The 241,779-nt window shown below is 32.3% G+C and overlaps 2 protein-coding genes and 1 long non-coding RNA gene across 7 annotated transcripts in view; 2 read left to right on the top strand and 1 right to left on the bottom strand.

Annotated features, from left to right (window-relative positions):
• Positions 1-27,457: 27,457 nt before the first annotated feature.
• Positions 27,458-199,569, top strand: LOC143048350 (uncharacterized). 4 transcript variants are annotated; one of them, XR_012969798.1, is made up of 23 exons: positions 54,305-54,323; positions 61,087-61,325; positions 70,977-71,181; positions 79,587-79,715; positions 83,132-83,272; positions 84,990-85,510; positions 87,383-87,545; positions 100,515-101,236; positions 134,385-134,496; positions 140,081-140,305; positions 141,713-142,402; positions 144,892-146,820; positions 148,154-148,276; positions 156,499-156,756; positions 160,241-160,600; positions 170,800-170,969; positions 188,112-188,169; positions 191,308-191,421; positions 192,169-192,339; positions 194,543-194,605; positions 194,985-195,182; positions 197,103-199,260; positions 199,296-199,569. XR_012969798.1 is itself a non-coding variant. In XM_076221994.1 (22 exons), the coding sequence occupies exons 3-21, from the start codon at positions 71,088-71,090 to the stop codon at positions 195,179-195,181; spliced, it is 6,240 nt and encodes a 2,079-aa protein (XP_076078109.1). In that variant the 5' UTR covers positions 27,458-27,474; positions 61,087-61,325; positions 70,977-71,087; the 3' UTR covers position 195,182; positions 197,103-199,569. The 4 variants fall into 4 exon arrangements, 1 of the variants encoding a protein (XP_076078109.1); XM_076221994.1 differs by lacking the exon at positions 54,305-54,323 and adding an exon at positions 27,458-27,474 and having other exon boundaries at positions 197,103-199,569; XR_012969799.1 differs by lacking the exons at positions 54,305-54,323; positions 61,087-61,325; positions 70,977-71,181; ... (3 more) ...; positions 87,383-87,545; positions 100,515-101,236 and adding an exon at positions 127,350-127,407.
• On the bottom strand, positions 105,352-156,669 carry LOC143048351 (uncharacterized). The gene is made up of 3 exons (XR_012969801.1): positions 156,538-156,669; positions 147,388-147,483; positions 105,352-105,517 (listed from the first exon to the last, which is right to left on the bottom strand). It is a non-coding gene; the product is annotated as an uncharacterized LOC143048351 (long non-coding RNA).
• A 34,875-nt stretch (positions 199,570-234,444) lies between the features above and the next one.
• Positions 234,445-241,779, top strand: part of LOC143048348 (baculoviral IAP repeat-containing protein 7-like) — an 11,381-nt gene continuing 4,046 nt past the window's right edge. Inside the window, exons 1-5 of one of the 2 annotated variants that reach the window (XM_076221992.1) lie at positions 234,445-234,557; positions 237,188-239,161; positions 240,028-240,219; positions 240,847-240,981; positions 241,760-241,779. The exon at positions 241,760-241,779 is cut by the window's right edge and continues 160 nt beyond it. In XM_076221992.1, the coding sequence (XP_076078107.1) occupies positions 237,985-239,161; positions 240,028-240,219; positions 240,847-240,981; positions 241,760-241,779 (1,524 nt within the window). In that variant the 5' untranslated portion in view covers positions 234,445-234,557; positions 237,188-237,984. Of the gene's footprint in view, positions 234,678-237,187; positions 239,162-240,027; positions 240,220-240,846; positions 240,982-241,759 lie in introns of both variants that reach the window. The other variant, XM_076221993.1, reaches the window with a different exon arrangement.

Below are 241,779 nucleotides of genomic sequence, written 5' to 3'. Positions count from 1 at the left end.
AAATTTTTCTGTTTTGCTCTACGACTTCTTACTTTCTGCAATCATGTCGGCAGATGAATATATCATTCCATGTACATTTTGAACGATCATCTTTAACGTTTAAATCAACTTTTTCTGTTCTTTGTAAATTGTTGACCTTACATATTCAGCTTTGAGCGTTCCTGAAGAAGGTAGATCCAGAAAAGCGCTTCGGTCGTTACTTTTAACGTTTTATTTTCATTTTTTATCGATTGCATGACGATCATGTATATTGCCTTGTTCTACATGTTCTAACTATTGGTACGGCAGGAATACTAGATTCATGGTGTCGCAATGAACGTTGTGCTAGTCTGGAATGTGGGAGGTTTTTGATATCTTTTTTATGCTGAAATTAAGAGTAAGATCAAGTATAAGAAGCTTGGAACCAGGAAACTGTTATAAGGTATCTACATAAACTCATCATAGATAGATACCAGGTATAAATTTTGTATTTGCACCAGACACGCGTTTCGTCTACAAAAGACTTATAAGCGAAGCTCGAATCAAATTAAGTTAAAAAGGCCAATAATATCCCTTTTCCTTTTATTTGCTATTTTAAAACAGTTGTTGATTTAGGGCCCCTAATGGAGCTACGTATATGATAAACGCACATACTTTTTACAAGCATCAGTCCAAAAGTTTTCCAAGGGAGCAACCATTTAACTTCAAAAGTGGGGATATGTTTTTTTGTCGAAGTGAAACAAAAGCGCAAACAATTTTATTATGTTTTTCATCGATATTAATCAAATTATTTGGTTTTGAAACTGAACATTATAAGGTATGGGGAAAATCTGGATTCAGAATATTTATGTTGTCCTCTGCTTGCACAGAATATTTATTTCATCAAATTGGGGATCAGAATATTTTTATGTATCATTATTGAATCCCCTCTTGGAACGGTATCCCATTGAAAAAAGTGTCACCTTAATGACAATATTTATAGGTATCGGATTCCCAAAAAGATTACCATTCATCGCTAAAATAAACTTTTGAAAACAATTTTCAATTTTCAAAATGCCAACACCTACAAATGGATAGATGGGCGCTTAATGTACAGCGGCAACTATTACATAAATATGATGGCTGAAAATAATGTTCATGGTATAAGTTTATATGATATAAATGTGTTCAGCTTTTACTAAACCAGAGCGATAATTTGGATGCTAATTAACGTTTACTTTATTTGGCCTTTTTATACGACGGCAAAAATTTTAATTTTTTGGTCGTATATTGCTATCACGTTGGCGTCGTCGTCGTCGTCGTCGTCTTCGTCGTCGTCGTCGTTCGAATACTTTTAGTTTTCGCACTCTAACTTTAGTAAAAGTGAATAGAAATCAATAAAATTTTAACACAAGGTTTATGACCACAAAAGGAAGGTTGGGATTGATTTTGGGATATTTGGTCCTAACATTTTAGGAATTAGGGGCCAAAAAGGGCCCAAATAAGCATTTTCTTGGTTTTCGCACTATAACTTTAGTTTAAGTGAATAGAAATCTATGAAATTTGGACACAAGGTTTATGACCACAAAAGGACGGTTGGGATTGATTTTGGGAGTTTTGGTTCCAACAGTTTAGGAATTAAGGGCCAAATAAGGGCCCAAATAAGCATTATTCTTGGTTTTCGCACAATAACTTTAGTATAAGTAAATAGAAATCTATGAAATTTAAACACAAGGTTTATGACCATAAAAGGAAGGTTGGGTTTGATTTTGGGAGTTTTGGTCCCAACCGTTTAGGAATAAGGGGCCCAAAGGGTCCAAAATTGAACTTTGTGTGATTTCATCAAAAATTGAATAATTGGGGTTCTTTGATATGCCGAATCTAACTATGTATGTAGATTCTTAATTTTTGGTCCCGTTTTCAAATTGGTCTACATTAAGGTCCAAAGGGTCCAAAATTAAACTTAGTTTGATTTTAACAAAAAGTGAATCCTTGGGGTTCTTTAATATGCTGAATTTAAAAATGTACTTAAATTTTTAATTATTGGCCTAGTTTTCAAGTTGGTCCAAATGGGGGTCCAAAATTAAACTTTGTTTGATTTCATCAAAAATTGAATAAATGGGTTCTTTGATATGTCAAATCTAACTGTGTATGTAGATTCTTAATTTTTGGTCCAGTTTTCAAATTGGTCTACATTAAGGTCCAAAGGGTCCAAAATTAAACTAAGTTTGATTTTAACAAAAATTAAATTCTTGGGCTTATTTGATATGCTTTATCTAAACATGTACTTAGATTTTTGATTATGGGCCCAGTTTTCAAGTTGGTCCAAATCAGGATTTCATATCAAGTATTGTGCAATAGCAAGAAATTTTCAATTGCACAGTATTGCACAATAGCAAATAATATCTAATTGCACAATATTGTGCAATAGCAATTAATTTTCAATTGGAGTTATCTTTCTTTGTATAGAATAGTAGTTGATAATATATGTTGGAAATTTGCCAGACATGACTATGATGTCATTTTCTATTTTTATTTGCCAATAACTTTATGTAAATAACTTCATTGGAAATTTGCCAATATAAAATGTTGCTGATGAAGCTTTTTTTCCTTATCTTATCTAAAATGTTTTTAGATAATGTATGTTGGACATTTGCCAGACATGACTATGATGTCATTTTCTATTTTTATTTGCCAATAACTTTATGTAAATAACTTCATTGGAAATTTGCCAATATAAAATGTTGCTGATGAAGTTTTTTTTATTGTTTTATACAATAAACAATGTATATTCACTTTTACTACCAACCAATCTTTACCATTCAGTGATAACAAGCACCTTTATTTCACATTTTGATATTTTATGATGTATTTAAAAGAATAGTTATTGTTGCAAACTCCATTAGAAATTTGAATTGATATCAGTTTTGGAAAAAGGGAAACGGGGATGTGAAAAAAAAAATGGGGGGGGGGGGTTAAATTTTTCTCATTTCAGATTTCATAAATAAAAAGAAAATTTCTTCAAACATTTTTTTGAGAGGATTAATATTCAACAGCATAGTGAATTGCTCAAAGGCAAAACAAAATTTTTAAGTTCATTAGACCACATTCATTCTGTGTCAGAAACCTATGCTGTGTCAACTATTTAATTTTAGATTTAAATAAGTTTGAAAAAGAAATCTTTAATTGATTTGTAAAATCTTGACATTTGTTTTGTGTAAAAAAAAAAACCATGTAATGTCAAAAATTTGATCACAATCCAAATTCAGAGCTGTATCACGCTTGAATGTTTTGTCCATACTTGCCCCAACTGTTCAGGGTTCGACCTCTGCGGTCGTATAAAGCTGCGCCCTGCGGAGCACCTGGTTTAATTTTATTTGACTTTATTGGCAGGGGAGGGATTGTTTTTTTCATAGTTTAATTGAGGTCTGGAACTGGCATATATCGGTAACTGCTAGCCAGTTTATATATAGTAGTCCTTTGTTAATTTCTTTATCATTGTCATATTGATTAGTTTCTTTTGTTTCCTATTTTGACATAGGACTTGGATTTCTTTTTAAGTGCTTTTTACTGTGCCTATTGCTGTACATGTGTTTGTTTATTCTTCATTAGCTAGAGGTAAAAGGGGGGGGGGGGTGATCTCACAAAACATATTTAACCCCGCCGCATTTGTGCGTTTGTCCCAATTCAGGAGACTCTGGCCTTTTTAGTCTTGTATGATGTCATTTTATTTCATTGTTATATTTCGGAGTTAAGTATGACATCTATTATCACTGAACCATCACTGAACCAGTACACTTTTTTGTCTAGAGGCCAGCTGAAGCACGCCTAGCACAACGTTCATTGCGACACCATAAATTAAGTATCCCCTCCATATCATTACTTGGTACTGAAATCAATCATAAAAGGCAACATATAATCGTCATGCAATCGACAAAAAGAAAACAAAACGTTTAAAGTTGCATGCGACCGAAGCGCTTTTTCTAGATCTACCTTGACCTACTGCGAGTTTGTTAGTTGTCACTGTTACGTCTTAATGTTGGGCATTGGAGAAACCAAATAGCTCTGAATTATTTACCTCAAACGATAACCGTATATTAGAGATTTAAATCAACAGTCTTATTTGGTGCTGGTTTAAATAGGTTTAAATATATTTTCTTAAAAGATGCACAACCTTAAAATTTCAGTATACTGTTATCCCGTTTGATGTCTGATATGTATTATAAAAAAAATGACTTCTTATTTTAATTAATTTTTTTTGTAATTAGAAAATGATTTGATATATTTTGTGCTATTTATTCCTAACTAAGAATGATTATAATCAGAGCCGTGTTTACAAGTACCCCTCTTTTCGACCCTTTTCTATTTTTGATATCTCCATCAAAAATTTAAAAAATCAAGCTTTCAAAAAGTGAAATAATCAAAATTGCACGCTAGGTTTATTATTTTAAAACTCTGATCAAAATTCCAAAAATCTAAAATTTCAAAACTTTTTAAAACTTTGAATTGACAGTGTTACACGGACCTGTACCAAGCTTTAAAACTGAAAAGTAGCGTATCATGTTTACGAATAGTCTTATTGTAATCACTATAATTGAACCCAATAGCATCCTTACAGGCACATAAATAATACTACATAAAGGAATTTTTAAAAAACATGTTAAAATAATCTTGTGGCATGTTAATAGATATATAAGAAAATGTGGTATGAGTGCCAAAAGGACAATTCTCCACTAAAGTCAGAATTTGCAAAAGAAGACCAGTAGAGGTCAAAGTACGTACTTCAACAGAAAGCCCTAGCTCACGTCTAACAGCAAGCTATAATGGGCACAAATGACTAGTATAATCTATGTTCATTTCATTGTTCATACATGCCATAATTTGACGTTACCTTGTCTGTTGACTGTCATTTATTTGTTAATGTGTATACGTAAAGTTGAGGGACAAAAGCTAAGTCCATTCATCAGTTAACTACGGGAAGATCAAAATATTTTAAATTCTCCTGTTTAAAGGACTTTGTTTTATTACTTCAGTCTGATTAAAACCTTAAAAATCACGTGTTACTCCTATTATTGACTATGCAACTGGGATATGGTAGTAAAAGAATTTCAAAACAGTAACTGCTTCCCACTTCCAGAGCACCAGAGATCACCCCATGTTTTGGCTTGGTTCGTGTTGATCAGTCTTTATTTTTCTATGTTGCGTTTTTTGTGGCATTTTTGTGAGTTGGATTTTTCTTCTTTTGTTTTAGTTCCCATAAAAATACACTCAATGTAATGAAACTATATGAACACATTTGAATATACAGATTTGAGCAGTGTATTATCTATTGAATCGTATATGCAACAGTTACACTTTTTGCCAAGAAATCAAAACATGAGGTATTTTTCAATCGTCAAAATAACTGGAGTGACCAATGTTTTTTATGTAATGTGAATGATAACTTAATTGTAAACCCAGCATCATTTCAATGCGATGTCTTTAAGAAATGTTAGGTTGATGTACGAAAAGATTACTTTTCGGCGATTGTCAGGCTGTGTACATTGTAAGAGTTAAATCAGGTCAGAAGAAAACACATTGCTAGGAAAAAAATCTACGGTTAAAGATTCTACAATCAGATGTCAGTAAGTTATAGCCACATATAACTTTGCCTTGGTATTTATGCATGGGTCCGTCGTCGGAGTGGAGATCACTTAATACTGATGGGGAATCATCATTAATTTTGATTGTGTTTATTGACTATGACTGCAAGCCAGACCTTCCTCTCAGTTGACATTATTTGGGATCCCCTGGGTACATTAAGGCAGATCTCAATCGACTGACCATCACAATCATTGAACACAGGATGGTCTATGGAGGAAAGATTCACTCGGGAAATATTTTGGTTAAGAAAAATAAACACTTAAGAAACAAATGAGATCAATTAAGGAAGTTCGCTTGTCATGTTTTGAAATTGTTGTCAGATTTTAGGAATCCTCTGGTTTTATCCATTTGGATGCCTTAAAAAAATGCCTATTTATAAATCATTTACATGTATGATTATAAGCCATCTATAAAAGTCTTTATAAAATTTTAATTATTTTTTAATAGTTTTTGACAACTTAAACTTGTCAATGATAAAGCTATGAAAAGTCAAGAGAAAACATTGTCCCGCCAAAATTTCAATGGCTTATATCTCGTAAACAAGCAAATTGACCTATATATTTCTTTTGCTCTTTTAACGTTGTGCACGATGTTCCTACAACACGACGTTACACTAAAAATGCGGCGTCAAAGAGGGTTTTTGACTTTGATTAATTTTTGCAAGTTTTATTCGATTTTTTTATATGTTGTTGGTTGATTCTGGTTCTGTTCTTTTTGTGATATCATTTTATCATAAATTACTTCAAGTTGTGGAAATCGATTTAATAATGTTTACCTTTTAAGTTATTTCACCTAAAAATGCAGTGCTTACTGTCGCAAGTAATGTAGGAAGGAAAAATTGGACGGAAGTACATGTATACGGTTTCCATAAATAATGTGCAAAACTTTTATCATAGGATGTTTAACTTTCATGGTGCATATAATCTGTTATTGTAAAATTTCTATATTTTAATTCAACCCCAATACAAATATATCTGACACTCTGCAAGTAAATCGAAACATTTTTAACCTTGATTAATTTGAATAGAATTGTATTTTTCTTGGCACATAATTTGTCGAAATACACCCCTTCAATTTCTTGAATCTTGGCTTGAGAATTATTTTCCAAGTCTTCTAAAGTTGCTTGCTTAAATTGTTTAACTTCTGATATACATTTTAAAATAAAGTAATCTACTCTTGAATTGTCCGTAAAAACGGCTAATATAATCCCGGGTTTTATTAATTCAATGAAACGGTTCAATTACCTCAATTTCATGCACAAGTTAATATTGACGAAAAGTTCCGGCTTCGCTAGTACATGTAGTACAGGAATAACTTTCAGTTATAACATGAATAGCAGGACAAATTGCAAGGTAAAACATTCCGTGGACTTGTATTAAGTCTTTTAATATTATGATTGGTGAATGCACCTTACTGAAGAGACTACTTTAAAAGATCTATTTCGAAGTCCCTCCGCAACATAAATTAAAATTCGCATTTTACATTTAGAGGATTGTCTTGGTGTTTCCAATTTGTCTTTGCAAAAGTTGAACGAAGTTCATGTAATGCGATTTAATTTCCCTTTTCACGATTCTTTTAAATAAATCGATAAAAGCTATAAACGATCAATAAAAATTGCAAAATTTAACCTGTGTCGAATCTATGTCCCGGTCGGAGTCTATACATGTAGCAACATGCACTATTCTTTTTTTTCGGCAGCCATCAACATCTTTTTCCAAATTTCACCAAACGATTTGTTTTAATTATCATGAACATTTAATTGAAACTTTAGGACATGTAACGTCGAAAATTAGGGTTTTTTCGGATTTTTCGACGTTTGGACAAAATGGCTACCGTTTTGTAATGTGTTGAAAAAAATATTCCTTAAAGACCCAAATATGTAGTTAATAAGAAAAGAATTTTGGCATTTTGTACTCTTCGTGTATCTAACTTTTGTTTTGATCAATTATAAATAACTTATTGAAATATCAGTTAAAAAATACGCGTTAACTGCTTTGAAAAATGAAATATCAACTTGGACAAAATGGCTACCGCTTGAAAAACGACTGTGTAGAGAAGATTTTATAAAATCTGCAATATTTGAACTCACGAACAATGAGGTAAATATTTGTACTTTTGGTAGATGTTGTTATTGTCTTACTCTTTTTATTCGTTTTCCGCTATATCTACTTATAAAATTCACTTTCAGTCGTTAAGTTACCGAAAAACGTCGTTGGACATTTTTCTTATTCAAGCTTAATATGCGGCCACCGAGTCACATGAAATTTGGCAAAATAACGACTTTCACGCCACAAAGAACCGACACATACCGTTGTTCCTGCCAAGTTTCCGAAAGATCACAGAATAAGAAATATGATCACTATACATAAGAGTCAAAACAGTTTTTCATAAATGTAACGTTGGACATCCGTTTTTTTTCACATAGCTTTGTTATTTTAATCCTCAAATATACTAGATATTACTTAGTATATGATCAAGAGCTATACAAACATAATTAAAAACATATATTGAATTTGTTTTATAGTGGTTCGTGTTTGCTAACATTTTTATTTTGTTTTGCGGAGGAAATTTCGAAGATTGTGTTACAAATCCTAGGGGTTGTAGGAACAGCGTGCGTAACGTTTTTTGGTTCTTTTAGTAATCCCTTATCAATATATACTAGTGTTATGAAAAGTTAATTATTTTGAAACTGAGAAGCGAACTCCCTTAAAAGGTGAAGTTCTATTTCCCATAATACTTTTCATTTGGGTATATTCTCTTCAACTTCGTACTTTATTTGGCCTTTTTAACTTTTTTGGATTCGTGCGTCACTGATGAGTCTTTTGTAGACGAAACGCGCGTCTGGCGTATATACTAAATTTAGTCCTGGTATCTATGATGAGTATATTTACATATTACTACACAATCTCTGTTGCTATCTCCTTCCCTTTGTCAACTCTAAAAATTCTTGAATTAAACCAGTTTGAATCGCAGGATTGTATTCATTCACCTAACCTTAAATATTTGTTTAATCATTATCAAACTGCTATCTATTTGGAATGTTTAAATACGCAGCCAAATTCTGTTGTAATTCATTTACCTTTGTCAAATTTTAAATTTTAAACCAGAATATATTCCCATGCAGTCTATGTTTTTTTTTTTTTATATCTCAATGTAGTTGTAGGGGAACTACCGGTTCTGGGCCATTTTTTCTAATGCTAACCCTATGGGGAAAAGGTAGCCTCCTGAGAGGTAGCCTCCCGATGTGAGACTAATATCTATGACGTCAATTTTAGGTATTATGACATTAATTGATTTAATGAATTAATGTCTTTGAAGATAATGTCATTATAAAGTGTTAATAATTAGGTCTTTCCACCTTTTCGTGGAAAGACCTTTTGTTTTTCTTCTGATTATTGTTTTTTATAATACAATTGCTATTACGTTGATCACATTTCAACCTCATTTCAACGTTTATTCAACGTTGAGTGCCTGCTGGGTGTATTCTGAGTATGTATCATCGATCACATTAACATTAAGTAATTATATTATAAATTCAAGATAAAATACTTTAAAACATTTCATCCCATAAATATTAAGATATATAATACTAATTAGTGCCAATAATATAACGATTTAATGATTTCAAAAGACCGACGCGATTTTTTTCAATATGGCGGATTTATTGACCCTTATCAGCATGTTAAAGGTCATTACGTACAATAATGGACAAGTTTAAACACGCTTTTAATATTGATTTAACAATCACAGCTTAATCGTATAGGTGAATAAATATTATGTTATACCAGAGATATATTCTGTTAATACACACTTAGATGGGGGTTTTCTGTATATCTATTAATAGACTGGGAATTTTCATCGAATTTAAAGAAAAAAAATGTATTTTTACCTATCTATAGTAAAAACAAAACGTATTAGTAACACTTTATAATGACCTTTTCTTCAAAGAAATTAATTCATTTAATCAATTAATGTCATAATACCTAAAATTGACGTCATAGATATTAGCCTCACATCGGGAGGCTACCTCTCAGGAGGCTGCCTTTTCCCCATAGGGTTAACATTAGAAAAAATGGCCCAGAACCGGTAGTCCCCCTACTACTCAATGTCGTCACCTTCGAAATTTTAGAAATGTTCCAGATAATATCGCACATTATTTATTTTTTATAAGAAATATATATATGCAGTCCCCGTTGAAAATATATAACCTACACTTTTTTTTAATTTAAGAACTATACAATTAAGCATTTTTGTGTTAACTTTTAATTGTATAATTTCAAGATTGTTATGATTAAAGCAGAATGGATTGATGATTCATTCTAATATGATGACTGTCTTATACATCGTCAATCCGTATAATCATAGTATAAGTACTTTTAGCGCAAGCGCATACAGTCACACAACTGGTTGTTTCGCGCTACGCCCAACTTGTTTATACTTCAAGGTATTGTAACGTGCAGAGAGTCTTACACGCCAGAAAGTACTTTATGTACCCGTCGATCCGTACCAGGATAACGTCCCAGGAATCCCTTGATTTTTGGTGTATCGTTGGCTAAACCTTACAAATGGTAACATGTATCCTTAACTTAACTTAAATTTAGATATAAAAGCTTATAACAACAGATTACTTCCGGTAAGTATACTGAATGGATCCCTTAACCTAACAATGGAGTACAGCACTGTGGACGCTTTTTAGGAACTAATTTATATTTAACCCCATATACAACTATTCCAGTCATAATTACGTTCGATAACTCTGCATGTGACTGGTATAGTTGGGATTATATGTAAAATGTACACGTTACCCGTGTGATGATTTAGAAAAATTAAAACTATAGATATTTCATCTTTGTAATTATCCATTCAATCTTTTCGTTTGTTAATATAAAATATTATCATAAAATGATTTCATTAAGAATCGTACAAAACTAATCTACACTGGTCTTGTTAAAACTTGCATCGTACTTAGGCCACGATGCCATGATTGTTTTCTTTGATCACGTTGATGACTTTAATAATTAATATCTCCATAATCCTATGTTTTTGGGTATTTTAAGGGTTACAATAACGTGTCATATTTGATTGCAATATAAACACCGCAATCCTATTGAATTATTTGCATGCACAAAATTAGTGTCGAACATCGTCTACGCTTGAAAAGTATCTGGTCGCTATTTCTTATTTTACTTCGAAATTTTATCAAAACAAACAGCATGTATCCACTTTGACAAAGAGAATAATGTTTGGTTTTATGCTGCTTTAAGGTAAGACAAAAACACATGCATCCAACATTTTTTCGATTGTCATTGTATAAATCTTTTTAAAACAAAAATGCTTCCCAAGACGGCCCAAGTTGTCAATGTAAACTGCATGGTTGATTAAATGCGATAGACTGTTTCTAATAAATATACCAAAGAAAATGGGGAAAAAAGGCGCACTTCAATAAATATTTCAAATATTACTTTTTGATTAACAACTAAATGGATACATGTCGGGTCCTTGTTTCCTTCCAACAGCGGTCGCCATTTTGAAAACATTGCTCAGAATGCCAAAATGTTAACCTTTTAATCAGATTTTGAAACAAAAAGTTTGATACCTAAACTGATATGGTTTTCGATTTCATTTAAATGAATATGTTAACGATGTGTTTAGGGGTTTGAATGATATTAGTAACAATTAAAGTTGGGAACATTGATTACTTAAGAACGTCCCTTAGAAATTTTATCGAGTTTTAATGAAGAAATCAACGGAGGCTGTGTGGTTATGTCACCTCATTTTTCAAACTTATTCTGAAGCCCGGATTCATGTATCTGAACTGAAAATTAAAACATTTTTTTTGGTAAAAATCAAAATACTGTAAAACGCGGTAACGGGAGGAAAATACACGATGTAACAAAAACGTTTTGACCGTTTAATATATGTTCCCCGTTTATTTTCATTGATAATCAATCGGCCATTAGTGATTTAAAACTGAAGTGTAAAAGTCACGTGATGACCGATATAGTTTAACAAGATACATGACTGTTCACCTATTTGCCTCACAGTACTTATAAAGTTCTTTGATTCAAAGGTAATCTATGACAAAAGTGCGTCCCGCACCGGTGTCAACGTGATGATTGTAACTGCAATTACGATCATCCCAATATGGCGGAAACAAATTTAGGGAAATTTTAGAAGGCCGATTTCTCTACTTTGACAGCTTATTTTCAGATTTGTTTTATATCAAGAAAATTCTTAATAAGCATTGCCATTGAATGTGTTTTTCCTAAATGATAGAAAAACAACCAGAAGAACGAAAATCGAGATTAAAAAAAACCACGATGATGATCGTAACTTCGTCTATGGATGATCGTAACTTGCTTTTATATAAAGATGATCGTAACTCAAATTTTACAATGTGTTTTTTCCTTAAATGGTCCCGGTCCTTGTTCAGGGCCAAGGTGTAACTAGTCCAAAAGGGACAGTATTACGTTGTCACCTTTATTATAAGCCTCAGGTCTGGATGGAATACCTAATGAGATGCTAAAGGCAGGAAGTTTAGTTCTAAATCCTTTAATTCAGAAACTGTTTAATCATGTTTTTTCATCAGGTATTTATCCAATGCAGTGGTCATCAGCCTATTTATCTATTGTTTTTAAGTCTGGTGATCCAAGAAAAACAGATAATTATCGTGGCATTGCCATTAACTCATGTGTTGGTAAAATTGTTTAACTCTGTTTTGAATAACAGACTAGATAAATTTTAGGTAAAAGAATCAGTGATTAATCCATGTCAAATTGGATTTTCAAAAAAAATGTAGACCATCTGATCATGTTTTTGTTTTAAAAACCATTATCGGTAAATATATAAGTAAAAAGGGGGGCAAACTATTTGCCTGTTTTGTAGATTTTAAACAGGCTTTTGATAAAGTGATCCATGAGGGTATCATATATAAGCTTTTAACAAACAATATTACTGGAAAGTTTTATTCTATCATTAAATATATGTATAATAAAAGTGACCTCTGCATTAAAATTGATAATAAAATGACTCCATGTTTTAAATCATTTATAGAGGTTAGACAAGGTGATATTTTAAGCCCAAATATGTTTAAAATATTTATCAATGATCTACCTGACAAGTTTTTATCTTGTCCTGATCCAGTAAATATTAATAACCGTAGAGTAGACTGTCTTATGTATGCTGATGATGTAGTAATTTTTTCAGAAACACAGGAAGGCTTGCAAAAGAGATTTAATATGTTACATGAATATTGTTTAGAATGGTGTTTTGATGTAAATTTAAAAAAGACAAAAAGTATAATTTTTAACAAGCCAGGAACATTTTTAAAATGCTGTTTACATTTTGGAGGTAAAGAGATTGAAAGTGCAAAATTATATAGATATCTTGGAAACACATTTACATCTAGTGGTATATTTAAGCAGTGTAAAGATGAATTATGCAACAAATCTTTAAAAGCTTGTTTTAAGCTACAGAGATGCTTGTCATCATCTAACCCTAGTATTGCCACATTTTTTATATCTTTATGATCATATAATTAAACCCATACTATTATACGGCAGTGAAATATGGGGAATGTTTAGAACGGATTCAGCTCCTTGTAAAAAAGATAATGATTATATATTAGAAAAAGTCTTTGGTCAGGATTCTTCTGAAAAAGCTCATACCAAATTTATGAACTATATTTTTGGTGTAAACAGAAAGTCAAGTAATATAGCTGTAATGTCAGAGCTTGGAAGATTTCCTATGTATTTTACTATAATTTTATCAATGTTAAAATATTGTCATAGACTGGAACATTTGAAAGAAGGATTATTATTTGATGCATTTATATGTTGTAAACAGTTACATAGCTCTAATGTAAATACATGGTATTCTAGTATAGATTATATTCAGAGAGAGATTGAATTACCAAATTTTGACCAAAAATTGGTTCTTTATGTCAGTATGTTAAAAATAAACTATGTAAAAGTTATTTCAAATTTTGGAATAAACTGAAGGATCAAACAATTAACTCCGAAAAAGGGAAGCTTGGTACTTATTTTTCTATAAAAAAATGTTTTAAAAAAGAAAAATATTTAGAATTGCAGGACTTCAAAAAAAGACAGTCAATTTGTAAATTAAGAATAAGTGCTCACTCTTTAAAAATTGAGACAGACAGATATTCAAAAAAGCATATAGAAAGATCTGAGCATCTTTGTTCTAATTGCTCACTTGGTAAAGTTGAAGATGAGCTTCATTTTTTATTAGAATGCCCTCTTTATGATATTCAAAGGGACGATTGTTTTCAAGACATTTCTAACAATTGTTATAAGTTTATAAATTTAAATAAATCTTCTAAATTTTTATGGCTCTTGACCCAAGAAAATGTTACTCTTATGGAAAAACTGGGCTGTTATATTTGTGACTGTTTTGAATTAAGGAGATCAGGTATGAATACTGACACTAAGTCAAGTAAATAATTTGAGAATAAATACATATACATGTATAATGTAATTTTATTATTCTTTTATTCACAATATATATGTGGTTTTTAGCTTGATTCTGACCAATGCTTATATACCAAATGTATATGTATATGCCTCTATTATTGTTGTTGTTACCAATTATGTAAATCAATTGTATCTGATTTTATGCCCTTTATGGGCCCTGTAATTTGGGAAATAAAAATATTCTATTCTATTCTATTCTATTCTATTCTTTACCACAGGACAATATGTCACCACCTTATTCAGATAGTACAATTGGCTCTCGCTTATAAAAAACTTAATCAAAGGTCCTTGGTAAGCTACAGTACTTCTTATTCAGAAATAGTTATTGTTACTTTCTCATGTGTCTTGACTTCACTAGTTCTGACGATGGAACTGTTTAACGCTGTGAGAAACTCTACTTAATATATACTATAATAATCTAAATGCATATAATCTCTTAACAGAAATAATAATCCGAATTACTGTTATGTTTTAATATAACGCCTATACACTACAAAAGTCTAAAAGTCTGAAAAGACCAGTTTTTGTCTTAATTTGCATGAATTTTTACTCGACATTCTCCAAAAGTATGACTTGTGTCTTAATTTCTTAACAGTTCTGAGCTCTACAAATCATGACCAATATACATGATATAACTGTTTCTTTGTTTCTCTTTATATGATATACTGTTGTTTCAAGTTACACTTCTTACATCAAAAATAAAAGTTGGGCATGTAAAATAATTGAAAATTTACAAATGCAAATATGGCTATGAAATCTAAAGTATGAAATAATTTAAATGTGGGTTTTAAACAATTACAAATTTCGATTTCTAAATCTTATAAATTAAATGATTAAAACCAATCATACTGTAGACGTATTTCATTAAACATTCATAATACTCAATGTTTATTAATATGGTAAATAATTATTGTACCAAAATGTGGTTTATATAAATAGCAAATCATGATGATATACAAATCATTCATTTAATAAAAGAACAATTTGTGTAATGTTACCTGTTGGAATACACATGGACAGGATGTTCCCTATAAAATTAAGGTATTCCATACCCCAGAGTACACGCAACTGTCAAATAGAAATTACTAATTTACATGTAATCAGCCATACAACTTATTAGTTGACCGACCATGCCAGTACAATTTGAAAATTTTGTTGATAGATGAAAATGAAAATCATCATTTTGATGATGAAAAATTGAATTAAAATGAATTTTCTCCATGAAAATTATGAAGATAATTATTTTAGCATAAAAACAAATTGAAAAATTTCCAAAGATTAAAAATAAATTATTATCTACTCCAGAATAATAAGTCTGTTCACATTTCAGGCGAAATTTATACTGTTGAGATAGTGTCAAGACATATTTAAGACTGTCAAGAATGTGTCGAGACATATTCAGACATTATTTAGAATGTCAAGAATATGTCAAGTCATATTCAGACATTATTAAGAATGTCAAGAATATGTCAAGACATATCGAGACAAATTTAAGACAGTCAAGAATTGGTCGAGACATAATCCAGACTCTTATCATATTATACAGGAAGTGTCGAGAAATTTTAAGACAATGTTCATACTGTCAAGACACTTGTCAAGAAAAATCAAGAACCTTATTATTAAAAAAAAAGATAGAGCTTCTTAACATTAACAGGGTAACTGAATCACTTTCGTCAAATTACTCACGCCTCAAATGATTGCGCCCCGCATTACCAATACCCGGGCTTATTCATCGACCTCTGGCTTTTTTTTTCAGACCCGAACTGTATCACCTATATTTTCTACAGTTACTACTTATTATGTTCTCAAAATGCAAAGTACTCTCCAAAGGTAACAGCAAAAATCAACTCGAAGAAAATACATCTGTTATAGGCTCAGATTTCAATCAGCTCCTTCCAATACTACTACATTTTGTACCATTGGGTAATGGATTTCTAACCAAAATCCTTAACTTAATACCATACCCATACTATATAAAATTTAAATACCGAAGGCCTATATCACTTTGGCCTTATACATAATTAAACAAAGATATTAACAAACAAACAAATACTATATGCTGTAGCAACATAACAGAAATTCAGGAACGAACCATTTGGATCGCAAATGAGGTGTAAAAGGAAAAATTTAAACTGTCACTGGAAACTTAATTTTCCGAAATAATCCTTGTTGCAAAATTGAGCTCATTCAGCGTCCCCTAGGAGCCTTCTCTTAACGACCGTAAAAGGGATCTTAAACTCAGGACGTGACATTTTTTGTTCACGGGGCATCATAATTAATGTCCCCATTCCGAACGGATGGTCATAACACAATAATAATAAGGGGTATTTTTTTACCATATTTAGATTTACAATTATAAAACAGATATTTAAAAAAGATATTTACACTCTCTATATTTGACTCAAAACTAAACAATTTAACGTTCGTAGTGTTTGATCCACGGAAGAGATTTTCTAAATCCTTGGCCTATCATTATCTACAACCTCATGTTTCTGTAGATCCAAAAATGGCGGAGAGTCAATGATAACTGTTCCTTCCTAAATTTTTGATTCTATTTCGCCTGTTTTTTCAGGCCTCTTTTCGTCAACATGGTTTTCTTAGTATTTGTTTGGGACAGTGGTACATCCTATATACATGTATGACTTGACCAACTCCCTTACGCCCACAATTGACGGTGTATGTGACACTTGAGTTTATCTCAAGAACCTTAGATTGACCACGCCACTGATTTTTGAAACCCGGGGTTCTAAGGGGGAAAGATACACAAACCATATGCATGTTGACAGGTTGAGATTGAGCCCAACTCACATTTTTGTTATGTTTTTACTTTGGCCTTAACATTTGACCACAAACATGTCTCTGAACAATCTGATGTTCCTCTTCCATGTGTTCTTGTAATTCCCATGCCCACTGATTCTGAGGAATTCATTTTGGCTTTACTTTTGATGGCAACTTATACATAAAGTCTAGGAGTGTAGACACTTTCTTTCCCAACATTAATCTATTTAGAATACAACCAGTGGTCTCATATTTAGAGGACCTATATATAAGCCATCATGACATAAGGTAGTAATATGTCCCAATTGGAGTGATATTCATTTAGATACCCCATAAGTATAATAGCGTGAGTTTTGTTGAATCGTTCAACAACCCGTCAGATTTCGGGTGATAATGATTCGTCCTGGTCTTTTCTATTCCATGCAACATGCTCATTTTATAAAAACAAGTGGCTCTCGAATTGACTACCCTAATCGGAATGGATAATAGTATTCCCAACCTAGAAATAATATCAGTCATAAGATGTTTGCAACTGTAGTTGCCTCCATGTTGGGCTTGTGATTACTTTCTGTCCACTTTGTATTATAGTCACCTATAACTGATATATATTTATTGCCTTTGTCACTTTCTGGGAGTGTCCCAAGGATGTCCATAGTTATTCTCTGCTTGGGATAACCTGACTCTGTTACTTGCATTAGGGCCTTTCAGGAATGGGTTACTTTCACTTTTAACAAATTTAACAACCAGTAGTAACACCTCTAATACTTGGCCAATAAATATTTCCTTTAATTTTGGCCTAAGTTTTCTTAATGCCCAAATTGAGCAGCTATTATCGTGAGCAAACTCAAGAAATTTACGTCTTTCCTTCATTGGTATGACAACTTGTTTCTATTTGTTAAACCGGTCTTCCCTAAACAATAAACCATGTTGCACCTACACAATATTCCACCGGGACTAAAGGGACTTAACAACATAACTGCTGTTTGCTGTTTCGTGAGTATGAGGGCCTTGAGCTAGTAGTCAACCAGTCTATGACAGTTTGCAAGTCCTTGTCAGTTTCTTCATCATCCTTGCCTCCCAGAAATTTTACCATCTCGGTTGAGCCAACTGCTTCCCAGTTCACGACAAAGCCACAATGCTTACAAGAGACACGACTCAAAGGATCGGCATTGCGATGTTGGGGACCTGGTCTATGCTTTATAACCATATCGTATGGACGTATAACGTCCAGCCAACGGTCTAGTTGACCCTCTTGGTTTTTGCAGCGATTGTAATGAACTATGATCTGTCCTAATAAAAACTGCTTACCTTACAAGAAATGCCGAAAGGTTTAACGAAATGGACCACGGCCAGCAGTTCTTAACACAATAAGGGCGCTCTGTTTTTAAAAAGATATGACTCCCATATGCAATGCCATGTTCCTCAACATCGATAACCTGTGATAAAACACCACATATCGCTCTGTTATTTGCATCCGTATCAAGAATAAATGTTTTGGGGAAGTCAGGGTTACTGTGGACTGGGGCACTGATTAATTTGCCTTTCAGCTTTTCAAAAGCCTCATGACTATCATTTGTCCATAAAAAAATCGCGATCCTTTTCATTCATTTGATGTAGGCTCTTAGCCGTATCTGAAAAATTATTATAAACCGGCGATAATAGCCACACAAAATCAAGAAGAATCGGAGCTCTGTCACGTTCTGGGGACTGGCAATTATTTTATGCACTTAATTTTATCGAGGTCGGTTGCAACGCCCGATTCTGAAACTAAATGTCCAATAAAGGTAACCTTCTTAGCAATCAAATGGCAATTTTTAGGTTTGAGTTTAAGCCCTGCGCCTTGTAACTTCACAAAGACCTTGAGTAAACTATGTACATGTATCATTTCATTAAAAAGCTTAGCCATAACTACTATATCATCTTGATATATAAGACAAATTTCCCATTGAAACCCTACCAAAACATTCTCCATTAACCGCTCAAAGGTGGAAGGGGCGTTTGTCAGACCAAATGGCGTACAGTGAAACTGATAGAGGCCCATCCGTGTGATAAATGATCTGATCTCTCTACTTCTACCTGTCAATATCCAGAACGTATATCCTAAGTAGAAAACCATTTGTGTCCTGACAGCTGTTCCAGCGAATCATCAATTCGTGGCAAACGATACACATACCCAGAGGACCATGGTTCTTCCGAAGGCTCAATAATTTTTCTTTCCAACATATCGTTAATATGTTGATCTCCTTCCCCTTAAACCTATTGGCCTAGCAGCACTTGTGTCAATCCTGTGCTTCACAATATTTGCTGTCCAAGATCTGAATCCCAAGTTGCAAAAAAGGTGCTAAAATTCCAATAAGAACTCCGTGACCTTGTCCTTTCGCTTATGCGCAAGACTCTAACTACACATATCTAATAACTTTTCCAATTCATTACTAAGAGTACAATCCTTATCATTGTCTTCCTTACTAACAACTTCAGCTGAGATTTCCGACCACAGTACCGGTATTTAGTACTTGGACACTGTCACTTATATTCAACAACCTAACAGGAACTGTCTTATCAGAAGTTACAACATACTTCACTACAAGAGCATTTCCTCGATCAAGAAATTCTTCACTTGGTTCATTTATACCAGTAACCTTAACAACTGAATCATAGCTCAGTACTTCGCCCGGGATTACTACCTCTAACCTTGAGGCTATGCTAATTTTATCTTTGACTGCCGACCGATAAACACCTAGTTTTCCCTGTAGTAACAAAGGTATTTGTTGATTATCCCTTTCCATCACTCTTTTGCCTAAAACAACTTTAAAACCGTTTGTTTGCAGAAAATCTAGTCCAAGAATTCCTTCCACTTACAAACCTGCTATAACACCTTCAATGACCGTGTAAAAACTTCCCAACTTAACGGAAAGCAGTGTCTTAATTACTAATGATTTTAAAAGACTCTTCATTTGCTACTGTAACTTAAGGTGAGTGATCTGTCGTACACTTGGCCTATTAAGGTACTTAACTTTCTGAATAACAGTATCCGACACTAAACAAACTGTATCTCCCGTATCAACAAGAAACTTGCTAGGAATTACGTTTATCAATAACTCTACATATAGCCCTGCTTTATTGTTCAATGTATTTGAACCAAGTTACAAAGATTTACGTTTCCATTTACCACTACGGTTGTTCATACGCCTAACCGAAGAATCTGGTGATCATTGGTCGTTCTGCATCCTCTTTCATGGAGCATTACAATTGCTAGCAGCCATGTGGCCCGGTTTACCACAATTAAATTCACAACTCATAAATGGGCTTTCCCTACAACCAAATTGCTTTTCCGCCTTGTAAAACGTTTCTAACTCTACAGCTAAACAAATAGCGGAATTAAGGTAAGGGGGCCGTGATTATTTGATTTTTTACACGTATTTCTGTATTAATCAATGCATCTCAGAAATGTCCTTTAGCCGATGATTCCCTAACTTCTCCTGGAGCAGTTTTCACCACCAGGTGACGTACTGTTTGTCCTAACTCTGGAAGCGAACCTGAAGCCTTCTGTATCCTATCTTTCAATTGTAACTGGTCAAAAAGAATTTTCATGTCATCTGATAAATCCCCAGGATCGTCTTGAGCTTGGCTCCTAAGGAAAGCCGCTAAGTATAACCCTTTATCTAGATTATCCCAACCGTTAATAGAGGAACATGCCTGAAAAGGTGACTGGAAGTCATTCCAAACACATGACCCGTAATACATTGCAACCTTAATACGGTATCTCTCCACTTCCTAGGTCTTGTTCCTAGTGCCTTTCCCGTCGACTTTCTATCAGACAAGTGGACGGGTGTTTCCTTATAACAAGTTGAATATCATGAGATATCAACTGATGTGAGGCTCCTTCATCTTAGAAGACCTTTGGACTTGCGCTAATACCTATATAATGTTGACCAACTGGGGTACTATGAATCGGGGTTGTTTTGTCAACAGACATTAAGTCATTATACTGTGTATTAATAATCCCTGAGTCACTTGCAAACCTAGGAATTGGTGTATAATGTGAATGACAACTCCTTGACAAGGTGTCCTTGTGATCTTTCTCAAACCTAGAAAATTTGGCAGACACACTTGCGGCTTTATCTATATTCATAAAGAAAACTGATGTATGAATTTATACTGACTGATATCTAAATAACATATTATACAGTGAACAAATCCCACCGTTGCCACCAAATTCTGTAACGTGGAGAGAAGGAAAAAAGGGGGGGGGGTCCTACACGCCAGATGATACTTTATGTACCCGTGGATCCGTACCAGGGTAACTTCCCTGGACTTGTTGTGTATCGTTTGGTAACCCTTGCAAATGATAACGTGTATCCTGTAATTAACTTAAATTTAGATATAAAAGCTTTACGAGAATAACAGATTACTTCCAGTAAGTAAACTAAAAGGAACCCATATCCTAACAATGTAGTACAACCCAAGGGACGCTTCATTGGAACTGTGACTTAACCTTACTTCAAAATTAGATATATGACCGTTCACCTATTTGCCTTACAGTACTTAAGTGCTTTGATTCAAAGGTAATATAAGAAAATATGGTTTCCAGTGCGCCCCTGGTCCATGTTCAGGGCCAAGGTGTCACTGGGCAAAAGGTACAGTATTACGTTGTCACCTATATTATATACCACAGGACAATATGTCACCAACCCATATTTTGACTATTTTATTTATTGTGTCTGTTTATTTAACGCATCAATGTAAATATATCGGAAATTGATGAGACTGTCATTAAAGTGAGAGGGTTAGCGCTATAGAACCAGGTTTAATCCACCATTTTCTACATTTGAAAATGCCTGTACCAAGTCAGGAATATGACAGTTCTTGTCCATTCGTTTTTGATGCGTTTTGTTATTTGATTTTGCCATGTGATTATGGACTTTCCGAATTGATTTTCCTCTAAGTTCAGTATTTTTGTGATTTTACTTTTTATTCAGATAGTACAATTGGCCCTCGATTATATAAGCTTAACTAAAGGTCCTTGTAAGCTACTTCTTATTCAAAAATAGTTCTAGTTACTTTTTCGTGTTTTTTTAATCTACGTGCTCTGACGATCGAATTGATTAACGACGATCACGATGGAAGTTTTTAACGAAACAGCCCTTGCATAATAAAATTCAGGATGTCTTAAGAATTGAAAGTTAACATGACTTTTCCCCTACAAAACTTTATATTGACGAACATGAAACTATTATCCTAATTATTCAAACATCTAATAACTTATTATTTTATAATTTCAAAAGAAATTCAAAAGATATTATTTGAGAAAATATGCAAAACAAATCATTCCCGACTATAATTTAAGTGGAAAATTAAATGATCAGGGAAGTATATTTTTTTAACTTTGGGCTTATAGTACAATAGACTAGACACTTACATGAACAATAATGTCAAAGAAAACTAAAAAGAAAAATATATTGCATAATTTTGTGTTAAAACATTAGCCTTTTGTACTATATGACCAATGCATGATAATCATTATATATTACACTGCATCAGATTGTATCCAGTATCATTTAATCATTCAGTAATCAGTGGTGGGGGCATTGACATAAATTCACGTCGATATGTCACCGTACGCGGTCTGTAAAACGGAGCAAAACTCATACCGCATAGTAATCTATCAAAGGCCCTGATCAGACAAATGAAACACAATTTCAACAATAAAACCAGCGGCCTGATATATGTACAAAACAATACTCAAAATTAAATATGATATACAGAAACTAATGACAACAAAAAATAACTGCATAGTAGTTGGTATCGAATCTAATCTTCCAGCCTGGAATTGGCTACCAAAAACCCTTAAAGCAGAATCAACTTGTCAGAAAACCCACTATAACATTGACGACATTTTTTACGACAATAGACATGTTCTACTAGTGGATGAACAAACAAGACACCCAAACGCGCTAGAAGAAGCTTACATGCTTCGTTAACACAGTACACACCAAAATGCTACGTGGATTTTCAGTCTTTAGATAAATCGGCACGATGCCCGTACCTGGGGAAAAACCCGCCCGGAGAATCCTTTTATACAGAGAGGCAATCTGTGAAGTGGAAATGATTAAAACGAATAATAAGAGAAGAGATTTAGCTACAAACGGAAGTTCAGCAGAGAAACTCTGGTTATTGTTTCAAACACAGCCTAATCAGTTTGTTACTGATCATATCTCTCACCTATTTCTAATTCACTTATATTAACAAAACCTAACCCAAAAACTTCACAAACTGTTGACAACTACATCCTAAACTTTTATTATCATAAACAACCACAGTGTCACCAAGTGGTGATAACAACTTTCATGTCTCAAACTCTCTGTATAACTTTGATAAATACATAAAGAAAAGGCGAAAGGTATCAAAGGCACAGCAAACTCATAGATCGAAAATAAACTGATAACGCAATGGCTAAAACTGAAAAAGTCAAATAATAGTACACATGACACAACATAGCAAACTAAAGACTAACAACACGAACCCCACCAAAAACCAGGGGTGATCTCAGGTGATCCGAAAGGGTAAGTAGATTCTGCTCCTCATGTGGCACCGGTCGTGTTGCTCGTGTTATTACAAACCCGGTAAATAGTCTAACTTGTTAGGTCACATTCATGAAAAGGGAAGGAGATTTTAGTTACGACGTTAGGAACATATCTGATATCATTTGTGAAACGGTTATTCCATAACGTCAACCAACTCGTGATGGAGTCCGTACAATTAACGAAGAGATGATTTAAAACTCTTGCTTTAATAACTTCCTTGTGAGCAGCCACCCTCTATCAAGGAAATCATGATAAGAAACACAAGCACGGGAATATCGTATAATTTGGGGGATATATACTCCACATGCAGGCGCTGCTGGAATGTTGCTTCTTCGAAATGGAAAGTTCACAATTGGGAAGCTGAAACCATCTCTTTTGTCGTAAAGTTTTGTGTTCAACCAACCCGTCATTGTCAACTTCTAGATGTTTGTCAAGATATGAGGCAAGTTAACCCAACAGAAGGATCGACTCAGTTGGCTCACACCAAATGAACTTGAGATGATACGCCGCCTTGCCGGATTATACGAAAGACAGAAAAGTCAGCAGATCCTCAGATTATATCAAATATTGACGTAATGTACAGGTCAATACCCTTCTGCTGCAGAACTAACCATTACCATAAATAGAGTGCTGGAACTACTAAATAAAATTTAATCCAAAAAAGAATCAGGACAAGACAATCTAAAACCAAGAATACTAAAAGAATTTAACTAGAGGCTCTAAAGAGCCTGTGTCGCTCACCTTGGTATTTGTGAATATTAAACAAAGGAAGCAGATGGATTCATGACAAAATTGTGTTTTGGTGATGGTGATGTGTTTGTACATCTTACTTTACTGAACATTCTTGCTGCTTACAATTATCTCTATCTATAATGATCTTGGCAAAGTAGTTTCAGTGGAAAATGTTAGTAAAAATTTACAAATTTTATGAAAATTGTTAAAAATTGACTATAAAGGACAATAACTCCTTAGGCGGTCAATTGACCATTTTGGTCATGTTTACTTATTTTTAGGTCTTACTTTGCTGTACATTATTGCTGTTTACAGTTTATCTCTATCTATAATAATATTCAAGATAATAACAAAAAACGGCAAAATTTCCTTAAAATTACCAATTTAGGGGCAGCAACCCAACAACCGGTTGTCGGGTCAATCTGAAAATTTCTGGGCAGATAGATCTTGACATGATAAACAATTTAACTCAGTCAGATTTGCTCTAAATGCTTTGATTTTTGAGTTATAAGCCAAAAACTGCATTTTACCCCTATGTTCTATATTTAGCCGTGGCGGCCATCTTGGTTGGATGGCCGGGTCACCGGACACATTTTTTGAACTACATACCCCAAATATAATTGTGGCCAAGTTTGGATTAATTTAGCCCAGTAGTTTCAGAGGAGAAGATTTTTGTAAAAGATTACTAAGATTTACGGAAAAGGGTTAAAAATTGACTATAAAAGGCAATAACTCCTTAAGGGGTCAACTGACCATTTCGGTCATGTTGACTTATTTGTAGATCTTACTTTGCTGAACATTATTGCTGTTTACAATTTATCTCTATCTATAATAATATTCAAGATAATAACCAAAAACAGCAAAATTTCCATAAAAATTACCAATTCAGGGGCAGCAACCCAACAACGGGTTGTCCGATTCATCTGAAAATTTCAGGGCAGATAGATCTTAACCTGATAAACAATTTTACCCCGTCAGATTTGCTCTAAATGCTTTGGTTTTTGAGTTATAAGCCAAAAAACTGCATTTTACCCCTATGTTCTATTTTTAGCCATGGCGGCCATCTTGGTTGGTTGCCCGGGTCACGGAACACATTTTTTAAATTAGATACCCCAATAATGATTGTGACCAAGTTTGATTAAATTTGGCCCAGTAGTTTTAGAGTAGAAGATTTTTGTAAAAGTTAACGACGACGGACGCAGGACGACGCCGGACGCAGGACGACGACGGACGACGGACGCCGGACGCAAAGTGATTGGAAAAGCTCACTTGGACCTTCGGGCCAGGTGAGCTAAAAAGGAGATGGCCCAAATTCTAATCATCATCTTAAAACTGGGGAAGTACCATATGGCTGCATGAACGGCAACGTAAGCCAACGTAAGCCCAGTTTTCAAGAATGGAAAGCGACACAATGTGGAGAATTATCGACCAATATCTCTGACATGTATCTGCTACACTCATGGAACCCATTATAACAAGCTTTATTATGAAACATGCTTATCTCCACAACATTTTATATCCGTTACAACAAGGCTTTCGAAGCAAAAGATCATGCTAAGCTTGGTTGATTGAACTTGTGGATGATATCAACAAGAGCACCAACCCAGGAAAGCAAACAGATGTAATCATTATGCATTTTTCGAAAACTTTTGATTAAGTAAGTCATATACATAAACTCATGTATACACTGCCTGCAACACTATGGTATCTAAAGCTCCGGTCACAGCAAATCGTGCGATATTTTGTCGTGGAAGATCTATAAAATAGTTGTTGTGGCACTGTCGTGCAAAATGTCAAAAATAATATTTCGAGTGGTCACATCAGCTACGACATGTCCAAGATGGTTCCACGATGGGTACACGACAGAAAAAAAGAAGTGTTATTGTACTGTCGTGATTGTGTCGCAAGTCGGTCGTTTAACAGTAGTACGACAATTGTGAGTTGTTTTGGGGCTATTTTTCGTGTTTTCATGTCATGGGATGCGAGTGTTACTATCGTATCACTGTCGCACAACAATCGTGGGTCACTAGCGCGTTTGGCTCCGAACTGCTACTAATAGTATATAAAGAAGGCCCGATTTATTGCGCGCCATTTGCCATTTGCTTTCAATATTTTTAGGTGTCATTAAGTTCCGTCCAAGTAAACGACGTTTTTCGTATTCCGTGCCCATTATCCTGGTCAAAGTCAGCCGCGTGGAGGCCGGGGTAGCGATCATGCATTAGGTAATGCAACACTATGCATCCACATGTAACATTTTGTGCACGTCTTGGTAATTATTAAATGGTGGTGAGTAAATAACGCCAACGGAGCCAGGATTCCAAATGCGCTTTCCACGACTCGGAGGGATCTTGAGGTTCTGTAGTTAAATATACGCTTGTCATGGTCGATCACCCTATCTCAGTACGGTTTCATCATCTAGGGCCGCAACGGAAACGCGTCGTCCCCAAACAGAAAGTATGTAGCCATGTAGCTCAGGGTCATGGCCGCCTCAGTCCAGACTCATGAGGAGTGCGGCAGCCTCGCAGTCGACCCTTGGTGATGCGAAACATTCATTCCGCCGAATTGTATTCTTCTAATGTCGTACGACGATCACAGATGACCCGCAATTTGTCCTAATTTCATGTCGTTGCGCTGCATAAATGTGTCGTTGGTCCGTTGTGACCAGGGCTTAAAGAAAAGTCAATAAGTGGTTGCTAGCTTTCTGTCTCATCGAACCCCAGCAGTAATTTTGGATGGATAAAGCCCATCTAAAAGTGCTGTGAAGGCGTAATTACACCAAAGCTCAGTATTTGGGCCTTCACAATTTCTGTTCCGTATTAGCGACATGCCCTATACTATTTATCTATTGTCCGAATATTTGCAGACAATACAATACCCTACCTCACAATATCATCAGTCAAAAGACTCACATGATTTACACAAAGATCTGGATAAACTTGGTAATTTGGAAACAAAATGTCATTCCACCCTGACAACCTATAGCAGGAAAAAACATCACAATTACAAATTCATACAAAGTCTTATCATTGATTCAGTCCGCAGTATAAACTATCAAGACTAGGCAATTGACCATGTATATAATAAATGTAATAAGGCAAATCGAACAGTTTATTTCCTTTTAATTTAAATTAAAATATAAGATCAATTATATATATGCTATGTCCGATAACAGCTGTTCTATATATAGCGTTCTATTTAGTGTTCTATATACATATAGTGATGTAACCAATCAAATCACGTCATTTTGTAAACAAAACATTTACTGACGAAAGAAGTTTTGCAGCACGGTAAGTCTTTAATATCTAGCTTTTTTTTTGTAAACATAATATAATTCATATCCAAGATGACAATAATACTTATAAGCAATGACTTTACTAAAAGTAGAGATCACTTCTCAATACGCACTTACAATGCAAGCAATTTCAAGTCGCAAAATGTAAACAAGGAAATATGATCATGATTTTGTGGTTGGCAATTGCTATTTTTATCCAAATGGGGTTTTCCACATGTTCCATTCAAAGTGTACAATCAAAGAGGGTAGCCCTTTTCTTTTAAGGTATACTAGCTTGTACTCTTTATAATAGCTTCAAAAAAGATGATTCATATTGACGAATAGACTAAATTTTAAATCATGAATAATCTTTTCAGTGTTGTGGTTCTTTCAAGAGAATCATTCGGACATGTGTAAATGATATTTTAAAATATCTAAAAAAAAATGCTTATTTTGTTTTGTTTCACCAATTAAAGATACAGAAGCAGTAAAGTACACGTGAAATAAAAGATACGAAAACACATTTAAGCATTGCTTAACCATACATTGACCTTAACTTTGTCTTTACATCTGATACACTATAATGATTCATGGCTGGAGGCGCTGCATTCCCACAGGCATTCGTCTCAGAATTTGTTTCCCCTATACATGCTATATAGGATTTTTTTCTGAGACGAGTTTCTGTGTGCATTCCGTATAATTTTTGCATTACATATTCGTCCATGGCTTCTTTATTTTGAAGATTGCCGGGCATTTTAAAATAGAGATGGTTTGTAATGTATATATAACCTGCTACCTAAGCATGTTATGCACATGGTCAGTGCAAAATACATGTACACTATATATATATATAAAAATATTTTGAAATACATCATTTGAATTATATTAGATAAGTGAAACTTTAATGGTCCATATATTCTTAAAATAATATGTTATGTCAGTTAGATTGCCTAATGATTTTTATTTAATCTTAATTACTTTCAATCATATTGATATTCGCCGCTTTAAAAAAAGTATTATAGTCAGTACCAAAGAGCGGTCAATCTACAGTTAATGTTAGAACTTTATTCTTTGAAATATAAATTCAATCGTGTTCTATCATGAAATAGGAATGGTATGCTTTCCTAAAATTGACACCACGAACTACTTGCAACTGATCTGTTTCAACTTATTTTATAACCAGACCAATACGATCACAGTGGCGGATCCAGGGGGGGGGGGGGTTCCGGGGGTGCGCACCCCCCTTTATTTTTGCCGATCAATGCATTTGTATCGGGACATATGTTTTGCACCCCCCCCCCTTTGCCCTGGGTGCCCTGGGTTAGCACCCCCCCTTTCGAAAATTCCTGCATCCGCCCCTGGATCACGCGCATTTGTATACCTGATGAAGCATTATGATAGATCGTATTTTCCCCCGCGGAACTATAATAGTTTATGTAAAAATTAAAAAGTATTCGAATAATCAGCGCAAAGGCAGATCCAGGGAAAGCCCCCTTTCTGTACAAAACAAATCGGTTGATAATATAGGGAAACACTGAAGCATGATTGGAACACCTCCTCTAGGTTAGTCCGTGGGCTCTGTACCGTTTCAATTTTTAGGGTTAAAATCACCGCCTGAATTAAATAAGCTGTCCTATCAACTAGTGAATATGATAATTCCCCTTGCAAATATCTCCTGTCTAAAAACTAAATAGTCGTCGTCTCTATATATGTATATTTAAATAGATGACATATATTCGGATGAATATTAATAATTGATAATATCTTGTCCATAAAAATTCCAAAAGAAGTGGGAATTATATCGCAACTATTTCTATTCGAAACAAAAACAAACATGAAAAAAATAAAAAAAATATTACTGACTTTACAGTAAAGTTTTACATTTTTAAATAGATTATTAAGCACATCTTAACATCTCGCGTGTCTGCAGTAAAGAAATTATCATAATTACAATGATTCATAAATAGTTTTAAAACGGGGTTTCCAATACGTAGAGCCTGTTACTATTCATAGAATTAAAATTCCAACATTTATTTTTATCATCATGTTTATACAAACAAATGTATTACATTTAATAAATAACCTGTTTAGCTCTATGTCAATATTAAAATACATTAATATCTCTAAAATATATCCAATGTTGTGAAGACTCATACTTGTTATGTTAGGAAAATAAGAATTGTTATCTTTTATCGAATTATAATATCAACAGAGGCGGATTTAGGGGGGGGGGGCAGGGTGCCCGGGCCTCCCTTTTTGGGAAAAACTTTGGTTGCTTATATAGGGAATCACTGAAGCGTGACTGGAGCGGGTCCCCTCTTAGGTCAGTCAGTGGGCCCCCACTTATGATAATTTCTGGATCCGCCACTGATCAAAGGTCAGTTTCTGATGATCACTTACCAGAACGATGGCCGATGTTCTACATAAATAAACAAACAAAAGCTTAAAAAAGATCCGGTGATTAATGTTTGACGTCAAACTTTAAAACTATAGTAAATGAAAAACGCACGTACCTAAGTGATCAATATATTGTAATAGATTGTCATTACACATGTATTTTATATTCACATATTTTTTTTGTATTTTACTACCATGTTTATCCATTCGGTCATTATCATTTATTGTAAAAGTGTTTGTGCCAATACAAATTGTCTAAATTGACTATTTGTCATATTAGTGTCACGAAAATATTGAGAGTTTTTTCAAATGCGTAGTAAAAATAACAGCAATTGCACAGTGCGCCAAAAGACTAATAAGACAAAGCTACTAGGCTTGTTGAAAATTTGATGGATAAATTGATAAACTGAACATGAAAAAAGTAAGAATTTATAGATATCATAACTGAATATATAACTGTTATATTAAACAGTTAAAGGCATAATTCGTTCCAATTAGTGGACCTTTTCCCACAAATTGTCTCCGTATGTTTGTTATTTGTTACGAATTATGTCAGGATTTATATATGAGCGAATTTAAAAGTCAAACGGTAAAGACCATGATTCTTTATTCTTGAATTTTTTTTGTTTTGTTTTTTTTGTGTGTTTAGGAAACTACTTGCATTTTTGTTTATTTTTAACCAGAAAATTGTTTAGAAAACCGTGTACAAGTAACGACTTATTTGATAATCCCTCATAGAAACCACAATATCATAAATTACTATAGATTTTCTGATTATTATAAAAGGAGATGCTGTTTGAATAAACACAGCAATCCAACGACAAATAGACATCTAAAAAGAAAAAAATAGTCCGAAATAATAGCTATATATATAGATATACAGATATGATACAATGTATATAGGATATGTTAAGATTAAAATTACCCCAAGTCTAAAGCAGTGCATGAGAAATCTAGTGAAAAAATATGATCTCCCTCGTAAACGCTGAAAACTAAATCTTTTCAACGATTGTTCGTTAAAAGATCATTACATTTTGTATGTTCATGATTTTTTCCAATGATTCTATCGATATGCAAAAATGTTTTTACATCTTAGTTTCACAAGTTATAATGCAATTATCTCGATAAATGTAAGAACATTAAATATCGTGTAGTTGCATGTATATTCTAATAACAATTAGCTTTTAATAGCCAGTATGGTTTTATTTTGTCAAAAGAAGCTAAAAAACATTGATTTTGAATTATTCACTTGAATAAATTTAGAGGTCAACTCGATAATTAATTATATGGCGGCTGTCCTTATAGTTATCAAAGGTACCAGGATTATAATTTTGTACCCCAGACGCGCGTTTCGTCTACATAAGACTCATCAGCGACGTTCATATCAAAATATTTATAAATCCAAACGAGTACAAAGTTGAAGAGCACTGAGGATCCAAAATTCCAAAAAGTTGTGCAAAATACGCCTAAGGTAATCTATGCCTGGGATAAGAAAATCCTTAGTTTTATACGAAAAATTCATTTTTTTTTTTTTGTAAACAGGAAATTTATAAAAATGACCACATTATAGATATTCATGACAACACCGAAGTGTTGACTACTGGGCTGGTGATACTAAAATACACACGAAACGAAGCTACACATTTTCATGTTCGTGCCCTGATTATTATTTATTTTAGACTTTTAATAGTTTGAATAAATGTTTTACATTGCTATAAATAAAATATGAGATTTTGAATTAAATCGGTGAATATGAATTTGACAGCTAGTGCCCCTTTAAACCGTTTGAATTTTTAAGACAAGTCCATCTATCAATAGGTAGATGTTTTGGGTTACACTCATCAATGAAGTGTCATTGATCCGGTGTAAATATGTAAACATTATGTGGCATGTACTAAAAGGTGGAATGGAGTATTGGAGTGGAGTGCTGGAGTGGAGTCACGGATTTAAAACATGGGAGTTAGGAAATGAAGTGGAGTGGAGTAAAGGATTTTGGTTGAATACTTAACGAATCCACAAAGCAATCACACTTTATATCGAATGAAATTGTTAAGGAATTCAAATGGAAAAAAACTATAATTGTTTTTTTTCCTTTTCCAGGTTAAATTGCATTTTTTGTATTGTTTCATTGCATTTAAAATTAGAAAATGCAATTGGTTTTCTTTTATGATGTGCTAGCATTTATTGTTTCCATAAAGTCCTAAACAATCTTTAAATTCCAAAAAAAAACAAACTGCTGATTTTTAAAGTCAAGTGCACCCTTTAAGGTGTACTTAAATTGGTTTATATTTATATTTGTTTTGACCATATATAAACTTATAAACTTATAAACCAGCTCAGTAATCAGCACTTAAATGTAATTTAATACAACTGACGCTTAGATAAAAAAAAATAACTAGAAAGCAAAACAAGTACAAAGTTGAAGAGCATCGAGGACCCATAATTCTCAAAAAGTGGTGCCAAATACGACTAAGGTAATCATTGCCTGGGATAAGAAAATCCTTTGTATTTCGAATATTTTAAACTTATGCATACAGTAAATTTATAAAAATAACCATATAATTGATATTCATGTCAACATCGCAGTGCTGATTACTGAGCTGGTAATACCCTCGGGGACGAAACTTCCACCAGCAGTGACATGTATCCAGTGGTGTAAATAGTTGAGGTTTGATTTGAAATTTTTCATTTGTCTTCAGGAAGTTCATAATTCATTTTTCTCAAGGAAGTTCATCTTAAAGTTTTCTTAAGGAAGTTCATATTAAAGTTTTATATAGGGATGGCAACGAGTACTCGAGTACTCGGGTACTCGCTCGGAAGGCCGAGTACTCGAGTACTGTTTTAGTACTCGGATACTCGTTTGCTGTTATACATCTTGAGATATTTATCTGCTCATTTCCACTCTCTTTAGTTCCGTTGAAATACCCCCTTCGTAATACTAAATAAAATCATTTTACAACATAAATATGTTAGTCCTTAGGTTACTATTTGTTATAGTAGTACCAGCAACGTCCTTTCCTTCCGAGGGAATGTTTTCATGTGCACTGCTTGAAACAAAAAATAGAAAGTCAAACAGTCGTTCGTCTGAAACTGTTGACCAGATCATATTGGCTCTTAACAAGAACAAAGTGACCTGCGATGAACCCTACGCAACTGATTAGAGACATTTTTAACGGTGTTTATACACGGATCAACACTTGCATGGATTAATAATTAACTCATTACAAGCCGTAAAACTGACTTTTGTTCGATAATCAAGACTTCTACACTGTGTCTAAACCACACCGGCAAAATTTGTTCGGACTCGATGGTATCTAACATCGGGCACAATGACGGAACATCAATAAACAGAAGAAATATTGTATATAGATTTCTCCTTATATTCTTATTTTGTTCATGATATTAAAGAATATATATACATATAAAACTATTTTCTATTGTGATATGCAATATTTTCTACAACTGTTCTATATTAACGGAGAAATAAGTAAAAATGCATGTCAAAATGACGAATTGAGTGAACCTTGCCTCGAAATTGTTTAATTTCTCGTTAAATTGTTCACATTGTACGAAAAGAAAGGTACGGGAAGATAGATACTGACCTGAAAATTGCAAATTTAGTTATTATGAGCATCTCAATACTTGTATTTCTGTGTATGGAACGAAAGAAAAGGGTCATGTCAAATTAAACTAAACCGGTTTCGTCAATGTTGTTTACTACACAATCACCCGGTTTCGTCTATATATATATATCACCCGTTTTTTTTGTTTCTTTTTAAACAAACAAATTAATAAAAAGCAACGTTGACACGGATCTGAACATTGTCTTTCGAGAATTTAAATATATATTTATTGTAAAGTAAACTTGGCGTGTTAAAATCTATTTTAAACGGGCACGTTTGGACATAGGTAATTATGGTAATACACATTTCCTAATGAAAGGTGTATCCCTTATTTCACTTAACTTCAAACTAATTTAAATTTGTCAAAGAGGGGAATTTTGTACCATAATTGGCAATAAACAGCTGCGCCATGACCGCATGATACGCCCGTCGTTTTATGAGTGAAGTTGTATGCAATAATCAGAAATAGTTTCTGAGATAGGTCGCACCATGTGAAAACCTCTATTCTTTTTTACAAAAAACTCAATAACTCTAAAATAAAAGTTTGAATCATCACCAAAAAGTATAAAGATCTTAAGATTGATATGAATAAGAAGTGAGTAAAATTTAAACAATAATCACAAATAGGTTTTGAGATACATCGCAAAAAGTGACCCCCCTTTTGTTTTACCAAAAAAAATTCAATCACTCTATTAAACCAAAATTTTAAACATCACCAAAAAGTAAACAGAAGTTTAAAAGATTTATATAACTAAGAAGTATGTAAAGTTTGATGTAGTTATAATACTTCGTTTTTGAGATATGGCGCGACATGTTAAAAAACCCACATTCCTTACATTTCCTGTAACTCAAAAAGATTTAATTTGATTTTCACTAAAAGGTTTACAGATCGTTTGACCATTATAAGAAATAACTATGTTAAATTTTAAGAAATAAGATCAGCTGTCCTCAAGTTACGGTGCGACATGTTTATGCTGGACAGACGGATAGGCGGATAGATAGACGGACGGACGGACCGAATGACTGATAGATGGAGGAACGGACGGATGAAAGGACGTACGAACGGACAGGTGGGCAGACAGACGGATGTATACAATTTTATCATATACTTGTATAAAATATTACTAAAATTTTACAGTTCAATAACATTTGAAAATATCAAAAGGCTATGAAAGGATTACTTGGTTTATTGACAAGATTCCTTGGAATTTCAATAGCGGGCTGATAAAGGTACCTTTATTGACTGCTTCCGGTATGTTATCACATGCCTTTCCGTTAATTTCCGTGACGTTTATCACATGCAACTTCGTGCATTTCCGGAAATTTGTTTGAAAACGACAACAGAACGCGGAAAACGGCAAGTGATAAGACTTTTCCTAAAATGGTTGAGGAGCAAAAATGAATTAAGTTAAACTTGTTTTGAAAGACATAAATGAGTTGACAATATTAATGAAGAACATGATAATTGTTGTGAAAAGAGAAATAAATGCTTGTAATAGCATGCAATAAAAACAATTAAAGTTAAGATTTTTTTTTGGTTGTCTGTAAATATTATCTGAAAATGCAAAGACAAACAAAATTAAATTTCAATAGTTCTTGTCTGTATTTCTTCTGCTGAAGTATATGATAAAAAGATAATTACATGTCATTTTTCATATCAGACCCTTTATCGGCCCTCGTTCATGATATTAGCCCTCGAGCCTGTGGCTCTTGGGCTGATATCATAACCTTGGGCCGATAAAGGGTCTGATATGAAAAATGCCATGTAATAATCTATACATACGTCCTGTCAAAATTGTGACGGCAGTGAAAAAACGCAAAGAAATGAAAAAAAAAAACTCGTAATTAAAGGTCAATAAGTTTTATTAGGATGTCGGCCAAGTCGACTTATTTGTATATTTTGTCTTCCTTATCATTTTTGCTATATAACTTTTATATATATTTGAAAAAAATGTTTAGAAATCGATAAAAAGAACTTGAAATTCGTCACTTATCTCATAAAGTGTATACCGAATTAAAATATTGTAAAAAATAAGAAAACAGGGACATCCGCGAAATCGGATTATGTGAGTTGGATTATGTTTATTATAAACAAGAATGAAATCGTTAGATCTGTGTACCATACTTGTATATGTTCCAGTCAAACCTTCTAACTTTTCACATATGCAGCTTTATACAAATAGTTCCAGTGGCGGATCCAGAACTTTTCCTAGGCGGGGGGGGGGGGGGGGGGGGGGGGCGCTGACTGACCTAAAAGGGGGGGCACTCCAGTCATGCATCAGTGATTCCCTATATAATCAACCAATTTTTTCCCACGAAAGGTGGGGGGGGGAGGGCGGAGTTCAAAACGCTATGAATTCGAATCACTATGTCTCGCTTGTTTAAAAATATCAAGGAGAATGTTTATAATAAACATAACCCAACTCACATAATCCGATTTCCCGGGTGTCCCTGTTTTCTCATTTCTTACAATAATTATCTTAATTCGGTATACACTTTATAAGATAAGTGGCGAATCTGGAAGACGTATAGGTTGCACTCCCCCGACCCCATCTTTGGTTGCCAAAGCTATATTGATTTATGTATTTAACGATTTTGTAAAGCAAAAAATAATCAAATGAAATATTGTTCAACTCGGCGGTATGTAAAAGCTGTTCGAATAACGTCCACTTTGAAATAAACTGAATCCGTCTGTCCGTATATATTGTCAAAATATATTGACCAACGTCAGTGTACGATCATCATAACACAATGGCGACAGTACAGACCCGTTTTTTTTTTTAGTAATGTTAACAAAATAATTATTATTGAATTTTTTCGATGACCTGAGACTATTATACTAATTTGTACATAGCAGTATAGTTACAATTAGTGATAAATAAATTCTATTTTAATGCATGTGTGGTGTGGTCAGTTACATCTAAGATTTGATGGTCAGTTCTTAATCAGTTTAATGATCTTTCATCTTGATTAATGTGACACTTCATACGATACATGAATTGCACAGTTGAACTGCAATAGCATTTACAAGTTTATCCAAATAATATAAGACCATTAATCAATGCCTTACATAAATTAAGAACAGATGTATATAGCTCGATCTTGTGAGAAACTTTATATTGGTCAGTCGTTTTAAAGAGTTTGAAATAACAAGTTGCATTATATTTGAGAATGAAATAACATGTAGTTTTATATTGGAATTTATAAACTGTGAATATTATCTATACTTGTACTGTTACAAGAATAAAGATGTGAACATTAACAATGATTAAGTAGACTAAGTTATACGTGCAGTTCTAACAGTGACTTTATGAAGAAACATATGCGAGTGCTAGTTCCCTATATATATATATATATATATATATATATATATATATATATATATATACAACTCGTCTAAACATCAACCCAACAATGTTAGATCTGTAAATTTGCTTTCGCAAATTTTTGGTTCTTCCCTCGCCGGGATTCGAACCCATGCTACTGTGATATCGTGACACCAAATCGCCTGCACTGCAGCCGTCCCGCTAGACCACACGACCACCTGGGCTCTCAAAAAAGAGCTTTCGCTGGCCATGTGTAACTTTTCCACGTCAGTTTTAATCTAGCGGCGTACTACAGTACATGATATATAAGGCATGAAGATGTTATTGTTACAGATCAGCTAAATTATCTATAGTAAAGGATCCTACAAATTAATGTAAGATACAGTCACAGAAAATAATTATATTCATAAGTACGTCTGAGTCAGTGACAACCCTACAACAGATGTATCCATCGGATCGCCATCAATGATGGTGATACATGGCTGTGTACATAATGTATATACAACTCGTCTAAACATCAACCCAACAATGTTAGATCTGTAAATTTGCTTTCGCAAATTTTTGGTTCTTCCCTCGCCGCCCCGTTATACATGGTAGTTGTAATCCTACATTCATTTTCTATGTCGATTATGCATGCATATACATTTGTCTTTATATCAACGTTTATCCTTTAGAAGATTTATTTTTAACGATGATAGAAAAGATTACATACATAGAATGATTAGATTACTTATAAAGGTGCCCATCCTTTTGTGCGAGAAAATCAAATATCAATTGTGTGTTTCGATTTTTAAGACCGTAAACATGGTAAACTTTAATTTCAAGTTTAAACTTGTTCAACATATTTTCCCATAACTCATATAGAAAACACATATTTAGAGAGCTTTAATCTCAATCTCCTGTTAAAAAATTTCGAAATGCAAAGTAAAATTAAAATATTTGTGTTCTCTAAGAGTAGGAATTCAAGTGTCTGCTTATTATTTATTTGAATCTGAGACTTTTATAAATGATAAGCCGTTGTCCGGTGAAAGAAGTTGTTTTCCAACGACCCAAAAAACTCATTTTCAACGCTGAAGTTAAATAATCAATTATAATGTAATGCGATTATGATTTTTTTTATTTGACCAAACCGGGTTATGCATTTTTAAATCTATGACGAAACCGGGTGGTAAACATTGACGAAACCGGCCAGTTCCATTTTGACATGACCAATTTCTTTCGTTCCATACACAGAGATATCAGTATTGAGATGCTCATAATGACTGGTTTTGCAATCTCCGTGTCAGTATCTATCTTCCCGTACCTTTCTTTTCGTACAATGTGAACAATCTAACGAGAAATTAAACAATTTCGAGGCAAGGTTCACTCAATTCGTTATTTTGACATGCATTTTTACTTATTACTCCGTTAATATAGAACAGTTGTAGAAAATATTGCATATCACAATAGAAAATAGTTGTATATGTATATATATTCTTTGATATCATGAAAAAATAAGAAAATAAGGAGAAATCTATCTTTCTTCTGTCTATTGATGTTCCGTCATTGTGCCCGATGTTAGACACCATCGAGTCCGAACAAATTTTGCCGGTGTGGTTTAGACACAGTGTTCTATGTAAACGTGATTGGTATGAGATGTATATCTAAATTAATTTAATTGCAGGTACTCTGATAAAATGTGTTTGAAACTTAACTATAATTGTTTAATTTACAATTTAAAGATAGGCGAAAGTACCAGACATTCAAACTCAAAAGTCGAAAAAAAACTGACATGTCTCTGGGTTCATGAACACGTACACAAACTATTATGATAGGTTATTTGTAGAAACGGCGGTCGGTAATTCATTGTTTAATTGACACAAAAAAACAGAGGAGCAAGCTATCATGGTTGTAGTACATTTGTCTCATGTTTATGAAAAGTTGTAACAAAAATACTGCATCCCACCTAAAATCTAAACTTTTCAATAGACGTTTAAGATTCATCCTAGTACTCGCGAGTACTCGAGTATCATGACCGAGTATCCGAGTATTAAATTTCAGATCTTTTGACATCCCTAGTTTTATACAATGAATTCATTGCTATATTGAGTTACAAAGTAAAAGACGGTTAAATTCACACAGATTTTCAATTGTTTTTCTTGCTTTGAGGAAAATTACGGTACGTACTGAAACCCGGACCGGACCGGACTCCGGACCCGGACTTTGGTATGAAACCCGGACCCGGACTGGCCGCCGGACCCGGACTGAATGCCGGACCCGGACTGGGTAAAAATTATGAATTTTCTTAGAATCACCTTTTCTTTTTTTTATTCAGGAGAAGGAAGATAATTTTTTGAGAACTGTAACACAGTACATTATAATAATGATAAGATAATCAAATTTTGCTCTTACTCTTGTATAGTCTAGAAGAGAAGACAAGCATGCAAGTTAGCCTTGCAATGATTTTGTATCTTCAATTTACAGTTGTGCAATTACTTTAAAAAAAAAATCATACATACAGTATGAATGTTTACAAATGACTTTTAAAAACATGGAAATACTTTTTTAAAAACTATAGGGAGAAAGTGGATTTTCTTAGAAATATTTTTTCCTTTTTTTATTAAAACTATTCAGAAGGAAGTTAACTTTGGCAGAAATAAACAAGATGCATTACATGTATAATAATTATGAAAATGAATCAGACCTGTATAACCGGCCCCATATACTGCTATATACCGTGACAGTAGTTTATATGGGCAGCAGTGACGCGATGCATGAACACGCATTACGTAATTGTGTACTATATGTTCTTTAAAGTCCAACAGGAAATCGCTCAATAACTCTTGGCAATAATTCCGTTAGTCATACTGATAATCAAATTAGGGAAGGACCGAATCATAAACAAATGTATTACATAAAAGTGTTATGAACAAAATGATATTTTGAAAACTGTTGAACTATGAAATGATTTTAAATTTTTTTTTTTATTTATAATCCCATACATGTATTTGAATCATAAACTTAGAAAGAAAACAGTTTAAAAACGACTGACTATATATAGTTGGCAGTAGTCCTTTTGTGACAGTTAAGGTTTTTCAAGGGTATCATTTGCGCCATTTTTTCTTTCAAATATATCAATTGCGCCAATATTCGGAAATTATTTGCACCAGTTTACTTGTGACACATTTGTATCATATATAATAACGATAAACAAATATTTGATGATAGTGCGTTGGTTTCACCATCTGTAAGTGCTAAAATCCCATCTACCGAAAGACGTACAACTAATGGAGCAGAGGCATTCTACAATAATTACAATGAACTGTTTATGGATCCCATCCGTCAATATTTGTGTTTTTTGATAAAATAGGCAAGCGACAAGCTACTACATATATTAAATTGCGAAATACTAATGCAGCAGCAGTAAGAAGTAAACATGTTTCAGAGTAAATGTGGAATGTGTCCATGGGACACAGACGATGCACCCGCTTGCATATCATATAACATTTTCATTATTCATTTGTAACGGAGTATAACAACTCCGGGATCCAGAACGGTTTCAGTGACGCTACCAAAATTCGAACTTATCTCTGTGTTGTGGTACTAAGCATTGTGTATAAATTTCCTAACATTTGGTAAAGTCAAACCTTCATGTACGTAAGAGAACGGAAACGAAAATATCAGCATTTTTTCCATTTGTAAAAGAACATAACTCTAGAATGGTTTAAATGACACCTACAAAATTTAAACTTGATCTGTGTTTTGTGGTCACAAGCATTGTGTATACACAGTGTGTGAACGAAACTGTACGGTTTTCTCATTAGTTTAAACATATTTTATTGTCTAGATATACAATAGTATTGGATTCCAGTTATAACAACTTAAGATAATCCTCTCCAAATAAGTACAATCTACAAAGTTTCAAGATGACAGCAATTATATATTTCAGTATAGTTTGAAAAATATATACAATAAATATATTATGTTTAAACAATAACAGCTGGATACGAGTACACTTTAAAATACAGTAATATTAAGCAAAGAATCTTTTTTGTATGGCGAATATAACTATGTACATTTCTGAAAAGGATTGTGTTTTGTTCAACAGTAATTTCGTCTGTTCAAAATAAAATATGTTCTATGAATATATAACATCTAAGTGTTGAAAGTTTTCTAATATTTTTGTCTTTTGGGAGACTGTCAAGCATGGCTCCGACATTTGAAAAATAAGTTGCTTGGTTGAAACTTTGATGAACTTTAATATTACTTAATGACGTTTCTGCTTCAAATTTTGGTAGCTAAATCATTCTAATCTCTATGTAAATATGAAACAATTAGATAATAAAGATATTTTCATCCAAACGTTTTTCTTCTTATGGTGGAGCTCCGAGTAAAACGATTGAAACTGTCTCACAACAGCGATCAAAAATGTCAAATAAACATCGTAAAACCAATCGTTTCTATCAGAATTTTCACGTGTACCTTTTCTGATATATAGTCTCATCTGTCTGAAAGTTTCAAAGCCATTGTCCCGGAAGAATTCCAAATATATTCCTTTTTTCTATGTCAGATATTTTTATTGACTGTACAATCGCTTGCAAATCTACTGTACAATCACTTGGAGCTTTCATACACAATCGATTGACCAAAGTTTTATTAAAAACATAGCATATGCATTTCATTGGTTGTTCCTTGTCTGTCCTATAATATCCATCTATGGTGTTTGAAATGAAAATTAATTTATTACACACAGGTATAGAAAACTTCAAGCTAGTGCGGGGTCATGTCAGGTCACAGGCCGGACTCACCTGTTCAAGATTGTGTATTGCATGGTTGATTGCTGCTTTAGTGTCTTTTATTGATCATTCCGATCATAATCAAATAATTACAGAAATAGACAAATAAATGAAGAAAAAAGAAAAAGAAAAAATGGAAATGCAATCTTTCAATTAAACACTTAATTCAGTATATGTATATATAACTCGTATACTCCCAGTCCGGGGTTATTTCAGGTCATGCACGGTCCGGACTCGCCTAGTATTATTTCGTTGATTCTCGGATAAAAGTCCTTTGTTAATTTTTCCGATGACAATTTGATCAGCAAAAAGTTAAATGAATAAAAATAAAAAATTATTTCAATCAAATAATGTGTGAAGTTTTATATCTCTATCGATGTCTATTAATATATAATAGAATACACCGAGTCCGGGGTTACTTCAGGTCACCATCCGGACTCGATTACTACGACCAACATTTGATTATTTCGTTAAATCTCGGATAAATGTCTTTTACATTTCCTATGTATTACAGGTTTAATCAAATGTCCGTCAACATACTTTACGACAATAAACAGTTTACATACAGTTAGTCGTCGTAATGCAATACACGCAGGTATAGTAAACTTCAAGCTAGTCCGGGGTCATGTCAGGTCACAGTCCGGACTCACCTGTTCAAGAATGTGTATTACATTGTTGAACGCCCTTAAGTGTCGTTTATTGATTTTTCCGATGACAATCGAATAACTAAAGAAATAGAGAAATGAATAAAGGAAAAGTAAAAAGCAAAAAGGGGAAAAAAATCTTTCAATTAAACAAATAATTTAGTATATTTATATACAATCGGTATACTCCTGGTCCGGGGTTATATCAGGTCACAGTCCGGACTCGCCTAATATTAATTTGTTGATTCTAAGGTAAACGTCTTTTATTAATGTTTCCGACGACAATACAATAAGGAAAAAGTTGAATGAATAAAAATGAATAAGTTCGTCTCATCAAATAATGTGTGAAGTTTTGTATCTCTATCGATGTCTATAGTTTGCGAATACACCTAGTCCGGGGTCACTTCAGGTCACCATCCAGACTCGCCTATTACATTTCATTTTTTCGTTAAATGTCGGACAAATATCTTATAACTTTCTTATGTATTACATGCTTGATCAAATGTCCCGTCAATATACTTTACGACAATAAACAGTTTACATACAGTTAGTCGTCGTAATGCAATACACGCAGGTATAGTAAACTTCAAGCTAGTCCGGGGTCATGTCAGGTCACAGTCCAGACTCACCTGTTCAAGAATGTGTATTACATTGTTGAACGCCCTTAAGTGTCGTTTATTGATTTTTCCGATGACAATCGAATAACTAAAGAAATAGAGAAATGAATAAAGGAAAAGTAAAAAGCAAAAAGGGGAAAAAAATCTTTCAATTGAACAAATAATTTAGTATATTTATATACAATCCGTATACTCCTGGTCCGGGGTTATATCAGGTCACAGTCCGGACTCGCCTAATATTAATTTGTTGATTCTAAGGTAAACGTCTTTTATTAATGTTTCCGACGACAATACAATAAGGAAAAAGTTGAATGAATAAAAATGAATAAGTTCGTCTCATCAAATAATGTGTGAAGTTTTGTATCTCTATCGATGTCTATAGTTTGCGAATACACCTAGTCCGGGGTCACTTCAGGTCACCATCCGGACTCGCCTATTACATTTCATTTTTTCGTTAAATGTCGGACAAATATCTTATAACTTTCTTATGTATTACATGCTTGATCAAATGTCCCGTCAATATACTTTACGACAATAAACAGTTTACATACAGTTAGTCGTCGTAATGCAATACACGCAGGTATAGTAAACTTCAAGCTAGTCCGGGGTCATGTCAGGTCCTAATAATTTCAAAATCTATTTATACAGTTTCTTAGAGAAATATAAACACACCGGCGAATTATTTAGAAAAGTAGGAATTCTATTTTTCCCTTAATGTCTTGAAGAAGAAAACAATACTAAAAAAAATATAACCTCAAATGTTTCAAACTATTGCGCTTTACTCTTCCTATGAAAAGAATTTAATTTGCTTTCATTGATAATAAAAAGATTTTATTAATTTCCATAAAACAATAACGACAAAGCAATTATTATTATCTCTTTCTTACTTTACTTTACTCTTTTTTGTTCAATTTTACGCTCGGAATGTGGATTGTTTTTAATTTATATATAATGTAACTTATTATATGACAGTAATCTTAAAAAAAAATCAAAGTGGTAAAAAACCCACAGTCCGGGTCCGGCATACAGTCCGGGTCCGGCGGCCAGTCCGGGTCCGGGTTTCATACCAAAGTCCGGGTCCGGAGTCCGGTCCGGTCCGGGTTTCAGTGCGTACCGAAAATTACCACTGTGCATATCCGATTTAAATATTTCATTTGTCACGACCCTCGCATTGACATAACAGAACACACCATCGCAAAATCCGGGTTAGTGGAAGTGCGAAACAGTGATGCAATACTTTAAATAGATTTTGAATGATAATAAATATCTATTTTCCTTGCTAAAATTCAACGGAAATAAGAAAAAAAGGCGATATATAAACACACGGAAAAGATTTAAGAGATTATCAGTTCATATGTTATATTCTTATGAATCAAAGCAATCTGATGAATGTCAGTTTTGTTCTGGATGTAAATCACAAAATGATTGACAAGAGAGTTTTGGAAAGTAGCAAATGATGGCTTCAAAGCAAATTTTCCCAAAAAATTAGATAAAGACGTAAAACCAATACCAAAACAGAAAGTACAAAAAATATAGCAGATATGTTCCCTTTGCACACCATGCAAAATCAAATGAATGTGTGTTGTTGAAATGAAATATTCATTGTACTAGTATGTTCATGTTGTTCACAAACATGCATTGCTTCATTTACTAAGTGCAAGACCTACAGTGTACACAATTTCGTTCCAAATGTTCGCGAAGTGATGTTGTATTTATTGTCCAGCGATTAATAATTATTGACATGATTGATCTCTTTATGATAAAACCATATAACTTTGCACAGTGTTAGTTTGGATGCTTATGCACATAAAGATTGCCATTCAGTACTGTGAATACCTATAAATATGCATAGTACATTGCAATAAAACGGTTCATCCAACTCATCAAATGTCAATAATTGTATTATATCTTATTCATAATTAATTACCTTGATATGGCTATGGATTTTATTTAAAAGGATGCAACTCACTGCATAATGACTGTTGTCTTTACAAAAGAAAGAGTTAGGAGTATATATAAGAAACTGAGGCAAGTATCATGAAAACCTTTCTTAACTTTTATTTGAGAAAACCTACAAACACTTTACAAGAACGTCGCGGTAATGTTAAAAGAGTACCTCAAATCCCCTCGCAAGTATTCTGGAAACAACTATTTTATATATAATAGGTACACCTCATTTGTTCCAAATCGTATACTAACCTCTCATGATTTTTTTAGCGGTGACTATAATGTTTTATCAAAGCTGATTCACCAGACAATTTTTGGAATAAGATTGCTGTTAAGCAATCTGTTTTCTTTTACTTTTGACTACTTTCAAGACTCTAAACTCAACTGTTTTGTGCTTTGTAAATAGGAACAACCCAGATTATTTAGATTGTTTTGATTAAAAGAGTAAAAATGAAAAACAGATTGAACTTAAACAACTTTCCTTAAATTTTCTTTTCAATATCCTCATGTTTTGATATCTCTCTTTTTTATAATCGTTTATTTTACAATACAGAAATCAGAATTACTATTAAGCAATAGCTATATTTAGCATCACGTCAATATGGGATTCCGCTGTATTCATTGTTAAAATGCTATTATAGTTGTTCTGGAATAAAAAGATGGTTGCCTTAATGAAACTTTGATATTTGAACTTCCACAGGGAAATGGAGAAACCAGCATTGACATATTGTCCTCAATTAAAACATAATCTAAACGGTTTGTTTGTCATTGAGCGCATGCGTAGTTTTTCTTGACTTTTGAGGGGCATCTATTTACAAATTACCATAACAATCAACTAAAAAAAGACAAACATAAATCATAAATATCGTGTAAGTATTTTTAAAAATTGGTAAGTTTTTATAAAGTTCTACATGACAAAATATCAAAAGCTGTTATAATTTGTACTGCGTTGGATTTGAAGTATAATATTGTGGTATATATTTATTTCTAAGCAGTTTTATATCCTGTTTTTATACGACCGCAAAAATTGAAAATTTTTTGATCGTATATTGGTATCACGTTGGCGTCGTCGTCTGCGTCGTCGTCGTCGTCGTCGTCGGCGGCGTCCGAATACTTTTAGTTTTCGCACTCTAACTTTAGTAAAAGTTAATAGAAATCTATGAAATTTTAACACAAGGTTTATGACCACAAAAGGAAGGTTGGGATTGATTTTGGGAGTTTGGTCCCAACATTTTAGGAATTAGGGGCCAGAAAGGGCCCAAATAAGCATTTTCTTGGTTTTCGCACTATAACTTTAGTTTAAGTAAATAGAAATCTATGAAATTTTGACACAAGGTTTATGACCACAAAAGGAAGGTTGGGATTGATTTTGGGAGTTTGGTTCCAACAGTATAGGAATTAGGGGCCAAAAAAGGGCCCAAATAAGCATTATTCTTGGTTTTCGCACAATAACTTGAGTAAAAGAAAATAGAAATCAATGAAATTTAAACACAAGGTTTATGACCACAAAAGGAAGGTTGGGATTGATTTTGGGAGTTGAGGTCCCAACAGTTTAGGAATTAGGTGCCAAAAAGGGGCCCAAATAAGCATTCTTCTTGGTTTTCGCACCATAACTTTAGTATAAGTAAATAGACATTTATGAAATTTAAACACAAGGTTTATGTCCATAAAAGGAATGTTGGGATTGATTTTGGGAGTTTTGGTCCCAACAGTTTAGGAATAAGGGGCCCAAAGGGTCCAAAATTAAACTTTGTTTGATTTCATCAAAAATTGAATAATTGGGGTTCTTTGATATGCCAAATCTAACTGTGTATGTAGATTCTTAATTTTTGGTCCCGTTTTCAAATTGGTCTACATTAAGGTCCAAAGGGTCCAAAATTAAACTTAGTTTGATTTTAACAAAAATTGAATCCTTGGGGTTCTTTGATATGCTGAATCTAAAAATGTACTAACATTTTTGATTATTGGCCCAGTTTTCAAGTTGGTCCAAATCGGGGTCCAAAATTAAACTTTGTTTGATTTCATCAAAAATTGAATAATTGGGGTTCTTTGATATGCCAAATCTAACTGTGTATGTAGATTCTTAATTTTTGGTCCCGTTTTCAAATTGGTCTACATTAAAGTCCAAAGGGTCCAAAATTAAACTAAGTTTGATTTTAACAAAAAATGAACTATTGGCCTTCTTTGATATGCTGAATCTAAACATGTACAATGTACTTATATTTTTGATTATGGGCCCAGTTTTCAAGTTGGTCTAAATCAGGATTCAAAATTATTATACTAAGTATTGTGCAATATCAAGAAATTTTCAATTGCACAGTATTGCGCAATAGCAAGAAATCCTCAATTGCACAGTATTGTGCAATAGCAAATATTTTCAATTGCACAGTATTGCGCAATAGCAAGAAATATCTAATTGCACAATATTGTGCAATAGCAAGAAATTTTTAATTGGAGTTATCTTTCTTTGTCCAGAATAGTAGTTGAATCAACTTAAATCATTGTTTTATACAATATACAATGTATATTCACTTTTACTACCAACTGATAAATTAAAACAATCTTTACCATTCAGTGATAAAAAGCACTTTTTTACATTTTAATATTTTATGCTGTATTTAAATGAGTAATTATTGTTGCAAACTCCATTAGAAATTTGAATTGAGATTCAATTTTTCTCATTTCAGATTTCAGAAATAAAAAGAAAATATCTTCAATCATTTTTTTGAGATGGTTTAATATTCAACAGCATAGTGAATTGCTCAAAGGCAAAACAAAAATTTTAAGTTCATTAGACCACATTCATTCTGTGTCAGAAACCTATACTGTGTCAACTATTTAATCACAATCCAAATTTAGTGCTGAATTCAGTTTGAATGGTGTGTCCATACTTGCCCAAACCGTTTAGGGTTCAACCTCTGCGGTCATATAAAGCTGCGCCCTGCGGAGCATCTGGTTGACATTTGAACAGATAATTAAATTCATCTCCTACTCCATTTCCATAGGGATGACAAATTCGCTCATTTTTTTGTATTCTAGACCATCTACCCGTTTAAACAAGAAATTTGAAAATTGAGCATCTGACTTTTGCTATATAAATCCTGTCACACAGGCTTTAACTTAATTAAATAGGTTTCCAAACGAAATTCCCGTTTGTGTTCTGAATGAAATGCACCTCTTGAAGAGTTATTCGTTTGGGAAAACCAATGTTTGATAAATTGATCAATCTATTGTCGTGAAATTATGTTCTTTAAACCCAGTTTATCCATGGAACTTGATCTTGCCAAATAAAACTAATCCATTTATGTCATATATGGATTTAAAGTACGTAATCCATTTCTTCTTTCTAAAAATCACTGCCTTAGTTTTGTTTGTGTTAATCTTTAGTTTCCATTTTTCACAGTGTTCTTCAAAACATACAAGGGTTTTTTTGTAATCCTTCTGCACTTTTAGATTATAGCACAGAATCATCTGCGTACAGTATACTAAACAATTTAACATACATTTATAATGATTTCAAGCACATTTTTGAAATATTATCTAGAATGTCTATATTATTTTCAAAAATAAAATTCTAAATCATTTAGGAACAAAGAAAATAAAAAAGGTGATACTCCTGTATGAGATATGAAAAATTCGAAAAATTCGTTTCCTTTCTTGGCACATCTATACTATTAATCGAGAAGACCTCATTTTGTGTGTCGCTTCTCTTCTGTCCACAATAAATTAATCATCATGCCTCTGTGTCATATAGGTACAGTGCAATGTCGCATTCATATGATTATTCAGATTGAGTTATTTTGGGCGAAAAACGAGAAAAAAGGCAACCGGATATTGTTTCCGTCATTGGACGAAATTTTAAGTCAGATTAGACTTCCGGTTTGCGTTTTTCTGTATACTTTGAACATACCTATTATGTCATATACTACGAATGAAGTGTATTTTCTATCTGATATGATTTTCAAGTTTACTATCCATGGCGGTCACAGAGTTTATTCAATAGAGAGGGTCTGTATAATGTATCAATGACCGCCGTGGATCGATTAGTAAACTAAGAATTGAAACTGAGTCTTTATTTATAGTAATGAATGTTCATAATGATAATATACAGATAAGCGCTAAAATTATTCATGTGTTATTTAACTTAATAGAAATCAAAACAAAACAAAAGAATGGACATTTTTGGGGGAAAACAAGGAGGAGCCAGGCTAGAAAAGCAATTGTCCTGTCCCAAAATACCTATGACTTTTGATACCTTTTTTGAATTTCGCCAGTCATTAAATCTTTTACAAAAATTCATTGATAACAACAAAAGAAAATGTGGTATGATTGCCAATAGTACAGCTCTCCACAAGAGACCAAAATGACACAGAAATTAACAACTACAAGTCACCGTACGGCCGTCAGCAAAGCCCATACCGCACAGTCAGCTATAAAAGGCCTCGAAATGACAAAGTAAAACATTTCAAACGAGTAAAACATTTAAAAACTAACGGCCTTAGGGACAACATTAAAAGTTCAATGAAGGTTAAAAAAAAATTAATTCACATAGTTTTTTCACTGACCCCCCCTACCCTCTCTTAACTTAATTTGGGAAAAATTGATTGACCCATATGGATATATGTATAAATCAATGTCGGATAACCAAATCTTGCAGCAGTTCAACCCCCCCCCCCCCCAAAAAAAAAAAAATGTTTGAATTTAGTTTATTTTTTATTTTTTTTATCTTACATTGATCTTTTGATGTCGTCCCTTATTTGTGTACAAAAAAAAGTGAACGAAAAACAAATATGTAACACATAAACAAACGATATCAACTGAATTACAAGCTCCAGACTAGAATGTTCATAATATACTTAATGTATGTTCATAAAGAAATTAATAGAAAGCAAAAACATGGGAATTTTGGAAATAAAGGAAGAGTGATAAAAAAAATACATTTTCCTGTCCCAGAGTACCTATGACTTTTGATACTTTTTCTGAAATTCTCAAGTCATTAAATCTTTTACAAAATTCTTCCTACAACACTCAACATACTTTCAACCACAATCCGAATGCCCGCGATTTCGCTGGTGTGTTCTAGTGTTTTTTTTAAATTTTCTTATACATATTATAGATCACTTTGAATATTTTACCGTTAATGTTTGATGTTTGCCTTTTTTGCCACACTCATGATCTCCATACAGTGTCATAAGCGCTTTTAAAGTCTATAAAAGTGCAAAACACATTTGTAGCTTCTTACCAAATACATTTGTAGATTCTTACCAAATAAATTTGTAGCTTCCTACCAAATGAAAAATATATAGTTGTTAAGGTAGTACCTAACACTTCAGGGAGATAACTCTGTAAAATCAGACAAAGAATAATTTGCTATACTGTCTAAAGCTTTCTGATTTTTAGTTGTAGTATGGAGCAGTTTTTTAGTCTGTAGTATACCCAATGAAAATATGAAGGGGATATGGAGTAAATGTACATGAGACAATATTAATATCAATACACGATGATGGTAAAACCCAAATATGGAACGTTTTTATTGTTGTCCTTCATCTTCAAGTCACCATAAAGGCATTCAACAATGATTAATATTTCTCATTACTGGTAGTAAGTTCAAGTTAACCCTTCGCTTTTGTTTGAGCAGAATTCATGGTTAAAAATCATACAAAGCTACACTCCTATTTTATGACTGTGTGTTGATACTTTTAAATTTAAACCTATTTATTTATAGTGGATTGGGAAACACGTAGTTGTAACTTATATTAATCCCTTTCCACTTTGAGGGTGCGAGTGCTGCCTTTTAGCAGAATTAGCATTCTCTCTTTCGAAATCTACAAGGGTGTCTTTCACATGCAAGAGAATTGGCTCTCTATTAACACGGGTCAGCCATTTATCGTCCCCTCCCGACGGATTGTCATCGTTTCTCAAGACCACACTCGCAAATGGTGTCAAGGGAGAGCGGGAACGGGAATCGAACCAGGAACCTTTGTGTTAGTAGTCCGAAACACTAACCACTACACCACGACTCCCCATCTATCTGTGGAAGTATATGTTATAGTTCATGAGATTTTGTTCATAGATGCGTCTTGAATAACCAGGGGGTCCTGATAAACATAATGTTATCTTGACCTACATTTCACATATGAGTGACTAATTAAAGTTTGCGTTAAAGTCCATATCTAAGATACAACTCGTGGGGAAATAATATTTTGTCAGTACATGCGTCTGTAATAGTCAGAATCGAGGGTACTAAAAGATATGTCATTTTGAAATAAAATTCATTGATAAGGAAATTAGGTGAAAGGCTGCATTTAAGTCCATATCTGAGATGAGGAATACAAATATTTTGTCAGTTGATGCAACTTTGATAGTCACGAGTTTCAAAATTTCAAAATCAAGTCTTGAAAATGAATTGAATGATATTCCAATTCATCAACTGCACTTAAAAATTTATTCGATTTCATCAACTGCACAATTAAGTAATATCTTATAGCATTATCATAACTAATTGGATTGGACCAGTTCTGTTAATTTTTATAATATTTTGCACTTTTTTTACTCAAAAAGCCTCCATATTTCCGGCCCAAAAAATTTGTGCGTGGACCAATTAACTCTCTTGAGTTTCTATAACTGTAACATGTCGAAAATTACCTTATGTATTTTTGAGTTATCTCTCTTTGTATAGACTTCAGTATATGAAGTGAAATTGGGAAATTAAATAAAAACAAAAAACAATAGCATTTATATATTTTATCAAATCATATGTATGAACAGTATGATACAGTTTGAATATTTTGACCAAATATTATTTAAACGTATTTTGAATTATTATTACTGCGTTCTAGTAATTAGTGAACAGGTATAAATTGTTCACTACATTGTATGTTTTTCACTGTTGATAAAATGGATAACTAATTCATCGACAGGTGTAGTTATGTCTTAATTTTGTGAACAAGAATATCTGAAGATTGAAGGTAGGTGTATTTGGTAAATATTTATAATGATTTTGAAACGACTTTCTCATCCACTTGACTTAATAGTAGATCTTGTCTTGCTGATCATGTTTCCTTACTATAGTTTCTATGCAACTATTTTAATTATAAAGATATAAGGCAACAACGCAGAAAAAATGGTAAAAGTCATCATTAAAGGGCAAATCCTCTAATAAGGGGTCGTCAGACGATTTCCTCCATATGACTTAATTGTCGATCTTGTCTTGTCATATTTGCTTATTTAAGTTTCTACCTATGATAATGATATATAATACCTTTTTATGATATAAGACAAAAACGCATTAAAAATGTTTAAATCGTCATCTGACGATATCACCGGTTTGACTAACTTATAGATTGTGTCTTTCTGATTTTTTTTGCTTCTTACAGTTTCTCTTTATCTATTATAGTTTTTAAGAAAATAGGCAAACATTTAAAAAAAAAATATGGTAAAAGTCGTCATTTTACTTAAATAACTATTTTAAAAAGTCGGCTGACAGTATTGATATGAATAAACAATCGGTAAATCCTATCATTCTGAACATTTCTGTCACTGTAAGATTTTCTCTATCTGTAAAGGCTTTCAAGATAACAGACAACGCATATAATTTAAACCAAGCAGGCTTATCGAACATTTGTTTGATACCCAAACGATGATTGTGGCCAAGTTTGGTTAAAAGTGGCCCAGTTGTTTCAGAAGACGAGAACATACGACTTAGCCATGGCGTTGTCAGTTTATTTTCGCTTTATGAGTTTGACTATCCCTCTGGTATCTTTCGTCCCTCTTTTTAAGCCCTTTTGATTCATTAACATAACAACAACAACACATAATTTATTAGAGTCTCACCTCTTTAAAAACATTTGACATAAAACACAATATAAAATTTACAGATCAATTTATAAAAGAACCACAGTTATGAGAGACACCCATTAAAATACATTTATATAACATATATAACATATATCAAGATATCTTAGGATAAAACAAAATATAAAAAAAAAAAAAACAATTATAAAAATAAAAAAACAAAAACAAACAAAAAACATTATATACACTTATTACGAGTATAAAATACACTTTCTCTTAAAAAGTACTTCATCGTAGATTTTGGCTGTAAAATAGCAAACTCTGTCATCATGAAACCCAAATAAAAACTGTTCCTCATTACTCAAATTGCTTTAGCTACTTCCTATATTTGAACACTGTTAAAAAATATCTTTCGCAAATCTGCATATTCTGGGTAATCTAATAAAACATGTTTTTCATCTTCAATTACATTCAAATAATGTTTTTATACAATTAAAACAAAACCTTTCAATTACATCTTTACCTTCATATCTGCCAGTTTCAATTTCAATCTGAGCAACACCTGCTCTAAATTTAGCATATGCACTTCTATATTCACCCGGCACACTAAAACTTAAATATTTTTTCTGTAGAATAATTTGATTTAAATAACCTATAAGTATGCAATTTACTCCCATTAAAAAATCTCATAGCCTTATGTTTAACAGCATTTATACATGAAATTTCCTTAGTGTCCAACATAGAGGCACCATAGTCAATCACTGACCATACCATTGAATTGAACAGTTTTGTATATACATCATATTGAAAACCAAGCTTTATATTTTGCTATTGATAACCCTAATGCCCTACTGGCAGATTTGGCAACTGCTTTTGCCATATCCTCATAAATGTTTTGTTTCTGTAGTTTAAAACAGTATTAACCTAATAAGAATACAATCAATATTATTGCCGGTATTTGTTTCTATTGGTTTGTTTGTACTTTTGCGTTTGGTGTGTATTAACGGTTGTTGACTCTCTCTGAGCGTTGACTTAATAAAAAGGGTTGGGTGAGATATTTAAAAAAAAAGGCAATAACATTTTAACAAGGTCAAATGTCTGTCTCAAGTCGGTAACCATATCGGTAGTTGTCTATATAAAGATAGTAAATACCTTTTATTCATGCAATTTAGTGTTGATTGTAGGTGTTTGATAGTCTTTTGATTATGATGTTAAAATATGTTTTGCTGATAAACAATATCAGAAATATGTAGAAATAAAATAAAATAAAAGATATTTGCAAATTTGGTCTTCTTGTAGTTAATTTTCGAAAAATAAAGAAAATATTATTTTTTTTAAAATCAACTTGTAAAAAAATAAATATTTTTGTTTGAATGGAGTCAGGTAACCGGATATAATATCCAATTTTCAATGAACCCTAATAATCCAGTCGTTCGGGTATATTTCACTCACTTCGATCACTACATAAATATCTGGAGGACATTGACCGTAAGAGGGCGCTGTATTATTCCAGTTAAATTTTCAATGACATTTTGACGAATAGTGAGCATCCACGTGTATTTCGGTATTCTTGGGTTTTTTCTTACTGTTAGTTGTTCATTAACGGAAACACGTGGATTTTTATACCGGTTCGAGCATATTTTTTCTTTCTAATCGGACTTTTCATGAACAAGAAACGTGAGTGTGCTAAAGGACGTCTTGAAACAGGTTTGCCTTGACAAGTGTCTATATTAGGTTAAATAGTAAGTTCTAAAAGAAAAGGTCTAAACCTTTAATTTTTTTTTATTTCATTCAAATGATAAAAGCTCGAGGATAAAAGTAAAGTTAGAAGCTATTTTTTTTTTTTATTAAACAATTATTTCCTATTTGCAGTGTTCAGTGCCAGTATATTTTCTTTTGACAAACAAAATGTGTTCTTCGGTATTTTTCAGAAAGTAATATTTTTTTCATTAAGCATCAATATTTATATTACTAAAAAAAAAGTATTATCCAATTCCGTATATCAATTTCTATTTTTCATGTATGAGTAAAATAAATTGTTGATATCTAGTCAAATAATCAAACATTATTTACAATTATGAAACATAACCTATAAATGAAGTATTTCACAGTATTTGTTAAGTATTATCCAATTCCGTATATCAATTTCTATTTTTCATGTATGAGTAAAATAAATTGTTGATATCTAGTCAAATAATCAAACATTATTTACAATTATGAAACATAACCTATAAATGAAGTATTTCACAGTATTTGTTTACAATTTTTATTATTATTATTATTATTATTATTATTATTATTATTATTATTATTATTATTCTAGTTAACATTATTATCATTATTATTATTATTATTATTATTATTATTATTATTATTATTATTATTATTATTATTATTATTATTATTATTAACCTTATTATCATTATTATTATTATTATTATTATTATTATTATTATTATTATTATAATTTTTTTTTTATTATATATTTTTATATATACAATATAATTATTTATTCTGAATTGGGACAAATAAATGAGAAACAGTATATATACCAATATATAAGAAAATTATAAAAATTACATAAAAAAATGTTGTAATTAATGCAAACGGATAGATTTCAATGATTATGTATTTTATTTTATTCTTCAAACAATCAAATGTTATATTTAGAATCATATTCAAAACAGTGTAGCTGTGGCCATTGATTGACAACCTTAAATTATCCCATTGACTGGGGCAGATTATGTGAACGTTTGTCTGTAACAACCGCTGCTCACTATGTACTTTTTAAAGGCACTTAAACTGTGGGGTCACAAAAGGTTCTCAACACCTAAATAAAGAAATTAGAAAAACTAATCAGGAATAACACGATGTTTTGATTTATATCAATAATATAAATCAAAACATAAAGTTATTCCTGATTAATTTTTCGAACTATTTTAGTATTAAAGGCGTTAAGAACCTTTGGTGACCCCACAGTTTAAATTCTATAATAAGTAAGTAGTGAGCAGTTGTCGTTACAGACACACGTTCACTTAATCTGCCCCAGTCAATGGGATAATTTAAGGTTGTCAATCAATGGCCACAGCTACACTGTTTTGAATATGATTCTATATTATATAACGATATGTTGTTTATACAAAATATAATTTCGAGTCCATTTTCAACCCAAGTTGATTCCGTTAATAAAGGAAATCCCCAAGGATATCAGAAAATGATCTATATATAGTGATATCAAATATTTTATATATAAATATATCTAATTTATGATATCGAAAAATTATTTTTTGATATCAGAAAAAGAATGGATGATGGCTACCTGTAAGTAAACACATGCAATAGAGCTCACCATGAGCTCTTACATTAGGTCTGGTGTTTCGGTATAAAAAGGTTTTTTAAGGTTTAAGTATGTATTGTATTATAATGCCTTTCATCGATTGTCAGTTGTAAATTTGAGTATGGATTTTTGTGTTTCACATATTAATAATTTTTAGGTTTATAGTCAATATTTCTTGTAAGTGTCCGGTTCTTTTATAAGCAATTATTGGTTTACTATGAGTCAAGATTTTGTGAAATTAAGCCCAAGTGTTTTGGTAATTTTGTTTTTAAGTTTTTTTATGTTCAGAATTGAGTAAGTTAATTCTGTTTGCATTTTTTTGTATTTTGTTTCGATGTATGAACTTTTGTAAACCATTTTCCTTTATTTCGTAAATTCGTAGGTCGACATATTCTGCCGATTGGGATTCCAAGTGTTTGACGTAAACAGTAAACATGCTTTTCAAAATAATTTCTAAAAGTTTCAGTATATTGCCTTTGAGTGGGACACAAATTTCGTAATTAGTTCAGATTGAAGTAGTTCAATACTCGTTCTGTTTCGGTTCGTTAAAAATCATTTTTTGATATCAGGTATTCTATTTCTATTTCTTGATATCAAAAAGATATAAAAAAAAACATTTTTTGATATCAAGAAATGTATTTTCTGATATCAAAACATTAATTTTCTGATATCGAAAGATGAAAACGCTAATTTTTAACAAATCACACTCATATAAAAGAAGACAAATGATTTTTTGTCTGTTTTGAAAATTGCTTCTTCACCAGTTAGTTCCCAGTACTCTATTTGAAATGTATTTATGATAAACAGTTTTATAAATATCAAATGCGTTGTGTGTTATAGAGGACTTTATCTAAAAAAAAAAAAGAATAAATAGTTTTAAAGTTGTCTGGAGTAAACAATTTTGTGATAAAATGGGTCAACAACAAAAAAATGTAAATATGATAAAGTTAAAATGTTAAAAATAGAAGTAATGGGCGGAAATGGATTTCGTAATAGTTATACACCGAGGGAAAGGTGTATCTGGATAAGAAACCCCGTCGATCTATTTAATTTATACGTGTTTCAGAAATAAAAACTATGAGGTATAACAATAGAACCTGGGTGTAATTTATAATTTATACACTTATTTACAATACATGAGAAAGGTCGATGATGGCGAACGAATGACAAAGGTCGATGAGAGCGAACAAATTACAAAGTTCGTTGATAAAATATGAGCAGATATATATGAGTTAGATGTATAAGATCGTATAAGATATACCCGTGATGGCGTTATCCCTAATTGAGTGAATATAATTTACACCATTATTGAATGGTTTATAACAGTATACTTTCATCAATTTGACCCGGGTATGTTAAGGAAAACATAATAAATGCAAGGTATTCAATAACATGTAATGTCACCTTGGTGCAAGTAAACAAATTGTCTAGAAAAATAACAAGTTGATCCTACCTAAAATGAACTACATATTCCAGACGTAAACACATGTGTGTGTGGGATTTGTTTATGTCGTCTAGTATGGCTTATGTCATGCACCTATACAAAGTATTTACCTTTGACCTTTCAGGTCATTTCTTACTGTATGCGCAGTGGACATATCCGTCAATTATTAAAAAAAAACTTACTATTAAGATTGATTGTAAGTCGTGAAAAATTCAGTATACTTACGATAAATCTTAGTCGTAAGTATTTTTCTGAAATTGACTCCTGAACTCCACAAACCACCTTCCCCTTCTTTATGTATAATATAAATGAAAACCAATATAAAAAAAATCATTCTTCTTTAAGACGACGAAACAAACATCAGTTTTCGTCCAAATAAAACCGATATACATTTGTATGTTTTCCATCAATATTACATTAGGCATCAATAGTCTCATATTGTTTTTTTAGTAATATAAAGAACGTTTATTGAAATATTTATGACAACACAATATAATACATGCATTCATAAAAATCGGAGAAAAATATTTCCCAAACACCAAATGATTTTTTGATATCAGCAAAAACAAAGGGATGATGGCTACCTGTAGCTAAACACATGCATTAGAGCTCACCATGGACTCTTACATTAGGTCTGGTGTTTCGGTTGTGTAAAGGGAAAGACTATCTCGACTTTATCTGTCATAAAAAGTTTTGTGTTTAAGGTTTAAATATGTATTGTATTAAACTGCCTTACATCGATTGTCAGTTGTAAATTTGAGTATGCATTTTTGTGTTTCACATATTAATAATTTTTAGGTTTATAGTCAATATTTCTTGTAAGTGTCTGGTTCTTTTATAAGCAATTATTGGTTTACTATGAGTCAAGATTTTGTGAAATTAAGCCCAAGTGTTTTGGTAATTTTGTTTTTAAGTTTTGTTATGTTGGGTATTGAGTAAGTTAGTTCTGTTTGCATGTCTTGTGTTTTGTTTCGATGTATCAACTTTTGTAAATCATTTTCCTGTATTTCGTAAATTTGTAGGTCGACATCTTCTGCCGATTGGGATTTCAAGTGTTTGACGTAAACAATAAATATGCTTTTTAAAATAATTTCTAAAAGTTTCTATATTTTGCTTTTGAGTGGGCCTCAATTTTCGTAATTAGTTTGATCGAGGTAGTTCAGTTTCATTGAATAAAAACTTTTTTTGATATCAGGAACTCTACTTCTATTTCTTGATATCAAAATAATTATAAAAAACAATTCTGATTTCAAGAAATATATTTTCTGATATCAAAACATTGACTTTGTTATATCGAAAGATGAATTCGCTAATTTTTAACAAATCGCACTCATATAAAAGAAGACAAATGAAGTTTTGTCTGTTTTGAAAATTGCTTCTTCGCCAGTTCTCAGTACTCTATTTGAAATGTATTAACGATAAACAGTTTTATAAATATCAAATACGTTTTGTGTTACAGAAGACTTTATCTAAAAACAAAAAAGAATAAATAGTTTTAAAGCAAGGTTGTCTAGTGTAAACAATTTTGTGATAAAATGGGTCAAGAGTTAAAATGTTAAAAAATAGAAGTAATGGGCGGAAATGGATTTCGACATGTAATATGATTGTAGAGGTAGATCATTAGGAACAATAATTTTTACAGCTAATTGCAATTGATAATTTGTAATTTTGCGCTTCTTTCGGAGAAAAAATTGCTTGTAATGATTTCAACCAGCTCTATGTAATATTATTTATACTGCACTCGTTCTTTTTGAGCAGTCAAAATGCGTTGACCGTATATTTCTTTGTCATATACAGTCACTGACCTGATATCACTTTTCCTCATGAATATTTAAATAGAAATTGCCGAAGTAATTATTCATACGACCTATTCAACCTGTTTTTGTTTCCAATGTATACAACGACTCAAACTTATTTCTTTTGCAATTTTTAGAAACAAAAACATATTTCACTTGTTAATATTTTTGGTTTGCAAACTATAAATCATTATGTTTTATGCTTATTGTTGATATTTTATTTTATTCTCAACAAATTCGTTCACCATCGATTGCGGTAATGTACATGTCGTTGTGTTGTATATTTCTCCGCCTGCATGATATGAAGCCTTTTTATAAAAGGGGGAAGTTTCCCAATATTTAAATCAAATAATAATATTAACACATTAAACAACAATTGAAAATGTTTTTTTTTAGATTGCAGTATAAAGACAATAATAGTGCATGGACTTGACATATCAACGATATAAGGATTCGGTCCGAAACGGGGGAAAAGCACGACAGAGCCTCGCATTTTCCCGTTTCTAAGTCTCATCCTTATATCGTTGATACGTCAAGTCCATGCACTATTATTGTCTATATAAAAAGGAGCAATAGGAATCGCGTACATTTGTACACAGTACATCAGACGTGAAAACAATATTCAAAGATCTTTCTACAGTGTTAAATTGATGAGCTTTTAGAACAAGTTTATTCAAAGGGTCAATAAGATAAGTTAAACATTGATCGTATCTAAATTAACGAGCCCTGTAAACAACATTGTCGTTAAAATTAAGATGTGACATCCCGTTTGAAATTAGGTTTCTAGAGGTACATCTAACTTCTAAGTCCAATCTTTGTAAAGAATTTAGTTAAAGTTTGAAGTAAAAAGTAAAATCATAACAACGAATAGCTAACAACTGTTTTATAGCTAGCTAAACCTCTCACTTGTATGACAGTCGCATCAAATTCTATTATATTGACACCGATGCGTGAACAAAACAAAGAGACATAATAGGTAAAAATTTCCAAAATAGGAATACAGCAGTCAACATTGTGTTATATAACCTTAATCACAATAAAAACAAACAAAGATTTAACAAAGAAGGTCAAAAAGACATATACAAAATTAAACAACCTCATGCATTTCTTACTTATTTTTGTATTTTATTTATGTATGTGAAATATACCCGTAAAGGACTGAAATATTTTAAGTACTGGGACCGAATGGTTAGATTAACATTAACTCTGACGTAGAATCGCGCGTTTGATGTTAGAATGTTAACGTCAAACAGGTAGAGAAAAAAAATAATTTTGTGGTTCAAAGTACACAAAAATTAATATAAAACAATAACACAATGGCGGGATGTGTAAGTACAGACCCACTTCATATGTATCAAAGAAACACAAAACGTCACACGAACAAAGCACATAAGCAAAAATGAAAGATAATACAAACAACACAATGAAGGGGTGCATAAGTACAGAGCCACGTCAAATGAATATCATCAAAAACAGACAAAACAGTAAAAGTAATATTAAGAAAAAACAAATAAAAGAACAATATTATACAATTACTGTCTTTTGATGAGGTAAATGTGTGGTTTTATGGACTTTTGAAAAACTGATATTCAGGCTCAGACCAACGGCCGAAGTGAATATCAGTTTTTCAAAGGTCAATTCATTTAGAAAAACCTACTAAAGTTTTAGCAATATGAAATAAAACACGTTAGTAAGATGATAAACAAGTCAGAACGCAAAATCTATACTTCAAGACCATCGTGTATTATTTGTGAGATTGATACAGAATATTTATCAACAAGGTCTTGGTTACCCCCTATGAACTTTTTTAAGAAAAAAGGACGACACGTTCTTTGACATTCCCCTAGTTCATCAACTTTCTGCGCAGACACTGTTGACGTTTTATGGTAATTTATGGTAATGCAATCAATGTTTTATAAATTTTTCAGTTATTCCTAGATAACGTTAAGTGAAGTCTTAAACCTCACTACAGACACTAGCATAGGGAATGAGCTTGAAAATATACACACCACAAGAAGAGGCCAAGGGATAAAATCTACAAAAGGACTGTTACTGCTGTTTACATTAGATTTATTTAAAGAAAGTTGCCTTGGTGATATTTCCGTAGTATAGTTAGAGATCTCTTGATCTTATATAAATCAACAATATCCTAAGGCTTGATGTAACGGTAAGTGTTGTTAAATTTACCAATTTGATAGAACTATGATGATTCTATACGGAATTTGGCCATAAACTGCGATTTAAAACAATACAGGACCAAGTCTGCTATTAAAGGGTCGAAACTGATATTCATAGGTTTTTGATAAACGCTATCGACGAAACGTAAAAAGATGTTGTCAAGTGGGTTTGCAGCGATATGATTATCTCATCTAACTAGTATATCTAGCATGTTTATCTTTTCATTTCAAAAGAAGAATGCATATAATTTGCAGTCACTAAATTTCCAGTCAAATTTTCAAAGGATCATTTAATTATAGAAGAACATTTCTGTTTGAAAAGGTTGTGGACAGGTTACTTGAGAGGGCTATCAAAAGCACCTAATTTATCTGAAACATTTAAAGAAGGTTTTACACTAAAAAAAAATATGCATTATTTTTATTTTCATTATTGCAAAACTAAGTAATTAGCTGTACATCGTATCAAAAGAAAGGTTATAAGTGCAGAACTATTCGCTGTAGAATACTTTTAACACTATAAGCCACGATTAAACAATTTTTGATTTGTTTATGTGTAGATTATGTAGCAAATGCATACCACTTACCTTCAAATATTAGAATACGTAGATATGATATGATTGCCATTGCGACAACTATCCACTATAGATCAAATGACGTGGATGTAAGTCACTCTCACTATTTGGCTTTCAATAATGAGGAAAACCCATACCGTATAGTAAGCTATCAAATGCCCATCTTGACAAAATTGAAAAAAAAAATGCAAACGAGAAACCATTAGCCTAATTAGCTAATAGCTTTATTTTTGATAAACTTTAAACAAATACAAATATGATAATCAGCAACAAACAAAAACCACTGAATTACCGGATTACAAATAACTTCTAGTAGCAAATTTACCTGACGATATCTGGATATGGGTATTTAGTCGGATCTTAACACGTACTTGTGATTTGTTTAAAACCGGTTTTAACGAAGAAATGTCGAAATGTTCAGAACTTAATTAAATCTGTTTTTGGGTAAGATGGTGCAAGCATACGATTTTTATTGCGTCTTACACTTTGAGAAGCGAATAATCTTTAGCTACTTTATTTAAATATTGTGTAAAAACGTTAATTATGAGCTATGAAAGTCAAGTGGCTCAAGCATTTTACTGAGGAAGTTTAAAAAAAAATGCAAAGAAATATTTAAACAGTGGGTTAGATTTCATTAGTCTTTAGTATCTATAGATTAACAACTTTTGGTTATAATTATAATTTAGGATCATCATTGAAGGTGGAGCGCGATTGCACAGTTAATTAATTATATTGATGTGCCATTTGTATGCAAGAGTGACATTCCGTTGTATTATGTGCCAATTCGAAAAAGTTATGCGAGTATTGTCTCCCTTTAACAGGTTCATTATTTTATAATAAAGTTTAGGTTTCTGATATAAATTTGAATAGTTACATAATGTATCAATTCAATATATTTCAGTTTTTGTTATTGGTGTATCAAAAACATTAATGTACGAATATGATTTCATAAATTTGAAACGTTTAAAATGATTACATACCAATATAAAGAACCGTTCATCATTTTTGAAAAAGACTATGATTGAAAGTCGTATTATTTATCTTCCCTTCATGATAGATTGATTGGGAAATAAACCAGAGTTATCTAAAGGTAATCTTTATTAAAAATAAAAAAAAAAAAAAAAGGTAATCACAGAGAGAGACTACCAAGCATTTTTTAATTGTAGCTTATTTAACGATAAAACAACTTTCCACTATAAACAAATGTTACTTTATCCAAATATAAGGACCTTGTTAGCTAAATCTACAAATTTTATTAGATATTATGAATTTTTATTACAATAGATTAATATGCTACTTCTAGCGCTCTACGCTACTCGTAACAGTGGACAGTGGTATAAAATAATTACATAAAAACGATAGCAGTCAGTTTAAATTTGACTCATCATGTCGGAACGAAGCACAAAAAGTAACAAAAAGACAAAAGATACAAAGGTCCGATATATGAGTAATTATTCGCGGTAACGGAAAGCTAATTAAAAACCAATCACAATTTATAAATAAATCATGTTTTCCCATCTTAATATTCAGCTCAGGCGTTAAGCTGAAATGTGGTAATGTAATGATTTTCTACTATTTGACTATATTTGGAGTGCATGGTCTTGAATGTAGAGTTTATAATTACATTTGTTTTAACTTCCTTGTACCATCGATTTTATTTTTGATTCCGTAAAATTTATTTTGGAAAACAATACCTTTTATTTTGATGGGGAAAATTATACACAGACGAGAGGAACTGCTATGGGTACAAATTTGCCCCAACTTATGCTACACTTGTAATGGGGTTTTAAGAACAGAAATTGTATTAGGAGATTGAAAATACATTTGGTATAGAAATGGCCAGGCAATTTGAAACCTCCTGGAAAAGATATCTTGACGACTGCTTTATCATTTGCCATTATTTAAACAAAATCCGATGAAGAGCTTAAAATGTTTTCTTATATTCTTAACAGTCTCCATACATCTATAAAGTTCACCATGAAAGTAAATTCTCACAAATTATCATTCCTGGATATTATGATTATTAAACAAGGCACTGATCTTAAAACGGATATTTATTATAAAGACACTGACACACAACAATATTTAAACTTCCATTCTTGCCATCCAGCGCTTACAAAAAGGAACATACCCCCACTATCTAGCCAGGAAAATATGCACAGTAGTTGAGAATGGAGAATTATTGGATGAACGATTGCAAGAAGTTAAAGTATTTCTTGTTGCACAAAATTTTCTTTAAGCCTAGTCAAAAGAGGTATTCAAATGCCTAAACAAATCCCGATTGAACATCTACGTGAAACAAGTGAAAGATCTACCGAAAATGATAAGATACTGTTTGTTGTCACACACAATCCTCGTAACCAGAATAAATTGTCTGTAGCTAGGAGAAATTTAGCAATTCTTGGACAATATTCAAAATTAAGTACCCTTATAAACAAAGAAACGTTGGTACAAGGCAAATGGCAATCTAAAAAATTAAAACGTCTATTGACCCGTGCCAAGTTCGACCCAACCGAAAGAAAAAAAAAACAATTTAAGATGTCCAAACGCACATATTCTCGTTGTGGTACATTTGCATACATAAGTTATTAAGACAAATTTACAGATATAACATTGTTGGGCTGTTTTTTTAGACGAATTACATATATATATATATATAAGCACCTCATGTTTCTGGTTTACCATCTTTGCCGCAAGTTTATTGTTTACTGTTTGGTATTAAATTAATTTAAAGATCCATTTTGTTACATCTTTGTGATCAATTTTTCTTGCAATTATTAATGGCAGTCAGCAGGGTTTCGGAACATCAGTTTTTCGACTTATTAGTCAAAGGCGTTTTGTTAAAATATACTTTTTCACTCTTTTGGTCTTTTTGGAAAATGTTGTGTGTGCTGTATTTAGACCCCTCTACAACGAAACTTGTTTCACATGCACACGTATAAAACTGCGGTGTTTATCCAACTCAATCATAGGTTTGAACGTTGTTTTCATTTTATGCCGGCATCACACATTGGTGTTTAGACCGGCGTTTACCAAACGTACAGAGAAAATTGACAAAGTCGTTATACGTAAGTTGCACGCCAGAGGAACGCTAAGCAATCGTTAAACGCGCGTTGCATCAGTTTGAAGTACGTCGAAATACAAAGGTATACGCTTGGTGAACGATACAACTCGAGGAAATTTTTATGCAGTATAAATATTTTCATCCAGCTCAAGCGTGTGTCTAGCGTATATCTGTACGCTGCACGCACGTAATACATACGTTAAAGCGCGTTTAATGCGCTACAGATAAGTTTGAGACACGTTAAGGGCACGTTGTATACGCTTCATGATCGTTCGACTTTACATAAAACGTATGCGGGTGTGTTTGTAACAAACACCCCATACAAGAACGTCCAAGATACGACCGGGACGCGTCCCAAATACGTTCAAGAAACTTTTTCCCTCGTAGCGTTCATTCCACCTACGTTAGACAAACGCCAGGCATATGCCAACATACGTTTTTTGAACGCCCGATAAACGCTAAGGTACGCTTCTCGAACGACCATTTACACGCATTAAGCTCGTTGTGCCCCAGTCACACTGTCACGTTTTATTCCGTTTTAAAATGCTACGTTTCAACTACGTTTTGAATAAAAATGTCCCGTTAATTTGAAATCTAGGGTTTACCAGGGTTGTGCTACGTTCGTTTGACGTTTTGCTACGTATTTGTACGTGTAGACCCACGTTTCCACCACACATTGATAGGTTTTGATACGTAGTAAGCACGTTTTGTTACGTTCTGTTAGGCTTTGATACGTATTTACTATGTTTCTACTTTGTTTCAATTTTCGCTACGTTTGTTGTTGAATTTTCAAAACACTTCTCGAACGCCCATTTACACGCATTAAGCTCGTTGTGCACACGTTACAGATATGATTGACAGGTTGAATGTATCCAAAATTACTAGCGTATTGGCAGCGTACACGATTTTTAACGCACCCGGCGTACGTTGGAGCTATACGCTGATGTGTGACGTCGGTATAAGACTTGTTTATATATATATAGATATAGACAGACACGTTTGACATTCTTCTCTTTTTATTAACTGAACAAGGTGAGCACATGCAGAAATCATCCCATACGTAGGGTCGAACTAAAGGCTGCATGCATTTGGACCAAAATGAGTCATGAAAATTAATGTCTAACATGTATTCAAATATAGATAACATACTTTCAAATGTTTAGTTTTAAGATGCGATAAGTATTTCGATGATTGCAATTGTTTTATACTATGTCGTTAGACCTATTATTACTTTTTCTTCTTTTAACGATAAATTATATTTATAATTTCAATAGAGGAGGTTTTAGATATGTTCCTCTGTCCTATGATACTGTCATTTAGACCGATTAATATGCTCTCTGTAGTCGCATTTTACGGGAATCCTCGTATTGTTTATGTGATTTTCCTGATTGCTTCTAGACTAAGTTTTGAATGTTTAGATCTTCTTGAGCGGTATAGATATTGCCGTGTTCCCTAGAGCCCCAGTCACACTGTCACGTTTTATTCCGTTTTAAAATGCTACGTTTCAACTACGTTTTGCATAAAAATGTCCCGTTAATTTGAAATCTAGGGTTTACCAGGGTTGTGCTACGTTCGTTTGACGTTTTGCTATGTATTTGTACGTGTAGATCCACGTTTCCACCACACATTGATAGGTTTTGATACGTAGTAAGCACGTTTTGTTACGTTCTGTTAGGCTTTGATACGTATTTACTAGGTTTCTACTTTGTTTCAATTTTCGCTACGTTTGTTGTTGAATTTTCAAAACATACGGGACAGGTCCCGTTTTGAACAAAGGATCCCTACGTTTCGATACGCTTTGTTACGTATATTCCCGTTTCGCTACGCTTTCAAACCGTAGGAAAACGTAGCTCTTGTAACGTGACAGTGTGATTTGGGCTGTACGGAAAATGCCGTCCCGTTTGGCTTACGTATTGCATACCACAGTTTGGTTTAGTTCATTTTACAAGATATGTGAGGCGTTGAGTTGTTCATGTAATTTCATAAATAACTCGCTCACTGATGTTAGAACTATAACATTTGATGATTATCAGCGGCAGATTTGTCATCTCCTTGAAGTGTACCGGAAATTTTGTGTATATCTACGTGCAGTTTTGTGGAATAATCTGGCTGAAGAGACATTGCCTTCTTTGACACAAATGTGAAAAGTGCGGAATTTAATTTCGATTGACGGCAATTACATTAAAAAATGCATCACCATTTATTATTTAAGCCCCAGTCACACAAGCCCACGATCGCACCACGCTTACCGCAATCTGATAATAATGCAGCTACGTTTATATAACGGCTACGTTTATACAACGGCTACGTTTATACAACGTTCTTACTACGCCTAATCTGCGACCTCACTACGATTATCAAGATCTTACTACGATCATCACGTTCTCACTACGACCATATCCGATTGCAACACAATCTTATCATGCTTATACTTCGATTATAGCAGGCTCTTACCACGATCATACTACGAACATACCCGTTCATGCCGCCATCTTACAACGCTCTAATACCTCAGTCCCACTTGGCCACGATCGCACTACGATCTGTTAAAAAAATGCAAATTTTGACGATTGTAGTGCGTTCGTGTAAATCGCCGTAAGTCGTATCACGGACGTGGTGAGGTCTCCAAGATCGTGATGAGCGTTGCCAACTTTTAACATGTTCAAAGCAATCGTGGTGCGGTCGTGGCGAAACCAGGTCGTAATAGAAGCTTAGTTAGAGCGCAGTAAGGTCGTGATAAGATCGCAAAGGTCGCTCTACCATCATAGCGAGAGCGTAGCGGAAGCGTGATTCTATTCGGAGAAACTGCGCTACGATCTAATACCGCAGTCGCACTAGGTCACGATCGCACTACGATCTGTGACAAAATTGAAAATTTTGACGATCGTAGTGCGATCGTGCAGATCGCAGTAGGGTCGTAGCACGGCCGTGGTGAGGTCTTCATGATCGTGATGAGCGTGGTCAACTTTAAACATGTTCAAAACAGTCGTGGTGCGGTCGTGGTGAAATCAAGTCGTAGTAGAAGCGCAGTGAGAGCACAGTAAGGTCGTGGTAGGAGCATAAAGGTCGCAGTACCATCGTAACGACAGCGTAGCGAAAGCGCGATTTTAGCACGACCCAAAACACGCTTCCACTACGAGTATACCACGCTTATACCACTCTGTTTAAGACCATAGTACGATTTTAGTACGCCCATGCCGTCCTGTTCCCTCTGTTCTTAAGCTGGGGTCACACATTCACGACTTTTACTGCCGTCCTTGACAGGACCATTCCCGATCAAAATTTGTCAAAGTCTGATCAAGATCCTGTGAAACGTGGATGGAAATTCAAACTTTAGTTTTAAAATTTGTAAAAAAAAATAATTTAATCACGAGAACAATCAGATATTGTTCAGGAAGCGTCGATATTCAACCGTTTTCAAACGAATTTATCCCGATAATCCCGTTCTAAATCCGCTTCTTATCCGATTTGTATCTTTCGCCTGGTAAAATTCGACCGAGTCTTTCACGGCTGCGTCTCGATTCTACCGAATGTAATCCGACAGAGATCAGACAGTGACCAGAAAGTGAACCGACGTTTACGGAAGTTATCCGTTCGAAAACTGTCGCCATACTCGGGATAATCAGGTACTGTCGGAATGTAGTCCTATCAAGGTACGCTCTATCGCATTGCAAACGGCTTTGTCTGGTCTCAGTTGTATTGCATTCTGTAATTGTCGGAACTCTCACGTGGGTGTCATTGACGAATTTCGAATTAATAACGGGACTGTTTCGAAACGGTTTCGGCAAAAACGGTTCGCAATCGACAAGATCTGGATGCAATCTGGAATCGATCGGCAGAAAAACAGCAATGACAAATTTCTTCAGTTCATTCCTGTACTATCCGGACCATTCCCGACCCGTAGAAATCTGTTACGAACTTAAACGACTGCGTTCAGACAATGACAGGACATTCCAGGTAATCGAGGATAGTAATCCGACTTTTTCACTTTTCGTGTCGTATCGCTGATCTCAAACGGGAGCAACAATCGGCAATGTGTGAACCCCGCATTACGACCCGACTACGTTCATACCACGATCATCATGCTCATTGTAATTGTCATATAAAATTTATAAAAGGCTGCCAGCTTTTGTATGTCTGTATATGTAATTTTGACCTCTTGTCCTTTTATCTCCAACGTCCCAATCATTCTTGACACATCTGTGTCATTCACTAAAGCATCGTAATTTGATTTTGATGGACCATCGATAAGTTGTGATTGAGGTTGCATTGATCGATCCGACATTTATCTTCTGGATCATGATTCGTTACTACCAGATCTCCCTTTGCCTCTACTTCTACCTTTACCCTTACGTAGATTTTGGTTACATGACTGCGTTGTTTCCGAGAAACTCTACGTATCAATGAGAAATAGAAGGAATGATACAATATTTATTTCGAACACGATGTTGACCTTATTGCTGGGAGTGTAGTAAGATCGCGGTATGAACGTGGTATGATCGTAGTATTCTCGTTGTAAGAGCCTGCTATAATCAAGTAGAATCGTGGTAAGATCGTGTTGGTCTTACGCAAAGGGTTGGTAAAAACTATTTTTTGAAGGAATGTTGGGATGAATTCTAGGATAAACAAATGTATGGCCCTTAATATTTCGGAAAAGGGATTAAAAAACGATACTTTTCTATAATGCTTTGTATAACTGGTTTATTTCTTGAACAATTTGAATGTGTTTTAGTCTGGAATTCTTAGTTTTTTTAAATGCTGAATCTTACAGTGTATCTAGATTTTTGTTTGATGAGCCCTATTTTCAAATTGGTCGACATTGTGGTCCAAAGGTTTCAGATTTGGCTTTTTGATTTCAACAAAAAATGAATATATGGGGTTATTTGATATGCTGAAACTAACCATGTATCCAGATATTGGATTTTTTTGGCTCATTATCAAATTGTTCCCCTTTTGAGATCCAAAATTAAACTTTATTTTATTTCATCAAACTGTGAATTCAGTTATTTAGATTTTGGATATTGGACCATAAAATGTATATGTCCAGTTTTTATGTTGTTAGACCACATTCATTCTGTGTCAGCAACCTATGCTATGTCGAATATTTAATCACAATCCAATTTCAGATATTTATTGCACAATAAATAGAAATTCAAATTAGATTCATAGCTAAAAAATAGATATATCATCATATTCTGATTTTGGAAATTACAGCATCATATTCTGATTTTGGAAATTACAGCATCATATTCTCATTTTAGAAATTACAGCATCATATTCTCATTTTAGAAATTACAGCATCATATTCTCATTTTCGAAATTATATGTAAATATAGTCTGAAATTTACTGTTCATTGTTAGCTATTTATCTGTATAGATTTTTAAAGAAATTATATTAAAGATGAAAGATATTTTTGAATTTTGTAAAAAAAAAATCAGGGGGGGGGGGGGTTAAATAAGCTTGCGGTAGGTTTTATTTTTATTTTGTATAAAGTCATTGCAAAATGCTATAAATAAAAAAAAAAAAATATTTTGTCTATCAATAAAAAAAAAATTTAAAACTTTTTTTGTCTATCAAAAAAAAAATATTTTAAATTCTTGATGTACTTGAATATGCTGAATCTAACCGTGTATTTAGAAAATGAATATTGGACCAAAATAGGTAAACGTCTAATTTCTAATTTCAGTTCTTTGACAACATTCATGCAATTCAGAAACTTATGATATGTATAATAGGTAATTACAATTAAAATTCAGAGCTGTATCAAAGTTGAATGTAGTGGTCATACTTAACCCAAATGTTTAGTGTTAGACCTCTGTGGTCGCACCAAGCTGCGCCAAATTATTCATTTTATTTTTATTAAGATCGGCAGAAAGACGGTTGTTAATATAAACATCTGGTTTTAAATTTATCATTGATTTGTGTCTGTTGCATTTTTTGAAGTCTATAACATTCCCAATGGTTGTTTGTAGTTATATCTTAAACTGTTTCTTTTTTCTTTTAGGAAATTTGGTGTCGTTGGAAGACTCTGACTTCATTCACATCTTTGTAGATTCGGGGCGATTTAGAAATTGACACTATATCGTATAGGCTTATTGGTGGTTGATGAAACAGAATGTCAGAAGATTTTTGGTTCTGTTTAGAAGTCCCACGAAGATTGCTGTGTAACAGAGAACATATTTGCTTTACAGAATGCCATAAAGTCAACGGTAATAATGTAGTTTACTTTTACTATTTCACGTAGAGGGGTGTTTCTAATGGTTATTTTTTTTATTTACAAGCATGACCGTTTGTATAAATATACAATGCTAATTCCCATTCCTACTTTAGAGGACCATTGGTCCCTTTTCTTGATGTTCAACCGAACAGGATAATAACGAAAATTTGATGTTTTTCACGCGCTTGATTTATTTAAATATATATTTGTTACACACAAATCAGTAGATTTTAATAAATTAGATCATTGTATACAATCCATTGGGGTGACGACATTTTTTAATGCCAGTATATGGGGATATTTTGGATGTTCTGACGTCAAAACCCTCACAAGAATTTAAATTTCACCTTTTGAATATTCATTTAGTATCTTTCGCATCTCTGTTTTAAATTTTTGCGATTAAATCTTTATAAAAAATACTTTATAAGTGATCAATGTCTGGCGACAATGCAAACGTAACGAAACAAACCAATTTTTTCACCAAAACTTTTTTCAATTATAGCATAAACACGTACTTAGTGTAAATTTAAATACTAATGTATGGAAATTATTTATGTACGGTCACTTCAGGACTTAATTACTTTAACCTGAGACTACTATAGTAGTTTCAGCTTTAACAGATGTAGACCGGTATAATCGCGTCTTATCATGTTTGTAATTTGTATTAGTTTATCCGTTGTATTAAAACCATGAAACTGTGCAGACGACGACTTTATTATCCCTCTAGCATGTAACTTTTAGCTATTTTACACTTGTACTAGATCCACGATGAAATAGATTTATTACAAAGATTCTGGTGACCCCTGATGAGAGCACATCTAGAAAATCTTTCATAAACAAGTGTCAACATAAAATAAGCCATGCATCCAGTGCACGATATTTTGTCGATATTGTCAACATCGCAATGTCAACTTTATAGTGTCTTTATTGTGTAAACATAGTATCCTATTTTTATGTTCTGTACCTTTGTGTTTAATGTTCACATCGTATATTCGTAATGTTAACAATGTCGTGTCAACATCGTGTTTATGTTGTATATCGACTCTATAACTTTCTGTTTACATCGTTGACATCGTATACATCGTGATGTTGACAGTATCGTTTTTACATTGTCAACATTGTATAGATGTTGTGAACCAAGTCTTTACTTTTATGTTTACATCTTTCACATCGTATACATCGTGATGTTGACAATATTGTTTTTACATTGTCAACATCGTATAAATGTTGTGAATCAAGTCTTTACCTTTGTGTTTACATCGTTCACATCGTATACATCGTGATGTTAACAATATCGTGTCAACATCGTGTTTATGTTGAATATAAATTCTATACCTTTCTGTTTACATCGTTCACATCGTATACATCCTGATGTTGACAATATCGTTTTTACATTGTCAACATTGTAAAAATGTTGTGAACCAAGTCTTTACCTTTGTGTTTACATCGTTCACATCGTATACATCGTGAAGTTAACAATATCGTGTCAACATCGTGTTTATGTTGAATATAGAGTCCATACCCTTCTGTTTACATCGTATACATCGTGATGTTGACAATATCGTTTTTACATCGTCAATATCGTATAGATGTTGTGAACCAAGTCTTTACCTTTGTGTTTACATCATTCGCATCGTTTACATCGCAATGTTGACAACACCGTGTCAACATCGTGTTTATGTTGAATATAGATTCCATACCTTTCTGTTTACATCGTTCACATCGTATACATCGTGATGTTGACAATATCGTTTTTACATCGTCAACAACGTATAGATGTTGTGAACCAAGTCTTTACCTTTGTGTTTACATCGTTCACATCGTATGCATCGTGATGTTGACAATATCGTTTTTACATCGTCAACATCGTACAGATGTTGTGAACCAAGTCTTTACCTTTGTGTTTACATCGTTCACATCGTATACATCGCAATGTTGACAACTATTATGTCAACATCGTGTTTATGTTGTATATCGACTCTATAACTTTCTGTTTACATCGTTAACATCGTTTACATCGTGATGTTGACAATATCGTTTATACATCATTTATATGTTATTGTCCCCGCAGACAAAGCCCCAAATAACATCGTTTTTGTCTGTAAAAGTCAGTACATTAATTGCTTGATAAACGAATTAGGTATAGACAATTCACTTGGAAACTCAACATATACCCTCACGACACTTACCAAAGAGGAAATCCTGGATAATCATAGGTCTGTTCTTTGTTCCTTTGGTATTTCAACCAAAGATGACGAACTGGATCTTCCATCACTGTATTGGATACCTAAAATACATAAGTGTCCTTACAAACAACGGTATATTGCTGGGTCTTCCAAGTGCTCCACGAAACCTCTTTCTAAATTATTAACATCTATTTTATCAGCAATCAAAGACGGGCTTCAAAGTTATTGTGAAACTGCCTATTCTAGAGGTGGCGTGAATCAGATGTGGATACTTAAAAATTCCAAAGATCTTTTAGAGTACATACAATCTAACTCTCTTTCATCTTGTAACAGTATTAAAACATTTGACTTTTCTACTCTTTACACAAGTATTCCACATTCCAAACTAAAAGACAAATTGAAAGAGTTGGTATTACTTTGCTTCATAAAAAAGAAAAGCCAACGTAGATACAAGTATCTGGTCTTAGGGAGGGATAGATCATACTTTGTAAAGAATCACTCTGATTCAAACAAAAAATTCTCTGAAACCGATATTATCAAGATGCTTGATTTCTTGATTGACAACATATTTGTAACGTTCGGAGGACGTGTTTTTCAACAGACTGTCGGCATCCCAATAGGAACAAATTGTGCCCCTCTACTTGCCGACTTGTTTCTTTATTATTATGAGGCTGACTTCATGCAGGAACTTCTTAGGAAGAAAGATAAGAAGTTAGCAATATCCTTTAACTCTACTTTCCGCTATATAGATGACGTTCTTTCACTAAACAATTCAAAATTTGGTGACTATGTGGAACGCATCTATCCCATCGAATTGGAGATAAAGGATACTACAGATACAGTTAAGTCGGCTTCATATCTTGACTTACATCTAGAAATTGACAATGAGGGTCGGTTGAAAACAAAACTTTACGACAAAAGAGATGATTTCAGCTTTCCAATTGTGAACTTTCCATTTCTAAGTAGCAACATTCCAGCAGCACCTGCACACAGGGTATATATCTCCCAATTGATACGATATTCCCGTGCTTGCATTTCCTATCATGATTTTCTTGATAGAGGGTTACTGCTCACAAGGAAGCTATTAAACCAAGAGTTCCAAATGGTGAAGTTGAAATCATCCCTTCGTAAATTTTTCGGACGCCATCACGAGTTGGTTGACCGTTATGGAATAACCGTTTCACAAATGATATCGGATATGTTCCTTACGTCGTAACTACAATCCCCTTCCCTTTCATGAATGTGACCTACCGAATTAGACTATTTACCGGATTTGTAATCACATAAGCAACACGGCGGGTGCCACATGTGGAGCAGGATCTGCTTACCCTTCCGGAGCACCTGAGATCACCCCAAGTTTTTGGTGGGGTTCGTGTTGTTTATTCTTTAGTTTTCTATGTTGTGTAGTGTGTACTATTGTTTTTCTGTTTGTCTTTTTCATTTTTAGCCATGGCGTTGTCAGTTTGTTTTAGATTTATGAGTTTGACTGTCCCTTTGGTATCTTTCGTCCCTCTTTTACATCGTCAACATCGTATAAATAATGTGTACCAAGTCTATACCTTTGTGTTTACATCGTTCACATCGTATACATTGTGATGTTGACAATATAAAAAAAAGGGTTTTTTATTCATTTATATAATAATTATTCAATGAAGTTTGTCAATTACATGTATAGAGTTTGCATTTTTATGTTTTTTTAACAGCAAATCTTTTAAAAAAAAATGTGATGTTATAGCTCTAATTTGACACAAAATAGTGTCAACAAAGTTTAAATGGCGATGTAACAAGGTAAACACAACATCTGTTTAACATTGTATACATCACGATGTTTACGATGTCAATGATTAAAACAATATATAAGAGTTAACACAATGTAAACGATGTTGACACGACATCGTGTTAACATTGTACACATCGCTATGTAAACGATGTCAACGATGTAAACAATATATAACATTTAAGACAATGTAAACGATGTCAACAATGTAAACAATAAATAAGGGTTCAAACAATGTATACGATGTTGACACAACATCGTGTTAACATTGTATAACTCGCGATGTTAACGATGTCAACGATGTAAACAATATATAAGGGTTAATCCAATGTATACGATGTTGAAACAACATCGTGTTAACATTGTATACATCGCGATGTTAACGATGTCAACAATGTAAACAATAAATAAGGGTTCAAACAATGTATACGATATTGACAAAACATCGTGTTAACACTGTATACCTCGCGATGTTAACGATGTCAACGATGTAAACAAGGTATAAGGGTGAAACCAATGTATACGATGTTGAAACAACATCGTGTTAACATTGTATACATCGCGATGTTAACGATCTCAACGATGTAAACAATATATAAGGGTTGACACAATGTATACGATGTTAACACAAGATCGTGTAAACATTGTAGACCTCGAGATGTCAACAATGTAAACACAATATATTTTCTAGATTGTATACATCGATATGTTAACGATTCCAACGATGTCAACAATATATAAGGGTTCAAACAATGTAAACAATGTTGACACAATATCGTGTTAACATTGTAGATATTGCGATGTCTACAATATTGATTAACCATCGTGCACTGGACATGAATGACATTTTAGAATCAAAGCTACCGAAATACTAAATTAGTGTCGGATTCAAAACATAATTGTTATGCGTGGATGATTTGTGTTGTTGTTTTACGTACAAAAAATCTTTCACAACATCACCATACGTTGCCAAGCGTACATTTAGACGTTTTATAACAAACAAAAAGTTGCTAATCCTGGCAGCCGTTTACTAAAAAGAACTGTCTTGCAGATATATAAAATGAACAAAACCTTTTTTTTTTTTTAAAGCAAAACAACATGTTGATAATTTATTGAAGAGCTAACGTAGTGACCCCGGTTATATCTACTATCAAAAGGTTTAACGTTAAGAATAAAAATGCAAAAGATCAATTCTCCGTGATTTCTACGAAGAATCTTCTAGAAAGAATTTTCAGATATCATTTTCACTATAGATGTATCAAATTGCATCTGTCTTATCAAGATAAAAGATAATTATTGACATCCGGCTTACAAGCAGTGCCTTTGAAAATTCCATTAGTCTCAAAATAATCTTAAATTGTCTTAAATGCAGAAAGAAAAGTTATGATTGTATTAATAAAAGTGATAGGTGAAGCCAAAGTAAAAAAACATATAACAATAAAGGAAGCCGTTATGTTGCTGGGGTTCCAAGTGCAGCAGAAAACCTCTATATAAATTATTAACATCGATTTTATCAGCAATCTAAGTCAGGCAAGAGTTATTGTGAAACTACCTACACTAGAAGCTGCGTGAAAAATATATGGATATTAAAAACTTCCAAAGGTCTTTTCTAGTGCATACAATATAAGACTCTTTTGTCTTGCAATAGTGTTAAAACATATGACTTTTCTAATCTTTACACAAGTATTCCCCATTCCAAACTAAAAGACAAATTGACGAGTTGGTCCTGCTTTGTTTCATCAAAATAAATGGCCAACGAATGATACAAGTATCTTTAAATAGGGAGGGACCAATCGTACTAAAAATCACTCTGATTCAAATAAAAAAAAAATTCTCTGAAACTAAAATTATCAAGATACTTGATTTCTTGATTTACAACATATTTGTTCTGTTTGGATGACGTGTTTTTCATCAAATATTTGGCATTCCCATGGGAACCACGTTGCTCCTCTTCTTGCCGACATGTTCCTTCATTCATATGAATCTGACTTCATACAGGAACTTCATAAGATGAAAGAAAAAAGTTAGTATGATCATATAACTTCATTTTCCGCTAGGTTATGGGAATTTGTAATAGTTTCTTAATTTACCAACAGGGATAAAACACGACTCAAATCAAGATAAAACAAACAATTGGTTAAGGGTTAAGGATGTTCGCTCCTCTTGTTTTTGAATTATTGCCAGATATTCGGAATCCTCTGGTTTTATCCATGTAGTGCCATGAAAAAAATTTCCCCGTTAACCCCTATTTTTCTTTTCATAATTTTATTACTTATAGTTTAAACAGCCATATTTGAAAATCTAATAAAATCCTTGTTATTTTTTCATAATTTTTTAAAGAAAAAGGGTTCCAATGTTAAATGTATGAACAGTTTAGAGAGAATTATTTTGCGCCAAATTTTTTATGGCTTATATCTCAAAAACAAGCACATGGACCCTTCATTTTTTTCTGCTTTTTTAATTCCTTTATTTACATACTATCAATTTATAACAGTCTTTTAAAAAGCTTGTTATTTTGAAACAGAGTATCGAACATCCTTAATTACATGAAGTTTTTCAAGTTGATGGGCTGGGAAAATATTTTGGGACTTTTATTAACGACTCTTCAAGCTGATTAATGTTTACGATGCCAAAGTACCTAATTATAACACTATTATCACATGTATCAGTGCTATATTTGTATGCAGACGATGAACTATCGGGAAGTAAGGTCAAGATTTAGCAATTTATACAAATTATAAGAAAAGAATTTCGAACAGCGGTATACTACTGTTGCCTTTATTTTATCATAATTCCTAAACGGTCAAGGCCCTTTCCCAATATCAATCCAAACCTTCCTTTATGTATAGAATTTTGTGATGCAATTGTATAGAGATCCACAGGCTTATATTTAAGTTATTGTCCGCAAATAAGAAAATCCTAGTTTGTTCCGCTCGTTCCTAAACGATAAGGCAATAACTCCCAAAATCAATCCCAAACTTGACACAAGAAAAATGCTTGTTTTTAGCCCCTTATTCCCAAACAGTTCTTTTTGCATTCTATGTCCTGTTGGAATAAAACATTTTATTTACTTTTTCGGCCCACCTCGGCCCATCATTCATCCTTCATGTAAGTTCATAGTCATTTATCGTTAGAATAGAGAACACGAAAAAGCTATTTATCAAACCTGATGGACAATAATGTACATGAGAGACATATCATAAAAAACTTATTGTCTTTATTACTCGAGAAACAGACACAATATATTTCACTTGTAGAACGATCTATATAATGTGTACCCGTTCATAAAGGGGAACTAATATATCAAAACAGCTTATGGTTGACGCAATTGGTTAATTCAAATAGAACAAGAGTTCAAATTTGTTTTCCTTCTGTTTAATTAAATCCCAAACGATAAATGTGTCCAAATATTTACCATAGTGATAAAAGTCAATGTTTAATTTGTACTTTAGTTGATGGAGTAAGTGAAGTCTCCATTTTATCAACAATGAGGAGCAATATTTTCAACCTGATTTATAGATCACTTGATCACTTTTTAGCAACTTATTTTATGACGCTTTGTAAATATGAAGAAGAGCTCTTAGTGACATAAAAATAAAAAAATAATCTCACTATTACACATTATATCAATATTCAGTAATAAATGTATATGCACCCACGAACTCACTGTTAACAACTGTTAAATATGTTTAAATTTCAACATTTAATACAAAGCCTGGTATTAATAATGAGTTTTTATAACCGTTGGATCGATGCCACTGCTGATGAATGTTTCGTTAATGAATGTATAACCAACCGTTGTCAGCACTCCTGTGCTGACATGAAATATCCTTGATACGTCATTTGATTCTATTGACTTATTACCTTTTAAAATCATTCAAATCTCTGACTTTTTCCCGCAGAGGCAATGTTGACTTTCTCCCAAAATTTTGGGATTGTTTAGCTTTCTTGTTGTCCATGCTCAAGAGTGTTTAGAATCTACTAGGTTTGAAGAACAACTTATACTTTCTGTTCTGCCGCTGGTTAAAATTCTTCAGTCTTTATAAAGTTTACAATTGACTTTCAGTGAATGCATAATCGACACAACTTAGTGGCCCTTGTATTTAATGATAATCGTAATGCAAACAAGAAAAGGTATACATTTTATCTTTACATATGAATTTGATTTGAACTACCTGTCTTCTAAAAAAATGGTTTTAATAGCAATTCGTTTGGTGCTTTGATATAAAAAAAAATTATAAGAAAACATTGATGCATTTTGTTTGCAAATTTTGCACTCTCCGAAAAAGCTGAAATTCAGTTTGACACTTTCGACACCCAAATTATTGACGTTTTGCTTATACTAGTAATAATTATGTCGATTCTAATACATTTTTTTAATTCAAGGCTTAATTGATAACAGCTTTATATTTCAACTGCAAGATATTGTTTCAGATGCCACTTATGACAAGAACGTGAATGGTGATATATTTTATGTAGAGCTACCACCAAATAATGTCATGCAAAGTCAAGAAATTCAATCAGCACTAACAACTAGCATTTATTTTATACATGGACCACCAGGTATACATGTTTCATGATTAAACGTTAAAATGTAACTTAGTATTGAAATAGAAAAAAGTCTTCAGGATAAACATAGTTTGGTTGCTTTAAACATTTAAGCCACGGGTACAAATAATATATTGAATTTGATTTTACGTCCAGAGACATATATGTAATGCATATTCATGATGATGAAATTTTTTGTAAACAGTATAAAATCATCTTATTTTAAAAAACATTTATATCAATTTATTACAAAGTTGAAAAACGCGCATATTCCTGGAAAAGAGGTATTGACTTGATGTTGTATGAGACATGTTGTTGTTAAATTTTGTCAACTTGTAGCTTTTAGGTTGTCACATTTATACTGATTTCATCATGAGCCGATTTTTTTATTGACCACCTACTATTTACGTTAGGAAAACGTTTTTTATTCAATAAACTATAGGAATTCCTACGGAAACCAATTGAGCTCCTCTTTCTGCCAACTTGTCGCTTTATTTATATGAGACACACCTCACACGTGAACTTTTCAAGAAGAATGAAAACATGCTGTTGTTATACGCATCTGCACGTTGTGTTTTATTAATGATGTCTTTTCACTACATAAAAAAGAATTTTGTAACTATGTTGAACTCTAATCAAACTAAAATTAAAGATACCACAGATACGATTAAGTCGGCTTCATATTTTGACTAACAACTAAACAATTGAGAGCGGGGGTCGATGAAGAACAAAACCTTTCAACAAAGGGATGATTTCAGCTTCCTAATTGTGAATTTCCGATTTCTATGTCACAACCTTAAGGCAACGCCTGAATATGGAGTATCTATGTACCATATAATATGATAGTCATATCATGATTTCAATGTGGCTGCTTACAAGAAAGGTATTGCACTAAGTGTTCTATATAGATAGATTGATGTCATCGGAAAGTTTTACGGATATCACGAGTCGGTTGGCTGTTACGGAATATTTACGTAACACCTGACCATATGAATGTTCCAATTGTTGAAGCCACAATTCTGTCTCCATTTCCTCTATTGTATTACCGAATGCAACTTATCGCCAAATTTGTACTTGCGACGGGTGCCATACGTTAAATAGAAAATGATTGCCCCTCTGGAACACCTGTGCTCGCCCCATCTTTTTGTTAGATTTAGTGTTGCCCAGTCTTTATGTAGTAGTAAAAAGTAATGAATGTGCTTACAGGTTGGGTTAGATGGGTTTTCAATATATTTACTGTACAATTAAATTCCTTTTTAGATAGCTGAAGAATAATCTAGTCTTTAAAAAAGTATATATAAGCATCACGACTGCATTTGTGTGTTACGTTTTATTGGCTTTTCTCTGTCTGAAGTTTCAATTTTTATATCAATAACCGCCAAATATCCAGAAATTATTGTTATATTTACAATCCTTTTTTTCACATGAACAATTCGATGCAATTTTACAAAATATGAGATGAAATGCATATATCATTATTTGATCTTTTGATAGATACTTGTCAATAGATTCAGATAAAGTTTTACTTCCAGAGTTTGCATTTCTACTTCTGGTCAAATTTTGGGGAGTATGTGGCATTTTCACAACCGTTTTGCATTATTTATAGCGTGGAAACACCAACATGAAACTATAATCACCATTTAACTACCGAAAATCAAATATACGGAATATTCTTATTACATACATATATTTTGATATGAGCGTCACTGGTGAGTAGACGAAACGCGCGTCTGGCGTACTAAATTAAAATCCTGGTACCTTTGATAACTATTTACCCCACTGGGTCGTTGCCACTGTTGGTGGACGTTTCGTCCCCGAGGGTATCACCATCCCAGTATTTAACAGTTCGGTGTTGACATAAATATCAATAATGTGGTCATTTTTATAAATTTCCGGTTTACAAAACTTTGAATTTTTCGAAAAACTAAGGATTTTCTTATCCCAGGCATATATTACCTTCGCTGTATTTTGCACAACTTTTTGGATTTTTTGTTTATCCTCAATGCTCTCCAACTTTGTACTTGTCTGGCTTTATGAATATTTTGGTATGGGCGTCACTGATGAGTCTTATGTAGACGAAACGCGCGTCTGGCGTACCAAATTATAATCCTGGTACCTTTGAACTATATACGCACATATATGAAATAAACAGTAGGCATTATTTGTTACAAAAAGGCTAGTAAAAGTGGATAGAAAAATATGTATGAGGGTCAACATTATTTGGTTTTCCAAAATGTATAGCTTATCATATATTTTTTTGTTGACTTGTGGTCTTTTCGTCGGTTTTCTGCTTTGCCATGGCGTTGTCAGTTTGAATTCGACTTAGGTGTTTTAATGTCCCTTTGATATCTATCGCCTTTTTATATAAATCTTCTAATTGTTCATGGTAAAGAACCACCAAATCGGGACAGGTCTAAGAGGACATACAAGAAAGTAGTACATTTTAAAAAAAAATAATCCTTCAAATACCTGTTACTTTGTAAATCAGTAAAATATTTAGAAATTCTGTATGAAATGAAAGCTCAAGTACTTGGGGTCACTGTAGAACCCTTGTTGGGAGTTACTTATTTTAAAATGATAAAAAGATTGGCATATTTGCCCTGTTGTTCAGATCTAAAGTACATGTTTTTGTAATGCCTAACTACCGATATTTAGTGCGCTCTAATTCGCAATTAAAGGTATGTTGAATTTTTCAGCACAATTCAGGGTAAGGAATAGATTTGACATACAACGACGATCACATTATTTGAACTTAAGACATCATAACTATGAAAGTTGAAATTGCAGGATTAATATAGAAAACCAAAGGGTTATGAACGATTGGTCCTTTCTTTAACCAATCAATACAATCAACATATAACATAAGATAAGATATAATAAATAATACATAATACAACCATTTGTAAGTTAATAATAGGTTAAATATGAAAAACGTTAAAAAAAATATAGTTCACTGCCAAATTATGTGTGAATTTTCAAACTTCTCTGTTTTAAGTTATTTTAGATTTGGTGCTACAGCCATTTCGGTCAATCAAAAATTCACCTTGTCATATCTAAAAGGGGTTTGCTAAGATTTCAAACAAGGGAATTAACAATAAACAATAGTCAGGGCAATACACAACAAAATCAAACGTTACCTACATTAAAGATTGAGATTTAATTTCAAAATTTGGACAAAGTTGAAATGATTTGGGGTGTTAAGAAAGCCAATGGAAAATGTATATAACAGAGTGTAAAAAAAATATTTATGAATGTCATTAGGTCAGGCTTCTGGAACATTAAAAAGTCAATGAATACTGGAGTTACTTTTTTAAAGAGCATGTAAGATAAATGCAAAATAGGTATTTGTATTATTCTCTTGTCGTAAGTAACAACGTTTTTTTAAATAACTAAGACCATTCTAGTATTATATATTATCTCCTTATCCATAGGAACTGGTAAAACAAATACCGGAACAGAATACATATATTTCTTTCATCAAACGAATAAACGTAGACAAAAGGATCAAGGCGGAAATTATGGTAAAACTCCTGTCTGTAAGCAATGTAACAAGTCTGCAGATTTATTTGCGCGTGAGTATCTTACATTTCATTAATATCAACCATAAACACATACTACTGTACAAAACAGAGATTGGTCACAATACAATGTGACCAAATAATTTGTTATTTTCATCAACTGACAAATAATATTGGACATTATGTGTAAGTTAAGCATTAGTAGTGTAACTACAAATCTGATAAATCGATATGTCACTATCAGACATAGAACACAACCGATAAATTGAATAAGACGACTGTTGTGGTACTAGTATCTCAAGATTTAAACCTGTCATAACTTTTTATCTACTGTCAACCAATGCATGATGGTAAATAAAGAACTTATGTATAATCGGTTGTAGAGCTTTATTGTTGGACTATACATGATTTCAGTATGTGCTTTTGTTCCATTAAAAAATATAAATAATGAAATCTCATGCGTCCAAAGCGCCCTTTTGTTTAACCTTCATTAGTTATTCAATATGAATAACCACATTCAAACATTTGGAATTCAATGATGTATAAATACCTACATACTTGAGGAGCTATTTGATCAAAGCAGCTAAAAGCCAAATGTTTGAAAACCGATGATACAGAAGTACAGAAAGAGTTGAAGGGCTTTATAAAACAAAAAATCCTAAAAAAAAAAAAAAGTAGCCAAATCCATCTCAGATCCACTTTGCCTCAGGGATTTGAGACCTTATTTTCTTTATAATTTCGAAATTTATAAACGGTCAATTTGAGATTGTTTTTTTTTTTAAATAATGTCAGTACCGAAGAACTGACTACTGAGATGATGATACCCTCGGGGACTGATAGTCCACCAGCAGAGGTATCAACCAACTGCTGTATAAATAAAGGCACCAGTAGTATACTGCTGTTCGAAATTCATAAATCGATTGAGAAAAAAAAATCAGGGTTACAAACTGAAACTGACAGAAACACATCAAATATAAGAGGAGAACTACGACACAACAGAAACACAACACTAAAATGCAACATGCGCCTGAAGGGCTTTTTTATATTTACTTTCATCAGGAACGCTTAAAGTCGAATATTTGAAATCCGAGAATGTATAAGTACAAAAGAAGTGAAGAGCATTATAACAAAAAATACCTTTAAAAAATGCCAAATCCATCTAAGGTCAACTTTTCCTGAGGGTGTTGAAAACTTAGTTTCTTTATAATTTCAAAACGGACAATTTTGTCAAGTTTTGTTTCAAATCTTATCTGCACTGAAGCACTGACTACTGAGTTAGTGATACCCTCGAGGACTTGCAGTCACCAAGCAGTGGTATCGATCGGATTCTAGTAAATAAAAATTACAAATGAAAGTAATGAGCGTCAAAAGCACTTTTCAGAGTTTATCCTCATTAACACTGACACCGAAAAATGTGAACATCAATAATGTATCAATACTCATGCACGTTAGAAGATCAGACAACATAAACAACTTGGCCTGAGGCAATTCAAACCTTAGTTTATGAATTATTATTTTTTTATTGATTTTGTCAATTTTTATGGACGTCTTTCTCTTTTGAAATACCTTGGAGTTCGATATTGTTTTTTATTGTTTTTTTTTATTAATTTATCAACGGAAATTTAACAAAATTTTATTTTAAATCATGTCAGTACTAAAGCACAGCTAACTACTTTGCTGATTATACTAACAGTCTACCATTAGCCGTATATAAATGATTCTGACTTTTTTCTGTGATGTGATGTTTATAAAGGGGTTTTATCAAATACAGGTCGTCCTCTTACAAATACAAATACCGAAGGACCTCACATTGTTTGTTTCAATGGAGCATCAGTCGAAAAAATAGATTGTTCTATGCCTAATAGAGGTTTTACTAATAAACGGGAACTAGACTATAAGCTTGACTCTGATATGAATGCAATATTAGTGCATCACCTCATTAGAAAACATAAACAATATACAGAAGATATATTAAAAAATGAAGAAAACTTCAAAAGAATCATGGCTAGTATTGATTCTGAAACAATGTTGCGGTATAAGTCATTAAATAAAGCTGCAACAATCGATGAAATAAAAAAACACGATGTCATATTACGTACAACTTCAATGGCGTCCAATCCTCGACTACTAGACGCAATAGGAAACAACATTCATCAACTTGGCGATCATGTGCAACTTCGACCAATTGCAATGTGCAAGCAGGCAGCCTATTTGGGATCTGATACGTCTTTATTGGAAAGATATTGTACACCTTCAGTAAAGTTTATGCAGCTTAGAGAACAATATAGACTGGTAAGTGTATTGAAATGTCACGAAGTAGAATTTATCAGTATAAAATAAGTAAATGTGTTATGATTGCCAATGAAATACTAGACAGATACCACATGACGAAGATATTTGCAACTATAGGTTGCCGTAAAGTTTTATACAATGAGCGAAACTTTTACCCATAACTATACCATATATTGATAGATTGTCGAAGGTTTTGCCAAAAAAGGTGTTTCTTAGTTACAATCTCTTCAAAGGACAACAACCCTGATATGAGATATGGCCGGGTAACATCCTCGAGCTTGAAAGACTATAATCTGTTTATCGCTATGTTGACTTTTACGTCATTGATGTTACCATTGATAACGGAACGTATGCCTTTAGTACTTAGCGATAATTTTATATCTCAAACGCAAAACATGAGAATCATCCAAAAACAAAAACAAAGAAAAAGTACGAAAATAGCGATAACATGAATTATCCTCGGCTTAGTATATTTCTAGGATTTTTGATTGGTTAACGCACGTCGTTACAAAACCCATAGCCCCTGAGTGTTGCTAATCCATATCCCCGGACGTTGCTACCCATTACATCGGGGAAATTCACGCGCGTTTTCCTTAGTTCCATAGTTGTTCCTTATGAAATATCATCTAGGCTTATAAAGTCAGTACAGAAGATCAAAATGAAAATTCTTTCAATAATATAAAAGAAATAAATCAAGACGTAAGTTTTATTTCTAATATATTTGTTCGTCTTAAAACATAGCACCACATCACAACGCATCTTCAAGAAACAAGAATATATGTACGCATAATATCAAATAACATTGACAAACATATGCTTGGAAAGTAACATTGTTTGAACTGCAGACCACTTAGATTGCTTATCTATTTGTTTTATCCGGTAATTTTTGTATTTCCAAACACCAATGATCAGCTGAAAGGAAACCAGAAACACAAAATGAAAATGTGTTACAAAAATTCCCTAAAAAGTCGTCAATTATAGCTACAAAAAATAGAAATCAAAACAACAAAAGACATGTAACGACCATGGGTCATCAACACAATAACCCATGTAAAATATACCTAAAGAAGTACAATAGTGCATTATTGTCGGGAGAGAATTCCGCACCGCGAAGCGGGCTTCAGCTAGCCTCTTAAAATATATATACATCTCATATATTTTATGATGGTATGATACTAAACATCTTACAGGAGGGATTGTGCTTCATTTTTATATGATGAAGACATAATATTTAATGAGTTTAATTGAGGTCTGGAGCTGGCATGTTAGTTACTGGTAGTATTACTTGATGTTTGTTAATAATTGTCATTTTGTTTAGTTTCGTCTATTACCTTATCTAACATCGGAATCGGATTTCTTTTAAACTGAATTTTACTGTGTGTGTTTATTTTTATTCCTCGTTTGGTAGAGCTATAAGGGGAGGGTTGAGATCTCACAACACATGTTTACCCCATCGCATTTTTGCGCCTGTCCCAATTCAGGAACCTCTGGCCTTTGTTAGTCTTGTATGGTTTTTTTTATATTTTGGTTTATTGATATGTACGTTTCGCTGAACTAGTTTACACTATTTTAAGAGGCCAGCTGAAGCCCGCCTCAAGGTGCAGGATTTTCTCACTTTGTTGAAGACCCATTAGTTTCCTTCGACCGTTTTATGCTCTTTGGTCGGAAAAGAAGAAACTAAACTTTTAATCAAGGAGATGATACATGAGACAAAATAAACGCTATAAAGAACACAGGAAGGCTGCATACAAACTGTTAACACTAACAAGATATCCTATCAAAACCGGGATATATATCCTGCTTCTGTTGAAATACTAGGTGTTAAAGAATAGTTTTGCAATGTATTGGAAGTTGTGTCTTTCAATTAAATAGGTAAAGATATCAAGACATTTAAATTATGAAGACAGACTATTTGCCAATCAAAACAGCAAACTTATTGGCAATATGATGTCCCGGTGTAATGCCATGACAATAGCTCTTCAAAAAGAAATATTAGAACAATATGTTGACGTTCACACTGTTGTATCAAGTCAAGGTTAGTAACAGATCTTTTATTATTTTACTCCTCTATAGTGACAAAATTTAAGACTACTTTGGTTATCACGAAATACGCCAAAATCATGTGGTAATGTTTGAGCTATTAAACCTTACCGAGGGCCTCTCTTGTTTGCTCGTTTCCTAGTCACAAAATTTTTGCTATCTCACATTTGAAAATTATTCGGTAAACTAATTGGGTGTCACGAAATACACTAAAATCATCTGGTAATGTTTGAGCTTTTAAACCATACTGAGGTCCTCTCTGTGAGTTTTGATCAAGAATAATAATACAGGCATTGTGAAATCAATATCAAAGTATGTTCTCAAGTGAGTGTAGGTATTCTATGTTCTACATAATTGAAACACACTTTTTGCTATTATAAAATTATTAGGTCTCATTTTTAAGATTGAAAGATAAATTATATAACCTACAAATGCCAGTTTTGTTGATGTGATTGATCAATTTGAACTTCCCTTTGCGTATTTGAAAGAGAAAATATCTTTTCTTAATCTATGGTTTGCCAACAAATGTCTCCATTGCGTCAACTTAGGCAATATCCTTTATCTCAAATCGAAAATACTTCCTTATTTCAAAGATTAGTCTGTATCAATTATTTCTTATACCTATACCAAACCTTTTTCAACTAAAATGTTCGATTACAAAAAGGTTTTGCAGGATCTAAATATTGACGACTTTAAGTCTAAACCTCCTGATTGCACTTGTGCTCGTTCCCAATTCATATATAATCCGGCTGGCCTCGTTATTACCGGTGACCTCAACATTGTTAATAACACTTCCCTACGAAATCTGTTATCGAAAGGTCCGAAATATAATGAGCCTAAATCCATCAATTGGAAATACAACTTTAAAATTCTGATGGATTCAGTCGAGGATTATGCTAGGCAATGGGCTTAGCGCGAGAAGGAAGACGTAGACACTCTTTTAGAATGGATTAAGGCAGTGAGGTCGTTGATTCACATCAAAATTAAGAAACTGAATGGGTCTATCAATGCCCATGCTACGTCAATCTTTAAAGACCCAAATGTTGCAAAACACTTATCCTACCTCCATGACAAATATGTTGTTGTCCAAGTGCTCCACGAAACCTCTTTCTAAGTTATTAACATCTATTTTATCAGCAATAAAAGACGGGCTTCAAAGTTATTGTGAAACTGCCTATTCTAGAGGTGGCGTGATTCAGATGTGGAAATTTAAAAAATCCAAACATGTTTTAGAGTAAATACAATCTAACTCTCTTTCATCTTGTCATAGTATTAAAACATTTTACTTTTCTACACTTTACCCAAGTATTTCACATTCCAAACTAAAAGACAATTTTTTTTTAAAAAGAGTTTGTATTGCTTTGTTTCATAAAACAGAATGGCCAACGTAGATACAAGTAGCTTGTCTTAGGGAGGGATAAATCCTGCTTGAAAAAGATCACTCTGATTCAAACAAAAGAAACTGACATTATCAAGATGCTTGATTTCTTGATTGACAATATATTTGTTACGTTCGGAGGACGTGTTTTTCAACAGATTATCGGCATTCCAATAGAACAAATTATGTCCCTTTTCTTGCCGACTTGTTTCCTTATTATTATGACTTCATACAAGAACTTCTTAGGAAGAAAGATAAGAAGTTAGCAATATCCTTTAACTCTACTTTCTGGTATAAAGATGATGTTCTTCCACTAAATAATTCAAAATTTGGTGAATATGTTAAACGCATCTATCCCATCGAACTAGAGATAAAGGATACTACAGATACAGTTAAGTCTGCCTCATATCTTGACTCACATCTAGATATTGACAATGAGGGTCTGTTGAAAACAAAACTTTACGACAAAAGAGATGATTTCAGCTTTCCAATTGTGAACTTTCCATTTCTAAGTAACACCATTCCAGCAGCACCTGCATACGGGATGTATATTTGCCAATTGATACGATGTTCCCGTGCTTGCATTTCCTATCATGATTTTCTTAATAGAGGGTTGCTGCTCACAAGGAAGCTATTAAAACAAGAGTTCCAAATGGTGAAGTTGAAATCATCCCTTCGTAAATTTTACGGACGCCATCACGAGTTGGTTGACCGTTATGGAATAACCGTTTCACAAATGATATCGGATATGTTTCTTACGTCGTAACTACAATCCCCTTCTCTTTCATGAATGTGACCTCCCGAACTAGACTATTTACCGGATTTGTTATCACATAAGCAACACGATGGGTGCCACATGTGGAGCAGGATCTGCTTACCCTTTCGGAGCACATGAGATCACCCCTAGTTTTTGGTGGGGTTCGTGTTGCTAATTCTTTAGTTTTCTATGTTGTGTCATGTGTACTATTGTTTGTCTGTTTGTCTGTTTCATTTTAAGCCATGGCGTTGTCATTTTTTTTTTCGATTTATGAGTTTGACTGTCCCTCTGGTATCTTTTGTCCCTCTGGTATCTTTTGTCCCTCTGTTTTGTCCCTCTGGTATCTTTTGTCCCTCTTTTAAGATCTTACAGGAATTATGCTGAGTTCCTTTGAAGATACTAATTAATTTTTTGCTGATTAGATGGCAAACAGTGATGACACATATCTGTATTGAATCCTTTTGAAATTTGTAGGACATCAGTTTTCAAAATACACATTTGGCGCAATAAAAATGGCGCCGTTTATGTGATCATATGATTTCTGAAGCACGAATAATCAGAACCAAAATATAAAAAATAATATGCGAACTGCCTTACTCTTATTTATAATTCACTAATTTGTTCTTGAGAACCTCAATTTTTTCTTGCTGAAGATTACACTTTTGCAAAAGCCTAGTATGTGGGCTGAGGTTAATCAAGTCTTAGCCTAAGCCTTACTGCTTACCCCGTAAAACGAATATCGCATGTAGAGTTCGAACTCACCTAAATTGTGTGTCAATGAATCGTTTTATTGTTAATTCTCAAAACAATACCATTCGATCACTTCCAAAATATAAAATATATGCTCTTAAACACTTGGACTGTTTGGTGTACCATTCAAATTAATGCAGGCATTCCAATAATGTTGATTATTGGTATTCTGACGGTCTGTATCAATCTGTACAGCCCTTAATAATTTTGAACCGGATATATTACCGACGTCAGAATGAATGTACCGACGTTAATAAGTTTGACCCGAAATTATCAAATCATCTTTCAATTTGGATACAAAGACAAACACTTGTTTCTATCATGCAAAAAACATAAAATCAATCTGATATATTGATTATCAGATTTTCATATTATTCGTCTTGTTAATTAAAAAGAATTTTAAAATAACAACAGTATTTCTGTTTCATTTCATTAATTAAATTTGTAAAAGTAAAAGCAATTGTGTTCGATGATCTACCATTTTTTCTGGAGACGCTGAGATTACGGTACTGAACAACGAACACTTACTAAAACCAGTTTTAAGCTCATTTTCAACTATTAAATGTTCTTCCAGAAAAAAGGTAAATAAAAACACTTCGAACATATTTAAATTCAAGAAGTCATAATCCATCTGCATATCACCTTCTGCAATGCCAACAACTTATGAGTAGACAGTATGAAGGTATTTATATGTTATATCTGTATAGCAATACATGATTTATTATGTATTAAGCTATTAAAAAGTAAATCAATGTTAGTACCGATAGAGAAAATATTCAAATATTTCATTACATTGCATTTAAGAAAATTAATCTTTTTCGAATATCAAAAAGTTTATATGGATCGTCTTAAAAAAACATGACGAAACCAAAAGAATAATCAAACTCATAAGTCGAAGACCAACTGACATCGCCATGACAAAAAACGTAAAAAGGACCAGCAAATAAGTCTACAAAAGACAATATAAAAAACTTCAGTCTGAGCTCGATAAACAGCATCACAGTAAAAATTAGGCTGTGATATCCCGTTTCCTATTCGATTTCTACAGGTTAAGCCAACTGTCATCAATTAAACTTTGTATCTATGAGAAAAGATTTTATTTATTTTGTATCGATGTGTGAGTGCAACCTTAAACATGTTAACATCTCTATTTAGGAATTTGAAATTAATATTTTTTTATAATTTTCAAAATGTATTATCATAGATATAAATATAGTCTTTTTGTTACGACTGTTACGCATTTTGCAGAATGCTAGACATGAGAAATCTTCTGACTTTGTTTGAAAAAAATAGAAAAGCAGTTCGGTCATTATTCACTAGCTAAAAATATATTGATATCAACAGTGTTACTCATGTTAAGAATGACTTTTAGGGAACGGTTTACTATGTAATTTTGTTCCAATGTTGGTGTCTGCATCCATTTTTTGAATTCAAATCAGCATACAAATCGACAGATTTAAGTGAGGCAATTGCGATATCTTCAATTTTATCACGGGTGTCATTCGGTGTAACGAGAGAAATGATCGTGAAAGAATATCTAACGGCGGTCAAGTATTGAGAGACGATCGTGAAAGCTCTGGTAACGGATCGTGAAAGACATTTAATGTAAATTCTAGTTCAGAATCTTTGAAAAAGTCGCTTAATTTTCAAAACGTGAAACAAATCCGGACAAAAAAATATGTCTGTCAAAATTGTTTAACTTCCTCATCATAACTGTGAAATAAGATAAAGAAAATATGCAGTACTTTATGAAAAAACACAAAAGGCGCAATGCATGTCTATGAAATTAATAACAAATAACACGCTTTTTGTACCTATAATGGTCATATTTCAGTTTATCATGATATATTTGAAATTTAATCTTTGGTTTATCTGATAGTACAGTAAAATTAAACTATGTTCTTCCCTTATAAACATATGAAAACCTTGAATTTGTTGAATTTCCATCAAACTTGATCGTCAAAGATCAGGCAACGCATTATTTTTATCGTGAAAGATAATGCGTGACCAGACTTAATACTAGTAATCAGCAATCAGTATTTCTTTTACCATTTGATAAACCAGCAACTGGTTGAAGCCTGTAACTATTTTGATAAGGATGAACATTAAAGCTATTGTTGTTTTTTTATTATTCAACACTTTACCTCGAGAGTTTTAAAAAAAAACAACTAAAAACGTGTCTAAAGAAGTGTGAAAGATTCAGGTCTGAGAATCGATCAAGTACAATTCAGAAAGACCGATACTATTTAGCCAATAATATGGATATGCAACGTTTAAACCAAAATGATATCCATCAAACAAAATATTACAGCAAAACAGCATCTTTCATGAGTAATTTGAGATTAAACGATAACCAACATTTTGTGCAAGAGTACTTTCTTAAGTTTTTTTTATACACAACGCAGATGTGGATTGATTTAACTATATACTACAGACTATAGAATACCAGAACGCAAATGCTGTAATGTCTCGTCTTCTTTACATATGATAGTATATTTGTTGAAAGCCTATAATATAATATAATAAGGGTTTTCCTAGAAGTGTCAAATGCACTTAAGATTGTCAATGGCTCATAAAACGAGTTCAAGATTAGATGAACCATGCCATACAGATCTCTACAAATATCCCGTACACCAAATAAATGGCCGAGTTCACTTGAAACGCTCCAGTTAACTTTACTTACTCGGGTTTCAACAAAACGATTTTATTTGAACCACTCGAGTTAACCCCTCGTACCCTGGTTCAAACCCTTACCGAGCCAGGGTTAAACTCGAGAAACTCTTCAATGACGTCAAACCAATGAGAGTATTTTATTGTTTATGCTTGGTAAGGGCCTTGCCCTAGAGTTGCTTAGAGTTGTTCCGAATATCAACTCTAGTGCGTTCACGTGATATATAATCTATTAACTCTGAAGTCGATTGAAGAGTTTCAAGTGAACTCGGCCAATGTGTTCCGACCCTTATAGTGCCTTAGAAACTGACAAATGTAAAAGTTATGCTTGACCAATTAATTCGGAACATAAGTTCAAAAGTATATGAACTCTGACCGACAGCAAGACATAGACATCTTACTATCATTCAATATATCAAATACAATTGACGTCATCATGGTCATATATGAAACATGCAGACAGACATGTACACCATACACGAATTACCTTGGCGTTATAGCATAAAGGTATATATCCAAAAGGCTAAACAACATAAAACAAACATTGCCGAATGATGCATGATAATGAATTCAATGTTATTTAAAACCTTGCAGAAGTCGAAAATCTACACCTTACAATCATAACAACAGCCAGTTATCCTTTTTGAATTTCCCTCGCAGTTCAGTATTTTTGTGATTTTACTTATCCTAAAGCTTAACGAATCCGCGATACGGACTTGACCACAACAATGAATCTTCAGCCATGAAATGAGGCGAATTCGGGGTCAGGTGAACCCTGTCTGACGGACATGTGGTTTATAGGATCCAATATAAATAATGTGGGTATCCTTTAACTCGTGATAAGTGAGTACTTCACATGACAATAAAAAGCTTCATTCTACTATCATCCAACTATTTTTCATTTCATTTTCTGAAAATATTAATACTTTGAAATGTTTAAACCTATTGAGGATGTTGACCTATCTAGCTTTTCTCATTACAAATAACAAATATTAATAATGATATAATTGAAGAGTAATTTGAACGATTTCGTAGCATCAGATCTTTCACGATCCTTTTCACGATCTTTAAAAATGCGGTACGTGATCTTTCACGATTCGAAAAATCAATTTTTGTGTAAATAGTTCTTTATTTACCTAGTTTAAGATTATGTTTATACAAAATAACAATGAGAACTATTTGATTAATTCAAATAGAATGCCCTTATACGGATAAAAGTAGTTTTTCTAGTCGAATTTGTGAAAAAAATCATGTTTGTTTACATTTTTTATGTCATTGAAATTCGAGAAGCAATCTGCCTTTTGTTGTTTTGTAATAACTATGTACTTTTAAAACTTGATATTCTCACATACTGATCATAATGTTGAACCATTTTGACAGACAGTTTTATTTTGTCGTTAATTTGCCTGTGTAATTAATTAAATTAGAATATGTATTGACCTTTCATATGATTTCTCGATTAAATGTCTTTCACGATCCGTTACCAGAACTTTCACGATCGTCTCTCAATACTTGACCGCCGTTAGATATTCCTTCACGATCAGTTCTCTCCTTAAACCGAATGACACCCGTGTTTATTATCATCTGTGAATGTTTGTCTAAGAAAATAAACTGTAAAATTGAGAAAGGAAATTGGGAATGTGCCAAACCGAGGGACGAAAGATACCAAAGGGACAGTCAAACTCATAAATATAAAACAAACTGACAACGCCATGGCTAAAAATGAAAAAGACCAACAAACAACAGAACACACGACACAACATAGAAAACTAAAGAATAAACAACACGAACCCCACCAAAACACTAGGGCAGATCCTGCTCCACATGTGGCACCCGTCGTGTTGCTTATGTGATAACAAATCCGGTAAATAGTCTAATTCGGTAGGTCACATTCATGAAAGGGAAGGGGATTGTAGTTACGACGTAAGGAACAAATCCAATATCATTTGTGAAACGGTTATTCCATAACGGTCAACCAACTCGTGATGGCGTCCTTAAAAGTTACGAAGGGATGATTTCAACTTCACCATTTGGAACTCTTGTTTTAATAGCTTCCTTGTGAGCAGCAACCCTTTATCAAGAAAATCATGATAGAAAATGCAAGCACGGGAATATCGTATCAATTGGGAGATATATACCCCGTATGCAGGTGCTGCCGACCATAGTGCAGACAACAGCCGAAGGTCACTAATGGGTCCTCAATGTAGCGAGAAACCAACCAAGAGGCGTCCTTCAGCTGGCCCCTTAAAAATATGTATACTAGTTCAGTGATAATGGACGTCATACTAAACTCAAAATTATACACAAAAAACTAAAATTAAAAATCATGCAAGACTATCAAAGGCCAGAGGCTCCTGAATTGGGACAGGCGCGAAATTGTGACGGGGTTAAACATGTTTTTTGAGATCTCAAGTCTCCCCCATACCTTTAGCCAATGTCGAAAAAACAAACTTACTAATAAGCACAGTAAAACTCAGTTTAAGAGAAGTCGTAGTCCGATGTCAGAATATGAAACAAAAGAAAATAAACAAAATGACAATAATACATAAATAACAAAAGACTACTAGCAATTACTGACATGCCAGCTCCAGACCTCAATTAAAATGATTGAAAGATTATGTCTTCATCAGGCACAATCCCTCCTGTTAGGGGTTTAGTATTATACCATCATGCAATATATGAAAAGAACATAACCCGTGTACATGGATTAATCATAATTTACAGCACAATACAGTAGGGAAAGACAAGGAGCAATCTACTATCAAATACGTTATTTTTTTTTACTAAAACAGTATGAAGTGTGTGTTTTTTTTTTTCGATAAATGGACTTTCCCAGTAAGGCAGAGGGCTAGGAATGCACAAACATGTTAAACTTGTCATGTTCTGCATGTGCCTGTCCCAAGTCAGCAGCCTGCAATTCAGGGGTTGTCGTTTGTTCTTGTATTGTTTATCATATTTGTTTTTCCTTTATTGTTTTATAATTAAAACGTTTGTTTTCTTGTTTAAATTGTTTTACGTTAACTTTGTCATTTCTAAGTCTTTCATAATAACGTCCTATGCGGTGTATGTTTTTCTATTGTCGAAGGTCATACGGTGACACATATTTGCTAACTTCTACGTCGTTGGTCTATGATGGCGAGTTGTGTCATACTCAATTATACCACATCTTTTTTATACATATTTGTTGGTTTTGTAGTAAAAGTTTAGATAAAGTCTGGACTTAAAGTTTTCTTAAAAGATAATGACTTTGTCAAACCTTCATAGAATTTTATAAATCTTCATAAAAAAAAATTATAGGAGATAAAAAAAAATGCTTTTATCTAATACATTTTGTTTTTGATTTTTCATTATTTTAATTAAAGATATACTTATTTTTTTAAGCGCCGACTTTTCATTTGTACACTGACAGCTACAATTGCAGGCGAGACACATTTTTGTTTTGGCTTGTCAAAATAATGTTTAGATTTAAAAAAAAATTGTTTTTGGGACAATTTCCAAAATACATTTTTTGTCGTCCATCACTTCAGACCTTTTTACACCGCTCCAAAACTATGTTATGTGCGAGAGTTGAGCGTTCGTAAACATGTTTAACCCCGCCATATTCTGTATGTTCATGTCCAAAGTCAGGAGCCTCTACGTTATACTCATTTATTAGTCTGTACATCATGAATTAGCTCGTAGGTTTTTTCTATTTTGAATTGTTTAACATTTTTTATGGCGTATAGCCTTTTTTGGGTTTGGGTTATTCTGACTGTTAAAGACTGTACGATGACCAGGAATTGCTAAGAACTACATCATTGTGTCTCTGGTTGAAAGTTGTCTCATTGGCTCTTACACTGACAGTTCCCATCCGATTTAGATAAATTAATCTTAATGGTTTACACTAGCAATATCTCAAATGGATGCGAAAATCAGAGATGATCGGTTTTAGGGAGAGGTTGGAATTTTGCTATTAGAAATGTAAATCATATGGAATTTGATGTTGTAAGTGCTCTCTAGCAAACATTTTTCATGGAAGCTAAATGATTATTTTAATATCAAGGGGTTTACATCAAGGCCGATCGGTTACTTTTTGTAAACAGCTGATGGTCTCATGCCTAAATAGGTCTTGTTTAAAGGGGAATTATCTATGAAATGAAGAAAAAAATAAAAATGTTTTTTTTTTTGTCCAATAATTAGTGAAAGTGAACTTGTAAAATAATAATTCAATTTTAAAGAACGCGTAAATGTCAAATAAACTTATTGTTATTTTTCCCCCTCCAATTGGAAGTTATTTCAAGCATAACTGCCAAATTGTGTCTCATTCAAAGTTATTGTTTTAGGAAATCACTATAATAAGGCCATATCCTACAGTGATTTCAGTCTAATTTCAGTGTATCATTACAAAATGCAGTGTTGACTTATATCTGATCATATCCTCATTATCTATGCATTTAAACAATTAAATATGATACAAAAGACAACTTTAAGATGATAAACAATTTTATTGCACCTTTTTGAGTTTATTTGAAGTCTGTTTTAGTCCATTTTTCCTTCTGCCTTTTTTTCATCAAGACTTGATATCTTTTGTCTAAAAAATAAAACAAATGTGATTATTTTCCCAAATAAATGTGAGAAATGTAATGTGAAATCAATAATAAAAGCGTTTAGCTGAAAGAACTGTCTCTATAAATGTTCCCTTTCAGTCAATCATTTTGTTGCTAGTGATATTAAAGTCATTTTATTTATTTATAACAGTATATTTCTAATAGATTTACACAAAAGTCCACTTTAATGAATTTTACATTACAAAATGGGAAGAAAGAGTTATAAAAAATACCTCAAAATGGTTTTTAAAAGGGTTATGTCCCTCGGATTGCTGGTAAAAAAAATATTTTGGTAAGAATTGTAAAATTTTGTCAGTACAAAATGCAGACGGCACAATAGCAAATTGTAAACATTTGCGGCCAAAACCAAAAAACATGACATTAGTCGATACATACCTCAAAGCTAATGTGTCATCTGCAGAACAATTCACATGTATGATTTTTCAACAGAATGCTTTTCAGTACATGATTAACACTGAAATGAAAAATCACATGTTGTATAAACAAATTGTAAGGGTGATTTAAAATTTGACACAGGGGCTCAAGTAAAATGGGGATTAGCGTGACAATAATAGTTTCAATGTAATATATGTGGATTCAAAAGTGAATTTCATAAATTATATGAAGAATAAATAAGGCTTCTTTATAAAATCATAATTGTTTTACCATTTTAAATCAGTCTTGGTAGGGTTTGTGTTTTGACACCTTGTTGAGTGTGTACCACGACAAACTTGGTGGTCTTGGTTGAAATGAGGCGGATCGAAAGACACGTGCTCAGGGTTGCTGCATCTCGTCTGATGACACAGATGAGACGCACCAACTTCCTCTGAAAAGTCAAATTTCCCAGTGTGCAACTAGTATGCAAATCTGTGCATACAATGTTCTTTTTTTATGTCCCAAGGAAACCTAACACTATAAACTGAATACAGCTTCGTCTGCCAACCCATTTGACTTATCAAACACCGGTAAACCCTATTTCAAGGCAATTTTCACTCAAACGTGCTTTATGTGTCTCAATCCATACAGAATAGTCCATGTTTACAATGTATGAGCTAGTTTCCTCTGAGTTCAGTATTTTTGTGATTTTACGTTTAAGTGAAAATGGAAGTACAAGAGGTCACGAGTGTACGTGTAGTTTCCCTAAATAGGTGTTATACCACCATTGATTTTCCCCTCTTAGTTTTTGTTATATTGGCATTTTTTTTAAATGTACAGTATTTACCTTTGTTTCAACTAAGTAATACTTTGCATGAATAAGGTTTAATCTTTTCCGGTGCTACAGTGAAAATTTCAGACTACAGTCCACTGCATATAAGAAAGTAACCATCGCCGGAAGTAAACAACTCATTTTTTTTTACACTGTTATTGACTGGTTACCAACTTTGGTAACTATGTAACCTTTACTTTCCAAAATATTTTATAAGACCATCAAATAAAAAAAGAATGATTCTTTCAGACACTATAGATGCATGTTTATGACTCAGAACAATTTACGTGCATTGAAATGCAGGGTTAATTGTCTACAACTGTCAAAAGATGCTACGTACCAGGATTTGGTGGTATTACACCTTTTAGTAGTTAATTGGGTTGAATTTGGTTAAATTAAGATAAGAAACAAGGCTGATAAATGATTCACTTGCAAGAGAAATATTTGACCTCATTTAATCCGTATACCTCTGAACTTCAATTTAACTCCTTAGCTAGAAATGAGTTACGCATGAACTACATGTAGGCGTGTTCAGCTACTAAAAAAAAGAATGTCAAAATTGAAAGTCTAACAATGATACACCATTTGGTTGACTGATTCGAACCACAAAAACTTATTCTCATACAAGTAAAAACGATGATTTAACTATTTTTTAAACCTATAAATGAAATCGAACAGAAATTCAATTGCGCAAGATCGCTTTCTATTCATTTCTATATTTATGTTTATAAAAGGTAATATTTCCGTCAGCAGTCTTTGGAGGTCACCCCGATAGTTAATAAGACGGCGTTTAGACTAAAAAACTTACGAAATGTCGATACATATTATTGAGTACATGCATCATAATGTAAACACTAATGAAAATCAATAAAAGTATTGAAAGCGCACTCACACCTATATTTATCATTGGAATTTAATGTATGCCAATGGTCTTCATCAACAATATTGCAGATACATTTGAACATCAGAGCGGATTGTTTTATTTTATACAACAGTTGAGCACCTTGGCAATGTACGATAAATTCAAATATCAGTAAATTGACGGTAGACATTTGCTTGAATGTAAAATTGTATCCCATTTTGCCATTGTCAAGGATTTCAGTGGACACCATACGTGTATTTAAGATCGGGGTAACTGCATAATGGTACTTCAGTGAACACCGCTGTTTCCGAGCGCTGTTCATATTGGTTGTACGTATGGTCAATTTGACTATCGCTTCAAAATAACAAACTTCAGAACATATTCATCTTTCATGCATGGAAAAATCACTCCAGTTCTTGATGTAGTTCCTGTGAGTAAGCGCTCATCATGTATTACATCTTTGTTTCTTCAACACTATGTTAAGTGGCAAAATTTGATTTCAGATCGGCATAATCATCACGAATTAAGTGAAGATCGGTGTTTCACAAATAATCATTTCCCAAAAACAAAAGTAATGCATCTTTATATTTTGGTAAAAAGTTTATACTAGGAAAGAACTAGAAAATGATAAAAATGTAAACATTCAGTTTATTCACTATACGTTTCAGAACTTTTCCAAGATGTATGATTTCAATATTTACTAATACTAATCGATTAAACTGCAGATACTCATGCAAATAAACAATTATTTCAGAATGTTCTAGTTCAGCAAAGAAAGTTCAATGCAATGTGGGAAGTTTTTTGGTTTATAAGTCACCACTGTTTTCAGCAACGACACTAAACGGAATTTCAAACACGACTTTTGAGGACCGAAATTTAAAGGAAATGGTGAATAGTCTCATAGTAAAGTACGCAGAGGTTAAATTTTTATCACAAATATCGAATCTTATTGAATTTATCATTGAATTCCTTGTGAGACGATACATGCATATGACGCAATCAACGATGATCTTCGAATCAAGATGGTTCGTTGAAGATGAATTTATCTTCCCTGTTTTATTAACCGATTATTTGAAAGTAAGGATGGAACACGGTGGCATTTTTTGCCCTAATGCAGACAACATAAAGAACTCAGATGATTCACTTTCGAACAGTTTTAGCCACGTGTATTGTTCATGTGTGTTTTTTCATGATATTGTATCTGACTTCAACCTATTGAATAGGTTATTAATTCCAAGCTGCTATAACGAGGCTCTATCTGCAATATCTTCTCATGATTTATATAAATTGATAATAAAAGAATTTAAGGACGCTAATCATTTTACATATGAACATAAAATGAATGATGATTTTAAGAAGAAAGAAAACGACTTAACTTCGGAATCGAGAGAAATAGATGATTTGGAACAAGATTTTGATTCGGCTCTTTGTCAACAATCCTTGCATTTACTACGGATTTCTATGGAAACAACTGAGGTAATCATTAAAGTTTATGACAGCTAAATAGGAGGAAGCAATTCCAAAGTATCTAACTTGACTAAATAAGTATAGGATCCCCCGCTATCTGGTATGTTTTTATAATATTTTTTAGTGCCCAATCCCCTCCTTGACCTTGGACAGTAGTGTAACAAAGACAAAACAAGAATAAACTGTAATAATCAGTTTCAAATGGCTTATCCCATCCGATCGACACGAAGAACATAAACTAAAAAACAAAACAAAACAAAACAAAACAAAGCAATTACTAAGCATCGATATGAGAGTCATTGCAGTTAATCAAATCTCGTTCAAAGCCTAATTTAGAAATCAATAAATAGTTCATCTCTTCCAAGACTAAATTATCCAATAGTACACATCTTACAGATTTAGTGTTAAATCGTACCATGCGACAATTTATAATGTTCTCTACTGTAATCAGAATTCACTTCCATATCACGGATCAAAATTTCATCCTCTCTAATATTATCAGAATTCACTACCTACACATTTGTATTGCAAGTTGCTTGATTGTTGCCGCTTGTGAATTTTAAGTTCACAGGTCGAATAATTATATTTGGACTATAGTAAACCTTAAAGTAGTGAATTGAACTTTAGAACTTAAATTATTTTGTTATAATCTTACAAACAATGACTACCAAATTCAGAATGCTTCTACAGTAGACTTTACGGGACAATGTGTTCTTGCAAGATCATATTTCCCACATAGCAGCATACAAAAATGGAATTTAGCATAATTAAAAGCACCCGGAAATCACAGACAATCATTATTGTAAAATAGCATTTGTAATTGTTTACATTTGGAAGTTGATGTTATATTAAGGCAACAGAATGTACCGATGTTCAAATTTCATAAATCAATCATGATGACAAACAAAAAACTGGAGGAATTGCACGAACTCCAAAATAAGCCAACATTGATCAACATTATCATTTTTTCAATTTGTTTACACTTTGATTGACAAAGTTGTCATGCAATTGTAGTTGTCTGCATTTTGGAACTTGATGTTACGTTAAGGCAACATAATGTATCGATGCTCAAATCTCATAATTCGGTGAAGGTAACAAACATAAACTGATGGAATTGCACGAGCTCTTAAGAGCGAATTCGATGTTTTCCCTTGGTTTTCACTTTGAATGACCATGTTGATGTAACTACTTTCTCAATCTTTGTATACATTATAGTTTGAATTCACTGTCATATCAAGCTGAAAATCTGGATATTTCAATCAGTTTTTTTAAATTGATATTGTGGAAGTTTTTGTATACATGAATATGGATATATATATAAACTAATTTTTTGAATAACATCCCTTGCAATCTTTTTCATTAGGGATAATATGCGTCTTTGATCTTCATTATACTAGTGATTATATACACTTTGCATCTTCATTTTACAGCTGTGGATTATACAAACTTAAGAGTTAGGATTTTTGTGTTCATGAATGTCATTTCTTTATATGAACTTTTAATTCTAAAATGTACTACTCATTCATTACTTATTTTGTACATTAATCATTGAAGGACTGGGATGTTTTTGGCAGTTAAAGCGCTCTAAAACTTTATATAGGTTGCTGAACATAATGATAATGACCCATTTTTGAAGTGGTTGGAGTTTTTTTATCACTCAGAAGTACATGATTAAACTGTTAAAATTTTGTGCTACATAAGTCAAGCTTCAATCTGAGTTGCCTTGGGGTTGTTTTCATTTTCAGTTAGGGTGTTCTAAAGGGTGCTGTTTTGTTTTTTATTTTTTTGTGAGTGTTTTTTGGAGGAGATACTCACAGTTTGTTTATATTTTCATAGTGATAATCCTCGTAAATATTCAAAGTAGGGATTTATATCGTTACAGATTGAAGCTAAGTCATTGGTTGAAGACCAATTTATTGTTATTTTAAGTGGCGTTATTTAGGTCACCAGTATATGTACTCTCTTGTTTGAAGTTCATCTACAGTAATTGATTTGAGTCGAATGCATGATTGTATTTTATATAGAATGTACAACTGACATACGCAAAAATAAGTCGCATGTCTAATAAATATAACATTCTTGCTAAAGTTCTCGTGCTGGTGGGGAAAGTTCCAACGTTCATCCCATGCACATGCAATCAAAAATGACTGTCAATCAGATACCGCTTCTTGAAACTGGCAAATCAACTCAAATTTCAGGCGCGTTACTGATTTGAGATAATACTGTAATAAATATTTACGTTTGTCCCGTTGAGGGGACGCACTCGATTGAATCCATCCCGAGTGTCTACCTTGATTAATCTCAACGAATACCAAAATAGTTGAGTGCTATCAATCTGCAATAACCTTCTACACTAACATGCACCAAATACCTGGTAATACAATAATATTGCACCAAATACCTGGTAATACAATAGTATTATCTTAGGATTTGACTCAAAGGTAAAATTGAATCCGATTAGCAAACATGAAATACAGGACAGGACAATCTTTTTTTTAACATCAGGATTTTGGGCTTTTCTTAATTTATTTTAATGGTGTATTAGATATATACCATCAGATAATCATGTATAGGGCAATATAACAGACTAGTAAAATAAATTTTTATTGATATAAATATGTGCATCGAACTCAATAGCAAGGAAGCGAGATATTTGGGTCACACACGTGCTATCATTGACCGTCATGTTTGACACTTTTCTAAATGTAACTGTTTTTTAAGTTACATTGGATGGCCTGATTTCAATTTTGAAAGAGTGAAAAACTTAATCTAACTTTATGCCATAAAAGTGAAGGGCTAAAGTTCTAGAAACAGACATGTCATACTATTTTGTCATTGATCCCATATTTGCTACGTTTTGGGGACATGTTTTTGAACAGACACTTCATATTCTGTGACCCTCTTGTTGATTGACTTGTTCCTTTATCCTAATATGGCAGATTTCATACAGAAGCTTATCAAGAAAAATGAATAGAGGCTGACAATAACATTAAATTTTCGCTTTGTGCTATCTAGATGATGTTGTTTCACTAAAAAATAAGTTGGCTGCATTTCTCCAAATGAAGTTATTATAAAGGATATTACACGTATAGTTTAGTCTGTGTCATATCTTGACCTACCTATAGAAATTGACAATGAGTGTCGGCTGAAAACCTGAATTTACTTCAAAAGAGGTAATTTAAATTTTTCCATTGCGAACTTTCCTTTTCTGTGAAGCAGCATTCCAGTTGCGCCTCATTGTGGAATATATATCTCCAGATTTATTATTCAAGGACTTTCCTTTCATGTACGTCCTTGATAGATGAATATTGCTTACAGGGAAGCATTGACAACAAAGGTTCCAGATCGTAAAGTTAAATTGATTCCTTCATTTTACGGACGACATTATGATTTGGTTGACCGTCATGAAATATATGTGTCAATGATGACCAGTGATATATTCAACATGCCTTATCAATTTTCCCAGACTTATTCCAGATTTTAACTTGAATGAGCACCATCACGGGAACCACGTGTAAAACAGGCACTGCTTATCGTTCTGAATCATCTCTGTCCCTACCACACTTTTTTGTGTGACTCATGTTACTAAATGTTTAACTTTCTGGGTTATGTGTTGTTATTGTTATTAAAACAAGTTAGAACATATAAATCAGGAATAGTTTCTCTTAAAGAAAAAAACACGCACTGCTCAGTGATAAAGCTTCTGGACAAAGTCAATCCTGAAATGCAACAGGCCCGGATAATATGAGTCTTATTTTTTTAAGGAATGCAATGACAAAAAGCATTAATCATTACAAATGTCTGTTTAAAAAATCACTTGAAATATTCGAAGCAAGCTAATGTTGCACCAGTCTTAAAAAAGTATGAAATGCATAAAGCTATGAAAATCAGGCCAATTTCATAGCACTTAATTAAACATCTTTTGAAAAAAAACACAGAATGAATCTTCTGAATCTTCAAAAAAACATCCTGTACAATCTCCAACATAGCTTTCGACAAGCACGATAATTCGAAGCATAATTACTTTCTTTAATCTGAAAATATCAGTTTCAGACAACAAAAACGACCGAACAGATCTGTCAAAACATACAAGTAGTAAACACATTTTTAAAACTTTTAAAAAAATAAAACTGTTATGGAATTTAATTGACTTACATTAATTTGGATATCTGCTTTCCTTTCAAATAGCACAAAACGGTTTTCATGGATGGAAAGTCACCAAACAATGTCACGTCGGGTCTGCATCAAGGTCTCCTAGAACCGGTCTAATGTCTGGAACTAGCGTACTACCTAAAACCATAGAAAACGTTATTTGACGACAGTATCATATATATGCCTTTCAAATTGCAAAGTGACTGCAATAAACATTAGGCGGTATCAGCAAAGGGAGAATAGGACTTTAGTTCAAGGCCTTTATCCTGACAAATGCACAGAAAGTACTATCCTTCACGAGTACAACAATCAATAACATGTTATAACATCCTCCATAACTATACATTATAACCTGTATCATTTTGTAAATACTATTTGTTTAATCAAATCTAAAATGAGACAAAACTATACAGGATATTTTTGTTTCAAGTAACAAAAGTATAAAGGATATAACTTTTAAATGTAGCAAAACTCATGGTTTTCTAAAACGAAATTGCAAAACATCAAACAAGCCTATAGTTGGTACTGTCAGTCTCTTGTGGAGAGTTTTCTCATTGACATTCACACCACATCTTCTTTTTATATATATATAAATCAAGATCTAGACATACCAAGCGTAATTAAAATATAGATCTCCGAATTCGTTAAGCTCATATTACATCTACGCGTTTTCATTTCTATTGGATTTTACATGTGGGTTTTTTCAACCGATGATATCAGAATTTATATTGCCGATTTTGCAAAGAGCACCCGTTACATAAATTTGAATGTGTTTCATTTTTCATGTGTGACATTTCATTTTTCTCTTCGAGGGTTATAATGGTTACAAATTTATCTTTCAGAACTTTTATCGTGTAATAGCATCATACAATAAATACCATTCAACACAAACTATTCACATTGTAGATAATAGATATTGCCGTGCTTTTTTTTAAGTATGTGCCGTTTGTCATAGTTTTCATTTGTGTCCCGTCCATTTTATTTTGCTAGAAGTCAGATCGTTAACGTAGTAATTAGAGTATATTAAACACATTTTATACCGTACACATTGTTCACTTTGCAAACTATATCTGTATACTCTCCGGGGGAGGGGTATATCTAGTAGCACTATAAAAAAAGGTTCTTCGTCGTAAATTTTGACATAATACATGTATATTGACTATACTACCCCCTAGTCGTAGGGAATACCAAATTCACACCTTGAGTCTATCAAAATTATTAAGACGTCTTTTACTGGGTATGTTTGCTGGATGCCTTCATTTATAAGAAGACATGCAAGCAAAGTAAAAAAAAAGTACTGATTTGTATTATTAATCAGTTCTTGCATAACACTTTTGATAATCTTCTAATCCAGATTTTAAGTCCAATACATTAAACAGTAAACTTAGTTTAATCTCACATTTAATGTGTCTGTCACATGCCAGGAACACATTTGGTGTACGCCATATCGTAATGTTTCTTATTTCTAGTATTTGAAAAATTGGGTGTTAATGAGAAAATTGACAAAACGAATGAGATGTTTCTGCTTTTCACAACTTTTATAGACACAGATCATTAAGGAACTTTATATATTGTATAGACACATTTTTCCTTTTGTTGCATATTTGCATATAAATAAGAAGATGAGGTATGAATGCCAATGAGACAACTATCCATCTAAGTCACAAGGTTTAAAAAGAAAACAAGTAAAGGTCAAAGTACGGCTTTCAACACGGAGCCTTGGCTCACACCGAACAGCAAGTTATAAAGGGCCGCAATAAGACTAGTGTAAAACAAACAGGAATTCCAACTTTGTCAATTTAAATCTGATATAGATATGGCAAGAGAATCTACGTGTAAAGACGAATTGGTGAATTCTGTTCAACTACTTACGACCCGTTTCGGTGAAGTTGAAAATGATAAACAGTCTGTATGTAATCCCATAAATGACAAAAACTTACCTAGCGGGCACGATGATTCGATCAGTAATGTAATGTGAACAAAAAATTATGACACTTCGTAATAATCACAGTCGAGTGTTCATATAGGGAGCAAAATTATACGCAGAAAGGCTAAATTAGAAACAAACGCTAGAACTTACACAAGGCAAATCTTATAGGATATTAGGAAATGGCCGAATCTTAAAAAAACCCACTGAAAATGACCAAAATTATAGACAATGTAGAAATGGAAACACAACAGGAATTAGTTTAGGACACATCCCGGCTAAAAGGAACTGTACGTTTAGGACATTTGAATGTTTGCAGTTGGACCTTAAATAATAATTTACTACGGAAAGCAATTGTTGAAAACATTAATGTGGATATATTAAGCATATGTGAGACGTACTTGAAAGAAAATAATAAAATTGCAGTAGACGGTTATACATGGAAAGGACATAATATAAATAAAATACATCGTATGCACCAAAAGCGTTAGGTGGAGTTGGACTACTAATTAAACAATTGATACTTGAGGAATACAAATATGAAGCAATAGATGTGTATTACGAAGGAATACTCTGTGCTAAATTTACGTCAACAAATATAGAATATAGCTTTCTTGTGCTTTTCTTGTTATCTAGCTACCACCAGAAATTTTCGTCTGTGGTCGGGACTCGAAGGGATTTTTCGCTCAAATTACATCTAACATTTACGTACATTATAGCTGTGATGCTATATTTGTTTGTGGTGACCTTAACTCGCGAAAAGGAAACTTGAACGACTTTACCGAACTTGATACTACAAAGAACCGTTCCTCCCAGGACTTTTCAACACAGAAAAGCATTCTTCGAATTTTCAAATGAAACAAAAAAAAGTGTGTATTAATTGGTAGAATCGATGTCCAAAAGATATTTTTTCTTATATACCCGGAAGAGGAAAATCAGTAGTGGATTACATATGTGTTCCGCGTGTTGTTCTTGAACAATTAGTTTCGTTTGAAGTTATAACAACGATTGTTGAACTGTCAAATTTGTTTTCGTTGCTTGGTGAACGAAGTTAAGTTTCAGATCACGCGGTGTTAATGGCAGAATTTAAAACTACATGTACATACTCAACAAAATCACAAGTTCCACGGGAGAGTGTTGAAAATAAACGTTACCAACTAAAGTCAATTCCTAATGATTTATTGGAAACTTGCACTGCAGTCATGTATAACGCAAATAGAACAAGGGAAGCAAAAAAAAACATAGACGAAATATATTCAAAACTTTGCGATGCCATAATCGATGAGATGAATGATAAAATTCTACGTTATTGTACAAGCACAAATACCAGAAAACGCCTTAAAATGAATAAACTGTTTTGGAACGACGAACTTATAATATTATGGAATAAAATGCAAACTAAGGAAACTTAAAATTCAAAGGAAAAGCTAGCGTCAAAATCAAAACTAAGATTAGATTTCAAATCTGCACAAACAATATTCGATCTTAAACAACTACAAATATGTGAAAGACAGCATCGACAATCGTCCAGTATTGATATCGAAACCATGACAACGTAAAATCAAAATGAATTCTGGGAAAAAATTATTAGGCTAAGACCACGAAAAAACAATTTGATTCCAATGAAAATATACAATACTAAAGGCAAAATCTTGATTGTTGAAACAAGTGTTCTTGTAAAATGGAAATCAGACTTTGAACATTGGTATAATAATGATAAGTCGAAAAAGGATTTCAACAGTGAATTTTATAGGTATGCATTATCACATAAAACAGTATTAGAGGATATAATATCGGATCCTTTATACAATGACAACGAAGAATTAAATGGTAATATTACACTTGAGGAAATAGAAACTGTAATCAAAAGTGCAAAAAATGGAAAATCAACAGGGATTGATCAAATACCGTACGAAGTTTTAAAAGGAGTAGGTCCAGTAAGACCCCTTTTTGGCGCCAAAATATAGCAGTTTTACAAAATTGTTAAAATGTAAACTTTTAGTTATTTATTGGACAATAAAATGCTTCTGTTACATAAATATGGACTGTTTTTGACAATACATTGCACATATATCGGTTACTAGCACCATTAAGTCATGATAAATTACTGAAATCTTCACAATTCTAGCATTTTAGTCAAATTTTAGACGGTTTTCGTGTAAAGCGGAAGTGACCGCATTCGTGTTCATCCTTAATATTGAAATGTAAGTTGTATTTTATAATAGTACATAACACATATAAAGGTTGAGGATGAACACGGATGTGGCCACTTTCATTTTTGACAAAAACCATCTGAAAAGTGACATTTTTCGGCATATTTGGTAGATTTTTCATATTTCAGCTTGAATTGGTGCGTTTTTTATGACTAAATCAGTTAAAATCTTTCACATAAACTAATTGATTCAAATAAAATAGACACTTAAGTGTTTAAAAAGTGGTCAAAATCTTTCGTCAGATGAACCTGAAATTTGCGGACAAAATCGGTCCTTACAGGACCTACTCCTTTCCAAATGTCTTTAAAATGATTCGCTATCTCTTTCAAGTAATTTTTGACCCCAGTTGTATATCGTCAATCTGGAGAAAAGCAGTTATTTTTTCCGATATTGAAGGATCCCTCATCGGACAATCTTAATTATCGAGGAATAAGCTTATTGTCTTTTATATCTAAGCTGTACAGTGACTTCATAGTAGGTCTCATTGGGGTCTAAGCGTGACGCGGGATTGCCGATTTTGTGTTAGCGTGACAAGTGAAAATCAAATTATTGTGCCGTAAAACCGGGAAATGAAGTCTAGCAGGGCACGGGAAATTACAAAGAAATGAGAAGTGCTTACGTACATAGTAAAAGCAGGATACGGGAATCTGTCAAAACAGTAATCGGGATCCCGGATCAGAACCCACAAATGAGACCCCCTTCATATATAACCGACTATCGACCTTTCTAGACGATACTGAGATTCTTGCTGATGAGAAAATTGGATCCAGGAGACACTGTTCATGTGAAGATCACATATGTTCTCTTCGTAACAAAGCTAATGTAATTGCAACTTTTGTGGACCTAAAGAAAGCTTGACCGGGATATGTTACTTTACAAGTTTTTATTGAACAATATCGACGGCAAAATGTACAATTCTATCAAAAACATTTATTCTTACATAACAGCTAGTTTTCGTGTAAATCAGAAGATGTCGGATTGGTTTGTTTGTAACTCTGGTGTTAAACAGGGAGACAATCGTTCGCCAACTTTTTTTTCAAATATTCATTAATGACTTTGTGCAAGTAGTGAACAATTTAGAATTTGGTATAAATATCGACGACCACAAACTGTCTACGTTGTTGTACGCAGATTACATTGTACTACTAGCATACAACGAGAAGGATATGCGAAAGATGTTGAATAAACTGCATGACTGGTGTAAACGGTGGCGAGTTCTGATAAATACAGATAAATTCAAATGAGTGCATTTTAGATCAGGTAGCCGACAGCGTACTTCTTTCCAGTTCAAAATTGGAGACAAGGTATTTGAGGTTACAAGTCAGTACAAATATTCGGGAGTACTTTTCAAGGAGAAAAAAGCATCAAACGCAGAAAATCTCGCAAAAGGTGCTGGACGTGCTCTAGGAGCCATGATCTCAAAACTTCACAATCTTAAGGAATTTGGATTTAAGACACTTGCGAAACTATATAATTCTTGTGTAGTACCAGTATTAGACTTTAACTCCTTAGTTTGGGGATACAAAGACTTCTCATACATCGATAATATACAAAACAAAACAATTAAATATTTTCTTGGAGTACACAAATTTGCAGCAAAACTGACAATAGAGGGTGATATCATATGGTTACCTTCTAAGGAACGACGATGGCTCAACATGATGAATTACTGGAATAGACTGTTGAAAATGAATAATTCAAGGGTTTGCAAACGTATTTTCCAATGGGACTATACCGTATGCTCTAACAACTGGTCGTCAGAAATAAAAACTATAATGACAAACATTGAAGTTATGGAAACTTTTCATAATAGGAAAAGTTGTGATAAAAGAGGGACGAACGATACCAAAGGCACAGTCAAACTCATAAATCGAAAATAAACTGACAACGCCATGGCTAAAAATGAAAAAGACAAACAGACAAACAATTTTACACATGACACAACATAGAAAACTAAAGAATAAGCAACACGAACCCCATCAAAAACTAGGGGTGATCTCAGGTGCTCCGGAAGGGTAAGCAGATCCTGCTCCACATGTGGCACCCGTATTGTTGCTTATGTGATAACAAATCCGGTAAATAGTCTAATTCGGTAGGTCACATTCATGAAAGGGAAGGGGATTGTAGTTACGACGTAAGGAACATATCCGATATCATTTGTGAAACGGTTATTCCATAACGGTGAACCAACTCGTGATGGCGTCCGTAAAATTTACGAAGGGATGATTTCAACTTCACCATTTGGAACTCTTGGTTTAATAGCTTCCTTGTGAGCAGCAACCCACTATCAAGAAAATCATGATAGGAAATGCAAGCACGGGAATATCGTATCAATTGGGAGATATATATACTCCGTATGCAGGTGCTGCTGGAATGTTGCTACTTAGAAATGGAAAGTTTACAATTGGAAATCTGAAATCATCTCTTTAGTCGTAAAGTTGTTTTCAACCGACCCTCATTGTCAATTTCTAGATGTAAGTCAAGATATGAGGCCAATTTAACGGTATTATTTAGTGAAAGAACATCATCTATATAGCTGAAAGTATATCGCTAACTTCTTATCTTTCTTCCTAAGACGTTCCTGCATGAAGTCAGCCTCATAATAATAAAGAAACAAGTCGGCAAGTAGAGTGGCACAATTTGTTCCCATTGTGATAAATATAACGCGAAATCATCACTACTTGAAAAGCATAGACTTGATTGGTTTACAAACTTAAATAAATATCCAAAACTGCGAACATACGAAACTTTCAATGTTGGCTCAAGTTTGATGCGAAATTCTACCTCTAAGAATTGAAACAGGACGGTTAAGTGGCGAACCTGAGGACAGCAGGCTATGTAAAAAATGTAGCAAAAATAATATTGAAAGTGAAATTCAATTCCTTTTTAACTGCGAGCTATATAATGAACTTCGAAATGAACTTTACTCAACCAAAGAAACATTTGTTGTTTATTCTTTAGTTTTCTATGTTGTGTCGTGTGTGCTATTGTTTTTCTGTTTGTCTTTTTCATTTTTAGCCATGGCGTTGTCAGTTTGTTTTAGATTTATGAGTTTGACTGTCCCTTTGGTATCTTTCGTCCCTCTTTTGTATCACAGTCACACTGTGAACAATTGATCTATTTTCCAAAAAGAACAGCTAAATATATTTAACAAGCGTTTAAAACACGCAGACAATTCATCTATGTAAATAATTGAATTACAGGACTTTACTATGAAATGATGTTCAGATTTATATTTTTAAAGTGACTTATAGGTCCAATGGGCCGGATGTACAAACATTGTATTAACACATTTTGTTATAACTATTAAACTACCCTATTTCAAAATAGCTGGATCCGCGCCTGTGTACCAAGGTGAAAAGTAATTATTGTATCGAGTAAATAAATTATGAGTTTTACTCTTTTGATTGATTTTGATTTTTGGTGTTTAACGCAACTTTTAAGCACCGCATTTAGGCCATTTCGTGGCGATCAGTTTTATTGGTGTAGGAAGCCGGAGTGCCCGGGGAAAACCACCGACCTTCGATAGGAAATCTGACAATACTATTTTACTCTATTGAGATGGTCTCTAATCTAAATGTCTTAACTATAGACTCGACTCTCGATTGTCAACAACAGTTGATATGTCTTAGTCCGTTTCTGTGTGTGTGTGTGTGGGTGTGTGGGTGTGTGGGTGGGTGTGTGTGTGTGTGTGGGTGTGTGTGTGTGTGTGTGTGTGTGTGTGTGTGTGTGTGTGTGTGTGTGTTACATTTTAATATTGTGTTGTTGTTCTCCTTTTATATTTAATGCGTTTCCCTCAGTTTTAGTTTGTTACCCCGATTTTGTTTTTTGTCCATGGATTTATGAGTTTTGAACAGCGGTATACTACTGTTGCCTTTATTTTTCGTCTTATAAAAACAGGATATTCAGACACTCGTATAAAGTTTTAAATATCCAATACTAAAAATTTTGGAACACATTACTTTGTACTTAACTTTGCAATGTATAGACAACATTATAATATATAAAAGAATATAATTTAGATCAAGAGAAAAATGTTGTCCTAAAAGTCTTTACTTTGTTCGTGACCACATAAGATTGTAATAAGAACATATGTGACCAGAATTTTTTTTGTTACCAATCCAGACAGCTCATTCTTTGATATGTCCATTTTTTTTTAATAAGGATTACATGTAAAAAGACATAAAACAAAATTTGAGGCTTTCTTGTACTGATGTCTCACTACCATCTTAAGTAAGAAAATCATCATCTGCATATTGTCTAAGTACTGTTTAATTGTCATTGATGAGAATACCGTACATATTGGGGATGGACTTAAGTTTGAAGGATAATTAAGCTGCACCAATTATAAACAAATTAGGGGAGAGTGTGTTTCCTTGTCGGCATCTTTTCGCAAGATTGGAAAAATTGTCGGTCTTCACAACGTTTATCACTTTAAATTTGTAAAAAGTACTGAACAATCTGCACACCTATAATCCAATTTTAATCATTTTAATGCATTTTATAAAAAGAACCAGTCAACAGAGTAAATGCGTTTTCAAAATCATCTGTTCCTTCTTTTTTTATACAAGTAAGACAATCTGATAACTTAAAATCTGAAGAAGAAAAAGTTTAGACTTTTATCCATAGAATAATAAGTAAATGGTCCAAGATCTCTCTAAAGGAATTTGAAAAAGTAGCCCGAAAATCCATCTCTTCTTGTGGATATTCCATTCTTCAATGCTGTAGCAGTTTTCTAAGTGACCCTAACATAGGTCATGTTGTTCTTTGTAAAGGCAACTTTGTGAAAGAAAAAGGTTTTCATTCGAACTAGCAATTTTTCTTTCTGAATACAAATTTTATAAAATGATGTTGTTCCGAGAGAACTGGGTTGTTGTTTTTTTTTTTTTTTTTTGTCTACATAATAGAAAAAATTAAAATTTGATTCTTTGTTCACTGTTCCAATTTACAATTTACACCTTTTGTAGAACAAAGCAGTATTTAACATCTCGTTCCTACTTAGTCTTGCTAACAGTCCAAGATTTCTCTGGGTTATATCGTCATAAATCTTAGAGTTATTCGTCAATTCCTTCTTTTTTCTCATTATCTTGATTTTTAGTGTTTCGGACGTTTCTAATTGTATGTTTGATGTTTCATTCTATCACAGGGAGACGTGTATTGCTATGACATCTGGTGACTCTATCTCCAAATTTAAGCCTTTCTTTCAAAGTTTGACAGCTTGGTTTGTTTGTGATCAAAAGTATGCAGAATTTTATTATGGTGGAAGGTTCAACTTCACTTTACACTCCTCTACATTTCTTTGAATATTACAGTCCATATATTATTTCCTTCATTGGTGATGATCATTATATGCAGAACTAAATCTTTAAAGTTTTCCCGGAAATCAGATTGGTCAAACATGTTTTCATAGGGATTCAAAAATACGTAACCTTCTAGTATGTCAACAGGGTTCCACTGCTACCAAACATTTCGGAATGTCTGTCGGTTTTAAATCTATATACGCATACAACTGTTATATTCCTTCAATGAAGATTCTATGTCATTGCTTTTGTGCAGCCATGTCTAGCAAACAATCGACATGTCTAGACATATCTACTTATTTGGTAAACAAACATGTCAAAAAACCTCAGGAACATATATAACTCATCCAATCACACAAAATGTAAATCCATACAACTATAAAACATGTTTAATAATGTAATTATCTCAGTTTAACCAATGTAAAACTAATTGGATTTTGATACTGTTTTTACGGCATTCATATTCTTTGATAGCTTTACAAGCAAAATTGTACGGTCTGGTACATGTACTTCGAACTTTCATAGCATAACTACAGCGGTACAAAAAGATTTTAAAAGTTCATCATGTTTTTAGTTTTCTGATAAAAATGCTGTTGCTTCCAGTTGATAAGGATGCTAAAGCTCAGACTGTGCATGGCCATTACTTTGTCTCTGGAATGTGTATGAATTACTCACACTCACAAACTTTTTTTAGGAAGAATATCCACAGGATAAGCTCCTGAAATGTCAATTTAAAATTTTCAACAATATTACACTTTTCACACTTGGAATTGATATATTATGGTTTCACAATGTAGTTCAGCAATATAAATTGTACATTTGACGTTGGTTAAAACTTCCTGTCCATCCACGCTGTTAAATAACTGCAATCATTATGCAGTAAATTAAAATTTTAAATCAAAATTTGAAAACAACATGTTATTAATGTAATGTGTCCGAAGCGCTTTTCTGGTTTACCTTCATCAGGAACGCTCATTAACATTAAAAGTTACTATCGTTTATAATCTTGCATGCACGTCAGATGACTGCTGTCAAATAAAAAGACTATTTGTAGCACTAGAACCTAGATCATTTAAGAGGTAGTTAAAACGTCTTGCGCACAGGTAAGGACGAATAAAAACTGCATGTAATAAAAACAAAGTATGTTCTTTACAATGAACATGGAGGTTAAATTAAACTCGGCATAAGACGACATACGAATATCGTTTAACTTAAAACTTAACAAACCCTCGTTCAAACCAATCCTAACTTACAGCTATAATTTCGGATATTGCAAGTAACAGACTTTTCAAACCAGTTCGCATCAGAAAAGAATAAAAAATAAACGAAGAGAATAGATCCTTTCTAAAACTTTCCATTGCCAACAAAGATCTCGATGCCATCACTTTGGCAATATATCCTTCATCAAAAATAGTTCACTCGAAAATACTTCCCTATTTTAAAGATCAGTCTGTACCTATCATTTCTGAAACCTATATCAAACCAATTTCAACAACAAAAAATCAATTACAAACACGTGTTGCATGATCTCAATATTTACGACTTATTTCACCTGTGCTAGTTCCCCTTTTAGTCCGGCCGATCGGTGAAAAAATTGCTCAAATAATGAGGAAAGTACCAATTTTTGCATGATGGTACATTTTTGTATACTGAGCAATATTAGCTATGGACCCACCCTCAAAATTCAATATGGCGGCTTATTTCAAGATGGCTGCCGTACGTTCTAAAATATTTTCCAGTATTGCACAAACCACAGTGGATTTGATGCTGGAAGCACAAAAATCAAGATACTTGAATGACTGAGTGAACTTAGCAAGATTTTGTTTTGATCTATCTTTGAAATACAAAATTGCGGCTATTTTCAAAATGGCCGCCTTAAAAAATAAGCAAATATTCATTATTGAGAATTGACCTGAATATAAGCATTTTATTGATGTATTGTGTCATTTAGTATCTGTCCAAGTTCTGTCCCTTTTGATTTTGTCTTGTTTGTTATTTCATACACAAAGTAGCAGTTTTCATAAAAAGCTGCAATAGTAGCTTTCATTAAAAGCTGCACTATTTGTTGTCTTGGGTCACACATAAAAGCTGTGATTTGGGATTTATATGCCTTAAGATATTATTTAATGACTATCTTATTTCTTGGGTTGCAATATTTTGCAATTTGAGATATCAAACTGTGAATTGAGACACGTATATTTTAACACATATCAGTGAAATGGCAGGAATTGAGGACAGCAAGGACAAGAACATTGAAATGGCAGAAACTGAATCACTAAGGGATATGGAGAAACTCACAGCTAAAGACGCTTTAACAGAGGACAGCTCAGAAATGACTTTTAAACAACTGTACCAAGATTGTTTAGCAGATAGAAAATATAACGCTCAAAGAACAGCTGAGATTTACCGCAATATAAAACAGAGCGAAGCGCGAGTTGATTAAATATGTGTTGGTCTCAGTACGTTTCAAGTTGAACAGAAAGAGGCAATGATTATTAATAACGAACAGATGAGAGCAATATCTCAGCAACTTCAGCAGTCTGAAGACAGGATAGACCACAAGGCTACTAATAATTGCTTGGCGGAATTGATGGTCAGACCAATAAGATATTCAATGTTGTGGTGAGACGAATGAACAAGCTGACAACAACTGAGGAAGGAGACACAGTTCAATTCAAAAGTGCATTTGAATAGCAGGGTACCTTCCAACAACTGACATCTGTTGTAAATGAATTAGTGGACAATCGAAATAAAGAAGTTGAAATTCCTACAATGGACACATCATCGTAGCCAAAATTTGACCTTTAGACAGTACAAGGCAAGTTTACCAAAAGTACACAACAAAATCCATGCTTTGGGTCTTTCCCTAATTGTAGTTTGCATGAACCATCGACCGCGCAAACTCTGTTGAAGGTGTCTTCACCTTAAGACAAAAGTCCTATGTCAGGGCCCTTGGTCCTGCATGAGACAGTTCAAATTATTCAACAACAATCTCCATTTAAGAACTTACTATAAACATCCAATACTAATCAAGGATACCAGTAAAAGGCTTATGTGTATTCTTACGCACATTTACCATATACTATGAGTCAATAATTTTTGGTTCAGAGCAGCAAACCATTACATAAACAATTGGCTGCAAGTGGGTTCTATCAAGTTTCTCCAATGCTGAATGCAAATCCCACATTTATTAATCCAATTATGACAACCATAACAGCAAGCTGACTCTACTGACCGATCCAGGAAAGGGCAGAGGAAACTAAAAGAGTGTGGCGACACCTCTTCTTCAGACTCCTCATTTGATAGAGAATATACCCGATGGCAAGAAAATCTTGGTGTAAGGGACCGGAACCGAAGCACACAGCTCCCATAACATGCAAAAACTCAATTGAAGAGGATCCATGACTTGGGAGGCGTTCATTTACCAATTTGAACGATCTGCCGGTAGATGACAATGGGAAAACAGGAAAAATATGTGAAGCCCGGATTGCCAGGCCGATTTTGGCTTTGAGTAAGCTCGCAAGGTAAACACAGGTGATGATTCCAATGCCTTAAAAAAAAAGCATTCATTTTGAGCAGCGCTTCAGCAAGAAAGACGATCAAACCAGATTGTAACCGAAGCATTCCGTCGAGAATGTAAATACAAAGATTCTTCAAGGCATGTAATAGCGAGGAACCCAGAAACATTCAACAAGGTGTTAAAACAATTGAAAACCTCAATAGCAAACCAGATGGCGATATATGGATCAAAAAGTGCCAATTATGACCATCGAAAAGTCTACTTTGCTGATGGCGCAGTATCATCGACCGATAAAGGAAATATGAGCAGTCCTTTGGATAATGAGGTTCATAACCTCACACAAAATGTCACAAAACTAGCTGATGTTATACTTTCAACTAATCAGCATAACCGTGGATTTGCCAATCAACATAACCTCGGTTCTTCTGATCAAATAATCATGGAAGATCACCAGTTCAATGGAATATCACCTGATCAATATACACGTGGAAGATCTCCTGAGCAATACAATCGCGATAGATCGCCAGACAGAAATACACCCAAGCTTAATGCCTATCGATCAGCAACACCCCACTAAGCTAGAGATCATATAGTCCATAAAGACAACGGTAAGCATCTCCACGGACAAACTTCAGAAATACCGGTTATTTCAGACAACGGTCAACTTCACCAGGATACGGAGCAAATCAAAGTGCAACCCCAACAATGGAGTCTTTAAACAGCAAAGGATCGGGCCAGTAGGCCAACGCACGATTCCAAAGTCTATTGGCCATGAAACATCACCTCATCCAAGGCCTCGTCCGATATTGTCAGCAGACGAACCGTTTGAAAGAGCTTAGCAGTACGAGGTACTATACATGACCAGAATGTGAGCATGATTGTGGACACTGCTGCAATGATAACATTAGTAAACTAGAGGCTCTAAAGAGCCGGTGTCGCTCACCTTGGTCTATGTGAATATTAAACAATGGACACAGATGGATTCATGACAAAATTGTGTTTTGGTGATGGTGATGTGTTTGTAGATCTTACTTTACTAAACATTCTTGCTGCTTACAATTATCTCTATCTATAACAGTACTTTCTATGGAAAATGTTATTGAAAATCTTCAAATTTTAAGAAAATTGTTAAAAATTGACTATGAAGGGCAATAACTCCTTAGGGGGTCAATTGACTATTTTGGTCATACTGACTTAATTTTAGTTCTTACTTTGCTGTACATTATTGCTGTTTACAGTTTATCTCTATCTATAATAATATTCAAGATAATAACAAAAAAACAGCAAAATTTCCTCAAAATTACCAATTCAGGGGCAACAACCTAACAACCGATTATCTGATTCATCTGATAATTCCAGGGCAGATAGATCGTGACCTGATCAACAATTTTACGTCCTGTCAGATTTGCTCTTAATGCTTTGGTTTTTGAGTTATAAGCCAAAAACTGCATTTTACCCCTATGTTCTATTTTAGCCATGGCGGTCATCTTGGTTGGTTGGGCGGGTCACCGGACACATTTTTTAAACTAGATACCCCAATGATAATTATGGCCAAGTTTGGTTAAATTTGGCCCAGTAGTTTCAGAGGAGAAGATTTTTCTAAAAGATTACTAAGATTTATGAAAAATGGTTAAAAATTGACTATAAAGGGCAATAACTCCTAAAGTGGTCAACTGACCATTTTGGTAATTTGACTTATTTGTAGATCTTACTTTGCTGAACATTATTGCTGTTTACAGTTTATCTCTATCTATAATAATATTCAAGATAATAACCAAAAACAGCAAAATTTCCTTAAAATTACCATTTCAGGGGCAGCAACCCAACAACGAAATGTCCGATTCATCTGAAAATTTCAGGGCAGGATAGATCTTGACCTGATGAACAATATTACCCCCATGTCAGATTTGCTGTAAATGCTTTGGTTTTTGAGTTATAAGCCAAAAACTGCATTTTACCCCTATGTTCCATTTTTACCCATGGCGGCCATCATGGTTGGTTGGCCGGGTCACCGGACACATTTATTAAACTAGATACCCCAATGATGATTGTGACCAAGTTTGGTTAAATTTGGCCCAGTAGTTTTAGAGGAGAAGATTTAAGATCTAAAAGTTAACGCAGGACGACGACGGACGACGACGACGGACGACGGACGCCGGACGCCAAGTGATGAGAAAAGCTCACTTAGCCTTTCGGCCAGGTGAGCTAATGAGAAATTAATTCCAGCAGAAAATGGAGATTTAGAGAACGTAACGCTACGTGGTTTGGGTTAACAGCTTGTTATTTGGAAGATTATAAAAACGACTCTCCACATTAATAGAGTAAACTTACAATGGCATGTGTGCAAAGAGCCATTAACAGACGATGTTATACTTAGGCTAGATATTTTGGACACACTGAGCGCAATGATAAACCTGAGTACTCCAACAATTACCATCAACAATAAAGTGATGAATGCGGCAATAGTTAACAGTGGAAACGAGATTTCAACTCAGCAAGTTTGCATAAAACGAACCATCACAGTTCCGCCAAACTCAAAAATGACTGTTACCATTAAAACTAATAAAAGTGCTGACAAGGAGTTCATTTTAGGACCATGCTCGCTGAATAGTTGCGAATTGGTTTCGCACGTAGTTGGAAAATGAAACAGTTGCCACTTATCTTTTAAATGATGTCAATCGTCTAATCCGCCTGAAGACAGGTACACCTCTTGATTACATAGAATAATTTGACGATGTAGTGGGTACGGCAGATGAAAACACGATAAGTGACGTAAGACGTAGCATTGAAGAGACACAAGGCAAGGCGCCCTCGGCACTGCCTCAAAGTTTAGATGAGTTACCTACTATTCCACCACATTTAACCGACCTATATTAACGTTCAATCGGCTCGTTTCGACCTACTTCATTCCAACCTTTAAAACTGAAAGCGTTTAAAGAATAATTACAATAACATGTAACATGTTGATTAACATTTTGAATTTCACTATTTGTTTTTGTATATGCAGCCATATTTGCAAATGTATGTGTTATAGAAATAACCAAATTATTGTTTTTTATATTTTAATATTAATTGATAACAAATTCACGAACATGAAGTCCATTTTTAAAGAATCATTACTTTAATTTCCGAAATTATATAGAATACCTTAAGGACAATCTTGATATTTATACCGTTTTCCCGCCATCTTGAAAATGACAGCCATATTGGATTTTTCAGAGTGGGTCCATAGCTGAAATCAAAGGGTATATAACCAAGAACTACTATGCAAAGTTTCATGCTTTCCTCATCAAGTGAGCAATTCTGCTCTATATCTGCACCAATCGGCCGGACTATTTCATATATAATCCGGCTGACCACGTTATTACTGGCGACCTAAACATTGTCTAACACTTCTCTGCGAAATATGTTATCCAAAGGCCCAAAATATTGTGAGTCTAAATCCATCAATTGGAAACACAACTTCTTAATACTGATGGATTCAGTCGAGGATTATGCCAGGCAATATGCTTAACGCGGGAGAGAAGACTTAGATACTCTTTTCGAATGGATTAAGGCTGTGAGGTCGAAATTTCAAATCAGAATTAGTAAACTGAATGGGTATATCATTATCCATGCTACGTCAATCTTTAAAGAACCAAATGTTGCTACAAAACACTTGTCATACCTCCATGACAAATATGTTGTTTTTCCCACAGATAAAGCCCCAAACAACATGTTTTTTTTTGTGATTTTGTATAATTACATAAACTGCTTTATAGATGAATTACGTATCATTGACCATTCACGCGGAAACCCAACATACTCTAACGACATTTACTAAGGAGGAATCCTAAATCATTAAAATAAATGTTATCAGCAATCAAAGCCGGGCTTCAAATTTATTGTGAAGCTACCTATTCTAGAGATGGCGTGAATCAGATGTGGATACTAAAAAGTTCCAAAGATCTTTTAGAGTACATACAATCTAACACTGTTTCATCTTGCAATATTATTAAAACATTTGACTTTTCTACACTTTACACAAGTATTACCCATTCCAAACTAAAAGACAAAATGAAAGAGTTGGTTCTGATTTGTTTCATAAAAATTGCTAACGTAGAAGCAAGCATCTTGTCTTAGGGAGGGATAAATCCAACTTTGTAAATAATCTCTCGGATTCCAACAAAGAATTCTTTGAAACTGACATTATCAAGATGCTTGATTTTTTTATTGACAACATAGTTGTTCCTTTGGAGTACGTGTTTTTCAACAAACAGACGGCATTGCCATGGGAACCAACTGTGTTCCTCCTCTTGCCGACGTTATTTTCTCGTTTGAATTGGTTTACATTGTCATTTCGGGTCCTTTTATAGCTGATTATGCGGTATGTGCTTTGCTCATTGTTGAAGGCCGTACGGTGACCTATAGTTGTTAATTTCTGTGTCATTTTGGTTTCCTGTGGATAGTTGTCTCATTGGCAATCATACCGCATCTTTTTTTTTTATATTCATACAGGAATTTAATAGGAAAAGAAGAAAAGAAGTTAACAGATTCCTTTAACTTACTTTCCGCTACATAGATGATGTTCTCCCATGGCACTTAATAATTCAAAACTTGGTGACTACCAGTATGTTGAACGCATCTATCCAATTGAACTTGAGATAAAGGATGCAACAGATGCAGTTAAGTCTGCCTCATATCTTGACTTGCATCTAGAAATTGACAATGAGGGTCGATTAAAAACAAAACTTTACGACAAAAGAGATAATTTCAGCCTCCCAACATTCCAGCAGCGCCTGCATACCGAGTATATAACTCCCAGTTAATACGATAATCCAGAGCTTGTATTTCCTGTCACGATTTTCTTGATAGATGGTTGCTGCTAACAAGGAAGCTATTAAACCAAGTGGTGAAATTGAAATCATCCCTTCGTAAATTTTACGGACGCCATCACGAGTTGGTTGACCGTTACGAAATATCCGTTTCACATATGATAGCTGATATGTTTCTAATGTCGTAACAACATTCCCCTCCCCGTTTCCCGAATGTGATCTACCGGTCAATATATCGGTTGAAGTGGATCATACTTATCAACCCCTTTTGCTGCATAAATAGGTACTGTATATGAATAGATTTCTCCTACTAGCTTTAATTGTCCCTATAATAGCCAGTGTTCGTGTATAAATACAAAGTCATTTTGCCTTATCAGTTCCCTAACCGTTGCACTTCCAAATTTATTGATGTAACAGTTGAATGAAACTGTTTGCAGTGTATTTTATAACGTCTGTCATGTATGCTACCTCCTTTGCCATTGGAAGCTTTGATGCCATCAAAAAACGTGATGGTGTACTGGCGGGAGCTAAAACATAGCTGATGTTAGAAGGGATTGTTTCATTCTCAGGCGTGTTGATAATACTACTACTGCTGTTTATATAATAGTTTCCCCACCTCTTCGTTTTGGATCTTGCACAGTTATATGTTTTCTATCTGACTTTCCCTTCTTTTGTTGGTGGAGCTGATGTGTTTGTAGTTGTTGTATTGAATGAGGTCTTAATGGTCTGGCTTGTTGAATGTCATTTTGAATTATGGGAGGTTGATTTATAATGAGTGGCGTCATTTGCCCTGTTTGGAGGCTTGAATTGTATACTGGGCGTACGCTGCTGTATTTCACAGCTCTGCCTCCAACATCAGTATTTTGCATTGTACTATGTTGAACGGTCACACAGTGAATGACCTAATTGACATTGTCTGATGGGTTACGTTATGGTTATGTTGATGGTAAAATGTTGTATATCCAGTAGCATTGCTCCTAACGTCGACATTTTGCATATTTTGTGGCTCGGTTGGAATTGCATTTCTCGTGTTTGTAGCTGCACCTTGTCTACCTGAACTAATATCTTCTGTATCCATATTATCCAGTCCCTTTCTGTTATATGAGGTATTATTCTCTTGTATATTTAGTCTAGTATCTGGAGTGTGCAGACATTCTGCGACTTTCTATAGCTGGTTTTCAACCTGTCCAGGACTGATATGCATAAAACTACTAAGTGCCAATTCTGTTCAATTTGATCTATAAGGTTTCTACTAAAAGAGGGACGAAAGATACCAAAGGGACAGTCAAACTCATAAATCTAAAACAAACTGACAACGCCATGGCTAAAAATGAAAAAGACAAACAGAAAAACAATAGTACACATGACACAACATAGAAAACTAAAGAATAAACAACACGAACCCCATCAAAAACTAGGGGTGATCTCAGGTGTTCCGGAAGGGTAAGCAGATCCTGCTCCACATGTGGCACCCGTCGTGTTGCTTATGTGATTACAAATCCGGTAAATAGTCTAATTCGGTAGGTCACATTCATGAAAGGGAAGGGGATTGTAGTTACGACGTAAGGAACATATCCGATATCATTTGTGAAACGGTTATTCCATAACGGTCAACCAACTCGTGATGGCGTCCGTAAAATTTACGAAGGGATGATTTCAACTTCACCATTTTGAACTCTTGGTTTAATAGCTTCTGTCAAACGCAGCCAATTCAAATCAACAATAGTATGTATATTCCAAATAAATGTAAAGCTACATACATTTTGAATAATTTTTATGTAATCTAACCATTAAAAACCGAGCTACGTTCACATATGACAATTGACTCTTTTTCCAGAAAGACGTTTAGAATGATATTCTATATGTTTTATGTCAATTTCTAAGGGATATCTTCTAAGTTCGCCATCGATCATATACGATGGTGTAGAAGATTAAGTAGACTTTTTCGATTATTTCGTTATAGCTGAAACCCCACACAGAAACATAGGCTTTATAATTTTATCAAATAATACGATTTCTGTTTAATTTTAGAACCTCGTAGAAAGCCTTAGTAGCTTCGTTAGTTGTGGACTGTTTTGCTCTCTTAACGTTCCCACTTCTGGCCAATTATATCACTAAATAATTAAAACTATTCACTAATCATAGTTCTATTCTGTACAAGTTAAAACTATGATTCGTTGGAAGTGTTCCTCTAGAAAAAAACATAATTTTACTTTTATCAGCATTAATCAGTTTCCATTTAGAACGATAATCTTGCAATGAGTCAAGATGCCTTTGGAGATCTGCAGGTAATTCTGCCACAGAAACATCAGCATATAAAATTACAAATAATGTTAAATATGTATTAAGTTTGAATTCAATTTTGTTATAATTTGTGTTCAGACCATCTAAGTTACAGTTTGATAAAAATGACCCAAGGTCGTTCATAAATAAGTCAAAAAGAAATGGGGACAAACTTTCCCCTTGACGTACACGTTTATATTACAAGGGACAAATCATGATTTACAATCATTAAAAGAAATACAAGACTTTGTACCATTAAACATATTTACAATAATATTATACATGTTACCATTTATATTATTCACTAGCAATTTATACCATAGTTCATTTCGCCAAACTTTGTCGAAATCTTTTTCAAAATCAATAAATGCGCAAAGCATTTTTTTTCTTTTTGTTTAGAATTTCAAAAATTCAAGTTAAAAATTATAAACAAATTATCAGTAGTTGAAAAGCCTTTACGAAATCCACATTGATGTACATTTAAGATTAAAAAAAAAAAAAAAAAAAAAAAGTCGTCTGAAAACTCAGTTAATCGTTCACTTTTTGCAGTAAAGAGTTTCCCTAAAGCCTCGGTCACACCTTACCGGATAGCACGAACGGACGCCTAACGGATGAAAATAAATGTTGTCCGTTGACAAAATTGTTCTCCGTTGGGAGTCCGTTGATGTACTGACCGAATAAAACGGACTTTTAACGGATGCATAACGGACACTCACCGGATATGCAACGTGCGAGAAACGGACACGTACCGGACAGAACGGATGTCGAACGTACATCCAACGGACGAGTACCGCATAAAACGGACACCTAACGGAAGCGTACCGGATAAAACGGACGAACAAGATATACGGAAAAATCAAAGGCGACAATAATAATATATGTAAATCGAATAAATAATCAAAATGTTTCTGTGTCACTGGTTTTGGTTTGTTCTTCAAAAATTCCGTCACGGGCAGTGTCTGGTCTGAATAAGAACTGCTTGATTGTGAAGGCGTGCCTTTACTCTAAGATCGATTATGAATAATAAGAATTCATGAACCTTAAGAAATCTGACATACCAATAATTGGCATTTCTAAATTTTCAATTGGCATTTATCCGTTTCAGATCCGTTCATCATCCGTTTTATCCGTTTTACGTCCGGTAGAAGTCCGTTTCTCATCCGTTCAACATCCGTTTTATCCGTTAAACGTCCGGTAGAAGTCCGTTGGTGAATTTATCTTCCAGACCTCCAACGGATGTATAACGGACACGTAACGGATACAAAACGGAAAGAAACGGACGAGTACCGTACAAAACGGACGCCAAACGGACGTTCAACGGACATTTTATCCGTTTGACGTCCGTTCAAAGTTTTGAACATGCTCAAAATTTTCCAACGGACAGAACGGACGTCGACGGATAAAACGTACGCTAAATGGACATGCAACGGACATGGACGGATGTCTAACGGACATGAACGGATTGAAAAAAAATTATCCGTTAGGCGTCCGTTCGAGCTATCCGGTAAGGTGTGACCGATGCTAACGGTCAACTCAGAATAGTGATAGGTATTTAATTGGTTGGGTCCATTGTGTCACCTCTGTTTTTGAGAATCGGTTTAATTTTTCCAATAAACCAGCTATCTGGGACAACGCCTATTACAAAAATGATATAAAAATAGTTACTCGTAAATGAATATAATTTTATTTTCTGTTGACTTTAATGCTCATTCATACATTTCTTAATTCCGTCTTTTGAAATGTTCCTAATTTTATTCTTTTGTTAAGAATAATATAGAATGCAGTTTTTTCCATGTTTCTAACACTAACTATTTAACATGATATTCAACACAAAACCTATAAAAAGGGGGCGAGCGTCAAAGGGGCGAACTGAATAAAAACGAACGATACCGCAAGAAACAAGATGGCGCTGCTGTCTAAACCGGATCAGAAACATGAAGGATGCCTGAAAACAATTAGGAAAAGGGATTTGTAAGAGAAAATATCGAACACAAACTTTTAACACGACCGACTTGTATACTGAATTTATTACGTTGTCATGTACAAAACCTTTAAAGCTCAATTAGCATGCTAGAATTAAAATTATAAATTTACTATAAAAACAGTATCACTTGCGTACTGAGTTATAGTAGTGACTACTGTAGTCTCTTCTTCCTTGCTAAGGACTGGATTCTTTATAAAGTCTCAGCTTGCAAACTATAGACCATCTTCAGATAAAGGGGAATCATTAGAAAACATGGATATCTCTCTTAATACTGCATGCAAGAAAACAAATGCAAACATCTGGCTGAATGGTGACTTCAATCTAGGCCACATACTAAACTGAGAAAAACACTTGGTATTACCAAACAAACCTGATCCAGCACTACACCAAGAACTAATTAATATTCTGGATGATAATAACCTAGCACAAGTAATTAACAAGAAACCAGAAATGATAGAGATTTTATGTGCATGACAAATCCATCCTTTGTGAACAGAGTTGAGACCCTCCCACCAATTGGAGGAAGGGACCATGCCATTGTCTCTTGTGAAATCAACTTTGCCATACCAACATCAAAACAACAACCACATTAAGCACTAATATACAAAAAAGCAAACTGGGAGAACATAAATAAAGATCTCATCCTTACATATGATTATTTAAAAGCAAACAAGACAAATATGACTATCGATGATCAATGAACCACCTTTAAAACCTAAAGGACAGAAACCATCAACAAAAATATACCAAATAAAGTAATTGGAAAAAAAAATCAAAATTACCATGGGTAAATAGAGACCTGAAAAGACTCATAAGAAAGAAAAACAAACTATAAAAAGAAAAATCATAATTCAAATTACAAAAATAAATACAAAGAGATAAAGACCAAACTTCAAAAAGAGACGAGAAAAGCATACTTGGCATACATTGTACATCGAAAATATGATGTTTGAAATTGATATAAAAGAACCAGACCACCATTGCTTCAACATGTTCAACAAACAACCTAAAAAGCTGTACTCCTATGTATACATGTATATAAAAAGCTAAAGAAAGGAAAACACCGGCATTGCATCTTAAAGAAGCAAGGGCACCCACCCTCCATACAAAAAGCAAACATATTTAACCAGCAATTTCAATCTGCTTTCACATCAGTCAGGGGACTTACTGAAATAAGTGATTTTTAAATCACTTATTTGAGTAGCAAGTTCGAGGTTTTGTCACAAATTGGAATTTTGTAGTTTTTTCAAAATTTTAAACACATAGGTTTAAATAATATCTTTTAATTAGTAAAATTAAAAAATAGGAACTTTTGGCTTCTTTTAAGTAGCAAGGTTTATGCCTTTGATGCTATCATTTAGCTGAAAATTCTATTTTAGTTGAAAAAATGCTATAATAATGGCTTTATATAATGAACTGATACTTTCTTAAAAGATTTTTCACAGCAGTGGGAGTATTTTTCCTGTGAAGTTCAAGGTTTCATCTTTCAGATTATGTAATAAAATTCTACTGTTCGCGATAAAAATTTCACTGTTCGGGGGTGTTGAAATTAGTAGGGGTTATTAAAAGAATGATACTTAAAGAAGTGATTTTTGGGAAGGAAATTGAGGTCTGATACTTAAACAAGTGATTTTTATGTCATTATCCTAGATTCAGTACAAGGTCATCACCTGAAATGACCTGGTCATCCTAGACAACACAGATGTTGGTTCTGATAAGTTTAGAATCATAATTAGTCCCTGGATCATTAGTATTTTACCTTGTAAAGCTACAATAAAATTAAATCACTTCTTCTAGTGATTAATTTGTACTACTTAAATATGTGATTATTAAAGAAAGACAACTCTAACTTCCAACCTTTATGGAAATAATGTTACTTAAATCAGTGATTTAGAAAATCACTTGTTTAAGTAAGTCCCCTGACTGCACATCAGAAACTAACACAGAAATACCAACGAAAGAAGCTAGTACATACATGTACCCTAAAACGGAACTAATTAACATCAGTTGGGAAGGTGTATACAAACTCATAAAAAACATAAACACCAATAAAGCTGCAGGACCAGATACTATCGCTGGCAAAATACTGAAGGAAAACATCGAAATAACCTCAGACATACTTACAATCATTTTCCACAAATCTCTTGAGACAGGTAAAGTACCATCAGACTGGAACCATGCAAAAGTTACACAAGTATTTAAAAAAGGAGACAAACATCATCCTGGTAATTATAGACATATCTCACTTACCTGCATCTCATGTAAATTACTTGAACACATATTAGCTAGCAATATGATGAAACACCTTGAATCAAATAACATACTATATGAACTACAACACAGATTAAGAGCAAAAAGATCATGCGAATCTCAAATGATATCTGTTATACACCAACTAGCTCAAAACAACGATAAAAAATATACAAACTGACTAAGTAATCATGGATTTTGTCAAAGCTTTTGACAAAGTGCCACACAAACGCTTACTTTTCAAATCAAAACACTACTGCATCTCAGATCAGGCAATAAATTGGATTCAATCATTTTTATCTTACAGAACTCAAACAGTCCTTCTCGAAAACACAACATCTGAAAATATTCCAGTAACATCAGGTGTGCCTCAGGGCACTGTACTAGAACCAATACTCTTTCTTATTTATATAAATGACTTACCTGACTACCTTAAACACAGCAAAATAAGACTCTTTGCAAATGACAGCATTATCTACCGGTCTATTACCTGCCAAAACGATGGTCTTAAGCTTCAAGAAGACATAGAAACAGCTATAAAATGGGAACAAGACTGGCTCATGTCATTTCACCCTGACAAATGTAACATCTTAAGAGTCTAAACAAAGAAAAAACAAATACTCTTTTATTACAACATTCAAGGTCATATCCTAGAACAAGTACAATCAGCTTAATATCTACCATAACAATCTCTTCAGATTTTAAATTGAACAAACATATACAACATTCAGCAGCAAATGCAAATCAATTTTTATCATTCGTCAGACGCAATCTAACATGTCTAAAAATTAGTTCAAAATTAGTGAAGGAAAAAGTATATCAAACAATAGTAAGACCAAAACTAGAATACTGCTGTACAGTTTGGGACCCACACACATCAGAAAATATATACAGACTGGAACAAGTGCAAAGAAGAGCTGCACAATATACTTGCAACAGATTTCACAACACAAGCAGTGTATCTGATATGCTTCAAAATCTGAACTGGCAAATCCTACAAGAAAAAAGGCTTAAACCAGACTACAAATGTTCCACAAAGTAATACATTTTTTTTAAATAACGAAATTGCAAAACCATCTCCGATGATCTTGGGATATTCTCATAAATAGCCAGTCCAAAACAAGATCTAATCATCAATTAACATTCAGACAGCTCCAATGCAATAAAGGCAGTTTTAAATTCTCATTCTTTAGCCAAACAATGAAAGATTGGAATAAATTACCACCTGAAATTTCAAACAAAACTTCTACAGACAACTTTAAGGATTGAATTACTCCTTAAAACATTTTCTCACTAAAACTCAATGTACCTATTGTTTTTATCTTCAATGATCTTAATTTAAAAAATTAAAAAAATAAATTAAAAAATTAAAAGTTCTCAAATAACATGAATAAAAATTGTAAAGTTTAAAAATAAAGAAAAATTAAAATTAACTTTAACTTTAAAAAGCAACCGCAATCAGGCATGCGCCAGAAAGTAATCTTCAAAATGTTGATGGTTTTCTGTAACTAAAGAAGAAGAAGACTACAATCAGCCAGTTAGGAAATGTGTCCTTGCAGATAAATATTTATATGATTGCCACTATAGCCATACAGTGACACTGATATTGCAGACGGTCAACCCATATCACCCTGGCTACACATGATGCAGTTGTGTTCTTTCGTATCTAAATTTAGATATTATCAAGAAATTATATATGTCTCTTCGACACTTGAATTTGAAACCAATAACCTAAATAATATACACACTGTATACATGTACATGGTATAGTAGCTTAGCACTTGTGTTTAATTTTTAAATTAAATTATTCTAATTTATTTGAACCCTCTTGCTGTCAAATGAACATTTCTGGATTCTTCAAACTTTAACTTGTATATATTGTGTAGTACCTCAATCATTTTTGGGGAAAGACGGCTTCAAGCCGTCAATCCCCTATGGGGTTGACCAGAGTGACATCCCCTCACATCATTCATTTTGTTTTTATAGTGTGGAAAACCCCCCAACAAATCTTAATGAGATTAATAAGAATGAGACACACAAATGAATAGATTGACTTTAAACACTTTTTAACACATTTCCCTTCTGTTTCCAGCGAAATTAGCGTATTTTGAGCTCTCCCTTTACACTATTTACATTTCTTTTACAATCCGGAAAAATCAGTATGATGAGATATTCTAAATATATCCAACCTACATCATATTTTATAGTGACGTCATTGTTGGAATGCCACACTATGCAGAAGCAGGGATATCCTTCACTGGGTATTTAAATCATTCTCATAGTTCGTGCACTAATTATAAATTGGTATTTGTTAAATTTAAGCATAATTATGTTTGCTGTAGATGATTCAAACATAAACATGCAATACTTTAATTTGTAGGTCAACAACTTTCAATGTAAACAAAGTCCTTGGAGATACATGAGATTGGGGAGAGAAACGATTTTTTCATTTTTTCTGTAAAATTCTGGTTTGTGAATCTACCTCCAAATCAGGAGCACCTCAATTGATGAGTCATTATCCACTAAAATAAAACTTAAAATGTGACATTTAGTATATGATAAGTAGTCTTCCATTAAAACTAACTTGTGTGTACCAACAAATTATAAATCATTGTAATGGTAAAAAAATTATAAAAAAATAAAAATGTAGCATTCTAAAGTTTGAACCTATTTATTTATGAAATTAACAAATATTTCAAAATGTAGGATCTGGAAACAAGTTTCACACAGTTTACATCAATCATATTGTTTTTTTATTAGTTCATGTATCCCTGTGATGAGAGTTGTAACTGGGAACTTTATCAATGGAAATTTAAAACTGAATAGATTTTTCAGTCCTAACTTTAATTTCTTAAGAAAAAAATAAAAATCATAGAGTACTGTCACAAAAAATGGAAAATGGCCTAGCCTGCAGTTCAGTGGTACACAATTAAGATTTCAGAAAATATTGTAGTTGTTAAATGACAGAATTCAGTTGAATTTTACATTATTAACTATCAACTTTAATCGAATGTTTAGATCTAGAAGATGCAAATCTCTTCCATTGGTCCAAATTGAATCCTAAACTAAGGAAACAAAATTACATTAAACATATGAAGACTATCAAAAGATACCCCCCCCCCCCCCTAAAAAAAGAAAGAAACAAGGGCCGTCTTTCTCCTCAGAGCTGTTCAGCTCTTTGATTACCATTTTGCAATGTTTCATTGCAACATCACAATATTGTTGGGCTTTTTCAATGTCGAACATGCTGAAAGACAACGCCAAAAGGATATTTGAATGCAAAATGTTAAAATAAATTTGAAAATGCAAATGGGGAATACTTTTAAATAATAATAATTTTTAAATTTTTTCTATTTACTAATTAATCAAGATTTTCATTTAATATCAATCCGTTTTCCTAATATTTAATCACAGAAATGGTAAATTTTATGCTTGATAACGTGAAACATAAATATATTTATTCCATATTGATGTTATTTTAGAAGGGTTTTCTATAGGAATTGGGTCTTGAATAAAACATCATATTCACCTGAAGAAATGGGATTTTCACTGTGCTAAACGCTATGTACTTTTACCTGTATAATTACATTAAAATATTTGACGTTTCGATTAATAACTGTTATTAAATACAATTTTCTATTGGAATATAGAATAAAATAATTGACTGTCCTTTGTTTGATAATATGTGGTTTACTTTACTTTTGAAAGACTCAATGATGTTTTATTACAGTAACTTCTGCCATTAGCCTAAGTTAGTGAATATCACTTTTTCTATAACCAATAAAACCACATATTTACCATCAGCATCAAAATAAAAGACAGTGATTTTTACAGAACTGAAAAATATTAATAAGAATCACAATGCGTGATTGACTTTGTTAATACTTTGTGTAAAGTTACACATGTACATGTATGTGAAATGATCTATATTTTCAATAAAAATTTTACCTGTTTCAGTGTTTTACCTTGGAAGCAATAATTTGAAAAATAAAATTATTTTATCAAGATGTAACATTACATGTGAAGATGACTTAACACAAGGAAAAATGTAATTTTTAACCTATCAATTTCATTATACATTTTTTTGTATCATTCTTTCCTAGTGGCAATCTAAATTTGCCAACCTTCAATATTGCCCATTCACTTTGTAAGACCTAAGAATACTGTCAGAGCAACAATTTTATAGTATTAAATATAATTTAATTTTGGATGTAATGCGTCTTCTGATTGGCTAAATTTGAAAGTTTTTTGTCTATCAGCTCATAGACATAATTTTTTTATGTGACATTGGCATCATCAATGTTTTTTCATGATTTAATCCTTAATAATGGCTATTCAGTGTGCATCACATTTTTTAGGTTATTTCTTCATAGACAGAAAAAATATTACAGTCATTCCTTATTTATTCTGTGCCCTTATATATAATTAATATTGCATGAAATATATGCCCCTGACGTTCATGAATGACTGAATAATGGTTATGTTTGAACTTGAAAACATCTGACCATTAAATGCTATACTGTGAATTATTTAAACATGATAAATAATTTTGAATACAGCTGTAAATCGATGAACTGTTGAGTGTTGTATGCTTGCAAGAGACAGGTGGTGAAAATATCAAATGAAGAAGAAAAAAATGCTAATACAACAAAGAATGATTATCATATGACTGAAAGTGCATAACTTTTTTGATTTTGATCTTCATTTTACTAAGGTTCTAAAATTTGCCTGCCTGGTTAGAAGTGGACAAACATCAGCTGCTGAGAAGATAATAACCAAGAAAAGAATTAAACGCTACTATGACATTCTCATGATGCTTACAAAAGGTAATAACAAAAATTTACTCATGAAAATTTAATGATCAAAATATGTATAAAAAGACATGAATATAATCTAAGTGTACATCTACATTCAAGTCATTATAAAGAAGAAAGAGACATTTTATATTCAGTGGTTACAGAAAGGTGATAAAAATAAAAAATCTTATATAAAAAAAAAAAAAACAGGAAGAAATTTGATAGAATCTTTCAATTTATCAAATAAACATTTCAAGGATATAAAAACAATATAACATGAAATTTTGACTGTTATTTGTTGTGTAGTTTAATAAAGACACAATTTGACTCATCCAATGCCTTGATTAACGTTATTTTCAATGAATAACTATAGGAGCATTCAGTTTATTATTTTTTTCAGAGCCTTATCAAGTTGATAAAGCAATTAAAGAACAGCTGAAATGAAAAGCATTTAAGGATGTCCGCTTGTCATGTTTTGGAATTTTTGTCAGATTTTCGGAATCCTCTAGTTTTATCCATTTGAATGCCTTAACAAAATTTCCCCATGAACCCCCATTTTTCTTTTTATAAATCTTTTACATGTATAATTATAAGTCATTTGTAAAAGTCTTATAAAACTTTATTTATTTTTTAATAGTATTTGAGAACTTTAACTGGTCAATGATAAAGCTATGAAAAATCAAGAGAGAACATTTTCCCGCCAAAATTCCAATGGCTTATATCTCAAAAACAAGCACATTGACCCCTATATTTTTTTTTTCTTTTTTGATTCCTCAATTTATTCCCTATCAGTACATACTAGTTTTATGAAAAGTTATTTATTTTGAAACTGAGCACCGAACATCCTTAAGAACCTTTCTGTGCTGATAGGCCTTACTGAGACTTTAAAATATTCCATAATAATTCTTATATGATTTGCATATCTATAAATACTTGAATTGGATTGGTCAATCAGAATTTTTCTCTAAGTTTACACTTCGATAAACCATGTTTCCGAAACTACTTTTGTAATCTATTTATGCGCGATACACAAGCTTGCAGTGATCCAGGGATTTTCAGCAAATTGAGATAAAAAACAATTGCATAACAGTTGTGACTATTCTAGTGCATATATAACAAAAAAAGAAATAAACTTATTGCACTAAAGTTTCGAAAATGTACAAAAATTAAATTTAATAAAATTCTGCAAAATTTCATGGAGGATTTGGCGAATTTACGTCATGGCAAAACACAACGTCATACGAATGGAAATTTTCAAGGGAAAGATTATGTCGTTACGTGTACGCTTCAAATTCGGATAAAATTTAATTAAAATGAAGTTTTTGAGGTAGGTTTAAGATTCCGTTGTATTTATCGGACATTTATGGTTTTTAGAAAGTCAAGATGGCGGCGTACTGTTAGTTACGACTTGCCATTGTGCTTTTGATGGTAAATATATATAGTAGCCATCAACAAAAAAATGTTTGGCTGAAGAATTATAAGGATGAAACACATTTTGTCTAGAGGTTATTGATGTGTAAACCGGGGCTCTTACTCACAAACTCAACATAAAAGTCCTTCAGACTTTTATTCAGTTTGTGAGTTAATCGCCCCGGTTTACACATCAATAACCTCTAGAAAAAATGTGTTTAATCCTATATTGAACGCGCTACACATTCTACAGCCATATCATTATTGGACTGCCAACATAAAAAAAGTAAATATATATATATATGTCAAACACACTTGTCACTCAAAATCTATGGAAGAATATATAGGTAAGAAATTTCTACATAGAAAACTATTGTAAAAAAATATACATAAAAAGGGCACTCTAGTGTCGAACTAACTGTTCACACATAAAAAAGGGGCTTACTTTACATATTCTTATTATTTGTATTATTAACTATTAATACTATACAAACATGTACAATTATTTTATTTATGATAATACAAAGCAGCATTAGCATATTATTCTAAACAATATAAAAAGATATGATCAGTGTATATTATTTTCTTATAAAAAAAACAGGAAATAACTGCAGTAAAAACATATTCCTTGCTGTAGTTTATAATGAACGGCTCAACCAGTACATTTCAAAATTCAAAATGTTGTTACTTATGACAAATTAAAGGTTTAAATTAATATTGTTGAAATTCACTGGAGTTGTCCGGGTTCAGTTGATTGATTGAAAAATGGAATTTTTGTTGTTTCTATGCAATAGCTTCAACAAACCCTTTTCAAAATTTAAAATGTTACCTGATGACAAAATTGAGGTCGAATTCAATGTTGACAATTTTCACTTTAACATTCAAAAGTCATGGCGGTTCTTCAGTGGTCTCGTTAGCCCAAAATAGAAGGGTGCCACGCCCTGGGTGCCCTAAGCCACGCCCTGTGTGCCCTCAGCCGCGCCCTTCTGCCCTGACGCCGTTTTCCGAAAAACCCTTTTGCCGTTTTGGTAAAATTGCCTTTTGTTTCATCGATTTCTTATCAGAAGTTAAATTACATATGACACTTGGTGATTGCCCTCAGGTAGCGAGGTTAATCATGTCATTACAATCAATTATTGTGGATAAGACTTCAAAGGTGTTAATTACTAGGTAATTTAATTAAGACAATGTACCTTTTTGTCATAAAATGAATGTATTTTCGATCTCCAAGTCACAATGGAAGAGTGTATGAATGAAGACTTTCATGAATTTAGAATTGAATTGAAAAATATGTGAAATTGTGATACACGCAGGGACGTAGACAAACAAAATGAGCAGTGCCTTCTCCTATCATAAAAAAGTGCCCTGCCCCTTTTGAATTCTAGCTGGAGCACTGATTCTTGGTTATACATTTAACAATGACATAATTTAAATGTAATAAAAACCTGGTGTGCTGTTATTTGACAGCTCCTGTTGTCTAATAGAGTTCTTTTTTTTTAAACTATTTAACAATAATTAGACTAAATCTTAATCAGTTCTTGGTGCATTCAATTGTCATTCCCTTCAACTATGTAGCATTCCAAATCAAAATTTGAAGAAAATAGGGGGGCCAAAATGGGGGCTAATCGTACCTTGTCCTTTAAGAACCCATGCACATGTAACTTTAGCTGCGGAACCGTAGCTCTTAGGTCCTTATGTTATTTTTTGACTATTTGAGGACCATAGAGCTACAGATTTTTCCTATTTCAAAACGTTCGGAATTGCGACCCAGGTTCAGGTCGCACTTATTTCCCAAAAATTTATTGTTTATAATCCGTGCAAAGCTTGTCAATATATATAGTCCGTTTCGCTAGATATTTTTCTAGGATATGACGTACCTATTTATGTTTGAATATTCATTTCCTTAACACTATTATCTAATTATTTCCATTTGTATAATCTCCGCCTATTTTGTTCGGCCATATTGGATCTCGTCATGACGTCACGAAAAACAAGAAAAGATTGGAAATAATTAGATAATAGTGTTAAAGCCTCGGTCACACCTTACCGGATAGCTCGAACGGATGCCTAACGGATAAAAAAAAAGTTATCCGTTGACAAAATTTTTATCCGTTGGGAGTCCGTTGGTTTACTAACGGACATGTAACGAATGCCTAACGGACACACAACGGACATTGAACGTACGTGAAACGGATACGTACCGGACAGAACGGACGTCGAACGTACATCCAATGGACGAGTACTGGATAAAACGGACCCCTAACGGAAGCGTAATGGATAAAACGGATGAACAAAATAATCTGAAAATTAAAGGCAATAAACCATCTAAAAATTAAAGGCAATAAACCATCTGAAAATTAAAAGCAATAAACCATCTGAAAATTAGAGGCAATAAACCACATACACGTGACCTTAAAATGATTGTATCTAGTACATGTATATTATATGTTATAATATTTGCTTCTGGGAAAGTGTGGTCAGTAGGACAGTTATCAAGGTCACACGTACAGATGTACCAAACAAATACATGTAGAACAATTCATCCGATTCTTTTTTATGTTTTTACACACGAGGGTCACTTTAGTTTAAAACAGGTTTAGTCGATTTTATTTTGTATTGCGTCTTGTTTAGCATGATATGTGTGCAAATATAGAGCTACTCTGATTAAAAAAAATCAACGAAGAAGCAGTGTGGTAATTCAGTCTTATAGAGTTTAAGTTGATTTTCTGAATTTGTTTATATTATGTACCTCTGGTATGAAAGCGGATATACATGATATATGAAACTCTTCATCCGTACTGCATGCTACGATATTTTGCTCCAGAAGCAAGGTGTCTAAGTGTAATTGCTAACTTGAGCCCTGGTTCCAGTGGATTTCTGTAAAAGGTAGTCTGCTTGGCTATGCGAGGTCCAACTTGCAATATCTCGTCGAACATCTCTGTGGGCATTCGAAGGAAGTGTACAAAGGACTGCCGATCCTCCCGCCTAAGTTTGGTCATGAGTTGATCATATAGACCAAAACTGCATCGTCTTTCAGGACTAAGCCATGGTCGTGTCCACCATCTCCTTTGTCTTCTCCTTCTTCTCCTTTCGACAGCTTTAAGGTTTATATTAGCTACATTTAAGTTGAGTCTGGCCTGAATAAGAGCTGTTTGGTAGCGAAGACGTGCTCTTACTCCAAGATCCATCACGAATAATAAATATTCATGACACTCAAGAAAATCTGACATACCAATTATTGGCATTTCTAACGCGAAATTTCAATTGGCATTTGTCCGTTTTACATCCGGTAGGCATCCGTTTTATCCGTTATCCCTCCGTTAATGTCCGTTTCACATCCGTTTTATCCGTTAGGCCTCCGGTAGACGTCCGTTGGTGAATTGGTCTACCGGATCTCCAACGGATGCATTACGGACACGTAACGGATACAAAACGGACGAGTACCGTACAAAACGGACATTTTATCCGTTGGACGTCCATTCAAAGTTTTGAACATGCTCAAAATTTTCCACCGGACAGAACGGACGTCAACAGATAAAACGGACGCTTAACGGACATGCAACGGATATGGACGGACGCCTAACGGATAAGAACGGATGTCTAACGGACATAAACGGATTGAAAAAAAGTTATCCGTTAGGCGTCCATTCGAGCTATCCGGTAAGGTGTGACCGAGGCTTTAGGAAATGAATATTCAAACATTAATAGGTACGTCATATCCTAGAAAAATAGTCAAAAAATAACATAAGGACCTACGGTTCCTCAGCTAATGTAACTTTTGCTCAAACTCTGAAAATTTATATCCAATAATAAAAGTATTTCACAGTACATTTCAAATAATAAATCCCTGCATGAAATTTTCTACAATAACAAATCAAAGCTTCCTGAAATTTAAATATTTGTTTTCATGTCAGCATGCTTTTCTGTGTGACACTGTTTTCAGTTTCATCATCAATCATCAACTTCCTGTTTACTGAATACTTATATACTATATTAACAGAAACAGACCATTGATGTAACTTTTCATCACATTTTCTAGGAAACTACAAATGAGGCAATCCAGAAATTAATCAGATTTTATGTGAACATGTTGTACTGCCTAAAGAGTTTATAGAATAATTTCTCTTTAAAATCCTGTCAAACAACTACATGATTCAGGGTTATCATAAGTGAGCAAAAGCTCACAGTTCTACCTGTTTTTCAGAGCTTCATCATGTTTATACAGCATTAAGTGAACAGACTAAAAGAAAAGCATTATGGAACCTACTGATGCCCGAAGACCTTGCTGAGACTGTTATAAGCACCTATGCTAAACTTGTAGTGTTATTGCTGACACATTCTACAGACATTTTATTAATGGACTGTCTTCAAGAAAAAAATGAAACTGTCAAACACACTTGTCACTCAAAACATGTTGTAGAATGTATAGGTAAGATTTAGTTGCTAGAATGATATTGAGAAAAAATGTCTGAAAATTATCATTTTAGCGTGAGGAACCAATATGACTGTTTACTTATATAAAGGACGTTTAACTGTAATTTGAACTATAATACTACACACATATACATAATTTTAATATATCCACGCGCCAGTCTAATATCATGATACAATGCAGCATGAGCATATCTTTAAAAGTAATATTAAAAGATACAGTCAGTGTTCATTATTTTATCATAAAAAAAATAAATAAATGCCAATGCATGCATCTTTGCAGAAATGCTTATTATGCAATATGATCACAATTTGCATTATCATACTATTTTTCTTTTCAAACTGAGGAAGGAATTGAGAACAAGTAAACTTGATGCACTCTAGTATGTGATATAATAACGCAATTTTAATGCTCCATAGATCAGGCTATATACCATTCTTATTTCTTGATTTTTGTACATAATAAAAATAATACTTTCAATTACAAGTTGGAGTATGCTTAACACTACACTGTGGGCAGTCTTATTATATTTGTCTCCTACTTGCATGAATTCAGGGGTCCTTAAACAGCAAGACATGTTGATTATTATACCCCCGCTTTAAAAAAGGGGGGGTATACTGTTTTACCTCTGTCTGTCCGTCAGTCCGTCCATCAGTCCGTCAGTCCGTCCGTCCGTCAGTCAGTCTGTCCCATGAAACTTTCGTCACATTTTTCTCAGGAACTACACATCCACCCTTTCTGTAATTTGGTATCAACATTTATATATGTCAGCCATACCGTGTGATGCGTTTTCAGATTCATCACTTGACAACTTCCTGTTTACCGAACACTTGTCTGATTTTACACATGATAGCCAAGTTGAAAATTTTCGTCACATTTTTCTCAGGAACTACAACACAAGGATTTCTGAAATTTGGTTTCAGGATTTATATAAGTCAGCTATACCGTGTGATGCGTTTTCAGATTCATCACTCGACAACTTCCTGTTTACCGAACACTTGTATGATTTTACATATGATAACCAAGTTAAAAATTTTCGTCACATTTTTCTCAGGAACTACAATACAAGGATTTCTGAAATTTGGTTTCAGGATTTATATAAGTCAGCTATACCGTGTGATGCGTTTTCAGATTCATCACTCGACAACTTCCTGTTTACCGAACACTTGCATATTTTTACACTATTAATATTATCCACTTGCGGCGGGGGTATCATCAGTGAGCAGTAGCTCGCAGTTTCACTTGTTATTTCTTTGAAGGATAAGATAATGATGCTCCATATTTTTCAAATATATTTGCACATTAAAGACAGTTTTGAATTAATAGAGTTTCATAGGACAGTAAGGACAATGCAGAATGCATGACTGTTTTTGAAATACATTAAAATGATTTTTTTTTTTGTAGATCATATGAAAAGATGCAACATTGAACATAATGAACAGAACGAGTTTTCCTATCCCTTTGCTCTAAATGGGATGCTCTCAAAGATGGAAAAGAATATTTTGAATTCAACTAATATTATACATTTATTGGTTTGTTCATGTGATGACGAAGAAATTATTTTAGAGATAGCTCTTCATCAGAAAAACAAATTGGATATTAGAATCACAAGTAAAAATTCAATGAAAGAATTTGTTCAAACCATACATGCATATGACATGTACACTATAAGTTTATCTGTATTTTCCAAACTTTTATGGTTTAGATCAACCAGCAAAGTCAACATGTCGCTTGTGAACTGTCTTCATTGTGACCAGGTGACAATAAATGAAGCATGCACAACTTTAAAGAAAATAAATAGAAATTATAGAGAATGTATCAATGCTCAAACCTATTTTGACATTATACCTTACTTGGCTACACTTACAGAATTAATGCATTGCTGTGATTATTCTGGGCTTGAAAATTTTCTATTTGAACAACTGAGAAGTGTAACGTTTCAACTGGTCAAATTATGTGGTGGTCTAATTTTACATACAGAATCAGATTGGTGGAGTTATGATCCTGTAACAAACAGAGAATTTTATTCATGGGAGCAGTTTTTGGCTCTTTACCATGAATATTCAGAACAGCGAATCATCTGTGTGAAAAAAAGTATGACCATTATTTTAGAAGACTTGTTAATAAATTTAAGATACAGTCCCACCTCCCTGAATCTGTTATTTTTAATCTATCAATAATGTAGTTTTTTGGTAATTTTGGTTTATTGTTTGGAATCTTTTCTTAAAAAGACATATATATCTAGTTATAGCTTTCTAACCAAAACTTGAAAATTAGCATGTATATATATTTAAATAATTCGTCTATATATATATATATATATATATATATATATATATATATATATATGTTATTGGATCAATGCCTCCACAGGATCAAAAAATACTAGCTATCACCATGATCACAAATTTGCAGACTCTTGTCCTTTAGTATTTGAGCTATTTTCACAACATGTACATTAACAAGAACAGTTTTAACAGTTTTGTACTATATCTGGACAACTGCATATTCCATTTCATACCATATTAGTAACTGAGTATACCATTTTGTATCATGTAGACATGGTAAACTGAATATATGTTTAGTATTATTGTATATTGAAATTTTGGTCCACCATTTGTATTTGTAATGTTGTAAAACACAGATTTATTTAAAAAAAAAAAAAGAGAAAATATCATACATATACTATTTCATATAACTTTGAAAATCTTAACATTTAACTTATAATTGATCATTTTAACAAGGTGAACAATTTTATTTGCAATTTTTAAAAGCTGTAAAAGTTTTCTGAAAATCTATTTTATGTTTGATAAAGTTTTGGTTGTGAAAATGGTTTATCCTAATTTTATTTCGTTTAAATCCTAAAAATATGAGGTTTAATAACATAGGAATTATTCTACAAAATGTCATCAATGAAATTTATACATGTATGGTACAGAATGGTATAATACAAATCTGATATCTGTTACAAAATGACATATAAATCTATTGATTAGTAGTAAATTGTGTCCATATATATATTTTCATAAGTTATGAATTTGTATACATAAAGATACTCCATAGTGGTACGAAACTGTTTTGTTAGGCTACTAAATTGAGGGTAGGAAACAGCTATAATTGGTGTCAGACCTGTAAACATTTAGAAAAAAAATCAGTTGAGGAGTATATCTGTCATAAAGTTCAATACATATACAGAATCAAAAGAAATGCATCTCAAATATATTTATTTTCCATCATATAAAAATTCAAACCACCTAATCTCCTTTGGAAGTTGACCAATCACTCTAAGATTTTTAAGACACATTTGAATATGTTTATACATGGAACATATGTTCAGTAATTTTCAAATTTTCAGAATATTTCAGTTTTGCGATTTTAATGTTTACTAATTCCACTTTAACAACAAATGAATTAACATTTGATCTAGAATCACAAATTTACAACATTATTAACCCCTATAGCAAAGGTAATCAAAAACTGATGCAGATTAACAAATTTAATTTAATTGAGTTTTGATTTTAATCCCTATATCAGACTACATCAATTGAAAAAAGTTGCTGCAGGACCTGAACATTTTAAGTCAATGATATACCAATGGTATATTACCATACAAAGGAATGCAAAATAACATTAATTAGGCCTTCATTTAAATGTACTTCTGTTGTAACCAGTTTGGCTTTGTTATCTGTTGTTGCAGAAATGAACTTACTGATCACATTACAATGTTTCTGTTTTTGGAGAAGTTGCATGTTAAGTTTATTTGCCAACATTGAATGCCATATTAGTATATTTGTTTTCTATGTACTGCAATTTCATTCCTATATTGGACCTGTCTATACGATTAATCTTATATCATTGTCATTTACTAATAAACTGTACTGTTACCCTTTCACATTCTGGTTCTTAAACAATAAATAGCAAGTTGAAGGTTGAGATTTGGTTTTCTGAAAACAATTTATTGCAAAAAAATCTGATAATTTAAGTGAAGAACCAATGTTACTAAACACTGACTAAGTTATCCTAAATTGTCACATTTATGTCTGGAAGATAGACATAGCAATCCTACTTGCCAACATTGTCAGTAGAATCAATATTTAGGTTCAACCTGTGGTTAAATCTTTTTCCAATGTTGATAACTTTGTCAAACCCTCAAGAAATTTTATGAGACAAATGTTATATGATCAAAAGACATATTTATTCACGGTTATCATTAAACTACAGCATTAGGTGAAGGTTTTTCAGTCATTAATATTCGTCAAACTTATGTAAATTTGACAGATTTGAAAAAAAAAAAAATATTATCAAAGGCAAAACCTTTCCTGAGAATCAGTTGGTATTTTTCTGGACATTTTTTTGGGGGAAATTGAACTGTTCTATTGAATGAATACAATTTTATTTGGCTATGAGTATTTCATCAGCAACTTAAATTTCTGCCTGAAAAAAAAAAAAAAATCCTGAGACTTATATACTGATAATATATCATAGAGACTAAAAGGGTTATACAGAACAAGAAAAAAGTATATCTTTGCAGGTATTTAAGATCCGCCTGTTTTGTAATGACAGATGTACTTAAAATATTACAGGCCTCCAGAAAAAAGACACAGTCCAAAGAGTTAGTTATGAATTAGTTTGTTATCTAGATGTACTTCTGAAAGACGAAAGAAATTATGCAAGAATTATACATGGTTATAAGGAATATGAAGCTTTTCAATTGTTATCCTTTGATATCTTTAAGTACTTGTGTCAAAATTTAAAAGAGAGTAACACAGATAAAGATACAGAAGAGAAAAATAAAAAATGTTCAAAAAATGAAAAAAAGATCATGCAAGAAAATGACCCTGCTCGATCAGAAAGAATAAACATTTATCAATTATCAGATTTGAATAGCTCATTTGATGATAACTTGACAGATTTAATGCAAGACTTATCAGAACTGCACACTGAAAAGTATGAAACATATGAAGACATTGATTACAAATCAATTATTAACAGACCAATCCCCATTGATAATACAAAAGATGAAGATAATGAAATGGAAACAGATTCACTTTTTTCAAGTTCATCAGAACCATTGTTATCAATTAGCTGCTCAGACGATAGTTCATTAGATAGTGCTTATACAATATTTGATGAGAATGACATGGAATGTCCCCTCTCAAAGGCAGATTCAACTTATAAATGTTCTACTATGGAATCCTCATACCAAGATATTCATGCTAGAGGTGTCAACAGTATTAAGGAAGAGAAAAGATTTCCAGTTGAATCAGAAAATGTTGAAAAAATCCTATTAACAAATCGAGGCAATGAGTTCCGTTTTGATAGTAAAACACATGCAGATGACACACTACAAAGATCAAATTTAGATGTTTCCAAGCCAAAAACTTTGGATTTAGATCTCGTTGATAATTTATTATCTAAGGGCACAACAGATATTTTTCTTGTCAATCAGCAACCCAAGGCAGAAGACACAGTGCACACAAAAGATGTTCGAGATGGTTCTAAGAAAATATATCAGTGCTTGTCAGCTTGTATAGATTATCCAGAGATCAGTAGTGAAAACTATGAACAAGGAAATAACTGGAAAAGTTCCAGTAAGCTAACTGAAAAAATACTTTTTTCTTATCATAAAAATATATTCAGAAGTACTTTACATAGTCATGAATTAGAACCAAGTCATAAGAGGCATGTTGAAAGTAACATAGATCAGAGTGAACATTCATTTCAATTAAATAAAGCAAAGATTCATCTAGGTCATACAAAACTATCCAGCTCTTTAGATATCAAGGAGTTCATGGATTTTTTAAAGCATGACAAAAATGAAATAGCTAATATGAGTGAAGCAAAAAAGCAACTGAAACACTATCTAGTGGAATTTAATGTCAAAACAATTCAAGAATCAAGACAAGTGAGAAAAAGCAAGAGTAAACGCATGTACAAAAGAGCAAAACGACAGACGTTAAGTAATCTTATGAAGCAGTTCTTTCAATACTTTGATGAAAATTTTTGCTATAAAACTTTGTCAGCATCCAGGAAGAAAAAATTAAATCAGATTTTCAATTATCTTCCAGTTAGGTGGGACAGTGAGTTTGTAGTCTGTCCAATTCATGGTCTAAAACAATATTTTGAGCAAATGTCAGTTCCAGTTTCTGCTAGGCCTGCACATGCTGAGACCATGAAATTTGAATGGGTACGTGTCCGAAGCTTCTGGTCATTTCCTTCTAACATTAGAGTTTCACCTATAGCGATGGCACGAGTTGGGTTTTATTACACAGGGAAATGTGCTGAGTGCAGATGCTTCTGCTGTGGAAAAGTATACAGAGAATGGAGAGATGGGGATGACCCTTATCTTATACATCAACAGATCTCACCAAACTGTTTCTATCTAAATGGAAGGGAAAGTGGGAACGTGCCCATTCATGAGGAAGATAGAATTAAACCAAGACACCTAGTTGAGCAGACCCTGTACTCGGCCAATGCACCAGCAGAAAATGCTCAGGCTGGGGCATTACCAGGTGAGATTATTTAATATTTGTCCTGTATTTTTCCAATTTCTGTATAGGAATTTTAAGCTATGAAGATGACCTCCAAAGACTTTCGATGGTCAATTGATGACCAGATATAAACATACATGACATTTATGTGAATATAAAAAGACAGAATATGCACTTGCCAATATATAATGACAATTTTTTCAATGTCAGTTTGATTATGAGCTATAAAATTCCACAACATTACAAAATTTGAAACATCATTGATATGCCTAAATCAACTGAAATATTTTTCTGCAATTTATATTATTTAAATTTATATCTAACAGTTCACTTGAAGAGTTCAAGAAAATTGTTTTGGCCCTAAACTGACTTGGGGAGCACTGATTGCCTAAAAGGGCCCCCCTCCAGTAATGCTTCAGTGACTCGCAAGTAATCCACCAAATTTTTCCCACAAAAGGGGGTTTGGATGGGGGGTGGTATGTTACATCGCATGGACAGGAGCTTTGATATATTCAAAACCAAGAAATACTGTCAAATGAGAAATTTTTTGTTGTTGTAATACTGTATTTTACTGATAAATTGACCCACCTTTTAAGTCAACATTACACTAAAGGTTAGCAGCTATTGTAGGTGACACAGGCTTCTGGAGACCTCCATTCACATTTTTCTGTTTTTCAACAATTGCTGAAATATTAAGACTAAATTTTAGCAATTGCTTTCAAAGTATGTTTTTGATATATACAACAGCATTGATATTTAAATTAGTAAGTAATTGCCCTATGTCTTATGTGTATGATATGTTGACAAGTATACCATCATCCACTTCCACATAGAGTTTCTAAGCTAGAATATTATTATTTTGAGAATATTTGTGAATATGTTAAATCTCCGCATTTTACCAAGATAAATTTATCAATATAAAAATAAGGAGATGTGGTATGATTGTGGCATAATTAGTTGTGGAAGTACACAAATTTACACTTTTAGAGCACATCTTCCATGTTTATCATGAACAATATGGGTGCCCTAAGTTGTGCATGATATAGAGATGGAATTTGATGCAACTGTCATACAAGTGAGAGGTTTAGCTCGCTATAAAACCAGGTTCAATCCATTTTCTACATAAGAAAATGCCTGTACCAAGTCAGGAATATGACAGTTGTTATCCATTATATATCCATTCGTTTGATGTGTTTCTTTTGATTTTGCCATTTGATTAGCAACTTTTCGTTTTGAATTTTCTTCAGAGTTCAGTGATTTTTGTGATTATACTTTTATCATCAAATAGATATCCTACTGTTTTAAATTAATCGGCTAATCTTTATATTTATGACTGATTTCTTTTTTATTGTAGGCCTGACTAATTCAGAGCTTTCACAGATTCCTGTACCACAAATTCCTGTTACACAAGAGAGACCATTTGGAAGTAGTCAGGGCGGTGACTTTACTTTCAGACCTCCAGAGAGTACACAGTCTGGTAAGAAAATAGTAAAGACCACAATATTTTTTATTTAAGTTTGTAATTTAAGGATTGATATATAAGCTGTTACTATTTACACCTCAACTAACTCAAGCTTTTAACTTTAAACACAGTTTGGTGGTTTTCCTGTTTGAATGGTTTTTCACTAGTCATTTTTTGGACCCTTTGTAGCTTGCTGTTTGGTGTTAGTGAAGGCTCTGCGTTGAAGACTGTTCTTTGACCTATAATGGTACTCTTTTACAAATTGTGACTTTGATGGAGAGTTGTCTCATTTGCACTCATATTCATCTTCTTATATCTAGTTTATAGTCATGAAAGCACATACACTGATATGACCTTGGATTTATGAAAGTTCCATTGAAATCACAAAAAAAATCCAAGAAATTGTATTATAAAAGTATCAGCAATTCATGCATAAGCCATATTAACTGTCAAAACGGCATCTGAAGACTGTAGAAAAAAATATTCTATATATATAGTAACCTAAACATAAATAGTCACACATAGAGATGGAATAAGGGCAAATTTTTCGAAAATTCTGTTTGATTTCATGTCATTAAAGAAGTCATTGCTTTACTTGTGAAGGAAGGATTTTTTTTTGTGAGCTGAATTATTCAAGAAATTGGTCTTCTTGGTGACTCCCTTGTTTCACTTTGATCTCTTTTTTTTTATAATAACTTCGCATGTTGGACATGTCATCATATGTCATATTAAAAGTTGCATGCATATGAACCAAATGAGATTTGATTTATATTCTTGAAGTTATGATGACAAAATTGAACCGAAGTTATTTTTAATAGCAAAATAATAATTCAATATTCTTATTATAAAAAAAAAATCCTACTCCATTTTTTGTATTATATAATTTTATAATTGTTCCCCTTAATGTTTATATAAATAGTGTGCGTTAACAGTCACATTTATTTTATGGATATCCTTTTTAAGATATACATTGTCAGGTGTTTATTACATGCAATGATCCTTGTATCCTCTACTTTGCATGTTAGGTGTAAATTAACTCTACTTAATCAGGTTTATAATCTTTAATGTATTTTATTTTTATTGTGTTCTACTTGTGAGTTGTATCTTTTACCAATAGAGTAAATGCTTGGTCACTTAAATAAGTTACCTGGTATATTAATATTTACCTGTTTTTTAGATAAAGTAAAAAAAAAAGATGGCAATTATATATTTTTTTTCATTTGAGATATATGAATATGATATAACAGTAAAATTTTCTAAATTTAACTTGCCTATTACTACAGTTTTTCAAAGAACATGCACGACTAATTCATTTATGATTCTTTACAAATTTAGAAAGGAAGTTAACCTTCCCAAGCATTCTATGCATATGCAAATAAAAAAAAAAATCAGGAAATCAAATAGGAAGGTTCTTTGTAAAAGTGTTCCAATCTAAGAAAAGGATGGGAAATTGTGCTGCTGCCTCTAGAAAAAAGAGAGGACATAAGATAGGGATAGAAACCATTAATGCAGTCAAATTGAATGTGACATCCTTAAATTCATCCTTCACAAACAAAATTTCTCCTCCTCAGCATTGACAAGTGAAATCCAGGTAAAACACTTAGACATATTATGAGATATTGCCTGATGTAAAATATTTGAATACAATTTGATTTATTTTTATGCCCCACCTACGATAGTAGAGGGGCATTATGTTTTCTGGTCTGTGCGTCCGTTCGTTCGTTCGTCCGTCCGTCTGTTCGTTCGTTCGTTCGTCTGTTCGTTCGTCCGTCTGTCCCGCTTCAGGTTAAAGTTTTTGGTCAAGGTAGTTTTTGATGAAGTTGAAGTCCAATCAACTTGAAACTTAGTACACATGTTCCTTATGATATGATCTTTCTAATTTTAAAGCCAAATTAAACTTTTGACCCCAATTTCACGGTCCACTGAACATAGAAAATGAAAGTGCATGTTTCAGGTTAAAGTTTTTGGTCAAGGTAGTTTTTGATGAAGTTGAAGTCCAATCAACTTGAAACTTAGTACAAATGTTCCCTATGATATTATCTTTCTAATTTTAATGCCTAATTATATTTTTTATCCAATTTCACGGTCCATTGAACATGGAAAATGATAGTGGGAGTGGGGCATCCGTGTACTTTGGACACATTCTTGTTCAGTATTGTATTGATAGATCATGCTTAGTTTTAATCTTTATTTAATGACCCCACCCAATCCTCATCTTCCAAAATGACTGAAACTAAATAAAAAAAAATTGTCTTGCATGTAAATTGTATAAGGGTAAGCTGCATAGAGTCATGGGTGCCTCTATTGTTTTTAGAAGGTGCCTACAATGAATACTTTTCTTTTTCTTCAATAGCAGCTTGTAGGTATTTCCAAACGGGTTTACCCATGAAATAAAAAACCGGAAATAACAGAAACAATACCTCTTTTATTGTAAACAATTGTTTAAATGCATCAATATCTCAAAAAATCTCTTATTTCTTTGTTTGTTTTTTATGAAATGATTAGGGTAAAAAAGTTACACCTTCAGATAAAAGAAGCAGTATAAAATCACACAATTCCGTACTTACCAAATAGTACGATATTAATCGCCATTTTAACTGATTTAAGATTTGGATTATCGTTCTTGACATTCAATTTAGTCGATAAAAAATTCTCAATTGGTGAAAGAGTAAAAAGATTGATTGATTGTTGGTTGCTTCTGTCTATCATTCAATGGACAGTTGCCTTTCTTAACAGTTATTCTTACATTTGAACACTTGAAATCATTCTTAGTAAAAATATCTGAAGAAATACTTTAAAGTTATGCTAAAGGAGTTTCTGGTTATAATAATGTTTTGGATATAATTGAACTAATGCATGCATATATACTAAGTTAAGTCCTGTGTGTTCTTTATTTAAACATTTATATATATATATATCCAATATGTAACATATGATTGACCAAAAATACTTCATTTAAGTATTGAATGCTTCTTTTTGTAACTTCATTAGGGTGTAAAAGCGTTGACTAAAAATGTGCGCACGGTCAACGCTTTTACAACCCTATGAACATGATGAAGTTACAAAAAGAAGCATTCAATACTTATAATTACATTTTTTTAGCTAAGATCATGAAAAGACGATTTTTATCATTTTTTTTCAATTTACCTGTGCACTTTATTGTGGGACCTCGTGTCATCATAAATAATAAATTTTATTGTGTAATGATGTTGCTTAAGGAATAACACAAGATTGCAGAGTAGCCAATCAGAATCATGTATTATTATGAAACATACATCTATTGTAATTATCATAATTATTATGAGATAAGTGGTTGAAAACTTGGTGATCAAAAACTTCAACTGCTAATTCACTTTCAAGTTTTGCTGATGAAGTGACCAAATTAAGACCTAGATAACCAATCATTACAGAAGTATGTATCACTTGAGAAATAGATAAAATAGTATAGATCAATGTCTAGTTGGCTTTTTAAATATTTGCTGTTTGCAAATCATACATACATACATATATCCCTATATTGAAAAATTTCTCCCGGTCATTTCATGCTAATTTGATAAGGTAATGCAGGGTGCATGTATCTGTTATTAAAATTGGTTCTGGCCTTCGTTAGTCTGCTGAAGGACTCCTGTGGGTGCTGGAGTTTCTCGCTGCATTGAAGACCCATTGGTGGCCTTCAGTTGTTGTCTGCGCTATGGGCGGGTTGTCTCTTTGACACATTCCCCAATTTCAATTCTCAATTTTATCAATTAAAACTGTACATTCTTAACAAAGATAGATAACTCCAATTGAAAAGTTAATTTGCATAGTTTTTATTTATGAATTCACAAAATTCACAAAAATTAACCCTTCATTGCTCACACTTTTTGATTTATCTGATTTTCAGTTATTATTCAATGCAATTTTTTTTCTTCTAATATTTGATGGACATAAAAACATGAACTAACATGGATCTTTTACCATTGTTAAAGAGATATTAGCTGTCAAATTCATGTTCACCAATTTTAATCAAATTCTCATATTTGATATATAATATTCTAAGACATATATTCATATTACAAAAAGCCTGAAATAAACAGTTAATAATGCATGTACTTCATAATAAATGTCGGCATTTCATGTGTATTTTAATCTAAACACCATTAAATTAACTAAAAAACTTCTGACTGTCACATAACCCAATAGGAAATAAAAATATTTCTCTAATTCCATGGAAATATATCCCTTTCCCAACCCATTGTATAAAAAAATTAAATCAACCTGTGGTTGTCGGTGATCTCAGAAGATGATTGGCTCAGTCAAAGGGTCATTACCTTTCTCATCTCCTTGAAATGATCAAAATGAAACAGGTGTTAATGAAATTGACAACTTCATGGAAATGGAAGGCATTTAGTCTCGAAGGGGTTTTTGGTTTAGAAAAAATGGAAATTTCTCTTTTAATCATTACAGAAACAGATTATTACATTGATACAAGTGGATTATCGGATTTATCCAATCTCGATAATTAAATTATAAATTTTAAAGTCATCGCCGAGGCTCAGACTTTAAAATTGATAATTTAACTCTCTCGATTGGATAAATCCAGTAATCCACTTGTATAAATGTAATAATCTATATATATAAATAGATAATGACCTCATGCAATTGGATATTTGTAGGTCTGTTTGATTTCTTGTTGTAGGTTAAAAAAATCAGTAAATCATCATTTTTTACCTACATATATATATAAGAATGATTTTTGTTGTGGATCTAAAATGTCATCTAAATAGTTAACCTACATGTATGTTTCAATTTCAATGTTGACATTCTTTTCCCTTTAATGGATGAACACGACAAATACATGACATAGATGTTTTTTAGCTCATTTGAGAAACTTGAACCAAAGTGGCAGCTAAAAGCCAATTATTATTTCATTTTTATACTTTAAATAATGGTTGAACCAAACAAAACCATTCTATATTCATATCTTGTACCAATGACCCTTTAACGATATTTTAAATTGCTGAACATGTGATCTTAAAAGTTATAAACACATCACCTAGGATGTACCGGTGTCCCTGTTTTGAATTTAGTGTATTTTTTGGATGAAATGCAGGTTTTTTCCCACCCAAAATAATTTTGAGATCATCACTCCATGTGAACTATTTGTCATTCTCATTCATTCATTTTGTACAAGTTTATATACAGTTGTTCCAACATTTAACAATTCTGGATGAACAGTAATTAAATTTTCTACCACTATGTGGTTATGAATATAGTTATAGTTATTTCAGAAATTACTAGTCACCATAACTGACAAGTTGGATCCTGAATTGGCCTGAAAGAATTAGTATAAGAGCCATTAAGGTAGATACATGGTATACCGCCATCTTTGATTGTACAATCACAGTAAAAAATCGGTCTAGTTATTTGCCTAAATCTGCAAATTTGGAGACAGATTTGCAATTTAAATGTTAGACTGTTTCATAATATAAAGAGAACTTGGTAGTTTATTGTATAATTAAAAATATTTAAACAAATATAATTTTTTTTGGTTTATGAATCATTTTTTTCAAATGAGCCATTTAAGGGAAGATAACTCTTTTAGTAAAAAGTTTATACTAGACTGATAGGGAATTTTTTTCTTTTTACTTGTAGCAAGAAAACAAGTTTTTTTTTCTTTTTATTTTCTTAAAATATATTGCAAAACCTATCTTTTCACAATTTATTTAAAAATTCTATCTCATAGATTTTTTTTTATGCATACAAATGTGATTTTCCATGAACAATCTAACCAAATTTAGACAATTTTCAATGACTCATAGCTTGGAAAATAGCACGGTGACCCATACTTTTTATTATATTTTTGAAAAGAACATAGTAACATCTTCATTTTGGCCAAGTATAAGAAAATTCTGTCTCAAAAATTTATTACTTATGATCTACCGTAAAAAGGAGAACCTATAATATTATGAGGCCATTATTTTCCCTTGAAAGAATACGAAGGAATTTTCATATTAAACAGACATTATGTTCCCTTTAAACATGTTAAAGAAGGAATTATTATAAGAACCTTTAATTTCCCTCAGAAGTACATAAATCATGTAAATACAGAATTATTTAATCATGTCAGTATGTGATATGGTTAAGTTATGGCCACCATAGAATTCACCAAATTTTGTCCCAAACAGCTGTATCAGGAACCACAGGTTTACATTGATATTTTTGATAGATTTTAAATTTTATAGAGATTCTCAATAAATGTTCTGAAGTCCTTATGAAATTTCTGAAACTGACACTTACAAATGTTTGGTAAACTAATATATGATCCTAACAAATTTTATGGTATTGATCATGTTGATGCTTTTATATATCATTATCTTAATCAGCACCTTTCAATTTGTCAAAAACACTCGTTTCAAGTACCTTTTCTAGATATAATCTACTATTTTTGTTGACGACACGGTTTTGATTGCCAAGTTATCTATCCTTGACTTAAATAGAAAATTTTTCCATTAAATCGTTCAACACAAGTACCTCCCAATTTACCTTATATCAGATTGTACTAAGAAATCTATGATCCGTATCCTAATTGTTCTCTAATGAACATACAAAAAAAAAGCGTGGCTTTTTACCGCCATTAGGTGTTTGTAAATGTGCGTGCGCATCTCAGCACACACATATATATATATAAATAGATATTATCTTTCAAACATTATTGATTTTGTCATTTAAAAATCGTCTTATACTGTACAATGCATACAACTCTCGCCACACCTAATTATGATAGAAATGTTATTAATTTTTGTTTGTATTTTTTTTATGTATAGTTATATAATATAAAAAATACACATCTGACATGATATAGCATTCTGTTTCCTGATGAAGGAGTGAGTAGTTTAAAAATAAAATTGATATACTGTTTTTGTTGATAACATTTGCCTTTTTAAAATTATTACTTTTGTTAGATAATCATTCTTTGACTAAATAAACCCTTGCTCTCTATATGGTTTCACATTTTAAAATTTACATTTTGTTTTTATTGTAAGGGAGATAACTTTTACTATCTTTAAGTATGTTAAGTGTTTCTTTATTATCTCCCATATAGTACAAGATAACATGAGATTGTCACTTATGAATAATATGGAAATGTACACATCAATTTTTTACTAAATGTGAGACATTGGTACTAATTTCTATTGTTGTATGAAAGCATTTTCACAAGCACTGTATGAGAGAAAATAATTCTCATGAGTGGTCTATGGACATAAATCCTAGTTAAATTGTAAATTCAATAAAAAAAAATAATACAACGATTAAATGATCTGCCAATGTTTACTTTTCAAAATTCAAAAATCATTTTTGGTTTTGGTCAAGTTCCCAGAACTTTATATATAATTAGTGATCATATACATCAGTGTAGAGTTTTTACCCAAATAAGCTTATCGAGCACAAACTTTCATAGTTCTTGGTAATCGTATTGAGTTTCTTTGTAGAAAATTGTATGCCAAGTTTTCATGTTTCATGCATGTAAAAGGCAATTACTGATTACTAATTTTCAAGATTTCACAAGGTTTTACGTGAACTTATGTTAATTTTATAATAAAAAAACAAAGGACAAGGGGTGTCCATCCCATGACACAAAGTTAATACATGCTCAAAACAAACACACAAAAAGCAAAGGAATGCCTTTAACTTTGTTCTTATTCTCAAAGTCAGATTGAGGCATTCTACATGAAACCAATAATCTCTCAGCTCACTACAAGCACCTAGCACTTGCTTGAGAAGAGTTCTTTCCAAAAATATTTCAGATAGACTGTTAGATGTATTACTAACTAATCCTGCCTGATCAAAAAAGTTGATTATGGAATTTTTTTTTATTGATAACTACAGTTTCTTTTGAACTTGATAAATGTCCCATCTTATTGGATTGAAGGACATTCTTGATGACAGTTGATAAACATGTGTTATATAGCATTATGTTGAATTTATAGGAATTCACCATAGCAAAACTAATAATCAAGCTTTTGGAATCTCCAATTTTAATATGACATCCTGATTTTATTTTATATGTGTCTTTTGTGAAAAACTCTCACTTTTAACATAGTTTGTTATGTTTGTTTTTTGTATTCCTCTTTTGAAACATATAAGTATTCTACAAAAGGGGTAAACTCTGTGTACATATTCTTGTAGGAATTGAAAAAAAAATCATATATTTGACTGGAAAATGTTCAATAACATTGATTTGTTTAATATTTCAGGTCCATCAAGCCAGCAGACAGTCATAAATCAAACTTTACCTGGTTACTTCGCACAGACACAACAGACTAGCCCAAATACTAATCAACCAACACCAGCTAGTTTGCCATCAGTACAGCAGGGCTCTACTCCAGTACAAAATCTTTCAGCCACACAAGGTTCTGGTCCCTCTTCCTTGCAGAACCAACCTGCAATACAAACTTCTATTACTGTTGGAGAACAAAGTAGGGAGGAGTCGACACAACCTTCAGCTGGCAGTGGTAAGTTGTCTCTTTATGAACTGTAAAATTGGAAATTTTGGATTGCAACTTATATTTGGATTGCTGAACAAATGTATGATATTTTATTGCCATTTCAAAATGCTGCATTTGAATAATGATATCACAATTGAAAACGTAGTTTTTGCAAAAACTTTCATTGTCTTTTCTTTTTGCCACTACATATATGGGGGTATGACCTAAATTTAATGTTGGAGTGACATTTTTCAGGTGGTATGAAAAATCACAAAAATATCAAACTCAAAGATTGATGAGTGTCATCCATCTTGCATTGTAAAATAACAGAGCACAATGGGTCCTAGCTTTTTATTCAATCAGCAAATGTTGATGCAGGAAACGTAGAGCAATTTTTATTAAATGAAAAAATTAAAGTAATGTTAAGTTATAATCATTCATATTTTAATAAAAGAAGAATATTTTTGCTTGATTTGAATATTTTAAAACTTTGCATGTAATCATTGTAATATTTTACATTTACACTGCCATTTCCTGTATGTTTTCAGATAGGATTTGTATTATTTACCCTGTGTAGACAATAGTATATATATATTTATATTTTAACTGGTATTGCAAACCTGATACTGCTGGGTTTTTTAGCATCAGTTAGAGTAGTTTTGAATTTACAGTATGAAGTTTTGATATTTCTCACAATCAATTATGTTTGCTAATTTTGATAACTTTTCTAGGAAATCACTTTTACTGTTTTCTCTCTTGTACTTCTCAGGAAAATATTCCATGATACAAAAATGGGTACAAAACTTCATTTGAGGTATTTTTCATAATTGAATGCTTCAAGGGTATTTGGGAATAAAAAGGTAAATTTAATTAACTCTGTGAGTCATTTCTACTCCAAGAAATGAAAAAAATGAACCAACATGTAAGAAATGACTTTAGAAGTTTATTCCAAATAAAGAATATTCATGGGCCTGAACCAGTACTGCAAATAACTAAATATGATTAGAAGTTGGGTATGGTTATTATGTGAATCTACAAAATCTTTCTTCTATATCATTAGAAATTAGACTTTTGTTGAGGGATTAACCTCTGATCGCTTTGTCAATTTTAATGCCTCCATCCTCCACCAAAATTTGTATTTGTTCTCTGACTTTATATGTCCTCTGAGAAATAAATGGTATGTTACTCATACAAAGTGCTTATTATCACCAAATATAGACCAACTTAAAATTTGGATGGTGACACTTTCGCTGTTCTTAAGTTGTGTCCCTTTATAATTGCTAAATTTGCTGTTTTGGCAAACTTTACTTTCCTCAAAAATATGTTATGAAACTAGTTAATCATACTTTAAACCACCAAACAAACATCAAGGTTAACAGGTTATTACTTTCTCTGTTCTTGAGTTTTGTCCCTTTAAAAATGGAAAAATTGCTAACATAATGTCATTCAAAGGAGAAATTACGATTTAAAGGTTTTACATTAATTGTTTGAATCAAATGAGGAAAAAAATCACATCAAAAAAGCATTTTTGAGGGAGGTAGGTGTTTTATTTTCCATGATATTGTAGTAATTAAACATTTGTTGATCCAAGCAATTCAGTATGTTGGCTCTCCTTAGATACAAATTTTATCTATGGATTTGACAGTAACTTTTAGACAATGACAAAGACTGTTACATTGAAATTGCATTAGAATCAGGAGTAGTTTTAGTGACTAAAGTGTAATTGTTCCAATTTATTCAACCCAAATTCTAAACTGAAAGAAAAAAAGAAAAGTATAATATGGATTATCCAGTTTTGGTACAATACTTTAAGTGCTAGCAGTTTATTTTATGTTAGGAATCATCTTTTTTGCTTATAGGACAAAGTATTAACAGTACAACTAAAACTATTTGATTGTTGTCTCCCCTAGACCTTGAGAAACCTTTGAAAACCAGTTTTTTTTTCAATAAATCTTCAGAATTTCATGGGTTAAAGATTGCATTTTTCCTAAAAAACAACATTCAAGCTAATAAGCAAACAAATTTAAGGTTTTGAGTAACTAATTATATAAGATGTGTGCATGGTTATGTTAATATATAGAAAACCTTTGAATTTTAGAAACTGTCCAGCATGGAGATTTTAAAATTTATAAAATGCTTTGCCCTGATACAAATCTAGTCCTCTTTTTCAGAATACTTCTAATTGTAGACAGGAAATATAATTCAACTTCAAGATATAAATGATTTGCAATCAATAAGAGCCTAGTCCACACCTATCCTTACCACCAAAATCTAAAGATAGTTTTGTCACATAACATATTTTTATGCCCCACCTACGATAGTAGAGGGGCATTATGTTTTCTGGTCTGTGCGTCCGTTCGTTCGTTCGTTCGTCCGTCCGTCTGTTCGTTCGTTCGTTCGTTCGTCTGTTCGTTCGTCCGTCTGTCCCGCTTCAGGTTAAAGTTTTTGGTCAAGGTAGTTTTTGATGAAGTTGAAGTCCAATCAACTTGAAACTTAGTACACATGTTCCTTATGATATGATCTTTCTAATTTTAAAGCCAAATTAAACTTTTGACCCCAATTTCACGGTCCACTGAACATAGAAAATGAAAGTGCATGTTTCAGGTTAAAGTTTTTGGTCAAGGTAGTTTTTGATGAAGTTGAAGTCCAATCAACTTGAAACTTAGTACACATGTTCCTTATGATATGATCTTTCTAATTTTAAAGCCAAATTAAACTTTTGATCCCAATTTCACGGTCCACTGAACATAGAAAATGAAAGTGCATGTTTCAGGTTAAAGTTTTTGGTCAAGGTAGTTTTTGATGAAGTTGAAGTCCAATCAACTTGAAACTTAGTACAAATGTTCCCTATGATATTATCTTTCTAATTTTAATGCATAATTATATTTTTTATCCAATTTCACGGTCCATTGAACATGGAAAATGATAGTGGGAGTGGGGCATCCGTGTACTTTGGACACATTCTTGTTTTTCCCTTCTTTGATTGGATGAAATCAAGAGAGTTAACCCCAAAAAGACTTCTTATTTGTTGCAAATGTAAAGGAAATTCCCAACCTGTTTATGCTGATGTAGTACAATAGCCTTGAATTTACATGCACTTGTTTTTTTTCAGTCCAAATGATGCAATTATATATTTCATTACTTAACTTGCCCTCTTTCAAAATATTTGATCCCCATCTTAAATGCAACTTCAGTTATATTACAAAAGATCATTATCAATATTGCTACAAATATGTAATCTATCCAGAAGCCTGTGCTTCACTATTAATATAGATCAGTTGGTACATTTTTATCTTTCAATTTTAGTAATAATTATGCTGCTAACTAAAACTAAGTGCAACACACCTCAATATTAAGTGACATACTTTCATCTATGAGATGTAAAATCTAAAGGAACAATATTGTTATAATACCAACAATCAAAATTAGCAATGAATATAATGATAAGAAGCTAGTTGTAGCAACTCACATTCAACAAAATAAAGTTCATATAACAATAATTATTTTAAAGGAACCATAGCAGGATCACAAGAATCTGCTTCAGCAACAGTATCTACTGGTCCATCAATACAGCCTCCAGCAACAGCTGCCACAACTAGTGGTGACACAAGTACAACAAGCAGTTCCACATCACAACCACCCCCTGCCACTACAACAACAAGTACAACTGGTACAACAGGAAGCTCCAGTAGTTCTACAGCAGTGACAGAGCCATCCAGAAGCAGATTTGATCCATTAGGTATTAACTTTGAAAAGCCAAGATACCCAGCCTATGCAGTGCTAACAGTGAGAATTAACACCTATAATGGATGGCCTAATTATTTGGATCAGACACCAAGAGTGATGGCAACAGCTGGATTCTTTTATGCAGGTAAATGAATAATATTATAAAGTATTGGGAGTATATATTATGATATTATTACGTAAGTATTTCTGTATTGGCCTTGTTATTGGTCCGAGGCTTGCTGTATTGGCCTGAGGCGAAGCCGAAGGCCAATACAGCTGGCCGAGGACCAATAACAAGGCCAATACAGAAATACACGTAATAATATCTTTATTAATTAACTACAGTGTTACAATATTTTCTTAATATCATTTCAAGAGATAAATATTTTTACCTTGAAGTGGAACTATCTCAGTTTGTTTCTTTGTATTAGATGCAATACATAATGATCTGGTGCTGTTTCCAGGTGTCTTCAGCATTTTCTCATCTGATGAATTTTTCTACCCTTTTCAGTCACTATAAAAGGTTACAACTTAAATTTAGACGCAACACATAAATAGTAATTGGAAAGGTACTGCCATTGCATGTGTTATGCAGAAACTAATTTAAAATCGATGTGTACAATCGTGAAATTATGAGGTCGTCAAGAAATGAACTTTGTGATAATCTACTCGTTCCCCAAACCTGAAATAGTTCTATCGTCTGCTTTCAAAATACCTTTTAAATGAATGTGACCGTCTTTCGCCTGAAATGTATGCCATACTGACATTTTCAGCATATTTAAGATCACTATTAAAAAAATGACAACTGCGTCTTCAAAACAACTGTTTACTTTCAGTTTGTGTTGATCGTGACTTTCGATGTAAAATCTAGAGACGTTCCGAATTCCTGCACTTGTGTCAACTCGGCCAATATAGAATAACTCGGCCAATACAGAAAAAAATCTGTATTGGCCGAGTTATTCTGTATTGGCCTAGTTTACACATTATATTGCATAGGCAGTTTTCATCATATTAAGTCCAATAACAGTGTAGTTAATTAATAAATACTGGTATATAGTATTCTAAATTGAAAACAACCTTTAAACTTATGATTGCTTTGGATAAAAAACGCAATTTTTATAGGTGTTTATGCAAAACAAATTTACTGGTAGAAAAGTCCAAGTACAGCACAAACAACATTTTCCAAAAAAGTTCAAAGTAAATTTTGACAACACATTTAACTAGCAGGTCAAACAACAGATATACCATATATACATGATTACTACATCTTCTTATATCTTTTTATAATATATATATGTCCTAGTGACATGTTGCCAGCTTTCACTTTGATTTAAAATTGTCAGTGTGTTTTCTAAACTCAAATCAAGTTGTGGAAAAAAGTTTTAGTAGAAAAAAATTAGCATTCATTTTTATCTACATTTTACCTTGAATTTATGGTCAAGAAGCTGCATATTTAAAAAATCAATACCTATCATGAAGACCTAAATATAATGAGGTTATATTTTGGAGTTGCTAGTATTTCTCCCTTAGATGTAAACATTTTTAACCAAAACAAAGTTGTGGAATGGAATTTGAGATGAAAAACAGTCATAAATTTTGTTTATTTACATTTGACATGTTTGATTTACAATTGTTTTCAAATAGCCTTCTTTTGTCAATTACTATTCAACAGAAAAAATTAACAGATCAAAAATTTGGCAATCAGGAATTTCTTCTATTTAAAAGTGAGTTTTTATGCCCCAACCGTAGCAGAGGGGTAATTAAGTTTTACCCTTGTCTATATTTATGTCCCATAGTTTGTTTCCGTTCTCTAACTCTATTTTGCATCACTAAAATGTTATGACACTTTCAAACAAAATGCTAACTACCACAAAACACATATTAAGTTTGAATTTTGTTGGGGTCACTTTTAAGGTTTTAGAGTTATGCCACATTAAAAATTGGAAATATTACTGAACTTTTGGTTTCCGTTCTCTAACTTAAGTTTACCTCATCCAAATGTTATGAAACTTATACAAAATACTACTTACCACAAAACAAAGATCAAGTTCTATTTTGGTGGCATCACTTTAACCTTTCTAGAGTTATGCACCTTATAAGTTTACAAATGGAAAAATTGCTGAATTTTTTGTTCCCTTTACGTTCTCCAATTTTAGTTTGCCTCAATCAAATGTTATAAAACTTTATTCACAATGCTTGTAACTACAAAATACAGATCAATTTGAATTTTGGGAGTGTTACTTTCTAGAGTTTTGCTCCTTTAAAAATTGAATAATTGCTGAATTTTTTGTTTCCATTTTCTATCTTAATTAGTTATCAAAGGTTAAGTTTTCCTAAACCAAATTTTAAGAATATTATACACAATACTTATTACCACAAAACTCAGATCTTATACAGATTTGTTGGGTAGCGTCACTTACCATTTTTCAGTTATGTCATTTTATAACTTTATATTTAATGCAAGTGGGGTCATCACTATTTACTTATGTCAAGTATAAAGTTATTTAATGCAAGTGGGGTCATCACTATTTACTTATGTCAAGTATAAAGTTATTTAATGCAAGTGGGGTCATCACTATTTACTTATGTCAAGTATAAAGTTTATCTTAGACAATGAAAATATAATTAAAGGAATTTGAACTGATATAAATTTTCAAACAACAAATGGTACATACTTCCTTATATAGAGAGAATATATAAATTTAATAATTTAATCAGCTTAAAGTTTGCATAATTTAAAGTCATTCAATTTTCTTAGGAAAAGGGAAAAAAAGTCCTTAAAAAGAACATTTAAATTGAAAATGGTAACCAAGAACAAAACTAATATGTATTTCCAACTGCAAAAGGAACAATTATTGGTATAAAGCAAATGATTTAATCATTTATATCTAAAACTTTTAAGTTTGAAATTAACTATCTTATACTATCCTTGATTTCATTATGCTTCTATGGTCATACTGTACAAACAATAATTTTAACAATTGTGTTAAAACTTGTTTAATTCAGAAAACAAATAAAATAATTTTCATAAACATGTGAACTAAATTAACAAACATGAGCTTACTTATATATTTTCTTAGTTCTGAAACTTAGCTATGATTACATGCAGCTAGATGATCAGGAAAAATTTACATTTCTAATGGTGAACTATCCAAGATAAATAGCCTAATACTTAGCAGTGTCACTTATCTGAAGAAAACAAACAGTTTACTCTAGTAAATACACTTAAAGGGATAGTAGCTACGATTTTGCCAAAATTATGACCAAGTTTTAAAGCTGCTAAAATCAAAGATATGTATTTAAAAAAGGCAATAAGATCGCTAAAATGTTTTCATAAACTACAGAAGTGTTAATAATTGATAATTCATATCGTGTTTGAATGCCTATTTATCTCATTAATTATGCATCGGGTTTACTTCCCGAACTTTGCTGACACAGCAAGTGAGATAACCAAGATATATATATATAAATAGATATGAACACATGCTTTTTGTTTTCTAACGTATTTAATAATTACTTTATATTAAACGTACATATCTGACGCCATTTATCAAATTATGTTAATAAAAAATATAACAAAAACCTGCATAATATTTCAACCCAAGATTCTCCAGCAATGGCGATATTATACACTCGTTATTCATTGTCCCTTCATTTACATGACCAAACAATGCCAATACTGTATACACGTGTTTGTTGGTTGAATCGGGTTCTTCATGAGGGATACACTTAAAAAATATTATTAAGTTGTAAGAAGTTGATTTCTAATTTCTTCTAGAGTAGGAGATCACTGCCATTAAATTTATAAACATATTTTTGGCAATAATGAACACATCGCGATTTATTTTCATGTGATCTGGAATATTTCAGAAATGTAAATACTACACATTTACTGTCGGCTACTTCTGTTTAACTTTGCCTTGCATGACCGGTGTTTTAAGTGATTTTATTGACCAATTTCACCGCATTATTTATTTCCAATTTACAATGACTTGTCTGCACCTCTTTTTTGTTTCTTTTCTCGCAGAAACTGTAAATTCACTTTCCATTTCCGTGATAACATTTCTCCGGTCGACAATTTTCCCTTCAAGGCAAAATGTGCGATTGCACATTGGGAACTGAGGAATTAAGGTCAAGATAGGTTATATGAATAAGGGTTGGCTTAACATCAATTATTATCTATAGATAAAATATAAATTCAGATGTTTAAGGTTAAAAAGCTTCTTAATGCTAAATTAAAAGTAACCAGTTACGGTTTTAATCATACTTATTAATCTTTTTGCACAAAATTTGGCATATAGATTAAAAATATAACTTTAATGAAAATCGTAGCTTCTATCTGTTTAAACTTTTTCACAATCTTAAGAAGAAAAATACATGAACTTTTACAAATGCTTATTCTTAAATAATTATTATCTGTCTCACGAATTTAGTTTTAACAAGTGATATTGAAACATTTATTTTGAATTGAAAGTAAAAGGTGACTTATTGGTTTATTGGACCGGGTGTATTATGTAGACATTTCTATATTTATGTTAATTTACACACATCACTATAATAAAAAAATTACTTACTAACTAGACAAATATTTTGATAAATTGTTCAATTACTGCACCATATATCACTTATTCAGGTGTACTGCAATGTCACAGGTGGATCTTTAAGAACAAAATTTAATTGATAATCTGAGCCCTTTAAAGCTCACCTGTGTACAATTGATGTGACATTTGCATGTGCACTTAATTCCTGGTATGAAAAAGAAAAGACATATCATGATCCTGATGATACTGTGACTAAACACCTGATTATGAAAGATAAATTATGGTAATAGTGGATTTCACAATGAACAATGAGGAATCATTTTTAACAAAAATGGCAAGATTTCACATGAGTTTAAAGATGAAAGGAGTTAGAAAGTTGTAAAATAATTTCACCCCACACTCTATGATGTTCATCTGTCAACATTTTGATGTTTCCATGCTAGCAGTTCATCAGTCAGTGATCATATTCAAATAAGTCTATGACTTCTACTTAGCAAAACCATGGAGAAGTTTGATAATCAAGAAAAAATATGAAATAATTTATCAGAGGGAGGACTTGTTATAATAATTTTTATTTCTTGTTGTCAGAATAATACATTGATTTTTTATCAGAGCTTTATATAAAGTTCTTAATTCTTTACTCCTCCCCAAATATCTATTTATAAAGTCATACATGTATGAAATCTTGGAGTACACAGGGAAATATTTTATTTAGATGGACACACATCCACATTGGTTTGAAAAAAAATATTACATATGAATCATTATTTTAAAAACAACTTTTCATACATGTATGTTAGTCTTGAATGGAGGAGAACCAGCTCTTGAGATTATTTATCAGCATATGAATCACTGAAACTACTTTAAAATCAATTAATTTTTTCCATTCCCCCTAATTTAAAAATAAATAAATAAACAGATACATCTACTGAAATAAAATTGAGAAAGGAAATGGGGAATGTGTCAACGAATGTCGAATGTCGAAGATGTAGTCTTCTGATACCTGAGGGATGTTGGCCCCAAAGATATGAGATCACTAGTTGGATTTATATAGAAGTAATAAATAATGGTTTTATGTTTTCACTTATATAAAAAAAAAAAAGCAATTAGTTTTGAGAAATACAGGAAGCATGTCATTATCTCAAATATTCCAGACTTTTAGAAGATGTTTTATATTAATCAATTTGAAATATAATCTTAATTACATCTATTAATCTGTCATCATATTTATGCCTGCTTTTTTTATCCCCATTTTGAATGCTGTGTACTATCTCTCTTTTGCTGATTTAATTGTCAAAACCTGAACTTTCTGCTGATATATGCTAACACTTCTATGTAAATAAACTCATCATAGATACCAGGACTAAATTTTGTACATATGCCAGACGCGCCTTTTGTCTACAAAAGGCTCATCTGTGATACTCGAATCCAAAAAAGTTTAAAAGGCCAAATAAAGTACGAAGTTGAAGAGCATTGAGGACCAAAATTCCTAAAAGTTTTGCCAAATCCAGCTAAGGTATTCTATGCCTGAGGTAGAAAAGCCTGAGTATTTCAAAAATTCTAAATTTTGTAAACAGTTAATTTATAAATATAACCATATCAATGATAATTCATGTCAGCACAAAAAGTGATGACTACTGGGCTGGTGATACCCTCATAAATTAAGGTATAAGGTGTGGGTACAGAAGACATTTGTAAGACATAAAAGAGAAAAGTTTTAACATCAATTTATTGTTTTTCTTTATCCTGGGAGTTATTCAAGTTCTTAACCACATCACTTGTTGATAATGATTAACTTATTCTACTTAGGGGAGATATAGATAATTGTATCAATTACTCATATGACCTCTTACAAATGCTTTAATAATTTAATGCCTTGCAGCAAAGACCATGTAAAATATTCTAATGATTTCTTAAATTATGTTTGAAACTTTTATTTGATGAATCCATTACCTTAGATCTTCGGGGTAGTTTTGCAGCAATTTACCATATTAACTTGCCTTTTTATGCCCTACCTACGATAGTAGAGGGGCATTATGTTTTCTGGTCTGTGCGTCCATTCGTCCGTCAGTTCGTTCGTCCGTCCATTCGTTCGTCCATCCATTCAATCGTCCGTCTGTCCTGCTTCAGGTTAAAGTTTTTGGTCAAGGTAGTTTTTGATGAAGTTGAAATCCAATCGACTTCAAACTTAATATACATGTTCCCTATGATATGATCTTTTTAATTTTAATGCCAAATTAGAGGGTTTACCCCAATTTCACGGTCCACTGAACATAGAAAATGATAGTGCGAGTGGGGCATTCGTGTACTGGGGACACATTCTTGTTATCCTTATCCAAAAGACAGGGATAACAAAATGAGTTATATATTTACACAAAATAAGCATATTATACTGACTGGTTATGATCTCAAAACTTATTCTCTGTGTGTTTATAAGCAGAGGATACATTTAGTTATTTGAACTGACTGTCAGATTGTTCTGTAAATCTTCAAAGTCATCAGTTATACATCTCTTTTCAGTATTTAAACAAAAAAAAGGAATAAAAAACTGTTGAGCCTAGAAGTTACTTATATCTTCCCAATCTCAAGTATTGTTTTCATATATGTAAATTTTGGAAATAGGCCTTTCAAGTCTGATACATGTACCTATTTAACTTATACTTTAATAAAATTATCAAGCAATAACCCTACGTGTTTCTGCATTCCATAGGCATAGATCAATTTTTCACAATGAAATAAACAGATATTTGTTATTTCTACATCATTTGGTCCTAGGTGAAGAGTTGTCTCATTATCAAACAACCCACATCTTCTTATTGTTTAATGTTTACAAAGCCATTTTTACAATTGATGGATATAGGAACATAGATTCATGTTTAGCCAATAAGATTTTCACATGCATTTTTGTTATTGAATAATGTAAACCCATTTAAACACACCTGTGAAAAAAGGTGGATATTTTTTTATGTACAATGACATAATTGGCATTCAAGTTTAGATATTAAAAAGAAAGGATGCATCATAATTGTGTTGACAAAATAGTGGTGATAGTTGGAAGATTTCCTCTTTACATTTTTTTTATATTCTCTATTAATATTCACACACTCATTATTGACCATGGAAATATATACTTCATACTTATTTTTACTTGAAGTTAGGTTATAACCTGAGTTAAGAGCTGAAAAACCTGATTCATCATAATTGATTCTTGAATAAATAAAGTAGGTCCAAAATAAAAAGTTGACATACATGTCTTATAAAATATCTTTACATTTTAAAGGGAGTGAATAATTAAGAAGCAATGAAGATGATGAAGTTAAAACAATACACAAATTATAATTTCTAAAACATAATCAGTAAATTAAGGCATCAGTAGTATACCTCTGTTCAAATTCATAAATCCATGGAGAGAAAAAAAATCCAGGTTATGAACTAAAACCAAGGATAACACATCAAGAGATTAATTCAACTAATGGTATCTTATGAAAACTTTATTTAATATACACCCTACAAAAGCTATCTATAACATTCCTTTGAAATATGATAAAATATTAGGTAAAGAATTCATCTTTTATAGTCAGGGAAACACTTTTTCATGCATGTATATATATGTTAATCTTGTTTCAAGAAGATCTTTGGTCTTTGGATTATTTATCAGCAAATGACATATGTATCAGCCTGCAATTAAACTATTTTAAAAGCAATTTATTTATATTTAACACTCCCTCTCATTATAGTAAGGCCCAAAAAAATATATATGCCTGTTTACGGTTACCTGACCTACCCTATTTTTGGGCGCCAACCCTAAGTCATTTTATTTCCGTTATTGAGTAAAAATAAACTGAACTTGTTTCAAAAGTGAAGATAGTGTTGACAATAATACAAATCAATTGCCTGATACATCCAAATGTTCACAATCAAGAATATGATAGCTATTTTAAGGAAATTCGTGACTTGTGTGATGAAATGAACATTTGCCCCTATTCTTTCTAACAAATATCAAGGGGAAATAATCTGATCATTAAAAATAGAGGTAAACTCGACCTATGATGAACTCAGAACATGACAATACAAAACCACATGACTCAAAATCATGTCACCAAAAAAAAATAAAGGAAATGCCAACCTACCTACCCTATTTTTTTAAAGTATGTAACCTTAAACACACATGTATTTTTTTTTGGCCTAAGTAAACATACAGATACAATTTCACATGTTGTTATGATGTACTAAAAATATGTAAAAATATAAGGTTTAGGTACAGAAGTCATTTGTTAGACAAACAAAGAGAGAGTTAAAAAAATCAAAAGAACTGCTTCAATTTATTTTGTTTTTTAAGTTCTTATCTCATCATTGAAATCCCTCACTCATTGCAGTCTCAAATGTCAACATAACAGTTTTTTGTATTGATAATTGTTAACTAATCTTTGCAAAAAAATTAAATAGTTGCATGAAAACTGCCATTAATACCTCCTACAATAATGTTATTTGATATTATATCCTTAAAGGAGGTGTAGAATGTTTTATGTTTATTAATTCAGATTAAATGTTTATTGAAATGACTCAAGATAGAATGCATTATTCACAAAAGACAAGAGCAAACTAAATATTAAAGATATTTAAATGAGCAAAAGGCATTTGGTGTATTCAAAACATTTTCTACTTTATAACCTTCAAAATCATGAAAATGTATATCTGCAGCTCACAGTGGCATGTTATCTATCTGCAAAATTTTTGAGACGATTTGAAAAAAAATAGTTTCTTATTATTATTTCTACTTTGAAATCAAATATAATGAAGTGCTACTTGTCAGAGGAGATAATAATTGATCCTTAACTTTAAGTATTTTCAATGAGAGTTTTTAAGTGTAATAAGTATAATCTGTGAGATGGGTTCTGATCCATCTTTTATTGTCAATACTAAAAAAAGTTTAGATTATAGATATAATCAGATATATGAATGAACTGTGTGTGTATTTTTGTTTATAGTTTGCTATAGAATTTTATTTTTATTCAGAAGGAAATGACTTGATTGAATCAATTGTTTCCACAAAATTATTTTTTGACACTGGACCCTAATATTTAAAGGAAATAATAAAACTATTAGCTTTTCTTCTACTTTTTAGGTTAAACTTCTTTATGTTGAGACAATTATTTTAGTTCAAACATAAGAAAATTAATAATATTCTTTCATATTTTTCTCATCTGGGACCGGATAATCAAATTAACCAAAAAATATGATACATATGGCTATCATTATGTTTAAATAGACTCAGGTTTGACAGTTATTGTGTATACCTACTCCCAGCATATAACAAAGCCGTACAGGTGACATCGAACATGACTTTTAAATGTTGAATCATGGTGATTACTACATTGTACTAACTGTTATCACTTGACATGTCAAGTTGTCTTTAAACTTGTGATCTTATATACAGGCTCTAGTTGCAGTAAGGCACTTAAGACAGGTGTATCCTGTAGTTATTCTGTGATGAGTAGATCATCATTCCTGAACACTTAGAATAATTTTGGTTTGTGTAATATGTTTGACCACCTTGCATTATTCATATGAGATTATAACACCTTCCAAAACAAAAGCTAATTTTTATCAGTTAAAGCTATTAGGGACTATCTGTTTTTTTGGAATTTTCTCGGATTTCAGTATTCTTGTAATTTTACTTTTTTTCAATATTTAGATTTGTAATTCATCTATACCCTTATTCTTAAGAAACTTGTACTCTATGAATAATAATGAACTCACAGTAAGTGATTGTGGTTTAACAATTATATGGTATTCATTTCAGGTTATGGTGATTATACAAGATGCTTTTTCTGTGGTGGAGGACTGAGGAACTGGGAAGCTGGAGATGATCCGTGGGTTGAGCATGCAAGATGGTTTCCTAAGTGTGCCTTTCTTAGACAGAATAAAGGAGATAATTATGTCAGGATGGTACAGACTAGACATCAGGAAGCAGTAAGTTTTTTTTATCAATGCCAAAAATCTAAACATGCTCTGTAACAGGATATCTGATGTCCTTTATTTACATCTTTCTCATATATATATCTATATATTTATACTACAACTAGTTGTGGTTATTTCCTAAATATGGTAAAATAGCTATATTTTGTATAATGTAAATTCATCATGGAACACTTTCTTCACATTCAGAGGTCCATCAAGGGATTAAAATAAGTTTGACATTTGTGTTACTATTTAAAAAGCTATCAATGTTTTAATTTAAGTTGCAGTATATAAAAAACAATATTAGGTCAATGTCATAAATATATAAACTTTTTGTACTTGGCACAAAACTGGGGGAACTTCGCCCTTCTCCAGTTTCTCAGCCTCATACAAAAAAGTTTATATTTTCCTAACATTGACCTAATATTGTATATATATTTCAATGGCTGATCTGAACAAGAATGTGTCGATAGTACACAGATGCCCCACTCACACTATCATTTTCCATGTTCAGTGGACCGTGAAAATGGGGTCAAAACTTTAATTTGTCATTAAAATTAGAAAGATGATATCATAGGGAACATGTGTACTAAGTTTCAACTTGATTGGACTTTTAACTTCATCAAAAACTACCTTGACCAAAAACTTTAACCTGAACTTCTCACTATCATTTTCTATGTTCAGTGGACCGTGAAATTGGGGTCAAAACTTTAATTTGGCATTAAAATTAGAAAGATCATATCAATCATGGGGAACAAGTGTACAAAGTTTAAAGTTTATTGGACTTCAACTTCATCAAAAACTACCTTGACCAAAACCTTTAACCTGAAGTGGGATGAACGAACAGACGAACGGACGTACAGACCAGAACACATAATGCCCACCTACGATAATGCCCCTTCACTATCGTAGGTGGGGCATAAAAATATCCCATTTTTTTCTTGTTTGGATCCTGAAAGTACTTAAAGAACATTGGTTATAGAAAAGATGAGCAGAAATAGGAAAGAAAGGAAAACACCAAGATAGAACTCAATTGTATTTTATTAGGAACAGAATGAAAATATTAACAAAATTGACATTAAGAAAAAGGAATAGACTTGGCTAGACCTCAGGTTGATTTCATTGATTTTATTAAAATTCTTAGTGGGTGTTTTAATTGTAAAATAAAAAGACAGTGACCCCACTCAAATTATCACTAGAAATCATTCCGTAAGAAAAGTCCAGATATATCAAACAATCATGCATGGTCTTTTTTCTAGTTCCCTTATAGGAAGGTTAAAAACTATGGTCTTATAACTTCTTACTCTCTTAATGATATATAATTTATAATGTATACATTTTGGATCACAAGCCTTGTTATCACAGAAAAGCTTTATTACCAGTCTAATGTTTAAAAGTATTTTCTGATCAAATATATATCGTGTGAAAGAGTTTGTGAAAACCTTCCAGAGGGTATTTTTTACAAAATTTATTGTTGGAGTTTTGTTCTGTTGACGTTTTCACATAATAGGATATATATGTTAAATATATGTATAGGATATTGATAGTCATAGATACATTTAAAAAGTACAAGATACAGTCAAGAATATCAATTACATATATATAATTTATGATCATCAAAAATTTATGACATACACGCACTTGCACTAATTAAAAATCTTGTGAAGTATTTTGAAAACAATTGTTGCAATTTTAACTCAAATCTAACTGGGACATTAAACACCTTCCAGGGGCGTAGCTGCCGTTGGGCACTTTAGGCACGTGCCTACACATATTTTTTTACAAATAGTTTTTTTTTGTTAAAAAAAATAATGAACAACTTTATCTGTAGATGAAAGCCGGTGAAGTTGTCAAAACTCTTTAATTATCGAATGTCATGTGTACACTAGTCTCTCGTCCTTAGTGAATTGAATATTGGATAGAATTGAATGTTATTACGATTTTACCTTATATTGAAACTATAAACTAGAACTTTGGTTCAGATCATTTCACTTCTACCAAGAAAAACTTGAATGAACCTAAACTTAGACACATGAGTTTTTAATTAGTTGTTGTTAGTTTTCAACCATCTTTCCACATTGTCTTCACCCGACTTGCAAATATTGGTCGTCCGTTTGGCTGTGCAGGATGTATAAATACGCAGTCACGTCTGGTCAGAATGGGGACTAAATCCGATGCTCAGTTGTAGAGAGAATGCAACTCTTTGATGAGTTCGTAGTTGGTCTACTGAAAGGCAAATTTTCTGCTCCTATCCAATAATCCCTCATTTTCCAATGCATGGCATTTTTAAATTTCCAGACCTTCGTCCTGGACGACACCTATTATAGGACCTAGCTCCAAATTGTATTTATTGGCAAAAAAAATTCAACGGTCCTGAACTTGCATATATATTTGACGCTGGTTGTAAAAAAATCAATCAATCAACTGGCTTCCAGTAATTTTGAGGACTCTCAAATCTGCGTTTAATGGTCACAATCAGTGGCGGATCCAAAACTTTTCATAAGTGGGGGCCCACTGACTGACCTGAGAGGGGGCCCGCTCCAGTCACGCTTCAGTGATTCCCTATATAAGTAACCAAATTTTTTCCCAAAAAGGGGGGGCGGGCCCCCTGCGCCCCCCCCCCCCTAAATCCGCCTCTGACAATTATTCAAAATTCCTAAGCAGGTAGGGATTTTACAGTAGAGGATATAAAGAAATACGAATTTCTTGAATTTTGTTAGGCATCGACTATGACTGTATGTATTTGTGTGGCTAGGATGAAGGTTAAAGATTCAAAAGATTGATGATTGATGTCTAGCCAAAAGGATAGTTCTATTATACAGTAGTATCATTGTTCACGTGCCTATTTTTTTTTAAAGAAGGATCATCAATATTTACTACTAGTATTAAATAAGTTAAACGTATATATCAATCAGAACGGAATAGATATGATAATAGCAAACAGAGTGCACTGCTTAGTTAAAGGGATATGCTGATCTACGCTGGGCAATCAGGGGCGGATCCAGCCAATTTAAAAAGGGAGGTTCCCAACCCAGGACAAAGCGGGGGGGGGGGGTTCCAACTATATGTCCCCATTCAAATGCATTGATCGGCCCAAAAAAGGGGGGTTCCAACCCCCGGAACCCCCTCCCCCTGGATCCGCCAATGGCAATGCATATTGTATATTTTTTATATATATATATATATATTACGGATTGTACTGCGTTATTCAATTCACCAGTCAGATGAACATGGTACATTATTCATAATTCTTCGAGCTTTTCATCATGTATATTATAATTATTATGATTAAATAACCAGTAAATTTAATATTTTTGTACATAAAATTTTGCAGCTAAAATGCTGAAAACCGTTTTCCGTCGAGGGCTTCGACCCCTGAACCCCTTCAAGGGCTCTGTCCTGGACCTGGTGGGGGCCTTAATCGGCCCCCAGACCCCCTGCCGATTGGTGCCTACAGTTGACTGAATACCTAGCTACGCTCCTGCCTTCTTTGCATACATAAGGAATAGAAAATAGCTTATCAGGATAATATTTATTAATGGACCAAAGAATGTGTAAATAACTGGTAAAAATTTATCTACTGTTAATATGAAGTCCTGAAGTTCATGATTCATAACCACCTAATTGTGCGAAATTTACCTATGAAACTTTTCTTTTGCATGGATTATTTAATTTTTCTATTAAACAATGATTAAATGTCAAATTTTTTTTTCAAACCAAGAATTATGAGAAAAAAAACTAAAATACCTTTGAAATGTTGTAAATGATACATTGCCATAGTGAATATCCAGCTTTTGTGAAAAACTCAAGACAAGAACACAATTCTGTTCATAAGAAACAAGTTTTCATTCTCAAACTGGGAAAAATTCATGAGTTATTGCTAATGTTATATAAAAATAAATACCCCAAAAATAAAGATATTTTCACAGTATTTGATTTTGTAATCATGCTTCTGTCTTAGACATTTATTGAATATGAGAGCCAATATGAAAGCAATATTCTGGATTAGTCTTTATATAGTGAATTGTTGATTGATCTTATACTTAAAAAGAATGTAGATACTCACATAACTTATAAAAAGAATTTTCTATATTCCTGACAAAAAAACCAACAGATCACATGTTCTTGATTATTCAAATGTAGATATTTTACCCTGACGTATCCTGATTGGAGGATATTGGAAATTTTCTATTAATGACCTGACCTTCCAAATATGGTATTATTTGAAATATCTAACCAATCGATTGTATCCTTTCCTGGAAAAATCCTTCCATGAATGAGAATAAATTATTTGAAATTTGTCCTACTGTTTTTGTATTGTAAGGAGATATGATAGTAGATTTATTAAAGAAAAAATATCATTTGAAAACAAACATATGACTGCACACAAACTACTGTACATGAATTATTGCCACATATCTGTCCGATTTTTAAAGTGACATTTTGTTTGTTTTATTGAGACATGTGAATGGGCTATTAGATACGCTATTAAAACTGATCATTTTCATAAGATTACATTCTTAATTTTTCATATTGAATTAAAAGAGCTGGAAACCGTTCATGCAAATATAAGTATATTTTTTTATGGTTAATTTCATAGAAGAATTTATGGAATCACATTTTAATGTAACCATGAGGAAATATTCACATCAGTTTAAGGGCAGTACTTTGAATTGGAATTTGATACAGACAAGGATTTGAGGCAATATGATCTGAAATGAAAAAAATGGTTTTAAAATTTATTTGATTTTCTATAAGTTACTAACAATTTATTCAATATGAAACAAGATCATTGATAGATGTTTTCATGTGATTAGACATGAACTGAGGTAAAAACAATTGTTTCTTTTACACAAAATGAGTTGCCATTTTTGTAATTTGGACATTGTCTTTTTGGAAAAAATTACTGAGTTTTCTTCTAATATACTAAGTGAATTCGATAGAACGAATTACCATTAAAGGGAACAGTTTAAAGTGTCAGATCTTTAGAATTTGTAACACAGCTGTTACATATGCTGAAAATAAACATATTGACTGGATGATTTCCAGTGTTTAAGATTAGTCAATTAAGTATGAAAAATATTTAACTTTGAACATCTCATTCTCACATCAATTTATTTTGTTGATGCGGTTTGGAAATGGTTGTGTTAATTTTCTTGTAAGATACATAATAAAAGATCAATTTACTTCCAGTGTAGCTCCAACTTGCAATACTTTGTAAATTAACAGGTTATTATTTCAACTTGGAATTATTTTTAAATACTAGAACACACCGGTGATATCGCGGGTCTGTGACTGAATTAAAGTATATAACTATGCGCAAGCCTTATTTTAGTATTAGTACTGTCATCTGATAAAGTCATGCCGATTATAAGATACACAATTTTCTCTGCTTTCAAATCTTTCTTTTTGAACCCGTCGAACTGGAACTTATCAATTATTGGTAATATTAATTATTTGGAAAACAAAAGGTCCTGGAATGGAGTATTTTTTAATCAACAGCATTGTCCCATATTAGTTATAAATAAAGTTGAATTCTTTGATTCGCTGTTTTACGTCATGCCCGCTAACAAATTGAAACTTATTTTTAGTCCAGATTTTTAGTATTCGTATTGTTATCTTAGAAAGTCTTACGGATTAAAATACTACAATAGGTAACAATTTGACAATTTAGTAGTGTCAACCCTGTGATTATGAACCGTGTATATAGCATATTAATCCTGAATACACCGTTTGGTGGTTCGCCTGTCAGATGCGGAACGTACAGATAAGGTAATAGGTAACAGGTGATTATACTATTGGTATCGGTATCGGTATTGGACTCGACCCGGAACTTCTAATTATTGGCAATATTAATTACGTGGAAAACAATAGGGCCTGGAGTGGTGTAATTTTTAATCTACACCTTTGTACTATATTAGTTGTATATAAAGTTGAATTCTTTGATTCGTCGTTTTTACGTGATGACGGCTGACAAATTGGACCTCGTATTTTAGTATTATAGATGGTATTGTCGAGCCTGCAACTTTTGTTGCAGAAAGCTCGACATAGGGATAGTGATCCGGCGGCGGCGGCGGCTACGGCGGCGGCGGCTACGGCGGCGGTGTTAGCTAACTTCTTAAAAGCTTTATATTTTAGAAGGTGGAAGACCTGGATGCTTCATACTTTGTATATAGATGCCTCATGTTACGAAGTTTCCGTCAGTCACATGTCCAATGTCCTTGACCTCATTTTCATGGTTCAGTGACCACTTGAAAAAAAAGTTCAGATTTTTTGTAATGCTGAATTCTCTCTTATTATAAGTAATAGGATAACTATATTTGATATGTGCGTACCTTGAAAGGTCCTCATGTCTGTCAGACAGTTTTCACTTGACCTCGACCTTATTTCATGGATCAGTGAACAAGGTTAAGTTTTGGTGGTCAAGTCCATATCTCAGATACTACAAGCAATAGGGCTAGTATATTCGGTGTATGGAAGGACTGTAAGGTGTACATGGCAGGTGTCATCTGACGTTGACCTCATTTTCATGGTTCAGTGGTTATAGTTAAATTTTTGTGTTTTGGTCTGTTTTTCTCATACTATATGCAATAGGTCTACCTTATTTGTTGTATGGAATGATTGTAAGGTGTACCTATCTAGCGGGCAGATGTCATGTTACCTTGACCTAATTTTCATGGTTTAATGGTCAAAGTTAAGTTTTTGAGTTTTGGTCTTTTTATCTAATACTATATGCCATAGGTCAACTATATTTGGTGTATGGAAATATTTTATGATCTTTATGTCAGTCGCGCAGGTTTTATTTGACCATGACCTCATTTTCATGGTTCATTGCACAGTGTTAAGTTTTTGTGTTTTGGTCTATTTTTCTTAAACTATAAGTAATAGGTCAACTATATATGTTGTATAGAAGCATTGTTAGCTGTACATGTCTGACTGGCATGGTTCATCTGACCTTGACCTCATTTTCAAAGTTCATTGGTCTTTGTTTAGTTATCTTGGTTAATGTTAAGTTTATGTGACCGTTGTATTAAAGCTTAGCTTTATACTTTGGACTATCAACATAATATCAATGATAAGAATAGAAGGCGAGACATTTCAGCGTGTGCACTCTTGTTTTCATAATTTTTTGTGCTTGAAAGTTTAATAAATTCCATATTTTTCTGTATTTTAATGTCCTGTTTGGCGAACAACAGTTATATTACAAAGAAAATAGCCCATTTTCAATAGAATGTACTGTGCTTCTCACAACACTATCTATACAAGTGCATTGTATGAAAAATTATATTTAAATTACATTTAAGTGTTATGTCGTTGTTCTCCTATTATATTTAATGCGTTTCCCTCGGTTTTAGTTTGTTACCCCGATTTTGTTTTTTGTTCATGGATTTATGAGTTTTGAACAGCGGTATACTACTGTTGCCTTTATTTATATGCACCACTCAGAACGTTATAATACAGAATAAAAATGGGATTTATTAAAAAAAAAAAATCAAACAAAAACGATTATGCAAATTCCTTAATTAAAAAGTTGAAATGATAACCTGCTAATTGTACAATACTTTTTAGCATTCAAAGAAGGTTCATGTGGGTTCATATCCATTTTCTATAAAATTAAAAGCTGTCGAAATTTTTTATTGTTTATTTGAATTCCTTTTTTCAGTTTACATAGTTTGACTGTCCTTTGGCATCTTTCTTCCCTCTTGCATACATATGGGTTGTATGGTTTGTAGGAATTAATCTATGAATGAGTATACAACATGCCAGGGCATTATTTTATTTGTACAACTTTTAAAAAAATCTCATGCTTCTAATAATTTCTGGATCCATATGCAAACAGGCAGACTTCTGTTTCCTTTTATTCTCAATTTATATACTTATTGATAATCGATCTCAAACCCATAATGAATGGATGTTATTCATTTTGAGGTGTACAATATTAATTTTATGACATATAAATGATTTCTTAAGTATTAAATATGTCAATCTTTTCACCACAAATTCTAGTGATATATTATTTAATTTCAATCTAATTGGTTAAATACATATTATAATGATTCGGTGACGCTTTATATAATAATAAAAAAATCTTCAAAATGCAAAATAAGAAAAGAGGTTGTAGAGCACTGAAAAACGAACATTCCAAAAGGTTTGCCAACAGGTGAGGTAGGTAGAAATCCTAATTATTTCCAAAATTCTACGTTTCCGTTACATTATCATTATAACTTAGGATTAATTCTTGTCAACATATTGTTGCCTATTGGACATTATGGAATAGGATGGTTAAGATAAGATCAGACAGGAAAAATAGGTCACATTTATTTCTGAAATGATCAGTAAATAATAAACTTCATTGAAATTAAATATTAAATCAGAGATGTAAGTTTTAATTGTATGCACTGTCAGATATTAAAAAAAATAAAACAATTCTAACATTAGAAGTCTCATTATCACATTTCAGCAGGTCATATCTCATCTTGTCCAGTAAAAGTTCAGAGATACAAAATTTAGCTGATTGTGAAAGTTTTTGAACATTTTGGCTAAATCTGAAATGTTGTACTTTATTGTCAAGCTAAATGCTTCAGTAATTTACAAATTAAAATAGACAGTAAGCTTAGTACACCTTTACTGGACTTGTATGGAAAATATGAACACTTTGGAAAGGGTACGTACATTGACATTAAATTAAAATGTTTTGACCACTTCTTTGATAAATTTCAGTCTTAACATGGATAAAGTAGTGTTCCTTCACATTAATATATGAAGTGAAAATTGTAAATATTACTCTGACATTTTCTAAAAAAAAAAAAAAGCAGCTACATGAATTTAATTGTATACTAGAAATAGTAAAAAAACAAAAATTCTCTCTAATTCCAATTTTTGCTTATCCGTGAATAGTTTTTTCCTATGATTATAAAAAAGAAGATGTGGTATGATTGTCAATGAGACAACTCTCCACATGAGACCAAAATGACACAGATATTAACAACTACAGGTCACTGTACGGCCTTCAACAAATAGCAAAGCCCATACCGCATAGTCGGCTATAAAAGGCCACGAAATAACAATGTAAAACAATTCAAAAGAGAAAACTAACGGCCTTATTAATGTTCTTTTGATGTACCACAGAAAATGAAATTACTGACAATTCATCATTTCTTTATTTTAAAATCTTAACATTGCTATTTGATTATATGAAAAATTTATATTCTGCCATACACTTTGAAAGTCCTCTTACCTTCATCTTCTAGATGAGTATAGTCCTAAATATTTCCAATATATGATGCATTCCATCCATATATACCATTGATTGTAATTGAACTTCATGGTAGATCTTTAAAAAAACACACAATAAATGAACTGTTATAGCATATGAATCCTTTTGCATATTCAATTCCATGTTCCCCAGTAAAACCATTGAAGTATTATATTGATAGTGCTGACATAATTACACACTTACAAACACCGATATTGAATTATATATTCAACACAATAGCAAACTATTTTTTTAAATGTCAAAGCGACCTTTTTTCAATAAATGTGCATTAAAGTGAATTACGGTTATTGATAATTAAAGAAGTATATTTATAACTGTTCTGATAACAGGTGGATTTAACTAACCAATCAGTAAGTTAACAATGATCAACATTACCGCCGAGATAGGTTTTTCAATGAAAATGTGCTATTGGGATTCACATATTTTTATGTATACACATGCTATAACTAAAGATAAGTCTTTTGTAGACGAAACGCACGTCTAGCCTAAATACAAAATGTTAATGTTACAAAATAATGCATGTCCATAACACAAACCTGCACTCAAAACTATTTAAATTTGTTGATGCAGTGAACTCAGATTGTAAAACACAAAGTTTAAGTTATAATTACAAATTTTCACTGATTTGCTTTTTAATGGAAACAATTTAAGTTTTAATTCTAAAATTTGCATATAAGACCATACAAACATTCAAATGCTTTTGTTGCTCGTCTTTATTCAGTTCTAAATGCATTATTCAAGCTTCAATTGTTTTGTCTTTTGAATCGATTACCTGCATAAAATCCTATCACTGCAAAAGCTAGAATACATCGAAGATCATCGAATACATCTTGATTTTTTCATGGTAGTTGATTAGACATTTTCACCAACATTTTCATCAATCTATTAAGGTAGCAATACACTGTTAGGAAACAATTTTAAAATTGACACTCATAACCACCATCTTTTCCTGCCTATCTAATAAGGCTTACTATTTGTGTCATGCATGTGTATATTTATGGAAAGAGCATCTTCCATAGATTTCATTTTCAATAGTTAAAAAGGTGAAATATAATCCTTTTTTGGTATAACCATGGCAACAATCTGCATTTATTTGATACAAAATATAGCTAAAAGGGGGGTGAAAATGTCACAAAAGTCTCCAATTAGAGTGATACCTAAAACCTAAAACCATAGACATTTATCGATCAACAGGTCCAAAAAAAATCATGTCTTTCTGCTTGTTTTTCCATAAAATTGAATTGAAAAGATTTAGCGTCAGATCTTTGTTGATAAAAACTACAATAATTTCTGGACCTTTGGGCGGTACAGATAGGAAAATACGGACTGTCAAACAGAAAAATGGCCTATAAAACATGCTAAAAACAATCTAAATGTTCATATATTCGAAGGCTATATTCTTCTTCTAAAAATCAATTTTATTGTACAAAAACTTTCATATTTAAAAAATTCACCATGGCCATAATGCGAAACAAACCTTCTAACTGTGTATTGCTACCGAAGACCATTTTTCGTGAGTTGTCCTCAACTTCTTAAGTAATTTAAAAGGGATAAAACATATGAATTTTAAGTACGCCTCTTTTATATCCTCATTATTATAGACAGTACTTGGTAATTTTTCTTTAGAAGTAAATTTTCAATTGCAATTACCTTTTATGTGAATTACAATATATTATGATGAAGTGATAAATTGCTTGATTTCATGCTTAGTGAGATGAAGCATAAATCATTTACTTTTGTTGTTTAATACTTTGTATTTATACTGTAAATTAATAAACTTATCATAGAGAATAGGCTCAAAATTTTAATACAGGCTCAGAATTTTAATCCACATCATAGAGACCAGGCTCAAAATTTTAATACAGACTCGAAATTTTAATCCACATCATAGAGACCAGGCTCAAAATTTTAATACAGACTCGAAATTTTAATCCACATCATAGAGACCAGGCTCAAATTTAATCCACATCATAGAGACCAGGTTCAAAAATTTAATCTACAAAAGACTCCTCAGTAAGGCTTGAATCTTCAATAAAAAGTTTCAAAAATACTTGATTATATGAAAAATTTATAATCTGCAATAATTGGATTCAACTCATCTATATCTTATAGGTGATTATATTCCTAAATATTTCCAACGCATTCAATCCATACCATTGTTTTGTAATTGACTAACATGGCAGATCTAAAATACAAACTCACTTAATTAATTATCCTATATGAATTGTTTTGCGAATTCCAATCTGTTCCCTGTCATTCCTTTAAACATGTTAAAGCATAATAGTTATACTGTCGACACAAAAGTGAATGGAAGATTACAAAACTTAAGAGTAACAAAAGTATTGAATTATTTATCCAACCAAATAACAAAATTGTTTTTTTAAATGTTTAAATGACCTTCTTTCACTAAATGTGTAATAAAGTGAAAGATGATTTTTTTTGGTTAAGAAATTTATGTATAACAGTTGCATAACAGGTGAATTTAACCAACAAATTAGTAAGTCAACAATAGGCTAATTACTTGAATGAAAACGTAATTATGTGATTCACATGTAATTGATTTTTAATTTTTGGTGTTTTAACGCCACTTTTAATCTCTGCTTTTTGGCTATTTTGTGAAGGCCAGTTTTTATTGATAGAGGAAGCCGGAGTGCCCGGGGAAAAGCACCGACCTGCGATAGGAAAACTGACAATCCTAGTCAATTTAGATTGGAGTTGAGTGCACCCGCACGAGCGGGATTCGAACTCACAACGTCAGTGTTAACTGGCTAATGATTACAGTAGTAACTTCTTAGACCACTCGGCCACTAAGGCCCCCTTTGTATAATATATAAATATGTGCTATCACTAGCTTTTATTGTTCATGTTTTAAATATCCCACTCAAATAAAAAAATATATAGTGTACAACTTAATCATGGTCTGTGTAGGTCATAAGCAGGACATACAAAAATACTAAACTAGGAGGAAAATTCAAAGTCCGTAATCAAATGGCAAAATCAAAAGCACAAACGCATCAAACAAATGGATAAAAACTGTCATATTCCTGACTTGGTACAGGTATTTTCTTATGTAGAAAATGGTGGATTAAAGTGTCTGTAATAGGTGTAGATGATGTAGAATCATTTTTATTATACGACCGCAAAATTTGAAAAAATTTTCGTCGTATATTACTATCACGTTGGCGTCGTCGTCTGCGTCGTCGTCGTCGTCCGAATACTTTTAGTTTTCGCACTCTAACTTTAGTAAAAGTGAATGGAAATCTATGAAATTTTAACACAAGGTTTATGACCACAAAAGGAAGGTTGGTATTGATTTTGGAAGTTTTGGTCCCAACATTTTAGGAATTAAGGGCCAAAAAGGGCCCAAATAAGCATTTTCTTGGTTTTCGCACTATAACTTTAGTTTAAGTTAATAGAAATCTATGAAATTTTGACACAAGGTTTATGACCACAAAAGAACGGTTGGGATTGATTTTGGGAGTTTTGGTTTCAACAGTTTAGGAATTAGGAGCCAAAAAAGGGCCAAAATAAGCATTATTCTTGGTTTTCGCACAATAACTTTAGTTTAAGTAAATAGAAATTAATGAAATTTAAACACAATGTTAATGACTACAAAAGGAAGGTTGGTATTGATTTTGGGAGTTTAGGTCCCAACAGTTTAGGAATTAGGGGCCAAAAAGGGACCCAAATAAGCATTTTTCTTGGTTTTCGCACCATAACGTTAGTATAAGTAAATAGAAATCTATGAAATTTAAACACAAGGTTTATGACCATAAAAGGAAGGTTGGTATTGATTTTGGGAGTTTTGGTCCCAACAGAATAAGGGGCCCAAAGGGTCCAAAATTAAACTTTGTTTAATTTCATCCAAATTGAATAATTGGGGTTCTTTGATATGCCGAATCTAACTGTCTGACTGTGAATGTAGATTCTTAACTTTTGGTCCCGTTTTCAAATTGGTCTACATTAAGGTCCAAAGGGTCCAAAATTAAACTTAGTTTGATTTTGACAAAAAATGAATCAGTTAGGTTCTTTGATATGCTGAATCTAAAAATGTACTTAGATTCTTGATTATTGGCCCAGTTTTCAAGTTGGTCCAAATCGGGGTCAAAAATTAAACTTTGTTTGATTTCATCAAAAATTGAATAAATGGGGTTCTTTGATATACCAAATCTAACTGTGTATGTAGATTCTTTATTTTTGGTCCTGTTTTCAAATTGGTCTACACTAAAGTCCAAAGGGTCCAAAATTAAACTTAGTCTGATTTTAACAAAAATTGAAATCTTGGGGTTCTTTGATATGCTGAATCCAAAAATGTACTTAGATTTTTTATTATGGGCCCAGTTTTCAAGTTGGTCCAAATCAGGATCTAAAATTATTATATTAAGTATTGTGCAATAGCAAGTCTTTTCAATTGCACAGTATTGCGCAATGGCAAGAAATATCTAATTGCACAATATTGTGAAATAGCAAAATTTTTTTTAATTAGAGTTATCTTTCTTTGTCCAGAATAGTAAGCAAGAAATATCTAATTGCAAAATATTGTGCAATAGCAAGATTTTTTTTTAATTGGAGTTATCTTTCTTTGTCCAGAATCAACTTAAATCTTTGTTATATACAATATACAATGTATATTCACTTTTTACTACCAACTGATAAATTAAAATAATCTTTACCATTCAGTGATAACAAGCAGTTTTTTTACATCTTAATATTTTATGATGTATTTAAATGAGTAGTTATTGTTGCAAACTCCATTAGAAATTTTAATTGAGATTAGTTTTGGAATAAGGGAAAGGGGGATGTGATTAAAAAAATTGGTTTCAATTTTTCTCATTTGAAATTTCATAAATAAAAAAGAAAATTTCTTCAAACATTTTTTTGAGAGGATTAATATTCAACAGCATAGTGAATTGCTCTAAGAGAAAACAAAAATTTTAAGTTCATTAGAACACATTCATTCTGTGTCAGAAACATATGCTGTGTCAACTATTTAATCACAATCCAAATTTAGAGCTGAATCCAGCTTGAATGTTGTGTCCATACTTGCCCCAACCGTTCAGGGTTCAACCTCTGCGGTCGTATAAAGCTACGCCCTGCGGAGCATCTGGTTATTTTTAAATTGATTTATTTTTTTACTTGTTTTGATCTACAGCAGCAAAGTACATAATATAAACATTGAGTTCAATAGTTATTATCCATGTACAAAGTTTTCCTCAAATTAGATGTGCATATGAACCTTTTTACATGAACGTTGGTTGGAGTTGAAGAATTCATTTCCACCATTTAATATATCTATAAACTCTAATATGAAACTAAATATGTTCCCTTATTACCTCCAGCTTTATATGAATAATTTCAATTCTAGTAGCAATGTTAAAGGAGACAAAACATGTTAGTGGTAAAATTGTAGACACTTGCTATCCTGCGGATCATCATTATCTTTAATTTCATTACTTAGCAACCCTGATCTATAAACTTGGATAACAATTAAGATTATGGTTAAATTAAAATATGTCTGGTTTCATGCTTATTGAGGTGATAAGTCGTTAATCATCGACTTATGTTTTGTGGTTAAAACTGTTCTATAATGTAAAATTTATAATGGTTGTTGACGGAATGATCACAGGGGTTGAACTAGTAACACAGATATTTCTTCACAAACTGTTATTCTAAATAATAGTGATAAGGTCAAATTAATTGGAAATTATATCAAGCTCTATGCATTACAATATTGAGATATTTTAGAAGAGAAACACTGGGATGGGTTTTTTTTTTTTCAGTTTAATCCTGACAAGTATTCTGATTGTCACATTTGTCCAGCTCAAGTCTCACCTTTGAAGACAATTTTCCTAATGATATCTTGATATTTTGGGAAGTTGTTTTTTTCTTTGTTTTTTTTTTTTTTTTTAAGTTATCACTTTTAAATAAAGTTAAATTCTGCTAAATAATTATAATCAGACAACGGCCTTATTTATCTATACTGATATGGACAAAAATAGATTATATGGAATGGTGGTACATAAAATAAAACCCCTTCTTTTGATATTTTCAAAGCTGCAACTGTACTACGGTTTAAGCATTGATAAATGCAAGCAGTTTTGTGGAAAATGAAAATAATGGACTTTTTTTTTAATAATGAAACAATCCATTAATTCTTTACTGGTAGTAGGAAACATATCATTCCAATGTATGTCCATGAAATGAAAAGAACACAATTCAAGTATTTTAAATTTCTACATTTACTTCTGCAACTTGATTAATGATTGAAAAGATCTCTGGGTAGTTAAAAATAATATGTAGTTTAAATTAAACTTTGCAATTTTACTTACCTTTATCTTACAAAGATCATGAAAGTCCTATATATGCATGTTATCCATAACACTATAAGTAATACATTTAGAATTGCATCTGAATTATCTTGCTTATCATACAATCCACATAACGTTACATACCACAAAAGTGAATGGAAGATTGCACACTCAGTATTTTCATTCATGATCAACACAGTAATATAAATGACGTCTGGATTCGATATTTAAAGCGGGATTTCAACAACTGCAGATCAGTCAAACAAACAATAAGCCAATCACATAGCCGGAAGGTGCACAGAATGATGTTATTTATATATTTCCATTTAAAAAAAAATTATGGTTTATATGTATGCTACTACTAATTTTATAATTGTTAATTATTATTTTTGATGTTTATGGTTGCATCAATCTTCATGGCGATTGATATCATCAATCTTGAAAGCTATCTTTGTTATTAAAAATGACCAGTCTGTACAAGCAAAAGATTTCAAATTAACATGGAATTTTAGAAGGGTTTTCTCTAGAAATGAAATAATTTCACTGGCTTTAATTGTCAAGATGTAGATAGAAATAACTGATATAATTATATATATATTTGTATGAAATAAAATTAGATGAATTAGGAAATAGTTAAAAGGCGTTTTATGTCTAGAGCTTAATGTATATTTGACTGCAAATACATAGGGGCCTATTTTGCAAAAGCAGATTCCTTTCTTATTTTCACTTTTGAGGAAATGAATTATGTCTAGAGCTTAAATGTATATTTGACTGCAAATACATAGGGGCCCATTTTGTAAAAGCAGATTTAGTCTTTATTTCAATTTTCATTTAAATGAGACTACCCATTTAGTGCAATCAATAGTAAATGCCAGTGGCTAATTTGCTGTCTTGTATTTGGTTTGGAAATTGTTTTTGATGAAGGGATGATCACATTTTATATTGTTTTAGATTACAACCATTAAGAATAAGTTTATTCAAGGATCAATTAGTTAACACTCAAATTTACCGGGCTTTATCAATATCATCATAAAAATTCAGATGTGATGTCCCTTTTTTAATATGAATGGAATTGGTACAGGTACAGCCAAACTTTATAACCAAGCCTTTTTTCTATGAAAGATTTTTATTATGAATTTGGAGTTACAAAATCCCTGACTTTGAAATTAAAAAGGTATACAAAAATTATGCCACATCTTCTTCTATCTCTATACACACATTAAATCAGAAACGAGACTAAAGACATAGGAACAAGTTGTGAAATATACACAATGTAAGACGGGTCAAAGAAATATACCCGTCCAAAAATTGAAAACTATATATCTGGTGCTTAACATTTCCTCTTTTATTATAAATGTTAGTATAGAGTTTCCTGTGTGATAGTGAATTATCCATATCTAGAAAAGGGCGATTTGATAAATGTTGTCTATGATAGATTAAGAATCTTTACATAAGGAGGGGGAAAGTATAACAGTCAGGATGAATTGTGTTGTACTGTTTTGTTTCAGTCATTCTATCAATATTCAAATTTTCAGTTCTGATTATAGTTTTTTTTTTCTTTTTCTTCAGGAAGCTTCGAACCAGCCAATACAGTTACCTAGACAACTGTCTGTCCTGGATGAAGGAAGTAAGTTACCTAAAACATTTTGCTCATTTGACCAGAATAAGGTCCTTGATAGGTAGTTTACTAGTGGAGGGAAGAACTTTTAGTTTTTATATACTAATCCATATTTTATTGATAATTGAATTCTTTTAAACGTTTTAATTATTTTGAGTTACACATATTTTAATTCTTTTGAGCTGTATACACAAATTCAAATTATTATGAAAGTACAGTACAGTTTTTAGGATATTGGAGCAATAAAATTCTGAACATTGATAAACTTATTTTGTGTAAATAGTGGCAGTTTATAAATTTCTGCAAGCAAGAATATAATTTTGAATAGTGGTTTTCTTTTTCAAATTAGTTTCAAATATTTAAGGTTAGGAAGTTGTTAAATAAGTTAATGCAGAATCCGGATGTAAAGTATCCTATGTATGTCCAACCTACAAAATTCTCCTGAAATTGGATAAGCTATTATGAAAGTATGAATAGTTATTAGTTTGGTCTTTTTTCGTTTTGTCTCCTAAATTCAAAATATCCTTATGTTTTTAAAAAATTTCTAATACATAATGAGAATTCGAAATGATCAAACAAATTTGTTCTAATTCAAAGTTATAGCTTTGAAAATAACTCATAATGAACTATATCATCTATGTAAATCTGCCTTTAGGTAACTTTCAGATTACGGGTGTTTCTGCCAATGAATGCTTGCATATTAATTATGCATTATGCTTGTTTAAATAATTTTGAAGTCATGAAAATGTATTACCTGTCATGACATTATGGACCTCTTATAAAGTTATATGACATGTGTAAGATGATGATGATTATTGATAAGTGACATACAGGTCAACATTAGTATTATCTCCACCATATGTTTTTCCACTGAACTTAGTCTACCAACAATTAATACTCGAAAGATTTGGAAATTTACATATCTATTAATAGAGGAAAGCAATATGGGTTTTTCCTTATCTATTTATGTGAAAAAGGATATGAGTTTTTCCTATTCCTATTTATAGAATATATAGAAATATGTAGCAAACTATAATTGAATGACTAATGTAATAGTGTAATATGAATTATTATAAGGAGATTTTGTGAATTAAAAAGTGAGACAGCAACTCAACAACACAATTGAACCTGATCAGGAAAGAAAATAGAGGTTAACACATCATTTGTCAATGAATAAATCAAGCTTAAGCTGGATAGGTGATAAAAAAAATTTGGCAGTTTTCCAACAACCTATCTATTTGAGAGATTTGGAAATTTACACATCTATTAAAGAATTCCAAGATCTTGTCAAAATCCTACCTTTCATTTTTACATGCTTATAAATATCTTCTGCAACAGTTTTGAATGCAGCATCTACCTTTTTTGCATCCTCATGGACTTGATTGAAGTAAAATGTGTTGAAAGACAGGAATGTATTATGCCATCCTTCATGTTTGACCAATTAAAATAGCTATTTTTCTAATGACATTTATGGAACTACCAACAACAAGTGATCAATTACTAGCAAAGACCAACACATTAACTTCTTTGCAAAGCAAACTGATATGAATGCAAATCCTAACAAGACCAATATACACCAAGAATAAAACACTATCTTGGAAGCATCTCAAGTAAGATACTGGAGAAGGAATGGATTCTAAAGGCAAGACTTTCCAAGACTAGACAATACAAGATTATAGCCAATGTGAAAGTCCACCAGGATAGTGTTGGAACCAAGTAACACATGTATAATAGCAAAGTACAATCTGTCCAAATGTATGATTTGGAAACTTGAAATGCCTTAGATGGTGTCATATAAAATGTATTTACAGTACTATAAAGAGTACTGGCTAGGAAAGATCAATATAAAATTCATGTCAAAATCAGTTAAAAAAGTTAAGATGGCCATTTACTTTATATATAATAAATATAGCACACACAAAACAGAAATATTGCTTAGGTATACATCCTTTAAGCTCGAATGTTATGAAATTATTATTCCTGAAGAAGGTGAATAGAGAATGTGCATTTTGACACCAAGGTCAAGGAAAAGAAAACCTTGCAAAGAACTGTAATAAAAACTTTTGAGAACTGAAGTCAATATCAGTACAATGATTTGGGGCAGAAAACTTGGAGATATTTTGTTGCCCCTTTTTGTCCCCCGGGATAACAAAGTTATTTGTTTGCCCCTGCCGTAGTGGAGGGACATTGAGTTTTACCCTTGTCAGTCTGTACGTCTCTGCCTGCCTTTCCGTACATCCCAAAAATTGTTTTCATTCTTCAACTTTAGTTTGTTTCAACCGAATGTTATGAAACTTTATTACTTATACACAATGCTTAATTCAACAAAACTCAAATCAAATTTGAATCCTGTTGGCGTCGCTTTTACCGTTCTAGAGTTAGGCCCATTTACTAATGGAAAATTTGCTGAATTTTTTGTTCCCTCCCTTAACTTCAGTTTGTCTCGACCAATGAAAACTTATACAGAGTGCTGACTACAACATAACACAGATCAAGTTTGAATTTTGGTGGCGTCACTTTATGTTTCTCAAGTTATACCCCTTTACAAATAAATGGTAAAACTGCTGAATTTTTCGTTTCCATTCTCTTACTTAAGTTGGCTTCAAACAAACATTTTGAAACTTATACTAAATGCTCAGTTTGAATGTTGGTGTCGTCACTTTTACCTTTAATGCCCCTTTAACAAATGGAAAAAAATATGATTTGTTTGTTCTGGTTCACTAAATTAGGATTGCATCAACTAAATGTTATTAAACATTTAAACAATGCTGATTAACTCAAAACTCTGATCAAGTAACATTTTGGGAAGCATCACTGAGTTATGTCCCAGTGTTACATTATATGCAAGGGGGCATCATCTGTGTCCCATGGATACATTCCCCATTTATTTTTTTAAAATACTTGACACTTTGATTTACAAATAAAGGATGTCAAAAATATCTACAACGAATCAATGATAACAGTACCATATCAAAGTTGTAAACAAGCTTAAAGTTATGAAATCATGCCATGCTCTCAGTTTGTGGTATGTTCATTGTGAACTAAAAAAGATTTAATACACAATGAAAATACCACAAACTATTGGCTAAGTTGGCTAAATTTCAGCTTTGCAGTCTACTTGATGCCTTTTCATTTGATTTATTTTAGGACCTGCTAATATAATGTCATCCATTCCTGTTCAGACATTACGAGAAATGGGGAAAGATGATACTATAATAAATCAGGCTATAGATCGATGGAGATCCAATAGACATCAGACAGGTAAATATTTTATTCAAATCTTCAAATCACAAGAAAAATTCAGCACTATGTCAATACAGTTTGCTCCTCTTCCAATTTCGACTTTAATTGTTAGAAGTAATTAAATTCTTTCTTGTGGTATTAAGGTCTTGTTGGACAAAAACCATGAGAGATATTTTATTTTACTTTTTAAATTCAAATTCGCTAATCTGCAAGCCAGATCATTGAATTAGTGATGACTTGGCTCCTTATGCAAGGATGTTTCTTCTACTGATATATGGCAAACATGTCAGCAATGATGCCATATATACCCCTAATGAATCTTTCAGAAAACAATAATTGAAATTATCCATTGAATTTGATATACTAATCTAATTAAAAACATGTCAAGGTGAAAAAATTTACTGTGAAAACTTGCAGCACTGTAAACATTTCGAAGCCAATTCCTCGTTATAGATAAACCAAGTTTTTTAACCATTCAATTTAGTCTGTTAGTGATAATATGTCCAGTATTGCCAGCTTTCTCTATGGGTTTTTTTTGTAGGCAAATCAGACCATTTTTAAAAAGTCATATACCTATAACTACTTTGCAATATTAATTCATTATTTACAATAATTTGCTCATTTGTTCCTGTTATATTTTATCTCAAAAAGTGCCAGCATATATTTTTTCCTACACTATGAATCTCAGTGTACAACATCTTCAACACGGTACTACCATGAGAGAACTGCTTTAATAGGTTAAAAATATTATTCCTTCAATTACAGGGAGATCACATGACAATGCAGAACTACAGGCAACAGAGATATATGAAGTTATATTACAAATAGAGGAAGAAAGAGAACAAGGAGCATCAGCATTACCAACATCTGGACAGCAATTGGCTTTAACACATCCCACTAATCAAGTGGTGCCCCAAACAAGTGTGGCTATAGCAGGTACATGAAGAAACATCAATTAATAACAATAATAATGATGTTGTGCCACAAATGTGATATTTTGCCTATCTCTGACAGAAACAGCAGTCAGCAAAATTCCTTCAACAAAAAAACAAATATATTTTAGTGTATATATTATTTATCCGTCTGTCTGTAATTCAGCCGACAAATTCTGGTGAAATTCGGTCAGAATATTCTTTCTTAGGAGCTACAGATATTCCAAAAGATCATTTTCAGGAGTTACAAATGAGATCTGTCTCAAGAATTTTCTCAGGAGTTGCAAATCAAAGTTGAAATGTGTTATTAGTTTTCATGCGATCATGCATTATTATGTAATGTGGTTTTAGATTTATGTATTGTCAACTTCCTGTCTACTGAAAACTTTAAGGTTCCAACTTCTATGACTTTTTATACACAGTTTCCAGGAAACTTTCGAGATATGTAATGTCAGGCTGTTTGTGAACATATTTTACAGTGTGATTTGTTTTCAGCTTCATGACTGATTAACTACATGTTTACTGAATACAGATACCATGACAAAATCATTTAGAATTGTTGTTAGAGACCATTAAATACCAATGTAGATTAGGTTAACAGATTTAAGAAGTATGCCAATACATTTGTAATAAGAAAAATAGCTACATTCCCCAAAAATGATTTTACACATAATGGCTATTTATGAAATATATGTCACATGATTCTTGTGAACTAGAATAGAAGCTTCCTGAAATATGTTGTCAGATTAAGTGGGATATAACTTTACAGTGTGAAATGTTTTCAGATTCATTACGCATCAGTTTTTTGGTTTACCTAAATCTTTAGTTAAGTGTATCATCATTGAGCAGTAGCTAACAGTTTTACTTCGTTTTAATTGTTTTTATTAACCACTGAAGATAAATGTCGATCAGTTCAATAGATTTCACTATTGTTGTTCCAAAAATACTGTTGATCAATTGAAAAATAGTCAATTCTTTTGTTTCATCTAGCCAACATTGACCAAATTATTGACATGTTGATTAGGACTACTAACACTTTTATGACTAGTTTGACAGATTTCATTTTTTTATAATCAAGTATTATGTCTTTTTATTGAAAATTTAAAAAAAAAATACGAAAGCTAATTATGCATTTTAATTAATTTTAAAATTTGTCAACTATCTCATTCTTTTAAGTTTATTTTATTTAAGATACCTCAAGTATTTTTCATTTATTTTATATACTAAACTATTGTTATAAGAACTGTGATTACAGTTAAAACCTCAAATATAAAAACGCGTAGGAATCAATCATCACTTAATCAACTTTATAAGATAGCTGACAAATTAAGGTAGCACAATACAAAGATTTTTTCACTCCCAATCAGATAACTTTAAACTGATGTAATTCATTTTATCCTTCTTTATATTTTATAAATGAGGTACCAAAAGAAAGAAGAAAGATTAATCTTTCAAATTGTGATAATTTCATTATGACATAATTATTATATATATCAATTGTTATATAATTAGTTGCTATATTGTGATATCCACACTTGAATGAATTTAGCTTCTTTGTTCTTCATAGAATCCCAAAATATTTTATAGATTCTTGTACAACACAGCTTAACCTCCAAAACTGTGTCTCAGATTTCCAAAAACATCAATAGAACAAATTGCATACCCAATTGAATTTAGTGATCTCTTACGAATTGATGTTGCAAACTTCATTGAAGATTTATGAGAGAATGAAATACAATAGGAAAAATCTGAGACACAGTTTGGGAGGTCTATAAAATATTTTGGGATGCTATGAATAACAAAGAAGCTAAATTCATTCAAGTATGGACATCACAATATAGCAACTAATTACATAACAATTAATTATGTAATAATATGTCATAATGAAATTATCACAATTTGAAAGATTAATCATATTCTTCTTTCTTTTGGTACCTCATTTATAAAATTTAAAGAAGGATGAGTGGAATTACATCAGTTTAAAGATGTCTGATTGGGGATGAAAAATCTTTGTATTGTGCTACCTTAAGGATGACAAATGTTTAATTTATAGGAATTGAACAGGTGGATTATGCTGTCATTGGTATCATTATGTTTAACAATGCCAGTCTATCTGTAAAATTTCTTGTTGTCACTCTAAAATGAATTTGACAATCTAGTCATAATATAAACTATTAAGTATATCAGTATTTTTTATTTATTTAAAGAAGAAACAACAGAGCAACCAACAGGAGCTGAAGGCACCACAGATGATTTGTCCTATTTGGAAGGTAATCTTGTAGAATAGCAATGCAGTTTCATTGAATGAATTGAACATGATCGATCTCACCTAATTTAGTCTAGTACTCTCAGTTTTAAAATATGTGAATGTTATTTTGTAAGGTATTTGCAAACCTTTATAACAATGGAATGCTTTTAAAGAGTTTATAGTATACAAATATTCTCAAGTAAACTTAGTAAAGACTAAAAAAACTCACCTGTCTGGTTTTATTTTATCCTTAATTCAAATAAAGCTTAAAACATTTATTATGAAAATACCATTCTTGTATATAAATTTATGGCTTTAAAAAATATGATAGAATAAAAGAGTGCAGAAAAAAGAGTTGATATGTACCAATTAAAGCAAAGTACATTTTACTGTCATTTTAGGATTTGAAAAAGTATTAGAGGAATATGAAGAGCAGAAGGAGAAACTGACCTGTACCATATGTATGGAGAACCCAGTAGCTATTGCGTTCTTACCTTGTGGTCATCTTGTCTGTTGCCTGGATTGTGCACCAGCTATGAGAAAGTGTCCTATATGTAACGAACTTGTCAAGGGAACCATCAAAACCTTCTTTCCTTGATGTATGATTTGTTTTCAAGATATGTTTTCTTTCATTTTCTAAATACTTCCTCAAATATATTAACACAACTCTTAAAAAAGTATACCAAAACTGCCTCTGCAACACTTTATAGAAGTCAAACAGAATATATTGGTTGGCCTTCTTGTATATTTCTATGTCTCATAAATTGCTTTCATGATCTCTAGAAGGATGAAAAAAATATTTGACACAATATCGTCGATTGTTATCTGTATACTGTAGATTCATTTATTTTCGTGGGTTTCAATTTTCGTGGTTTGATAAAATCTTGCATATTCGTTGATATGTAATTTCGTGGTTTTGGCAAATTCTGCATATATTTCTTAAGAAAATTTGCATTTCGTTGAATATTAAAATTCGTGATTTCCCTGTACCCACGAAATCCACGAAAATTGGTATCCAACGAATATTAATGAAACCACAGTATAAAAGAAAAGGAGATGCCAATGAGACAAAATCGCAATAAATTAACAACTATAGGGTTTCCGTAAGGTCTTAAAAAATTAGTAAAAAACATAGTTTAGATAAATGAGTACAACTCCATAGTATTGTACACTGCAAACGGACAGAACGAAAAAGAACTTTTACATGTTTTATATAACCTTCCATCATTACCGAACTGAACAAAGAAATAACATGACGGGTGCTGTATACGGTGCCGGAAATGCTTACCCTTCCGAAGCACCTGATTTCACTCCCGGTTTTTAGTGGAGTGTGTTGTTTCTTATTTATTATTTATAACTGTTGATGTAAATGTCCTTTGGTTTTTTGAGTCTTTGTTTACTCCTTGGTTTTGATTGTTATTGTCTTTATATATGGAATTTATAAATAGTCTTATCGAATGGAAGTATTGTACAAGCCAAAATTCAAGAAACCAAGGTAATTTGAAAAAAAATATGCGAATTTTGTGAAACTGCATTGAAAAAAAAGAAAAGGCACGAATGAAGAATATTTTTGAACTGTAAAAAATAATCCAGAAAACAATACATGGTTGAGAACTCTCTCTCCTAATGAAATAACATATTTTAAAAGTGACTGTAAACATATATTGATTGACAACAGTTTACTTAGAAAAGTAAAGTTATGGGAATATAGGACATAATTAGGTGACCAAGATTAATATTTCTTTCTTGTTTTCTATGCAGTCAGTTCTACATAGATTGAAATTACAGAGATTAACTGTTAAAACTGTCACACTACCAATAATCAACACAAGCTGTTGAAAAGTAAATACACATATGCAGGAGATATGAGCATATAAATACCAGAAACGAACATTTAACTTCATCACTAAATTAATACTTTTGGATGCCACATGAGAAGTAAGATCTAAATACCTTTCCTGAGCACATGAGTTCACCCAAATAATGCTGGGAATGGCAATGTTCAGACTTGAGATATCTGTGTTGTGTTTTGTAGACTGTTCTTTGAATGTTTTGTCGCGGAATGCTTTTGCAATGATTTTCACTGTAATGTTTAATGCAATTTTCCTCCCCTCTTTTACTCAATGTAAATTTGAGATGAAAAACAGTAATAAAAACTGTGTGTCTATTTTCAAGAGTGAGGTTGAATTTAGTATTGAACAACTATCACCACTATAATCCATTCAAGCGAAATTTCAGTTTGTTTTGCAGTAGATATAATATTCATTCAGCTTGGGCTTTCAATGGAAATGGAAATTTCAAGGGAATGGTAAACTTCCATGATGGACTTTACTTCTGAAATTGAAATGCATATCAACCAATACGGACAAAGCATGAATTTAACAAATATATAGTTCAAAAATTGAAGAATTAGGATTTAAAAAAATCCATGTATTGTTTGTTCTTATCAGAGCAAGTAAACTAATTTCATATACTAAATATGCTTTAGATACTAGCATTTCAATGATTATTTTTTTCAGGTAGTGAATGTAGAGTACATGCAAGCTGATCCAAAGTGGTTTCAGGGCCTAATAAGTTTAAAGGCTTTTTCAGCGACAACAAATAGCAGATGTATCACTGTTGCTTTCCAACTGGCTACTGAATGGCTGTCTGATATGATGTACTTGACCTTAATCTTATTAAGGGCCAATGATAATAACCATAAAGCTGTTATCAATTCAGTTTCAATGCCAACCTTCAAGGGTCTGTGCATTAGTCCATCCATCTATTCCGTTAAAGTTTTGGTTTAATATAGGATAAATATTTTGTTGTGGTCACATTAACTTTAAACTTGGTAAATATGTTAAATGCGGTACATGTGTTCATTATGAATTATACTTTTTAATATGATGTTGATGTGACCACAACTTCACGTTGAACTTCAATAACCAAAAACTTAAAAAGTAATTTAAGAGTACACTGAAACTGCACAGACTAATGTTTCGGGATGGAATAACTGAGTTGGTCCATTCCATAGTATATGAGAGTTTTAATATAAAAGGCTTATTCATCTTGTTGTTTAAAAAGTTTAAGCCGGTGCTCATAAAAGAGATTCAAGAATATGTATATGTATACAAAGTAATATTATGCCCTCTTTTGAAAAAGGTCGGCAAGAAGTACTGTAAATCTGAAATTTTTGTGTCTATTTACTGCTGCAATTTTTGGACGACGATGTACACAAATGCGAAATTTAATTATTTCAATTTTGTTAAATGCAACAAATTCATAAAGGTATCAATATTTGAAATACAAGCTTTTATGTTTTGGAAACTTGGCAATTTTCAATAATAAAAAGGATGCAAAATTTTCTGAATTTACAGATACTCCTGAAGAATCAGAAACTTTACTATTAACATAAATCCTATTCTTAGCAAACTCGCTACATTTAAAAAATGTCTTCATTACTACAATACATTATTAATTAAAAGGTAATTACTATTTTACAGTGGTTTCCTAACTCTTGAATGATATACCTTTCTGTAGAGATATAATTTGAATTACACTCTAGCTACAAGGAATATGTGACACATGATGTATTCATAGATATCTTCATACCATATGATTTTTCATAACTTTGTTGCACATGGCCACCATATGTATTTTACACACATTAGTTTTATGTTAATAGTAAAGTCAAGTTTAAAATCATTATCAAAGCGCTAAGAGTAATTTTAATTAGATAATGCGCTATATAAATATTGTAAATAATAATAATCTTTATTGTGTTAATACAATAATCAGTTCATAAAAAAAAAAGCATAAGCATTGTTTAAGAGTAAACTGCTTAAAACAAATTGCTTTAATGTTTATTAATAAGCTATCAACAAATTAATGGTGAATTGTACGATCGTTTGTGTTTATATATAATACTGTTAATGCATTGTTATATTTGACATATATATATATATATATATATGTTTTTATATAGAATTGTAAGGTATGTATGTTCTCTGATAAATTGTACAGCCAACCTTTTTTATTGTCCAGTTAGGAACATTGAGGCTTTAGATTTGGACGATTTCTCAGAAGCCTTCTGCAGAGGTCAACTATTGTGTGTGGTTTTTTTACGACCGCAAAAATTGAAAAGTTTTCAAGTTGGTCCAAATCAGGGTCCAAAATTAAACTTTGTTTGATTTTAACAAAAATTGAATATATGGGGTTCTTCAATATGCTTAATCTAACCATGTACAATGTATTTATATATTTAATATTAGGGCCCGGTTATCAAATTGGTCTTGATTGAGGTCTAAAGGGTCTAAAATTGAACATTATTTGATTTCATCAAAAATTGATTACTTGGGGTTCTATGATATGCTGAATCTAACCATGTATTTAGATTTTGGATGTGGACCATAATAGGTAAATGTCCAATTTAAATTTTTTCAGTTTTTAAGTTTAAGTTCTTAGACCATATTCATTCTGTGTCAGAAACCTATGTTGTGTCAACTATTTACTCACAATCCAAATTCAGAGCTGTATAAAACTTAAATGTTGTGTCCATACTTGCCCAAACTGTTCAGGGTTCCACCTCTGCGGTCGTATAAAGCTGCGCCCTGCGGAGCATCTGGTTTTTACTTTGTTGCATTTCTAATCGAAGCATAAATCATTCAAGTCTGTTTATCTGGGAGTTAAAATAAGGTGTGTGCTAATAACATACATCGGATAAAAATAAGGTGTGTGCTAATAACATACATCGGATATCGACACTGAACGTTTTCCAACATCCATCATTGATGTAATCATATTTGAAGGGGTTATTTGCGGTGTTTGTTTTTTGTATTTGTCTGATTAAATGTCAAATTATATGTTGTGCTTTCATGTTTATTACACATTAATAACTATTATTAATGGCTGTTTGTCTGATTGGTAATCATACCTTATCCTGTATTCATAGTTTATTAATTTCATTTAGCTTCATTTTATTTTATAATAAAAAATTGTATTTATTATTTGTATTATTATTACTATCAAGTTATCATGCCCTGTCAATAATTGGGGATTCAACTAAATAATTCACACTTTTGTGACTTAATATTATAATCACATATATCGCAATGAGAAATAACACAACAGGTCAATAAATTATATTCTTGTTTTGTCTCAAGTTACGTTTTAAAAATTACAGTGAATGAAAGATTTTTTTTTTAGAAATAGTAAAATGATTTTAGCCTCTCAAAAATATGTAAACTTTATTTATAAATGAACAGGCTGGTGTTATTTGGGTATATTTAGTCCAGAAAGATTATTTGTGATGTAACTAAGTTTACCCTAAAACACGTACGTTTTTGTCAATATAGATATGATTAATACCCACAGCCTTGCACTATATAAAGTATTATGTAAAATAATTTACTACTTTTAGAAATTATATCGTTTTGGTTATGCCTTTGCTTACATCATTATATTAATGACAATTTATCACAAATGAGACTAGTTTTGTAGCCCTAATGCAAAACGTATTACAAATTCTTATAAGTAAATGCATTTGTACGATTTTTTAGGGCTTGTATTTCCTATCATGATTTTCTTAATGAAGAATTGCTTACAATTTCAACTGAACCAAGTTATCTGCATAATAAAGTCATCTGATGGTTGAAGAGGTCATATATTTGATAGTTTAGCTAATTCAATCGTAATTTCGTTTTCCGTTGATGTATATCTGTATTTTGAATGATTCACATAGTGTCGTCGAAAATCTTATCAGAGTTCCGTAACATTCCCAATTGTGAACTTTCCATTTCTGAGTAGCAACAGTACAGCAGCACCTGCATACGGAGAACATATCTCCCAATTGATACGATAATCCCGTGCTTGTATTTCCTGTACCAAGTCAGGAATATGACAGTTGTTATCCATTCGTTTGATGTGTTTTATCATTTGATTTTGCCATTTGATAAGGGACTTTCCATTTTGAATTTTCCTCGGAGTTAAGTATTCTTGTGATTATACTTTTTTTCCTATCATGATTTCCTTGATAGAGGATTGCTGCTCACAAGGAAGCTATGAAACCAAGAGTTCCAAATGGTTGACCCGGAATAACCGTTTTACTGATGATATCGAATATGTTCCTTATGTCGTTGTTACAATCCCCATCTCTTTTCATGAATGTGACCTACCGAATTAGACTATTTACCGGGATTGTAATAACTAGAGCAACACAACGGGTGCCACATGTGGAGCAAGATCTGCTTACCCTTCCGGAGCACCTGAGATCATCCCCAATTTTTGGTGGGGTTCGTGTTGCTAAGTCTTTAGTTTTCTATGTTGTGTCATGTGTACTATTATTTGTCTGTTTGTCTTTTTCATTTTTAGCCATAGCGTCAGTTGTTTTTTTCGATCAATGAGTTTGATTGTCACTCTGGAGTCGTATCAACAAAACTGTCCTAGGACTAGGACATGTCTTATGATGGTATTACGCACGTCTTAGTCTGAAGTAAGGTTAACGAACGTCTCCTGAAATAAGATATGTCCTAAATTTGGTCCTAAAGTTAGGATATATACATAGGTGTATTAGGATAGTCCTAAAAGTTACGATGTCCTAAACCGAATTTAAAACTACATATATGGCATTAACTCAATAATAAAAATACTAATACATAAAGGCAACAGCAGTATACCGATGTTCAAAACTCATAAATCGATAGACAAAAACAAATCCGGGTCATAAACCAAAACCGAGGGAAACGCATTAAATACAAGAAAATGACGACACAGCATTAAAATGTAACACACACAGAAACGAACTTAGCATTTGAAAAAATCCGATGCGAATAATAAATATAACATCAAAACTAAATACATGAATTTGGAATACAATAGTAAACTATTATACCGTTATTAGAATTAAACTAATTAAACAAAGTCTTTTTCAATATTTGTTAAAGATTCAATTGTGTAACATTATTTTCAATTTGTAGACAATTTTTCCCATAAAATACTTCAATATATCAACAAAGAGCGTTTATAGTATTCAGTTTGAACCAAACCAAACGGGGGAATAATAATTTAAATGTGAAAAATGCCTCCTTTTTTTTTTAACTAATCCTGATTAAATACATATAATGAAATCGAGTGGACCTTGGAACAAAAAACTAGTTTTGTGACTATTTAGTTTTTTTGTTGCATGAAGTTCATTTATATTTTTTATCATATATATTTAACGTATCTATTAGCATTACGTTAAAATTTTATTTTGCGTATATTGATTTCCATAAAAGAGTCATCCTCCCTCTATTTACATATACAAAATGTATGCTGAAATATAGTAAAAAATATGTCATTGATTTATCTACGTTATTGTTTTTAATTAAACACATGTGTTAGGATGGTCCTAGGACCATCGTAGTTAGGACTGTCCTAAAATAGCTTTGATTTACATCCTAAGACATGTCTTAGACACGTCCTAAGACCATCCTAAATAATGTCCTAAGACATGTCCTATGATACTTTCATTGACACGGCCCCTGGTATCTTTCGCCCCTCTTTTAAACAATTTGACATCACTGAACCACTGTAGTTGCTCGTGAACTCTCAATGCGCATGAGGTTTTTTTTTTTGTGATTTTCCTATATATATATAACTAGATTTGCATAAATGTACATGTGCAGAGCTTATTTTTTGTCTTATATATGCCAATTAATCTTATCATACAAGTTTGAGTTTTTATGATGAGGTATGTTCCTAACACGTATGATAGGGTCAATAAAATTCGGTTCATGATTATATACTATACTAGAACACACCCGTGATATCACGGGTCCGTGACTGAATTAAAGTATATATATATAACTATGCGCAAGCCTTATTTTAGTATTAGTATTGTCATCTGATAAAGTCATGCCGATTATAAGATACACGGTTTTTCTCTGCTTTCAAGTCTTTCTGTTTGAACCCGTCGCACTGAAACAATAATATTAATTATTTGGAAAACAAAAGGTCCTGGAATGGAGTATTTTTTAATCAACAGCATTGTCCTATATAAGTTATAAATAAAGTTGAATTCTTTGCTTCGCTGTTTTACGTCATGCCCACTAACAAATTGAAAACTACCTATACGCCTTATTTTTAGTCCAGATTTTTAGTATTCGTATTGTTATCTTAGAAAGTCTTACTGATTAAAATACTACAATAGGTAACAATTTGACAATTTAGTAGTGTCAACCCTGTGGTTATGACCCGTGTATATAGCATATTAATCCTGAATACAACGTTTGGTGGTGCGCCTGTCAGATGCGGAACGTACAGATAAGGTAATAGGTAACAGGTGAATATACTATTGGTATCGGTAGCGGACTCGACCCGGAACTTCTTAATTATTGGCAATATTAATTACGTGGAAAACAAAAGGGCCTGGAGTGGTGTAATTTTTAATCTACACCTTTGTACTATATTAGTTATATATAAAGTTGAATTCTGTGATTCGTCGTTTTTACGTGATGACGGCTGACAAATTGGACCTCGTAATTTTAGTATTATAGATGCGTAGTATATGTCCTTTCGATATGTTGCCTTAACCCCATACAGTGATAGATTGAAGATGGTATGTGAATTTCCCTTATACATCATGTGCATCTGACACATTTAAGACATTTAACTCAGTTTTCTGTATATTTATGATAAAAATATTAAATTCTGTTAGATCGTTCAGTTTTGAAATTATAACATGGATTTTTTTTTCTAGTAGTCAACACTTTTCTGTTGACATGTATGATCATCGATATTGTCATAATTATAAATTTACTGTTTACAAAACTTCGATTTATTTTTAAATACTTAGGATTTTCTACAACAGGAAAAGATTACTAATTGTATTTGGCAAAACTTTTAGGAATTTTTGGTTTTCAATGCTCTTCAAATTAGTACTTTTTTTTGCCTTTTTAATTAATTTTTCTTATCGAGCGTCACTGATGATTTATTTGTAGACGGAACGCGCGTCTGGTGCAAATACAACATTTCAATCCTGGTATCTATGATGAGTCTTCGCAACTGGTCTCTCTACAATTTCTTTAAAAAAAAAGTTGTATTTTTTTAGTTTTTGTTGACCAAAACAATTAATTGGGTTGCATGTATTTTTATAAAAAAAAATCTCTTAATTTTCTAAAGGGTTAATTTTCTGTTTTAATATCATTTTATTCCAGACAGTTTGTTAATTAAATTTCTTCAGACAAATATGATGAATACATGTTCATCTTTATGAAAGTTGTCATTTCACATTTTGCTGAAGTTTTATGATAAATTGCTCAGTATAGCCACATCACGTATTCTTGCCAGGAGTATTATTTTTGATGACAGTTAGTTTCTTTTTGTAATGTGCTACCTTCAATACAATACATATGGTTGGAAAAGAGGCGAGGCATCAGCACACTAAGTTTGTTAGCAGTAAAACGTTGTTTTCTGTAAGATACAACACTTATAAAGTGAAATTATCATCGCAAAACACTTAAGTTTATTAAACACAGTCCTGTAAGGTAGCACTATACAAAATCAAGTTCTATCAATATTTCATCTTCAGCTGTTTTTGTCACTTCTAAATAATATCTTGCACTGTTATTGAGTTTTGATATTAATTAGTTTTATAAACAAATGCACTCGTCTGACTGATACAAATTACAAACACCAAAACACCACTAGAATAATGCCACAGCTTCATGACCAATGACCAGCTATTAAAAAGCACATTAATGACAAAGATATGGACTTGGAGTTTATAGAAAAAAAGATGATAATGTAGTTCGATTAATGCTGGTGGTTATACCAGATTTTATTTTCTCAAGGTGAATGTTTATTTTTGAATTCTATTTTATAAAAGTAAAAAAAAATCAATATTACCAAACTGCAGACATTAGAAAAATTCTCCTTTTTGTAAAACACCATATTTTTATTATATAAAATCATAGTTTTAGGAAATCCCTCAAACGAAAACTGTAGACTGACCAACTAAAATATTGTGTTCACATGCATACCTTACTTTTGAGAAAATGTTTAAACCGTTTTATGTAATTTTAAAATGAACAGATTTCATATTCGAACAACAAATGCAATGTGTAATTGAACTTCTGAGATCTGAATAGTTGTCGTTTATCTAGGTGGGCGGAGTTTTCTCACTATATCAGTAGCAACTGATTTACAGCAAGTTCAATAATGATTTAACATCTCCCGCCAGATTTGTCCTTATTTATTTAATTGTGACGCATACATGTTTGCCATGAAAATAAATCTTCAAAACAGTGTCTCAAATTTCTAAAAACATCAATTGAATAACTTTTGTATATACATTTACATCGAGGGATTTCTTATGAATTAAAGTACGAAACTTTATTGAAGGTTTATGAGATAATGAAATAAAACAGGAAAAATCTGAGACACTATTTTGGAGGTCAAACTGTTGTTCAAGAATCTATCAAACATGTTAAGGTGATACGAATAACAAAGTAGATATTTTCATTCAAATGTGGACATTAAAACCTAGCAACTTATTACAGAATAATCAATTGATATTTATTCCTTCTTTTGGTTCCTTATTTATGAATTTTAGAGTTGGATGAAACATCATATATCGTTTAAAGTTGCCGATTAGGGATGAACACAAATCTTTGTATTTTCCTACCTTAAAGCAAGGCAATATTCTTAATCAATGTTATTTTCTATGCGGAACCTGTGTTACTTATAATCCTAGTACCTTTGATAACTATTTACACCACTGGGTCGATGCCTCTCCTGGTGGACGTTTCGTCCCCGAGGGTATCACCTGCCCAATAGTCAGCACTTCGGATTTTACATGAATATCAATTATGTGGTCAGTTTTATAAATTTCCTGTTTACACAGAACTTTGAATTTTTCGAAAAACTAACGATTTTTTTATCCCAGGCATAGATTACCTTAGCCGTATTTGGCACCACTTTTTGGAATTTTGGATCCTCAATGCTCTTCAACTTTGTATTTGTTTGATTTATAACTATTTTGATATGAGCGTCACTGATGAGTCTTATGTAGACGAAACGCGCGTCTGGCGTACTAAATTATATTCCTGGTACCTTTGATAACTATTTACTTGAGATTAACTGTGTGAATCTCATAAAATATGTCAGTTCTGAATCAATAATACAGATTTCTACCCGGTAAACTACTGTCGCCTCAAATTTACCCCGATTAATGTTGCATAACCATTAGTATTTCTCATCAACTACCTTCTTAGTATCGCCTTGAGAATAATGAGGAAAAACAATGAAACGGACACTATGTCTTACAGTTCCAATCATGAATTGTTAGACGTTTATGTCTCAACTAACTAGCGATATGTTAAAGAAGGCTTAAATTATTAAATAACAGGATAATCCTCTGATCTGAAAATATACTCATTGTGTCTTAATACCGATTAAGACATTTTGACTGAGTGGATAAGAATTGTAGGTGATGCATGCACTACAAGTTATAGACGAAACGTGCGTCTGGTGCAAATACAAAATGTTAGTCCTGGTATCTATCATGTTTTTATTTACCTAGTCTTTGCAGCTGGTCTCGTGCCTTTTGGAATATCTGCGATTTCTTGAAAAAAGTTGGTTTGTTTGAGTTTTTGTTGACCATTATTTTCATCTTCTCAAGCTGAATCTGTGAGATTTGATCATCTGTAAACTACTGTTGTCGCTGATATTTAATCCAGATATTTTCGATAAGAAATTAGATTAGCTGTTTGACAATTTTTATAATTAAACTCATCATAAATACCAGGACTAAATTTTCAAAAATTTGTAAACAGTTAATTTATGAATTTAACCATATCAATGATAATTCATGTCAGCACTAAGTGTTGACTACTGGGCTGGTGATACCCTCGTAGAAATAAATCTCCACCAGCAGTGGCATCGACCCAGTGGTTGTAAATAAACTTACCATAGATACCAGAATTAAATTTTGTATATACGCCAGACGCGCGTTTCGTCTATAAAAGACTCATCAGTGACGCTCGAATCTAAAAAAGTTAAAAAGGCCAAAGAAAGTACAAAGTTGGGGAGCATTTAGGACCAAAATTCCTAAAAGTTTTGCCAAATTCAGCTAAGGTAATCTATGCCTGAGGTAGAAAATCCTTAGTATTTTGAATAACTTGCTTGTTTGTTGTTTTGCAACGTGTGCTATCTTCTGAATTAAGTGTTTTCACTTATATGATGTCTTTTAAAATGATTAATTCCTAAATACTTAGGTAAAACAACCTTTTTTATGTCCTTTCGAATAATGATAATTATTTGAATATAATGATGCATTAAAGATACATTCCTCTTATTCTCGGCTGGTTCCTTTATGTTTGTTTATGCTCAGTTCATTCAGCAGCCTCTCTCATGGCGAATGGCAAAAATAAACAGACGTTTAACTTCAAGTATCAATGACTAGATGTAGTTGAATAATTCGAGCATAGATTTGCTGCTAGATTCCCAACTGTAAACGCATCTATCTCATTGAACTTGAAATTAATGATACAGCAGATAAGATCAAATTTGCGTCATGCATTGCCTTATCCCTAGTAATTTAAAATGAGTGAGTGTTGATTTTAAAAAATTACGACAAAAGTGAAGACTTTAATTTTGCCATTGCGAACTTTCCATTTCAGTGAAGCAACTTACTACCATATGGAATATATTAATATATATATTTAAGTTGATACATTATGACATGGGTAGCGTTTTATTATATGATTTTCTATATAGATTATTGTTGCTTACAAGGAAGCGTGTTTTATAGTGCGTTCGCATATTGTACTGTGATACCACTGTCCAAGGTAATGGAAGGGTTTGGATCCAGCTTACATGCTTAACCCCGTCTTTATGTATGTGTCTGTCCCAAGTCGGAAGCCTGTTATTCAGTGGTTGTCGGTTTTTTTTTTTTGTGTTATATCTTTATTTTTCGCTCATTTTTTTGTACAAAAATTTGAACTGTTTTTAATTGTCATTTCTGGGGTTTTTTTTCCGGATATGTAATAACATAAGCAACACGACGGATGCCACATGTGGAACAGGATCTGCTTACCCTTCCGGAGCACCTGAGATCACCTCCGGTTTTTGATGGGGTTCGTGTTGCTAAGTATTTAGTTTTCTATGTTGTGTGTCTTCTGTACCATGATTTGTCTGTTTGTCTTTTTATTTTTAGCCAAGGCTTTGTCAGTTTGTTTTCTATCTATGAGTTTGACTCTACCTCTGGTATATTTCGTTCCTCTTTTATATGCGGTATGGCTTTGCTCAAGGTTGAAGATCTTAAGGTGACCTATAATTGTTAATTTCTGTGTCATTTGGTCTCTTGTGGAGGGTTGTCTCATTGGCAATCAGACCACATCTTTTTTTTGTAGATTTACACCTAGATATAGTTATTAAACTAATCATAGATACTAGGACTGAAATTTTGTATTTGAGCCAGACGCGCGTTTTGTGTACAAAAGACTCCTCAGTGACGCTCGAATCGAAAAAGGAGTAAAAAAGCCAAATAAAATACGACGCAGAAGAGCATACAGTATCCTTATAAAACATAATATTTCTTTTTTTTTTCTTGTATATGAAATTATTTTCCACGTCTCTTTTTAAAACGCAATAGATACTAAATGCCATTTAAATATTCTGTTTCTTCACAAAAACACTTTAGTCGGAATAAAAAATGCCTTTTGTTAGGTATGATGTTTTTATGTGTGTTAGATATCTGACCTGATAATATTTGTTTGTTCTAATCGTCTCTTTCTTAATTTATTCAAACCAATTGGGCAATTGGGTTGAAAGCAAAATTTCTTCATCGTATTAGACATCAAAGTGCACCCGCCGAACAGTTTGATACGACTGCACATGTCAAACCCCGAACAATTGGGACAAATATGGACACTATAATTAAAGCTTGATAATACTCTGTCTTTTGGGTTGTGATTTAATATTTGACACAACTCATGTTTCCGACACAGAGCGAATGTGGTCAAAGAACAGAAAAATTTGATATTGGTCCTTTATTCATAATCCAAATACATGTATTCAGCATATCCAAGTGCACCCACAAGGTGATTTCTGTATCTATTAATGGACAATAATAGCTTTTTTATATTTAAATGCACCGTAAATGAACTAAGCGATAGCTGTTTTTGGTAGGAACCTGCTACCAAATGAATCAATAACTTTTCTTGGGCTTTTGATTATTGCTTCAAAAAGAGGGGCGACAGATACCAGAGGGACAGTGAAACTCATGAATCGAAAATAAACTGATAAACTGACAACTGATTCAACTATATCAAGTGGCATATATATAGATGTGTATGGTAGTTGATTTATATTATAAATTAATATTGCAAATTGACCATTTGTAGGAATGAATAATGTAGTGCAAATGAAATGCAGAATTAAATTATATTTAAGTTAAAAGGATTGTAGAGGAATAGTCATAGAATAAACTGAAGTTTTTTGAATTTTTGGCAAAATAGGATAATCATATGGGGAAAACTTGTGGCAGTAAATTGGGCATGAATTGCATATAATTGTGGTTTTTGGTGTTGTAATTCTACGTGGTTTGGTATTATTTTATTAGATTTGTTAACTTTGTATTAGAATAGTTCTGAAAAGTGATATCAACAAGTGACATAAATGCTTTGTGCTTTAGAAGCCAATTCCTAGTTATAGATTTGAATGAAGTTTTTTATCCATTCAATTTATTTTGTTAGTGATAATATGTCCAGTATTGCTAGCTTTCTCTATGTTTTTGCAGGCAACTTGGACCATTTAAAGTCATTGATTCCAATAACCACTTTGCAATATTATATAAATTTGTTCATTTATTCCTGTTCTATTTGATCTCAAAAAGTGCCAGCATACATATTTTGTCCCATACTATGAATCGCAATGTACAACATTTGCAACAAGGGACTACCAGTAGAGGACTGCTTTGAAAGGTTAAAAAATATAATGTTCCTTTAATTACAGGGAGATCACATGACAATGCAGAACTACAGGCAACAGAGATATATGAAGTTATCCTACAAATAGAGGAAGAGAGAGAACAAGGAGCATCAGCATTGCCAACATCTGGACAACAATTAGCTCTAACACAGCCTACTAATCAAGTGGTGCCACAAACAAGTGTGGCTATAGCAGGTACATGATGACACATAAACATCAATTAACAATAGTAATAATGAAGTTGTGCCACAAATGTGATATTTGGCCTTAAAGTATCTCTGACAGAAACAGCAGTCAGCAAAATTTTCTTCAACAGAAAAACAAATACATTTAACCCCTGTATATCTGTAATTCAGCAAGTGATTCTGATGAATGTCAGAATGTTCTGCCTTGTGAGTTACTCATCAGATATTTCCAAAGAATATATTTGGGAGTTACCATGGTTACAAATGAAATCTGTCTCAAGAATTTTATCAGGAGTTGCAATCAAAGTTAAAATGTGTTATTAGTTTTCATACAAACACTCAGTACAAACATGCTTTATTGTGTAATGCGGTTTTAGATTTATGTATTGTCAACTTCCTGTTTACCGAAAAAAAACACTTCAATATTCCAACTTGTAACGGTCATGTTTGACTTTTTCTACACATTGTTCCAGGAAACCTTCATGATATTTAATGTCAGTCTGTATTTACATATTTTACAGTGTGATTTGTTTTCAGATTCATGACTTATTAACTACATGTTTAATGAATGCAGGAACCTTGACCAAATTATTTGGAAATGTTGTTAGAGATCATAAAATATTGATATAGTCTAGATTGTCAGATTCAAGAGTGATGCGCATTGAAATAAAAAAAACTATGTAATTGGTCATGAAATATTTGTCGCATTTTTCTGTGAACAACAAAGAGAAGGTTCCTGAAATTGTTTGTCATATGGGCGTTTTTCAATAAAAACGTATTTTCTTGTCCCAGCCACTTAAAAAAAATATGTTTGATCTTTGCTGTAATGTTTTGTGCAGTCAGTACATTGGATTAGATTTAACATTTTTAAGCAAAGAAACAGTTTATTTTCAGAGGGATTGATAAGATATTGACTCCTGAATGGTCCAAAACAACCAAAATGGCATGTCCCTAGACCGCCTGTTCAACATTCATACTCTAAAATGTCGGAAAAAAATGAAGAAATAAATGTTATTTTTACTTTACATAAGTTCTTTAATAATTCAAAAGTATGTTCAGAGCCAACATATTTTAATAAACAGCTTTCAATATAGGATTTTTAATTTCAGAAGGTGTACGTGTCCCTCACAAAATGTCCACTACGAAACGAAGTCATTAAAGTTTGCCAATAAACAGTTTTATAAAATCAATGTAATTTTTGTTTGCAAGAGATATAAACATTAAGGTCTTACAAAAGAAGTGATGCTTTTATAACGGCAATTAAATTGTTGGTAAGAAAAATTGAGCACATCAAATGGACCAGAGTGATACCGTATTTTTGTTAATGTTCACTACGAAACGGGTCAAATCTCCTTCAGTATCTGGTTTTAAAATTATGAAAAAAATATCAGTGTACAGCTTAATAAATGCTTTGATGAATACAATCCGTCTTGTTACTATTGCAATATAGGGATTGTGGTGAAAAAAATAAAACATGCGAATATGTCCCCTACGAAACGGTCCCCTACGAAACAAGTATGGGAGAAAAACGTTTCGTAATGGACACTACCACTACCATGCAGTCTTTTTTTAATCTTTTTTCAATTATATTCGTGCAAAACAAATAACAAGGGTTAGTTTCATGTAATTTTTATTATGTTTTTATTAACATATAATAGCTAGGGTTGATGTCAACTACGACACTTTTTGTCTACTACGAAACGGTTTTGTCCACTACGTAACGCATCAAAATGTCCACTACGTAACATGAGTTGTACCTTCATATGTGAAGTACTGTCTAATTTTTAACGATAAAAATGGTTTTCCAATTCAGAAAAATATGAGATTTTTCTAGTATTTAAAGTAAACAAACTGGAATGTCTATAGGAAACATTTAAAATTGCAAAAAATATGTGTGTTTAGAAGAAGTTTCGTAGGGGACAAAAATTCCCCTACGAAACAGTACACAAATTATGAAAATAATATCATTTTAAAGAATATTTAAGATTGCACTTTTTGTTTACAAACAGGTCTATAATAGAGGTATTCAAAATAACTCTTGAAATTAAATTTCAAACAAGTTGATTTTCCATTTTTTTAGGTCTGAAAGTTACGCTTTTATTGAAAAACGCCCATATGTGTAGTAGGAGATAGCTTCACTATGTAAAATGTTTAAGATTCATCACTCATCATTTTTTGGTTAACTAAAAACGTAAAACAGGTGTATCATTTTTGAGCAGTTGCGAACAATATAACTTGGTTTTAATTGTTTCTCTATTAACCGCTGAAGATAGATCTTGTTCTGTTTGACAGATTTCAATATTTTTTGTTCCAAAAATACGGTTGTAAAATAGTCAATTATTTTGTTTCAAATCATTTTGACATGCTGTTAGAGACTTCTAAACACCTTTTGGATTAGGTTGACAGATTTCATTTTTGATGGTCAAGTCTTTTTATTGAAAATTAAAAATAAAAAAGCTAATTATACGTTTTGATTAATTTTAGAATTTGTCAAATATCTAATTCTTTTAGGTTCATTTTAATTAAAATACTTCAAGTATCTTTTCATTTATTTTTTATTCTAAACTATTGTGATAAGAAATATGATTAAGTTTAACCTAACAAAAAATGTGTAGGGTTCCATCATCACTAAATCATCTTTATATGAAGAAACTTAGATAGCTGACAAATTCAGGATAACAAATGTTTAATTTATAGAAATTGAACAGGTGGATTATGCTGTCATTGGTATCATTATGTTTAATACTGCCAGTCCATCTGTAAAATTTCTTGTTGTCACTCTAAAATGAATTTGACAATCTAGATAGTCATAATATAATCTATCAGATGTATCAGTATTTTTATTTATTTAAAGAAACAACAACAGAACAACCAACAGGAGCTGAACACACCACAGATGATCTGTCCTATTTGGAAGGTAGTCTTATATAATATCAACGCAGTTTCATTTAATGAGTTGAACTTGACCTCATCTAATTTAGTCTAGTACTTTCAATTTTAAAATATGTGAATGGTATTTTGTAAGGTTTTTGCAAACCTTTATAACAATGGAATTCTTTAAAAAGTTATAGTATGCAAATAGTCTCAAGTAAAATTAGTAAAGAATTTGTTTTCTTTAAATATCAATTATTTTGCTGAATAATTCTTTAAATTTATTAAGGCAAACTCCTTCAAAAATCAAGATTAAAACTGCCATTTCACATTGTGGAGTAAAAAAGAAAATATTGTTTAACTACTCTTTATTGTTTCTTTGTCTGTCTCATTAATGACTTGAATGGTGTTTTAAAAGATACAATATTGTCAAATTTATTTTATTCTGTATATTTTAAAGGCTTTGACACAGTTTTATAGCATTGTACCCTAAAAAATCTATATAAAATTTCCCCAAAACATCACACAGTTAACAATTTGAATATTTGTTCAATTTATAAAATAGTCATATGTGCTGTGAGTATTGTGTAAGCTAAAGCTTAAGAAACCAATGTTAAATTGAAGCAGAATACGTGAATTTGGTATAAACTGCAGGTCAAAAAAGAGAAATCAGTAACTTGAAAGTGGAAATTAGAAAAGTATTATATAAATTGTTTTGATTGAAGGAAATTGATTTACAAAGTATTTTTTTAGAATTTTAGATAAATTGTTTATAAAACCATAATCACCCTTTTGATTTCTATACGTGTTCATGGGCTTTCCCCTTCAGAGGTTTATTTAGTAATATGATTGTAAAACAATTAATATTTCAATTCACTTAATCATGCAATATAATGCATTTTTTCAACTGGGACTTAATATTGAAACAAAGCCTGGAAATTATCAGGTATTCTCAAATGTCCAAATATTGTATTCTGTCTATATAAAATAAGTCGAGAAAAGGGAAAAATTGATTTTTCAATCTTCAAGAATGACTTTCAATGGTTCTTTGAATAAAATTTATTTTTTTTTAGTTACAAAACTATTCAACTATAACAAGTTTTCACTATTTTGTGTAAAAATAAGCTTGAAAAATCATATTACCCAGTATTGCCCAGTATTACCGGTTTTTATGAGTTTTTCCCAGCCAAGGGAAACCAAAGTTTTCCAACTGTAGTTTTTACGCCCTGCTTACACTTTTCAAACCTTGTTGTTTTATGTAAGAGCCCAGGAGATCTCTTGTAAAAAAAAATAGTGTTAGCACTCAACAATCAAACAGGATGGGCAATACTTTTATCTGAATATACATGCTATCTACATAAAATGTAGGTGTCTGATTCTCAACGGTTTATTGTAACCTATTGTCATAAGTAGCAGGAAATGAGCTGACCTTGATTAATATCTTTTTCCAATGTCAAATCAATCATCGCTAGAAAGTTGTAATACTTTATAACAATTAAAATGTGTTCACTACTCCCCAGGTGTCTATGTCATAAAGTCATATATAAAATGTCAAAATCAAAAGCTTAAATACAGCATACTAACGGAAAACAACTGTCATATTCCTGACTAAGTACAGGCATTTACTTATGTATAAAATTGTAGACAATAGCTAGCTTAACCTTTCAATTGTATGAACGTCGCATTGAAATCCAATATAATATTGACAGTGCAGTTTCTATAACAGCATGGTATTTTTTTATCGAGAAGTTTTTATTGAACACAAGCTTTTTAAAAGTAAATACACTGCAATATAAAAATATATATATATACAAGAGATATCACCATATTACATTAGTGTAAATACACTGCAATATAAAAATATATATATATACAAGAGGTATCACCATATTACATGAAAAAAAGAAAATATCACTTGTTATTTAGAGATGAAGAACAGGAAAAAAGACCTCAATCTTTCCGTCAGATTCCAAATAGCATGTTGGAATTTTGTATAATGACTTTATCAACCATATATAGATATAGGAAGATGTGGTATAAGTGGCAACGAGACAACTCTCCATCCAAGTAACAATTTATAAAAGTAAATCATTATACTATGTATTCCTCTTTGAAAAAAATCATGCATAAATATATATAAATACAGATAAATTTTTCTGATATTCATGATAAATAACTTATTTCAAATGTCTATTATTTCAATGACTCTATTGTTTCATGTTATAATTGTAGGCTTCTTGAAACCATTCTTGAAGAGATTTCTTTGGAAGAAAATATTACATGGTTTGCAGCCTTTATTACCACAGATGAGCTGCATACTGTTAGGTTTCAGCATGCACCTGCTCGTCTCTCAGAGAGAGGATGCTTGCCTTAGAACTTATTTTACTGGTCAATAATAGAACTTAATATGTAACTTATTTAATTTCTGAATTCTTATTTAGGCTTTATTTAATAATCCTGTTCCCAAAAAGTTAAATATGTATGTGATATAAAGCTAATCACATAGACTTTTCAAAATATTATTCATAAATATTTAATTTAGTAGGCAAACAATTTAAAGATAACCACTTTTAGTTTTTATCCCTGTATAATTTTGCTTGAGTAAAAACGTTTAAGCAATTACCTTTAATTTCACATTTTTTAAGATTATGAGATGATAAACTTTGGTTAAGAAGTTATAAAGAAGTTCTCAGTTATGTCTTCGAAGTGTTCTTTACTCGAAAAACAAAAGATAAAGGGTGTCATTTTAAGCTTTATCCAACCAGACTTGGAAATGGTATTTGATGCTTCTCCATTTACACATAGCAGTAAGAAATAAGTGGAAATAGTGGTTGGTTCAGAGTCAGAGAAGTGTTTTGGTGTATGGTGAAATGTCTTCTGATAAGGAACAATAATAGTGCAGTAATTGATTATATTGAATATTATAGCTGTTTAAAATTTATTTGAATGGTCCAATTCAGAAAAATACATTGGTGCTGTTTTGGATGTCCTCATTGTCTAGATTATGACTGTAACCGCACAATCAAATTCTGGAGGATGGCATTTATAATTGTTCCCTTCTACAATATTGTAATTCCTCCTAACAAAAAATATTTGATTTAATATTATCTCTCTGCCTAAAAGATATTCAGCAATATTAAAAGTTATAAAATAATAATATGCCCATTTCTGAAGATGATCGGCAAGAAGTAATAACTTCTAAAGAATCTGAAACTTTACTAATAACATAAAACATAGTTTCAAAAGACTTTTACTGATTTTTTTAGAAAATTGTGAAGCTATATAGACTGAACAAAAAGGTCATTGCAGTTCTGCAACTAAAAATACTTTAAAAATAAAAATTTAGATAAAAAGGATTTTACAATTAAATGTTCATTTGCTTAATGGTATCTACAGTAAACTAAAAAATACATTAAAGGGGAAAGATTGAATATACAGATGTAACACATATTTAGCACATGTCAATGTAAGGAATATGTCACCAATGCAATATTTCGACCAAAAATTTATTTTTTTAATTTTTTACCTATTGCACTCTTTCTCCATGTGTTCTATGTTTATAGCATAGTCAAGTTAACATGATCATTAACATATATAATTTATAATATAAAAAACACGGCTAAGAGATGGTACTGCACCATTTACGTAAGAATTTTGATAAGCCATGTCCTGTACAAAATCAATCTAGACTATTCCAATTTTATTTTTATAAAGTAAACTCATTCTATTGTTTGCCTCCCAAATTAAATTATACTACTTTCGGTATACTGTTTATATTGTGCTTTGCGATGAAAGTACAAGTCATATTTGGGCATCTTGGTTTCCTGATTTTTTAATTACCTAACCTCGAATTTTGATAGCATTAAGATAGTAAAGAAACAGTCATTGTGTCATACATATTCTAATTATCATATATAAAATCTTTCTTTTATTTCAAAAAGTAAATTAACAAAAATATGGAAGTCCACTGAAAATTCATGACGGAAAGTCCCTCGTATAATGGAAAATCGAAAGATAAAACACATCAAATGAAATGAAAACAATTGTTGTACTCTTGAATTTGCATAAATGATAAAATGATATGTGATCTTTTGCCAAAGAGAAACACTTGCATTGATTTGATTCAATCTTTATATGTTTATGTGTTGAGAAATGCAACCAATATCCATTTACTATTTTAGAACCTCAAACAGTATAGATGGTTTCATTTTGTGTACCCTAAAGTGAAAATGATTTCCAGTTATTGGTTTAATTCCCACTTTAGGATGTTGTTAGCATATCCAATTGTTTTTTGCACGATTATGAAAAAGTACATTTGAATAAACACATGGAAATTTACCTCTAAATAAGTGTTATATTATTGATTGTGTGAATTGTAAAATGAAGTCGAATAATATCAACACTGGTAAAAGATGTTAGGATTGAGTACATGTGTATTTTTATATATACATATATATTTTTATATCTCCAAAATAGTTAAAAAAAACATTAAATTTTTTTATAAAACTTAAAATAGAATGGATAAAAAATATAGTTGGTGAATCTGTATTTATGTTGTGTGTATATGTTACAGTAAATAGGTGAAATTAGGAATTAGATGTAATTACTAAAATTTAGGAATTACATGTAATCCCTAATGCACTTAGTAAATACAAGTAATTCCTGAAACGACCCAGTTATTACTAATTTTAAAATGAATTTTTACACCTATTTACTAACTGTTAAAACAATGTTGTAATATGGTCAGCTGGTCAAGAGTTATGGTAATACTAAATATAGAAGATCAGTGAGTACTCTTAAAAAATGATCAGCCAAAAATGTACCTTTTTGTTATAGGAGCATAAGCTAAGAGATATATAATTTTTTTTTTAATTATTAATGAAAATGATATAGTGAAATTATTATTCACTTTTAGCAGTCAATCTGGTTCTATTTTTATTAACTAAAACATTTTTTTTTTGATAAGCTGAGAAACCTGGTTGATGAGCTGTACACTTGCAAGTGAATAATTGGACCTCATTGAATACATATTTATGTGACCTTCAATTCAACCCTGAGCTGGAAATAGGTTACCGATGTATTCAGATTTAAAATTGTAAGGAAGGATTTTGCGGAACTCAGTATCTCGCCTACTTTTGCTGTTAGTCGCAGGCTCTACAAAAATGGGAAAAATATTCTTTTGACTATTAATGTAAGAAGCTTCTGTCCAAATTTGGTTAAAATCTAGGATGGCTTATAAAATTTTATAAATGTTTTAAAAAAACTTTAACAAAAGAGTTTATGTAATGTTAATAACTGCATTACTGGAAAAATAAATAGGTCCATTTTAATGAATATACGCAAAAGGATTTGTTTTACAAAAGTTACTTCTTCAAAATTATCTTATGATCATAAGCAAGCTTCTGCTCAAGTTTAGTAGAAATCCAGGATAATTTAAGAAAGTTATCAAAATTGAAAGAACTTTAACCACATAGTGAATATTTGTGGACGCTGCTGAAGACAGAATGGTTTGCTATGTCTCGCTTTTGATACAAAAGTCGCAGGTCGACTAAAAGAAACAGAAATTGAATAACAACATTGAAAGTAAAACAAAAGAGATGGACCGATTAGTTGACTTATTCAATCCACAAAAAGATGATTATTATACAAATAAAAACGATGATAAAATGTTGTTACAGGTTTATAAGCCTAAGTTTGAAGGTCTTGAAAAACTCATAAAAAAAGAGAAATACAGAAATATGAAATGTGACTCTTAACCCCCTCAAATTGTATAAATTGGTTTGTGAAAATGTCAACTTCATCGCAACAGTCTGACAAAAGAAGTCGTAAATAAACCTATTTCGTAAAAGGAATTTAACTTATGTCATTGCGCAAGTTTATATGCAAAGTATAAAGGCAACAGTAGTATACCGAAAGTATGTCTGATGGAGATTTTGATTTAAAGAAATTAACAGATTTTAAGAATTATCAAGATAATTCAACCAAAAATAGCATTATCCAATGTCTATCATCAACAAGAGGTGGCGAAGTTGCCTATAAACATCTCACAAATGTATTTCCCGATATCGGATTGATATCATTGACTTGCATGCTGAAAATGTTTTTTAGTGACTTTCAAAACTTTTAAAACAACCATTTTCCAGTTTCAATTCACAAACACTACAGAGTATACAATTTTAATGTGCCTTATATTCTTTAATCCTTGATTAAGTGAGCCCTAAAATACATACCCTTTTGCTTTCTTATTTGGTATCTTGAATTATATCTTTGATTTTAAAACAAAAATATCAAGTTAGTAAATAGCTGTAAAAATGACAAAAAAAATCAGTGAATACCAGTAATCACTGAAACAGCTAGAAAATACATGTAATTACTAAATTGGCTAGTAATTACAGGTATTTACTGCAATGTTTAGTAATTACGTGTAATTCCTAATTTCACCTATTTACTGTAACATATATATATTAGAGGATTATTTTTGATATTCGAGCTGAGGGTATTGTGTAAATAGATGCAATTAAATAGAATGTACTATATAGCTTTTTAATAAAATTTTCATCGAAACATGTTTGAATATTACATATTTTGTCATTTATATGAAAGATTTACCTTGTTTCTATTTTGATTATCACATCTTCCTTATATAACTGGACTTGAGAATGGAAATGGGGAATATGACAAAAAACTACCAAAAAGTAGATACCACGAAAGCAACCAACGGGTCTTTTACGCAGCGTCAAATTGGATGCCATACTAAACTCTATAACATATTGAAATAGAAAAAAAACATTAAAATAATTATAATTAACATATATTGGGTCAAGCATTGTAGAAGTGTAAGGATAATAATCCTTGATCAAACTTTATTTGGATCTTAATTAATGATAAAGATCAGTCGTATGTATTATAGATCCTGGCATTTTTTGGTACAATTATGTATTATTAATTTAGCTTGTGTTGTGAAAGAATCTTTGGTCCTGGGCTGGTTTTTATATTATGCACATATTTAATTTGCGTGCAATGAAAGTTTAAGAATGCAAGATGTAATATGCTTGTCTAATGGGTATCACCATCATAAATAATGTCGAAGGCAGAAAGCCAAAAAATAATTATTTTGCAAATAGACTGCTTATCATTGGTTTTCCACCTGACATGTATAACTTGTAATTAGCAGCATCTTCATTTTTAAAATATTGCTAAATTCAATATTATTTATTCATGTTTGGATTTGAGAATGAACAACAACAACAATAATACTTTATTCTAAGAGGGTTACACAGTTAGCTATATAACTAATCTTCCCTGAGGCCCTCATGAAAAATAAAACAAAATGCAAACATGTACATTGCATACATTAGTATAAAAAGTCAAGTATGATAATAATGTTCAATACAACTTGATAAGATGTGATGAAAAAATAAACATGATGACATAATCAAATGATTCAGGTTGATTTCAATAAATGATCTATTATTTTGTATTTGAAAAAAAATAACATTTGTAATATTTCTTAACGGTATCGGCAAATTATTCCACAAGAATGGTCCAGAATACATAAAAGATTTTTTGAACAATTCTGTTTTTGTTTTGGGGAGTATATGGTTTCCTTGAACAGCATTTCTCAAGGGGTATGGATTTCTGTCTGAAACATAATGAAACTTGTTAGTAAGATATGATACCAGGGGCATCAAGTTAATGCACTTAAATGTCATCACAAACTTGTGATATTTTATTCTCTGTTCAACTGTCATCCAGTTTAAGTGTTTGAATAAGGGCACAGAAGGAGCGAAAGGGTCTGTTTCTAGTATTAATCTAGCAGCTCTCTTTTGTAATTTTAATATCATAATTAAACACTCACTGTTACAACTACTCCACACTATACAACAATAATCAATTAGTGGCAAGATATAACCATTATAGAATATTTTTTTGCAGTCTAGATTTAGAAATGGGGGAATGATTCAAAGAGACAACAATCCAACCAAAGAGCAGAAAATTACACAAGGCCACTAATTGGCTTTCAAGACAGTAATACAATTGTGCAGCCAGAGCCGAATTACCACTTTATTTAGGTCGTCAACGTTATTTTATGAGTGCATGTCTTACTATCATCAGTAACATGACCTATTGTGGTTGAATCGGCACTATAGGTTTCTCAATTTATAAAGAGCTATAAAGATATGATATGCCCACTTTTGAAGATGATCGGCAAGAAGTAATAACTTCTGAAGAATATGAAGCTTTACTATTAACATAAAACATATTTTTCAGCAGACTTTTATTTATAGATATTTATAGAAGTATGTTTGTAGCTATGCAGAATAAAGTAAAATGTCATTGCAGTTCTACAATTATTATAAATACTTTAAAAATGGTAATGGTATCTACAGTCTAATAGAAAATGCATCAAAAGAATGTTGAAAATATATCTTTTAATAAAGGTGTAACATATAAAAAGAATTTTTTCATGTGAGGACGACGTAAAAAGTAAAATAACACCAAAAAACGAACTCCACAGGAAATTGAAATCGGAAAGTCCTTCATCAAGGTAAAGGTGCAATTTTTATACTATCATTTGTTTTTATTTTTTTACTTTGTTGCACATGGTCACATTGTGAATTCTACACATATATGTTTTATATCAATAGTAAAGTCAAGATTTAAATGATAATAACAGTAATAGTGTCCAATATAATTCATGAACGGAATAGTTCACATATCCATACCATTCGCATTGTTGAAGAGTATACTGCTTTCAACAAATTGATGCTATTTTTTTTTTTGTTTCTAATTGTTGTGAATGGATAGCCAAATTAATTGTGATGTTTTAAATTATCTAACAAGGTTTTCAATATTATCATAATAGAAATCTAAACAATCATTGCAACATAAATAACTGCATTTTCATATTTATAATAATTCGTGCATTTCTTTATATGTTTGATTGTTTGGCTAAGAAAGAACACTTTTATTGATTCTAAGAGTCATATGATATAACTGATCAAAAAATATCTATTCCGTAAATATATAATGAATATTAGATAACGTATAGTAGTGGTAAATTTATGATGTGGTGTATTGCTTTTTTCAGCTTTCGTTTAATACTAACTCAGTTAACTTGTTTAAATATATTACTTTTTGTCATATATACGAAAATTCACAATTATGTATTTTAAAGTAGTTTAAAGTATTTTAAATAATTGCATTGTACAATTATAAAAACATTTATGTGAATGTAGAAAAAGAAAAATATATTCAATAACAGTGTGATACGAGTTCATTTCCATGATACTGCATTATAAATCCAAGAATAGTTTTGTATGACGTATTGCGTATTGCGTATAAAAGCATTGTGTTCTGTTTAAAACTAATTTCTTCTGTTCCAAATCAAATATTGAAAAGAAAAGTGTTGGATATTTTTAAAAAGCTAATTTCTACAATTTATGTAGAAAGAACATTCCAAACAAAACATTTATTTAATCTTCTTATCGATAACTATACGCACAACTTAAGCTACTTATAAATCAGTTTTTAGGGGGACATGATTTTATCTCCTGTTTCGATGAAGGTAATATAAGGTTCAAAGAAGGAAAATGGTTTTTTTTCTCACAATACACAGATCAAATTTGAATTTGGGTGGCGTTAATTTTACCGTTCTAGAATTGTGCCTCTTTTATATCGAAAGATTGCTGAACTCTTTGTTATCGTTCTCTAACTTAAGTTTTTATCAGGTAGAAGTTTCTCATTTTTACCCTTTTGAATTTTTCGTATATAAACGTTATTGTGCAATAAAATTGATTTGAAGATGCTGCAGAATAATATAGCCATTTAAGTGGGTTCACATGAACATCAAAATGGGTTTCTTATGTAAACGATACGCCCGTCTGGCGTATCAAATTATAAGCCTGGTACCTTTGATAACGATTTACATCACTGGGTTGATGCCACTGCTGGTGGCCGTTTCGTCCCGAGGATATCACCAGCTCAGTAGTCAGCACTTCAGAAATTGTGATTCAGAAATTGTTGCTGTTTTTATGCCCCATCTACGATAGTAGAGGGGCATTATGTTTTCTGGTATGTGTGTCCGTTCGTTCGTTCGTCTGTCCCGCTTCAAGTTAAAGTTTTTGGTCAAGGTAGTTTTATATGAAGATACAGTCCAATCAACTTGACACTTAGTACACATGTTCCTTATGATATGATTTTTTTAATTGTAAAGCTAAATTAGAGATTTTACCCAATTTTCACGGTCAACTGAACATAGAAAATGATAGTGCGGATGGGGCATCCGTGTACTATGGAGATATTCTTGTTATTTATCATTTCTATATAGGTCAATAAGTATTTCAGTAATTTGTTTGTAACAAAATTTGTTTCTTCTCTCGTGAAGTTTACATTTCATTTGTATTTCACTTAACATAACAAGTTGTATTTAAAGTAAGCTCACAATACTGTATTCAGAAATATTTGGTATTGCGTATGCCCTTTAAGACAACAAACCATTTTAAATAATTTGAAAAAAAAAATATCATTGACATTCATGGTTCACTGAAAATAATATTAAATTTGTAAATTCAACACAGTACATCTCCATTTCAATTAAATAAAGGCAACATTATGATACTGCTGTTCAATAGTCATAAATTCACTTATCGAAAACAAATCCGAATCACAAATCAAAACCGAGGGAAATACGTAAATTATTAGTAGAAAACAATGGAACAATAGAAACCCTGAACTGCTACAAAAGCAAAAAGCAATATACACAGTAACTGACTATTTGATAACAACTGCCATACTCCTGACTTGGTACAGGACAAATTAAAATTTGGCATATTGTACAAAGAGTTTATACATAATATAATGACCCAAATTAATGAAAATCTCAGACAATTTAAAAAAAAATTAGAAATTCTCAAAATCTGGTTTTTTTAAGCATAAAATGTCAAAGTAAAAATCTGCTTCAAAACTTATTTTGCCATTTGTTTGAACAGTATAAAAGGGAGATAACTGTCAGGGTTTCTCCCGACATTATGTGAAACAGTTAAAGAAATTATCTGAGTCAACTTTCTATAAATTTAATCCCAACTAAAAAACTAATTTATTAACTATGATGAAGATTATAAATATATTTGAGACCAACAAATCTTGATGAAAATATAAGAACAATATATAATAGAAAGAGCTTGCAAGTGTTATGAAAATCCAATTTGATTTGAAAAAGGAATGTTCATTTTAAAAATGACTGCTTCGTTACTTTTTGTTACACTTAGTTTATTTTCGAATTATGGTGGATTTATAGTCACTTCAAATTGGTATAATAAATATATGCAACAATTTTTATTTACACTACTTTATACTTGTTTATTATTTGTTAATCCAATTTGACCTGCATATAAATCCCAGATTAAGATAATATATGTTTCACTCCAGTTCCCTACACCTATTCACTTGTCAGAATGAAAACAAAGATACAGGTTGTAGTCACTGGTGACATATTTTGATTGATACACCAAAACATCTTTAATGTAATTTCTCTATTTACTAGGAAAGTTTAATAATTGTTTATATTTCATGGTTGTTTGATTGTTATATCTAGGGGTTTGCATATACAAGTATAAGTGCTATACTAAAATTATTGGGAACCTCTTTGTACTGATTGATACATTTTACTTGTGAAACTTGCCAACTTTTGTAAAATTATCCTATCTGTTTTGAATAAGATAAATTTGGTCTTATAAATTAAAATTGCCCTTTACTGCAAATTGTTCGTTCTCAATGCGCTTCGACTTCGTACTTTATTTTTCCTTTTCCTTTTATTTTATTCGATCGTCATTGCTGAGTATTTTTTAGACGAAACGTGCGTCTGGCGCAAGTACAAAATTTGAATCCTGGTATCTATAATGATTGTATTTCCATTTAAGGGGAGATAACTCTTTTAGTTAGTTTTAGTTTAAAATTTATACTTAGACGTTATGCACGATGTTCGTACATGTAAGCGTAACACAACGTTGCGAATATTTCGTAACGTTAAAACATAAACTTCGACTGAAACGTTGTTTTTAAGCAAGTGCGACATTCTTGTAAGACTCCGCAAAATCGGCGGTGCTTTTTAACTACTTATTAAAAATAGATGTATTTTAGATTTTTTTTAAATTGAGAAAAATAACATTTTAAAAAATCATAAAATTCTACCGTTATAAAAGAGAGCACGGATAAGCAAACAATTGACGTGAATTTGAGTTCAGTTCGTTTTTACGTAAAAAAATGGCGGTGCGACAACCTTGTAAGACACTTGAAAAATCGCTCATTATTTAACATTTTTTACTTATAGCAAGAAAACAAGTTCGGTGACTCCATTTTTATTTTTATTTTCTTAAAATATATTATATAACCTATCTTCTCATATTTTATTTCAAAACTATATCTTACAGATTTCTTTTTATGCACTACAATGTTGGGTTGGTTTTTTTTTTGCAAATTTGGACAATTTTTAACGGCTCGTACCTTGAAAAATAGCGCAGTGATCCATAAGCAATGTCATTACAAGTATTACTTTCGAAAAAGCTCATTTACACATCTCTGAGTTACTTTCAAATTAATTATACATGTACATTTACTAACAATTAAATTTCAACTAGCCAATGCCTTTCCAGATTTTGCCAAAACACAAACTGGGGATTTCGATGTCGTTTTATTTGCCCATTGAAAACAAAGCAACCAGTAGCTGTGAAATATTTTGCCAACAGATTTATTTATTTCCTATCAAATGTTATATCATTGTTATGTCATAATACCACACACTTTATATAGTTATTCTTGGAAAAAGTCTTTATAAAAATAAACATGTAACCTATCTATTTTAAATAAATCTGGAAATCACCGTGTTTATCCATTCTAAAAACGATAAATGCTTTTTATGTCCTTAACTGGTGTTAATACTCAATGTGTATTATCAATAATTGTATTATAATCTCGGAGGTATGTTTATATATCATATTTAACTTTACTTAGTTTTAGCTAAAATTGTTAGAAGTTATTGATCCGGCTAGACCACTATCTATTTAATACTTGTATGTTTTATAGGCGGATTTAGGGGGCAGGTTGACCGAGTGCTCCTTTGGTTGGAAAAATCTGATTGATTATAGAGAATAACTGAGGCATGACTTGAGTGAGTCCCCTCTTAGGCAGTCAATAACCCTCTTTTCTGAAAATTTCTGGATCTGACATTGGTTCAAACGGTCAAGATTATCAAACACTATATATATTAACTGCAAAAGGTATGATTTTTCGTTTTTCTGCATTTTCAACAGCATAGAAATTTTATCTTCATTTACTTGATTCGTAAAAATCTTTCTCAGATACAGTTAGCTGTAATGGCTACAACTCTCTAGATTTACCTTTATGAAGAGCTGCTCATATTGGGCTAGGGATGTGAATATTCGCAACAACTTTAACATCTAAATGACCATAAAAGAGGTAAACAGAATAACCATATTCATCCAAGTTCAACTTTGTCTGAGGTGGTCAGAACCTTCATTTCTTAATTTACGAATTTCTGGAGGGTATGTTTTAATCACATAAGAACCGAAGCACTGACTTTTGAGCTGACGATACCCTCGGGGACTAATAGTCCACCAGCAATGGTGTCGACCCAGTTCTATGATATGAAATAAACTCTTTTTTAAATTTTGAGCGTCTGAAACGCTTTTATGCACTTTTCAATTACTAATTTTTATAACTCAAGCAAATTTTAAAAATGCTCTACCGGTTGTATGCCTAACCGATATATTATCACTAATTAGTCTAATGTAGACGAAACGCGCGTCTGGCGCACTAAATTATAATCCTTGTACCTTTGATAACTATTTACACCACTGTGTCGATGCCACTGCTGGTGGACGTTTCGCCCCGAGGGTATCACCAGCCCCGTAGTCAACATTTCGGTGTTGACATGAATATCAATAGTGTGGTCATTTTTATAAATTTCCTGTTTACAAAACTTTGAATTTTATGAAAAACTAATGATTTTCTTATCCCAGGCATAGATTACCTTAGCTGTATTTGGCACAACTTTTTGGAATTTTGGATCCTCAATGCTCTTCAACTTTGTACTTGCTTGGCTTTATAAATATTTTGATATGAGCGTCACTGATTAGTCTTATGTAGACGAAACGCGCGTCTGGCGTACTAAATTATAATCATGGTACCTTCGTACTAATTTATAATCCTGGTACCTTTGATAACTATTTACACCACTGGGTTGATGCCACTGCTGTTGGACGTTTCGCCCCGAGGGTATCACCAGCCCAGTAGTCAACATTTCGGTGTTGACATGAATATCAATAATGTGGTCATTTTTATAAATTTCCTGTTTACAAAACTTTGAATTTTACGAAAAACTAATGATTTTCTTATCCCATGCATAGATTACCTTAGCTGTATTTGGCACAACTGTTTGGAATTTTGGATCCTCAATGCTCTTCAACTTTGTACTTGTTTGGCTTTATAAATATTTTGATATGAGCGCACTGATGAGTCTTATGTAGACGAAACGCGCGTCTGGCGTACTAAATTATAATCCTGGTACCTTTGATAACTATTATCATCATTATTAAATTAGATTATTTGAGGCAAAAGCAATCCTCAATTGGATAGCGACAGCAGATCAGTTGTTAAGCATAAACGGATAAACGAATTATATATCATACTAACATACAATTATTCTAAAAGCAATTATATATGCATTGACTAAATGAAATAATTAGTAAGGTAAAAAATACAAAATATTCAAAATATAAAGGTGGTTCGGGTAGCATGATTGTCTGCCCATGTATCAAACGCATCAGTTTATTTAAAAATTCTAAGAAAAAATATTTAAATATGTTAAAGGGTAAATGATAACCTAGGCTTGACGATGTTTAATTTTATTTACCATGGAAAACATCCTTTCTCTCTTAAAATTCTAATTATAGAAAACAAATATGTATTCGATAAGAATACGAGTAAAATGGGAACCTGTATTAACCATTCTAAAATAATCTCAAAATGACTGCCTAATCTTTTTTGACGATCAATGCATTTGAATGGGGCATAAAGTTGAATCCCCCTTTATCCTTGATTGGAATCCGCCCCCAAATTGTAGAAATCTATCATGTTGCATTATCCATAATATCATGATGTTAATTATATGACGGTGTACCATATCGCGCTAACATCCCGATGTTACGAATACTTGTACAAATAACCCAATTCATTAATATGTAGTCTGCATGATCATAACTTTCATTCTGTACAATCATGGAAGTAATATTTCTTCCATGGTACAATCAATCCTTGCGGCGTATGAAGTGAAAGACTGTTTCAGCAATGGGATGAAATGACATCGTTGTATCGACCGCATTAGCGTAGAATAGATGAATTGACGCTAACTAAGTTCTTAAGAAAGTTGTGTTGTCTTTATATGCTTTATTGTGATGTAGCTGTTGTTTAATTAGACAATATACGTATAGTGTCTTGAAATATGAAATTTATTTGTATGAGGCTTAGAAACGGGAAAATGCGAGGTTCTACCGAGCATTTTCCCGTTTCGTGCCGAACACAAATAAATTTCATATTTCAAGACACTATACGTATATTGTTTTTATACTGAAATCGATAAAATAATAAAAAAATAATAAAAATATGAAACAAATATTATTAAAAAAAAAGTGTTTGGAATTTCCCCCTTGGGGTACCATTTTGGGGTATTTCCCTATGAGCGTAGTCTAGGCGGTAAGCATTGACAATTTACGGAATTAGAAAGGGAAAATGAATTTAATTAATAGCATTTAATAAACATAGTATATAAATTACCAATTTGAAGACATAACAGGTTTAAATTCATAAAAGTTTGACCATTGTTACTACACGTTGTCATGGTTGTGACGTGACGTTGATAAGTAGGCGGGGATTATAGGTGAGTTGAGGTCATTGACGTATAAAGCTAACGTTTATACGTATAGCTTTATCTGTATAGTAAAATAGCTGATTGCAGTATAAATAGTGGTAGCATGGTTATGTCTTACTATTACAAGCTTCGCATGCATCTACGTATACTTTGTACACAAATTGAGAGCTTATTAATATGCATGCATTAATCTAGATTTTTACTTTGATCTTTCATCACTGGTGTTAGTTTTAAATGGATTAAGAATGTGTTCTTTTTATAATAGTTCTAGGAAAAGATACTGGCCTAAAAATAGAAATTTAAACCAGTAGTATTGGAAACCACCCTTTCAGTCCAAAAGACTTTTCTTTAAAAGCGTATACAGTTGAGATTGGACTTTGAGTTGCCAATTGTTTATATCTTAGTGTCCTGTAAGTATAAACCGTTTTAAATTTTAGTTGAGCTAGACACTTGTATTGATACAGGCACGACACGTATCCATGGATGTAAACTGTAGAATAGTTTGAATGTTTACGATAGGCAACGTGTGCTATATAAATAGCGTAATTAATCAGTATCTAAATTTTCAAAGTAAACAAATATAATTTAGTGAAAATTGGCTAGTACAGACGAGAACTTTTCTCAAACTATAATATTGAAAGTAAACTTGCTATAATTTCGATTAAAACCCCAAGAGTATCGGATTTTTCGCCACAAAAGGCACGAAACTCTCCTTTTCACAGGGCCTAGTCAATTCTTTGGTTTTTGGTTCGTTTATACATTTTGTTAACATGTAGACTCGATTTTCTAGACGCTCCAACTGCATGTTGAGTTATTTGGTACACAGTAAGAACGATTACTCTGGTGCAACGGGACTAGTTAACATGCCACCAAAGAAAGAGCGAATTGTTATTTTGCGTGGCCATATAAGATTATCGCAAGGATTGGCTTTCAACGTTTTTGTTAGATATTGTTTTACTATCGATGCTGAACCACAGTGAAAGTAAAATAAGTTATATTACCATACATCTTTTTTTAAAATACCAGGGGAGAAACTCCTAGTAAATTTTAACGCACACTTTGAATTTAATTTTTTTTATGACGGATCACAATTTAACAATAAAATGAAAATATTTTGTCGATATTTATTTAATTATTTTTTTTTAGAAACAAGCACAAGCAAAAGAAAGAACAATAAACATAACCTTTAACTTTGACCTTGACCGTATTTTCTTTTTGATGGACCCAGGACATCATATTAGGAACAAAACTATAGTTCTCTATCACCTATGGTTTACCATGCAGTTACAATTACATTTCACTTTTTTTTTTAATACAGAAGGGAAAAACATCCTTAGGATATAACGAGCAATTATGAGGAATAATTTGTCGTAAAGCTTAATGGTTGCGAAGCGGGTATAGTGTTCGGTTAAAAAAAACTTTAACAGAGGAAAGTGTTTGTTTAAGCAAAATCAGTTTTAAAAGCTAGCGCTTAAACTGTTACAATTTTGCCGTTGTTGAAATGTTTGAAGAACCTGTTTTGCTGATCATTTTGTATACCTCTTGTCCTGTTGTTCTTTTAGTTTTTTTTTTATCTATGAAAATTTCTCTTCAAACTCTGTTTTTTTCTAGACTATTTCGCTATACTGTTTGATATTCTAGTCAAAGGTAAAAGTCGGCATGCAAATGTTTTACCTAACTCGGACACATTGTTCTGACGCCATGCTGACCGACTAATCTTTGCTGCTTTTTATGAATGCAGTATTGTAATTTAAGAAGCAGCATATACCAATTTAAAGTCTATAGTTCGACTTTTCTATGCTTCAAACATCGGGAAACTCCTTCACAGAGAAGAACACATGACTACAGAGGCGGTGTAAGAAAGGATTGAATGTATACCATGCTGCATGTGGATATTGACTTAGACTTTTTTTTGCTTTTGGAATTTGACCATGAAACATCAAATATCTTAATATTAGACGAATATAAACCCATATATGTAGTTCATACGTGTTTCTCGTTTCTCGTTTTTATATAGATTAGACCGTTGGTTTTCCCGTTTGAATGGTTTTACATTACTAATTGTTGGGGCCCTTTATAGCTTGCTGTTCGGTGTGAGCCAAGGCTCCGTGTTGAAGGCCGTACCTTGACCTATAATGGTTTACTTTTATAAATTGTTATTTGGATGGAAAATTGTCTAATTGGCACTCATACTACATCTTCCTTTATCCATATGACGATTACGAATAATAAACTTGACAGAAAATATTGAAAGAGAAAAATTAAGACGAAGTAATGTTGTTTTTTTATATATAAAAAGATGATTAGCATCCAATTGACTAGACTAGAAAGCAAAATTTCGCATCTAATGATTGAAACATTTATAAAGTGTAAGTGTTCAATTGAATATCACTAAAATTCCATATAGACCAGTTGGGAGGATGTTGAACATTAAACTTGACGAAAAACTGCAAACCTATCTAGCCACTGAGAAGTGATACACGGTTATTATAAAAGCAGCACATAATCAGTACCAAATAAAGCTGTTAATTTGTAAATTTAAACATCACTAATTTCGGAAGAAAAATGTTATCAGATTTCTGAAGCAAATAGAAATTACAGGTTATAATGAAAAATAGAAAACTGCACTTCCATTAGACCAGTAGATCAAGTCATTATAAAGCCCCAGTCCCACTAGACCATGATCGCACCACGCTCACCGCGATCTAAAATAAATTCAGATCGTAGTGAGATCTTGGTATGAACGGCATGAAAATGTAAATTGTTGTTGCTTCACGATGCTATTTCGTCCTCATTACGCTTCTTATAACGATCCCGCTACGATTATACCACGTTCTCGTCGCGCTTATTCTGCGACCTCAGTACGCTTATCAAGATTTTTCTACGCTCATCACGGTATCACTACGATCAAACGATCTTACCACGCTTCTATTGCGATTATAGCACGTACTTACCGATCTTACTACGTTCTCAGCAATAACGTCAACATCGTGTTCCATATCAATACAGTTCCATTCCTTCTATTTAGACAATATACGTATAGTGTCTTGAAATATGAAATTTATTTGTATGAGGCTTAGAAACGGGAAAATGCGAGGTTCTACCGAGCATTTTCCCGTTTCGTGCCGAATACAAATAAATTTCATATTTCAAGACACTATACGTATATTGTTTTTATACTGAAATCGATTATAAAATTAAAAAATAATAAAAATATGAAACAGATATTATTAAAAAAAAGTGTTTGGAATTTCCCCCTTGGGGTACCATTTTGGGGTATTTCCCAATGAGCATAGTCTAGGCGGTAAGCATTGACAATTTAAGGAATTAGAAAGGGAAAATGAATTTAATTAATAACATTTGATAAACATGATATATAAATTACCAATTTGAAGACATAACAGGTTTAAATTCATAAAAGTTTGACCATTGTTACTACACGTTGTCATGGTTGTGACGTGACGTTGTAAGTAGGCGGGGCTTATAGGTGAGTTGAGGTCATTGACGTATAAAGCTAACGTTTATACGTATAGCTTTATCTGTATAGTAAAATAGCTGATTGCAGTATAATTATGATTAATACGTAGATTTCTCGGAAACAATACAGTCATCCCACCAAAATCTACTAGAACGTGACGTGGGCGTGTTGGTAGGGGTTGATATAGAGACAGAGGGAACTCTGATAGTTACGAATCCTGTTCCAGCAAAGATGTCGGACAGACCAATCCAACCTAAATTACAACCTATTGCTGGCCCATCAAGCTCAAATGACGACAATTTAGTGAACGACATCAGAGACGAAACTTAACAGATGTGTGAAACATGGTTGAGTCGTTAGAGAAAATGGACAAGAAGTCCTAATTACATGCAGACAATCAAAACCTGGAGAAACTTAAAAGAGGGTGGTAAAGGGTTATTTTCGTGCAACGTTTTCGGTCTTTATATTTCACGTATTTTCGTGTTTTAACGTTTTATTTCTCGTTTTCTCGTGTTTGGCTCGATTTGCGTGCTTCGTGTTTCCCCTTATTTATTTTCCGTGTTTCGTGTCAGTGCTCTTAATTTCTCGTGCAGGTCCCGAATTTGATTAAAAAGTCAGTGTGTTATAATACCTTCTGAAACTTGTGTAAACTTAAAGAAATTGATGTATATATTGTTACCATTCTACTTTTGCTTTTGCAATATGTATGGTATTAATGAAGTCCATCAAATTGCTAGCCTATGAATTCAATTTTTTATCAAGTAAGATGCAAGTAGCGGACGCTAAAAGGTGACCACAAGGTCTTCGTGTTCATTACTAATGGCTGCATGATCTACAAGAACGAGTGGATATAACTTCTGGTGCTTGTTTCCTTAATATTTACGATCTTATTTATCGTGCTTCGTTTTTCCCGATTTTTATTTTTCGTGCTACGTTTTTGCGATTTTTATTTCACGTGTTTCCGTGTTCAGTACCCCCCTTTACCACCCTCTTAAAATATTTTATGTGAAAATGAGAATGATGATCGTAGTATGAACGTAGTCGGGTTGTAAGAAGAGCTTGATGAGGGCGGCAAGAGCGTGCTAGAATCGTACTATGGTCTTGAAAAGCGTAGTGTAAACGTGGTATAGTCGTTGTGGAAGCGTAGTTAGATTGCAGTGAGAACGTGGTGGTTGAAGTGAGGTCGTAATAACGTCGCTGTGAAATCGTAGCGCAGTCTCTTCGAATAGAATCACGCTCTCGCTACGATGGTACGGCGACCTTTGCGATCTTACCACGACCTTAGTGCGCTCTCACTACGCTTCTACTACGACCTGATTTCGCCACGACCGCACCACAAATGTTTTGAACATGCATATGTTCAAAGTTTGCCACGCTCATCGCGATTTTGCCCTTGAAGATCTCACCACGACCGTGATGCGACCTTACTGCGATCTACATGATCGTAGTTCATTTTTTTCACAGATCGTAGTGCGATTGTGGCCTAGTGGGACTACGGCCGGGGACTGCGGATTAAAGAAATTAACATTTTCAAACTTAGTTCTTTACATACCACATTGAACATTACCCTCATCCTTTCAATTTTTCCCTTTCTATATAGAACATACATCATGGAAACATTCTGAATGTATACATCCGCCCTCTCAATACACCTTATCGCTATTCCCGGCTGACCCGTCCGCTTGAACTTTTGACGTCAACAACAATCACTTTTCCATTGTGGCGTCAGACATTTTGTTTTATGACGTCAAAATTTTACGGGAACCTGTGTGATTTCCAGCAATGGGGGACAAATAGCGATAAGGTGTATTTATCCTATTTCTCCCTCCCTCAATTTCTCTAAAATCCATATTTATTCCATAAATTCCGAATCTTTGTGTTATATTCCCCAATTTAAAGTTTGATAGTTGATGAAAAGATGTTTAAGCATAAATTTCGTTCATGGAAGAATACGTATTTAACCATGAAACATGGAAATTAAAATATTAGTGTTGTTAGTATTGAGCCCATAGTGAAGATATATATATATTTTTTTTTCAATATAAAATGATTTAAATATCAAATGAAGAAACACTTTTGACCTTTGATTATACTGTAGTTAATTTGACTGCTTCATTTGTCTTACCTGTTAAATATGCCATAGTTCCACTTGTCCAGAGACATTATAATTATGGCATGCCTATAATTATTCACGGTAAAGGCAGAATCATTTAGAGTGTAATATGTATTTCACAGTAATGTATTTCAGCCATTAATCATGGCCCTATTTCTCTTCACAGATAAGTAGAATTGCCTTTGAAAAGGGCCTTATTATCTTGAAATATCTTCACATAAGCCGTTTGCTGTCTCGAATTGCAAACGGACCGAGTTGTCGAAGGGGCGAAGTAACCATATGTTTTGCTTATTTTCCTTGTGTCTTCCTCCCCTACCCTAAAAGTCCCTTGCATTGACTACTACGCAATGATCATGAACAGCTGAACTGTTAGATTTCGCTTATTTCTTATAAATTTTCACATTGAATTCATCGTATATTAATCGAAATGTAAGTGGTAAACAATAAGAATAATTTAAGTGTGTTATACGAGAAAAAAAAACAGGAAGTAATGGGAAATTCCCTTTGAAGTCCAGTCATTCTATAAATAAATCGATATATGCTAATCAGGTTTGTACATTGTGTAGGCCGTTTAAAACAACAATTTCTTTATAAACGCTTATTAATTTATGAATCGTATAAATGAAACAATTTCTCAAAACATAACATAGAAATTTAAGACTTGTCTACTTATAACCTTGATGATTCAGATCTTTGTCATGCAATGCAGACCATGCAGAATGTAGTCTAGAGTTCAACACATGAGACAAATAGAAACAGATTCAGCTTGTCCTTGGACACATAAATACATTTCTTTAAAAAATACACACACTCTAATGAAATAAAGTAACTTCAGGCTAATCATGCTAATAATTAAGTCCCTTAAATATGTTAAATAAGTTTCAGAATACACCATCTAAAAGTTTCTGGGTATTTTCATTGGTTTTACACCTAAATGAAAGTAACATTGTTTTATTGGGCATGTAAGATATACAAATTGTTATCATGGTTTATTAAAGGATGATGCTAAGTTCAACTCACTTAGAACAGGTCACTGTCATCCTTGGTATACAATATCCATGATATCAGTCTGATTTTAAATCTCAGTGCTCCCATTTTCTGATATACAAAAATGTATCCTCTGGGAGTTATAGCAAATGAATGTTTAATTTTGATCAGACAGGGGTACAATTGCTCTTTAATTTCCAGATGCTCGTTTCCAGAATCGCACATTTTTCGCTAAAAATATAATTTGAAGTCGGTTATCTCCCTTTCTGGGAATTAGAACTGCTAACATGGCGAAGATGCCATCAAGCTCAATGAAGAGTCAATGATTAGAGCTTTTCAATCACTGTTGATTTAACGATAATTTTTGGTTTAAATAGAGTGGGGTGCTCATTTTCGCCGGGGACACAATTTCGCCGTTTAAGGATTTTGAGGTGTAAAAACTTCAAAGGATGGCTGAAATGGAAGAAATGTACCCGTAAATTATATTTTTATAACAAATATAATATTTTTTTAAACTGAGACAAAATTGCGGCTCCTACCGAAAATGACCGAAAAACGGACAACGATTTTCGGACAATTTCCTGAATAAAAAACGATTTCAAAGAAGTATTTCTAAGTAAATATTTGACTGAATGCCCTAATTTTGAATTCTTTATACCTTTGAAATGTCTGCTATTCATCTATAATGCAATTGATTTGATAAAAATTGTTAAAAGCTGCAGTTATTTGGTTTTAAATAGATGTGTAAAAACGGCGAATATGTGTCCCCCATTGACAAAACATCTGGAAATTTCAAACACCCTTTAATCTTACTTTTCAGATGATTTTCTTAAAACAAACCGGTTTTCAAGCTTAAGTATATTTTGCATTTGAAGTTATCTTCATATAGAAATATCAGTATACTTCAAAAACATTTAGACCTGAACATAAACTGTAGAAAACATGGAAAGATGTGGCGAAAATGAGCACCCCACTCTACATATCTTGTACATTTAAAATTTAAAAATGTTTTTTGTCTTCCAACAAACTTGACTGTTATCAAACTTAAATTTTATAGTTGACTACATTGTGGCTTTGTAGGGTGATATACAGTTGTTACTTTTGTGTCACTTGTCCTCTATTGGAGAGTTTTCTTATTGGCAATCATACCACATCTAATTGTTATATTAGTTATAAAGCACATATACAGTTAACTACAGTAACCCATTGTTTTCTAATTTACTTCTCACTGCTGCTCAGCACTGCAGTTTACCAGTATCTGTGAGTACTCAGCATATATTTTCTCAATAAGAGAAATTAATTCCTATGTAATTGTTGATTCCGGTTTTCATAAGTGGGTTTCTAGTAAGTCCTTTAAAAAAAGCACCCATGTTGAAATAAAAGCTATTTAGGGTACTACCCAGATAAAACTCAGTCTTAAAAGCATACTAGCATTGCTATTATGAGAAGTACACAAAGCTACTACATGGTCTCTGATGAAAAGATGTCTCATTGGCATTCATACCAATTTTTATTCTTATTTGCAAAATTTCATTCATTTTGATGCATACACTTGTCATATTTGTATATACTAATCCTATGATTTTAGCCATACTATGATACACTGTTGGATCACATGATGTTCCAAAATAAGACAAGAACATGTCATCAACTTCATAAACAATATCATGATCTTGATTCCCAACGTTTTAAAAACCTACCGTGCAAAGTTTAACTGAACCCTGGATATTTGGTATCTGGTGAAGGGTTGTTTCATTAGCAATCATGCTACATCTTTTTCTTTTTATATAAACCTTATTTATCCTGCAGAATTGGAAAACCTGTCTAGACCTGGAAAAGCATGTGTTTTTTTTATGGGGAAACAGTTGTATGTCAAATCATATGCTAAAATGCCAATTGATTTATAGATATGTACAAACTTATACATTTGTACATAGTTTCATTATGCATGTTCTTTGACCTATAATGGTTTACTTTTACAAATTGTGACTTGGTTTGAGAAATGTCACATTGGCACTCATACCACATCTTCTTATATCTATATCATGTACTTATACTGTATATATTTTCAGACATCTGGATGATGATTTTAATGAAGCGTGATGACAATTCCTTGGTTGAACAGTGGACAACAAGTTTCTGACCGTCCTAACACAGAACCCATAGATGAACATAGTCTCTACTCCCCATTCAGTGTAGTTTTTTACTCAGATTGTGTACAGGAGGAATATGGAGATTGTTTAACTAATGATAGGTCATTACATGGACTGAGAAGTTTCACAGATTGTTTTGATAAACTAAAAACTGTGCTTTTATTTCGAGTTTTGTCAACATCTTCAGACTTTCATGAGAGATTAAGAAGTTTTAAAGGATCAAAATCTTGCAGGACTGTCCAGTTAAAAAGATCAAAGAAAAGGAAAGTTAATATATTTTGGAAATTATTTTATGTTGCTTTTTCACTTCTCATTTCTTGTGGAAAACATAAACAAAGAGACAGTTCTTCTGTTTTATACAAGAAAAGCTTAATTAAAAAGATTCCTGTTTGCATTTCCATTGGATCCAAAATAAGTTGGATTTCATTAAAGATTGTTAATAATAACCACAGACAAACAAGTAGCAAGAAGCCAAGATCAGTATTTTTGGACTGTAATAACTGTGGCTATCTCAGAGTGATTGCAGAAGCTGACATTTGTCATAAAATCTCAAAACACTTGGAAATAAATAATAAATTTCAAGGCATTACATATCAAAAGTCCTTCCTTAACTCTGACAAAAGATAAACTGATCATAATTTGACAACATTGGACTCATTTCACAAATTTCTCACCAATTTGTTTTCATATTTCAAAACAATTACTTTTGATGAATAATGTCCTCTAAACTAGATCCTTTTTTAGAGGAAAAAATAAAAAACACAAACCTCAGAGATGATATGAAGTATGAACTTCTTCGTATAAAATCATTTGTTGACAGACCAAATACAGAAAAAGGATTTGCTATACGTTTTGCAGCAGCAGGATTTTTTTACACTGGGACTGGAAATAAAGTTAAGTGTTTTGCTTGCTTGAGAGAGAAAGAAGATTGGAAAGATTGGGATCAGCCTTTTAAACTCCATAGGGATTTGAATCCATATTGTGGCTTTTTGACAAAAACTGACCGGACAAATATCCCTGCTGGATCTGAAAGCGTTGAACTGAGAGATAGATTTGATCCCATTACTCATCTGTTTGATTCATTGCCTCCAGAAATTCCAACTGAAGTTGTAGGACCTAGTAAACAGAACTCGTCATCCAAGTTATCTGATATGAACGGTCCACATGAAAACAATATTGATCCATCAGACCCTAACATGAACAGGCCAGATAATTTTGGACCTAATCCTGAACGTAATATAGCTGTTCAAAGCACATCTGAAGATGCTCAATTTAATAGACAGCAAACAGAAACATTTAGTCTCAGTCTGGGTCCTGGATCTGGTCCCAGCTCAAGAGAAAACTTGGCAGCAGTTGCAGCAAGAAGTGCAAGTATTGGTGCAACAAAAACAGAATATAAACCACAAAATATGCAAAAAGTTGATGCTGGAAATCTTAAGTATGAAAGACATAGACTAGAAACTTTTAGAACTTGGCCCATGGGAACTCCTGTTACTGCCAAGGAACTTGCTAAAAATGGATTTTATTACACCGGAACCGGAGACAGAGTACAGTGTGTATTCTGTAAAGGTATACTTAAAGATTGGGAAGTGGGAGACAAGCCACATATTGAACATAAAAATAGATTTCCAAGATGTCCATATGTTTTAGGAACTAATGTGGGAAATGTTGCTATGCCGCCTCCAAATCCATCAAGTACAAATCAACCACCAAATGTTGGGTTCCTCAATAATCAGCCCATGTCCAATATGGAGGCACTAGGTATCAACACAGAACGTCCTAAGAATCCACAATATGCTGTAGAATCTAGTAGGATATCTACATTCAGAAACTGGCCAACATATAAACATCAGACTCCAGAAACTCTGGGATCAGCTGGATTTTTCTTTGCAGGTTAGAACTAAAATAGAATAATTACAATTTTCAGTCTTAAAAAATTCTATGAAGCCAAAAACAAATGACAGGTTGATAAATGCAGAATTGAAAGTGACACATAAAATTGCTTGCAATCAAAAAAAAATTATTTTTAAATGATTTATGAACCACGAACTGTCTTGAAAGTTTTTGTGTTTATACTAATCATGCTCCAAACAATTATAGATATTAGGTAGGTAGATGCTAGTTCTTTCATACAGATTTACCTATAAAAGTTTACCATGCAACAAATTCAGTCTACACAAGAAATTGTAAACCTGAAGGACAAGTTTTGAACCTCAAAACAGATGAGGACAAGCATTATATGCTAAAAACAAATATCCAGTGGTAAACAATATACAATTGATCATGGTACATGCAAACAACCAACAACAATACTTCAAAATTAGATTACATGTATCATTATGTATGATCTATAAAACCAAGAGATATCAACTGTTCTATGAAGATAACCCTATCTCTTTGACAGTTAAATAAACAGTTGTGATTGGCATAAGGGGTAATTTTTTATCTTAAAATATTTGATGTTTATGCATGGAGTTTATTGATTATTTTTTTTTCAACATAAAAAGAAGAAAATGACATATAATTACCAATGAGACAACAATACAGTTCTGCAAATAGTGGATGCATTAATGATTCTATATTCATGAAGTTGAAAAAAATAAAAGTTATTTCTACAATTCCAACTTCTCTATTTTTACCATGGCTTTTCAAGTTTAAAAATAATGTTTCCAACATTTGAAATATAGCTCCAAAGCATTTTAATAACTTTGAGCAACCAATTTTTGATATGGCTTGATGATAATTTTAATTTTTTATAGGATTTGGTGATAATGTGAAATGTTTTTATTGTGATGGAGGCCTGAGGAACTGGGAAGCTGGAGATGATCCGTGGGTTGAACATGCTAGGTGGTTTCCTAAATGTCCATTTGTCTTGTCAGTTAAAGGGCAAGAATACATCAAAAATGTACAAGCTGCTTTCCAACAGGGTGGACAGAGGCAACAAACTAGAGGTTTGTTATGATATATATTTAGCTACCCTTGAATTTATAGTACTGTGAATTTAGAAGTTATTGCTATGTTTGATTAGTGTGAATATCACAATAATAAGAACTCTCATTCTGATGTCTGATAGTTACAATGTATATGTATGCAGATTTTCACAAATTTAAATAAGTATTCTCACATTTATTTTTTTGGAGAAAATCATATAAAGGCAACAGTAGTATACCGCTGTTCAAATGCAAGTGGTAATATGTTGTACATGCAAGGTGTTTAGGATGCAAAGATTCATCCACTTCAAGGAATGACCTGAGAATCTGTCCCACTTGAACTATTGACGTCATACAACAACACTTTTCCATTGTGGCGTCAGATATTTTGTATTATGACGTCAAAATTTTACAGGAACCTGTGTGATGTCCAGTAATGGCAGACAAATAGCGATAAGGTGTTAAAGATGATATGCTTTACTATTATGTTCTGTAGAATTTTGGAGGATAATTTAGTAAAAATAAATGTTCAACCAAATTAATATTTGTTCAAAATACGGATTGTGTGATTTTAGATGCAGAAAGAGACTAATAAATTAAATGTGACAGTAATGAAATATTATAACTCTCAATGTGTGTTTACTTCAGTCGCTGGTGGACATCAGATAGAAGATAGAGAAATAAAAGCCAGGATGGAGTTACCTCTTGTCAGGACAGTGCTTAGTACTGGTGTTAGTAAATCAAGTGTAATGAAGGCTATAGAAAAACGTCTCCGAGACACAGGTAAGAAAGATTTTCTGTACATGGGTTCCTGTATGAGTGTATCTATCATTTTTGACCCTGGCAGTTTTAAATATGTTCAGAATGTTTATACTTTCTTTACTTTTAATCTGGTATATTTCTACAGAAAGTAAACACCTGTTAGTAATGTATAGTACAGCACATTTGTAGGACAAATGTCATAAAAAAAACGAAAATATACAATTTTCGCAATACCTAGAACCAATGTGTGCCCAATTTCAATATAAAAGATGCATATAAAAGTCTTGTTTCAAATATTTATCAATAGAAAATGTGATTATGTTATGTATCAGAGACAACATTAACGGACAAACATAGAAAAAAATACCTACATGCTAAAATGTTCCTCTCTGAGGTAACTGAAATGAATTGCCATGGAACATTATTAAAAGTAAAGCAAACAGTCAAAAACAGACATAAGATTAGGTTACAAGCTACATACATGCAAGTATTATGCCTTTCAATCAATATATCATTATTTTAAAATGCATGTACTATAATTATATATGATATTTTCAGCTTCCTTATCTTGTTTTCATTGTGGATTAATTAGTATTCTTATGTTACCAATTTCCGTGGGTGTAGGGAAACAATGAATTTAAATGTTTAACGAGGTACTATTTTTCTAACGAATTTGTATCAGACTTTGACAAATCCACTAAATCAAATATCCATGAAAATATAAGTTTTTCTTAATCCACAATTATTGGTATCCACTAATATGTGTTAATCCACAGTATAACTAAAGATTTTTTTATAGGAGATGATTTTGCTGATGCT

Source organism: Mytilus galloprovincialis, chromosome 10 (assembly GCF_965363235.1).
Source record: "Mytilus galloprovincialis chromosome 10, xbMytGall1.hap1.1, whole genome shotgun sequence".
In the NCBI taxonomy this organism is placed as follows: domain Eukaryota; kingdom Metazoa; phylum Mollusca; class Bivalvia; order Mytilida; family Mytilidae; genus Mytilus; species Mytilus galloprovincialis.
Note: the sequence above shows the minus strand (reverse complement) of the source record. Positions and strands in the feature narration are given on the sequence as shown.

What these genes read in the sequence shown, in the direction of transcription:
- LOC143048350 (XM_076221994.1), top strand. Translation starts at nt 71,088, where the DNA reads ATGTCAGAAGATTTTTGGTTCTGTTTAGAAGTCCCACGAAGATTGCTG. An exon ending in GTCTGCAGATTTATTTGCGC is followed by an intron (nt 83,273 to 84,989) that starts GTGAGTATCTTA and finishes TATCAAATACAG; the next exon opens with GTCGTCCTCTTACAAATACA. An exon ending in TTAGAGAACAATATAGACTG is followed by an intron (nt 85,511 to 87,382) that starts GTAAGTGTATTG and finishes TCAATTAAATAG; the next exon opens with GTAAAGATATCAAGACATTT.